Source organism: Amblyomma maculatum, chromosome 1, assembly GCF_055883805.1.
Source record: "Amblyomma maculatum isolate TAMU_Amacu chromosome 1, ASM5588380v1, whole genome shotgun sequence".
NCBI lineage: Eukaryota > Metazoa > Arthropoda > Arachnida > Ixodida > Ixodidae > Amblyomma > Amblyomma maculatum.
The window spans coordinates 341,234,635-341,522,992 of NC_139344.1; the positions used below are offsets into that span (position 1 = coordinate 341,234,635).

The 288,358-nt window shown below is 45.7% G+C and overlaps 6 protein-coding genes and 2 non-coding genes across 9 annotated transcripts; 1 reads left to right on the forward strand and 7 right to left on the reverse strand.

Annotated features, from left to right (window-relative positions):
- Positions 1 to 3,258: 3,258 nt before the first annotated feature.
- Positions 3,259 to 3,400, reverse strand: LOC146207594 (U4 spliceosomal RNA). The gene has a single exon (XR_014704573.1). It is a non-coding gene; the product is annotated as a U4 spliceosomal RNA (small nuclear RNA).
- A 4,538-nt stretch (positions 3,401 to 7,938) lies between these two features.
- Positions 7,939 to 28,505, reverse strand: LOC146207595 (cytochrome P450 2J6-like). The gene is made up of 9 exons (XM_084588935.1): positions 28,315 to 28,505; positions 23,782 to 24,032; positions 22,218 to 22,345; positions 20,296 to 20,399; positions 18,114 to 18,415; positions 15,542 to 15,654; positions 14,199 to 14,469; positions 10,438 to 10,625; positions 7,939 to 8,257 (listed from the first exon to the last, which is right to left on the reverse strand). The coding sequence occupies exons 1-9, from the start codon at positions 28,471 to 28,473 to the stop codon at positions 7,998 to 8,000; spliced, it is 1,776 nt and encodes a 591-aa protein (XP_084445061.1). The 5' UTR covers positions 28,474 to 28,505; the 3' UTR covers positions 7,939 to 7,997.
- An 8,726-nt stretch (positions 28,506 to 37,231) lies between these two features.
- LOC146207596 (U4 spliceosomal RNA) lies at positions 37,232 to 37,373 on the reverse strand. Its single transcript, XR_014704574.1, has one exon. It is a non-coding gene; the product is annotated as a U4 spliceosomal RNA (small nuclear RNA).
- A 4,638-nt stretch (positions 37,374 to 42,011) lies between these two features.
- On the reverse strand, positions 42,012 to 62,656 carry LOC146207597 (cytochrome P450 2J6-like). The gene is made up of 8 exons (XM_084587124.1): positions 62,439 to 62,656; positions 60,126 to 60,253; positions 53,608 to 53,714; positions 52,182 to 52,483; positions 49,959 to 50,071; positions 48,460 to 48,730; positions 46,394 to 46,581; positions 42,012 to 42,275 (listed from the first exon to the last, which is right to left on the reverse strand). Exons 1-8 carry the CDS (start codon positions 62,654 to 62,656, stop codon positions 42,046 to 42,048), a joined length of 1,557 nt encoding a protein of 518 aa, XP_084443250.1. The 3' UTR covers positions 42,012 to 42,045.
- A 25,399-nt stretch (positions 62,657 to 88,055) lies between these two features.
- Positions 88,056 to 129,813, reverse strand: Ipo9 (Importin 9). Its single transcript, XM_084588958.1, has 25 exons — positions 129,653 to 129,813; positions 129,199 to 129,347; positions 127,577 to 127,778; positions 126,432 to 126,520; positions 126,246 to 126,332; positions 126,028 to 126,147; positions 123,407 to 123,507; positions 123,214 to 123,272; positions 120,817 to 120,968; positions 120,014 to 120,112; positions 119,760 to 119,866; positions 117,962 to 118,092; positions 112,778 to 112,856; positions 109,736 to 109,816; positions 108,752 to 108,899; positions 108,521 to 108,599; positions 107,835 to 107,983; positions 107,415 to 107,543; positions 105,997 to 106,098; positions 103,756 to 103,929; positions 100,032 to 100,198; positions 97,688 to 97,821; positions 97,067 to 97,182; positions 95,841 to 95,928; positions 88,056 to 90,354 (listed from the first exon to the last, which is right to left on the reverse strand). The coding sequence occupies exons 1-25, from the start codon at positions 129,783 to 129,785 to the stop codon at positions 90,161 to 90,163; spliced, it is 3,069 nt and encodes a 1,022-aa protein (XP_084445084.1). The 5' UTR covers positions 129,786 to 129,813; the 3' UTR covers positions 88,056 to 90,160.
- A 153-nt stretch (positions 129,814 to 129,966) lies between these two features.
- On the forward strand, positions 129,967 to 138,294 carry LOC146207599 (dolichyl-diphosphooligosaccharide--protein glycosyltransferase subunit 1). Its single transcript, XM_084588971.1, has 10 exons — positions 129,967 to 130,318; positions 130,650 to 130,708; positions 131,183 to 131,492; positions 132,447 to 132,653; positions 133,350 to 133,542; positions 133,635 to 133,734; positions 134,545 to 134,683; positions 135,058 to 135,177; positions 135,336 to 135,581; positions 137,430 to 138,294. The coding sequence occupies exons 1-10, from the start codon at positions 130,076 to 130,078 to the stop codon at positions 137,610 to 137,612; spliced, it is 1,800 nt and encodes a 599-aa protein (XP_084445097.1). The 5' UTR covers positions 129,967 to 130,075; the 3' UTR covers positions 137,613 to 138,294.
- Positions 138,295 to 143,109: 4,815 nt separating this feature from the next.
- Positions 143,110 to 185,708, reverse strand: LOC146207600 (uncharacterized). Of its 2 annotated transcripts, XM_084588950.1 has the most exons (8): positions 185,246 to 185,708; positions 175,103 to 175,284; positions 172,559 to 172,779; positions 171,217 to 171,476; positions 165,868 to 166,164; positions 154,243 to 157,305; positions 152,641 to 154,146; positions 143,110 to 145,848 (listed from the first exon to the last, which is right to left on the reverse strand). In XM_084588950.1, the coding sequence occupies exons 1-8, from the start codon at positions 185,321 to 185,323 to the stop codon at positions 144,151 to 144,153; spliced, it is 7,305 nt and encodes a 2,434-aa protein (XP_084445076.1). In that variant the 5' UTR covers positions 185,324 to 185,708; the 3' UTR covers positions 143,110 to 144,150. The 2 variants fall into 2 exon arrangements, with proteins under 2 accessions (XP_084445076.1, XP_084445069.1); XM_084588943.1 differs by having other exon boundaries at positions 152,641 to 157,305.
- A 1,868-nt stretch (positions 185,709 to 187,576) lies between these two features.
- LOC146207601 (histone lysine demethylase PHF8-like) lies at positions 187,577 to 233,365 on the reverse strand. The gene is made up of 19 exons (XM_084588983.1): positions 233,226 to 233,365; positions 232,529 to 232,614; positions 231,164 to 231,222; positions 231,026 to 231,084; positions 228,980 to 229,140; positions 227,668 to 227,809; positions 224,150 to 224,348; positions 222,772 to 223,022; positions 221,790 to 221,896; positions 219,436 to 219,524; positions 219,023 to 219,109; positions 215,760 to 216,010; positions 200,665 to 200,993; positions 199,229 to 199,427; positions 196,178 to 196,491; positions 194,046 to 194,135; positions 193,527 to 193,639; positions 191,221 to 191,362; positions 187,577 to 189,491 (listed from the first exon to the last, which is right to left on the reverse strand). Exons 1-19 carry the CDS (start codon positions 233,321 to 233,323, stop codon positions 189,412 to 189,414), a joined length of 2,856 nt encoding a protein of 951 aa, XP_084445109.1. The 5' UTR covers positions 233,324 to 233,365; the 3' UTR covers positions 187,577 to 189,411.
- Between the last annotated feature and the right edge of the window lie 54,993 nt (positions 233,366 to 288,358).

Here is a 288,358-nt window from a genome sequence, read left to right on the forward strand (position 1 = left end):
AAATCACTGCATTCAAAGGACAAATGGCACAAGTTCAAGCATGTTACGATACTTATTGCACATGCTGCATGCGTGCTTCGTGTGCCTGCAGGCAATGAGAAATAAAAATGAATGCTCGCTCGTTTGGCTCTAGGGTTTAGTTTTCATAATTTCAGTAGAGAGAGAGAAAAAAGAATTTAATTTCAGTAAATGTGCGGTTCGGCCGGACGGTGACGAGTGATGTTGCATGTACAAACAATTACGATGCATTTTTTGCCGCCGTTTCTTCTGTATAGACCTGCTGTTTTTGTTTTTTGCATCCTGTGTTATATGTGAGGTTACATTACTGTGTCCCCCCCCCCCCCCCCTTGTGTTACCTCTCTGCGGGTGTTTAAAGGAGTTGTAAACGTATGTAAATAAATAAATGAAAGAGTGACCCTGGTCTGGAACGCACACTGGGGAAAGTGGAAGTAAAAGTAGATTTAGAGTGCGAATGAAGGATGATGATGATGCCACAGTACCGAGGTTTGTTTGAGCTGAGCCGTGTAATAGAAAATCAGACACATACATGATTTTCCTAAACGTATATAAATATCGGCAGTCTCCTCGCCACTAGGATAAACGGCTCCATGCTGCTCTCAGGTATCACTGATTAGCTTTTGTTTCAAACTTCTCGTGCGTTTTTCAAAACATTTCCGACATTCCGTTTTTGTTTTTGCCCCTGTGGAGCTGCCACCAGCAGCAAATGAAGCATGATCAATGTGACTGAAACATGAATAGTGAAATGAGACAGCTGGGTGGGCTCAGTACATGTTTAGCTAAATGTCCCATCAAATACGAGAAGTGAGTCTTCCCGTTTTTGTTTTTACACCTGTGGAGCTGCCACCAGCAGACAATGAAGAATGAACTATGCGACTGAAACATGAATAGTGAAATGAGACAGCTGGGTAAGCTCAGTACAAGTGTAGCTAAATGTCCCATCAAATATGAGAAGACAGTTTTTTTAGAAGTGTTCATCGACCTCGAATGTATATCCTATTTAGGCGCTTCTATGTTGGTGCTTTTGTGCTGCTGGCATACCATGTTCATTTTTGTTGCGAAAGCAACATTACACCAGGTTTCAAATCGTTGTGTATGCCGTGGCCGCGGCCACGCATGACCTTGAACAACCTCGAAGAAGACGAAGAAGAAGACGACGAGGAGAAGAAGGGCAAGAAGAACTCTCGGTCACCCATATTTATCTGAATACTCCAGTCCTTGAACATATATATTTACAATCTACAATGCACCCTGGCCAATCCCCCGCCGTGGGTATGTGCCATTTTGTCTGAGGTCATCATCATCATCATCATCATCATCAGCTAATGCTTTTGCTCCACATTCGGTTCAGCAGCATTGAACCCTTCTCATTTCTTTTATGCCGTGTTTCATTTCTTGCTGACAGTACATATTCCATGAATAACAGCGGGCGGCGCACTAACAAAAGGTCGTCAACGTCAAGGTTTGGCTAACAGTGCGACGAGTGATTTGTTTTCAGTTGGCGTAGGCGGACAGGAAGAATGCAGACGCTCCTAAAGATTTTTTTTTTTTCGCCCTGCTTCTGGCTTCCCCGTGCTATTGTCCCGCTGCCCTGTCGTGTTTCACTTCAAAGACGGTGTCACCCGCAGCAAGCTTCAAACGACCGGATATGACATTTCCTGTTTCCGTCTTTCATATAGAAATTACACCAGTGATTCGTCTATCGTGGTTAACAACATCAGCGACAGAATCATCGGGTGCGCCGTATTTAGGCGACCGTTCCTTTCACTAGGTGAAAGCGGGCAGAAAAAGTGCAGACGCTTCTAAATACGTGCTTTCTTTTCACCCAGCAGCTGGTTAGTCCTTCCTATATTCCTTGCACCCTAAACGCTACGTGCTCACGTGATAGCTGCTTGCTGCTCGTCCCATGCATGCCTACGTTTCTGCTACTTTCGCTTCTTAATTGTTTTCATGTATTGAAGGCATTGCTATTTTCCATTGATGTGGAAGTAAACCCGGGTCCATCTAGTTACGGTGCAAACAAAGATAATGATGAAGTACCGACTGCCATAAGAGCTATCGTGAGTACCATGGAAGCGTGCCATGCTAATGTGATGTCATCACTTGACGAAGTAAAAGTCGGTCAGAAATGTCTGGAAAATCAAGTGGCGCCTGGTACTTCGTAGTTTCCGACAGTTCGGTATATCTGGAGTCTGAAAACAAGTTTAAAAGTTTAGGTCCGTAAACCACACTAAAAGGAGGCGGCTGCTGCCTCATAGGAGAACCAGTTCCAAGCAGGCATGATCCTCGTCGATATTCTTAAAATAAAAGGTAGCGGAAAAGGACGAGGACGGAGGAAGTGACACAAACACGAATGCTATATGCAGCCAGGACATTGACCGAAGTGCGGTTCTACTGGGCACAGCTGTTGCTGTGCACAGCAGAACAGCTGCAAACGTGGCTTGTGCCAAGTCTTGTTGGGAGAGACGCGTGCAGTACAGTTGGGGTTCCCGGCCGACTCCGTTACAGGAATTTCGGAACAAACTATGGCATGCTGTCTCAAGCACGACTCTCGGGGCACCGCATAACAGCACAATCTCCTGCAGAACAAAACTAGCCATCCGCTGAGTGGGTGTCGGGAACGTTAATTACCGCTCGACCTATTTGGTCGGGTTGACAACGACGGCAAGGACACATCTGCGGCCACTGCTACGACTGCGTTTTGAGCACTATGCTTTCATGATTCCCGCCATTTCGGGATGGATTTACGAGAACCGGATGGGTGCGCACCCTTGATGGCACCTCGCTCGGTCTCTGCAATCTTGGGGGCGGGGGCTGTAAATGGTACCTGGGATGCAGTAAGATTTGTCGTGATATGTCGTTTGCGCAGTGAATCTGTGCTCTTTTTTGGTATGTGCACAGGTTTTTTTTTTTTTTTTTTTTTTTTTTAATGGATGTGAATATCAATGACAATATTTTTCGCAACAATGCCTTGATGCGAGTTCAAAAGTAGCGATATGCGCTGTATTGTTGCATTTGATGTGAAATATGTGTTCGATTGCCTTGTCCGAACCATGCTTGCTTACGTGGACAGGTAAAGGCTGTGACATGCTATTTGCTAATAATAAACTGACTTACCTAACCGGGCCGGCTTCTTTTCGCAACCATCTTCAACCAAGTTTTGGTTTTGCGTTCACAATGAAACAGGTAGTACCATGGTAAACCCCACGAGTTTACTCTTTCTTTGTATTTGATTACGAGGCCCCGGAGGGCCGACCAAAAATTGCCACGGCCGACGGTATTTCACGTCGTCCAGGCGGGGCATTGGGAAAAGTTTTCAACTAGCAATAGTCGCTCCTCAGTCAAGACTTCATTGGATACGACCCTGCCTCTGCGCAAAGCTGAATTCTACATGGACAGCTCCAGGAGGCCCTGCTCGTCATCCCTCTAACATAAACGAGTTCAATGCGCGATATTAGTAGTCGAAACTCATAGTATACTAAATTAAAAGGTGATGTATTCAAGCGAAACGGTTTCTGCATCTCGCTTGCAAAGAATGCTTATTTTAAACAGCGTAACAAGACAGGTTATTTGGAGTTATTAGGCATAAGTATTACACAAGCAGCGTCTGTGCATCGGCCACGTGACGCCCTAGCAGTGTTTTGAGCAGCGGCAGCGCGCGCTAGCGCGCGACTTATCGATGCATCCACTTTCCTCCTTTCCGAAATCCGGCAAGCATGCACGCATCCAGCTAATTTTCTGTTTATTTTATTGCTTCTGACACGTTTCTATGGCAGTGAAGATCAAAACAAGCCCATGTGCTCTGGGTTGTAAGCGCACTTTTAATATCCCCGCGTGATCGACATTATGGCGCAGCCCTCGATTATAGCACATCCTTCTCTGTTAATAATAATAATAATAATAATAATAATAATAATAATAATAATAATAATTGGTTCACAGGAAGGGAAAGGCGCAGTATCTGTCACACTTGCTATACGGACACTTGAACCGCGCCGTAAGGGAAGGGATGAGGGTAGGAGTGAATGTGGTAAAGGGCCGATAAATGAGCAAGTTGCTAAAGGCTCATTGCGAAAAAACTCAAGCGCCTGACGCTTTTAGCAGTAATAAGATAAAAGCTTTTAAAAAAATAAACAGCAGTTACCAGCTATAGGTCAGGAAGCACGACGTATGTATTAATCCTCTGTACAGTGAATGAAATAAGGTTTTGATAGTTGGCTTTACCAAACAAGCCAAAGCCACCAAAGTTCTCGAGTTTGTAACTTGTTCTGATTGTTAGCTCGTAATTTATGTAGTTGACAAGTATACCTAAAACAGCGTTCAGCTTTCTGCCACAGGGGAACTATGTGCGGTAATCATTGCTGACTCGAAGTGCATCAGAATGTAGCAATTCAATTTTACTGCGTCAGGTTTCAGCCCGTCGCGTAGTCCCGGGAAGGGCCACGTTTGACCTTGAGCCGTAGCCAAGCAGAATAAGACTTTAACCAAGCCGTATGTGGCGGGGTAACGTGAATGCCAGGATCCTGGCAGGCTGATTCTGACATGCTTAAATAGCTTTACGGACCACCGTAGTGTGTTGATTGGGGTTAACAAAGGCAAAGAAGGCTAGTCGTTTATTTGTGTGTCATGTCTTTACTCATAGATAAACATCTTAAGCTACAACATGAGGGACAAAACATGCTGAACCATAAGCACAGCCATGGAAGTATTGCTAACGCAATTAAACCAGGTTTAACCAGAGCTAAACCACAGCCATTTTTTTTTCTTCCACAGTTGTTTCCCCTGCCTCCCTTTCTTCTTTCACTCTTACCTTTCCGCCATGTGCGATTGAGGTCCCCATTAAGAACTGAGACAGTTACTGTGCCTTCCAATTCCTCAAATCATTTTCGTTTTTTGTTTTTAATGAGTAATAAAAGGGCCTTCGAAGGCCAGCTTTAGTAGAAGTTCGAGTGAATGCGAGCTAATGAATACGTTGATTAGATACGCGGAGTAGTCGGCTGTTGTGATATGATAATGCTCTCGTGCAATGGCAGGCGAAGCAAATCTGTTCGTGCTGCCGAGGGATCTAAATGTATCATTTGTTCACAGGAAAGGAAAGGTGCAGTATTTGTCGCACTTTCTCTGTGGGCACCTGAACCGCGCCTTAAGGGAATGGAGGAAGGTGCGAGTGAAAGTGGAAAGAGAGAAAGGGGAGCCGTAGTGGAGGGCTACGGAGTAACCCTGGGAACCTTAAACGTGCGCTGACATCGCACAGCACACGGACGCCACTTCGTTTCGCCTCCATCGAAACGCAGCCGCTGAGGTCGGGTTCGAACCCGGGAACTCCGGACAGTAGGATAGGATAGGAAATACGTTAATTTCTTTAGGAAGGTCTTGTGCTCGTAGCAGAAGAGGTCTTCTGTCTTCTCACAGGGTCGGTGCCCCTATTCCGCTGAGCTTCGCTGCTCGCTGGGCGTGCTGGATCAGACTTACTTGGCAATCCAGATCGCCGCTGGAGAGCCGGCTCTCCCACTGTTCCGCGCTCGGGCCTTTACGAAAGCTATCGTTATTTCTACACGGTAGTCGGGCGTCTTACCACATGCACCACCCCGGCGTGCGAATCGCATTTGAAGCAACCGGCCCTCTGCTCGGACTGCATTGCAAGCGAGCGGCGCCATCCTTTCTACACTTCCTCAAAACACCTGAAGATGAAGAGCGCCAGGAGTTGCCTACAAATGAGTCCATTCACCCATCTATACATCCAACTGTTCACTCGTTCCTATACCCGCCGCCCGTCTATCCATCTACTGATCCGCCTGCCTCCCGCTCGTCAGCACGCTCATCCATACATTAATAAATCCGCTCATACTTACAGGCATCCATCAATGAAAACAATAATTCAATTATATCCATGCATCCATATATCAATCTATACATACATAATTTATGCATCCATTCAAAAACAAATCTACCCGCCAAGGTACACGCCTATCAAATCTATTCCATGCATCTACGCATCTCTTCACATATGCATTGTATTGCAATCCAATAAAATTTAATCCACCCATACAAGTTCCAACTACCCATTCAATCGAATCCCTCCATTCAGTCATATACAACCATTACCCACCCATTCAATTTAATTCATCCATTACCAACCATCCACCCATATAAAATCCAACCATCTGCCCATACAATACAATCCATCCACCGACTCAACCAATCCAGCCACCCCCCCCCCCCCCCCCGCACACATCCAACACCTACCCATCAAATACCCATCATCGAATTCGGAATGGAACAAGCTACCTGAGGAAGTAGGGCACATATCAAATGATTCATTTTCTTCCATGCTGTGTGAATTTTATATACAATTCCGCGTTCTTTCTATCTCGATGTTATTTTTTTTCATACCACCTGCACGCAGTGGGTTTTGTATACTTTCTATTTTTACCCCCCCCCCCCCCCCCCGTAGTAACAGACAATAGCGCTGTAGGTATCATGATAAATAAATAAATGAATAATCCATACATGCAGCCATCAAATTCATTCATCTACCCACCATTCCAATTCATCCACCCACCAATCATTCAATGCGCCCACTCGCCACCCAGTCACTTACCTATCCATTCATCAATCCATTCACAGAGACACCGTTATAAACAAAAAACCACAGCAGCACCCACAAATGACGCGAGCGACGAATTGTGCAGAATCAGAACCGCGCGCTTGTATGAAACCTCTAACGACAAAATTAATTGAGCGGTGAATAGCGCTCATCAGGAATTTAATGACTTTAAATTGGCATTGAATGCCGAAAAGTCTTTGCGTTTAAATACGCCTGATCACTATGACCCCAATTTCTTCACGTGAGGCAAAATGTTTGGCGTCCACTTCCGAGCTCACACGCTCCCGCAGTTGAGAACTTCTGAAATGCTTACAAGAGCAGCGACTAGCCGTCCTGAGCAAACGTGGCAGACCTTGTCAGCGTTATCTGCCTGCACATGCCTGTTATCACGAGTTTTGCATTGCGCCCTAAGAACAGACTGGAGTCAGAGCGTGCGACAGTTTTATCACTCCGTAACCCTAAAAAAGCTGGTAGGAATTATTTTTGCTAAGCCGACTTTATGCGGACGCACGGGAAGCCGCAGTTTTAGCTCCTCATGCGGCGCCATCCGAAAGCATCCGCATCAAAGGGCGGAGGTGCAGTCGTATATCCTCCGCGATCAGCGCCGATGCTACGGCGCGATTGATCGGAGAGGCCACTAGAGGGCCCGGGTTTGTGGCGCCATCTGGTAGCCGCCGCCTCAAAACCTGGCTTAACGAACGAGAGTACCCGCTGCGGCGGCTCAGTCATAGCTCAGTGGTTAAGACGCTCGGTTACACAACTCAGTCCGAAGACAACCGGTTCGTATCCGTGCCGACTGATTTTTTTTTTTTTTTTAATGTGTGAAACACTGTAACAACTAGGCCATGGTCAGTTCCATCGGGGAGACTCGCTAGGTGGAGCCGATATATATCGCACTAAGTTTAAATTACCCGAAGTAAGGCCACGTGGTTGTGTACGAATTTGCTTTCGCGCTAATAGAGTGACCGTATCTGTTGGGTCACCATGAGTGATGTTATTGGGGTAGAGGGGTGCCAGTGCGCATGCGCGGAACGCTAACACCGCTTCGGCCTTTTTGATGGAAAACAAGCAAAATAGCGTGGTCCCCAAGCGATGGATTGGGTCGGGCAAGACGATGTCGTTCGGCGAAGTGGCGGACGCTCGCCTTACCGTGTACGTATACTCATCGTTTCCTCTCCACGATGTCTCAAGATCAAGAATATAGCGCAGAGGAAACACCAAGACGAACAGGAACGACGAGGACATGCGCTATATTCGCAACTAAGGTTTACTAAGGCTTTTATGTATAAAACGCATTTTATACATAAAACGTCTCGCGTTCGCTACAAGTGAGTGAGTGACGAACAAATATTTTTATTTGACCAACCCTTATTCATTGTTGGTATGCAGGTACCGATTCAGTGTTCACCCTATCGGTTTTCAGCTGATAAGAAAAATCCTGACGACCGAAAATTTCCCTCGGCCTGAAGACCAACTTCTGCTGCTCGGGCCTTAACGAGATGCCGAGCTTTTCGCCGAAGGCGAGTTCCTGTACACCGGTTGGTGGCTCTACCGTGAAATGCCGCAGGATGGTGGTGAAGAAGATGAACGTTTCAACATTGGCGATTCCTTCTCCAGGGCACGACCGCTTGCCTGTAATGGATGGTCATTACACAGGAGGTGTGTGACACAGTCACAACGCTGTTTATATACCGCCGACAGCTGTATCGGATAATTTGTCAGTGATCTATGGGCTGAATTTAGTGCCAAACCGCCGCGCGTTCACATGCTGGCCTACATACCCTTATTCATCGGCCTCGGTAAAGCGGCCCATGCAGGTCAGAGAGGGGAGCGGTTGAAGATGTTGCATATGTGGACTAAAGGGCTTAGTGGTATACTTCGTGGTAGCTCCTGCAATGTCACGTGGTCTGGTGACATCACACAGCGCGCTGACCAATTAATGCTCGGCCATGTCGCCTGTTCACATACCCAGGGTCATACCCGTGATTTTTCACCCACAACGCCGATGTCACCGCCAGATTTTTGTGGCTAATGAGCTAAACAATAAGAGCGTTTTTAACGCGATATCGTTGAAGATCCCGCTGTGAGCGAAAAATTCCGAGCATGGCACTGGCAGGCAGTAGCTGGAAGCTGGCATGGCTGCACTAACTCGACGTAGGTTGCCCGACAATACGAAAAACGGAATGACAAGCTGCTATAGTGTAAATGTAGAAGACAGCGCTCCTCAAGCACCACGCACTGCGCCTTGGAGCGTTTTTGCCGCGTCAAGCGGGCGTTTTACGCCCGGTGGCGCGCACTCGACGCCCGGCGTCGGAAAAAACGCGCGCCGCCTCCAGTCTGGCCCTACCAAGCAGATATTTGACGCGCGGGCGGCGCGGCGTCCTCCCGCACCGCAAGCTACTGTGGACGCGAGCTAATAGGAGCGCGGAAAAGTAGCATTTCCAGTTTGAGCGACCGCTGTCAACATGGCCGCCCTGGTCGAAGAGGCGTGCGGCAGAAATGTGATTATGTAAAAATAAACGCTTAATCAAGCACGGTATGTCACTTTTTTTTGTGTGTGTGTGTGTGAGTATACGACCTACTCTCGGATCTTAATTTATTTGTTTTCTCCCTGAAGCGAAATGCGTAAAAAAAAAAAAAAAAAAAAAAAAAGAAGAAGAACCGTGCCGCTGGTATCCGAGCGAGCATTCTGAGGTATCGTTCATTCGAGCGAGCCAAATCCTTGTGCAACCTGTGTACGCTTTCTACTTTTAGCGCAGTTGCGTTGGAAATTGGAATGAGCCCTTTCGCGATTTTAACACAAGGGACAACGTTGCCTCTCTCACGTACCTCGCTCTGCGGTAGTTTCCGCTCACTGATGTATTTACTTTCGCACCGAGGGATACGCGGCGCCGTTTCGTCGTTCCATGTATCTCGAACTGGGCGTCGCGTCGACGCGGCAATTTTCGACGCGCGAAAATCGTGGAAAAAAACGCCACATGTATTCCGGCCCTAATTGTCACAGCCAACGAGGCGGCGGTGCTGCCAGGTTCGCGCACTCTTAGAGACACTTCAATAGTTTTGATGAGTTCTCTCGCTACATAATTGGTAACATTCATTGCGCTACTGTTCCTGCTGAGCAAGACGGTAAAATGGTAATTTTCGGTTGCGCAGTCTTTCTGTGAAGCTGCTTTAAGCAAAAAAAAAAAAAAGAAATGCGCTCAATCGAGTAAATTCCTAGACCGCTGTGACGCACCTGCTCCTGGCGACGCTGTAGTCTCAAAGCAGAACAATGAAGATGACGCATGTGCTATGTGGTAACTCCAATGAAACAATTGACCATATTATACTCGAATGTAATGGTATCCATCCGGAAGTTGATGCAGGCGCAATCACTGTTCCTGATGCTCTGGGGTTTAGAGATACCAGTGGCCGGGTAAATAAACCGGCGGTGGAAGCTAGCAAAAAACGACTGGAAGATTGGTGGCTTAAAAGCAGAGAAGTGACATAATGTTAGTAATGTAGAAACAAAAATTAAATACACAGAATGATGGTATAGTTAACCAATCTAAAACAATAATTAAGATATAGGTATAAAAATGAGCCTGATAGCTACTGCTACCACCCCGTTTCAAAGGGGACGCTCCTATATTCCATCCATCCACCCAGGCCTATGTACTCTATCAAGGCGACACAGCATTGTGCGCGTGGAAGCCCCCTCCCGCTACAAAGCCTATAAAATGCCTTCAATCTCCCGAGTAATCTAGGATCAGGGGGAACTAAAGATAGTCAGCTTTTCGTCTTAAGCAGTTTGGTGTGCGAATAATAATCACCGTGTGAGAAGGGGATTAGTCTTTCCGGCTTGCTAGCTCGTGTCCCGTCGTCGCTGAGGAAGCGTTCTGGCCTGAAGACTTCTGGGTCTCCCCAGAAGGAGGCGTCATGAAACACGGACCAAAGCGAGGTGACCACGACGCTGCCTCGAGGGATGACGTAGCGGCCAATCTTCACCTCTTCGCTGGCGCTGCTCCAAAGAAACGAGAATCGCTTATGTTGCATACTTCCACTTCTTCAAAATCGACACAAAGCCGCTTACCATAACTTACCAAAGCGTGTCAGCGAAAGTTTCTTCCGACAGTGAAGAGACCTGCTCGGAAGGCAGGCTCTGAGAACTAGCTATTCTAAGCAGAATAGTGCTTTAATTTATCTGTTTTATGATTACGATTATTTGAATTAAATGACGTAATTTCATTTTGACTACAACATGATAGCTTATTCAGCCGGCTCTATATACAGTCAGATAGAACTTAAGATAGCAGCTGCGAATGCCCTCCGAATTACGCCCTGCAGCCAACGGCGTCTACCGGTTGTCAGGACATCGCAGTTAATCTTATTTCATGGAAGCACTTGCCAGTCACCTGCTATTTCTGTCTAGCAGGCTAAATGTGACGTCATTAGAACCGGTCGTCGGCACCATTAGTTGAAGAGCCTGCTTCAACGGGCATTCGTCGCTGCTTTCTCTAGACGTATCAGACTATATATAGGCGGGGTAAACGACCTCGTTATCAAGCATTTAATCTCCGAGAACCTGAGTATAAAGCTAGAGGAAGACACCACCGATGTGAAAGCCGATGAATACATCCGACATCACCGGGATACGTCTGGTTAAAGCGCTATTTGTGGGTTCACTTCTACAAATTTGTCTAAGAAAATTGAACGCGATGTTCACCTGACACATTGCCCAATGTGAAAAGCCCATACGAAACTGTAGAGCTGGAGTGTATGCATCACATCCCTTTTGGATACGTGGGCGTAGCGTCTATGGACAAAAATCGAAATATCGGCTGTTAAAAGAATTTTCCACGAACTGTCTAATAATCATCATCATCATCATCGCCATCATCATCGTCATCGTCATCGTCATCATCATCGTCATCATCATCATCGGCCTGGCTATACCCACTGCAGGGCGAAGGCCTCTCTCATATTCCTCCAATTAACCTAGTCCTGTGCTAGCTGCATCCATTTGATCAATCACTGCGAACTTCTTAACCTCATCCGCCCACCTAACTTTCTGCAGCCCCCTGCTACGCTTTCCTTTCCTTGGAATCCAGTTTGTTACCCTGAGCTACCATCGGTTATCCTCTCTTTGCACTACATGTCCTGCCCATGCCGATTTCTTGTTCTTGATTTCCAGTAGAATGTCAGTACCTATATTTCTCTGGCCCACTCTGCACGCTTCCTATCTCTTAACGTTACCCTACCATTTTTCGTTCCATAGCCCTCTAAATTGTCATCAACTTAAGTAGAACTCTTCGTTAGCCTCCGCGTTTCAGCCCCATATATAGGTGAGTAAAGGTGTATGCAACAGTTGTATACTTTCCTCTTGACCGAACCGTCTATATCGCCCTATTCTAACCTTATCTGTACTGAACCACGCCTGTGGGCTGTGATGGAGACTGCCATTTGTTTTATGCGCAGTGGGTGGCGCCACTACGACAAAGCGGGCGGTAGACACTTGGGCGTGTTTATGCAGCAACAGAGAGAGAGAGAGAGAGAGAGACGTAGACAGAAAGGACACACACAGCGCTGCGTGCGTGTCTGTTCCATCGTCTCCGTCGCACTACTTATTCAGTATATTTGGTCAGCCACTATAGGACGGCCGCCATATATGGCGCCTGATTTCCGGCTCAAAAGGGAAGTGCCCCAGACACCAAGAAAGAAAACAAAAATACCACCTTGCCCAGTGTATGGGACGGGCCCTTGCTATTCTCGCGTGTTCAATAAACCGGTTATTTCAATGTGTTAAAGAGAACTCAGACGATCCGCAGCATCATTGCCGCGAGGGCGGACCATATCACAAGAGAAAATTACCACAAGGCTCTGAAGTGAGCTGCTGATAATCTCTACGAAACAAAGCGAAGACAAGACACTGGCCCTTCCGGAGAAACCGCGACGAAATGCGAGCAGCAACACATTTCTGAGTTGCTGGCTCGATGAGCTGAACATTGCAGGTGCAGACGATAAGTGACTCATAATGGCGCTTACGAGTGTGCGTTTCAGTGCCGTGTTAAGACCAAATTGTTTGGCTTCGCGAGTACCGTTTGTGAAAGAATCTGGCTCGAAAAAAAGGAAAAGGAACTGTCTATAGAAACAGAAGCCAGAAGATGGTCTGAATATGAGTAAATTGCATGTGAGCGTAAAGAATTAAGTATTCAGTGCCACAAATACGCCTCTACAGATGGCCTTAGCACCGCCCGCAAAGCTTGGTCGTTGACGCACACTAGATGGAACAGTTTGTAGGATAATTGTTGCGCCTCGAACGACGCTAGGCGGGGGGTGATATAGCGGTAAACATTCGATTGTTCAGGTTTTCTTTATTTCAGCCTATTTCAGAAAATCACACTCCCCTGACCTTTATTTAAGTGCAGTTTTGTATCGCCGTATCTTATCTCGTCTCTGTTTTCTACATCATTTCTATTATCATCCCCGCACGAGACATGCAAAGGCACCGCAACCCGCCAGCCGGCTGAAACTACGTTCACGGTAGCAGTATAGTAAAAACAGTCTTCGGTATAAGCGGAAAGGGTGACCGTGCATTGCAGCCCTCGTTTATTACCATGAAAGGACGAGGAGAAGAAGAGTTGCAATGACATCACTCATAACGTCACTGGAATATATACACCATGGCAGCGCACCGTGCTAGGCAGAATCCAGTGACATCGAGCGTGACGCTTTACCTGTAACTCCTCTGACTGCTGCGACAACTAGGCGAATGTATAGCTCTTGTCTTTAAATCAGCCCTCGGTCTAAAACATGTACACATCGCCTGCTACTGTTAGAAATATAATGCTTCGTGACTTTATCAAGAGTTAGGTGGCTTGTGTCGCATGAAGAGATAGTACATAAATCAATTCGTATAATTCCGAAATGTACACATAGTTGTCAACTTATTTACCAAATCGTATAGAGAAATGCATATAGTACCTAAATAGCTCTCACTCCCGTGCTGCATAGCGGTAACCGTCTTGAGGGATTGTTTAATTTTGGTGTTGTTTTCACTGACTCAACGCACAAATATTTCCATTACTGTTTGACGTGCAGTTTGAAATTTCGCTGGATACCGTGCTAGGCACAATAGTGAAAGAGATCTCGTAGCGTCACCCATAACCTCAAGACTGGAATACTTTTCATTTGTTTCAAGGTAGGAGCAATAGACCACAGGTCCGTATTCTAGTCCCACAAGGATGGCCGCACAGCTTAGAAACTTTCATGATTTAAATAGCTCTGAATAGATGAATACGTTTGCAATGAGGAAAATCGTTCGAACATGGCTTAACTGACAAGCATCACTGCCCAAATACAACGCCCTTGTCCGCTCTGCGCACTAAATGCATATCATAAGACATCGTCCTTTTTTCTTTTCACTGCATATCAAAAGGCCTCACTCACTGATTTGCCGTGACCACGTCCTATAATTCAACTGCAACCACTTCCGCACACGTCATCACATTTGTTCGCCTGACCCTCTGTGACGTCCTACTGACAATACGACTGTGAGGAACACTGGTGCACCTTCGCACTCCAACAACCTTACCATCGCATGAAGCCCAGGGGATTCAAGGGAGTGTAGCGCGCACTCTCCCATATGAAGGCCTGCGTGTAGGGCATCAGGCCACGGTCCCTCCAGGACATGCACGAACCGCTGCTTGCACCTTTCCTCTCCATCACGGCGTCGATCTCGGCTTGGATCCGGCTCTGTATCTCTGGCTTGGCGGCGCAAGTCAGCAGCAGCCACTCCAGGGCGGTGCGCACACCTTCGCTCCCAGCGCCCAGGAAGGACGACGCGTTGCTTCTGAGCACGCTACCTGCGATGGAGAACTTCATACCTCCTGCGGCAGCTTGATCCGAGTGGGGATCGGAAAGGGAGCTCTTGTGGGCTGTGTAAAACAACTATACTACTGTCACTTCACCCGGGCATGGACGAAACGGCGCGGAGTGCACGCCGAAGGCCTCCAGTCCTGCCCGGTAGATGGTGGTAAGCCCGGAAGAGTTCTTTTCTTTAATTGCGAGGTCCACAGAGCAAAATCTGGACATTCACGAGTGCACAGGCGCGTTTACACAGTGTAATATGAAATTAATCTTTCAAGGTGTACACAAGAAATGAAGAGAAGCGCGTGCATGTGAAGGAGCGCACGCAAGCTGGAACAGACACGTATGCAGGAACCTAACCGCTGCCTTGCTATATAGTGTACGGTGCGCATAACTGAATACGTAAAATTGATTTGTTTCAAATGAGCCCGCGTATAGGGACAGGACACAAACTATGGACGTGAAAGAGGCATGCTTATGCGAGGAAAATGTCGAAAGCCTCGAAAAATAATTGGAAGCGTGCCATATATAGCACACAACTTGCCTGGGCTTAAGTGGCGATCGTAATGGAAAGCGGAGAGCAGTGATGAGTCAAGATCAGTTCGGCAGTGGTAAATATTCAAGGAGCGAAGGGTACTTTAATTTTAAGAGCCACAGATGGTTGATCCGACAGACATATCTGCCTCATTCAAGGCCACTCTAACGAGGCAGGGAAGACATAAACGAAGGCATCGTTTCGCCATTGACTTCTACGCTAAGAGCACTCCCAAAATGGGGTTCAGACCTTTCATTCCCATCATAACACAACAATCTAACATGTACGGACATGATTCTTTCTTGCACTGTTGCTCTCGGTTTTACGTAGTAAGAAGCAAAAATGTTTATCAGGGGTTTAAATTGTCATACTTCTCGGAAAATATTCATAAACATTCAACCTCACATCGCAAGAACGAGTCAATGGTTCGTGTAGATATGGCTCCGAAAGAGGGCGCATTTCTTTTTTCTCTATAATCAACAGCAAAGAATACCGCTTTAAATGTTGGATGCTGCACACAGCGCTCTGCTTACGCGTGAACGTCGACTTTTCCTGGTCTCTTCTCTTCATCTCCTTGAGGAAGGTGTCGATGAAGTCCCGTACCACGCCTTCCTTGTAGGTTTTCATATGGAAATCGATCATGGCGCTGTTAGGAAGACGAAAAAAAAAAAAGATGTCATAAACATATCCTCTTGGACATGGAGGTGAAGTTCTATCTTAATAATACGAGCTGTCTACTCTTTAGCAATGGAGGACGGCCGAAATTTCTACCCCCCGTGGTTCTTTAACGTGCACTGGCATCGCACAGCGCACGGGCGTTGTTGTTGTTGTTGTTGTGGCTGTAGGATGAAGGAAAAGAAAATGCACGGGCCTGCTACTGGCTCTGTAGCTGAGCCACCTTCGCTGCCTCGTGCGGACAGAAGAGAAAATATAGAAGAAAGGAAAAAGAAGAGGGAGAGAAAGAGGTTCGCCGCAATAACAGCTGTCGTCCACCACCGAAGCAGTGGCGGGTGCAATGACGGCCTACAACAGATAAAATTCGGTGGCTGGCTATCCCCCGCCGCAAGCGGCATTTACCTACCGCCCCAGCCCCGTAGGGCCACGAAGAGCCACCCTTCACCACCTCACTTGCTTTGCGCCTATATCGAAAAGCGGCCGCCGCGTCCTTGACATCGTCAATCGGGCATTCAAGCCACTTAGCCGCCTTGGCGTAGCGCTTTAGAAGTACTCTTACTGGCATTGATTTAAAACAAGTGTTGCTGTTATCTAGTGTAGTTGATGCTCAATGTACGATATGAAGCGGTCACAAAATGCCTCTAAATTACAGCCTTGAACGCACCCTCCTCGGTTTCGGTGCGTAGGCTTCATACTTGCGAGTCACGAAAGGCGTGCGACTGGCTATTTCGACCAGCGGGTGCACACCTATATCGATGTTAACACTTGCAAGAGCACCCCGCACTGGTCCCCTCGAAAGAGACTTGTCGATCTTGGCTGTTTACCGGCAACAAGAAGCCGGATCTGGAACAAACATTCGTTCACTTCAGCAGCGCCGCTATTTGTTCAGCGGTCGCAGTAGCAAAGCTAGAAAATGTTGTAGAATATGCAACTGGCCTGCGATTACTGCTTTTGGACAGCAACAGACGCACATCTGCGACTGTGTGTGCCTTAAATGTAGCGGCCTCTGCTTGAAACCCAAACGACAGCGCTTCCATTTCGCTTCACCGTATTATTTGCAACGAAAGTGCTTTTCTTGCTATTTACACAGTGTCATGAAGTGATCAGTGTTGTAGCACGAGGAGAGAAAGAGAAGGAAGAAGTGCGGGGAAAAAGACGAAGTAAAGGAGCGTAGGAGCGTGTTCGCCTATGTTTCGAGTGTATCTGGCTCGAGGTTTAGTTCTTATTAACCACTCCGGGGTCTCTAAGCCTCAGGAGCGAACCTCCACGTTGCTGCTACGTGTCCACACCACACCAAGAGGAGAGAAGGGTGGGTGTTCCTGGCCCTACGGGGCGGGAACGGTAAGTCAACGCCGCTTGCCGCGGGGCCGGGCTAGCCAGTCACCAAATTATCTGTTGTAGGACGTCACTGCACCCGCCACCGCTTCGGTGATGGACGACGGCTGCTGTTGCGGCGCGCGTATTTCTCTCCCTCTTCATTTTCTTTCTTCTCTATTTCTCTTCTGTCCGCGCGAGGCAGCGGAGGTGGCTCAGCTACAGAGGCATAGCAGGCCCGTGCATTTTCTTTTCCTTCTTCCTGCAGCCACAACAGGAACAACACACCAACATCAGCGTCTGCGCAGTCGACATCACGACACCGGATCCGGCGACGCGGACCGAAAGGCGGATGACGGAGATCCGACAATAGTCTCTTCTCAGACCATCAATGCCTCTTTCGATAACTTACTTTGTCGATCAGGTACGCCGCGGTGAACATCGAGAAATCAAGCCTCTTATGAAGCTATATATAGTGTACTGCGCGATGTAAATGTACGCTAAGGAACCCCAGGTGGTCGAAACTATCCGTATACCTTCCACTACGGTGTCCCCCATAGCTGGAGTTTGATTGGGACGTTAAGCCTCGTAAGCCATAAACCTTCAAAAATCAGAAGGTCGCGAACTGTGTTGTTCTTAAAAACACGAATAGTTAATGGCGTTTCGTCCTAGACGTTTGACTTGCAATAACTGCCATTTGAGAAGTCGTGGTGACTCTAACACCTAGCCCATTGCGTGTACCTGTGCAGTGATCATCCATATATAAGGCGAACTTGAAAGTGACAGAACGCTAACTCGAGAGAAGAAAAAGTATCCTTGACGTTTTTTATTTGCTTTTTGAGACAGTGTGAAAGGGTTTTAATTTTATGCATTCTTAATGCGGGAACAATACCGCCGGGATTACTGGATTTTGCTCCTATGAAAAAGTTGCACTGAAAGCCTGAAATAGGCCTCCTTCATCCTAATATAACCATAAGGCAATAATGCTTAAGCTAAGCATAAAATTAACTAAACGAGTCCTAAATAATGCAGTGTCATGCCGTACATCCGTGTTTATATATAGTCAAACTAAACCGCCACGTGATTTTTTTTTTTTTTTGACATCCTGCCACTCACTCAGAGAAACAATCCCTGCGGGCAAGAGCGTCCCTCAGCTTCCCATGTGGTCCCAGGCGGAAAAAGACCCGCAGTTTGCGAAGCCAGGGCACGAAGTTGAGAGCGGATACTTGAGCGACCAGCGTTGCCACGAGGTCGACCAACTCGTCCAGTACAGCGCGTTCGGGGTCGTCGTAGGCAAGCCGCCGACCAAACACCACAGCCGTGATTACGTTGGACGTGCTGGGCGTCAGCACTGACGCGGGATATACGGGTTCACCATTGAGTGACGCCAGCTGGCGCAGGAGATGTGACAGCTCTTCCTGCGGTGGTGTGGATATCGGCATGGATGAAAGCTGCCCAACAAACGGTATGGAGATAGGCGGTCCTGCATGATCAAGCTCACGCACAGGTACACATGCACGTGCACACGCACATACACATATATAGCAGAGAAGAGACATATGGCGGAGCTCTAAAAAAGACAAAGCTAGAACAGCCTGCTCTAGTATGTCTAATAGGCTTAAATCTAGTGTAAAATAAATGTTAGTGTGAACTAAGAAAACATGGAGGAAGGAAAGAATTAAAGGCCGTTACGTTATTTTTTTTTTTTTTTTTTTTTATCGCTTGGGTCCAACCACTCGCGTCATTCAGAGGTAGGAATGGGGAGGAAGCCTCGCCAAAACAGAATTCCACATAAAGGCAACACGTGGTCTTTTCCCCTCTGTGTTCAAATTTTCTTCGATAACTTCCAGTCGAGTCCTACAATTTATGAACTTCCTTTTGTAAATCGCGGTCACGGGTTCGACCCCGGCGTCGAGTGTTTCAATGAGGCCAAACGCAAGAACGTCCGAGTGTTGCGTGATTTGGCACACGTTGAAGAAACCCGAGGGATCTAATCTCACTCGGGACACTCCGCTGTGGCTTCATAGCCTAGGTGCCACTTCGGGACGTTAGACCCTAGTGTTCACAGTTGAATTTCTTTCCAGTTTTTACAGTTGAATTTCTTTCCAGTTTTTACAGTTGAATTTCTTTCCAGTTTTTACAGTTGAATTTCTTTCCAGTTTTTACAGTTGAATTTCTTTCCAGTTTTTACAGTTGAATTTCTTTCCAGTTTTTACAGTTGAATTTCTTTCCAGTTTTTACAGTTGAATTTCTTTCCAGTTTTTACAGTTGAATTTCTTTCCAGTTTTTACAGTTGAATTTCTTTCCAGTTTTTACAGTTGAATTTCTTTCCAGTTTTTACAGTTGAATTTCTTTCCAGTTTTTACAGTTGAATTTCTTTCCAGTTCTTACAGTTGAATTTCTTTCCAGTATGTGCGCAGCTGTGAATTCACTGCAGCTGTAATCAGAAATATGCTTAATCAAAACTTGTTGACGGACTAGTTGGTGCAATACGTAACACATTATAGTTGCGAGAAATGTGAGCGTGTGTGTGAGAGAGTGAGTGAGAGAGTGAGAGAGTGTGTGAGAGAGAGAGCGAGAGAGTGAGAGAGAGAGCGAGAGAGTGAGAGAGAGAGCGAGAGAGTGAGAGAGTGAGTGAGAGAGAGAGCGTGTGTGTGAGAGAGAGAGCGAGAGAGCGAGAGAGCGAGCGAGCGAGCGAGCGAGCGAGCGAGCGTGTGTGTGTGTGTGTGTGTGTGTGTGTGTGTGTGTGTGTGTGTGTGTGTGTGTGTGTGTGTGTGTGTGTGTGTGTGTGTGTGTGTGTGTGTGTGTGTGTGTGTGTGTGTGTGTGTGTGTGTGTGTGTGTGTGTGTGTGTGTGTGTGTGTGTGTGTGTGTGTGTGTGTGTGTGTGTGTGTGTGTGTGTGTGTGTGTGTGTGTGTGTGTGTGTGTGTGTGTGTGTGTGTGTGTGTGTGTGTGTGTGTGTGTGTGTGTGTGTGTGTGTGTGTGTGTGTGTGTGTGTGTGTGTGTGTGTGTGTGTGTGTGTGTGTGTGTGTGTGTGTGTGTGTGTGTGTGTGTGTGTGTGTGTGTGTGTGTGTGTGTGTGTGTGTGTGTGTGTGTGTGTGTGTGTGTGTGTGTGTGTGTGTGTGTGTGTGTGTGTGTGTGTGTGTGTGTGTGTGTGTGTGTGTGTGTGTGTGTGTGTGTTCGCGGAACCGCTATGTTAAGTAATCGTAAACTCTTCATAAAGCAGCCATGGACTGCGATTTCGTCGACAGTATCATAAAAGCGCCGGAAATGAACATAAATGATTATGTTGTCTCCTACGTGAATGGACGTCTCCAAATACGTGCTGCTGACGAGTTCCTTGAATGTCTTCATCGAAAACCGGCGTTGCTCCCTCCAAGGTGGTCCGTTCTGCACTATCATGCCTGGAGAAACATGGAGCAAGCGCTGCTTATACCCTTTATTATTGTCGCGATGTATTGATACAACGTTATTTGAAACAAAACGATAAAGAACACGGCTTCACTTTTTTTGTACACATGCAAGCGCATACTTTTCGATAAGTGCGTATAGGTCACTCTTTGTTGTCTGCTTGGAGACGAATGAGGCTTAGTCAAAACTTCTGCGTCATTTCTGCCTGCAGTCAGCCGATGTGCGCAGTTCTTCACCTTCGAAGGGCTGGGCGTCAGATGTGATTTTATCGGCTTAAATGGTGAAAAACTCTATTCTAATTATATTGTCTACAGTAATAGTGATATGCACATGCAGTCCGAGGAAAAGGGTAATAACATTTTTTTTTCTTTTAGTGAAGTGCTCGCATTTCGAATATTTTTCGCACAATGTGCCCCTTCGTGCGCGATAGGGCGTGGGACTCGTTCAGCCAAAAAGCCGTCGTGTATCCCAGAATCGAAAACCATAACGCAGAAGCATTTCAGAAAAAAATACGGATTTTAATAAAATACATTTCTCGCATTAATGTTCTGTACCCAGACCCCATACTCGACAGGTGGACACGCAACACATAGGCCACGAAAAGTTGTTGCAACCACGTGTAGTAGAGGGGCACCTGTATCCCATCTCAGAAGCTTTTTGGAGCACCCCTAAAGGAAGGAGCTACCTGGCACAATCAGGATTATGTGCACTATAATAGCTAATTGTGCTCCAACGCACCTCTCGCCCCTTCGTGGTATAATAGGTAATCGCGCTCCCACTGTCGCCCCCGCCAATCCGAGGGAAAGATGCGCGTAGGAGCAGAGTTGTCTATTATAGTGCGGATGATCCTGATTGGGCCAAGTCGCAGCTGCCTTCCGCAGTGCTGCAAACAGCTTCTGACACGGTGTGTTTGGGATGTGCGCTGACGTAATAGGTATTAATTGTGTATATAATGTATATTATTTAAATAAAAAATTAAAAAATTGCAGAATGGAAAAGCACAATCCCGTTACCCCACAAGTTATTTCATATGCAAGTGAAAACTCTCGCGATTTCAGCAGCGGCGACGCGAAAGCGTTTTGAGCTGTCACGGTGGCCCCAGCGGCTAGAGCGACGCAGTTCCTTCAAGTTGGAAATTTTTCGCTCTGTCGCTGCCGCTCGTCGCTGAGTTCGCTCAATCGCTTTCATGTGAACCGCCTTTAAGGCGAACTTTAGGCGTATTTCCAATTTATTCCTATAGCATTTCTTGTATCGTTAATAAATTCCTTGACCTATATACAACTGCGTAGTTCAGTTACTGACGAGAAACATCTAGTTCAGGTTGGCACGCACAACAGGAATCATACCAACCAGCCCCGAGGAATAAAATTTGTACGGTTTGGTACAAACGTTATATGTACTTAATACTTGTGTACTTTATACATATGAGGGATTATCTCTTAATTGCAATCTGTTTTAGGACGTTTATGATTGCCCTGCATCAAAGCACGTCATCACAGGCACCCTGTGAAATCAGAAAACTAATTTGAAAATACTAGTTTCATGTATTCCCACTTAAGCTAAGCCTACCCCCCCCCCCCCCCCCCCCCCTCAGTGTACTGCGGCATCTGCGAGCCCCATTTTGTAAACACGGCGTTGGCCTCAGGAGGTTCTTCAAGACTCAGCCGCCTTCCCTCCTCCGACCGCACCTAAGTCCATACCTGCTGCAGCAGTCACTGCACTATACTATACAAGCAGTCAACTGTTGCTCGTTCTCAGGGAGCTCTCTTATGTACCTCAACACGCATACGTGCTGATGCACATGTGCTTACTTTTCGCGCCCTCGTCGACGTTGAGAGGGAACTCTTCGGGTCGGCCGAGCAGGGCATCTTGTGAGAGGGCCTCCTTCACAGAAGAGAAGTCGCACAGGAACACCACGTACCGGCGGCCGAGCTGAAGCCTGCGTCCATACATTGCCATATGGTCATTGTTTTTTTTTACTTATGATGATGATGATGGCAGTGATAGTTCCAGAGAAAAAGTAGCAACGTAGTATTTCCGGTGCAGTTCACATCAGCCTTGTCTCCTGCGTTGAGCCTCACAAGGGATAACCTCATTACCTAAGCGCGTCATTCAGTTCTGCCGTTGCTTTCACAGAACATAGATTTCTCATATTATCTAACTTACGTGTAACCATTGCCGAGCATATTCTTACAGAATCTAGGTCTTATCTTTCAACCCACCCAAATGTGCGGGAAGCAGTGATTCCATCTCTGAAAACAAACCTTTTAATGTTCAAATAATGAAGCATGGAACCAAACTCTTTTTATCACTAGTGCTCCATGTATACATAGCAGAAATGTAAAAAACAACGAGAAACTAATTATTTAGACATAGTTACTGCGTAATTGCAATCAAACATGTTAATGGTTAGTGTTTGGTGCAAAAAGCATTACGCTTATCTATTCATGAGTTCATAAAAGTGATAAAGCTGCGCTCAAAACTAATTAACCTAACGAGGGTCAGAAAGCGCAACAGCTGTGACCTATCAGTTCAGCAATACAGCCATAGAATTTTGGGCTGTTCTGTCGTTATTAGGCTTTGGCAAGCTGTTATCTTCCAATAACCCGCCTGCACATCCGGTGACTGGCACTTTGTATTTGCTTTGACAAATATGTTGTCAACGGGAGTTCTGCAATGATGTACAGATTTGACATACCTCGATCAGCATGCATAAATGAAAACTGCGCTTGTACGTGGCACTCCAGATATTACAGAATAGAAAATAAACGATGAGGTTATTCGCTCCCACACATGGCAAAGCAAACACAATGATAGTTTGTCCAAGGTAGGAAACCGCGTCTAGTTCCGGTTTCAACTATTAAGGCGAAAACCTGTAATGGCTCATCGTTGTCAGCAAATGTGTCACGCTTTAGCGACGGCTCTGATCCTTAAAAAATAAATTAATAATCCTTGCCTCCCAGGGGGAACCGAACTTCCATCCCTTGCATCCCCAGCCCAGCGCTTTACCACTGCAACACGCCTTTTATTTCTTTGACAAATATATAATCAGATTTTACACATAAAGAACATTACTCCACAAACACACAACGAAATCACGTGGTTTTACCACTGCGCCACGCCCCGGAACATGAAACGCTCTTTATAATTCCCCTTGTCTACAGTGAGAATGATAGCGAGATTCCGCGAGGGACAGGTACTGCGTCTTTCCTAAGGGAAACTGATTTTTATGAAGGAATGACTCCGAGTCCCTGTTCACGCATACGGCTGAATTGTCTAAACCGCCGCCAACTGGAAGTACTCCTTTTTCGCAGATGGCGATTCGAATTGCGCTCAAAGACGAAGGTTTTTCACAACAAGCGGTTCAGAACGCACCCGAACATGTCACCGTACTTCTGCCTCAGGCGTTCTATGCCCCGGTGTCCGTCCTTGGGCATAAAGGGTAGGTATCCGAGCAACGGCAACCCACGGGGCCCTGGAGGAAGGTCCCTTCGCCTGCTCCATAGCACCAAGTCCCACAGGCAGCCGACAAGGGTCGACAGAAGCCCAACCACCAGACTCGTGTAAATGCACTTCCAAAGCACCTCCAGCATGCTGGCCGCTTGCTCGCCTTGGCCTAGCTCGGCCTGAAAACAAGAACATTCGTTTAGACTGTTCCAGCAACAGGGATCCTTCGGCATAAATTGCTTCCCTAAAAAATGTGCTACATGTCTACGCAAGTCATTCTGTTGTGACAACTGACGGCTCCTCCTTAAACCTTACTCGGCAAGGAGTTAGGAAAGAGCGGGACAACAAATCACTAAAAGGAAATAAAGGAAATGCAAAAAAAAAATTGATGGTGCAATGATGTCAAATAGAAGAATGTTGAATTTACTGCTTGATGAGAACTACTTGTTCGTAACTCAAGTGCACTACACCTCTGCGTTTGCATCGAAATCTTGTGGCACTCTGTTCACATTTCTAAACCGCAAGAGATTGAGGGTGCCCAGAAAACATATGGGGCGCTTCAACGTCGAAGTTTTGCAGTTGAATATTTTCAAAGCAGCATAAGACAGGTCACAAGGCTGACGTATATGACGAAACAGTTCCCTTGCAGAGACAACTGGCACCAAGATTCAACGGAGATATTCTGTACAGAGGATAATTTTCAAGTGACTTTTTTTCAGTGATTTTTCAGGTAGCAACATTCAGTGGTCAGAAAGACATCCCCGAGACATCGGCAAAGCGCTAAGAGGAAAGCTTGTACCGAGTGGCAGTGAGTACTCTAGTGAGGCATTCTCTCAACGACTGCTCCATCCCATGACAATGGAAATTTGGATCTGTACAAATATTCCACGTTGGCTATATTGAAGTACATGCATGGAGGAAGGAAACAACTTAGGAGAGGCCCTTGCCATTCCCAATGCATTGGAGAAAGTGTGGCGGAAGTGACGTCAAAATTTAGGGTTAGCCAAGTCGGGCCATTAGCATTAGTGTTTTTTCGACAGACTGATCAGGAGATGCCTTGCGTAGTGCTGACTTCAACGTTTGCGCAAAACGTTCTTCCAGACCATTTGGGCTTGGCTGGTAAGGGGCGCTCACGACATGCCTGGCTCCAATGTCCCGCATGAATGCCTTGAACTCATCGGAAACCAGTTGTGGCCCATGCATTGTCAGACACTACCGTCTCCGGTATTCCGAATCTGCAGAAAAAGTTCACGTAAGCAATCAACAGTACGTTCGGACATTGTGCTCCGCATGACAAACACTTCCGGCCATTTTGAGTGGACATCTACAATCACTATAAATATTGTTCCTCGGAAAGGCCCCGCGAAGTCTAGATGAATACGCCTCCACGGAGCGGTCGACCATGCTCAAGGATGCAGAGGTGCCTTACATGGATAATTCCGTTGTTCCTGGCACGCTTGGCAACTTCGTACCTTTGTTTCCAAGTCAGCATCAATTGACGGCCGCCATACGTAACTGCGAGCCAATTCCTTGTTCCGCACGATACCGGGATGACCTAGGCCCTGTTCTTCGAGCACTGACTCTAGTAGGGAAGATGGGATCACAAATCTCATTCTATACATGAGGCACCCTTGATGCACACTGAGCTGCAGCTGTCTGTCAAAAAAATTGCTTTAGACACGCATCTGTAAGTGCAGTGGCCAGCCTATAAGTGTATACTGGAGCACTTTGCTCCACCGGATTACGTGATGCAGCTCGCGCGATCTCTTTGGCAGATACAAGCATCGACTCCAGGCTCAACGCATAGAACGATTCCTCGCCTTCGGACGTGCCGTCTTCCTGGCTGTGAAGAGGGAACCTTGAAAAAAAATTCTGCTTCTGCGTTGTCACTGGACTTTTTGTACACGAGCGAGTATTTGTAAGCAGACAAAGTGACAGCCCATCGCTGTAAACGTGCTGCCGGAATAGGTGGAATGTCTGCCGTTTGCTCCAGTATCGTTTGTAACGGCTTGTCGTAATCAACGTGAAACATCTTCCATAGATGTAGAAATGAAATTTTTTGTTGGCAAAAATAATGGCAAGCGCTTCCTTTTCTAGCTGACTGTACTTTTTGTCGGAGTCAGTTAATGTGCGCGACGCAAAAGCGACCGGGCGGGAGCTTCCATTTCTGCAACATGGGGAAGTACTGCCCCCACGCCGTACTGGGAAGCGTCACATGCCAATTGCAAAGGTTTATCTGGGTCGTAATGCGCCAGCACAGAGGATGACGTCAACACGTTCTTGATTCCCTCGAATGCCACTTGACACGATTCATCCTAACGCCATGGCTGGCCGCAACGCAGCAGTTTGTAAAGAGGGCTAGCAAGAGTGGACAATCGTGGAACAAACTTTCCGCAGTAATTCACGGTGCCCAGAAACGACTGCAGCTGCTGCTTGCAAGTGGGCGCAGAAGCTTTTACTAGCGCTTCTATCTTCTCGGGCGTTGTGCTGACCCCTGCTGCGCTGATAACATGACCCAGATACCGCAGTTATTTTTGAAAGAACGAACACTTTTCTTTCTTTACTCGAACCCCGCGCTTCGTCAACCGCTTTAGGACCGCTTCAAGATTGGGAAAATGCTCATCCGGCATCCTGCCTGTGATGAGAACATATCCAAATAGCAGCTGACACCTTTCATGTCTTTCAACATTGTGTCCATAATTCTTTGAAAAAATGGAAGGCGCCGAAGAAACCCCGAACGGCAGCCTGTTTACGACAAAAAGTCCTTTCTAGGTATTTAGAGTTGAGTATTTTCTTCAGGACTTTGGCATTACTACCTGCTGATACGCTCGGTTGAGGTCAATCTTAGAAAACTCCTGGCCCCCTGCGAGCGCTGCAAACAACTCGTAGACTCTCAGGAGTGGGTACCGGTCAGTTTCAAGACAAGGATTTAGGGTAGACTTGTACCGGTACCGGTCAGTTTCAAGACAAGAATTTAGGGTAGCATAGCCTTATGCTACCGTCCTTCTTTACTACTGGTACCACCTGTGTGGCATAGTCACTCGTCGCGACTTGTGAAATTACTCCTATGCCTTCGAACTTCTAAAGCTCCGCCTCGACTGCAGGTTGCAATGCAAAGGGCACACTTTTTGCCTTCAGAAATTTCGGCACGCTATCTTCCTTTAGTGCCAATTCCGCTCTTTCTCCTGCAATTGTCCCCAGTTCGTCCTTAAACAAACTCTGGTACCTGTCTAGAAGCGTACACAATCTGCCGTCGTTTGACTTGAACATGCAGAAACATCTGACCTGAAAATGGCGCTGAGCTCAAAGATACGGCTCCAGTCGAGTCGGATGACTTGCAACCATTGTCGACCAAGCAGAGGGAGTCCCTTTTCTCTCGTGATGTAAAGAGGCAGCTGGACCCTCCGTACTGTACGGCAAGGTGAGCAACTCCGACAGGCTGAACGATGGCTCCCTGGAACGCCTTTAGCTTGAGCGTCGTTGACACGACCTTAATCGAGGGAAACATCTGATGAAACTGATGCAAAGACATGACGGACATAGTAGCCCCAGTATCCAGCTCCATTTTTTCGATGGAGGTGAAAAGCTAGGCGCCCGCGTACTGTGCGATGTCAGTGCACGTTAAAGAACCCCAGGTGGTCGAAATTTCCGGAGTCCTCCGCAACGACGTCTCTCATAGCCTGAGACGCTTTGGGACGTTAAACCCCACCAAACCAACCAAACCATTTCCAAAGGTACACCTTGCACGTGCATCAAACCTTTTATCGGGTCCAGGCCAGGCGAAACAATTTCCTTCATGTTAACAGACGCTTGACCGGGAATTAACACCTTCACTGAGCTCCGCCGCTCTCGCTTTGGCTTTCGCTGCTTACTAGCAATTGGCACACTCTTTGAATGTGTCCTTTCTTATCATATTTGAAACAGGTGTCTGCGATGTGCGGGCACGAACGGCTTGCATGCTTCGCAGACCCGCAGCGATAACAATTCCGCTGCGTCATACCACTTTCCCCACCCGTTTTGACCTTGTGAACGTCCGGTACGCTCATATCAGAGGCGTGCGCTTCTGCCACGCTCCTTTTCGCCGCTTCCATGGCTAGCGCTCGTTCCACAGCTTTCTGGAAAGTTAGCTTGTTATCCTCCGTGAATAACATACGCTGTATGTCTTCTCTGCTCAAACCGCAGACGAAACGGTCCCGCAAAGACTGATCTAGAGCCGCCTCAAATTCGCATGTCTGCGCCAACTTGCGCAACTGAGCTACATATTCTGAAATGGACTCAGTCTCGAGCTGCGCTCTTCTGTAAAACTTTGCGCGTTCGCTAATTACCGACGGCTTTGGTGACAAGTGGTCACCTAGAAGCTTCTTTAACACGTCGAATCTTTTAGCTGACGGCAATTCCGGTGCGGTCCACGACTTGAGATCTGTACGTCTTTGGGCCTACGAGACTCAAAAAAGCATGCACCTTGTCGTCCTCGGGGATACGGTTGACCAAAAGAAACGACGTCAACCGTTCCTCGTACGACGGCCAGTTGCTCGTAGACTCGTTGAAAGGCTCGATATGTCCCAGTCGACCGAAGACTTGCGTCACTGAACCCTCCGCTGCCGGATCATTCGTTGCCATGTTGGCTTGCCGAAAAACTGGTCAGGATCCCATCCTCGTCGCCAATGTCGTGTTTTGTCAGGGAACAGCAGACGAAGGCCCGGTGGGTTGGTAACCGAACGTAGTTTAGTCCATCACAGCTTGCTGTGGAATGCCGCCTGGTGCCCGAACGGCGTGGCTTATCTGATAACCAACTCTCGCGATAATCGCGCCACCGCTATCGCTATAGCCGCGATCACACAACAAGTGGTCTAAGAAGTCTTTATTTGCTCTCCAGTTAAGCACGTTATTGGGGTTATTGGCACCTTATTGAACAGTTTTAGCGTTTGTTTGTTTTTTCACTCAGTGTCATCGGAAGTAATAATGCTTCATTTTCTGCTATCCATTTTATTGAGCCTTCAAATCGATATCAAACGTGCTGCTGCACAAAAGAGCCTATCATTTATTTCAGAATTTATTTCACTGCTATGCGCCACAGAAGTTATATCCTGAACACAGTAGGTGCCTGAAGTAAAGAGTGAATGCGCCTGTGGTGCACTTTCCAAGGTCAACAGCTGCGCGAGCAGCAACCTTCTCTTTTTAACGCGCAGTACTGACGTATACAGAAAAACAGACCACATCTGTCGGTGCAAATGGAAGCAGGAGCAAGGTTTTCCTTTTTTACAGTCCCGAACGACCGCATGCCGTATTCGCTCCAGCCGTCGCAACTTACTATAGGCCTGTATACATGGACTCCACAGAGTCGGGTCGAGTAATACCCCAGTCACACGGTCATTTTCAAAGGCGATTGAGTTGATAGCCTTCGAGATTTTCAATCGCGATCGAACTCGAAGGAGTTGTGCCGCTGCTACACGGCAAAACTCGAAGGCTATTGAAATAGTTCTGGTGTTTGGCGCCAAACTTTTATGGCGCCACTATCGTTGCTTTCGGTTTTGCTTAAAGAACTAAAATAGATTTATAAATGCAAAATAAAATATAACTGTTATCTTTTTTTAGTAACTGCAGGTGTTTAGTTGTTATTCAATAACTTTTTTTTTTTAACGCGTTGGCGTTCATACCATACCTTGTTCATACGACTGTGCTTTTCATTGTGTTTGTTTTTCTCGGCGGCGCTTGCTACAATAGTCGAGATTACATAAATAATACGCCTAAAAAAAGAGCGATGCTATTTTAAAATTATTACGGGTATTAATATTTTACCGCGTAAATTAAAGATATAAAATAATAACGTTTGTTAACGTTTTTGTACCGTAAAAGGCGCTGTGCAAGTGTGTGCATGACGCTCCTCGGGTCAACGCTAGCAACCTTGCGCGATGTTCGAAGGCCTTCGAGATCTCGATAGAGTTCTAAGCTGTTCCGTTGACTCGATAGACTATCGACTCAATGGCCATTGAAAACGCCCGTGCGGCAGCTTTCGAAGGCCTTCAAGTCGATAGGAAGTCGGTTCGAGGACCTTCGAAATGCCCGTGTGACAGCGGTATAAGCCTGTCGAGTAAAAAAACAGTTGTCGGGTTCATGTATACGCAGTCGGGTCGAGTAAAATAGCCGCGGAGCGGGTCGCGTTAACTCGCTTGCAGGGGGTAGGTTAACTCGCTTGACCCGCTTGTCTAAAAGCATGCAGATGCTGTCGAGTCAGGGAGTAGAGTTATGGCGAACTCTGGGATTAAAAAGCAACCGGAGCGGCGAGGAGCGTCAGCGAAGTTGAATGCTTTTTAGTCCTCATCAACGATAAAAAATAATAATCGAAGCTCTCGATAGTAAAAGGCAACGGAATCAAATACGATTAAGAAACTTGCACAATAACTTCAAATCTCGACGCTACGCGCCGCTGCGATACTTACTCGCTAGAAAGCGAGTTCATGTAGACACCAGTCGGGTCGAGTAATGGTGACCTCGCTTACCCGACTCGGTGCTGTCGAATCCATGTATACAGGGCTTATCACCCTTTGTGGCTTTACCACTCGTGAGGCTTTGACTCAGTGTGTACATTTCCACCACGCGACAATGAAGCTTCTGTGGCGACGGTGGAAAATGTTATTAAAGTGGACCTTAGATGTAATATCCTAGTGTAGTAATTGGATTGCCCTTGGATGTGCGCCTACGCATATTTGGCTGCTGGACCCCGGTAATGAAGCACGAACAGTTGCAAGCAATAGTAGTCTTGAACGCCCATCCGAAACTAGTTATATAGAACAAACTGTCCACTGGTACCGTCAGGGCGCCGCTGTAGCCGAGCAGTGACGCTTAACGATACCAAGCTATACCATTTCGACCCTGAAGATTTGACTAGTGGGGGCGGGAAACGGGTAGCGGAATTACTATGGAGAGGCGCGTGCAGGCAGCAGCGGCCGACGTAGATTTCCACCAGCTGCACCGAAATGTCAGTGTAGAAGAAAACAGCGTCAAAAATTTTAAAGGTTCACTATCCATAAACCAAGTTCCACGAGTGGCTGCTGCCGCTTCGGTCTTGGCTCACTTCCACACCTGGTAAGCTTCTCGGAAACCGGGGCTAGTCGGGGTCTGCGTTGTTCGATTGCTCGGCAGCCTGTCTGGCAAGGCTGCGGTATTCGTGTTAGCTAGATGACGTATAAATATGAAGTACTTATTTAGCTAGGTTGTAGGAGCAGCGCAAATAGATCTTTATGAAGACGACGATGTACAATGCACAGCGCAAGAATGTGTTGCAGTTTTACACGAGGCGTGTATTTCCCCTGGCACACAAGACACCGAGTCTTTAAGGTTTGTCGTAGACCTTTTCGGGATAGGAGATTCTAGGACAGTACTGGATATGCTTGAATGCTTCTGAACTGTACTTACTGACGATTCGAAGTTGTCAGTTGTCGGAACCGCTTTTTTTAAGCCACACTGGTGGACATCAAAAAGTTGCAGCAGGGTTCGAGGACAAACTTTAATATTCATGAGACAAAGATTTAGCCAGATCCGAAAGGTTTTTCAGCTGATGACTACTAGGGGAGCTTGGCGGGTTTCACGACTTTAGGAATGGCATAATAATTGATTTTTTCCAACTCGTCGGTATTGGATAACAGCCTTGTTGTGAAAATGGTGCGTTAAAGCACGGCACGCAAGGAAATACCAATAAAGAACGACTGTTCTAGCTTAGTATCTGAATATTTATGTATAAGCATACAGGCATGCTTTCAATTGCAATGCTCTTTTTTTTTTTTTTTTACATTTTTTAGTTGCGAACACGTCAATTTCCTAAGATGAATTGAGGCTTTTTATGGCTGAGCGAGGAGGGGAGCCACAAAAAACAAACATAGCGGCTGGACCCGTAGACGCATTTAGGCACGATGAATTTTCGCTGTTCATTTTAGGTCAGGTAAAAATCGAAAAGGTGAAAATCGCTCTGCACAAGGCCGCAGGCTGGATGAGCGATGTAAGGAAATATAGACAGATAAGGTTCAACCCCCTGAAACAAGCGGCGGCGGCGCACTCCGCCTGGCCTGTGACCAGAAACGTATTGGGCGAAACCTTAATTGCCACATAACAATGGAACAAGCGTTGGCCGACAGAAGTGGCTCAGAAACTCTCGGATCAACCAAGGACTGTGATATACCCATCCCGGTTCCCAATCAGCAACCGCTGCCACATTCTAAAGGAACCACAATAAATGACCACAACAGCATGTAATGCGAATTTAAGACCCCCCCCCCCCCCCCCCCCCATCGCTTGTTTAAAAAAAAATAAATGAAGTAATTTATTTTGCTTGAAGAAAATTTGTTTAGAGGTGGGATGTGAACGCACGACCCTTAGGTTGCAAGCCAAGCCCGATATATCGCATAGGTCATGCGATGTACGCATGTACAGCTTCGGAATAAGCGAGGTTTACATGCAATTTGCGTATACTAAATGAATCCCGATACAGAACGAGCAAAAATAAGCAGTAAAATCAAAGTAATAAACCAAAAGTAACCTAACAAATAAAGATGAATAAAGCAAATAATAAATGCAACAAAATAAACTCGCGATCATCAGTCACGCTTCTGTCTTTACAGTACACGAGCCGTCTTAAGTGCCCACGAAATTTTTTCCTCTCACTAGCCACAGTTTTAGCCACCAATGAGACAACTTTCGTTTGGTTAATTCTACCCTTTCAAACTGTGTTTTCTTTCCCTATCCTTAAACTCAAATGATTTGAATGAATCAGCGCCGTTGCTTTGGACTGCAGTGCGAATGTGACGATGTTCACAGAACAGTACGAAGCAAATTTAGCCACTTCCTCCTCCTCTCCACACGCCCCTCTTGGTACTTGACTCGGTATGTCTTAGTCCAGGATGCTCCAGTCCTGGTATTGAGCAATAAACTACTTCTATCTTGAAAGTTCTTGCTTGAACATTGTGAAAGTCACCAGGGCTGATTTATTTTGCATCCCAGGTTTCGAAAGGCCCCTACCTGTTTGTTAAACTTTGTCTTAACTGATAATTCTCATGTGCCCCCCCCCCTTTTTTTCTTTTTCATTGCCTACTGTTGAATAAATATTTGCTTGACAGTTGTATAGTTCGCTTCATTCATTTTATGTCGATACTGCTCATTCCCAAGTGACAAATTTCTTATAACGCAACCACTTTTCCTCCTATTTTTCTCAATCGCTCTTCCAAACTATATCTTGCTGCTAGCTTCCTTACCCTCAAATTAACCAGGCGTCATAGTATTCGAGTTGTAATGAAGGGCTCCGGAATAATTTCGACCGAAGGCAATCATTAAAGTTCACTGACATCACACGAAATGGGCGCCTTTGGAGTTTAGCCTCCATCGAAACACGGCCACTGCGGCTGGGATGGAATCAAGTATACCCTTGAAACCAGGCTGGCGCATATTATCGTGTATTATGTAGCCGACCGCAACTAAAAGGCTTTTCACGAATGTTGTTGGCAAACTTTTACACCAATAGCAGGCCCTGCGAGCAAGTTCCGCGAAACATCCTAATGTCCACCTTCGGCTGTCCGTCGGACGTCCGTGCGACGCGATCTGGATCCGTATATTATCGTGTATTATGTAGCCGACCGCAACTAAAAGGATAGGGCAGCGACAGGCAGAAAGGCTGGCTGGTACTGGATTGCGTTTGGGTATGAAAAGCAGATGAAGACTGGAATGAATGAAATTAATGGAGAAATAAAGAAGAGTGCGCCATTCTCACAGGAAATAAAGAGCGCAGCACAAGGCCCGGAGAAAAAGAAAAGGGTGACGTTGCGTGAACAACATATGAAGACGCAAGAAACGCACTGACTCTTCATGGATGCGTACCAACTCACCGCTTTTAAGGAGCAGCAGCAGCTGGTGCGCCACACGCACAGCGCAGAGATGCTGACTTTCAGAGAGCTGCTGGCTCACATGTGCTTGTATTCCACTAAGCAACGGCTCACGGGAAAGAACTAAAACGAAACGGAAACCTGCTGACGGCACCACGGCCGATAAACCAACCACGTGCATGACTTTCCGTCGTGTCACATGCGCGCATTTTTAACCCATGTTGCTCAGAGACAGCGGGGTAGTTTTTATGCGAAAATGTTTTGATTTAATGGCTTCGTTAGATATATGGCACGGAATGAAAAGTATTCCAATGCTTTTTATTAGAACAATGTAACTGAACCTTGAAACGTTTCCAACGGAAATGAAATAGAATGCAGCTGTCCCCTATCGCATTTAAGTGATGTTTCCAGCAGATAGCCAATTGGAAACATCAGTAGGTCGGTCGCCTGGAAAGTTATCCGTGTTAAATATCAGGCTAGAACCTTCACTTAGTCCCGGAGACGGTTTACAAAGAACAAACAAGTATACATATAACATAGAAGTGCATATTATACAAAAGAAACAAAAATTTATAAACGTCGTACATTGTAAAGCGACAAGCAATAAGATACATGCATAAATATGAAGCATACAAATGTGGACGTATATACGTTCACTCAGGATCGACACCCAGTGCGATTAGTCTTTGTCGATTAGGTGGCTAGCTAGCCCCCGCCGCAAGCGGCGTTGACCTAGTCGCAGCCCCGTAGGGCCAGGAAGAGCCACCCTTCGGAAACGGAGGGCTCCTTTTCTGTGTCCCGTTTCCGGTGCTGTTGTTGTTGCGACTGTAGGAAGAAGGAAAAGAAAATGCACGGGCCTGCTACTGGCTCTGTAGCTGAGCCATCTCCGTTGCCTCGTACGGATAGAAAAGAAAATAGAGAAGAACGAAAAATAAGAGGGGGAGGTAGACGCGCGTCGCAACTGCCGTCGTCCGCCACCGGTGGCAGGCTAGCTCCCGCCGCAAGTGGCGTTGACCTACCGGTCCCAGTCCCGTAGGGCCAGGAACAGCCACCTTTCACCACCTAAATAAAAGTTTGCATTCATTCAATCGAGGCGTCCGTGCGGCGCCATTCATATGGCGCTTCCTCGAACGCCGCACCACAGAGCTATATAGAAATAGACGCAGTACAGCAGGCACCAGCGGCGTTTCAAATTCGTTGACAGCAAAGAAAACAATATTGCCGACAATTACGTTACTTCATAATGCGAAATTCGAGCCCAGCTCATCAGCTGTTTCACCTTTTCGATAGAATGACGCAAAGATTTCGAGCAGGACACGTATGTACAATTACAGACAACTTTTTTAAAATTTTCACACGTATTCCTTCAAGAAACACTCCACTAACTGTTCTTGGCTGTCATAAAAGAAGCTTTAGAAATGAAGAGAGCAATAAAGTTATCGGGAGGTTGTGGGAGGCAGCGCGTGGGCCCATAGGAACGTTGTGCGACGAACAGATAGCAGCCTGATGCCGCTAGCGAGTGAAGAGAATGTGACTGCGTTTCGGCTTGGGATGCACGCACCATGATCCGCTGATAGCGAGCGGACGTTTCAGCAACCGGAGAGCACCCTCGCCGCGACGCTGGAAGAGGGGGGGGGGAGGGGGGCAGCAATCTGATGACACGCGCGGTCGCCGCCATGGAGGCAGGTTGATGGGGGTGGGGTAAGGAGCACGCCGGCAACCGGAGAGCACCCTTGCCGCCACGCAGGAAGAGGGGGGGGGGGGGGGGGGGAGTGCACGCAGCGACAACACGCGCGGTCGCCGCCACAGAGAGAGAGAGAGAGGAAGAAGGAGCGCGCTCTCCCCAGCTGCGGAGCTGGTTACAGGGACCATACATTGCAGTAATTGAATTACAGAAATAAAATTATTGTAATTTAATTACTTTCTCCAGTAATTTGTAATGCAATAAATTACTTTTTCGGTTTGGTAATTCAGTAATGTAATGAATTACTTTTTGGCAGTAATTTCGCAGCAAAAGTATTTAATTCCTTTCGAAATTACTTTTACTGAAATGCACCACTACTCCTTCAACAGACAACAAAGTAGAGTGCTGCGAAAGCAGGAATGACGTGCCAAGCCGAAGCCAGCGTAACGGATCGGCAAAACGAGACAAAATTGAGCAAAACAGTGCGCCTGAGACCTCCTGTGTAGCAGCTCACAGTGCAGCTATCCCATGGCAACCTTTCTCCAAGCAGCAGGAAACAAGGCGTCATGGGAATGCCGAAGGGACAGATGGTACAAGAAGGTCTGAGTTGAAAACTAGTTAAAAGCGCGGCGTGTTGTGTCGGCTAGGGCACAGTGGTGCCTGGTTACACTCGTCACCATGGGGCGAGGGGGGGTTGGGGCGGGGTAGATAGGCCGAAGGGTACATGTCGTGAGCAGTCGTGGCGTGAGCATTACTGAGCGCAAGGTGCCGAGGACGATTCTTGGGACTATGGAACCAGTAAATAGCCTAGCTTCTTCGGGACCTTCAAATGGCGGAGACAGCTGTGGGTCAACAAGACTATGGTTCGCCGCTCATTTCACGACCGTTCAACCATGCTTCTGCTTTGTTATATTTTTTCTGCGGTTTTCTTTTTTCAACCTCAAGTGAGGGAAGGAATAGTTCTCTGGGACGGAATTTGGCGGGAAGACGAAAGAATGTGCATGCTTCGTGTCTGGAGAATAAGTTGTTGTTTTGTTTACTAGCTTTACTTAGTTTTTGCATGGATGAAAACTAGAAAGTAATTTAAAAGTAATTGAATTACTCAGTCGAAGTAATTGCAATGTAATTTCATTACATTTTCGGACCAGTAATGAGTAATGTAATTTATTTACTTTTCTGCGATTTTCAGCAAAGTAATTAGTAATGTAATTTAATTCCTGTTAAAAAGTAATTTTGACATGTATGACAGAGACCCAACGCCAACGCGAAACGCGGGAACGGGCGCCAGAGCTGCGCTCTAAAATTACGAGGGACTTTAGCGACTAAATTAGTGAAAGGCGAAAGCCCGATGGCCGCATTCCGCTACGCAACTGGCTCTAATTAGTAATTAACGTATTAGTCATTAGATTAGTGACCAGCTAGTCATGAAGTAGGCAATTATTTAACCTTTGCCTCCAATTGATTACCTTTTGGCCTATTTTTTCGGACACATTACGTCACCCTCCATCTATTGACACCACTAACATCTACCACTTCTCAATAGTAATCACAACTGCTGCGGGGTTTTATTTTTTGCCAGTAATTACCTAATTGTTTTTTCGGACACAACATCTAACCTCTACTCAATTACAATTGCTGCGGACACGAGTTTGCTGACGCGACCTGAGCGAAGTTTTAGTTTCGCATTAAAAAGAAAGAAATGTATGCCGTGGTGGAAGACCACGCCATCGCACTTTGAATCTAAAGAATCACAAATGCGCCAAAAGTTTTAGCGCTGAAATCAGCCAGTATATGTAATCAGTCTTTCTTTGCATTGGGTAACAAGGCCCCGTAGAGCCAACCAAAAATTGCCTCAGCCGACGGTATTTCACGTCGTCCAGGCGGGGTATTGGTAAAAGTTTTCAACTAGCAATAGTCGCTCCTCAGTCAAGACTTCATAGGATACGACCCTGCCTCTGCGCAATGATGACATTTACTACTACAGTTTGAGGAGGTCCTGCTTGTCATCCCTCTAACAGAGAAGGGTTCAACGTGCAATATCAGTAGTCGTACCTCATGCTATTTATTATAAAAAGAAAATATCTTCAAGCAAAACGGTTTTTGTGTCCTCCATGCAAGGAATGCTTATTTGAAACAGCGCAGCAAGACAGGGTGTTTGGAGTTATTAAGCCTAAGTATTACCCAATTACAAGTAGCGTCTGTGCATCGGTCACGTGGCGCCCAACCAATTCCGAGCATCGGTCATGCGCACCAACGCGCGAATTACCGATGCCTCCACTTTCTCTCTTTTCGAAATACGCCAAACATCCATGTATCCAGCTATTATTTATTTTATTGCTGCCGCCACGTTTCGATGGCGGCGAAGCGCTAAAGAAACCCATGCGGAGGAGTCGACAGAAAATGCTCTGTTAATGCATGCTGTCGTCCGTGTGCCGTGCGATGTCAGCGCACGTTAAAGATCCCCAGGTGGTCGAAATTACTCCGTAGCCCTCCACTACGACCCCCTTTCTCTCTATCCACCTTCACTCCCACCTTCATCCCTTCCCTTACGGCGCGGTTCAGGTGTCCACAGAGCAAGTGTGACAGATACTGCGCCTTTCCCTTCCCATGAACCAACCAACCAACCAACCCATGCGGAGGAGGAGGAGAAAGCTTTATTGAGGAGAAATTCGTGTGCTCTTTCGTGCTTTCCGATGTCAGTGCGTGTTTTAAAATAACCTCGTGGTCGGTATTATTAGAGAGTTTTAGTTTAGCCTTAGCGTAAATAGCGGTGCTAACGGAAATAAAGTTAGCGTGCCGCAAACGACTCCCTGTCGGACCGAGTTTTAGTATAGCGTTTAGCAAACGCCACACAATCTATTTTGTATGGAAGTATCAACAGCTGAGGATATATTCGAAGTGCTTGCCAGCGCTACCTGGTAGCAAAGTGTTGACTGAAATGAAACAAGGCGGAGCCGCAGGTTGAGCCACAGCGAGCCGAGACAAGCTCATCTTGAACTCGCGAGTACAGTGCCTAGAATTCTAGGCACGCGAGCAAAGCGAAACTTTTGGAAGCAGACGAACAATTGCGTGCGCTTTCTGCGCGATGTTTGGCCTCTTCTGAACTGTCTACCATTCTCTCGGTGCCTTTCAACTATGCCGTCAAGCATCTTGAATGATTCGCAATATTTATCGATGTTGACATTGGCAGAGATTGACGAACTGCATCTAGGAGTGCGCGCTCGCGAGCTCGCTCGGGCTGACTTGTTTGAAGCGGACAATTTGGAACTCTACCTACAACGCAAAAGTGAGCCGACCATATACCGCTACCATTCGAAGAAAGGTTTATTGGATATATCTTCTGTGGACCCTGCGCTGTTTAGGTTGCAGTTCCGTTTCGAAAAAGAGGATTTTGAGCACCTTCACAACTGCCTTGCTCTGCCAGGCACTTTCACTAGCGCCCAAGGCGTTAAGGTCCCTGGCCGACATGCACTTTGTATTGCACTACGGCGGCTTGCGTATCCCAACCGCTGGGGCGATTTGGAACCGATCTTCGGTTTGCATTCGTCAGTGATGTCCAGCGCCACAACTCAAACTATCAGCTACATTGTTGGTCGTTTTGGACACCTTTTGAGAGATGTCAACAAGTCGCGGCGGTCTTTGATAGCACGAGCTGTCAACGCTTTCTCCGTAGCTTGTTGTACGTTGCTCGCAATTTCTGGCCATAGCGACGAGACCCTAAATGGATTCAGGTTCCGTACTTCTCGCAGCATTGCGACGTCGTCATGAGCAGTGAACCGTATACGCATATTTACGTTGCACCGTGCTCCGACTCTGGCACTGGACATTTTGATTACGGCGCTTGTCGTCTGCTTTCGTCTGCTCTGCAGATTGATGGACGTATGCTACAAGAACCTCGCCTGCATGCCCCCTTGAAGTGAGACTTTGAACGTAGAAAAGATGCAATGCAAACTTCACAACGAGCTCAATACTCTCGCATAAAATGTAATTATATAATAGCCAAAATTAGTAATAAAATATAGTAACCGCCGAAACGAGGCTTTAAACCAATTCGCTGCGTTCAGAGTGGGTGCATCGTCGCAGGCGACCCCATTAGGCTTAGGAGCATTAGATTCCAGACCGAATCTCCACAAAAAGCTTCTTTACACCCTGCACATCATCGTCGAACCAAGATTAGTCAAATCGAATGATGACAGTACCAGTAGTTGTCCGTAAACGTGCCAACCGGAACTGCAACGACTATTTGTTCGTTTGAAGCGGACGGCTGCCCGATCCATGAACGCCACCATGTTTTCGCGCTAAATGCGCAAAAGACGATCGCTAAATTCTCAAAATTGCGTGAACGCGCTAGCGCTATTTCTATGCTAGCGTTCAGCGCATGCGCATTTCCGTTCCGCTATTCCGCTAATCCCGCAATCACCGTAAACCCCTCTAAACTAAAACTCTCTATTAACGCGAAAGCGTTACTTCGGTATGCTCACAGATTTCTGTCCGCAGACTTTGTCCGCAGGCTTTGCCCGCAGTCCTTGTCCGCAGACCTTGTCCGCATAATCGTGTCCGCAGCAGTTGCGGGTAATTGAGAAGTGGTAGAGGCTAATGAGTGGTGTCAATCGATAGAGGCTGACGCAATGTTGCTGCAGAAAAAATAATTAGTCCAATAAGAATTAGGTAATTAATTACAATAACTGGTTCACAGGAAAGGAGAGGCGCAGTATCTGCCGCCCTTGTTTTGTGGAGACCTGATTTATTATTTATTTATTTATTTACAGGAAGGGAAAGGCGCGGTAACTGTCTGACTTGTTTTTTTTTTGTGGACACCGCAACCGCGCCGTAAGGGAAGGGAGGAAGGTGGGAGTGAAAGTGGAGAGAAAGAGGAGCCGTAGTGAAGGGCTACAGAGTAATTTTGACCACCTGGGGATCATTAACGTACGCTGACATCGCACAGCACACGGACGCCTCATCGTTTCGCCTCCATCGAAACGCAGCCCCCGAAGTCGGGTTCGAACCCGGGTACTCCGGCACAGTAGTCGGGCGCCTTACCACTGCACCACCCCGGCGGGGCTTGTGGAGACTGACTGATTTATTTATTTATAGGAAGGGAAAGGCGCGGTAACTGTCTCACTTGTTTTCTGTTGACACCGCAACCGCGCCGTAAGGGAAGGGAGGAAGGTGAAAGTAGAAAAAGAGAAAGAGGAGCCGTAGTGGAGGGCTACGGAGTAATTTCGACCACCTGGGGATCTTAACCGCGCCGTAAAGGAAGGGAGGAAGGTGAGAGCGAAAGCGGAGTGAAACGGGGGCCGTAGTGGATATGACGTTACTCAACCGGAAATAGAGCCGAAAAAAGGGCATCGGAAGGGATTGGCGCGCAATTTGATAGTACCAAATAGTAAAAGGGGGCAAACTAAGGTGCCTCGTGCTGTTGTTGTGGCTGTAGGAAGAAGGAAAATAAAATGCATGGGCTGAGCCACCTCCGTTGCCTGATTGATTGATTTATAGAAAGGGAAATGCGCGGTAACTATCTCACTTGTTTTCTGTGGACACCTCAACCACGCCGTAAGGGAAGGGAGGAAGATGGGAGTGAAAGTGGAAAGAGAGAAAGAGGAGCCGTAGTGGAGGGCTACGGAGTAATTTCGACCACCTGGGGATCTTTAACGTGCGCTGACATCGCACAGCACACGGACGCCACTTCGTTTCGCCTCCATCGAAACGCAGCCGCCATGGTCGAGTTCGAGCCCGGGAACTCCGGGTTCGAACCCGACCACGGCGGCTGCGTTTCGATGGCTTTTTTTTAACTGATTTATTTATGGGAAGAAAAAGGCGCGGTAACTGTCTCACTTGTTTTTCTGTGGACACCGCAACCGCGCCGTAAGGGAAGGGAGGAAGATGGGAGTGAAAGTGGAAAGAGAGAAAGAGGAGCCGTAGTGGAGGGCTGCGGAGTAATTTCGACCACCTGGGGATCTTTAACGTGCGCTGACATCGCACAGCACACGACGCCTCTTCGTTTCGCCTCCATCGAAACGCAGCCGCCGAGGTCGGGTTCGAACCCGGGTACTCCGGCACAGTAGTTGGGCGTCTTACCACTGCACCACCCCGGCGGGGCACGTTTCGATGGCTCGTGCAGACAGAAGAGAAAATAGAGAAGAAAGAAAAGGAAGAGGGAAAGAAAGAGGCGCGCCGCAACAACAGCCGTCGTCCAACACCGAAGCGGTGGCGGGCGCAACGACGGCCTACAACAGACAAAAATTCGGTGGCAGGCCAGCCCCCGCCGCAAGCCGCGGTGACCCACCTGCCCCAGCCCCGCATGCCCATAGTATGTGGTGTAACTGAATGATGTTATTCGGCCAGTGGGGCTGGCCGAATAACTGAATGATGGAATTCGGCCAGATGGGGCCAGTGCGCACGTACGGAACGGTATCGCTTCGGTCGTTGTTCAAAAACTAACGAAATAGCTTGGTCCGCAAAATACGGATCGGGTCGAACCAGATATGTAGTGGCGTTCGACTAACTAGGGGACACCTTGTCGCACATCTGTTAGCAGGTTTTGCTCCACGACGTCTCGCGTTCGCTGCAAATAAATGTCGCACAAAACTTTATTTGGCCAGCCCCTAACATTTCTGGTATGCAGCAGCGCATTCAACGTTAAGTCTGTGGGTTTTCAGTTGATGAAAAAAAATCCTCACTGCCGAAAATTTTTCTCGGCCTGAAGACCAGCTTCTGGTGCTTGGGTCTCAACGAAATGCCGAGCGTTTCGTCGAAGACCAGCTCCTGTACACCTGCTGGTGGCTCAACCGTGAAGTGACGCAAGATGGTGGTGAAGAAGGTGAACGTTAGCTCGGTGGCGATTCCTTCTCCGGGACATGACCGCTTACCTGCAAGAGACGGCCGTTGCACAAAAGGTGTGTTATGCAGTCACAATGCTGTTTATATGCCGCGAAAGCTTTATCGAAGACTTTGTCAGAGATCAAGGATGCTGTATTTGGCGCCGGACGTTGCTATAAAAATCTCCCGCGTTCACATGTTGACCTACTTAGTTATCATCGGCCTCAGTAATAGGGCCCATACAGGCCAGACGGTAGCTCTCGAAAATGTTTCACCTGTAGAGTATATATAGGGAGGCTTCGTGCGGTACTTAAAACGAAATGAAATGCTCAGTAACTGGGTCACTCCTCAAAGGACACCTAAATTGAGCTGCGAGAAAAGGCATGAAAGAAATAGTGAAAGATGTGTGCCATAGTGTGGAACTTTACATTGATTTCCACCACCTGCGGATTTTCGACGAGCACAGCATAGCACGGATCGTGCATGTGGCAACGATCGCATGTCGTTCAAGCCTGATTGCTTGTCGTGCGAGATGGGGAGGCAGGTGGTGAAGGGTGGCATTTCCTGGCCCTACGGGCCGCAGGACGGTCGGGGGCTAGCCAACTACCGAATTTATATCTGTTGTAGGTCGTCATTGCACCCGCCAACGCTTAGGTGGTGAACGACGGCTACTGCGGCGCCTCTCTCTATCGATCTTTTTCTTTCTTCTCTACTTTTTTCTCTTCTGTCCGCACAAGGCAGCGGAGGTTCGATGGAGGCGAAACGAAGAGGCGTCCGTGTGCTGTGCGATGTGGTCGAAATTACTCCGTAGCCCTCCACTACGGCTCCTCTTTCTCTCTTTCCACTTTCACTCCCACCTTCCTCCCTTCCCTTACGGCGCGGTGGAGGTGTCCACAGAAAACAAGTGAGACAGTTACCGCGCCTTTCCCTTTCTATAAATCATTCAGGTGGCTCAGCTACAGAGCAAGTAGCAGGCATGCGCGTTTTCTTTTCCTTCTTCCTACAGCCACAACAATAACAACAGCATAATAACAATAACATAATAACAATAACAAGCGCACTTGTGCCGTGTACCATCGACTTCGAAGCGCTGTGTGTCTGTTTACAAATTTGCGCTGGCTTGGAAGTAGACTGCGTGCAAGTTTCCCACATAACTTAAAGGGCCTCTAAACGTCCAGTTTTGTTCGGCGCAATGTAAAGCTTCTTGTCTAGAGTGGTCGATTCCGTAGCGGTTTTACCAGAAATGCTCTAGAAAAAAATTTACCGAGAATTTTTCGATCTGTACATGCGCACGCATTTTATGTATAGACAGATGCTGGAAACCATGAGCAGCGACCGTGATGACGACTCCGCAACAGCAAAAGTGATGTACAAAAAACCTATAATTTCACTCGCCAGACAGTAATTAGACATTTTTTAGTGCACAATAGCGCCAAGTTTAGTTTCTATACGCAAGAGTTTTACGACACCGAAATGTACGCATCATCGGCAGAAGTTTTAGTAAGCCGTGGTCACCGATTTAGCCAAAAAACTTCCACACACTGTAGCGCCATCTAGTGACAAACTGTCAAAGCACACCATGGGCGATGCAAATTAGGAGGCTACTTTTTCGCGAGGCTACCGCCCAATAGAGAGGGTGAAAAATATACAACGCGAGCACTTTTCAAATAATAGAGAGTACTGTACACTTATTATAACTAGTGACATTTCCCCAGAATGCAGTCCCATGGGTTTCTACAGTGATAATTACAACGTTTCGCCGCAATAGGCGCATCAGTCGTTTTCATGCGACTTTCAATGCCGCATTAAAATTACAAACCCTCGTTCCTCGGATATTGTAGCGCTCTATCTGTACCATACGAGGCAAGGTCTTTTCATTTCCACCATAATCCATTTACATATCTTTAGTCAATGTTCTGTCCATTTAATGAAATGAAGTAGACACTTTTTTTCTAACGGACGAGCGATAAAAGCGATCACTACCAATAAAATGTGGCTCACAACGTTTGACAAAAACCTATTCCTATGCTCGTTCACGTGCCAACGCCCTAAATAAATTTCATATAGACTTTGGCGTAAGTACATAATAAAACTTTGACCTTTAGCGAAAGTGGCTTAGCCCCTATATATACTCTATTTCTAAGTAATTAAATATTAATGCAGGAATGCATTATATGGCTACATTTTCACCAAGATAGCATGATTATAGCTTAGTTCGTGCGAATCCGTATGGGCGGGCCAATTCGAGTATTGAGATAAAGGGGAAGAGAGATGAACAAGAGGCATATGCGATAACAATAACGATGTTCATGCTGGCCCAACCAAATATACATTTTTTTTTTTTTTTACTTTGCGGTGACCGCACGTTTTTCTCTCTTTAGAGAGAGGTAGCGTATCTGGACGACATTAAAGATCACCTGTATTATACCCCAGTTCCAAGCTCACATCAATATCAATAACAATAATCCCGTCCCTTGCATGCCCAGAAATTTTGAATATTGTGGGCATATCTTAATTGCGTGTTGGGAGTACAGGAGAAAATTCTAAAGCTAAATTTTGGTACGCATCAGAAGCTTAGACCATTAATGTTTACCGGCCATAAAAACATGGTACAATATTCCATAGCTGCTACACAGTGATCTTCAAAAACTTTAAGGATACATTTCTGTGGCATTTTGAAGCGCTCGTTGCGAGAGCAGGAATAGAAAAAGCGGAAACTCCGTCTTTAAGAGTATGGGTAACTTTAATGGCTCCCGTCTGCCGGCTCCCATCGCGAACCTTCTTTTACATACAGGTTCGTCCACTCTTAATGCGAACACACAAACAGATCCCCGCTCTTTCCAACGTGCATTTCGCCCGGAGTGTGTGCACATCTAAGCACATTGTTGTCAGCTCATATAAAGGTGGTGCTTCGCATGGCTGCCACTTGGCTCCAGTGGGCAGCTGAATTGTACGTACTAGCATTTTAAATAGAGCGTCCTTCTGCATCTTTGTTAGCACTAAGACTGAATGACCCTGTACATGCATGCATGTTGTTTGCCAATTGCTAAATTATTAAATGCTTACCCAGGCGGCACTGGTCCTATGTTGGCCAGGACAACGCCAACGTAGTACAACTAATAGGCTAATGATTTGTTCTGCCTGGTTAATCGCAAATATTCTTACAGCATACAGTCAGGCTACCAGAAGACGTGAAAGACCACCGACATAAATACACAGCCCCGATTCAACTAAATTATACGAACGTGCCTGCGTGGGAATAGCGTCTCTGAATCAGGATCAAAGGGTCCCGGTGGGTTAATAAATAATAATTGGCTCACAGGAAGGGGAAGGCGCAGTATCTGTCACACTTGTTTCTGTGGACACCTGAACAGCGTAAGGGAAGGGAAGAAGGTGGGAGTTAAAGTGGAGAGAGAAAAAGAGGAGCCGCAGTGGAGGGCTACAGAGCAATTTCGACCACCTGGGGATCTTCAGCGCGCACTGCATCGCACAGAATACGGACGCCTCTTCGTTTCGCCTCCATCGAAACGCAGCCGCCGCGGTCGGGATCGAACCCGGGCACTCCGGCACAGTAGTCGGGCGTCTCAATTCCTGTCTCTCCCTACCTTAACTTGTCAGATGAAGGTGAGGGTGCATTGGGTGCAGCCCTCCTGTAAGGGTGCAGACTTCTCTCCCTACCTTATCTCGAAGGAGAAAATCGAGTTGGCAGATCCTGACCACTCGGGCATGCTATGTGGTCTCGTACTAGAAGGTAGCCTCCGTCATTACGCATTGCGCCTCCACAAGCGAACAAAGCGACGGCGCTGCACTCGCGTACACTTCAATGCATTTTCGTAATCTTGATGAATTCGTCTGCGAACAGAATTGATAACACCCGTTGCGCCAGTGTTCCTAGTGCATAAGACACCGAAATATTTATTTTCGGTCGCACAGCCATACTGCGAAAGTACTTTGAGCGAAAAAAATAAATACGCTCCTCTTAAACATTCCTAGGCTGTGATGCCCTACTGGCGGCGCTGCAGTCGCAAACTCCTGAAAGCAGGTCTCTATTCTAGTTTATTGTAGTAATGCATTTCAAGCTTTAGAGTAATCTAGGCGTAAAGGGAACTATATCTATAGCAGTTAGCTTTTTTTTAACTGCCATATTTGATGTGCGACGAAATGTTACCGCATGAGAAGGGTATTAATCTTTCCGGCTTGCTGGCCCGTGTCCCGTCGTCGCTGAGGAAGCGTTCTGGCCGGAAGACTTCCGGGTCTCTCCAGAAGGAGGCGTCGTGAAACACGGACCACATAGAGGTGACCACGACGCTGTCTCGTGGGATGACGTAGCCGCCTATCTTCACCTCTTCACTGGCGCTGCACTCAAGAAACAAGCATCGCAAGTGTTGCATTGTACACGTCTACATTTTTTAACTTTATAAAAAAGTTACAGGAGAGTGTAAATGGTGAAAGCCACTTTACAGCACTGTTTACACAAACACTTCATTGCCATCACTATCATCACTATCAATATTGCTGCTATTATCATTATCATCTACATGCACCGTCGTTTTATCGCTACTACCCATCATTATCATTATCACTAACTGCAACGTCATTTTCATCGTTACTACTATCGTCACGCTAGACAGAGAAAATTACTACCGGTGTTTCACAAGCCCGACTTGAAGTAGAAAAGGAGTTGTTTAAAAGCGTGTACTAAATACCATGCTAAAAAAAAAAGGCCGACGTGTAGTCGGATAACCATTTGCACCGAACACAGCCAATGCTAGCTTGTTCGGATGTCTTTACAGTGGGATAGAACCCAAGAGGGTAGTGGCATTCCAGTGACATTCCACAAGCGTGTGCACCCTCTTATCTACCCTTGTAATCTGTACAGTAACGCGCCTATGGGCTGTTTTCAGGTAATTATTTTTGTGCACTGCAGGAGCTGCCACTAAGGCAAATGTCTTGTTGCAAGACAAAGGGGTACTTAGGTTTGTTGGTGTAGGATCCTAAGAAATAAGTTGCTCGACAGAGAACGAGAGAGAGAGAGAGAAACGAAGACAAAAAATTCCGAGAGCACTCTGGAATCTACACTGCAGAAATGCGAAAACCTCAACGTTGCTGCTGCACACAGTGCTTCATGTTTGCTCTCATTGTCATTAACAATTAAATGCACCGTCATTATCATCGCTACTCTCGTCATTGTCATTATCACTGACTGCAGCATAATTGTCAATGCTACTAGCTCCCCTTAGACAAAAAAAAAGTTATGATATGCTTTTCCCGATGCCGGGCGTGGCGCAGTCGGTTAAAGTACGGCTGGGGATCCGAGGAATTGAGGTTCGATTCCCGATGGAGACAGGATTTTCATATTTCTGATGACGTCATCAGGATGATTTATAAGTGACTCATCAGCGCACAGATCCGACGCACTGATACCTCGCACGACTACCACGCACGGGATTTCTTTCCATGAGCTTAGAAATCTAAGGCTTTCGCCTTAAAACGACACACAAAGCGCTGCGCGTGTGTCCTTTCCGCCTTCGTTTCTGTCGCTCTACTTATTCCTTATAAGTTATTGCTGAGCCGCTAGGACTGCCGCCATCTTCTGCCTCTGAACCACGAACTGCTGCTTCGTGGCTTGTGTCGCATGTCGTTTTCCCAACCAGAAAGCTCCTGATAGTGTGTGTGTGTGTGTGTGTGTGTGTGTGTGTGTGTGTGTGTGTGTGTGTGTGTGTGTGTGTGTGTGTGTGTGTGTGTGTGTGTGTGTGTGTGTGTGTGTGTGTGTGTGTGTGTGTGTGTGTGTGTGTGTGTGTGTGTGTGTGTGTGTGTGTGTGTGTGTGTGTGTGTGTGTGTGTGTGTGTGTGTGTGTGTGTGTGTGTGTGTGTGTGTGTGTGTGTGTGTGTGTGTGTGTGTGTGTGTGTGTGTGTGTGTGTGTGTGTGTGTGTGTGTGTGTGTGTGTGTGTGTGTGTGTGTGTGTGTGTGTGTGTGTGTGTGTGTGTGTGTGTGTGTGTGTGTGTGTGTGTGTGTGTGTGTGTGTGTGTGTGTGTGTGTGTGTGTGTGTGTGTGTGTGTGTGTGTGTGTGTGTGTGTGTGTGTGTGTGTGTGTGTGTGTGTGTGTGTGTGTGTGTTAAGACCCCGTCGTCAAGAAAAGGTGGCGTTCGTCTTGCGGTGTGCATACTTCGTGCCATCCTGCTGACGACAGAACGGTAAAGAACACATGTGCACCCAAACACTCCAACAAACTTACCTTCGCAAGAGGCCCAGCGGATTGACGGGTGTGTAGCGCGTACTCTCCCATATGAAGGCCTGCGTGTAGGGCATTAGGCCACGGTCTCTCCAGGACACGAATGAACTGCTTCGTGCACCGTTCATTTCCAGCGCGGTGTCGATCTCGGCTTGGATGCGGCTCTGCATCTCCGGCTTGACGGCGCAAGTCAGTAGCAGCCACTCGAGAGCAGTGCGCACAGTCTCGCTCCCGGCGCCCAGGAAGGACGATGCGTTGCATTTGAGCACGCTGCCTGCGATGAATAATGATTTCTACGGTAAAGTGATCGAATTGGAGATCGGAACGGGAGCTCTTGCTATCACTTAGGCCGAGTATTGCCGGGCTGGAGCGGCAGCGGAGGTTTGCACGCCGTAGTCGCTCCAGTCTGACCCGGGAAACGAAGCTCGAATGTATTCTTTCATTAAGTGCGAGGTCCACAGAGCAAAACATGAGCATCTGTGAAAGCCCAGGCATTTACACACATTCATGTGATATTAGGCTTTCAGCGTGTGCACAACAAATGAACAGAAGCGTGTGCATACGAAGGCGCGCATTCCGAAATGCGTGATTCTAAGCGGCGGGGATAGAGCTGTTTTCACAGTTAGCCTAATCCCTGCATCGCTATATTATTACACAATGTATGATGCGCATAATTAAACACACAGAGACACTTTCTTTCAAATAAACACGCGCACAGTGACCCGACACAAAATGTGGATGTGAAAGGGCGATGCTTCCTCCTTTGAAAAATGTCGAGAGCCTCCGAAAAACACTTGCAAACGTACCACATAGCACATAAATTTGTTCAGCTTAAGTGGGAACCGGAAAGCGAAATCAACACTTCCGAGTCAGGATTAGATTACTTTAAATTTAGGAGCTACACATAGTTGGTCCGACAAGCATATCTGCCTCACTAAAGACAGCATTAACGACATCCATTGAACTGACACATCTTCGTCTTTTTTACCGGGACATCACACATGCACAGCGGGCTGTCATCAAACATGATGTGCAAAAACATCGAACATGAAACAAATTTTGTTAAGCACATATGATTTAATTGTTTGGGAAAGTAAACAAAGAAGGGGAGGAAACAGAAATAAGCGAGGGCATCGTTTCGCCAATGACTTTCGCGCTAAGAGCAGGTCCAAGTTCGACATCCTTATCCGCCTTTTCATGCCCATCATAACACACCAATCTAACAGGTACGAATGATTTCTTCTTGCATTGTTGCGTTCGGTGTCAAGCAATAATGCTCAAAAAGGTTTGCAGGTCGTACTTGTCAGCCAGCATTAATAAACATTCAACTTCACACCGCACGAACGAGTCGACCACTCTTATCGACATAGTCTTTGCATCACTTTTAAGGTTTCTCGCTATATCGTTAAATAGGACGCCTTTGTTGTTTTGTTTTTTTCTCCATAGTCACGCACCAGCACATCGCTGTAAACTCTGCATGCTGTATACCCCGCTCTGCTTACGCGTGAAAGTCGACTTTCTCTGGTCCTCCTTCTTCATCTCTCTGAGGAAGATGTCGACGAAGTCTCGTACCACGCCTTCCTTGTAGGTTTTCATATGGAAATCGATCATGGTGCTGTTAGGAACAGGAAAAAAAAAACACATCATAAAGGTATCCTCCCCTGCACCGTAGTGAAATTCTAGTTTAATTATATAGGCTGTCTAGTTCATAGTAGTGGAGGGCTGCTGAAATTTCGACCGCGTGGGGTTCCTTAACGTGAACTGGCATCGCACAGTACACGGGCGCCTTGTCTTTCGCTTCCATCAAAAATAGGCCGCCGCTGCCGAGACTCGACCCCGCGTCCTTGCATTCAGTAGTCATGGCAGGAGCGGGAAGGCCTGATTCGGCACGGTTCTCCGTCACCACCGCCACCAGTATACCGCGGTGGCGACGCGCGTTGAACCACTGACGTGCGACCTGTCAGGTGGGCTCCTCGCATCCCTAATCCTATCTCGCCATGTGTGGCGCGCGCTATGACCGTTTGGTTAGCCGTGCGGCCTGCAATGCCCTTAGCTCCGCCGCGAACGCATAAGTGGATTTTGCATCGCGCGCGCTGTGTCGCGACCCCACTTAATTGTGCTGTGGCTGGGTTATGGAGTTATATCGTGGTATGGGGGGTTAGTGCAGTGTTTGTAACGCGACGTTCTGTGTAATAAACACTCGTGCTTATAATTTGACAGCTTGCTTCCTTCGGAGCGGAAGCGCGCATGTCCGCAGTGCATGCAGCTGGCTGCGCCCTCGGCTTGCTCTGGCCTGAGCCCAAGATATGTGGTTGTGTGCGGCACGTATCTAACAACACACATTTCAAAAGCAATCCTACAGGTTTTATTACAAAATGGGGCACCACCTCCAGAAATAATTTATCCCCTACAATAACGTAACGCCGTTAGTACTTCGCAGATTAGCATTTTTTTTTTGTCTATCACTGCTTTCAAACGCCAAGGCGTAGAGTCGAGGAAGCTGCCATCAACGTCTGGTCTATTACCACAGTCTTAAGTACCTTGTGTCCACCGCTTAAAAATCTCTTCGGTTCTGGTGGTCCCCCCCCCCCCCCCCTTTTTTTTTGTCCTTCGGACGATGCGCGAGGTCTACATATATATTTTCGCTTAACATAATCACAGCACATCAGCTTGTCCACTTGATAAGCTGAACGCTCCTCTGACAACGAAAAAGGTCGCCTTTCCCTAACGATACCTTTTTCGACAACCTACTTACTTTGTCTATACCTGGCCTGCATTGGTGAAGAAACCACCTCTGAATCTATATCATGCACCATGCGATGTCAGTGCACGTTAAAGAATACTAGGTGGTCGAAATTTCCGGAGCTTTCCACCACAGCGCTTCCCAAAGCCTGAGCCACTTTGGGACGTTAAACTCCATAAACCATAAACCTTCAAAATTTGGAAAGCCGCCGACCGCGTTGCTTTGAAAAACACGAAAAATTGATGGCGTTTAATTCTAGAGTTATGAACCCGATAACTGTTATTTGAGAAGTCGTGGTTACCCTGCACCCCCGGCCCATTGCGAAGAAACATGTGCAGTGGTCCATGTACACGTAGAACAACATGTCGCTTGAAAGTGACAAAAAGTTAACAGCAATGGTGCAGAAAAGAAAACCTATTCTTGCCGTTTTTATCTTGTTTGAGACAGTGCGATAGGGCTTTAGTTTCATGACAATTTAACGCAGAAGCATTCTGTCTGTATTATTGGATTCCGTTCGTATGGCAAAGTTGCACTAACGACTTTAATCAGGCCTCCTTCGTCCTAATAAATGCCTAAATCTATAATACGTAGCTAAACATGACAGTACAGCTCAAAGAAGAGCTAAACGAAGCCACACTCAGCTAAACGAGTACTAAATAATATGTTTCTGCATGTACAGTCGTGAGCAAAAGTGGTATACAACACTCAGCCGGTGGCAGAGCCCTAAAAAACTGCCTTCCAACTGCATCTAGCGACAGCTATCTTTGATCGAGACAATTGTGGCGAAGCTCGATCTTATCTTAATGCATGTGTCACTGTGGCTGTCCCTCTCGCTGTTGCTAATGATATTTTGATGCAGTTTTCCCGAGCTCCATCACCGGCTGAGTGTTGTATACCACTTTTGCTCACGACTGTACATCCGTCGAGGTAAACCACTGCTTAATATCTTTCTTTCTTTCTTCCTTGGCATCCTGCCACTCACTCAGAGAAGCAATCCCTGCTGACGAGGGCGTCCCTCAACTTCCCGTGTGGTCCCAGGCGGAAGAAGACCCGCAGCTTGCGCAGCCAGGGCACGAAGTTGAGAGCAGACACCTGAGCGACCAGCGTTGCTACAAGGTCGACAAGCTCGTCCAGTCTAGCGCGTTCGGGATCATCGTAGGCAAGCCGCCGGCCATACAACACCGCCGTCATGATGTTGGACGTGCTGGGCGTCAGCACCAATGCGGGATATACGGGTTCGCACTTGAGTGACCTCAGCTCGTGCAAGAGGTACGACAGTTCCTTCTGCATAGGTGTACCGACATGGATACCCACCAAAGTATGGAGACAGGCTTGGCCTGCATGATCAACCTCTTTCCAAAAACCGCACAGTCTTCCAGATATGCTTTCCGTTCCCACAACGAACTCAGATAACGTGCGACACAACCTTAACTGGCACACGGTGCGCAAAAAAGGATCGCTGACCTCATGAAAAAACACAAACACAAAAAAAAAAAACATGCTAACTAGCTCACGTAGAAACAGGTGCCCTGTAGCACTTGCATCACATACCATAGCTTGCTTATCATGAACAATTTGCAAACTGTTGCTCTGGCGAATACAGACAAGTATGGCACTTTCCATCTTTCGGCCTTTTCGCGGATTTCTTGTGCTTGCCTTTTCCAATATGGGTTACTATCGCGACGACAATCAAAAGGTACCCCTAAATACTTCCCCGAGGTCCTTACCCAAGCAAAGTTTGCGAAATATTCAGGAGTAGAAGGCCATCCTCCATATCATAGACCAAGGCACTTTGTCCAGTTCACTTTACTGCTGGTGGTTTCGCTGAACTGACTGACACAACGCACAGCTTCGACTATACTTTCACGATTTCTTGTGAATACGGCCAAGTCCTCTGCGTATGCGAGCAACTTCACCTCCGTCACCTGTAGCTTAACACCTTTAACATAATAGGCAGCGCTTCTATATACGTGCAAAATAACAGAGGGCTGAGGGGGCAGCCCTGACGCACAGAACGTTGCAAACTGATGGGGGCCCCCAAATTTCTGTTTACTATTAACTTGGTAGTGCAGTTCTGGTACGCCAAGGCCATCAGCGTCGTAATAGTTGTATGTGTCAGCAGCGCGTGTCAGAAAAAAAAAAAAGGGGGGGGGGGGGGGGACACTTAAGCGCCCCTTTAGCGCCACACTCCACTCTACGGCGTACCTAATAGCCCTATGTGCCACTTCGGGGTACTAAGCCCCGGAGTTTGCAATTTAATTTCTTTTTTTTTTTTTGCTTCCCAGTTTGTACGATTTCACGCTATCCTAATCAAAACGTTTTCATAAAGCAGGCTTGGGTTGCGGTTCCATCCAATGCAGCATATAGGAGCGCTAGAGAGGAAGGTAAATGATCCTATTTTATCCTACGTGAATACATGTCTCCAAGTTTTCCGTGCTGCTGACGAGTTCCTTGAGTGCCTTCATCGAAAAGCGGCGTTGCTCCCTCCACGGTGGTCCGTTCTGTACTATCATGCCTGTAGGCAGGGAAAAAAAAAAAAAAAAAACGGCAAACATTGTTCACGCACTTTATCGGCATCGTGGTGTCTTGATGCAAATTTATTTGAAACAAACTTTATGAAACACTGCATCTTTTTTTCTTCTACATACACAAGCACGTAGTCTTCGATAACTGTGTGTACATGACTCTTTGCTGTCGGCTTAGACAAGGGTTAGTCCTAGTAAAAAAAAAAAAAAATCAGTATTTCGTCATTACTGCCTGCAAATAACTAAATAAAATAAAAAATTTGGCCGATGTGCACCAATTCTTTTCGATCGAAGGGCTCGGCCTCAGGTACACTTTTATGAGCTTAAAAAGTACAAAGACACGCTTCTAATTATATTATTTAACATAATAATGATCGACTATATAGTTTCAGGAAACGGCTGATAATATATATATATATATATATATATATATATATATATATATATATATATATATATATATATATATATATATTGTTACGCCCTTAACGTCGCGACGGAGACGTTCTAGTCGGTTCAGTACGCTAGGTACACACGGCTAGCGGGAACGACACAAGTGCCACAAGACAGAGGTCGAACGGGCGCGCACACTTCTTCTTCCTCTTCCTTCTCTCTTCCTCCTTGCTCTGTTTGAGAACAAGTCCGTAACACTTCCCCCGCCGCAGGCGAAGCCCTCCGGGCGAGTCAATCGTCAGCACGAGGATGACAGGGTTTCAGACGCGCGACGTGGGCAAGCTCAGTTCGTGAAGAACGTCGGCCACTTTTGGTAAGGCGCGCAATCCGATAGGTGAGGTCACTAATTGCCTCGAGGATAACATAGGGACCGATATAGTGCGCGAGCAGTTTCTGACTTAAGCCACGCTTCCTTAATGGACGCCAAAGCCAGACCATATCTCCAGGTAGGTAGGTGACGTGGCGATGGTGGTCGTCGCAGCGGGATTTCGAGCGCTTTTGTGAGGCGAGAGTTCTCAAGCGGGCTATCCGGCGGGCTTCTTCAGCCCGGCACAGGATCTCAGCAATCTCATGTTCGTCGTCTGTGGAGAACGGGAGGATGGTGTCGAGGATGTGTCGAGGAGACCGGGCATAGAGGAGAAAGAATGGACTGTAACTTGTTGTTTCCTGTTGGGCGGTGTTGTATGCGTATGTTATAAATGGTAGCACAGTGTCCCAGTCCTTGTGGTCGGCGGCGACGTACATTGAAAGCATGTTGGTGAGTGTCCGGTTGGTTCGCTCGGTCAATCCATTTGTTTGCGGATGATACGGGGTAGAATGTCGGAACTGCGTTTGGCACAAACGAAGGAGTTCTTCGACAACATCAGCGGTGAACTGACGCCCTCGGTCGCTGATCAACACTCGGGGAGGCCCATGGCGCAGTATAACAAAGTACAACAGGAAGAGGGAGACTTGGTGTGCAGTAGCCGATGGAAGGGTTGCCGTCTCACAGTAACGAGTGTGGTAATCAGTGCAGATGACGATCCAGCGGTTGCAAGAATGAGACTTGGGAAAGGGTCCCAAGAGGTCTACCCCGACTTTCTCAAAAGGGGATCTTGGAGGCGTCACCGGATGAAGAAGACCAGGAAGAGTGCCGGCGGGGCGTTTGTGACTCGCACACTGAGCACAGCTAGCCACATACTTCTCAGTGGTTTCACGCATCCGGGGCCAGTAGAAACGTTCTTGGATGCGATAGAGCGTCCGCGCAGATCCCAGGTGTCCCGAAGTGGGGTCGTCGTGCATAACGCGCAAAACAGAGGAGCGTAGGCTGACGGGCACCACCAGAAGGTAGCGGAGACCAGTGGGAGAATAGTCCTTTTTGTACAAAAGACCACTCCGTATACAATAGGAACTAGAAGCTGTAGGGTCCTTTGCAGCGGTAAAGAATGGTTGGAGATTCTCATCTTTCCTCTGCTCAGTGCGGAACGTACGGGTATCGGGGAATGGAGGTACAACCGCAGCGATGTAATGATCAAAATTGTCGGCGTCACATTCCGTTGTGGGAAGCGGTAAACGTGAGAGACAGTCCGCGTCAGCGTGCCGGCGTCCACTCTTGTACGAAACTGTATAATCAAACTCTTGTAAACGGATTGCCCACCGTGCAAGACGGCCAGATGGGTCACGGAGGTTTATCAGCCAGCACAGGGAATGATGATCAGTGACCACTGTGAAGGGCCGCCCGTATAGATAACAGCGAAACCGCTGAACGGCGAAAACTACCGCGAGGCATTCTTGTTCAGTGATTGTGTAATTGCGTTCAGGTTTGCTTAAGGAACGACTGGCGTAAGCAATAACATGTTCCTTGTCGCCGTAACGCTGAATCAGCACAGCACCAATGCCAACACCACTGGCGTCCGTGTGCAGTTCCGTTGGAGCAGAAGGGTTGAAATGCCGGAGAATCGGATGTGACGTTAGTAAAAACTTGAGCTGGCAAAAAGAAGAGTCACACTCTGATGTCCACTCGAAAGGAGCGTCTTTGTGGAGAAGGCACGTAAGCGGGTTAGCAATGTCAGCAAAACGGGGAATGAACCGGCGGAAATATGAGCACAGTCCTAGGAAACTTCGGAGTTCCTTCACGTTCTGAGGTGTTGGAAACGATGCAACGGCCGCGGTCTTTTGAGGGTCAGGTCTGACGCCTTCACGATCGACGAGGTGTCCTAGTACCAAAATCTGACGCTCACCGAAGCGACACTTCTTCGAATTAAGTACTAGACCGGCGTTTTTGAAGCAGTCAAGCACGAGAGCGAGGCGTTCGTTGTGCTCTTCGAATGTCCGGCCAAAAATGACGACATCATCGAGGTAGCACATACATATTTGCCATTTTAGTCCCCGTAGGATAGCGTCCATAAATCTCTCGAAAGTTGCAGGAGCATTGCAGAGCCCGAAAGGCATTACATTAAATTCAAACAGGCCATCGGGTGTGATAAATGCCGTTTTTTCCTTGTCGTCAGGGTGCATAGGGATCTGCCAATATCCCGATCGCAGATCGACGGATGAAAAATATGATGCCGAGAACAGACAATCTAGGGCGTCATCGATCCGCGGAAGGGGATACACATCCTTCTTTGTTGCAGCATTCAGACAGCGATAGTCGACGCAAAAGCGCCATGTACCATCTTTCTTCTTCACCAGAATTACAGGGGCGGCCCAGGGACTGCATGACTCTTGAATAACACCCTTTTCCAGCATATTCCGAACCTGCTCACTGATGACCTGGCGTTCTGTTGGTGACACTCTGTACGGCTTCTGTCGAATTGGGTGTGAGTAGCCTGTGTCAATGCGATGCCGGGTACTTGTCACGGGAATGCACCGGGAGCCGCTAGGCTTGGAAAAATCAAATATGGAAGAATACTTGACCAGTAAGGCCTCCAAAGCGTCACACTGGTCCCTGGTTAGAGAGCGGCTGATCATCCGATGTAGTTGCGAGTCAGGGGCTGGAGCGGCAGCACTTTCGCCAGGTGCATCAGTAACCAAAGCCACCGACGGGGCGTCGTCTTGGCTACAGGTCGCAATCTTCATATTCACAGGCAAAACTACTGGTTGCGAAGAACAATTAATGGCCCACAGCCGTGAGCAGCCCTTGACCACCGACAGTAGGCAGTGAGGAACCAGAATATATTTCTTTGCACAGTTAGAATGAAGTGGTGCCACTGTAGCGTCGAAGGTGTCGGAAGCACGGCTGGGGCACAAAACTGGGACGCACACCATAGACAAGGCTGGCACATTGGTATCCTCTGTTACACAGAACACATCCTCACGGACGTGTGGCTTCTCTAAGAGTCCAGAAGGAAGGGAACCATCAACGCAGAGTTCCCCAGAGCGGCAGTCGACCGTAGCGCCACACATTCTCAAAAAGTCAATACCTAGAATTATGTCATGCGTGCATCGCGAAAGCACTGCAAACTCCGCTGCGAATACCGTTCCACCTAGGGACACCGAAGCACTACACATTCCCAGGGGACACAACACCTCACCACCCGCGCCATGAAAATTCACATTTCTGTTTACTGCAAGGCCCAAAAAAACAAACATGAAGAAAAACGTTTCGTTTTTCTTCATGTTTGTTTTTTTGGGCCTTGCAGTAAACGGCTTAGGCTTAGTTGTGAGTCATCACATTTCTGTCCCAAACAAACATAACTTTGCGTCCTAACCGCTTCTTAAACGATAAACTCATTATTGAAATGGTTGCCCCGGTATCCACTAAAGCCATTGTCGCCACACCATCCACAAGCACATAGACCGTATTCTTTAACATAAAAACAGATGGAGGAATTTCTTCAGGCAGCGCACAGTCTCCGGCGGCCTGACCTCCAGCGGCCGCGCTGACTAGTTTTCCGGCAAAGGCGATGCCGACCGCCGTCGCGGCCGTGGTGACGGAAAGCGGCGCGCAGAAGAGGCAGGTGGTGGTGAGACACTTCGTTCGGAAGCAGGAGAGTGGTTGCGCGGTCCATTGGTCTGGGGATATTCATACGAAGATGGGGGCCATTGCCAATTAGAGTCGTAGAAACGGTTACGTGGCGGAGCATTTTGGACGGGCCGATCGTAACGGGTGAGTGGGCGGCTGCGGCAGTATCGAGCTATGTGCCCCTCAATACCGCAGCGTCGGCACACGGGGGCTGTGCGACGAAAAACTTGTTCCCTGGAGGGCTCCGAGGAGACAGGGTGCATTGGGTAGCGAAACTCATCTTCAGGTCTTCGGGTTGGACGACGGAAATAGCGAGTAGGTGGTGGTTGAGGATGATACTCATAGTGCTGATCATAGTGCGACAAGAAGTTAGTCGGGCGCGAGTCGTAGCGAGGCGCGTGACCAGGGCTATCGAACCTTGGCGTTGGGCTGTTGGAGCAAGCGTCCGCGTGTGCCGTATTGATAGAATTCACAACGGGCATCGAAGGGAGCAAGGAGGGAGGCCCTCGAGAGCCGACAACGTCAGAGGGCAAAGATGATGGAGACCGTACAGGGGGCTCAAACCGCTGCAGTTCCTCGCGAACTATTTGCCGGATCGTTGACGACAAGTCCATGAAGTTATCTTCAATGCTCGCCACAGATGGAACGTTGGCGAGCCGCCCAAATTTTGGCGTTATGCGACGAGTCTTCAATGTCTCGAATGTGCGAACATGCCGAATTACATCACAGACGGCGTTCAGGTCACCTTTGGCAATTAGAAAATTATAAACATCATCTGCGATGCCCTTCAGAAGATGTCCTACTTTATCTTCCTCGGTCATATTAGCGCTTGCAGTTTTGCATAGCTTCAGAACCTCTTCTATGTAAGTTGTGCATGTTTCCCCAGGTAGCTGAGCTCTGTGCGTAAGCGTGTGTTCCGCTCGCTTCCTTCGTGCAAGACAGTCGCCGAAGCACTGCCGCAATTCAGTAACGAAACGGTCCCAGGTGGTAAGAGAGTCTTCGTGGTTTTCGAACCAAACAAGAGCGGTATGAGTTAGGAAGAAAACCACGTTTGCGAGCTTAGCGGCGGCGTCCCATCGATTGTAGCGGCTCACCCGTTGGTAGTGGGTCAACAACTCGTCAACGTCCTCGCCTGCCGCTCCCGCGAAAGTCCGGGGCTCCCGATAGTGATGCGAAGAACTGTTCGCTGCGCCCGCAGGCCGGTCTTCAGCCTGGATCACCGCGTCACCACGAGCTGCTTGCGGGTCATCGGCCGATTGCATGGCGCTGGTTTGCGGTTCGAGGCCCGCAAGGCGACGACTCCGGCGAGGCTCCAGTTGTGTCGGTGCTGTCTGTAGAGCCAGGGATCGTTACCCGGCTTCTCCACCACAATGTTACGCCCTTAACGTCGCGACGGAGACGTTCTAGTCGGTTCAGTACGCTAGGTACACACGGCTAGCGGGAACGACACAAGTGCCACAAGACAGAGGTCGAACGGGCGCGCACACTTCTTCTTCCTCTTCCTTCTCTCTTCCTCCTTGCTCTGTTTGAGAACAAGTCCGTAACAATATATATATATATATATATATATATATATATATATATATATATATATATATATATATATATATATATATATATATATATATATATATATATATTATCTTTTTTTTTTTTCGCCAGTGAGGTGCGAGGAGCACAATTACCTATTTAGTACACATAATCCTGGTTGGGCCAGGTCGGCCCTGCCTTTCGCAGTGCTGGAAACAGCTTCTGGGGCGGAATATAGTGAAAGCGTTGTCGGGCGTATGACTTGGTCATGTGTCTTAGTAGAATTGAAAAATTGAGAACAAAGACGTGATGAAAGACGTGATCGTGTGATGAAAAACCGGCGTTAAAAGTGCTTTTTTCTATATACTGTTACCCCCACTAGGAGCCCGTGACGTAGACTTGGAGAGGTTGCTCGTTCACAGGGCGCTCTCTTATCTTCCTCAACACACATAAGTGTTGATGCACATCTGCTTACTTTCCGCGCCCTCATTGACGTTGAGAGGGAACTCTTCGGGCCGGTTCAGCAGAGCATCCAGCGAGAGGGCCTCCTTCACAGAGGCGAAGTCGCACAGGAACACCACGTACCGTAGGCCCAGATGGAGCCTGCGTCCATGTACGGCTCTTTGATCATGGTTGTTTTCATGGGTAATGGTAATGATTGCAGTGATGACTAGAGGAGAAAACGGCAGCACGACATTTCGGGTACAGCGCACATCGGCGTTTTTGCGTTCGCCTGTATTGAACCTCTTACCTTACTTACTTACCTGAACACTCCAGCTCTGCCACTGCCTTCACAGAACATAAATTCCTGATATTATTGAACTACCGCGTAACTATTATCGAGAATATTCAAATAAGATGTGGGTCCTACCATCAGTCCACAAGAATATGTAGGATCCACCACTCGCGCGCCCAGTGATAGTACATGGTGACCCCAACCTTGTAATTTTCAAGCAATTAAGCGCAAAACGAAACTCATAAACTCCAAGTATTTGGTAGGCAGTGGTCCCTACCCTTTCCGGAAATGAAAATGAAACCTGAATATCAACTAACTGCTTAGAGATAATTACCTCATAACTGCAATTACGACAAGTTATTTTCGAGTCTATAGAAGTGATAAAAGTGCCCACAAATCTGAACGCTCAGAAACTTAATCAGTGTCAGAAACTAATAGTTTCGTGACCTCTCAGTGAAGCAGTGCGTCCATGTAATGTTTAGGTTGTTTCACCGTTATTAGGTTTTATCTTCCAGCAAACCTCCAGTTCCGGTGCCTGACACTTTAACCTTGCTTCGATAAATATGTTGGTATATATTAAATAAAGTGAATATTTGATATACTTCAGTGAGCATTCATAACTGAAAGCTGCTTTTGTGCGTGATATGCCGGGCATTGCAGAATAGAAACAAATGACCTGAATTTTCGCTCCCGCTCGTGACGAAGAAAGCTCGCAGATAGCTTATCCCCATAAATGGTCACGTAGCCACTAGGCACAGTGCCAAGTGCGTCCGCGTCAATAATAAGCGCTTGCGTCAGCTTATAACCCAATCGTATCAGAACCACGCGCACGCATTTAGCGTTAAAGGGATTAACATCAAGAGGACATAATTTTCGCTATCATATGGGGCAAATGAGAAAGGAATAACTGTACTCCACTCTGCCTTCACAACGGCACCTTAAGTAGCCGCTCCGCACCGGAGCTGCAAATTCCACTTTCTTATAGTAGGGCCAATTTCACATAAACGAAAGCAGCAGTAGTAATATAGGTTTACACGGCTGCGACAGTGTGACAGTGAGATCAGTTTTTCTCGCGTCGACATCATATAAACGGATCATTTCGCTATGGATCTGCTGCATACCTCGCGTAAAGACCGTACCACCAGCCGATTTTAGACACGGCACTTCTAGTCGGTTGCAGGTCAAGAGGGCAGCCGTAAATAGTCTTCAGAGGAGGATCACCAGCCAATGACATCCAAAGAGAGGAACTTCACTGCAACTGAAGCACGAAAAGTTTCTCCCCTCTCATGCCAGTAGATGGCAAGGGGAAATGTGCTGGCGACCGGTGTTCAATGACCAGAAGGAAAGGAAAAAACTGCCCAGATATTGAGATATGGACAAAGGCTGGAGTTTCTCCCTTTTTTTTTTTTTTTTTTTTTAGGGGAACCAGCGTCGAGAACTGACGCCACTGGTTTACCGGTGCCACTTATCGCGGCCGTCTACCGCGCGGCGTCAGCACAGTACGCGCTTATTGGTCCCTGCGTGCGGAGTCCGCCGAAATGTGACAGGAACGTGGCGCCATCTGTCGCCCACGGGTTGATCTGCGCATGCGTACTGACGCTCGCGCGGTAGCGGTAGACGGTGGCGGTAATCGCTAGCGCAAGTACGAAATGCCGTTCAGCGAGTACTATGTCGGCGCCCAGCGACCAATTATTGAAAATGTGTATATAGCGCCAGATATTTCCTCTACAAACGGCATGGCGTATGCACTAGGCGTCAACATCCGCACCACATAAAGCCCGTTGAGCTTTAATGCTGCATAAAAAAAACCCCTTTAGTTCCGCATCGGGTGCGTCAGGCCGCGTTAGTCGGCATCGGAATCGGGAAACTCTTATATCCTCCTTGCAAGTTCCAGCTGCGCCTGCCACGGGACGCGAAAGCCGGCCGTTACTAGTTAGCGCCCTCTAACAGTTTTTCACTATAAAACTGCTAGCACCTCACAATCCTAAGTCTTTCAAACCTTCGGCACAAGCGTATATAAACCAATGAACAAACAAACGGTTCAGTACTCACCCGAACACGTTGCCGTATTTCTGCCTCAGGCGTTCAATGCCCCTATGTCCGTCCTTGGGCATGAAGGGTAGGTATCCGAGCAATGGCAAACCACAGGGCCCTGGAGGAAGGTCCCTCCGCTTGTTCCATAGCACGAAGCTCCACAGATAGTGCACCAGAGCCGACAGAAGCCCAGCCAATATACTCGTGACGAGGCACTTCCAAAACACCCCCCACATGATGCCCGCTTGCTCCCCTTGGCCTAGCTCGGCAAGTCCCGTGTTGGCACTGTCGAAAGCAAGAGCATTCGTTTAGACTATTCCAGACATAGGACTCTCCCGGCTGGAACCACTTCGCCAAAAAGTGCGCTGCATGCCTACACCATAAATTCTCTCGTGACAACTGCATGGGGTCGCTCTCTTCTGCAATCATCAGGTCCTCCTCTGAGAGTTGCTCACTCAAGACCGTGCTGAAGTTAGGCAAGGAGCGGGAGAAAAAATTGCGAAGAGAAAATAAAGTAAACGTGACAGAAAATCAAAGTGTGATGGCGCAATGGTGTAAAATAGAGCAATGCTGAATTTACTGCTTAATGAGAAATACCTGTTCCTAACTAACTGCGCTGCACATCAGCGCTTTGCATTGAGCTCTTGTGGCACTACATTCTCATTTCAGAACCACATGAGATCGCGGGTGTCCAAGACAAATATGGGGGGGTTAAAAGTCGAAGTTATGCAGTGGATATTTTTTAAACACCAGAGGGTGGGACACAATGCTGAAGCTGCCGTATATATGACGAAACAACTCTCTTACAGAGACAATGCGCATAAAGATTCTATGAAGGTATCCTGCACATAGGGGCGGTCCCAAGTAGTGTTTGCGTAGCTCGTGGCTCAGGAACACTCAGAGTCACTGGAAAATTTTCCATTGGTCTAGATTCAGTGGCACGGTAGCAACATCTAGTGGCCAGAAAGACATCTCAATCACTCTGAAAAGCTGCTCACAGCACTATTTATCCCCACCTTGTGATGGTAATAAATACGTCTCCAAGGTGACGACTTTAATGTGACGACCCAAGCTCATGACACTAGGAGGTTGGATTCATGCAACCATTCCTCGTTGACTATATCGAAGTGCGTTGTTCGTACGAGAGTGAGTCCTCGAATCGAGTCATCGTGTTCTTCGGCAGCAGCTAGGTTTTGTCCACTGCTAGACGAATGACTCTCCATTTGATCTGTATGTAAGCCTTTACTGAGGTTAATTGTCCCCTGCCGAACAGTTCTAGAGATTACTACGTAGTGTCACGTGAAAGCAGTAATACTGCCTCAGTTTCTACGTCACATTTTATTGAGTTTTCAAAATGATATCAAACGGGTTTTTACACAGAGTCTGTCGTGTAATTCAGAGCCTTTTTCACCGCTGTGCGTCAGGGGAGTTGTGCCTGAACCGAGTAGACGCGTCATGCACAAACAACGAACGCGCATGAGGTGCACTTTCCAAGGTCGACAGCTGCGTGAGTAGAAAGTTTGTCTGGCTAACACGCGCTATACTGACACGCAGAAAAGCAGGCCACATCTGTCGCTGTAAATGGATCAAGAGCAAGTTTTTGCCGTTTCACAATTCCCAACCAGAGCTCTATAGTCAGTTGCCGCAACATACTATCACCGATCGCGTGCATTAGCAGTGCATGATAAGGAAGCTTCGATGGTGGAAAAATTTATTAGGGAAAGTGAGCCTTAGTTGTTATATCCTTGTCTAGCGATGGGATTGCTCTTCGATGCGCACCTTCGCATATTTATTTGGCTGCTGGACTCCGGCAGTGAAGGACGAACAGTTGCCAAAGGGATAGTCTTGAAGTCGCAACCGAAACTATCTACAGAGCAAACACCCCACTGTTGCCGTCAGGGCGCCGCTGCTGCCAAGCTGCGGCGCCTAATGATACCCAATTATACCCTTTCCGCCCTGATGATGGGAGAAATGGGGACAAGGAGAGCGCAGCGGAAGATCGGCGGAGCGCTATCGTGTGAAGGCAACAAAGACCGACGTAGATTTATACCAGGCGCGCCGAAATGTCAGCGAAAAATAAAATAACTGTGCTAAAAACAGGGCCAGAAAATGAGGACGTGCACGAGCGCCCATGCATGTCAATTTGTTTTTCGTTTCCTGCTCGAGTTTTGTTTTTGTTCGTTTTTCACAACGTTCACTCACCAGCTCGCCCGCCAGCACAGGGCAGTGCACATAAGTTTGCTCTCACGCCACCAGCGCCACCTCTCTCTCCTGGCGGTCATTTCTGAACTTGTGCCCGGGCATGTTGCCGGCAGAGTGCATTGTCAGCCACGTCTCGACTGGTGTGCGTGCTGCTCGCGCAGATACGCACTCTCTCTTTTACTGTGCGCACGTGCCTTCCTGCTCACGTGTGCACAAAAATTATGGGGGACACAAACTCGCGGCAGTGCAGATGACCACCCGACATTAAAGGCCCTCTTTAAACAAGCCATATGAACGGTCCTTCGTTGTCTAGATGTAGCGTGCCTAAATATATATGCACCCAAGAGCACTGGAAGGTTGATTATTATTTAACTTTCACACCTCAAACAAGCAACCCGAGTTGGCAGCTCCTCCCAACGTTTTGATATCGTGCGGGGCACGTTATGTCTTACAAATCATCGAATAATCAGTGCTCGACTATGTCTTCTTAGCATCGCGAGATTTAACCTATTGCTTTAAAAGATGTGTTGCTGCTCGTTGCGAGTCTTGGCTCGAATTTCGCGGCATGAAAACAGTGGAGAAACCTATTTCTGTGTCCTGCGATGTCAGACGTCTGTTTTTGGTTGTTAATAAAAAGCGCACTGCTGCAGCATGCTTGCTGAGCGTCCTTCCATGTCAGTTTTGCAGGTGCATTAGCTAGTGCTTATTGCAAACTGTTGATTTAGAGGGCATATCCATGAATTCTGAAAAAAAAAAAATGTTCAGGATGAAATTTTTTGAGCACGAACTTACAAGCAAAGAGAAAGATGACACAGGACACGAGCCCACAAATTACCATAACAGCCTCTAACTGGCGTGGCCTTCTATCTCTTTGAAGAAGTGTCACAATGATTTCTGTGCCGAAATTTCACACGGAATCGTAACAGAATATTTAGTGGGGTAGGCATTAGTTTATTGCAGTCGCGGCCGCATAAAAACAAGTATATATAGTAAAAAGACTTGCTTGCATGCACATGAATGAACACCTGCATTTGAGCGATGGTTCTGCAAATAAATTGTTTTAAACATGCGCTGTGGTCGTTACTAAAATAAATTAAGCTACCACTTATCTCAATGTTACTGATTAGCAATACTAGACCATTATTTTCTGTTAAGCGTAAGCGAGCAGCTGGTAGGCGCATTCCATGGCGTGTTTTCATTTTCTTTTCAACTTCGTATATATCGCCTTTCGGGCATTTATTTTATGCCCATATAGAGATTGTATTCGGTAGTATTAAGATGAAAGTATATCGAAATACAAACTATTTGGTCCACTAAATAGCGTTCACCGAATTGCTCGGCCATAAAAAAAAAAAGTATGTATTTTGAGAAAGAATGTAGCTATGCCAAAGAAAAGTATTTACCTTGAGTGGCACGTGTTAAATGGATTTGTCATTTATTTACGCCAAACATTTCGTCGTTACGTTGACGGCGTTTTTATCAACAATATGCTCCATGAACTGGGCATAATCCACATCAATTGTTTTCTTAAATTTCCTCCGCGACACAAAAATTTCTTTGTCCACTGTTTCTTTGAACCCAACTCAGATCGCAGATTTTCCGAATCATCCAAAGCTCGTGAGCGTACAACCACGAAAACAAAAAAAAAAAAAAAGCCCAGACTCGGCTAACAGATTAGCGCCAGGCCAGCACCTACTCCTCTTTCAAGAGATAACAGAGGCAGAGATAAAGTGATCAGTGATTAGGCTAGTAGTAAAGTGTATGTACACAAGCGGGGAACCGCAGACGGGCGCCATCAACGCTACCGCGCCGTACCATTAATGGGACCGTGAAATGCTGTTTACGGTAATAATCTAATGCCAGAAATCCATAGAGGTGGTCCTTATGAGTATTAGAGTCAAATTTGAAAGTTTTGCGTGAAGTACATAATGTACAAATAACTTTTAAAAAGTTCTTCTGGTGAGCGCACGAGACTGATTGGGACAACACACCTCCCGTGCACACCGCGCGCAAACATCCCTGTGACATCACATGGGCTTGCTAGGCGCGTCCGCTCATTGGATACTCCCAAGTCACGAGGGGCGGGAAGGGGCTGACGGGACGCCATCGCGAGTTGTTTACATTTTTTTTTCTTGTGCGCCGGCGTGGGCTGAATTGAGGGGGGAGAAGAGAATCATTTTTGATCGCCCATATCACAAAGGCAGTTTAAAAATTTTTGCGTTGCGGTGACGATTCATGGGATACCTATGACGTGCGCGTTTAACTTTCGTAAATATCTTTTCATGGGTCACAGCGCCAGGTAGTGACGTTTTCAAAATGGATATTACTAATTACTGGCTGCATATCTCTAATCATAACTAGACCCATATCTGCAACAGCTAATTTTCTATCTATGGTAAGATACATTTAAAAAGCAGCAGTTACTACTGGTATTGGCATGCGACGTGTGTTTTACTCCGCTGAACAATAAAGAGTTTTTGATATTTGACTATACCAGTCAAGCCAGTCGAACTTACTAGGCTTGCAATTTGGTCTGATGGTCAGCCTTTTCTTTAAGTAACCAGAAAAGCTTTAGCAACGGGCTTCTTTGTGTCGCAAAGGAATTTTGTGCGGCATTTACTGCTGACTCTAATTGAATCTGACAATATCTAAAATTATTTTCCAGTTTTCTGCTATCCGCCAATACTGAAAGAAGGCTTCAGAAGACGTCTTCATACCTCAGAATGCCTATTTTTAAGAAATCAGCGATTGGCTTACTTGAAACACATGGCATATGAGTGATATGTTTTGTATTCAGTAGCTGAGGCCTAGGTTGTGTATTGGGTGTAGTCGCTTTAAGTATGATGGCCTGGCCAAACGTTCACTATACGAGTACACCCATAATCTAAGGAGGAGCGTATTACAGAGCGATGAACCTTTCAGATCTTCATAGCTTTCGCGAGAGTACTTTAAGGATATTTAGGCCTCGCGAAGATTTCTTCTATAGGCTGTTTATTGGTCGCAGGAACGTGTTTTTTTTTTTTTTTATTAAGTCCAGAATATATTTTTTTTTTCTTTCTCGTTTTATTCGTAGTACGCCTTCAGGTAGTGGCCGGAGGCGACCTGAAGTCTTCTAGTGAGTGAGAACAGCGTTTTGAGCCGATAATTAAAATCCATTTTTGTCTGCCCAAACAGCGAGTTTGAATAATGTCATTTATTCGTATCTTCACCGAAAAGTAACTGAAAAAGGTTTCTATACAGATCACCGCCTTTTTCCTCCAATTTCGCACAATCGTTCAAAAAATTCTATCTTGTTGCTTGCTTCCCTGCCGTGACATGAGCGAGGACTCATAGTGAAGGGCGTGTGATGAAGGGTTGCGGAATAATTTCGACCAGCCGGGGATAATGAACATTCACTGACATCGCAAGAAGCGGCCGCCTTTTGAGTTGCGCGTCATTCGAAACGCCTCTACTGCGACCGGTGTCGACCCCAGGAATCCAGACTGGCGTATGCAAAGCCAAATAGCCGACCGTAACCAAGAAAATAAGGGTGAAGACAGGCAGAAAAGACTGGCTGGCACAGGATACAGTTTGGGTATGAATTGCAGATGAAGATTGTAATGAATGGAGAAACAAAAACAAGAGTGCACCATTATCACGGGCAGCAATGTGCGCAGCACAAGACACGGAGGAAAAGAAAAAAAAAAAAAAACTCCAACTTAAGTTGATTTCGTGCAAACAATATGATGATGATACGCGCAGCACAAAACTTCTCATGGACGAGGACAACTCACCGTTTTTAAATGCAGCGAATCGTGCGTCGCTAGCGCAGTGCGGAGATGTTGACTTTCAGAGAGCTGCTGGCTCACAAGTGCTTCAATTCCATTAAACAACGGCTCACAGGAAAGATAACAAACGAAACGGAAACCTGTTGACGACCCCACGGCCGATAAACCCATTTTAACAACGCGCATGGCTTTCCATCGTGTCACCTGCGCGCATTTTTACCTATGCGGGGCGCCTTCCATATGAAAATGTTTTGATTTTGATGGCTTCGTTAGATATGGCACAAGCTGCAAGGTATGCCGGAGATATTCCATTAAACGAAAGTAACTTGATATTGAAACGTTTCCAAAAGAAATGAAATGATATGCAAGTGAACCCGGTCGCAAATACCTAAGGGTTGGTTCGAACGGATAGTCAGTTGGAAGCAGCAGTTATATAAGTTCATTACGTGGAAAGTTATCGACGTTAAATATCAGACTGAAGGATTCAATGAATCCCGGAAACGCTTCACTAAGCACAGAAAACAGAATATAAAAGAGGAATGCATTTCATAGAAAAAAAAAAAGAAAAATTCATAAAGAGCGCAAATTCTTAAGGTCCGTTCACACTTGCGACTCGCGGAGGTCGCGCGACCGTTTTGGGCAGTCGTTTTTCGACCGATGCGACCATTTGCGACTGTCGCTTTTCGACCAAAACGGTCGCACGACCGCTGCTAGTCGCAAGTGTGAACGGGCCTTTAGGCGAGAAGTAAACAAGATACACGGGAGGGGAAGGGGGGGGGGGGGGTATAAGTACGAAGCATAAAAAGGTGGACATTAAATTAGATCAGTCTTTGTTTTTGCACCACTATACAAAGTGCGTCTTACTGACCGCATCCTGTTGTTCTGGCTGAATCCATCGTATTCAGCCAACATTCGAGATCGATGCACGCCACCTTGGACCACATTCTTTTCGGCTGCCCTGCCGATCCTCCCCCGCAGGGACAGCCCGCCATCGGATCATGGGAGGAATGGGAAGCCCTCCTTACGTCGCAGGACCTGGACATACAACTTCGCTGTGTGGACCGGGGTGCCAGTGCCATGGCCCTACGTGACCTGGACACATGCGCGTAATGTGAGGGCCGTGCGGTGGCCCTGGGCCCTCGAAGGGTCCAAACTCGCTGGTTTAATAAAGTTTTTTCCTCCTCCTCCTCGAGATCGATAGAAATTTTGAACACAACTGCTGGCGACCACTACAGGGAGCAAATGATGTCCACTTTTCTTATACGCGCTAAAAAAAAAAAAAAAAAAAAAAAAAAAAAAAAGTCTCGTGGTCGAGACGCTCACTCTTTTCTAAGTTTAGTACTGTCCAGCACGCCTGCACCAGCCGAGGTCAGACAAGAGGCCCATACATTTTAATTTTCTCACTTCTTTCACTCCTAAAACACATGTGACAAACATATGACTGAAGTATAATGTAGCTGTGTAACGGGATCGCGTGAAGTCGTACTATCCTGCGACTTAACAGTGCCCGCCCGCGTGAACTGCCAGCAACCACTTGCTAGACCCATGTCCGTGATTTTTAGCTCACAAAGCTGGCAACGCCCATGCAAGATATCACATCGCGTAAAAAAAGCTGCGAAAGGTTAGGTCCATAAACCAAAGTGAAGAGAGGCGGCTGCTGCTTCACCTCTACCGGACGCGAACCTCGTTCGTATATGCTGCCAGAGGTCGACCGAAGCGCTCTTCACCACGGGCACAGCTGCTGGCGTGCAAAGCAGAGCAGTTTCAAAGGTCTGCGAAATTAGAGATGAGTTTATTGACTGGGAAGGGAGAGAAGTCGGCCGGAAAGATGAATATGTACTACATGCGCTAGAGGAAGAGAAGAGGTGAAGAAAGGTCGTGATGGGTGACGATGTGGTAAAAAGAGATATGAAAACATATACTGCCACATGTCCGCCGCATGAAGACAGGTTAAGAATAAAAAAATGATTCATAGTTATAGAGTGATTAGTTGAGGTTATAACGACTAATAATGACTTGTAATTATCAATATGCCTAACGACGAGTGTAAAGACTACAACTGATTAGAAATTACTAAAATGCTTGGTAATGAGTAAAATAACTACGAATAACTTGTAATGATTTGCAATGACTGATATGTGTAACGACTACAATTGATTTTAAATGACTAAAATGCATAGTAATGAGTAGTAATGACGAAAATACTACTAATGACTTGTAATGGCCAGTATCACGTACTAACGATGACTTGTATAACGTCTGCGATTGATTAGAAATGACTAAAAGTGTTTAATGACTAAAATGACTACCAATGACTTGTAATGATGAATCACATGATGAATGATGAATGACTTGAATGATGGTAGCACAAATCAGCGTGAATGACAGAAATTGCAGCCCCTGTATCAAAGCTTCAACCGGTAAACCTTCAGCGATAACACCAATAACGTTATACGGGCGATCAGGAGGACTTTTAGTAAGTTCGCAGAGTGCAGTTTGACCTCCGGAAACTGCAACACTTAGTTTTCCGGATGGCGGACAGGGAGACCGGTTGCGGGGCGGAGAGGGGAAACTGAGCGGCGGTATGGGGGATGTGGACCGGCGTCGGGATACATGGTTCCTACGAGGCTCAGAGGAAGATACTGGAGGTGGGGAGGATCGTCGAGGTGGGCTTGGAATAGACCGGCGTTGATATGAGGTTGAAGGCATGTCGCATTCGAAGGTGTCGTAACCACGGCGTTCGTTCTGAAGGCGGCGACGACAGAAGCGGGATATATGTCCTCTAATACCACAGTAATAGCAGACTGGTCGGGGGATAGATAGATGGATTTATTGAAAGGAAAAGGCAGAGAGGTTGGCCCGAATAATTCAAATCTGGCCTGCTACTCTGCACTGGGGAAAGGGAAGGAGAGAAGAAAGAAGGTCATGATGGGTGACGATGTGGGAGAAGGCATATGAAATATATATATATATATATATATATATATATATATATATATATATATATATATATATATATATATATATATATATATATATATATATATATATATATATATATATATATACATACAGACACAGCAACTTGCTTTACAAACGTGAATCAAGTCCGCTGGCGCTCAAATAACGGCAAAGAGCGCGCACTGCCTGGACGCCCTTGCCCTTGTCCTGCCAAGCGCCAAGCAGCAGTTCCTGCGACAGAGGCCTCTTGTCAACGCTTCAAGGAAGCAGCTAGCACATTTCTTTCGTTCGCATACTCTGGGCACACCAATAATACATGGTCCACAGTCTCTGGGACGCCACAAGCTAAACATTCCGGTGAGTCCATCTGTCCAATTAAATGTAAGTACTTGCGCGTGAAAGCCACGTTTAAACGAAGTCGATGTATCAAGCATGTCTGATGACGCGGAATATCACGCGGAACATTAAATTTAAATGTTCGATCGAGCCTTCTTAGACGGATGTGTCGGGCGTCTGGTTGAGCCCAGTAAGCTGCTGTAGCAATATTCATATAACTCTTTAGAAGACACGTCGTATCCGCTCTTGAAAAAGGCACAGCTGTTTGGAAGCCATTGATGAGTGCGATTTTCGCTTCAACATCGGCCTGCTCATTCCCATGGAGGCCGCAGTGGGCAGGAATCCATTGAAACATTATCATGTGGCCTTGCAGCTGGGCAGATGTGATGAGCTCCATAATGTTTAGAGCCAGGGACTGATAGGCAGTGTGGCGTAAGAAGTTTTCCAAAATTTGTAATGCAGTGTTCGAGTCCGTGAATATACACCATTTTTGAGGTGGTTCCCCACATATATAGCGAATGGATTCCCGAATGGCTACAAGTTCGGCAGCGGTTGATGTAGAGGTATGTCCCAAAAGGAAATGCAGAGTCGTTTTCTGAGCTGGTATGACCACAGCTGCAGCGGATGCCTGTGCTGACACAGATCCATCGGTGTATACGTGAATATAACTGGAATATTCTGACCAGATGTGTGCCAGAGTAAGTTGTTTGAGTCCACTAATTGGTACCATTGATTTCTTTAGTATGCCGGGAACACGAAGGTGCACCAAAGGTTTATCCATCGTCCATGGTGGTTGGGTGGGACGATATGGGAGGGCATATCCTGTCGGTACTTGCGACTGATGGCAGCGGAGTGCACTTGTAAAACTGCAGTCCGGCCTCTCATCCAGAATCTTGCTGAGTGGGTGAAAACGGTGTGTTGTAAGTGCTCGTAAATATACACGAAGTGGTTCGTGTGACAAGTATATGGACATTGGGCGAGCGTGTGCCTCTTCAATTGTGCCTTTGTTAGAGGTGCACCTGGGCAGTCCAAGGCATATTTTCAGTGCCTGCGCTTGCATGCTCTCTAAAGTCCGCAAGCAGGAAATGCTCATACTAGAGAGTGCTGGGAGACTGTACCGGATGTAGCCAACAAACAGAGCCTCGTAAAGCCGTATTAAGGAGCGCTCAGTTGGACCCCATTTGATGCCAGCTATGTAACGAAGTACATGGCAAAAATTAATTAGCCTCTTCTTCACCATAGCAATATGTTTGGACCAAGATAGTCGGTGGTCAATAATTACTCCCAAGAATCTGTGCCTGGAGACGTATGGTATTACGACTCCATGAAGGGTAATCGGGTAGCGGCTGACACATTTTCCCGTAAACGCGATCACTGCACACTTTTCTGCCGCTAAAAATAAACCTTGACGCCGTAAGTACATCGATGTTGATGACACAGCTCGTTGCAGTCTCGCACGTAGTTGTGGGCGCGTCGAACCAGAGGCCCAGATGCAGATGTCGTCAGCATATGCACTTATGTGGATGTTAGTTGGCAGTTCACTCACCAGGCCAATTAGCGCAACGTTAAATAAAGTTCGGCTGAGAACTCCTCCCTGTGGAACTCCACGACCGACCTGAAAGTGGGTAGTATCTCCTTCAGGTGTAGTCATGTAAACAGAGCGGCCGCTGAGATAGCTTACGATCCATAAGTACAGCCGGCCACCAACTCCCACGTCGTCAAGTCCATCAAGAATAGCTTCATGGAGAACGTTGTCGTAAGCTCCCTTTATATCTAAAAATGCGGCAGCTACTAGTCGACGGTGACGCTTTTCGTGTTCTACTGTCGCCACAAGGTCGATGACGCTGTCAATGGAAGAGCGTCCGCGGCGAAATCCAGTCAACATATTCGGATAAAGATCATTACTTTCTAGATACCACTCAAGTCTTGCCAGCACCATGCGCTCCATAACTTTTCCAACACAGCTTGCTAGGGCAACTGGCCGGTATGAGGTAAGTTCGAGAGGAGGCTTTCCAGGCTTCAAAAGAGCAACCAGGCGGCTAATTTTCCAGTGTTCAGGAACAGTACTGGAAGCCCATATATCATTGAAATAATTAAGTATTGCAGTTCTACCATCCATGCCTAGGTTCGATAAGGTTGAATAAGTAATCCCGTCAGGAAGCAAGAATGCCGACAGGAAGCAAGAGCGGCGTCTAATTCAGTTATTGTAAAGGGCACGTCGTATTGATCATTGGGCGAAGGTGGTGCAAAAACCACTGAAATTGGTAACTGTGCCTGGTTTGTGCCCACAACCATTTTACAAAAATCTTCAGCTACGTCAACTTTATTGCGGCGTTGGTAAAGGGCCAGGGCACGAAAAGGGTGCCTTTCTCGCGGAGGTGTGCGCAAGCTTCTCGCAACATGCCAGATACGCGACAGGGGCTTACGGGGATCCAGTGATGAGCAGAACTGTCTCCAACGTTGTCGTCCTAACCTCTTCAGGTGACGCAAAACTTGTCGTTTAGCTTGGCGAGAAAGTGCGAGATCTTGCGCGGATTTCGTTCTTCTGTACTTCCTTTCAGCCCGCCGACGGATCGCGCGAAGCCGCTCGAATTCCACGTCGATGCTGGACACTGACACCGGCACACTAACATAGCGAGTGTTCTCACTGAGAGAGGAAGTAATGAGTCCCTCTATTTGAGATGGAGACTGGAGGTCCACGCTGGAAGTCTCCACCGCTGCCCTAAAGGCGGGCCAGTCTGTGTATTGCACACGAGGTGAAGTGGCAGGTGCAAACCACTTGATGCATATATACGTTGGTATGTGATCACTCCCATGTGTTTCCACATCACTACACCAAGAAACGGAGGGATGGAGGCTTCTGGAAACAAACGCCACATCCAAGCAGCTGCTGTAGGTTGTTCCGCGTAGAAACGTCGGTGAGCCGTCGTTTATATTGACGAGATCTTGCGTATGCATAAAGTCTGCCAGGTCTCTTCCTCTATTGCTCATTATTGCACTACCCCACTGAGGGTGGTGAGCATTAAAGTCCCCCACAATAATACGAGGAGCTGCACAACACTGGATTGTTGAAAATAGATATGATTTGTCCAAGCCATCTCTCGGTGGAATATAAGCGCCAATTACGGAACATACTCGTCCTTTCAGGGTTAACGTCAAACAAATGTAGTGGTTCGTGTTGTGGGGCTGCAGAGCATGGCGGACGTGCGCAATGTCTTGGCGTACACATACCAGCACTTTGCTTGTTTCGTTTGCTTCTCTAGACCATAGCAGAACATATCCAGAAAGGCGGAAAGCAGCCGGCATGTTGGGCTCACAGATCACAATCACAGGAAAGCGGTACTTCTGTACCCGCTGTCGGAAGTCACTCAGCCGACCACGCAGGCCTCGGGCATTCCATTGCATCACTACACTGCGGCGCAAGTGCATCGTCACAGAGGTGGGGTTAGTTTGTTGCGCCATTGTGAATTATTGCAATGCCGCCAAGAGCGGCTCAAATGCGTCCAAAAACTGAACAGCGAACTTTGCTGTTTGCGTGTTGATGCTGGAGAGCAGCACCCGCATTGAACGAACCAGCTGTTTCAGCATTTCTTTTACCTGCTGGCTGTCGGGGTTGTCGGAATTTTCAGTACGTGTGGCAAACAAACTGGGATTAGGCCTGGCGTTGGCCTTTGATGGTAGAGCTGGCCACTCAGCATCAGATGCGGTAGGTAATACAACAGCCTCTGTCTGATCCTTGGCCTGTGACACTGTCTGCGACATTACAGCAAGAGTACTCTTAACGGGATTAGCCTCAATCTGTTGTGGCACCTGAGCTGACGTTAACTCTGAAGTTGACTTATCCAGGCTAGGCTTGCCTTCCGATTCCTTGTGTCGGCGTCGGAAACGGTGCTTGCGACGACGAATAGACGCGGCCGCTTCTTGATGAGTCGAGTTATCTCTCACCATCTTTTTTAGTATACGTTTTTCATCCCGAATTTTAGGACAGTCCTTAGCCGTCGCTTCATGGGCACCCGAGCAGTTCGCACACTTGACAGTCTCCGTCCGGCATGCGTCATGAGGATGCGTACCGCCGCATCGACGGCAGGATACCTCGTTTCGACAAACGGCGCTCACATGTCCGATCTTGTGGCATTTGTGGCACTGAACAGGTCTTGGAACATACATCCGAACTGGGTGTCTCACATAGCCCACTTTAACGTGGGATGGGAGGGATTCAGTTTCAAAGACTAATTTAACGCACTTTGAGCGTCCGAATCGATGAACATCCACAATGCGCGCCGTAGATTTGATCAGCGTGCAGAGATCGCTTTCACTTATCTCGGGGTCAACGTCGGTGATTACACCTACAGTAGTCTTTTTCCCGTGTGCAAGAAAGGAACGGACCGGCCTGTTGCCAAGCAACTGCAACGCTGCAACCGCCGCCGAAGCGAGAGGAGTCGACATCGAGCACGCGACGAGTACGGCTCGAGCTGCCGACGCGGTGGGTGGTGGTGGTGGTGACTATGGTTTATTTTTGGGGAGGGGGTACTGGTCACGTCTTATGTTAGCCATCTTTGTGGCATCACTCTTGGTGACCAGGGGGAAGGGGAAGTTGGGATTAGGGGAAGGTTGGGGAGGGGAAGGTTGCTGGCGCCGCCTATGTCGCCGCCAATTCCGCACGAAGCACTATGGGCCCATGCAGGCCTACAGAACAGAGCTGAGGCCAGACTCCTCCAGAAAAATCAGGAGGAGCCGGTGAGCAGAAAGTTGGTTCCGAGCTGGGAAGAGCAATTGCCCTTCCGTATCAGCAGGGAGACCAAGATTCCGATAGCCATTCAGAAGTTTCTGGCGATGGCCAGCGGAGGCTGGACACACGAGGAGCAAGTGTCCCAGTGTGCCAGTATTGCCGCAAGAGGGACAGGCTGGGCTGGGAGCTCGGCCACAGGCATACATGCGGGACGGAGTCCACGTGCAGCCTATTCGAAGTCGTAGGAGGAGGGATTTGTCCTTCCGTGAAAGTTTGTCAGAAAGCCGTTGGAGATGCTCACCAGCGGCAATACGACGGTCAGGATGGAAAGACCTTATCGACCTTCTCAAGAGGGGTCTTGAAAAGTCAAAAGGTGTGACAGCCTCAGTGACTGGGGCGCCGTTGTCGTGCGCCGCTTTGGCCAAGGCATCCGCCTCTTCATTGCCCTGGACTCCAGTATGTCCTGGAACCCAATGTAGGGCCAGTTGATACCCCGAGTCCTGAAGGGCTAGGAGACGGGCTCGGAGAATGTTCACCGAGAGGTTGGTGCCGTGGTAGATAGTCAGAAGCTGCAGAGCAGATCTGGAGTCGCACAGAACATTCACAGGTCCAGGAGGGACACTGGAAGCGATGAACTGTGCGGCTAGGTGTAGACCGGCCAGCTCAGCAGCTGTTGAACTGGCAGGGAATGACAGGCGGCAGGACCTAGACTGGTCTAGCTGCGGTGCTGTCATGGCAGCAGCTGCTTGGAAGGTAGCGGGTCGAACCGAGCCATCCGTGAAGAGGAGTGTAGATTCTCTACACTCCTCAAGGAGGGCTGCAGTTGTCTGCTGGAAGGCAGCTACAGGGGTGTGACGCTTGGTGTGACCATCCGTATCCAAAAAGACAGGAATTGGGGGTCGATTGGGTGGAGGGGGTAGGACTGAGAAACCTGGGACAGGACCGATGATTTCTCTGTACACTGTATACAGCTTACCCATACGAGAATGGGATTTGCTGTGCAGCCGTGCTAGGAGTGAGGCACCATCTGGAGCATGGCTGAGACGATCAATGTGAGTCAGTCCCCTCTGGGCGAGGAGAAGATCCAGAGGGTAGATACCAGCTTCCGCAAGGGTAGCGGGAATCTGTGATGATTGAGGGACTCCGAGGAATCTTCTAATCCAACGCCTTCGAATCGTGTCGAGACGAATGACTCGAGTCGACCGAAGGGAGACGAAGGGAAGGGCATATAGGATGACCGATGTCGCCGCGGTAGCGCGATGCCGGCGGCGCTTCGCAGAGGAGAGGTAGGTTTCCTTTCTCTCACTCCCACTCCCGCGCAAGCGTTCCCGTGCTGGCCTCTCTCATCCTCCTTTCCACCTCTCCTCTGGGCGCGCATGCACAGCTCCGTAGAGGCATTGGCGCTGGCGCGATCACTGGTCTGGCTGGCGGCCGTTCGCAGATCGGTCGGTGCCCTGTGTTTATAAGTTTTCGCCGTTTTTCGGGGTGCTTCTCGAGGACATCAACGTTCCAGCGCACGTTCAGCTTTGGGCTGACGTTTATCTTTGTCAGTGTATGATGTGGCTTTGCGTTGCAGAATGCCGTTGCCTGCACGCCAACAAAGGAATTTGAATCGCGCGGTGTGATATAACGCAGCGTCGAGTTTTAAAGTTGTCGGCACGATTTCTTGAAAGTATTGATGAAAATTTTTAGCGTTAATCTGTTTTCGAATATCGTGCGCACTGTGTTTAAGTGGCAGAACCTGTGGTGAGGCGCAAGGCGGAATGTTGGTTCAGCTGCGTTTCGATGGAGGCGAAACGAAGTGGCGTCCGTGTGCTGTGCGATGTCAGCGCACGTTAAAGATCCCCAGGTGGTCTAAATTACTCCGTAGCCCTCCACTACGACCCCCCCCCCCCCCCCTTTCTCTCTATCCACTTTCACTCCCACCTTCATCCCTTCCCTTACGGCGCGGTTCAGGTGTCCACAGAGCAAGTGTGACAGATACTGCGCCTTTCCCTTCCTATGAACCAACCAACCAACCAACCAACCAACCTCGGCGTTCAGTAATGGCGGCGCCTCTCCTAACTGACGCGCGCAATCGCGGTTGCCGGTATGTGTGTGGACCGATTTTTTGAAGTCATGGTGGTGTCGCGTTCTTGAAATCGTTTATTTTTCAAGCTGTAACGCAATTTTTTATTTCTTTCAGGTGCCTTGCATTCGAGAGACTACATCATCGGGCCGAAATCCGCAATCTTGGAATCGAGGGCTACCTGGATGCAGTCAATGTTTGGATTATGTGCCAGTATGCGTTGCCGCTGTCATTGTGGATTAAAATGTGTATACATGCACCTGCTGCGTAACTCATCCCTAGAAAATGGAACATAGCTGCCCTCTCCTTTCAGGTGTCCGGAGAGGTAAAACACCCGCAGCTACTCGATGAGACCAATATTCCATAGGGCCTACAAAACCAATAGAAAGCCTACTGGTTTTGTAGGTCTATCAGATTATTGACAGCTATGGGTGTACTAGCATTACAGACCTATCAGTTTATCAGATGCCATAGGACCGATAAAACCATAGCCTATACGACCAGTAAACAATTGACCTATAAAACCAATACTCCAGTAGACCTGTAAAACCAATCGGCTAGGATACCCATAAGACCAATACTCTGGCAGACCTACAAAACCAATATCAATAATCTGATAGGCTATTAGTTTTCTATCGGATTTTTTTGCTAGGGACGTACAAGTGAAAGAGGAAGATCATGGCATATACAAATTAAAGAACATCCACGGAAGGCTCACAATATGTATAACGTCGACTTGTAGCAAGTACAATTGATTAGAAATGGCTAAAATGCTTAGTAATGAGTAGTAATGACTAAATGACTACTAATAGCAAAAACTTACTACTAGGCTTTCGCCGTTCACATGTTGAGATATCTTAAGATACCCTGTATTTTTTTTTATTCGTGACAAACAACAAGCGAATACTATAGTCGAGGCTGTGTTTTCAAGCCATATTGCGCACTTAGTTGCGATAGTTTATTGCAGGAAGAATTGTCAATGCATGCCGGTCGGTACATTACATAGCTCTTATAGTAATTCCGACAAAACACCGCGTATTCGCATAAGTCGCTGACTGCCTCAGTTAACCACATCCCGTCTATCTCGCAATGGCCCACGCAAGCAGACAAGCCGCACTCAACGGTTTCATGCTCGCGAGCTCACGCGCAGTTCTCTAACAGGCGCCCGTCACGCCGTTTTCTGGTTTGCTTGGTTGCTCTTTGTGGTTCAGCGTGCCAAAGCGACTCAGTCTATGGGGAAGGCCATAGTGGTGGGCTCCGAAACTTACAACCACCTGGGGTTCTTTAGCGTGCACTGACATCGCACAGCATATGTTGTACTGGCGCCTTTCTTTTCGCCTCCATCGAAAAGTGGCCGCCGCGGGCTGAATTCGACCCCGCATCCTCAGGTACAATGGTCGAGCGCCCTAACCACTGCACCACCGCGCGGGTTGCTAATAAAACATTACAATAAAACTGTATACTCATGGTACGACAAGAGAAGCCGCGTTGTGAAGCGTGATAATGCAGCGCACGAATGATAAGCAAAGCAATGTAACATACTCGTCCAGCTGTATGAATCCAGCACTGCCGCCCTTTTTACGGATACAGAGGAATCGAAACTGAGCAGCAGCCATTCCGCGCCTCCAGCCGCAGTCGTCCTTCTAAGACAGTTGTGCGTCGGGCACAAAGCGGCGCTCGTGGCACGCGTAAAACTACAGCGCAGGTTCCCTATAACAGGCAATCAAGATTTTGTTTCCGTCATTCTCCTTAAGTTATAGCTGTTTGGTTTGTTCTATGGGGCTTGACATTCCAAAGCGACCCAGGGTATGAGAGGCCATAGTAGAGGGTTCCGAAAATTTCGAATACTGAGGTTTTTTGACGTGCACTGACCTAGCACAGCACACAGGCGCCTTGCTTTTCTGCTTCATCGAAACGCAGCCGGCATTCGATCCCGCATCCTTGGGCACAGCAGTCGAGCGCCCTGACCACTGCACCACCACGGCGGATATGTATGTGTGTGTATGTATGTATGTATGTATGTATGTATGTATGTATGTATGTATGTATGTATGTATGTATGTATGTATGTGTGTGTGTGTGTGTGTATGTATGTATGTACACCCGTGAGCAAATGTCGAGAGAACACACGAACCGCAAAGATTTTTTTTTTCTTCTGTATAAAAATATGTGCCAGACCAAATCGCTTGGAAAGGATGGCTAGTATATTAACGAGGGTACCTTATGCATACCTCAGAAATAACTGCTTCACTGTCAGAAAAATCTGGCGGGCAGTTTTCTAATGCGCGTGGTCTCTCCACTTTTGATCACGACTGTATGTAGTACGTACTTTCAGTATTGATGCTTGCAATGTAGTAGTAGTAGTAGTAGTAGTAGTAGTAGTAGTAGTAGTAGTAGTAGTAAGTGGTTGATCGCAAGTGAAAAGGAAGTAACACGGGCTTGTCGAATGGTGATTCATAAAAGCACGGCTACCACTGTCGTTCCTTTGTAGTAATGCCAAATAAACCACCTTCAAAAATTCAAATTCTGGTAGGTGGCTTGCAGGTTCCGGAGGCGGAGACTATTAGGATCCCGAGCTTACATCTGCAGGCGAATGGCACAAATGCTGTTACCATCAAAAAGCTGGAAGGATATATGCCATGCAAACTTTGGGTCTCTTTAGGAGAAAATTTGATTAAATTGGTTCAGGCCTTTATTACGAGTAGAGTGAGCTATGCAACGCCTTACTTGAACTTAAAGGTGGCAGAAAAGGGGAAAATTGATGCGCTTATGAGAAAGTGTATCAAGATGGCTTTGGGGCTGCCTATGACGCTGTCCACAGAGATTGTTGGCTATGGGAATGCATAATGTTTTGGAGGAAGGTGGTAAATGTCTCGCAGCTAGAAAGGCTCAGCACCACAAGGGAGGGGGGGGGGGGGGGGGTAATTTCAGAAAGAGCGAGGCTGAATTTGGTTAGGGGAAGGGGCACGCAGGCCACCATAGGATGGAAGACATGCACCCGGAATACAATAAAGGGAGGAGGCAGAAAAGGGCTGAGGCTCTGGAACGCATATATTCAAAGAAGCCGAGGGAGCAGGTCGCATTTGTAGATGCGGCAGGCGGAAAAGGGGGAAGCACCTTAGCGGTAGTGGTTGACGGGGAAGGGGGCTTGATCTCGGCACTATGGGTCAAGAACGATGATATTGATGCGACAGGGGAGGTTTCAATAGCTCTTGCTTGCGTCGCCACAAAGGCCACACGCCACACATGTGTTCAGCGACAGAAAACTGCTATTTAAAATTTTGGTAATGGGAGGATATCTTCCATGACACTTAAAATTCTAAGGCAAAAAGAAATGGATAGGACAATTAATCTGATTTGGACCCAGACGCACGAATCTGTTAGTGGAAACGAGACTGCTCACAACCTGGCTCGAGATGAGCAAGCTGAGGAAGGCTACAACAGAGAAGGGCGTCTACTGTCGTATTATGATGTGACGCAATATTATAGAAGACAGCGTTTGAAACTACCCCCTCCAGGCAAGACTCTAGATGGGAAACAGATGACGGCATGGAGGCGTCTACAAGCAGATGTTTATCCAAATCCGGTCTTAAACATATGTATATTCCCAGATTTTGAAGATGAGAGCTGCAGAGTTTGCGGGCGTAGAGGTACCCCGAACCACATAATATGAGGGTGTTTGCATTCCTCAAGCAGGGCAAACAACATTGATAGTAGAGAAGGCCTGGGAGGACTTGCTGGAAAGCCCAACCGCGGAACACCAGCGGCTAGCGGTTCGACTGGCTGAAGGTCGCCGAGATCCAAGGGATTTAGGGCAGCACCTGAAACGGATTCCCACCTGCCCTAATGCACCTCTACTCTAGAGGGGAGGGCCTGGGTTAGTGAAGAGTCCTTTTCTGTCGGATAATAAAGTTGACTCACTCACTGCGTGCATTTTTATACTGAGCTTCAGATTTTTACCATCTTCGACCAACTGTGGTCACTGCGACAAGAACAGTGCTGGGGTTGGGTACTTACTACAGGAGGACTTCCATGTAGTGACAGTTTTCCCGTCATTTTTATCCCAGCTGCGACGCAATCTGTGCCTTATCAGATGGAAGAGAGGATGCACCAGGTCAGTCCTCCTGTGAGGGTACAGACCTCAACCAGCAACCATCATCATCCTGCGGCAACCCCAGGCAAGACCTCCCGCACCACAGGAATGGGGGGTTTGTTTCGGGGAGCGGACTTTTCCCAGCCACGGAGCTCATGCAATCTGGCTTAATTATTCCCGCCGGGGCGGAGTCGCAGTGCATGTGAACCACGTCCGTGCCATCCCGGCGGGTCAAAGCTTGACGCAAGCAAATCTTCTAATATCTGACTTCGATTCCTCCATTTTCTTTGAAAATTATCATGGGGTGGCCCCGCAATCCTTTCATCGTACCACGTTCCGATTGATGTTGTAGGCCCACGCGGCAGAATGTGGAGAAGAAAAAAATAAAGTGGAGTGGCGCGTGCCCGGGGCGTCAGCGGGCACGTGCAGTTCGGTCCTAGAAAGCCTGCTACGTCACACACCTACATCTGGCGCTCCGCTGCAACCCCGCGAAAATCGACAGTGCCATTCTACTTATCGTTGCATATGGCATATATCTGCAAGCCAAGCTAGAGGCTATCTCGCGAGAGGGATTCGAACCTACATTGTAACTCCATATATGTGCCTTTCTGGCATCCGTATCAAGATTGACACAGCTGTTAGTCGTACAGCGCACCGGCTTGATTACTCGTTGCGTATACATACATACATACATACACACATACATGCATATATATATACATACATACATACATACATGCATACATACACACATACATACATACATACATGCTGCGTACTTTGCAACCGTACTTTGTGGACCAAGCAAAACTGAAAGACCTGCTTGAGAATGTGGCCTTACTAACTGCTGAAATCGTGAGAGGTCAGACGGTTCACGAGGCTCTTGACCACATCTAGAGGATGCCACGCTGCACGGACTGTCTGGAATTCCGTGCCGAGCTGATCGACAGGAAAATTTTGTCTTCACAGTAGATTACCGTATGGACCTCACGAGAATGAGCTTAGGGGTGGCTGTTAAAGTATGCGACGCAGCGAGAGCTCTGGTGCGGAAAACCCGCCATGCGTGTCGCGTCCGATTCAACATGAGCTGCATTAAAATGTGGTCTTCATCAAGACTGAGCAGGACAGCATCGTGTATTCACGCGTATGCGTGGAGGGGTGTAAATCCTGTTAAATTGCATTCTATATGTATGTCAATTGCGTCAAGCATGAAGGTACCTCGAGTATTGTCACAACTTCCTCGAGTGCTGTTCATAAGCATATATTTTACGTCTGCAGCCTCGTTTTTTTCTGCTGCTCTTTTTACTGGGTGATGTAACATAAGGGAAAAAAACAGTGATTGGGCGGAGTCTCTGAGCACCACATCTGATTAGCAGTGCTGGCTAGTATGAAAGGTTCCCGCCGATGCGCTTTTGGCGATGAGAAGCGGGTTAATGGGAGATAAGAGCTGGTTTTAAACTTTCAGTATAATAACCTTAAGGTTCCATGCATGTTACACAACTGCACACACAATAGTACTGACAACTGACCAGAAGGTATCATGAGACTGTTAGAAATTAGAATATATTGCTCCATAATGTAACAATGGGACCTATTTTAATTTGGTATTGAAAAAAATCACACTGATGATATATCTCTATCGTGAAACCTTGCTACTATCGGTGTAGACGACGCATTACTGCCTCTCGGTAAGGTACACATTTAAGTGCCTAGCATTATTATTTAGATTTGCTTCTCATATTTCAATTGACGCGCTTTCGAATAAGTGTGCCCTTCGGTATGAAAAACGACCTCCATCACCGACAAAGTGTGTTCAGCTTTTAGCGTAGTGAGCACCACAGTGTTCTGAACGTTTGACGTGGTAACCATGGTCCATACTAAAACGTTGTTCTGCCCTTTACAGCTTTGGGTTCGCCTGTGTGTGTCCGCAGCCCGATCCGCGTAACTGTCTAGCAAATTTTCGCTGACGGTTCGTCTTTCGCAGTTTCCTCACTTCTACAATCTCTTCGAGGAGCGGTTTGATTGCACCGCAGTCGCCTTTGGGTGTGGAGTTTCTTATGCGGATGTCGAATTGTACCTCCTATTATCACACGCACTGCAGCCTATTGTCATCGTCCTTTTAAATCACCTCTTCACACCAAGCGAATTTAGCTATCTCAATCTCAGTTCTGATACCTGCTCCTGGAACTGCGGCAACGAACCGCACAAGATCGCTTTGGTCTTGGTCAGACATAGAAGTAATTGAATTAGAGCAATGAAATTACTGTACTACTTTTGGTAATTTGTGATGTAATGAATTACTTTTCCATTCTGCCAATTAATTTTTGACAGCAATTTTGCAGCCAAAGTAATTAATTCATTTCGAAATTACTTCCGGCTAGCGTAATGCATCGGCAAAAGGACAGAATTGAACCTCTGTGTCTGAGATGTACTGGCCATCGGGGACTGGTGGGACGGACAAGAGCGATACATAGGTGACGGCTTCGCGGTACAAGCGGAGACAATTGACAGTATGCTGTGCAATGTCAGTGCACGTTAAAGAACCTCAGGTGGTCGAAGTTACGGAGCCCTCCACTACGGCGTCTCTCGTAGCCTGAGTAGCTCTGGGACGTTAAACCCCACAAACCAAACCAAACCAGTACATAGGCGGTGCACGCCTGGATCCGGCGGCTCCTCCATAAAATGTAGGCCGAGCTGAACAACACTTGTGGCACAATCAATGAGGGCAGAATGCTCAGAAAGTCAAGGCAGAGGATTAGGTCATGAGAGCAGTGTTCAAGGACAATGAAGAGAACAGAAGTATGACGGCCGGCGATTGACACAGGAGCTGTACACATTCCAACGACAACAGAAGTGCCACCAACAGCGACACGGACAACAGCTGAGGGGGCAGGAGTGAGCACTTTCCTTAGGCGATGGCGGAGACGGGCATTCATAACGGAGACGTTTGCTTTCGCGTTGATCAGGGCTGTAACAGTGATCCCGTTCACGTCGACGCTAAGCATGTTTCGTCGGGCCTAGAAAATTGGAGGGTTTTCGGGTCGGGTCGTCAGAGCAGCATCACCTCCAGACGCTGCAGCCATCAGTTTTCCACACGACATTGAGCATACGGGTCAGGAGATGACGGGCGGCGAGATCGGGCAACGGAAAACGACGGCGGTAGGGTGGCGACGATCGGTTGGTGGGCACAGAGTCAGAGCGTCGGAGCTTGAGTATTGCATTTCAGAGGGCGATGAAGAGCGGCAGGAGTAGACATAATCCGGGTAGCGGCGGTAGGTCGATGGTGGACGAGTGCTGGGATACACTGCTTCTAGCTCCCGGCGCACAAAACGTGTCAGGCTGTCAATTTGGAAGAGGGCAAAGTGGGGTTGAGTCCACGCAGGACGACGTCGCAACTGTTTGATTTCTGAATGCCTGAAATTTGAGCAATCGAAGCCACTATTTTCTTTATATATGGACCCCATGAGAAGTTTCATAACTGGTAATATTAGGGAGCTCTGGCGAGCAGCAGACAATGGCAGACAAGGAAAAGTCGCCATTTTGGTGACGTGCTTACATAGCCCAATAGCAGGGTGTGTTTCGCGCAATTTTGTTTTACTAGAACTGCCATCGCGCAGATTCGTGACTTTTAAACATTGCAATGTAGGAATTAAGCAATATTTTCCCACAGAAATCTGCCGGGTGCTGCTGAAACATCCCAGGTTCGCAAAAATGAAAAGACAGAAAATCCGATTTTTTGACAGACTTTCGGCTGCAAAGAATAGTATGTTTCCCTCAAGGTGCCATATGACAGACTTCCCAGAACCTGCTTCAGACACATGCTTAATAGTGACTCCTTTGAAGCTGGCATAGCTTGCTTTGCACATGAACATGTTGAAGCTTGAAGAAAACCTGATCGTGGAAACAATTACCACTTGCAAACACAGCACACAAAATTGAGTGTAACAGTACAGTTGTGTGTGTACTCTCTGTGTCGTCTGCAAGTGCTGTGGTTCCATGACTGAGAGGAACCAACCAGCCCAGTAACATACTCTCTTCAGGAAAACAGCAATAAAGGCAACGCTTACCATTGTAAGCCTTGAGGCATTCCGATTGGGGACTGCAGAAAGGTTTTCCCTTCTCCATGAAGTGGCTGTAAAGCTTTTGTTAATTTTCTATGACATAGATATGCATGCGAGCATGGTCTTTCCGTTTGCTTATTTTAAAGGCAAATGCAGAAATGAGATAGATGTGGCTGCAGATATGCAACTCTGTTTAAGAGTGACTAAAAGATAATTTTGACATCATAGATTCAAATGTTAAGTCTAGCACTTTGAAACACCACTAGTTGAGTTCAAACCAACGAGCAGCACATTTTTGCTTCTTATCTTGCATATTACCTTTATGATCCTATTTCTGTGGTGATAAATTCCTGGGAACTGGTCAGTAGTGAGGGAGGATAGACTGCACTGAAGAATAACCTTTTTCTCCTTCAGATGCTTTACTTCACAGCCTTCTGCTAGTGGCTCATGTTTTTGCTTCAGCGACACTGGGGTAACCTCAATTTCTATATGTTGGCAACACACCCTATACTGCTTTCCAACGCTCTTAGAAACATTTCCACTGACTGGCACCTTTGCGGGCTTCACTGCCACAATGCTTTAAGTATGCTTTTGTGTTGTGCAGGCTTAACACACTTGTTATTAACGAAGAGGCTTGATGTTGAAGTACTAGTACCTGCTTGTTTTCACAGCAAAATAAATAGAACAACTCATGCAGTTCTTAGTTATCAAATAAGATTCCTAACGGCTCGAGGTAGTCTGCAGTGACCGCTTCACTCACTGCTCTCACTTTTCTCATCACCAGCAACTCAAGCAACTGGGAGAAGGTCCTATGTCAAGTGGAGAAAACATTTTTTTCACTATTAACTCCCTTCGCTTGCAAACAAACATTTATTGCACTCTGTGCTTTTCTAGTTTAAAAACTTTATACGCATTAGGCTCAGCACGAGATGCATTATAACTCTACCTACCACTGGTGTACAATCATTGGTTTAGATATGGCGGCCCCTAAAGCTTGTTCATGCAACTCATAGCATGCCACCACCTTGCTGTGCTTCTCACGGCCACTTTATAGAATTACATTGAATCACATCTTTTTATCTGGCATAAATGGCTCATTATGCGACAAAAACCTGTGTTTCAGTAAATTTGAATGCAGAACATCAAGGCAGACTGTTTGGAGCAGTTTTGGATCTATGTTGCATTTTGGAGCAGCATCGAGCAGGGAGGAAAGTAGTTTGGAGCAGAATGGAGTAACTGGAGTAGCACTTCTACCCTTGCAGTTGTTACAGACACAATGAATATTGATTCCCACAACGGTATAATTTCAAGCACCGTTGCACTTGTTTTGGTGCCTGGCTTCAGAATTGGCTGTGCAATCGTCCACATTTCCAAACTGAAATGGCACACACAAAGCAAGGAAAGAGTCCCACACCAGCTAGAAGTTAGCATAATCTTATTCAGTCAACCAGATACTATAGAGAAACAAGCCAAAGTTCTCAGCCTCAACAACGGTGCCAAACATCGAGAGATAAAATGCAGACAGGAGCCTGTGGAACATGTACAGAGTGGTTTTGGCACATGAGAACTCATCAGTGGACTCTTGCAGCACAAACCGGCGTGCTGAGTTTGTGCAAAACCGCAATTCTTTTATATATGTACACAAAACTATGTTTCCTTCTCAAATGGCAATAAACAGATCGAGCGGCCCACAGCCATAATGTCGTCCTTACAGTACAGACAATCCCTATATGAAGGCTTTTTACACCATGCGGTAACTATTCAGCACAGTAAGAATATCATAGAGCACCAGTATAAAATGCGTCTGTCTATTTACATTCCACTAGGCTGTCAAAGCAAACAGCAAAATTTCAACTTCACATGAAATCATTGGGCTCTTCGTTGATGATGATTTGTTGGAGTCATGACAGCTGTCCATACGCAGGATCAAAGTAGGTGTGTTCACGCACATTCGGCAAAGACATAACTAAAACAAACATGCCAAGAGAAATGCACCCTGCCCAACAACAAAGCTTTCCAAGTACAGTTGAAGAGATGCCGTGCTTGGACACCAGCTGTGGTGTCCAAGTACTTTCTCAAACGAAACAAGTATTACATAGTTAAGCTTTCTCACTCCAATGTGTACAAACTAAATCTTCCACGTTCAGAGCTACTAAGCTTGGTCTTTTCTTTTTTTCGACACTTTTAAAGGTCAGCAATTAATAATGGTTACAATCATGTCACCATGTAGCAGAAAAAGATAAAGACAGCTATCACTGTTTGGTGCGATCTGCGAAGCAGTGTTAAAAAAAAAAACTTGAACAACAGTGCACAAGACGAAATTGCTTGGCAAGCCCCAGGCACAATGCTATACAATCGATACTCCACTCAACCTCGCAGGAAATTCAGGCCTAGTAAGCGAGTCACTTTTTTTACAACGTGGCCATTTAAGGGTCCTTAGAGATTTTAGCAAACGTACATTGCTTCAGATTGCAGAGAAGACAAACAATCAGGACAACACAAGATAACAAACACGGCAATTACTTTCAGAAGCATTCCTCCACTGTGCGTCGTGTCAATTTTTAAAATCGACACCAAAATGCAATTATTTCGGTTATTTGTCTCGTTAGCGCAACTAACATTCTTATTACAGTATAATACACACGGAAAACAGTAGATACAAGCTTTTCGACGCCATAAGCATCACATTTTTAAATAAGGATCATAATCACATCAGCAAGGACGTCGTCTAAGGCCTGACAATAAACACAAAAAAGGGCCTACGCATAGGAAGAAGTGGACGCATGGACCCAAAATTGAATATCAAGGGCATAGTACTGCACCGCAATTGTTCGTTCACATTAAATGCAATAAGCATACCTTACATCAAGGATCTTCTACATAGTCGAAGTTAATATCAAGCGGGAAAAAATATTGATACGCTCTGAGTCATTCAATCATGTTTAGCTGTCTTAATACCTATCCTGGCTCTGACACAAGCGAAACCAGCCAGAGCCAATATTTCCGCAGTGCTTCGTCTGCGAAGAACCTCTTGACGGCTCCCACATCGTGTAACAAACTGACCCAGGAGACATATAGCTGGCAGGATACAGTAGAGACTGAGTGCATAGCTAATGTAATGCAACAGTTAATGCCTTACACTAATTTGCCATTCTAATATTTACCTAGTTTTGACAGCAAATGCCAGGTAGCAATAATAATACGAGAATTTAGCGACTCTCACCATACTTAAAAGCTGTGCACATGGGCAGCTAAAATGTGCTGCGTATACCGCATATGCCATTTAACAGGCACAGTTAGCTACAGTTAACTTGCTTTGGAGAACCCATCAAGCAAAAAGTAGCACAGACTATCACTTCCCGTGCACTAACTGGCTTGCTTGTGCGAGTCGGAGGAGAAGGAAATTAAAGAGCATGACATTCCCATTATTTTCCAGCCACGCTTGAGATGTGAAAGAAACAGGTGGGAGTGAAGGAACTGAAGCAGCTGCAAAAGCAGGAGGAGTCTAGGGCGGTAACAGGGGTCACGCCAGTACGCCTGCATTCTGGAGAACCTGGACCTCCTGAGGAGTGTGGTGCTCGGAGAACCTGGAGTAAAAGGGTTGCTGGGAAAGGCCACGGAGGAACTGTACGAGGCATGACTGCAAATCCATGCGTGAAATTGGGTCGGCTGCAGCATCGGGATCGTCGCTGTCATCCTGGCCATCCAGGTCATACCCTGCAAACAACACGTCCGGACTCCACACATCTTCTGGTACATTGGCTGCCTTGGACTTAGGCAGAAAAAGCACTGAGAAAAAGTATTAAGGCAATATAGCTTTTAATGGCTCATGCTCGCTGATTGTTTCCGTCTGTTCGTAATGCTTTTATTACGTGGGAGGCGGTAGCTGGCAGCTGACATGGCAGAGCACTAACTGGACGTAAGGCTTCCTGATATTGTGTTTGGCAGGAGCTGCCAACTCGGGCCTATCCTTTTATATGGGAGGGTGATATCAGAATCGACCTGCCAAGGCCCTTGCGTTCACGCTATCCCTAGACCACAGACACGCTCATACGCCTCAATTAAAGCAGGGCTTCATATGTTGACTGGTAGCTTACGCTATCGCATCATCACGAAGGTGTGAGTGAAAGCAGAGAAGCTTACGCTATCACGTCACCGCGAAGGTGGAAGTGAAAGCAGAGAGATAGAGGTGCCGTAGTGGAGGGCTTCAGACCACCACGTGATAGCTTTCGCCTCATCACAAATTAGTGATCCAAAATTCCCCCTACAAATTTTTGAAGCTACTTGAAGTTTATTTTCGGACCGTTCTGTTGCTGCGACTAGCTTTCAACTTCCACACAGATGAGATCAATAGTGAAGCCCCGCACCAAATTTTCCTTATACCTTCTGCCACTGCAGGAAGAAATGGCACGAGTAACCCTTGCTCTAGCGCAAAAATGAATAAAATTGTACCAAATATACTAGAATATTAACCCAACACCGTTAAAGGCCTTGTTATTCAAAATCTGGAGTCGGTGTTGTAAGCAAAAAATCACAAGCAAGCGCAGGCTCGTAAAGCAAGGCGAAATTCAAATATTCGCATACCGCTGGCGCTGAACATATAGGATATTTTTCAAATGGTTTGCATATGGTTTAAAAAGGCCCACCACAGTATTTTTCTTCCATAACGGCTCCAAAAATAGGGCCCATTGTGCTGCTGCATACCATCCTGCAGCGATCAGTAAGCAGGATTGACAGCGCACCACCGCTAAGCAGTCCATTTGTGCAGCGGTGTCCATAGTGCTCACATATGGCCACAAAGGCTGGACAACCAAAGGGCTTTGGGCCAGTTCAGCATCTGACTTGATTCCCAATCTTTGATACCATGTATCAATAACGATTATTCCTCTTAGAGGACTCCCCCTCCTAGTATGTAGCTGTCAGCAGTCTCTGGTCCTGAAGCATGGCTCCAGTTTATTGTCCTTTGCCATGAATGGGAAAAGGCACTTCTTCAGCAAGTATAACGTGAAGCTCCTAACAAGTGAACTCAAGTTGCGGCCCGTTAGTGGAGATTAGCTATGCACCTCTTACAAGCTATAGAGCTTATTCACTTGACGTCATTGCAGCTTAACTGGCAACCATGGCGCAAACAACGCAACATCGAAAAGGGGGAAAGAGAGAGAGAGAGGGCCTACGGCGAATCATGACACGGCGTCGGTGAAATTCGCACGAGTCGCAAGCATTTTTTTGTTTGCTTTCAGTTTCGAACCACCCAACGTTATGGCGTCTCCACAATACAGGGTTGACAGAACTGCCGCCTGCTAAACCTGATAGTGAATAGGGTCTATAGCTTAGCTCTGCAATTTACAACGCCCAAATGCAGCTGCCACCGATTGGTTTGTACAAATATTGGCGAAAGTAACAAATATTTCATGTTCAATCTGGCAGTGAAACTACACTATCTGTATTTGATATGGTTTGAAAAAAAAAAAAAAAAAAAAACATTAGCTGGTGGTTTAACTTTGGTCCACCCTGGAGGGAAGCAATAGCTTGATGTGCATGGCTACGTTCATTGCCAAGCTTGGGTTAAATACACTGTGAGACATGGTTTCACTTTTCACCTCTCCTCAAGACCTGAAGTCCGAAACGCAAAATCTAATTCAAGCCATCAGCATGGCCTGTTTTCACCTTCAAGTGACCTTGACAGATACTGCACCTTTCCTTTCTTACAAACTAATTTACAGTTGAAGCTAAATGTTCACTAGGCTAGGTAGAGCCAGTCTTTGCGTGGCACTAAATTTGACCTTCAGGTGATCTTGACCTAGTAAAGTTTGGTTGTCCACAATTCCTTGGACACCTTTCCCTAAAACCTAAAGTACCAAAGTACTCTGCTGCATTTCGATGGAGGCCAAACAAATAGGCATCCGTGTGCTGTGCAATGCCAGTGCATGTTTAAGATTCCCAGGTGGTCGAAATTACTCCAGAGCCCTCTACTATGGCACCCCGTTCTCTCCTTCTGTTTTCACTCCCACCTTTCTTCCTTCGCTGATGGCGCAGTTCAAAGTTTTTCAAGGTCAAATTTGCTTCCATGTTGATGGCTTGAAAACCTGGCGTAGTGAAGCTTTTGCTACAAAAGTAGTGTTCGCACATCCTTATATGTGCCGGGCTAGAAATCAGCCCACGCAAGTGCAGCACATAGAGTGCAGAGCATGCACTACGGCACATAACGGCGTGGTTTAATTTCCACATCTTGCAGTTTCTGACAGCATTTAAATAAGCCCTGCCATGGGGCTTGCAGTCTAGTGGAACCAATATTTATATGCAAGGGACAGGTGGGTTTGTGTTTCAGGCAGCGTTCCACAAAGTCACCATGTCTTCAGCCATTGCGAGGAAGCGTAGAAAGAATGGTCCCACTAGCATTTGCTGTTCGGCCTGTTTCGCAACCCGTCTCGCTGCATTTTGCCAGTGTCTCGCCTTGTTGATTGTCCACCGATTTCATACACCCAGTAAGGAGGTAGCTAATTAAAATGCTTCACCACAGCATTCAGTAAAATAAACTGCCTTTTGTAAATTTAAATTGGTTTATAGGAAAGGAAAGGTGCAGTAACTGTCACACTTTGCAGTGGGCACCTGAAGGCCAACATAAGAAAAGGGGGGAAGGTGGGATTGAAAGAAGAGAAGATATGCCCCAGTAAAGGGATTTGGAATATTTTGACCATGTGGGGACCTTTAACCTGCAACAACACCACATAGCAGAAGAGCACCTTAGTGTTTTGCATTTATCGCAGCCTCCACAGTAGAGTTTTAGCCCGGGTACTGCGGTTCATCTGTGGAAGTGAGGAATCGATTTCAAGAATTAAATCTAGAAGACAGAGAGCCTGAAGAGATGTGGACTGATGTTCGTGATATAATACAAGAAGTTGCTACTAAGGTAGTTCCAAAGCAAAAGAAATGCAAGAAAGCAAACTGGTTATCTGAAGAGGCTTTGCAAATAGCTGAGGAAAGGAGGATGGCAAAAGTTATGGGGGAAAGAGAAAGATACAAGGTTCTCAATGCAGATTATCAGAAAATAGCAAGGAGAGATAAGAATGCCTTCCTGAACATACAGTGCCAAGCAGTTGAGGACAACAGCCAATTGAGGAACACAAGAGCTCTGTATAAGACTATCAAAGATATCAAAGGAAGCTTCTGTGCTAAGCCGGGCGTGATAAAGGACAAACGAGGCAAGGACCTCACTGAAGCCTCAGAGATAAAGAAGAGGTGGCAGGAATACACAAAAGAACTGTACAAGAAGGACCCGGATGTGCAAACCCAACATAAGACGGTTGTGATTACTGATCTCGAGCCGGGCATCCTGAAGAGTGAAGTTGAATGGGCCTTAGCCAGCCTTGCTAAGAACAAAGCTAGCGGAATTGATGGCATTCCAGCTGAGTTGCTTCAAACCCTCAATCATGACACTGTTAACGTTCTGTATACATTACGTCAGCAAATTTGGACAACAATGCAGTGGCCATGGGATTGGAGGAGGTCGATTTACATCCCCATTCCAAAGAAAGGCAAAGATTGTTCCAACTACCGCACGATCGCACTTATTTCGCATGCTAGCAAGGTGATGTTGAAAATCCTCCAAGGTAGGCTGCAGCAGTATGTGGATCGGGAGCTTCCGGACGTGCAAGCTGGGTTTCGCAAGGGCAGAGGAACTAGAGACCAAATTGCCAACCTTCACTGGATCATGGAAAAAGCAAGAGTTCCAGAAACCCATCTACTTCTGCTTTATTGATTATGCAAAAGCGTTTGACTGCGTAGATCACAGCAGATTGTGGCAAGCTCTCCAAGAGATGGGAGTTCCAATTCACCTCATCTGTCTCCTCAGGAACCTGTATGAAGGGCAAGAGGCCACAGTCAGAACTGTGCATGGTCTTACTGATTGGTTTCCGATCGAGAAAGGAGTGAGGCAAGGCTGCATACTGTCGCCCTGCCTATTTAACCTATATGCAGAGTGCATCATGAGGAAGGCCGGTCTGGACGAGTCTTCAGCTGGAGTGAAGATTGCTGGAAAACGTATCAACAACCTTAGATATGCGGATGATGCCACTTTAATGGCAGAAAGTGAAGTGGAACTCAAGACTTCTGATGCGCGTACAAGAAGAGAGTGAGAAATTTGGGCTTAAACTGAACATTAAAAAGACAAAGATCATGGCATCTTACCCTATCAAGTCCTGGAGCATCAAGGGACAAGTGGAAGCTGTGACAGATTTTCTCTTCTTGAGCTCCAAGATTACCCCGGAAGGAGATTGCAGCCATGAAATTAGGAGACGCCTGCTTCTGGGAAAGAGAGCCATGGCTAGCCTTGACCGCCTAGTAAAGAGCAGAGAAATTACACTGCCAACCAAGGTCCGTATAACTCGTGCTATGGTCTTTCCAGTTGTGATGTATGGACGCGAGAGTTGGACTGTGAAGAAGGCTGACCGCCGAAGAATTGACGCGTTTGAATTGTGGTGCTGGCAGAGACTCTTGAGAGTTCCTTGGACTGCCAGAAGATCAAATCAGTCGATATTGTCGGCCATAAACCCTGACTGCTCATTGGAGGGTCAAATTCTAAAGTTAAAGCTCAGCTACTTTGGTCATCTGATGAGAAGAGAGGGGTCGCTGGAGAAAGATTTGATGTTGGGAAAAGTTGAGGGTCACCGGAGAAGGGGTAGGCAGCGAACGCGATGGTTAGATGGCATCCTCGAGGCGCTGCAGATGAAGTTATGTGATGTTAGGAAGATAGTGAGAGACCGGAAAGCGCGGCTGATATGGTCCATAGGGTCACGAAGTGTCGGACACGACTGAACGACTGAACTGAACTGAACTGCGGTTTAATTTCCAAGCGTCTCCATTCCATTTCAGAGCTTTTCACTTGAGAATTCAGTTACAGTGTGATACCAGTTTTTTTAAATTTACAACTTTTATATTATTTGTAGCCAATTTTTACTATTCATATTTGCTTTGCATCTAAACAATTGTTACCCGCACATCCCTGAGAAATTTTTTTTTCTGACCATGCTAAGTAGATTTCATATGCAATTTATCTTGGCCGTTTTGAAGCATACTCAATCTGATTCGCATTCAATTTTTAATATTCGAATTCTCTTCGTGCCCAAGATTTTGCTATTAGCGCAGCTCTACTTTTAACCAAGCAAGAAAAGAAAGGGAAAAAGAGAGAGACGGATGAAACATACCAGGATAGTCTGAAGCTGGTGCGAAATGGCTCATAATGTGCTGAGCTGAGTCTCCATCCATGTCGCCTTCGTCTTCCCAATCTTCATCCTAGAATGGAGAAGTTGCAGAAACTCGAATCAAAGTTTAAATACCTGCTTAACAGCATGTATGCACTCAAAGCATGGAAGGGCAAATCGACGGCAAGAGAATTTCACAACACAGGCCACCAGCACTATATTAATAAATAACTCGTGTTCTTCATGCCTCCACAGACTTTACTGAAACTTTCATGGTATCATGACGCAGCTCCTGTCTGTCGAGGATGGGGTGAAGAATGTTGCCAGGCCTGTTTTGTGCTACTAGGTCATGTCAGTGAAATGGCATGCCTGAAAACAATGTATTTTTACTGCAGAAATTTTTTACATATAGCTTCTTGTTGTCTTGATTTGAACTGTCAAACAGGTACTTTTTGCAACGAACTCGGGCAGTTACTTTCATCAAACTGAGTTGCACAAGGTTGCTAAGGTCAGGATCTGAGAATCAGCTATTCGGGGGAATCAAACGCACGCAGAATTTAGTGATAATTTGGTGCCTTATTCTACTTAATTTACTCTAACTACATAAATTACTGTAAGCAACAGACAGTAATAAATATAGTACAGTTACTCAGAGACTACTCAGTGCAATTTGTGGCCATCAAAAAATAGGTTGGTAACTAGGATTAAATCTGCCTAGAGAACAGGGGAACGGCCCTGCCCCAATCAACAGCAAAGGTTTTGTGATAGTTTGCTGCAAATTTCCCCAACTTTTATCATGACAGTGCCGCCGATCAGTTCTGTCGCATTTGGCACATAGGTGGCACCACTGCAGAAGAGATTTACACCAAATTTAACAGCACTACAACCAATATCCAACATTAGGCTACCACGTCCTTAACACTACTGCCCTTCAGCAATGCAACAGCTAGCTTTCAACAGTAAGAAAAACTATGTACAGTGTGCTTCACACTAACACGGAGAAAAAAAAAAGAAGCATGATGAGAAGGCTTGAAAGATGGTGCTGAAGGACGTAAAACTCTAAGGCTCGACACGACACCTAAAAACGTGGTGCGTAATAGGACAATTCTATGGCACCCATGGACCAAAGCATGTCGATAAGGTACCAACACATTTTATATGGAGCAGCTTAGCACAATTTTATACATTTCCCTAAACCCTCAAAGTAAGGAAAGAATCTGAAAACATGCCTCGGTGTCATCTTCTTCTTTGTGCATCATGGCGTGGTCCAGGCAGTTGCTAAGCTCATGAATCATAAGTTTGTATATTTTGACCACGACAGGGATTTCTGTCCACTGATCAGGATCTGCAACAAACAGCACTGAGCATTAAAAAAAAATAAAACGAAGAAGCAAAAGTCAACTTTCCAACGAAAGTGCACCTAATAATAGCGCATCTTATCAGAGCATACATTCTTTTGTGCTGTCAGAAAGCTATCTAAAATCCTGTTCTATGCTGCATAAGCAATGGGTTTCATACCCAGTAAAACAATCAGGAGTCTCAGCAGTAGGCATCTGTACATGATGTGCAACCAGCAACATCTGATAAGCACCAACGGCAGTTGTGAGCGCCAATCATTTTAGGTTTTTACCAGAATTAGTGCACTTGTACTTAAAGCACAACCCAGATTATGAGCTTTCAGGAGATTGTGTGAAACCACTGCATAATTGGCAACTTCGCACAATGGACGCAAACACCCTGCTACTCTGCCTGTGGTGCAACAAACGAATCCAAAAAGCAGCTGAGCAATCAATAAAGAAAAGCACAGTTTGGTGACAGTTCCCAAAGAATCCACATTGCATGGGACTCACTGGCGGCAGTCTTTGACCTTGTTCGAATGCCTTCGTTCATGTTGAACACCCGGTCCCCCTTCACACTGATGTCGACCAGCCGAGAGTCATTGGTTTGAATGCTGTGCTCCAGAAGCTTGCACAGCGCCAGGATGCTGCAGTGGAATTCAGAAGACAGGTTTAGGAGAATTACAAGAGACTGCAGGAAAAATTCAATGCGTCACTTCGTGTCAGTGTCATCAGCAAGCAACCACACAGCCTAGTTAATGGCACTAGTTGCTGGATGACTGCCAGGACTTAAAAAAACCAGAACAAAAGGCAACTGACTACGTAATTATGCACTTGCATGGTAAAGTGAGGCTTCAAAGAACCAGAATGAACGAGAAAAGCTACACAGCAGAAACGTTGTAATTGGAGGAAAACAAGTCCTGCTGTTGGAAAATCCCTTTAGTACCAACTCGTCTACTAAGGACAGCTAGCATATGACTGGGCGAGGGCAAAGTAATCAATAATTCGAAATGGGAATGGCGTGGGGCATATGGTAACATTGCAGGGATCACAACCCGCCTAAAATCTCCTTGGCTAATCAATAAAATCAATATTAAGTTTTTTTTTGTCACCACCAAAACCACAAAAACTCTGTTGGAACTAAATAAAGAAATAAAAAGTGGTCCCAACAAACCTTACAGGTATAATGGGCTAGGTATAAATATAGCTGGAACAGTAAAGCATGCTCCGTATATGTACAGTTCTGGCCATAATTATGCAGGGCACACCTCTGTAATAGAATTTTTATCATGCATTACTAAGCGGACATTAGGAAGTTCTTATACATACACATGCTGCTGGTGTTCTTACGCATAGGTCCAAGTAAGCATCATGTCTTCTCTACGAAACACGCGAGAAAGTTTCGAACATGGATAGCATGATCCGTAATATTTTGGGCACACCTGTACACCCCCTTCCACAGTGCAAACAGCAGCAGCAAGCTAGTAATCCTCTCATGACAGTGAACAGTCTAACAAAGGGTGCCTGATTGCAACCGCTTCTAATTCTGAGTGTCCTTCTCTGTTCTTTTTTACTTGCTTTCCTCTTGAAACATAAGTGCTACAGGAATGGTTTATGTTGAAGCAAAACTAACAGCTGCTTTTTCCCAGAAGAGTACACACATATTCACAAAGCACCAGTGCCACTAAACCACAAAAAGTTTTGCATTTTTTTTTCACTTAGACCTAAATAATCATTTAGGCCTAACACCTCCGCATTGGATCAGCATTTGCTTCCAGTGCCAATGCTGAGCCCTAACAAATCTAGGCTGCAGGCTAAAATTTATGTTCAGTTACATTATGTTATGTGGCGTTTAACATTTTGAAGCGGCCTGTAGGGTACAAGGCATGCCCCTGCTGAGGCCATTATATTAATTATAGGTAAGCACTTGTGGCTGCTTCAATGTGCTAACGAACAGCGAACAAGAATTTTTGCACTCTGCCTCCTTTGAAATATGGCTACTGCTGCGATATCAAAACTTGGGATGAAGAGTACTGCTAGCATGCTTTATATATTGAATTATCGATATAATAAACTCCTTTAAGATCCGTATACGTAAAAAAAAAAAAGAAAAAAAAAAACACTTTCTGGCAATGACAATTTGGAAGATGTTATGCAACAATATATAGAAGCCCGGGCTTGAAACGCTTTGAGTTTTCATCACTTTTGGGTTCAATTCTTGACGTGATGGCCACAAGGCACCTGTGCGCTGTACAATATCAGTACACGTCAAAGAACACCAAGAGGTAAAAATTTCACGAGCCTTCCACTACAATATCCCTTATTTCCTAAGTCGTTTTGGGACGCTAAACCCCACAAAAACACCAAACTGTCAGCCTCACAATTACCAAACTTATGTCTGGCACTTGCCAGTCTGGTATGGGATACGAGACATTTGGAAGGAATGGAGCAATCACCACTGCAACAGCTGGCACGTGCCCTTCGTGCACACTTTTGAAGAACAGGAGTGATTGGCCGCTTTGATGGTTCCAGGCGCAAAATTACCAAGACAAAAAAAAAATGGTATACTGAGAGTGCGGTAAAATATGGTCTATTATATGAAGCTAAATATACATGGCGTTCTACAGATACAAGGCCGCAAAAAGCAAATACTTCGTTGCGTTGAGGTTTAACTGTTTTAACTGTATCTTAATCACACTCTTAAATCCGGCCTTCCTAGCATCTTGTTCCAAATAATCAATTGGTACGGAGTGCAACACTATACCCCGAACCACGAATGCAATATGGAATTCATGCATAGCACACCTGCCTTAAGGTTGCACTGCTACTCTTTGTTCAAATTCTGCTCTCCGCTCACCTCACTTTGTTCTCATAAGCTCCAAAGAAGAGTGTTTGCCTGGAGCACCACTCAGTCAGCACAAAAGCCAGTGCAGACTGGCCCGTGGGACCTGGGACACCGGACAGGAAGTCCAGCACAGCAGCCATCTGAGTGTGCACCAGATGTGCAAACACCATCACCAAGCTCTGCACATGGTGAACAAAGTGAAGAACCCATAAGTGATTTTGGTCATCATCATCATGAGCCAAAATAGGTATATCTACTTCAGGGTGAACGCCTCTCCCATATTCCTCCATTCAACCCGGTCCTGTGCTAGCTGCATCCACTTGGCTTCCGCAAACTTCTCAACCTCATCCACCCACCTGACCATCTGCTGCCCCCTCCTACAGCTTCCTTCCGTTGGTATCCAATCTATTAACCTTCTTGACCATCAGTTATCCTCTCTTCGCACTACATGCCCAGCCCATGCTCATTTTTTTTACGATTTCCACTAGAGTATAATTAACTCGAGTTATTTCTCCGATTCATCCTGGACGCTTCCTATCCCTTAACGTTACACCTACCATTCCCCTTTCCACAGCTCCTTGCATCGCCTTCAACTTGAGTAGAACCCTTTCGTTACCTTCCAAGTTCCAGCCCGTTAGCTGAGTAGTACAGGTAAGATGCGACTGTTATATACTTTCCTCTTAAGCAATACCGATAAGCTGCCAGTCATAATCTGCGAGTACAGTCAAACCCGGTTATAACGAACTGCGTAATTCAACGCAATTTGTTCGCTATATAAAGTATTTCGCTATAACCAAACCCGTTTATAACGAACTTCAGTACCAAATTCGTTATATACGATGTCCAGACAGCGCAGCGAAAACGCACTAACTAAAGAAAAACCGTGCCGCTCACCATGAATCTACAAAAGAAATTTATTGCAGATAAATGCTCACTTATTTGCAGTAGGCAGTGATCTTCGCCTGAATACTGCATTTAACTCCATCAGCGAGAATCGCACTTTCCACACGCGACATCATTTCCACAAACTCCAGTCCGCTTCCCTGTATTCCGGAGCAGTATCGGTGCAGCAGATCGATAGCAGCGAGGGCTTCGTGCAACGTCGGGCGAGGGCGATCGTCCTCCGGCGGCGGCTCCTCGGTCTCCTCGTTCGCACCAGATGCCAGCATGTCGGCAACAATTTCCGAGTCCAACGGGCTCGCTGTCACGGCTACGTTGTCGTCAACAGTGAGAAAATCCTCCAGGGCAACTTCTTCGGGCACAGCGTCCGGAACATCAGCGAGTTCTTTCCACAGCGTGGCAACATTGCTGTCATCTTGCACAGTGCGCGCTTCACTAGCAGCTTCTGCATCCTCTCGACATAGTCCAGCATGGTGGAAGCAGTTGCGGATTGTGGATTGCGTCACGTCTTGCCAGGCACGGTTAATCATTTCTATTGCGGCCAGCAAATTAATCTTGAGCTCGTCGTTAACCCGCAATTACACCAACAGCCGCTCAACGACACGTTTCCTGTAGCCCAGCTTGAAAGCGCGGATGATCCCCTGATCGAGGGGCTGCAAAACCGCTGTTGCGTTCAGTGGCAGGAAACAAAGCTCGATGTTCTTGAGCGTGACGCCGCAGTGGTGCGCAGAACAGTTATCGAGGAGGAGGCAAATCTTTCGCCCGCTCGTTGCAAGTTCCTCGTCCCAGCCATGCAGCCACGCTTCGAACAACGTTCTGGTCATCCAGGCCTTAGAATTTGAGTTGTATGTGACTGGGAGTGAAGTGCATCCTCGCAGGCACATAGGAGACTTGAACTTGCCTATGACAAGCGGCCGCAGCTTTGATGAACCGTCCATGTTTGTCGTGAGAAGAACGGTGACTCGGGCCTTATTCAATTTGCCGCCATGGCACTTCTCATTCTTTAGCGCCAAGGTTCTGCTCGGCAGCAGTTGCCAAAACAAGGCAGTCTCGTCGGTGTTAAAAATATTGCACGGTTCGTATCTCTCCGTGACAGCACGCCACACGTCTTGCACCCACTTTTCAGCACTCTCAGCGTCCACTGCTTGGCTTTCACCTGCAACCACCTTCCCGGTGATGGAGTAGCGGTCTTTAAATCGTTGGAGCCAACCACTGCCCGCTGTAAACCCCTCGACGTCCAGGACGAAGGCAAAATCTTTTGCCTTCTGTTGTAGCATGGGGCCAGAGACCGGCAGATTTCGCGCGCGAACGTCCAAGAACCATTGGTACAACGCTTTCTCTACTTGGTCGTAAGCCGGCTTGCGGTGGCGAAAGCCGTCACCATTTGGTCGTTCCTGTGCATTGCCTCTGATGGCCGACTGGTTTTTCAAAATGGTGCTTAACGTGCTCCGCGGAATCTTGAAATGCGCGGCAACGTCAGACTTTTTTTCGCCGCGGCCAACGCGGCGAATTATCTCCAGCTTGTCGGAAAGCGGTAGGGCATGCCGCTGCTTCATCGTCATCTTGCAGGATGTAGCGCCGGAATGCAAGCCAGCAGCAACGTAGGCACGTCCGGAATCGTGAGGATAGCAGCAGCACGACTTGCAAACGCGAACAAAGAAAGCTCCGAGGATGCGGGAAAGTTCGCCACTGACGCGTTCGTTGTTCGGAGGCTGCCTTCCCTTCGCCCAAACTTGAAACCAGTTCTGGCCGGTGTTGCTTCTTTCTCGAAGCGCAATAGGTCCGGAGCTGCTCGAACGTCTTTGATCACATGGTAGGCAGCTGCCGAATAGGAGCGCTGCAAAGACAGGCTGGCCGATGGCGCGGATTTTAAAGGCTACTCACGCTACTCCGGGCGACGGCCGCGCATGCGTACAGGAGGGTCCCTCGTGGAAACTGCTGTAGAGAGCCCCTCCTGCGTTTTACGGAAGCGTGGCATCGGCGCAGAAGCACCCTAGCGGGCGCGTGATGACGTATGCGCTGTGCGAGACCTTGGGGAACGGAGCCGTCGCCAATCCCCCTCCCATCTGACAACGGCATGCGCTAGAAGTATTGAGGCCCGGCAGCGTGGGCTGCCCGGAGAGAACTCGGAGCCGGCACAAAGGCCCGCCCGTTGGCGGGCGTTTGGCGACCGATCGCGCGCGCTGAGTTCGCTATATCCGATGTGTAGTTCGCTATAAAAAATACATTTTATATGCATAATGCTAGCGAAATTCGAGTGTTCGATATAAAACATAATTCGCCCTATCCGAGTTCGTTATATTCGGGTTTGACTGTACTTGCCAAATGATTGCCAAGTGATTCTGCAACATATCTACAATGCAAAAACGCCACTAATAGGCAGGAAGGCTCGGGACAAATTAGGCCACATGCACAATAGCAAGCTAAAGAAAGAAAAGAAGAAAAGAATTCCATTAAGCCAGTTTTGCTCAGATAATAACAGTTTCACTGACAACAAAAAAAAAGCTAGTGTTGGGCACACAGCTCCACAGATCGATTTTGAGCGACATCACTGCAAGTCATGACTGTGAGCAACTGGTCCGGTACCACTCTGCCCTTACCTGCCCAACAATGCTTCCCGCTGGTGTTTCGTCCAAAAATAAAATGCATATAAAAACAAGACATGCTGCAAATTTTAGCACAGATGGCTACACTTACGACCATCTGTGCTTCTACTGATGGTGGTTTACCCATCGTTGGCACTATCAGGGGCAAAAACAGCCAGCTTGCGTTAACACAAACAGCATCCCCCCCCCCCCCCTTCCCCCTGCCCTCTTATGGATGACACTGGAACCACCTGAATGACAGTGAGGGTCTCGCTCTGCTGCAGTTTGCTGAGTACAGCTCGAAGTAGCAGTTCAGTGCCTTCTCCCAGGGACGCCCCCGCTTTCGAAGTGAGCACCGAGACAAGACGACCCACAAAGATAGCTGCCGACTCTGGAGTCTTGGGGTCCAACAGATGCTGGGCAACCTGCAAGCAAAGAGTCCTCTTTGATGACAGGTTTCTTGCTGTTGCATTTACTCCATGATCACATCACAAAGGTCACAGCATGCTCATTAGAAATAGCATTGATGGTGGGTACTTCTGTTTAGCCATCCCTCTCAGTTTTGAATCTCCATGGCAACATTGCTAACACAATTTGCAACACACTCTCCCTATTGTCAGGTACAACTCATGAACGAAGCGGAAAATATTCTCCATTGAAGGCATTCCAACTACAATGGTGCCGACCTGTTATAAAACTGCGCGTAGACTGCCTCACTGATACCTGCGTGCAGCTGGTCATGAGCATCTGGTCATGTACACCAGCTAGTGGACACGGCAGATGGAAGAGCATCATGACATTAGGTCACCGCCAATTGCAGGACCCATTTCAGGGGTGGAAGCAGGCTCTAGTTTTGGAGCAGGCACGGAAGCAGCAAAAGTCTTATTTTGGAGCAGCTTTGCAGTAGCGAAAGTCCGATTTCGGGGCCTGTTTGGAGTAATTTATGTGCTTTTTCGGAGCACTTTGGAATAGGATGACAACATTAAATGCTACTATTTACAGCTACAATAAGCTCTAGTTAATTTGGCCTCCAATGTAGTACAAAATATGTTTAAATTAAGTCAAATTCGAAGTACTGAATGGGCTTGAAAAAAAATCGGTGACAAGAGTTTTCACTACAGTAATTTCATCTGATAAACACCTGCATGACAGCTGTCATTTGAGATGAAACCTCAGTGAAAACAAGCTTTTCTCGGCTTCATCAAGTGCTTCGATTTTCCCACACTGCCGGGAAGATTGAAGGATTGCTCCAAAATCATAAAAGTCACTACCCCTTTTGCAGTATGGCTCGGCAGTACTGATGCCTGAGCACAAAACAGTCCCATCACATTTTGAAGAGGACGGTAGTGCACCGCAGCGAAGGACCAGCTGGAAGTAGAATGTGGATGCACGCGAGGGACATATGTGTGTGCATTAGAACAGTGTGCCGCCATCCCAAAACAAAAATAAAAGAACAGTTAGACCCCAAGCAGTGTCAGAGGCGCACAGCCAATCGCAGCCGCAGGATGCCATAAAGTAAGATCGAATTCAAAGCTATTAGACTGACAATTTTTTCGGGAACTACAAACTTCCAATCGTCACCATACCTGCAACAGTGCCCACAATGTGCGCGGGCACAACTGATAAATACAATTTAGGTTCAGGGAGGCCTTTCGGCAATCACTGGCGGCACATGCCGTACCTCCACGTGATCCCCGTCCAAAATAACCATAGCGAGCCAGCCCATGTCCGAATTAATGAGCATCCGACGCCATAGACTTGCATCGGCATCGGTCGGGACCGCATTCAGAGTTCAAACTGTCCGAAGTTCCGAACTGACTGTGGTTGAAATATAGACTTTCTTTGGTTCAAAAAATGCATAAAAATTGATTCTGTACCCTATTGGCCCGAATCATTTAGGAGTGCAATGGTTCTAAAGATTTTTGGTCGTGTTCATGAAAGAAAAATAGACAAATGAGAGCTACTACAAAGAGTAGCGGAATCAAATAAGGCTCGTGCCCCGAGCCTTTCGTGAAACCCAGGCAATAACACACCACTACTGAACCAAAATGCGTTTATGGGGATGCAGCAGCGTTCTTTTGTAGCGAGCATTCAGTGTTGCTCAACCAATGATAATACTTGGCTAAATTTGCTGTTGTATATTTGCGATGGTCAATTATATTATAGAATAAATGATAGCTGCCGCTTAGGCACAGCTTAGCGCAACGGATCACACTGGCACAGAATGGTGCCACAATTATGAAAGGTTCAGCGACTGTTTGGATGCTGATTTCGAATACATATGCTACTTAGCTAGTACTCGTGCACTTGAATAATATGTCACGCAAGGTTTCTCATCTAAGCTCACACTGTAGAACATTTTGAAGTTGCCCTTTTGGAAAGAAAGGGAAAACAACTTTTTTTTCCCGTTCCTTTACACTACTTAGAAACACTAGTTGAAAACGAGGCAAAGATTTAGCCCTAGGGGAAAGAAACGACGAAGTTCCTTTTACCTTTACCACATAGTACAACCCAGTCTGGCCTTGTTCATCTCGCCAGGCTGCCACCTGGTCATATGCAACTGACACATACGCTCGAATGCATTCTCCACCATTCTGAAAAAGAAACGCGAAATGAGTGCTGTGACTTTCATTGTCCCTGTTGAACGATGGCAATGATTTCATTTCGAGTGTAGCAAGAGCAGTGTAATCAAAGAGAAAAACCACAGTTAATGCATTTTCATCCATCTCCCCAAACATTTCATCCCAGATATGCCAACCAGCAGGTCAGGGGAAAGCTCATGCACACTAGTGAACCAGTGGGTAGCCAGAGGAAACAGATGAACCTCACTATTATACACCATTATACAGCCAGTATAATCTCCATAAATGAAAACTGATTAAACAGAACTGCTTCAAAATTGGTTGGTCTTGTATTAAAGCAGTGTAAAAAGAACCACTGATAGGAATCAAACTTTTCCTACCATTGCGTAAACAGAATCAAAACTGAAACAACAACCATCGAAATTGTCTAACGTGTCCCTGATTTCCCTTTCTAAAAAAAAGAAAACAAAAAGAATAATGTGTCCATGTCTCTCAATGTGTTGTGCAGTTCTGCCAAATTTCCAGTCGTTCAGCACTAGCTAAGAGATAGTATAATAAGATAAGATAGTATAAGAGATAGTATAGTCAGAGCCGCGATTTCGCTATATCAAGGTAAAGCAGCGCGGCATGTTCATTACGTGGAGTTTTCAAAAACACCCATTTCAATGGGAGGCATCGTTGGAAAATGGAAAAACTTAGTAATATCGATAAACTCGCTACATGGAGGTTCTTTACATAGAGGTTTAACTGCATTACCTTGTTCAAAATTATCTGGTATAAACAACAATTGCTACAGTAACTGAAAGTATATTATCACAGCGAAACAAGTCTAATATCCTAGTCTGACTTATTGCTCACAAGGAAAAGAGAGTTTACTGAACTCTGTGGCTATCTCCTTGTGAAGGTGGATACCTCCTTACAGGAGAAGTGACATCAGTGGTTAATTAATGATGAGGCAAAGAACTGGCAAAATTCAACAAGACGGCAACAAATCTAGCAAGACCATCCCTTCCATGCTCCCTTGTGGTGCCTAAAGGCAAAGAAAAGTCAGCTGTGAAATGCGCCCAAAACGAAGTGTTCTCCCCCGACATGTAGCATGGTCAGCCCTTGTGCGTCGATTTCGCCGAACTGCAAGTAAAACTTTTGCGGGTCCGAGTGATTGTACTGAAGCGGTACTACTGTTCTATACAGGTTAATGAAACCCCATTAGTAAGAGTGTAACTTGATAAACATAAGCTCTGTCCTGTGGCTAGTGGTTAGACACTTCGATCAGCAGCAAAGGTGCATGCCAAAAACTGTCAGTGTGAGAACGGGCAGGCGACCTGTACCTGCAAGGTCGCGTTGTCATCTGTGTTCATGACACACTGCACAACAACAGGGAATGCTTGTGTCATCAGTGGCTCTGCGAGCGGCGGCGTACTGCTCCTGACGATTGTCTGGAGCACATCCAAGGAAACCTAAATGAGCAAGAAAAACGGATCAAGAGCCATTGTTTACGAATGAATGAAACCTTAATTCATTTTTCAAGAATAACTTTAGAAAAGCAGCTGCAGGTTTGTCTTACTACTAGGGGTGGACTGATGCACAATAGGAACTGTAACAGCCTGGCTGCCTCTGTCAGACACTTTGCAAAACAACTTCGGTGCACAACATCAAACAACTAGGTGTCATATCCCTAATGACAGGCTTCCTCATGTGAGCATCACGGTGCATGGGTGTACGCATGGCAAACCACCTGCTCAACTTACTGCTTGAAGACCAAATGGTATCCTGTCCAGTGGTGCTTGTAGGATGGAGACTATTGTGGGCAGCAGCCGCTGCTGCAGGGCACTACAGCAGAGAGAATTCTGGCAGAGTTCCTTGAAGATGTCCTGGCATATTGACACCAGGATAGGGTCTGGGGCAAGAACACTGGTGTCACAAAACAGAAAATCCACCTTGGCAACATTCTTATCACAGTAAATTATATACGCTCAACCCCCACGGACTCAAATTTAAAGACTGAAAATTAGATCAATTATGTGGAGCTTGAAATAAAGGCAGGCTTTGTAATACAGTTGATGGCAATGGGACTGAAATTTCATTCAAATATTTGCAAGTGTGAATAAAGGAGGTGAAAATCAACAAAAAAATGTAAGATGCAGCTGAACTCACTTTTAACGAGATCTTACGCCTGCTGCAACAACCAGAACAGCAGAAAAAAAAGAGATCCTACAATGAACTTTTGTCACAGCCACCCCGCTATTTGAAACTAAAGCCAAAGCAAACACCACGACAGAAGACAATAAATGACTAAGTGCAATAAACATTGATGTGATGATCCGCATCATTAATTAATATTTTTCGCATCATTCCAAAGCAAGAGCACACAACAAAAATCTGATAACCCAGTATACAAGTTCAGCAAAGGCACCAACCACCTTCTCAAACGTACCACTGTTGTACTTCAGGAACACGGCAATGGCAAGTGGTGACACCCTGTTCTCGACAGTCTGAGTGAACTGTGAGTCAACCTGTGTGAAAAGACAAAATCTCAGCCACTGCCACAGGCAACCAGGTTCCTTGATGTGCGACACAGAGTTCAAAAGAAAGAAAAGGAGACTGAATGAGCAATTGAGAGCAAAATAAAGCGAGAGAGAGAGAGAAAGAGAGAGATGGAGCTTACTGCAATGACAATGGAGAGAGCTTCCATGGCCAAGGCCAGTACATCAGAGGAGAACTGCGTCGAAAGCGATATGAGCCCTTCTGTGAAAGGAGCCAGGAAAGGCGCCAGCTGACTGGCCTGGTTCTGGTTGTTGAGGTGTTGACAGAACCTAGATAGATGGCACAAAAGTAAGTTTCCAGAGCCCTCTTGCATCACCATATATACAGTTGCGTAGGATGCACCTATCCTCAGAGAGCAGGATTAAGTGGTATTTTTCTCAGGTGAGCACTACTAAATCAGCAAAAAGGTCACACATAATCGTGGGAAAGAAACATGCCCTATGCCAAGATCACAAGCGCAAGAAAACAGCGATGCTCTCCGAAGTGAACACTGTGCACTTGTTTCAAAGGTGCTTTACTACCGGTACTGGCTTTCTCGGCACGGCACCTAAAACATGTTTCGCCTCTCATCTAGTCTAAACCGTCAAAGGATGTTGGCAATAGGGCAACATTCACTTCAAAACTGGTTTCCAGCTATACTGCAACTACAAATGCCAATGCAGACAAAGCACATAACTAGGAAAAGTTAGCACTTCTGCACTCATTTTTTTTTTCACAGTCTTTGTGGCACTCTGTGCAGCAGATGAGTAGAGTACCTATCACAGCACACGCACTTTTAGATCTGGGCTTTGCTCCATCACATACTCTTGTCAGCAACATCTAACCATGTGACCATCGTAGGCTGAGCATGTGGACAGGCACCGGCATCCAGAGAGGTGTGATCGGGTGGAAGTGTGAGAGTGTATGAAGACCACTTAGCATTGTGTGCTTCTTCTAGCAATTTGTTTTCTTGGATCCAGAAACTTCAATATATTTCGAAAATACTCAAGGTTCACGAAATATTGCTGTTTGCTTCAAAGACCAAATTGAATGCCACATTATTTGCTTCCATTCTGGAAGCATTCAAATATTCGCACAACGTTAAAAGCACCGTGAAACAACTCACCCCCACATGGCCCGAACTGCGGACACCCTCAGCGTGGCTGACTGTGTCTGCTGCAAACACTCAACGGTTGACTGGAGAAACCTAAAGAAAGCAAAAACTACATTCATCAGCAAAAGTTACGTTTAATTTGGTTTACTACAGTCAGTTTCTTAAGGAGCCTGAAGGCATTACATTAGGAGGGAGGTGGGAGGGAAGGATAGTATAGGACTACAACGGCAAACAATGGTAAGAGCATGCATAAAAATTAGAGGTGTACAAATAATCAAAATTTCAAACACGTCTGTATTCGAAAAGTGATATTAAAAAATTACTGAATACACCAAGAAATGATGGATTCACTGTAGTTTCAAAGTGCACAGTTAACCATCAGAATTCACAAAAGCAGAAACTTAGTTATAGTGTTCCCGTATGAGCGAAGCACAGAAATTTTCAATGCACTCACTGCGAAATTATACAAAGTTCATGCCTTCCGTTTAGCACTATTTTGCACTGAAAAATGCCATCACACAAACTGGATCAATAACAGGAGTCCTGTGTGGTGGTATGGAAGCACATGGACTAGAGGCCCATGTCGTCTACTGTGTGACCCCACCTCATATTTGCCTTCATTGCCTTAGAACATGTGCGTGAGTGCAAGGATCACGCGCACTCTTGTGCGCCAGCGGGGTCATGCGTTCTGGTTGTGGAGTGATTTGCGAGCTGCGCGAACTGCTCTCCGATGGCACTTAGCAAAATTTCGAGCTGGCGCCTTAGATGTGGAAGATGAAGATGGCGCCACACACATCTATCATTGTTGGTGTGGGCAAGCACCTGCACACCGTGGCCCCGCCAGTAGGTTAAAAGCTATTCTGTATGCTGCACTCATCACCCTTTGGAGCTTTGTGGCTAGCCAGGCAACTGCATTGCTTGCAGTTGCAATGAATACCACACTGAGTAACCGCATCTGGCAGCCTCCCTACAGCAAGGACACGGCCGTGGTTTGCGAGCGATAGTGCCACATCCTTGTTGCATTCACAGAGTGGGCACGAACTCCATAAATAAGGTACTAGTTAAAATGTTGATTACAGTCGCTCTCGGATATACCGAAACAGGATAACCGAAACAGGATAGAGGATCGTTGCTTATATCAAACTCTCAGAAAATTCCCTTAAGAATTCCATACACAAGTACAGCAGTGTCGTTCGCTTTAATTGAGCTCCCGTTGACAAAAGATTCAGTAGTATATCGAAATGCACGCCGGGTCTCTGTGATGGCCGCTTCTCTAACAGTGCTCCCATGGTAACTTTTCGCGCGTGACCTTGAGCAGCGCTGACACTGTAAACCAGAGTGATGAGGTGCACGTCGAGTCGGTCAGGAAGTGGCCATTGATCTGGCATTCTTGCTTTCAACACGACAATGCTGTGATGCGAGGAAGCAGATTCCACGCAGAGAGGCCAGCCTGGCTGACCAAAAGGCTCTTGCATGGCCTGCTTCGCTGCTGAAGGCAAGGCAAAATTCAGTTGCACCCTACCTTTATTGTGTTTATAGTATACCAGTAGGAGAATTATACCGCTTGTGATAGGTGGTGAGATTTCCGAAAGCCCTTACCACTGCAACTTTGATGCAGGCCTCAAAGAAAACAGCACTAGGGCCACGAGGCATGCGAGATGCAAGCAGCGCGACCTCCACGCTTGAAAGGTGATCTGTTCTCACAACTAGTACTGGACGCGCTCGCGCGCGCGCTTCCGCAGTGGCATGTGAAGGTGTGCCCAGCACACCCCTTTTCGACGCCTGTTGCGAGAAGGCGCTAAGCACACAAGACCACGTGTGTACATCTCGCAGGTGACCGCATCCACGATGTGCTACTACTAATTACGCCGCCGGACAGCAGCTGCTGCAGTAAGCATGCCGCTAGCTCGTGTGCACCATACTCCTCCTTCTGGGTTGCAGAGATGCTCATCTGTTGGAACACTTCTTTTATGCATCAAATTACCGATATATCAAAGTATTTTCACAATCCTCTTCGAGTTAAGCATTAATTAAAGGACATATCAATAGCCATAAAATAACTTAAACATACTTAAAAAAGTCAGAAATGCGCACTCGCATGAGCAGCAGCTGAAGCTTAAGCTTTGAGCATCACTTTCAGTACCGCGTACGCTGGCGACAGTCCTTTTTGTCTGCACAAAAACCGATTACCAATTGCATGACCTGCAGGACATCCCCAGCCTTGATGATCGTAAGAACCATAGAGTGTTAATCCCGGTGAATCTGCTGTTTAATCTCAAGAGCCATCGTGCCGTTGTCGTGGTCGGCGCCATCTTCCACATACGCACAATTAGCGATGACGATACCCATTCTCTGCGCAGCGACAGGCAACGATTGCGATGATGATAGCACTCGTCCGTTCTTGCCACATATGTCAATTTTCATGCCATCCTCTTCTAGTATTTTATTCTTTATCAAAACCTCACGCAAATTTTCGTTGTAAATATCTATCGGGCGGCAATAAAGCTATCATTGCATCTGATATACCGCCGCTAATAGATCGTTATAGTATATGGTTTATTTTTACATAGGGGCAATGAGAAAACTGATAAATCCCAAGGTGGAAAAAAATAAAACCTGATATAGATGACAGGATACAGCGCAGGAGAGGCAGGACACAGTAAAAAAGACATATGGATGACTGCTCGTTTGCATCACTCACTCTGCTCCGTCTCTCCCGCGCTGTATATCTGCTACCTCACACCAACTAGCTGAAAAGGCCAGCTTAGCCAACAGAGTTTAGAACTTCTTGTTGGGCTAGTTGGTGCATGGCTTGTTGTTAATGAAGAGTTGCGTACACAAAAAAGACAGACACAGGAAGAGAACAAAGAAGATGCAAAGAGCGCAAACTATCAGTTTGCGCTCTTTTCATCTCTTTTGTTCTCTTCCTGTGCCTGTCTTTCTTGTGTGTGCAACTCGTCATAAACAATTAGACAGCAGAGATGGATAAAAATCCCAGAGCGAAGGAAAAGAGAGGAAAAGAAAATTGGGAAGCTTGACAGGAAAGTTGCAAACCTTTGTGTCACTTCTGGTGTCAGGAAGGCAACAAATCTGCTCGCCACCCAAAGACAGCGACCAATTAGGAATGGCAAGTCTGCAGAAAAAAAGAAAAAAAAATTTGCAAGGTACTATTTCAACACTACGTTATTTATATTGGGGCAACCAGCTTTACGAGTACTATAAGTAAGGCTAGCTGGAAACAGCAAAACAGGGACAACGGTATATACAGTCAATTTCACTATACCATAAAAACCCGCATATCATATAAGGTTTTTTTCCCCCTGATTTTATCATGTCAGAATTCTGCTTCGTGTCATATGCAGATCCCCACACTGACCCCAAGTCCTTCACGCCCATGGCATGACCGTGGTGCAGGTCGATCGCACCTCACATTAAGTGGGAATGGCGAAAACAGCACTCGGCAATTTGCACAGATCTCTCCAGCCACGCTGGCCATGACCTGTAGCCTAAATGCGGATGCTTCACTACCATTCCGGGGGTCGCGCGTTCGAGAAATGCGGGATAACAAATGCGCTTAGATGCACCGAACAAGAGCTTTTACAGGAAGATGTCTCTAGCAAGGGGGGCTATATGCACACGATACACGTACCGGATGAGATCACAAAAACATTTAATCCGAAAACGCTTCCGAGACGCACACGGCATACACCAACGTGCGGCACTAGATGCGAAAGGCAGCTAATGCGCTGCCATCTCAAGTCTGCTCGGGAAACGACCTAGTAGAATCTCGATGATACGATTACGGCTGGTACGAATTTCGGGATGATACGAATTTTAAGAATGCTTTGAACGGACTACATTGTATAGAATACGTTAAGATACGGGGTGATACGAAGAGTTTCTGAACCTGCCGCGGTTGATACGAACGTGCAAACCAGTCGTGCATGCGAGCGGGCCGGCGCGGCTGGCCTCAAGAGGGTAACATAACCGACGCGGCCGCCGCCAACTCCCCCCCCCCCCCCCCCCTCCCCCGCCGCGAATGATAGGAACGAACGTTGTACAAACGCACAAAGCCACCGAGCAGCTCAGCGCAAGAGCTCACAGGGGGAGAGGGTACCCACCGCGGCCGCTGCCTCTCCTCTCCAACGCCTCTCACCCCACTAGCCACCCTACTCCCCCCTCCCTTTCGTAGCAAACCGACGAGCACTAGACAAGGACGGCCAAGACGAAGCACGTGCCCAGTCGTGTACGTCATTCATTCGCTGGCAGCTCATTGGTCTATCGAAAAGTTGTCTCGCCGGCTGTTCCCAGGAGGACTGTGACGCTGGCTGCCGCTACAGTAGTTCTCCGGTTCTCCGTTCGCCGCTTCTTTCTGTCGTTCGCTGTGACGTGAACTGCCCAAACGTTAGAAAGACGCAAGCGTTCGCTGCTGCCGAAATGTCGCGGAAGCGTAAAGCCCTTTCTTTGAAGGAAAAGCTTTAAGTGCTGAAGAGGGTCGACGAAAAGAAGAGTGTCGACTTAGCAAAAGAGCTAGGGTTGGCACCGTCAACACTCTGCACCATTGTTGGGTAGCGAGATGTCATCTTGAAGAATGTGCAGCACTTCGGTGCGAACGTGAAGCAGGCTAAAACAGCGACCCATGTCAAGCTGGAAGAGGTTCTGCTGACTTGGTTCCGCGAAGTGACAGCGGCCGGCGTCAACGTGGACAGCAAGGTGCTATGTGAAAAAGCCGACACTGTCGCGCTTTCGCTTGGAATTGAAAATTTCCAAACGTCTGGGGGATGGCTGCACCGGTTTAAGGAGTGGCACGGACTTGTCTGCCGGGTCGTCTCAGGTGAAGGCAAGAAAGTGGATCAGTCAGCTGTAGATGAGTGGCTGAACACGCTGCCGGCGCTGATTTCGGAGTACGCGCCACGTGACATATTTAATGCCGACGAGGCGGGCCTCTTTTTCAACCTTCAACTAGAAAGAAGTTTGTGCGTAAAAGGCCAGGCATGCCAGGGCGGCCAGAAAAGCAAGGAGAGAGTAACAGTACTCTTTTGCTGCAACTCGGATGGATCAGAGAAACTCCAGTTTACCGTCATCGGTAAGTCGAAGAAACCGAGGTGTTTCCGATCGGCGGAGCGTTTGCCTGTCTTTTACAAAGGCAACCGAAAGACGTGGATGACTGGAGATTTTTTCCGCGAGTTCTTGACAAGCCTTGATCGGAAAATGGCGTCAAGAAACCGGAAAAGTTTGCTTTTCGTGGATCAGTGCTCTGCCCACCCAAAGGAAATGACATTCAATAACGTGAAAGTCAGGTTCCTGCCGGCGAACACTACCAGCCATCTTCAGCCACTGGACGCTGGGGTAATTAGAAATGTGAAACATTATTTCAAAGGACTTCTAGTGAGGCGTCTGCTGGCAAAAATTGACCGTAAAGAAGCAAACTTGCGGATCAGTCTCTTAGATGCTTTGCACTTTCTAGCCATGTCGTGGGATAGTGTAACTTCAGACACAATCTCGAACTGTTTTAGAAAGTGCGGATTTGCAATCGGACTTGCTGCGGCTTCGGCAGGAGATTGTCAAGAGCCAGACGAAGACCTCACGATTGATGGCTGGGACAATCTGGAAACTGAAGCTTCGGTTCGGGACTTCGTTACCGCGGACGGCAATGTCGCGACCTGTGGGCTGAGGTCTATTGAAGACTTGGTCAATGAAGCGAATGATTGTGAAAGTGAGCCTGACAGCGATGGTGACGCTGATGACGAGTGTGATCAGCCACCGTCAAAGGCAGATACTCTTCACGCTTTGGACGTTCTGCGCCGCACCGTAAGTGCCAGCAGCGTGAGCGACGAAACCGCGGCACGGTTTTATGCCTTTCAGGTGGAGCTTGTCCGCGACATCAACAGCAAAAAAGTGCAGACAAGCATTACGGACTTTTTCAGCCGCAAGTAGTTCACCATAATAAACTTTGGTTCATTTTCAATTCATTCCCATGTGGATGTTGACTTGTTTTGAATCATACGAATTCGGGATGATACGAATATTTTGCCTACTCCCTTGCAATTCGTATCATCGAGATTCTACTTTACCAGTTTACGACAACCAGAGGACTATGTGGCTTCCGCGACTGCCGGGGTAAACGTGAGCTGCTCTTCTCCACACAGTGTATGAAATTCTCTGAACAAGTGTGCCAGCGCATGATGAGGAATGAACCAGCACTGGCGCATGAACATGCATGGCACTGTTCAACTCCTGGCGCAGGATGGCAATGTACACAAAAACACGCAGTGCGTGCACTTCGTGGAGCAGCCACGAAATGTAGTGCAAATAAATACCTTTTTTGATTTTTCTTCGTTTGCATTTTAAGTGAATGAACTTTTCTGTCTCATTTTCACTACCTTGAAAATACCCTCAGATTATATGTGGGTTTTTATAGTGTGTGTGTGTGTGTGTGTGTGTGTGTGTGTGTGTGTGTGTGTGTGTGTGTGTGTGTGTGTGTGTGTGTGTGTGTGTGTGTGCGCGTGTGCGCGCGCGCGCGTTTGTGTGTGTGTGTGAACATTCCAACAAAAATTGAGCAGGATGAAAGCAGTTGCCATGAATGTACCACCAGAATGCAGCAGTTCCATTTTCCAGTCCCCGAACCCACAACAGCCACAGTGACTCACAGAGACCATCAACAAATTTCTTTCAAACAAGGCCTACCACTATTCCATGCATGCTTTTGCTGTGTGCTGGTGACTGGCCACACGAAGGGAGCACCAACTCAAGTGCAATAAGTGCAAGAGCATGCACATCAAGTTAGCGAATGCTGTATAAAAATGCTGCAATTTTCAGCCACGAATTCTGGGGACCCGGAGTATGCATTTTTTCTTCCAGATGTCCACTTGGTATTTGAAATGAAAACACACAGCATAAATCAAACCAAGCAGCAGATTCTATTCACTAATTATATGAAACTGCGATTTCCATATCCAGGCTTTCCACAACAGAAAAACTCAACTCTGTACACCATTACAGAAATATTCACATTATTATTACATCACGACTGTATAACAACACGTCAGTACAACGCTAGCGTAGTGCATTTTCAAATGAGTACAGTATGTCGAGTAAACGGAATATCTGCGCCACATCTCGAGCATCTCCCGAAGAGTATGTCGGCTGCTTCTGAGTAAACAAACGAATGTCTGCGCCACATGTCGAACATCTCCCGAAGAGTATGTCGGCTGCTTCTGCTGAGTCTACCAGCCGGTTTCTGTACGCTTTTCCAATGCACTTGTTTCGGCAATGTACGACGCAAGTAATGTTAACTGCGAATTTACGCTCACTTAGGCTTTATGCAGTCTAAAGAGAGACGTTGCTGTGTCATTGGCGGCTCGAAAGCAATAATATCAAGTAAAAGTTGAACTGAAAACAAAACCGTAAACTGAGGCCAGATATGCCGGAACTACACGGTGCACGCAGTGACGAAAGCTCCAACCCCTTAGCCTTGCCTGCATAGACAGGAAAAGTTTTCCGGGAGTATAAGGGTGTTGCCTAGCCTTTCTGCACGTGGGCGCGCTTCATGCCTCTGTAGGCCTGGATAGCTGGCTGTAGGCCTTGTGTAGTCCAAGCCCCCAAAAGAAAAAGCTGCAGAGACTGCTGCGGTGGTCATGGAAAGGAATTGATCACAATCAGCTACCTGCGCATTGTTCAACTGCGTTTTCTCAGTATGGCACAGACATACCCTCCCCAAGTGGTTCAAATTAACTTTTGCCTTATGAAACTTTTGTATGGTTCGGCCAAATGACTAGTAGAGCAGCGCTAGCTAATAGACAGTGGACATATCGAATTTGTTACATCAAGGCAAACCACTGTAACAGCTTCATTACATGGCTCGCAAATACACACGTTTAAAAAAGGGCAATGCTGGGAAATCGAGAAACTTTGTAGCATCAAGGAATTCACTATGTGCAGGTTTCTTACATCCAGGTTAAACACAGGTTGAACTGTATAACAGCTGGTATTGTATGAAAGACCACTGAATAAGGGTTACGAGGGAGCTTTAGTTTGAAGGCCGAGCCAACGTTTCGACAAGGGGACTTGCCCCTGGCTCTTAACTTTCGTTCAGTGCTCTTTCATACTGCATAGCAAACTTCTTGCTCTCATACTCTAGTAACATAATAACAAGCCTTCACCAAAAAGAGCTGCAACAAGAGAAGGAAGCTGCCAGCTGCAATGGCACATCACGAGGCCCTCACAGCCATTCCTCACCTGTTGTGCTCATGTCTGCAAGGGCTACTGTCTCAAGGAAGCCCCTTATGTCGAAGATACCTTGGTTACCAGACACAAAGGACTCTCGACAGCCACCCAAGGCCAGCATGCATGACTCATGGATTTTCCACCTGGATGGGGGAAAAAAAAAAACACAAGTACGGGATTTTGGGTATGTTTCGAAAGTCTCCACATACTACATGATAAACTACTCCGGCAAACCACAACTTGTCAGCTTCAATCCTGACACTAGCCTAAACAGTTCATTGTAAACATAATTCAAGCTGGCCTACAACAGTCGATGAACAATGACAAAGAGGCTAGTTTCACTCAAAACAAAGCTTTAATTACCATAAAAACTCGCATATAATATGGACCCGCATATAACATGAGGCGTAATTTCGGGATAGCAAAAAATGGAAAAGTAAGTTTTCATCCGTATATAATGGGAGTGAGGAAAGATCAGCAGAAGTATTTGTTTCCATTACATTCACCCCGGCCACATGGTTCTCCGGTTCTTCTAAAACCCGTAGGCCGCTTCCAGCTCAGACGCAAAATGGCAGAGCACGAGCTTCTGGCCTTCATGCACCGCGCAAAGGCTCGCTGACTGTGTGCCCGGGAAGAGTTGTCAGATTTGGGGTTTCGGCGATTGTTGTCATCTGGTAAAGTATCGCCTACTGAGAGTCCCTTGCTAGAGATATCTTTCTTTAAAACTGTTCTTCAGTACCTCTAAACATTTTCGGTACCTTGTATTTCTCGAATGCACGGCCGACGCACTCCTTAGGAGTAGGTCAAGCGTTAGCGAAGCGGCTGTACGGTGTGGCCAGCATGGCTAGCGAGGCCCGTGAGAGACCCACGCAATGTGCCAAGTGATGCTTTCTCCATCTCTACAATGTGCGAAGTGCGATGACCTCCTTCCGGCTGTGTGTGCGTAGCGAGCACTGTGGTCATGCCATGGGCATGAGGAAACCCAAACCATCGAAAACAGTCTATTGATGCCACCACTAGATAGCGCCTCCTCTTGCTGGAAGCCTGATATTGATAGCGCTGATTACTAACGAGGCTAAAACTGCAAATTTAGGCTGAAATTTGTTCGGATCTAAATATAATACGAAGTGGAAATCTGACACGATAAAATCGGGAAAAAAGGACCTCATATTACATGCAGGTTCTTACGGTGGATAAAAAATGAAAAGCAGACATCATCACCAACGGTAAGGTGCTCGTTTTGTTTTCGTATTTCCAAGGTTATACCACATAACAATTACTGAATGCCTGTGATCACAAAGCCAATAAAGAAAAAAAAATATTCCATTTTAAACACGAAAATTTATTGGCCAATATATCTCTTTTGTTGGCAAACAGATGTCATGCTTTTGCTTAGAAAAAAAAAAAAAAAGCTTCCAACATTTACTTAATATAGCATACACTCGGCTTACATCAAAAACCATGCAGAGTAGCACTCCTGAAAAACGCTGTGATACAAAAATGAAAGAAGCTAACAGTCAGAGAGGCCAAAGAAAGCATGGGGTTATTTTTTTTTTTCTATTCTTGTTGTTGACTTAGATTAGTGCCGTAATTATTATGTGGTTGGAACACAATTAAATATGAACTCGAAGAAAAAGAAAAAAAACAACCTTCTGCTAGTGGGATCTGAACCCACGACCTCCGAACAAATTTCAATGTAGCATTGTAGCAAGACAGCACTGTTTCGCAACTGTAAAATCCATGCAACAGAGGAGTTCTTTTCTTCCTAGTCTGCACGTCGCAGGCTTTAAAAGGATTCTTTGAAACGCACCAGTATGGGTCGCCATTGGCACGTGCAATGCTGCTCTCTTGCAAGTGCTTGGTCACTGCATCACTCAAGCCCCGAGCACTCTCCTCTTCATACTCTTGAAACAAGGCCTGCATTGACAACATCAGCCAGCTATTGATGTGTGTGCACGCTTTCTAAGCCTGTGGTCACAATTTTTAAAATTTGCTTTTTTCCGCTGCATAACAATTAGAAAGGCTGGTTAAAGAGCAAGGCAAAAGTATGAGCTGTTATCTCACCATCAGCAGGTCTTGAGCTGATATCCTAACAGAATACGAGAAGGTGTCATCATCCTCATCTTCAACAAATCTGTCTGGACTGCTAGTCCAAGTTCGAACCTGCACGAAAGACAGCACAGTCACCAAGAGGACACGGTGTTAGATGGCAACCAACAAATATAATGCTAACCAGATGGTTAATACAGCTGACTATCACCAATAGGAAAATGAAGGCAAGTTAAAATCTATTCACACAGTACAGGGTTTGAATTTAAAAAGACCTTTTCGATGCATTTCATGTTGATGGGCTGACAACATCAGTTCAAACAGACGAAGAGCTGAAATTAACAATTTCACCACATCCATATGTCGTCAATATATTGGTACGAAGCTTCAAAATCCAACAGAGATCTTTGCCAGAGTCGAGATAGTTTTCAAAATAGGTCACTGGCCATATTTTCAGCCTTAAAAGACTTCAATGTAGGCAAACTAAGTTGTTTTCTATGCATTACAGCATCCAATTCACCAGTAGTTAAAAAGTAAACAACAACAAAAAACAAAAACGCCAAAGCATACAAAGTAAGCAGACAGCAGGCAGTGGCTAATTAGATAGTTAGCAGACAGACCAAATAAACGATGCCACTGCTCTTTGCAACATATACTATATATTGCTTTCATGAAATCAAGCCACATGTGCAGTGTCTTAAAGTTCCCATGTTCATCAAGAGATTAAAAACCTTTTCAAATGGCCAAAAGGTATAGATGGCAATAAATGTTTTTAATGATGCACAGTTAAACACATCAATCTGATTTCAGCTATATACCTGCTCTTCTGTGATCTGCATGTAGAACACGATGTAGTAGATCAGGTCAGAAAGCCCCTTCTTGACGAGGCCTCGATACCTCGGCGTTTCCACAAGGGCATTGACAAAATCAAATATCATGAAAACGACGTTTTCAAAACCAAGCACCTCCCCTGGAATGAGACAAGGAAGGCAATATAAACAAGGAACGCCAGGCTCTAGTCAGAAAGAAACCCTACAATTTGCAATAGTGCTTTACGATTCAGTCAGCAGAAAAAGTTTATAGAACACGGTTGTACAATCAAAATTTGCTTCAGCACCATTGGACAAACCGACTGCCTGAAATGCCAACAGATATCAAAAGTTTGCAAGCGTCATCCACTGGGACATATACCTAACGATTGGTTAGTGTTGCACTTCTACAATAAATTTGTTCCTGTGCACATGAACCCACAGAATTATATGCTGCCAGCAGTACACATGAAATACCATACAGTGAAAGCCCATTTATTTAAACTTCAAGGAACTGGGGAAATTGTTTGAACTGTAGAATGACGTTGCTGCAGAGCCAGATGTAAAACACTTTGGCTGTGTTCCTGACTGGGTAGTCATTTGCGATCCAAAGTAGTCGCAAAGCTAGAAATTCAAGCAGCATGCGAATGGCCCGTGATTGTTGCTTTTTGACCATCGCGAATGGCCTGTGATTGTTGCTTTTTGATCAACGTGACCATATGCAACTGTCTCTTTTCAACCAACATGGTCACACAACGGCTGCAAGTCGCAACTATGGATGGGCCATGGGCAACTATGGGCAACTATGAATTCAGACATGGGCGGGCCCGCTTTGGATAATTCGGACAAGGATCACACATCGAGGTGCACTCTGTACAGCCAGCAATCTCCGGCGGCATCCACAAACCTTAAAACTTCACATTCCGCGGCTGTGATTAGGCACACGCATCGGGCAGTCAACATAGTTTTGGACGCTGTTCGGCACACGAGTGCTTTTCCAATTTTCTTTTTTCTTTTATGGTGTCGCACTATTCTAATAACTACACATATCCCATATGGACGGGCATCCACATGCTACTTCCACTATGCTGAAACTGCACGCTGGTCACGTGCAGTTTCACTGCAGCTCGGGCTTCACCGCATGGATTATGCGGCAGCCTTCTCAAAATGTGACAGGGGTGTTCCTTCAGTCACATTCAATAATTCAAACATTTGCTCTGACTCCTTGAAAACATAATTAACGAGTTCACTGTATCCGAAGACTTCAGAAAATTCGGAAGTGTTGGATTATTAAAAAACTATCAGTGTACTCAATAATTTTCAACCATTTGGTAAACTCCGAATATCAATTTTTCGAATCGAATACAAACTGAATAACAAGCATATTGAATGCGCATTTGAATGTTTTAGCAATTTGTTAAAAATGCAGATACAATCAGACCACATAAACGAATGCCGATATATTATGAATCACTGGCTATACCAAACTCTTTCTAAATATTTTTAAGAAGTGTGCGATTTTCACTTTATACGTCAAAAGCGGTTGGCAATAAAATGAATATATCGAACTACACAGCGACACGTGGTGGATGGCAGATGGTAGACTTTGCTGCAATATGCAAGCATCAGCGTTAAGTTTTACAAGTTTTCTTATTGTGCACTCTTAACAGTGCCACACAAGGTGGAGAGGCATGCAGGGTTGGAGGGTAGTTTTAAGTTGCCAGTAACCATCCTGCACTGATTGTTGGCTTTCGTAAACATGGTGCAAGCGGTGACACTTTTCGCTTTGGCAAACCCTTTTACACCCTAAGCAGTTGTGACGTGGAGAAGTCCCCCTAATTGGCCCTTTACCCACTGCCACAGTGCGCCGCCACAGTTCCACAAAGGACTCAATATAATTGGCACTTTTTTTTTTTGTGTGTGTGTGTGTGTGTGTCCTCCAGAATTGGAAGTGGAACTAAATGCACATAAAAGGTGTCCCCGTTTATTTAGTAAGCATCGCCTCTGTTGCTGTCCATTTGCTGACCAAAAGTGCCCTGCTTTCATGCATGTTTTTGGCGGCATTCTATATTCAAAATTTTCGCTACATTAAACTTAACTTTTTACGCGCTAGCTACAATGACGTTTGACTGCACAGAACTGTCGGTTTGCTACTGTGTATAACGACATTCCCTACTTAACATACACTTACACACACTCAGTACACGTAAAAAAAAAAAAAAAAAAAGAAAAGAAAGAAAAAAAGGGGGGGGGGGGGGGGGGGGGGGACAGCTGCACGGTTCAGGTGTACACCCAGAAGTGTGACAGATACTGTGCCTTTTCTTTCCCACAAGCCAATTTACATTTTACAAAAGAAGTAGAAAAGCAGAGCTCTAACAGAAGTAGACCAATTGCCAGAATACGAACCATCAGAGTCCACAGGATCATTCGCCTCTTCAGAATCGTTGACAGCTGTTCTCACATATCTACAGCACTATGTTAGGGAAAAAAAAAAAGAAGGCTGCAAGCACCCGCTCCAGATTAGGTATCAGTGATCAAAACAATCAGATTGCAAAACTGAAGTTCTCTAAATGGTGGCACAAACAGCCAGAAAGGATACATATCAGCACTCTCAGTGAGTGAGTTCCAGACGGGTGTTAAGATGTGAGGAAGCCACGTGGACATCTGCTTGGGTTCATATTTCACTAAAATCGTCAATGCCTGCAATACAATAACGGAGTGCAAACATCAGAAAAGCACACAAAATGCTGCAAAATTTAAAGCAAGGTGATAGCCGGCTTTGTAGTGGATAATACCACCACAAGTGCACAAAGCTAATTTTCAACTGGGCAGTTTTTATTTTCATTACCGAACTAGTGCTTGCAAGCTAAGTATGTTTTCACTGATGCCCTGCTTGGTGTGCATTAGGCCTGAAGTGCAATGCACCAAAGTGGCTTCAACAGTTGTCAAGTTATTAGTATGACAAGTCAAGAGAGGAACAAGACAATTCGTTAGGACGTGGTCTGGTACCACTCCATGGAAATGCACCATTGATACAAGCAATGACAAAACTACTGCATCTTGTAGAATGTTATTTGATACAGGATAACCGTGGCAATTCATTTTCTCAGAGCAAGAAACAAGCATGGCTGAATCGACATTGCTGCTAGCACTATGGAAGATTTTAAACAATAAGGGGTAACTCTGTTAGAAGCCAGAAAACGTCACCCACTTATGAGGATAATCGAACAATGAAATTTTCGCAGCCATTTCAAAAGTGTTAACAGGGAGCGGAAGAATGGTTTTTAATTCCACCACTTTTTCAGAGATAGAGCCTCCAATATATTGTAAAGGTGACCTTAAATTGCAAATCTACACACAATGCTTGTTTATGCAGCACCCAAAGCTGGTCAGGAGTACTGTGACAAAATACGCCACCGTACCATGTATAAGTACAAGCTAGAAGCGTGCAACTGCAATTTGTCTAAAAAGCTGACATTAAGCTTACCCACAATTACGTTTTTTAATAACATGTTCTTGCCTTTCAAATCAACGCCGCCAGACAAATTGTTTTCAGCTAGATAATGAACGCGAGTGATCAGTATTCCATCACTTGTCATCCCACCGCACCCTCACTGCACATTCCCCACTCTACCATATGGTGTGTATGGGAGAGAACAGTACAGTACAGTCCATAGTTAAAGGGAACATGAGACCGCGTGGGTGCCGTGCTTTATAAAGCACTCCCGAGAGAGCCGGCGACAAACGATCGCACAAGGCGAATGCGCAGTAAGCACGGTCGGCTGTGCCACCCATTCTGGCCAATTGCCAGCAGCAGGACTTCGCAAAGTGTTTAGGTCATGCAATCAGACGTTCCCTTTAATGGAGGGATGTGGGGATCAGGTCGCAGAAATCGCAAAAACGGTTGATTTTAGAAAAGTACAACACGAATTCTCTGTTGGACTGGAACATTTCACCCAAGAACAAATTCTAAGTGCTCCAAATAAATATATGGACATATGCAATGTATGCTAGTTTAGAACTTTAAAGCCTGTTTTCTCAAAAAGTTTGTTCTAAGCATATCACCTTGCTCGTGGAAACCATAGCACCGCAATGGATACGCGGATTTGAATACCATTTGTTTCGCAGTAATTGCTGACATATGCTTTGTATTAAGACAGTCTCACATTTACCGTCTAGGCTTACATTTTTTTCTATAACGAGAAATTAGGCCATGATTCATTCTAAATATGAAGAGAAGGTGCATACTGCATCCTTTAAAGAAAGAGTAGGAAAATTCAAAAAGAAATTAAGAATGTCTTGACTTAGGCCACACTTCCTATTAAATATTAAGACAATCTAAAGGGCCATACCCAATGTTGTAGTTGTGCTGGTCTTTCCATGAGCAAGCAATGTGTGAACAATGTGTTAACTATGATAAAACAAAAACTATTGAAGATATCACAGTGTAACTTTATATCTGACTAATGCTATTTCAAGTCAGTGTACTAATATGCACCGCTCTGAGTCTTAAAATAACGAGTTGCCTCCCTTCATCCCACCTTAACAATGGACAGTACCGTACATGATGTACAGAGGTATAGCAGCATGTGGTTGCTTTAATGCGACAGCACTGGGTGCCATGAATATGAAAACATTCGAGTGGCACACGAGCAACCTGGGTGTATTTCTCTTTCACACACACATATTTTACCATGGACAATTAGTGCATTCTTTATGCTCCCCCCCAAATTATGACACAACCACATTCATCAGATCTGTCTGAAGCTCCTCTTTCAGATTTGTGTTCACATTAATACAAATGCCTACATGCTTAATCACCATTCCCTTAAATCCCCCCCCCATAAGAACAGAGGTCTGCCACTATGTATGCATGTTCCTGTCACATTCTTGGCTTCACTATATTACTGAAATACAAATACCTTTCAACAGCTGTTGCTGCATCTGGCCTTAGAGAGTGGTAACTGTCCTGTTAGTTTTTTAAATAAGGATTCTCAAAATATGAATGTTAATGGTATATTCATTTGCAAGGAATAATACCACAATAAGAATGAAGTGAGGAATATTCTTTTTCTTCTTCCTTGCTGAAAATTTAGGTGCATTTACATGCATGACGCGGATACTTCTTCCTTGTCATATCAGAAGGAGCATACCAAGTTCAAATCAAGTTAATTGGTTCTGAAACAAACAAACTTTCGGCTTGTGGTGATAAAAACCCACCTTCAAGATTTCTTTCTTAATCCCACTGTCCGATGTAGGTCCATCAGGTATCTTCAGTGCTTCGACAAGAGCCTCGGTGAATTGTGGCAAAATTGGATACAGAAGTGCCTTGGTTGTGCTCTGGTGGAGGATAAGAACAAATTGTTACGTGATCCACAACACATAATAACAGATACAAACTAGCGTAATTAAAAGAAGGATAAAATACCACCCTATACCTTGTCCATGTGGCCCATGGCGGCAATGATCTGTGCACATGTTGAAAAGATTTCCACAGCCCTTCCACGAGTTCGTATGCCGTATTTCTGCTCACAGGTTGCAAGTCAGTTGTAAAGAAACAAAAAGAACAACCCATAAGCATCTTTTTTTTTCCCCCCAATGCATTCGTCAGTCCACTACTATACCTCAGGCTGTGTAAAGATTTTGTACATCTCTGGAAGCACAACTGGAGCCACTTGGAACATTTGATTATCTGTGATGTCTCGAGAGAACTCTGAAAAAGCAGCAACATAGGCCGCTAAGTGATCATGCCACACTGAAAACCATGCACATTGCAAATCCCTTGATTGCCTTAAATACCAAGCAAAATTAAGATAAAAATTTTGTTTTTAAAAGAATGCAGAAAATGGGTGATGTGATGTCTGCTGATCCACTGTACTAACAAACTGGGACAAACTAGTCACAGAGAAGGGTGAAAGGAGAAGGAAGAGAGACAGAAATTGAAGTAAAGTGATGATTGCAACTAGAGCACAAGATATCTATGGGTAGTTCATTTACCATATGCTGCAGGATATTTAATTACAAGCAATGAAATATCTCGAAACTTCTAAAGGCTTTTCAGAAAAGTTCCTAAAGCAATGGAGAAAAATGCGAGCTATAAAGTCATTTAGGCATTAAGTGCAAGAGAAGGACAAGTAAACATCATTTTTCCATTAGTACAGCAGCCTAGTTCGTCTGACTAAAATGAAAAACGTGCACTGTCAGCAAGCCCAACAGTGGAGAAACAACCCAAATGAGCACACAGCAGCCAACCGCCCACTATCAAGGCAAAAGCCTTACTTGGCTCAGTAGTGTCCAAAGGAAGCGGCGACGGATACATGAATTCGCATCAAAACTGTAATGCGAGCGTCCTTTCGTCATACCGTTTCACTTCCCATTTAACATCCATCTGCTAGTCAAGCTGGAGGCTAGTTTGAGACAGAGATTCAAACCGTCAATGCATGTACCTCCAATTGGAAGTTTTAAGTGTCCACCAAGAAGTGACAAACGATGATTATTTCCTTTCCTCAAAACCAACAGATTTTCATTTCGGAGAACGCACACTTTGCTAAACTGCCAAGCAAAACCATACCAAGCCATGCCAAAACAGTGCTCTCGCACACCTCAATCAGATTAAGCAGAGTTAAGCCCAGGCTACTTTTTTTCACCTCTTTCAACAAATTCGTGACAACTCACATCAGTCGGCTCAGAAAATAATTATCGCACCAAAAGCACCAAAAGCACCAGAAGCACCAGCACAGGCCAAGCGCTGAGAATGGTAATGGCCCACCTGTCAGAACTCGCATGGCTCCGTGGACGGTGTTGGAGTCGCCACTTGTCAGTGCTTGCATGAGGATTTCAAACAGCTGTGGCCATGCTTCTGGCCAGTCCCAGTGGGCAATGGCAGAGATCGCATAGGCTACACTGGAGCGCAACTTGCTCAGCGACTCCTTAAGGCCCAAGGGAAGGATATTCCGGATGGTTGCCTTCGCCTGCCCCAGAAAAGAAAGCCGAGCTAAGAAAGTGGCCGCACACAAAATGGGGTTGCATGAGAAGTGCAGCATTTTCCAAAGGTTTCAAGGTCCTTTTGTGCACATCCGTCGGAGTTAGTGACAAACAAAATGTAGTTCCTTTTCATTTTTACCACTGCTCTGAACTCTGAGGAAGGGTTATCATGCGTCTTTACATGTGACCAATGCAGCCTTCTACTGCCTTGACCACTTGACTGCCTTGTCTTGGCCAACCTTCTACTGCCTTGAACACCAGGATCATAGAGAACACCCCATTGTAATTGCCAATTATTAATGATAGACAAGCCTTTGCTCGCCAAGGCAACACAGTGAGCTATGAGATGTGCTGCAGTGGAGGACTCCCATGTTAGATTCAACTTTCTGGGCCGTTTTTCCTTTTTATTCTCTTGAAATGTGGCCACAATGGAGTCTGCTTAGCTGTTGAATACTGTAGTCACTGTAAGCCACCACATTGGGCCCGCAATGCTTACTAGAAATGGCTTTGGGACACCGCACAGCTCACCAATACTATTCTTTCAAGAGAGAAACCACAAGTACTGTACAGCCCAACTAAATCATGTTTTCAACTGAAAAATTAGCTTGATTAATCACTTCCCCTTCGAAAATGAAACATCACATGACAACCAAGACAGGCACAACCTTCTACTAATGGCCTGGAAGAATACAATGAAAAGTGCTATGCTTGAGGTGATATTAGAACGATCATACAGCAATGCACCTACGATGCTCAATGTCAGCAAGAGCTCTTCTGGATGTCTATGACACATACTTCGACGTGAAAAAGGCTCAATTCAAGCTATGTGTAGTGGCTAGCATCTGTCACAAATTTGTCTTCAGCACTTCCTTTCGTTCATGCTTTTACAAAATGGTGTATCTCAGAAATGCTTTGAGCATAACTGTTGAAGCTTAAAACAAATAATGAAAAGTATTTTCATGGGACATTGCCAGTGTATGCTACAACCAGGAGAAAGCGTGAACACGAGGACGAGCGCTGCGTCTTTGTGTTTTCGTTTCTATAAAATGGATTACCAACTTGCCCAAGCTTCTGTTTTAGCCAATTTCATTTCTAGCACGTCGGGCTCTTTTTGGCTATGTCCGTCCATCCATGTGCTCTTGTAACGTATGTCGCTTACATTGTCCCAAAAAGGTATTACATTCATCTGTTTACTTCCCCTTGAACCGTTTCAGTTTTAAGATATATTGAATGCAGTTTTGCAAAACTGCAAGTTAATAGAACCTACATTTTACCAAAGCAACTAGCAAATGCAACATTATATCAGTAGCGCCTGATGGTGGTGCTCGTGCCAAAACGAACCAGCCAGAACGTGAAATGTGCGCAGTGGACATGGGCTGAAACTCCATGTTGAAGTAATCAAGTCACCTCGTCTGTCGCTTCGGGCTGTCGGAACTTCTCCGAGTTGCGAGACCAATGCGTGTCAACATACTGCTTTAGGAGGACAGATGACAGCTGGCGAATTGCAAATGGGCACTGTGAGTCGACCGTCAACTCTGCTAAGTGAACACAGAAGTCTGAAAAAGAAAGACGGATGGTATGAGTCAACTTGGTCGACAGCCGACCTTTGACAGGCCCGCTAGCTAACCGAAAATACGCGCTTTACGGTCACATCAACAAAACACCGATACAGAACACACAATCGTAATCGGAACATACCTCGACATTATGCTCTTCAGACAGACGACAAGAGACATGACCCAAGCTATCGAGTCATACCGGCGTTTCATTCAGGCATGCCGCTTACAGAGCAACTCCACATGGTCAGAGTCGCACTACTAAATGACTGACCATAAACCCATACAAGGATCACTTCACTCACCATCCGTTACTTCCAGGATCTTCAGCTGCTCTTCGGCGTTCATCCTGATTTCTTGTATAGGCGAAAGAATGGCATTTAAAGCTTCGCATAGCGCTTCTTTCAAGGTGCGACTAACGTCACCGCCGGTCGCCATTTTCGCCACTGCTCAAATCTGGCGGGAACGCGCCTGCTCTTTAAATCAGGGTAGCTAAAATGTAAAGTAGAGAAAATATTTCTCTCAGAGAATTTTTAAAGCAATCAAAACATTGTTTGGTAGCTAGGGAGAAACAATGGGCTAACAGTACCCTACGCGACCATCGTCCAATTGCGTTTCGCCACAGTGTTTACGCGTCCGAGGCGATCGCGGTGACATGGCGCTCCGTGTTTACTAGGTGGCTTTGGAGTTGCCGGTAATCGTTGTTGATCGGCTCTTTCTCGTCAAAAATGTGGCGTCCGGCGTTCACCGCATTCACGATATGTGCATTACTTGCCTTCGTGTCGTGCAATGATGTTATTTCATCGTCGCTGCAGAACACAAATGTTGACAGAAATGTGGACCTGCAGTCGCAACTTGTTAAAATCAGCACCAAAATTACGGCCGAAAATAAGGGCTCCGCACCCATCAAGCATTATTATGTTGCACTAACTGCCGAAGAAAAACACCATTTGGCATTCATCGGAGCAGGCGTGAGTAAAGTTCGAACCTACTTCCAGCGTTTTTGCTTACTTTCATATTGCCGGTTCTGGAGGTGTCCACGTCAGTGTGCGATGCTTTCGGTACAGTGCAGTACACCGCCCAAGCGTGTAGACGCGACGTTTAGTGCATTCTTCGCATTTATTTTGCTCTTTAAAGGAGATTTGCATTGTTTGACCTGAAAACTGCCTGTGACGATGATGAAGTTAGCGTGAGCTACTGGTAGTGGTTTGGTTTCTATGTGAAACAGTTTCGGTGGTGTAGCTACACGCCGAAACTCAAACTTTGTACCCTCATTTTTTTTTTTTTTCATGCCTTTTGTAGATTGCTACCGACAAAGACAGTGATCTTAAAGTCTCGGAAGCCACCGTACCAGGCCAAAAGTAAGTATTCGCGTCATTTTCACCAGTTCGTTTTCTGCTAATTCAGCTGCTTTTATTACTACCTGGTGTCGGTGCAACTTGTTCCGAGCATGAGAGAAAAATTATTCTAGTGTCGCCCTGTAATCGAAAGCTACCTTGAGTTTTGCGGTTTTTTGTTCCTTAAAACAGTCAACAAGCAGAACAGTTTTGAGTGCATGTTATGCAGCGGTACTCCACTATGTTGCTGTCTTCCCTCACTATTTATGCCAATCAGATTGAAGCAATATACTCTAATTGAGGTCACAAAAATTCGCACTGAAGTTTTTTTCCATACATCAATAAGTGCACAGGGGGTTCGAAAACAATTTGAAAGCACCTCTCATAAGAGCTGGTGTATACCCATCTAAGGAACAGTTGCATGCACTTGTCTGATGGAGTTTCTCATAAAAGAACATGCTTCATGACTGACACTGTCTCATGCTATTTTTGCTTAAGGGGATTCCACCATTACCGTATTGAGCTGCCTGCGCCCCTCGCTCCTGGCAAGACTGTAAAGCTGGTAGTGGAGACAACTTACAGTCACCTGATCACCCCTCATCCCACGCACATCACCCAGGCTGAACGCCAACTGGCACTCTATCAGGGAAATCACTACCTCCTCAGCCCCTATGTCACTGAAACCCAAGTGACTCGTGTGAGCCTGCCCACCCCCAAGCTTGAGTCATTCTCCAAGCTCAAGCCAGTGACCCACTCCGACAACCTGATTACCTATGGACCCTATGAACAAATTAAGCCTTACACTGAGGTAAGGGTTCGTGGAATTCCATCCTTTACTTGTTCTGCATCTTGTGTTTGTTTTAAAGTTGGACAGGAACTGAACCAGCTTTAACAAATGTATGCTTTATCGGTTTAGGATTAACATAATGGAGATGCAGTTCTATTGTGTATAATTGCTATAAAAAAGAAATGTTTTTTCTTGTTTTTTTTTTAGTTGTATTTGCTTTTATTGCTTTTTCTTTGTTGTTCCAAAGTTTCACAGGAGAAATCTACAAGGGAGTTACTTTAAAAATGATGTTTCATGAACCGCGGTTGCTTTTTATATTGCAGAAACTGTTGGATAATCGGAGTCTTTCATTCCAGTTTTCTGACTGGATGCTCACCTTATGGAGCATAGGACTGCTTTATCTCTTTGAAGCTGTTTGTTTTGTTGCACTCCTATGTAATACTGTTGTAGTCGAGGCATTTTTGTGTTTCAATTTTGTGATGTATAATTCTCTATGAAATTATCTTCAAAATGTAGAAATATACTGAAATGCAAGTATCCAAAACTGAGAATTTATGTTCTGCAAAAAAAGAAAAAAAAAACAAATAAAAATCCTATGAATTGCTTGGCCTATGCATGTAAAAGTAGTGTTTAACCAGCTTTCTGCCATATCTTAACTCTGCAAATTTTTTGCAGGAATCGTATAAAAAAAAACATTCTTGCGATAAGACTGAAATTTTGAGAATAGCTATATCACTTCTAAACCCTCAAAATTTGTTAAATGCATCAAGAAATGAAAACAGTTTTACTGAAAGCTGCCTTCAGTAATTTTGTCAACTGTCAGTTAATTGTTTGGTGCATTTTCACTGTTCTTGTAAAACATGATACTTCCTACAGTGTCAGTATTTACAAGAGAGCGAAAATTTACAACTCCATATCATCACCTTGTTTTTGCAGTATTCTATGCTCACCGACTATTTCTCCTTGGTTTTTCAGGACAAGCTGACCGTGCACTATGAGAACAACAACCCGTTCCTCACTGTCACAAACCTAGACAGGGCCATAGAAGTATCCCACTGGGGCGTAATCTCTGTCGAGGAGGTCATTGACCTGCGTCACACTGGGGCTATCCTCAAGGGCTCTTTCTCCCGCTACGAGTACCAGCGAGATCAGAACGGTGTCTCCTCTGTCAAGTCTTTCAAGGTAGGTGAATTCTCTCTGCAAGCAGTATCTGTCACATGATTGCTAGTTTTCAGTACAAACTGATGCTATTGGTCAATTTCCCGGGTAAGAAGTAACAACATTCTAATATAGTTGATCCCGGATATATTGAACTTGAAGGGGGTTGCAAAGTAGTTGACTTAATAATTTTATGTACCAGTGCGGACAAAAGTAAACGAAGCACACTATTAAATTTCTCGTGCGCTGCATAATTTAAACTGGCGGCCGTGGTATGTGTGAACCGGTAGTAGACGCCAGTGCCCTTTCATTCGGACAAATATTTAAACTGAAAAGCGTGCTCTGTTTACTTATGTCTCCACCTGTACAACACTTTGCTGTGGTTAAGGTAATGTGCAATCTAGAAGTATGATGCACTGGCACTAGGTGCATGCATTTTGCAGCGACATGCCTCCTGCCCATGTATTGGCAGTGTGCTGCTCGCCAGGCTGTTGCTAGGTGTAGTCTGCTTTGCATAGAAGCCGCCATGAACTGTGCTTTGCTACTAGTCACCACCAAGTTACAGGCTACAATGCCAAATTACATTACTGTTTACATACCTGTCTGGCAGCAGTTGCCTGGGCTTTTGCTGTTGCCCGGGGTAGCACATCATTAAAACCAAGACTTGGAAAAAATTTTCAGGAAACATGAGTGGTAATTTATGTTATAAATTCTGTGCAGACCATTTTGCCAGCGTCTGCCATGGACGTCTACTACCGGGATGAAATTGGGAATATTTCGACGAGTCACATGAGGGTTTTGCACGACTCTGTAGAGCTAGATGTGCGCCCCAGGTTCCCGCTGTTTGGTGGCTGGAAGACTCATTACATTCTCGGCTACTACGTCCCAACCTATGAGTACCTTTACAACTCAGGTGCGTAGATTCGGCTGCAAGTTTTTGCAGAAGTACTGTGTAGTGGCTTTTCGGGCCACTCTGTGACCGACACTAGTTTTTATTTCTTGCAGGTGATCAGTACGTGCTGCAGATGCGGTTTGTCGACCACATCTTTGATGACAGTGTCATTGACAAGGCGACCGTCAAGATCATTCTCCCTGAAGGCTCTTCGTAAGCACATCACAAGCTCTTCACCTTTGCAGAATGTCATTCTATGCACTAAGCGCTACTTTATTTGCAGTTAATGGAACAAGCGTGCATTTCTGAGCAGGAGAGGAATGTAAAAGTTGTAGTGAAAGCCAGTTCTGTCCATTCTAAGAATGAACAGGTGTCATAGATTGGAACCAACAGCCCTTGGAACAATTATAGAGTGTGATGCTTTAAAATAATACTTAAGGGGCAAAACATGTTCTCTAAATATGCAAAGTTCAAATAAATTGGCTGTGAGAGTTAATTTTAAATTGGGCAAGTCCGAACTAGCGGGAGTCCATTGTGTAACATGCTTAAGCTTCACTTAGTGCCGGTGCAGCTACCGAGGGCAAAGAATTTAATGTTTGTGCCTCTTGTGGTGGTAAAATTACCTAGTCCTTTTGTTGGTGTTGTTGCGACTGTAGGAGGAATGAAAAGAAAATGCACGGGCCTGCTACTGGCTCTGTAGCTGAGCCACCTCCGCTGCCTCATACAGACAGAAAAGAAAGAAAAAGAAGAGGGAGAGAAAGACTTGCAACAGCCGTCGTCCACCACCGAAGTGATGGCGGGTGCAATGACGGCCTACAACAGATAAAAATTCAGTGGCAGGCTAGCCCCCGCTGTAAGCGCCGTTGACCAACCTGTCCCAGCCCCATAGGGCCAGGAATAGCCACCCTTCACCACCTATCGGTAGCGGGTTATCCTAGTCCTTTTTGTTCCTGGGAAGCACATACTACAGCCCTCTTGCTCAAGACCCGCACGTTAAGCCCTCTGCTTTTCTTTTCTAACCAGGGACATCGAGCTTCATGTGCCTTTTCCTGTGAAGCGTCACCCCAACCAACGTCACTACACCTATTTGGACACCATGGGACGTCCGGTCATTGTCCTGGAGAAAGCCAACCTAGTAGAACAGCATATCCAAGACTTCCAGGTATGCAAAGCCACGTCATTGATTTGAGCTTTCAGCATTTGCGCAGCCTTTGTGAGAAGTTTAGAGCCCAGAGGGTTTGCTTTTAAGCTGTATATTATGACTTCTTTAACAATCATGAAAGTCCTTGTCATTGGAGAGGGTAGAACGAAAAATCTTCTTGCCTTCTGCAAGTTTTGAAACCTGGAAATGCATTACCAGCCACATAGTATGGCTCAGAAGTAGACCCCCTTGGCTCTAAACTTTATAGTACAAAGGCTGTACATTGTACACGCAAGCACTTGAGCACACAAGCATCGGCAAAAGCAGGCTTTAGCTCCTGTTGTGCGTGTTAACTAATCGTTTTGCCGTCTGTTTTTTTCCTTTTTCACTTGCAGATTCATTACAAGTTCAAGAAGTTGTACATGCTTCAGGAACCCTTCCTGGTTGTCATCGTCCTCTACTTGCTGTTCCTCCTTGTTGTGATCTACGTCAGGTTGGATTTCACCATCAACAAGGTTTGTATTTGGAGCCATGTTAGACTTTTGAGACTGACAAACATTGCAGTGAAAAGGAAACAGCGTATATCAGAAGTTCAGGTTACAAAGAGGAAAAGGAGGAGGGGGGGGGGGGGGTTTCTTTGACTCTCGAATTGCTCCTGCTTATTTTGATGCAGGACCCAGTCCACGAGAGCAAACTGCAAGTAGGTGGTCTGTTGGAGAAGGCAGCCACCATTCAGGACCGTCGAGCTAACCTGTACACCCAGCATGACGATGCATTGACAAAGTACAAGTCGGGCAGGGATGCCACTGGTTTCCAGGCAACTTTGAAGAAGATCAACGCCGAGCACAAGACCCTGACCCAGTCGCTGGCCGATTGTGCTGCCAGGCTCAAGCACGAAAGTGCCGAAGCTGCAGAGCCGGTATGTTAGTAATGTGGCGCTACCTACTGTCTCACAATGTATGATCGGAGCTGAAGTGGGTATTTCGAATGTCATTCCAATGCATTTTAAAAATCAGCCCATACTTGGCATATCTGCCTGTGACGCCTTTTATTTGTTGGATGAGCTGTTAGTTGTAATTCTGGTCTATAGCTCTAATTATTTGTACCTCCTGTCTGTTTGTCCTCCCTCATTTTTCTCAAAATACAATTATGGCTGTCAAGTTTACTAGAAGGATCTCTCAGCTTCTAGAGCTGATCGAGCATTGATTTTTGTTACAACATCCTGCTAAATGAGCAAGCTCAGTTATGAAGGGAGGATAAGGGGCTAAAATCACCACCAAAATTTTCACCACAAAAAAGATGATTTTAAAATTTTGTTGTTTCGGATTGTGCTCATATTAAAGAAACTTCTCACCAAATTTGGTTGTCATCCGCACAACAGAAAAATTTTTGTGAGATGCACTCACCACCGAAAGCGCCTATGAATGCTGATAAATCGACGCATCCGGATAGAGGGCAATAAGCTGAATGCGAAGTGTGTCCCAAAGCTTGAATGTTTTCTTTTTGTGTGTGTGTGTGTGTGTGTGTGTGTGTGTGTGTGTGTGTGTGTGTGTGTGCGTGCGTGCGTGCTCTGGTCTGAAAGAACATGCTATCGAGAGTACAGCAGACAGCTAAAAATGAAAACAGAAAGAAAAGGCAAATTTTGCGCCTTGGAAACAGCGCATTGGCTGGTGCCTTCCAATGCTGTTTTCGCATCATTGAAAACCTAGCTAACCAAAGTTCTCGACATGCTAGTGTAGAATATGGAGCCTAGACGAAGAGACACGGCCCAGCAAGTAACCAAGGAAAGTCTTTCACGAATGCAGACAAGGAGCTGTAAAGCTGAGAAAAAAGGAAGCAACTTGTAGCAATCGCCACAGAGCAGAGTCGTGTTGAAATGGGTGGCCGAACATATGCAACAGGCTATTTTGATTTATTAATTTAGGCCGTAAATTTGGATAGCATGTTCTGAAATCTCAACTCGTTTTTCTGTTTTGCACTTTTTGCAAGAACACAACCGTTAGGAAGCCATTGTTCTCGAACTCTTTTGCCAAAGGCTGCTTTCTAGGGTTGCTGGACTAAAATTATGTTGGGAACAAGATAAGAAAAAAAAAATTATCAAATATCAAAACAACAACAACGGAGAAGTAAAGTTCATTTTTAAAGTGCCCAGATTTTTACGAAAATGTCATAATGAACCCAAAATTGGTCTTATCATGTACCATGAACTACCTAAAAGTTCTGTAAGCACAAATAATTAGTACAGATTCATGAGTTTTGAAATGATAGTTTTCCTAAGCTGACACTTAGTTACTCATTGCGACAGGTACAATTTTTTCTTTTCTATTTGTGCTAAGATGATGAAACTTAGAATATGCTCTAATAAGAGGAACATGCGCCAGCCCTGAAAATTTAGTCGAAATTTGTGCAACAGTTCAGTTTGACCCTTTAGCCCTGCATCCCCCCTTTAGCATATTCTCGATTACGCTTGCAAAGTTCTTATGCACTCTATTTTATATTGCTCACTAACCAGTCCCACCAATGCTGCTATTGGTTTAATTTTCAAATTAAACATTGCATTCCTTGCACTCTGTATATAAAGTATTTAGTGATGGTGTCTAAATGATCAGTCGTATCGATTGGCAACTGTAGGTTTCACAGTTGCCAACCGATACGACTCTAATCATTTAGTAGTTGCATTTTTTCATAACCAATGCAGAAATTAGTGTAATGCAGAAGGCCTAATGAAACTTGTAGGACTGAGGATTTGTTATTGCCCACCTAACAGGTAAACGAGCTGCAGCGGCTAGACAAGCTCCTTCGAGAGCAGTTCCAGCAGCATGGGGCCCAGCTGGAGAAGTTCATGGCCGGCCGCATGAGCAAGCAGCAGTACCTGGACGTTGAGGCCACCATTCAGAAGAAAAAGGAAGAACTGGCTGAAAAGATGCACACAATCACCGCCTCTCTCTAGTCAGCTTTGCACACTCAGCTTGCAGTGCCTGCCTCCCGTGCTCGCCTAGTGTGTCAGCCAGAACCGCCCCTCCCCCCAGCTGTAGCAGTCTTATGTATGTGCAATGAGGAAAAAACTTTGTTCTAAAAGTGTTTTTATCAGAGGAAGTGTTTATGCTTGCACATCTGCAGCAAGCAGCTGTGGTCCCCAGGATGGAATTGAAGGAATTGGCTTGGGATAAGTTTTCCCACAAGAGTTGCTCTCCACAGTTAGAGTGACCTAAGAACAGTCCTTGGAGGCATTTTTTCTATGCTATGCTGTACGAATTGTATCAAGTTTGCTTGAATAACATACGGTCGTGGTTCAGATTAGTTGTGCTCCAATGAAAAGTTGATTCTAGCCAGTGTACTTTGCAGCAGGCTTTGGCAGCAAGGAGCTGTGAGGAGGCAGTTTACTTAATTTTACTTCATCAGCAGCTGTGTACAATGAACAAGAGGCAAGGGAGATGTCAAGGACGCGTCTGGCTGATTCACGAGGGGAGAGAAGTGCACAGCATACTTTTTGTGTGCTTGAAGGAGGCAGTTAACTGCATGGCATGCTACAAAAATTGTGTGTGTGTTTGTGTGTGCCTCTGTGCCACGAGTGTTTGTTGCCGGTGCTTGGGTAACCTTGGATGGCATCTCTCATTTTTTTTTTTTTTTTTTGCGTTCCAAGCCATTGTCATTCCAAAGTTGAATAAAAGGCGTTCTTTTTTTCTTCTAGTGTTTGCCTAAAGAAGCCAGTTGGTTCCAGTGCATCAAATCTGCAGGTTTCCAAATTTTTCTCTAGCATGGCTGTGCTTTTTGACAGAGGTCGATGGACATGGAGTCGCGAGGTGATCCCTAGCAATCTCATTAAGAGTGAGTGATGGCATGTACAGGGCCATCCACTTCTAGCTATAACAAGGTCACTCCTTTCAAAGCAACATTGTGTCCGATGCAGGCGCATATCGAAGCAAATCTATACAAGCACAGACGGACACTGAGGTGGTACTTCGCATGGCCAGCCACTTCGCTTTATTGCATTGACATGTCGGACACAATGGCCCTCTAAAAGCAGTGACAGTGTTATACCTAGAAGTGGACGAGGCTGTACACAAAGCTGCCATAACGTTGACCAATGGAATCCTAAAGTAAGAACTTAGCAATTGGATTTGTACTTTGTTTTTGAGTATTATCAGCAATGGGAGTTGTGAGGTTGACACAGAAGGGCAATGGTTATTCATTTTGTTACAGCCCCACAACTTTGTTGTCAATAGGTGGCCTGCACTGAAGCCCGGGAGGACACAAGTTTGCAAGCACAGATTTTTGTGTACCGTAAATGCGTTGGGAAAAGAGCCCGGAACCTGAATTGTACAGTAAAATCTTCATTCGACCAGTTATTTTGGGAGCTCAAACAATTCAACTACGTTCATTTGGACTTTGGTAAGCTTCCACCGTTAGTTCAAACAGGATCAGGTACGACCCAAAACTTTCAAGTTAAAACGCTTTACCGCGCAGTCCTCGGAGCATACGATGAAGTAACCTAAAACAGAGGGAGGGCGGTTCGGAGTGGCACCACTTCTATGGCCTTGCACTACAAAAAAAGGTCACTGAGACCCGATTTTGGAGCAATTCTCAACACTCCTGACAGCATACACAAAAACAAAGCACTTGAACCAAGAATAATCGTTGCTCAACTTTCATCTTATGTATGAACCATATTCCAGGTGTTTGATAAATATACTGCAACGAAAATGGTTTACGGCAATTTTCTAGGGCCTTTCTACAATTCATTGTCCCTAGACCTTTGAAGGCTGAATTAATGAGATTTTGCAGAATCTGCCACAGACAGGCCATAAGATGTGAAAGTAGTTTCTTCCTAATTAGGTTATGCACTCCGGCAAGAGTTTCAACAGCACATTTAGATGTATTTACCCGATGCGTTTTTCAGAACACTGATCTCTGCCCCTGGTGGAGACATGGTGGAGATTGTTTTAGAAGTAGAAATCCACATTGCCTGTGCAGCATCGGAGGCAAGTTGAGGCTCATGATCACCGATCCAACTTTTCAACCACTCCTCCATGCATTGCAGTGGAGCATGTCTTCGCCTGGGAAGACACCGACCTAGCCGTCGCCATTATTTGACGTGCCTTTTGCCATGGCTGATGGAGAATCTAAATATTTTAATGGTGACAATCTTGACTGCTCCTGAAAGAGCACACTTGGAGTAACAAGCAGAGAACTGTCTGCTCATTAAGAATTCAACCTCAGATTTGGTGGCTGGCTCCCATGTAGCAGCGCTTTTTCCTTAGGCACCAGATCATAAGTATAATTGCAGCTTATAAATACAGTCTATATCGGTGCATGTTAAAAATAAGCAAGGGTTTACCTCTGCTTAAGACGATTAGACTTGCAAAAGCAGTGCTTGGCAGTTTAGTATACAAAGATTGGCAGAGTTTGGCAAAATGTTAAATGTCTTTAGTTTGGTTAGTTTTGGCAAAAGGAAAGGTGCATTATCCGAGTCTCTTCTTGTTGGACACCCACAATTAAGAGCTTGTGACCGGCGGAACATAGTGTTACAACGTTACATGCGAGCTGTAATATGCTTATATTGGTTAAATTGCTCATTTATTCATGCTAGAATTTGATACACAGCATAAAACAGTCTACGATTTTAATACTAATTTGGAAGGTGTCCTTGACCAATTCAATCAGAACTAAATCTAAATCCAAGTCGTCTGCAGAATTCTCGACTTAAAGGAAGCCCTCTTTTGGGTCACCAATAATGCAGACGGCACCGATTTCGGAATAATTCTGATCTAATCAGGCAAGTATATATTATCAACCAAACTGGCATTAGAAATGTTAGATGGTTGTATGCTACCTTTGGGCCGAATGTCAGTGCTAATATAGGAGCAATTTAATAGAGTCAAAAAAGCATAATGCAGTTCGTGTATAACGTTGCAACAATAGGTATGTTGCCGCTTCAAAAAGTCAAAATTTTGATACGGAATCATGTTTATCTTTTTGTTGCAACGCAGTAGTCTCATTTTCTGCACATGCCATGCAAGAGCCAAGTAAGGCTTTCGCCTTATAATACCAGGTGGTCGGTATTGTCCAGAGTGAAACACCATACGCAACACTCGGAGCCCATAGTTTCGGATCCCACCAGCAGCAGATGCTCTCTTTCTTCATTGCTGAAGTTTCTTCCCTCAAAATGACCGAGCCACTTTCTCCTCCAACTCACAACTAAAAAAGATCATGCATTCCTTGATTGCAATGTTCTACCCACTGTGGTGTGACGACCACATTTATGTCAGTGTCATTTTTTATAACAAGACCGATAATGGCCAAGGAGGAACCAACAAAGGGTCGGCTGCGGTTTGCAATCCACATCGATTGCCCACTCCTCAGTATCGCAAGTGCCTGCCTTTTTGCTGCAGCATGGGTGATGGTCATGACTTCACGCTATAGAATGATTAGCGGACGCTTCAGTATCTTTTATAAAAAAGTTTATGCAATAGCACTGCTGTATGGACGTTATATGCTGTTGCTAAGTGATAGTTCTAACTAGTAGTAATAATTAGTCAGGCTAAGTAACTATGCAATGTAGAGCTCAGTAGTAGTGTTACGCTTCGTGGACCAGAAGCAGCGTGTGCAGTTCTGCAACCAAAAAGAAGATTTGATTCTCTGCTCAAACACTTCGTTCTCCACTGTTTTCCTTGCTTTCTTGGAAGGCACTTGACAACAGCGGTTAAATGATGTCACCATCGATTACATGATCACCATGTTGACTGTCAACCAGTCAGAAAACAGTCTCTACGACAACAGGGTTTTCCTTGAACATGCGCTATGATGCTAAAATAGAAGAAAAATTTTCAGAGACTGCAACTGCAGATAAGTAGGCATGGGAAAGCCGCAAAGTGCAAAGGTGAGAAAAAGGTTAAAAAGTGCAAACTTCATTACATTTATAACTTGATATAACTTAAAAGGCTTCAGAAATGAGGTTTGAGGTTGGCTGAAAAATGCTTGCATAATGTTGGGTTATGGGTCACCGAGCGTTCATGCTGTTGAACGTACTAGAGACCCCCTCCCTTACTAAATGGAGCAGTTTAGAAAATTTTAGGAATTCGCCCAAATTCTCGAACATCATGCAGTGCAAGACTATTACTGGTCTGCCACCGCACTCATCAAAAGAGCCCTGTGAGCCTGTTGACTAATTGCTTTCATCTCTGTTGGGACTCGGCGCAGTTTTGGTAAAGACTACAAGCTCATCTCGGTAAGCATCTAGAAGGGTCTCTGGCCAAGCTCCGGATCAAGTACACCTCATAAGTGAAAATATGCAGCAGGCGCCCAGGTAAGCAAAATGCCAGGGAGTGTGTGAGCACACCATTGCGGCAACATGCCATATCTTTGGGCACAGCGTGGACCCAGCTTTCTTCTCTTTTTTTTACAACACTAACAATCTCTGCCATTGCACAGGCTAGATCAAAATCTTGCGGGAGAATGATGGGTGGCCTGATATCTACCACTGTTCTCTCCTCTCCTCATCCTCTTCGACAGTTTCTGAGGCCCTTCAATGCATCCATCAATCTGGTGCCACGTGACAGCAGCTGTCAGCACTGCACTGCAAAACTGATAGAATCAAAGCTTGCAAACTGAAAAGCTGTCAGTAATATTTAGGGATTTAATGATTATTGCTCGTTTTATGGGATTTAACCTACCAAAGTGACTGGGGCTGTGAGAGAGACTACGGCGGAGGGCTTTGGAAAAATAATTTCGACCATTCTAACGTGTACTGACATTGCACAGTGCACAGACGCTTTCAGTACAATGTTATTATTAGTACAATTCCATCAGTTTATCACCCTTCATATCAATAGACCACTTGCAAAAATCGTTAAGTAGGCTTTCCCACGCTGCTTCTTTCCCCAAACATGGCGTCACTGGCCGCCAGAAAAATGGCGATATAGACCTGAAATCGCATGTTGCTTCTACACAGATGCATGTAGTGGTAATAGAGCAATTATGCAAATATGTTCTGATGCATAAATGATATGAATTATGGCCATAATATAATGTTTCAATACATTGCTGTTCCGCCATTAGAGGGGAATGCAGCATAGAGGTGAAGCTGACTTAACATTTATGAAAAGGGTCTATAGCGGCATCACCGTTCAGGAAGAGTGCCAACAACTCCAAGAGCCCGTGATCGACTTGCACTTCTAGCTGTTTTGACAATGCTTTCAGTTCCTGTTGAAATAGCTTTGTAAGTAAAATTAATAACCCAACTGTGGCTGGTGAATCCTACATGGCACCAAGGCCAGTTACCACAATTCTAGAGCGGTGCCCATCCAGCCTTCTCCTCTCAGTATTCTCTTTCAGAGTCCTTTTAAAGCATGGTCAAATTATTAACAATGATGAAAATGGCCCGACACAAGAAAGCTAAATTTCTATTATCAACCCGAAGGTAAACAAATATGCATTTCAGTATAGCATTACAGATTAAAAATTTTTATTGTGTTGTGGAAAGTATCTTACAGTTTTGTTTTAAAAAAAAAAATTGTATATGCAAGAAAAATGCAAGAGGGATATTTACAGGTGCACAAAAAAAAAAGAATTTATATGTACATGAGTTAAAATACACATGCGATTCATTCCGCTTAATTTCACTGAAACATCGATTCAGCTTTCTCAATGCACAGGGTAGAACACGTTGTCTTTTCAGATTGCTGAATGCTACCTGCATGCAGACACGACTAGAACATGCCTGTTCGCACAAAACCTCTCAAGACCTTTCTCCACGCTAAACAGCCATATACTGCCTCTTTCCTCAGCCTTTGCAAAATGCTTAAAAGAGCATTTACAAAAGTGCCCTCAACTCTAAAAGAAAAAAGCAGCCAACAGCCAAATGGTACCTTGCAGTTGTTCTACTGAAGCCAAGAACTGCTGAAAAAAAGAAAAAGAAACGATCTAAAACTTGCGTGGAGAAAGGCCAAATAAGTTACCAGGACAGCGTCTCATAAATTAGTCTTAGAGAATCTTTGTAAAATACATCTTGGGCGGTGAAACATGACAGCACTCTTTCCTGCCAGGCAACCACTATGTACAATTCACTCGCAGCAGCAAAAAAAAAAAATATCCCGCTGTTTCTTCCAAGTGAGAAAAAGAAGACTGCATGTATATATGTGGCGTAAAAACAATATGTAACCAAACAACAAATAAACATCTGAAAACAACCCAGGAAAACAAGATACATGCTGAGAAAACACGGGTCAACTGCATGTTCGCACAGCACAAGGTGGCAACCAGCAAGAAAAAAAAAAACTACAAATAAAATGACATGATGAGTGCACTTCTAGCACTGTAAGCACAGGTTAGCCCCACCATGGCACGATTTTTTGGTGTCACATGTTCCCCAAAGTCGGCGCCCATTGCACTCACGATTCCAGTTATCACAGGCTGGCGCTTAAAAGCTTTTCTTTTCACGACCGCCAGGTCACACTCACTTTTCACACCAGAGATTGAACAGCCACCAATCACCTAGTTCTGACGACCTTCTTGGTCGCCGATCGTGTCTTGCCACTAGACGAGGAACTTCGTGTCAGGCGTTTCTTAGGTGAGGAGTCCTCACAGCACGGGCAGCTGCGCTTGACCGGAGTCTCTCGCGAACGTGTCCGACACTGGCTGGTGCACGGCTTTTCGTCTCCTTCCTCTGCACGTGGCTCCATAAGCTTCTCATTGGCCAGGGCAGGACCACCTCCCCCGTCCGACTCGTCGCTCATGTCAGCCACGTCATCGTCTTCATTACCTATCTGCTGTGGTGGTGGGGAACTGTCTGCGAAATTAAGCAGGCCTTCCTGGCCCTGCATGCTCATCACGTTGCGGGGCGCAACAAAAAAGTCGAGGCTGTCCGTCCCATACTCTCCAAGCGACTCAACGGCTTTGATGTCCTCCAGGAGAGCCGCCTGGTCGGCCGCATTCCACGGCTCTTGAGAGCCATGGCCATCGTCATCCTTAATGTCAGACACGCCCATGTGTTGCACTGTGGGCTGAATATCATCAATGTCATCCTGGCCATCTCCGCTGTGGTTCACTCCAGCTTCCTTTCCAAGCAGGCTCTCCAGGCCAGCTTCAGCTTCCATTGCATCATTGACCTCATCATCAAGCTTACAGTCATCTATGGTGCCACCGCCTCTGTTTGCCGTCCAGGCGGACATCTTGGCTACTTCCAAGGACTCCAGAATGTCAGCGGGATCAAGATTCTTGGAAAGCTCCGGTGAAGCATGGCCTTTGGCCTGCCTGGAAACAAAGCTTTTGGGAGCCGGCTGCCTCACACCACTTCCTGTGACCATGTCTGATAAGGAAAGTTCACAGCGATCCTCCTCTTTTGTGGGGAAAAAGCCGAGCGGAGCCTGATGAATGACGTTGAATGATGCGTTGTCGCAGATGATAGAAGAAATGCCCGGCTCCGATGGCTCATCTTTAATGCCATACAAAGGGCTTCCCTCTGAATCAGATGGGAGGCCAGGACTTTCAAAGGACAGTCTCCTGTCCTCATCAACAGACTGGGCACAGAATACCTTGTCTGGACTTGAGCTCTCATCATCCTCAGCAACGTTGAATAGTGTGCGTTTAGAAGGCTGAGGCGAGTGCTTTGGCGTTTTGTAAAGCTGAGGTGTAGGTGTACTTCTTGATGGCTGCTTTGCCACAACTCGCTGCTGCGGAGAAGGAGTATCCCTTGAGCCTTGGGACGGCACGAGTGCCGACTTGAACACCATCTTGTGCACATTCTTCTGATGCCGGCGCAGGTTGTATGCCGAGAAAAATCCACGGCTGCACCGCTCACAGGTGAACTTTGAGGGCGACTGTAAGCCGTTCTCCTGGCAGTTTGCAGCAGAGGAAGATATCTTGGCTTTGATAGCCAACTTCTTGGAAAGGCTGGAACCACCTTCAAAGATGCTCTCACTGACGGAGGAAGGAGTCATGGTATCCCTAGCATCCCCGTCTGAATTCAGCTGTTCAAGCAACAGTGAAGACTGACTAGACCATTGGTATGGATCACAATCTGGCTCAGAGGCAACAGAATCTGAGACATACAGTATGCTATTCAGCTCTTCCTCATGCTGTAAACGACGCTGCAAGGCTTTTTCTTCAAACAGGTCTTCCACACTACAATCTGAAGAGTCGTCGCTAGAGTAGTCCAGCTCATATTCTTGGCATTCCTTGATTGTAGCCTGCAAAGAGAAAAATATAAAAGATAATGAAAGTTGAAAAATGGAATTACCTAGAAGGCACTTTAATTTGCTGCATTTATAGACAGTTATCACCACCATTAGGCAGACTATACCTAGAGTCACTGGAGAATTTCTGAGTACCGCATTCGTTTTCCCCGCGCCGCCGGCTCGCTTACTGGCTGATGCCCGTCACGTGACTTTGCGTCGCCACATTCCTTCCAAGCGCGTGCGCGGAATATGTATCTTGCGCGGGAGTTCCTCTTTTTGCGATTGTTTCTTGCCGTGTACACATGAGAAATTCTGCTCTGCCTCTGGCGCGGCACCAGGCCCGAGTCTGGAAATGCATTTTCTCTGTGCCTGAACGGAAAGAGTGATCTGCATCAGTGCTAGGTGCCGCTTCACAGAAATGACCAGAAATGACATATTCATCCAATTAACCCAGTCCTGTGCTAGCTGCGTCCACTTGACACCTGTCAACTTCATAACCTCATCCGCCCACCTCACTTTCCGCCACCCTCTTCCCTCAAAGGCCTCTCACATATTCATCCAATACCCACTCCTGTGCTAGCTGCATCCACTTGACACCTGTGAACTTCTTAACCTCATCTGCCCACCTGACTTTCCCCCGCCCCGTTCCCTCCTTTGGTATCCAATTCGTTACCCTTTTCAACCATCGGTTATAACCAGTAGGAGCTGACAAAGTATGCTAGCTATAGCAGAAACCCTTCATAGTGTGTGATCAAAGCTAAGGGAAGAAAGCATATGTCCCTAACCTTAAGGCAGATGTTTTCAGCCTAGAAGTTCTGGAGATTCAATATTCTCCTCGCCCGCACGACGCGGTGACCACCTCTCTCTCTTTTTCACTGGGAGCTTTATCTTTCTCTTCCCGACATCCTACCCCCCCCCCGAGGTGCTGCGGAAGGAGCAGGGGTGAGAGGGACTGCCGTAGCGCGCCGGGCCAACACCCTCTAGACTAACTTAAGGCCTTGTGGCTCTTGCTTCCCCCCTGAGCTACGTCACACAAAAGAGCACTACACAGAAGTTGCATGTAGCACGTTTCGAAGCTACAAGCAGCACCCATGCAGCGAAGCCAGGAAGGTACACAGTGGTTAACCTTATCAATTCGAAGAAGTCGAATGAGGGCAATGGTGACGACAATGTGATCAGTTCCAGGAACACGTGGCATTCGGAGCAAGAAAAGTGGTGGCATGCCACAACATCCTTCCGAATGCACTTTTTTTCTAGACATCAATCGTGCGTGCATTATGCCTCGTAGCCTCGTGCTACGCTTGCTGCACTGTCCACCGAAATGATGTGCTAGTGCCTTCAATTGAGTAGGATGTGGAGTGAGCTTCTGCCAGGAGATGCCTAATAAATGCTGCGTGTCCAATTGCCGGAGCAATTACGAATCTGGGTTCAAAAATCTTGTTTTCAAGTTTTCGAGGGACGAAGAACAACAGAATGCCTGGATCAAGGCGATACCACGAGCCAACCTCGTTGTGTCACTGCACTCTAGCGTAAGTTATTCGAAAATTCTTCAAATTATAGATACTGTTTAAAAATACGATAAACTTGAGAGCTGCATTATAAAAAGTATTTAAAACAGGAAGCCGGTTAGAATTGTAGGCAACGAATGCAGCCTGCTATTTAAACAAAATTTAACTTCTTTCTAGGTTTGTGAACTTCACTTTACCGAGGCCGACATCGTGCAAGGGGCCTCCTACGTTGACAAGGTTACAGGACATATCACCACTGCACCGCTTTCACATCTATGCCTTTGCCCAGGCACAATCCCATCAAGTTTTCCACAATGCCCGTCTTATCTTTCAAAGACAAGCGCCTCAAGGGATGACCCAGACTCGAAGCGCATGCGTCTCGAGGCTGCTGCTTTGAAGAAAGCGCTTGATGAGTCCGCTGAAGTATTCCGGAAAAAGCAAGAAGTGGATAAGATTCTAGACCTAAAAGGATTGATAGAATATGTAACAAGCAGGAAGTCTACCTACTGGCATATTGTTACCGGGAAACGCGGGACCAAAGTGCGCTCACTGACAAAGACGACGATCGAGGAACGCGGGCACGACGAAGCGTTGAAAAAGAGAACGACGCTGAGGGAGTAGATTCTGCACGGCTACCGAAGTCTTAGCGTCGAGTTCAGCCCATCGCAGTGCTGTCACATTAAGTACATCCCCGTAACATCTTGGTGGAGGTCGCGGGTTCGACACAATCTGACACTGGATCTACGCAGCGGCCGTCACCTCGGAACCGGTGTTCCACGTTGTGGCTACAGGGGACGCCTAAGTTAGCAACCTCTTGACGAACGACGGCTTGAATGAGAGATATCGTCGCTAGGTTACTGTCCGGGGAGGGTGGGTTGGGTGCAGCAGGAGCGAGCGCTTCCAGTTCCCGACGCATGATGCGGGTCACATTGTCAGTGTTGGAAGGCTGCCTTAGGGTCGGCAGATCCTCGCACGTGGAGCTAGGGGCAGTGTTGGGGAGCCGATTGAAGCGATGTGCAATGCGTTTGTGTTTGGCCTGCTCGAAATGTCGACAAACTTGCAGAACGGAGTCAACCGTAGAGCAGTCTCGACAGAGTAGAAGATTGAAGGCATCGTCGGCTATGCCTTTGAGGATGTGCCCCACCTTATCAGGTTCTGTCATGTCTTTGTCGACTTTTCTGCAGAGGGCCAGAACGTCTTGTATATACGTAATATAAGGCTCGGTAGATGTCTGGGCACGTGTGGCGAGGTCCCTCTTGGCGGCGAGTTGACGGCCAACCGGTTTTCCGAACAGGTCACGGAGTTTTTGTTTGCAAACATCCCAAGAGGGTATATCTGCTTCGTGTGTTTCGAACCACACGCGTGCCGTGCCAGTAAGGTAGAAAATGACATTGGCCAGCATCAGCGTGGCGTCCCACCTGTTGTGCTGGCTAACACGCTCATAAAGCGAAAGCCAGTCCTCGACGTCGACCTCATCTGTACCGCAGAATGTGCCAGGGTCACGGGGGTGGGCTACGACGACAGTCATCGCGACTGGGATATTAGTCTGCCATTTGTCACCTTTGCATATAACTCTTCGCGTCATGACACTGCTGGGTACTCTCCATTCTATCTTCTCTTTGAACGAGACCCCTTACTGCCCTTCGACACTTTGCTTCCCGCCGCTGGCCCCGTCACAACCTATGCCCGCGATACCATCGCCCGAGCCGACGCTGCTCGCCAGATTGCTCGTCACAATCTCACCGTCTCTCAAGAAGCTCAAAAACGCCGCTACGACGCTCACCACCGCGATGTGCACTATCCTCCCGGATCTCTGGTGCTGCTCTGGCTTCCGTGCCGTCGTGTGGGATTGTGTCAGAAACTTTTGCCCCACTACACGGGTCCTTACCGTGTACTACGCCCAGTGACCGACGTGACCTATGAGATTGCACCGCTCCACCCGAAGTCACAGACTGCTACACCTACTTCCGAAATTGTACATGTCGCCCGCCTCAAGCCATATTACTCCTCCTCCACACCGCACGCCTAATACGCACCGGGATGGTGCCTTTTGCCGAGGGGGGTAGTGTTACCGGGAAACGCTGGACCAAAGTGCGCTCACTGACAAAGACGACGATCGAGGAACGCGGGCACGACGAAGCGTTGAAAAAGAGAACGACGCTGAGGGAGTAGATTCTGCACGGCTACCGAAGTCTTAGCGTCGAGTTCAGCCCATCGCAGTGCTGTCACATTAAGTACATCCCCATAACAATATTATTGAAGGAAATTTAGTCACGGACCTCAGGATTGAACTGCTTGCCGGTGAAGATTCCTCTGAATTCGACACCTGTGAGAATGGCAACAAGTGTAAGCTTGTGTTGAAGCACCTGTTGTAGTGCAGCACGGAAATTTTGCTCAAAAACTACTGCTGCAAGATGAATGACAAGAATTTGGACACTAAGGCAAAAAGTAAGAAAGCTGAAACTCTGCGGAACAAGGCAGCTGTCCCCTTGTAAATAGTGTGAGCTTTTAAAGGTCAGTTTCTAAACCCATTTGCTATGTTGTAAACAACATGTATCTCTAAAGCAACTTTATTCATTTCAAATATAATCTTGTTTGGAATAAATACACAATAAAATTTCATATATGAAGTGGGAAAGCTAATCGTGTGTGGTTTACTTGTCATTACTGCTGCACTCCATAAAACGGCATTGAAAAATACGGAAGAAAAAGATTTAAAACAATCGTAAATTTATTTAAAATAGTGCATAAAGAAAACATTTACTGAAGAAGACGAGAAAGCGCAGCGTGATAGAGTTGTTGACATCAGTGCCAATGCAATCTATACACAGCTGGCTTGTGGCTATTGGCTCTAAAGTAATGACGTGTAAAGTGCCTGCTCTTTGTTCTAGCATTTTAACGAAAGAAAGAGTGTGAATTGTTCAATGGAAGCTTGTTGCTGCTAGGTGATACTAAAGATGATACCAGTCGCGATTTCTTCAACCCCACCAAAAGTGGTGGTGACTGTGGGCCTCTTTTCCGTCACGTCACGGGAGTAGCACTCAGGCCTTCTCAAATTTTCTAGAGGGTGTAGGCCGGGCGGCCCCTCCTTCCCCCTCCCCTCTCTTCTTCGCTCAGATAGGTAGGACTGTTTGAGGTTACCGAGAAGCTTTTACGACTGCAAGGTGAAAGACCCGAGCGCAGGCCGAATTGGCGGACTGATGCCAACAGTACTTTCCAGTGAAAGTGACTGTAGAAGCGAAAACTGCACGCGATGAACGGCGCATAGGTTAGCGAACCCCAATGAGGTCTCTATGGGCACCGATGCAACATCCGAAGCCAACGCGGTCGCAGCGACAATGGGAAAACAGCGGCTCTGTAGCACCCATAGCCAGGGAAATCGCTGAAAGATCGTGAAATGCTGCGCATGCAAGACCACACGCACAGCTACTCTGTGGGCATCGCTACAACACCCTCAGTCAGCGCGACCGCAGAAAGAAGGGGCAGTGCTGAGCGTGAGATTACGCACACGACAACGCCAGCGACATCGGCTGCCTATGCAGTGCGAGTTGCCAAGGGAGGAACGCCAGACGCACGAGTTCGTATGGGAGCGAATATAAGGTAAGGCAGTCCTTTTTGCGATGTTACAGTGCGGAAAGTAGGCAAAGTCGTCGAATGTCAACCGCAAGGGCAAGAGAGGTCTCGTATGAAGTTATCCGGCACTTTTCAATACGCAAGACGGCGACATTCCTTTACGCGAAGCCTACGCTGATGGAATGAGCCCGCCGACTCGCCTTATTTACAACTCCGCGCTCCGGGTGCTGTACAGGCCACGCCGTTTGCGTTTGCGGCGAGTGGCGAATGCGATGTTTAGACGGCGCGCCCCTTGACTGCCCCAGCATACAAAGGTTTCTGGAGCAGCTCGCATTCGAGCTCGAACAAGTAACTCACAAACGGGAGGGTGAGATCTTCTTACGGGTGACCAGTGCACTCTGACCCCTCCCGCTGCCGTCTGGGATTTCCAGGACTCGAGCATGCCAGTTCAACCCCGGCTGAAGAAGATGAGCTAAGATGAGTGAGCCCTGCCTGCTACCCTGGTTGACAATCCCTGGGGCGTCGACACTGCCTGAAGCGAGCGGCGCACCACGACTCCAGCCTTCGAACTTCGCGCCTTTGCCCTGGCTGCAGCCCCAGAGGCAGAGCCTACCAACCCGAGCTCCGACTCCTGCCAGCATGGACCTGCTGAGTAACCAGCCATGCGGCTCCGAAGGAGAAAATGGCGTCTAGGTGGAGGGTGTGGGAATTCAACATTCCCCTTGCCCGCACGACGAAGCGAACACCCTCTCCCTCTCTTACGCAAAGAGCTCTCATCTTTCTTTTCTTGGCCTCCTTCCCCCGGAGCTGCTGTGGAGATGGCGAGGGTGAGAGGTACTGCGTAGCGCAACAGGCGGCCTCTCCTCCCCCCTCCACAAATATCTCTGCAGCGAGGAGCCGACGCCGCGATGCCAGAGTGCGCGGATGGTGCTACGAGATTGAGGAAGAACGCTGGGAGCTCCCAATAAACAGCTTTGCTCGCTGGCTGTGCCTCGGTATGTCGTTTTTCATGGCCACGGCCATGTGTCCTTAGCTAGTGGCGAGGCATTTGGCTCTGAGAGCAGAGCAAGAGCCCAGTTAGAAACCCCCACAAAGTGTAAATTTGTTTGCTCACAGTATCTACGCACTAAAAGGAGAAGCACAGGTCATTATTGTCTGCACAAAGCACAGTTCAGTCTGCGGAAAAACCGCAATACTCCAATATTAGAATGTAAAACTCATCAATGCACTCATGGGGTAAAGAAAAATACCAGAGGAAAACAACGCATTCAATGCTACGCGTTTTCGCTCTAAATTAAGCCTGTAACAGCATCAAAAATTTCCTGACTTGTTGGAACCTCATCACCTGAGCCACCACAGCTACTAAAAACAGGGCCACGATAGAAATTGTGAGCACTTCCACTCATGTGTGAACTAACCTTCATGTAGGCACCACTATGCCATCCCGCCATGAGAAACTACTATGTCCGTCACTACATTTCCTAAAATTTAAGCTTCAAGCCTTTCCATTACCTCCCAAGTTTCTGCCCCATAGTTGAGCATGGCGAGGTACACCTGTTACACACTCTCCTTTTGAGGAATATTTCTAGAGTCACATTTCCTTCCTATTTACAAAACCTCACTGTCACTGCTCTTTTCTTTGGCATACACTGAATAACAGATGACAACACTCCCCAGAACTTTAAATCATGAGACGTATAATCAAACATGTTTTTCTGCTTACCTGAGCATCAACTCTGTTCTTTTCATCTTCTGAAATCATGAGGCTGCAACGGACTGCATCCAAAATGGTTGAGAGGGATTTTGATGTAGACTGTGACAAAGGCTGTGGCTTTGGAGCAACAGCAGCTGACCTTGCCTTCATTGCCAGAGCAGCTTTCCTACGGCGATAAGCTTTTGCCGATTCTTCGTCCTCCCTTTGTTTCTCATTGCGTCCAGTGGGAATCAGCTCAGCGCTGTGCACAGGAACATATGTGGCACCACTGGGACTCGGGTCCACCAGGTCCTCTGGGAAAGGCAGGTGGATACCAGTGCGTTGGTTCGCCACACTCGGTGCCGCTGCCATTGTAGCTTTGGTTGCAGGGACAGCTGTTGGTGGGCTCTTGGTCACGGTGACAGCAACCACTGGCTTCTGCAAGTCTTCTTCGGCCTGCTCAACAACAGATGTCGCTTGGCTCTGTTGAATGCACACAGGTGCAGTCGCTGCATTCTGAGCAGAGACCACCACCGTCTGAACTGTGGGCGTTGCCTGTGGAGTCTGAGAAGCAGAGATGATGCTCTGTGGTTGGGAAAATGATGCTGTGGCTTCCGCCGGCTTGCACAAACTTGAAATAGGCTTCTGAAGCAGCCTCGCCAGAGGCACAGTCAGTTGCCGCGTCACCATTTTGGGTGAGACAGGTACGGTCATTTGTCCGGCCACTGAGTTGGGAGCCATCACTGCCATGGGCACACCCATTTGCATGGTTGGCACGGCAAGGTGCGTCACGCCGGACAGGTTGGCAACGGGAACTGTCTTGCAGACAGACTGTGCCACCATACGAGTGGCACCGGTGACCGACACGGTGGCCTGCGGGCTGGTGTACACGATGGGCACCTGCTGCTGTGAGGACACAGGGGCCAGAAACTTGGCCTTTGTGACCTTCACAGGAGGCATGTTGCAGGCCTTCCGGTACTCCATGGCGCCCGGCTTGCTGCGTATCGGCATCCAAGTTTTCTTGACCACTGCCGTCGCACTTGATGCTCCTCCCACGGTAGGTGTTACTGCCATCGTCGATGTCGCTGCTGCGGATACCATCACTGTGCCATCCACAACAGATGCTGCACTTGTGTCTGGGGTCATTGTGCTGCCATTTGGTGGCAACTGATGCAGGTGGACTTGCTGCATCTGCTGAGTCTGTTGCTGTGCTTGTTGATTCTGCTGCTGTTGCTGCTGCTGTTGTAGCTGCTGCTGCCGTATTTGCTGCTGCAGCTGCTGTACTTGTTGCTGAATTTGGATGGATGGCTGAATCTGCACCTGCTGTTGCACCTGCTGCTGTACCTGCACCTGCTGTTGCATATGAACCTGCTGCGCCAGGTTTGACGGGTCAGTGACTATCTTTGCCTGCGCAGGCTGGTTCTTAAGGATGATGACTGGCATACCACCAGCCGTTAGCGTGGACCCCTGCTGGAGAAGGCTGTTGACGGGAATCATAATCTTGCCTGCAATGACACGGCCCCCAACCAGTCCGCCCTGCAAGGGAACGGTCAGCGCTGTTATGTTTGCCAGCCCTGGCTGCCCTGCAAGCTGGTCAGCCGAGAGTACCGTTGTGTTACCAGCAGCATTCACCTGTGTTATGGTCCCCGGTATGGTGTTAAGCCGCACGAACTGCTGCAACTGATGCATACCCTGCACATTTTGGCCACCCACTACGGTTGGCACGATCTTGGCTGAAACCATGCTGGGCGATGCACTGCTCACCACAGCTCCTGCCACGGTTGTGGACGTGGAGCCACTCGTGGAGGCAGCTAGCAGGCTAGGCAGAGCATTAATGGCTATTTTCTGGTTCCCAAGACTCAGTACTTTCTCTTGGCCAGACAGCATTGCAGCGTTAAGGATCTTCATTGGCAGCATGCAAACTCCCGATGAGTCGGTCTTCAAGCCCGCCTGGCCCATCTGCTGCTGCACACGAGAATAGACTGGCAGCCTGAGCACTGTTGCCTGTCCCTGCTTGAGTTGGCTGAACACTTGGCTGGCGTCTGCCGTGACACTGGTGTTAACAGGAGCACCTGATGAGGCACTGCTGTGCACATGGCCTGCTTGCACCGGACAGCTGGCAGTGGGCTGTGACACAGATGATGCTGCGGTACTTGTGACAAGTGTCACACGTGGGGCCGCTGCTGGAGCAGATACTGGAGCAGATACTGGAGCAGATACTGGAGCAGATACTGGAGCAGACATTGGAGCTGCCACTGGAGCTGCCATCGAAGCTGCCGCTGCCTGCGACTGTGACATTACTGCCTCTGCGACAGCCTCAGACAGCGACCTTGCTGGATTTGGCACTGTCTGGGCAGCCAGTGAGGCTTCATGTTGCAAGGACACCATATGGCTGGGCAAATGAGGCCGTGTAGGAGACATGACACATGACGCAGGTGGGACCTGAACTTGGATTGTGGTGTCCACGGTGCGCTTGGGAAGGTCAATGGAATCGGTTAACATTGCTGCAGCTGAAGGAGTTGCAGAGCTCTGAGTAACAGATGCAGCAACCTGAGCAGGAATGGCTGAGGAAGTCTGCACACTGCTCGTTTTAATCATGTAAGGAACACTGGAGGCAGCCATTGTAACTCTTGTCGACTTTGCATAGTCCTTTAACGGGCGAACCATGGATGGCACTGGGTTGGAAACAACCATGGGTGAGCTCCTGGCCATAGATGCTGAATCTATTGCAGCAGGAGCCCTCGTCACCACTGAAGCCGCTGCTCTGCAGGCCGTCACTGCTGCTACCTTAGACACTGCTGCAGGCTGCGGCGGTCTTGTGATGATTGCATGCGGTGGCGGTGCCTTGGAAACCGGCACAGATGGCACTTTAGGAGGGGTGGTGACTGGAACTTTAGACATAGCCACTGGTGTTCCTTTCCCTGGAATCAACACTGGAACTATTTTTGGCGTTGTCACAGGCATTGCTTTTGGGACTGTCACAGTCACAGGTTTGGAAATGGTTGCAGCTGCTGCTTTCGAGACTGCAGCTGTAGTTAATGCCTTCGGGACAGGCACAGACTTCAATGGTGTGACTGGCGTCGGCGGCAAGTTTTTCACAGACCGCATCGACACTTTGACGGGCACAGCCTTCTTGCTCTGGAAGGTTGGCCTTTTGATCTGATACCGCAGAAATTGCTTGAGAGGCGTGTTCTGTAGCCTGGCCTCAAATGCACTGGCCACCCTTTGAAATGCCGGCCCCTGTGGTAGGTTAAGCTTCGACAAGGGCTGCTTGGGCACTGTAGCTCCATCTGTCCATAGACAGGCCCTCTTCGATTCCTCTTCTAAAGTGATGTTGGGCAGAGAGAGCACAGGTACGATTCTGAGGCCACTCTTCTTGTTCACCATGTGGTTTGGCGTGGTTCCCGAGAGCGTGTCAAAGCGTTCCAGTACAACACGTAATGTCTGCAGGCATCCACCGCCGCTCGGAGCACCAGTAGTCGAAGCAAATCCATCTTTCTTTCGGTGAGAGCCCTTTTTTAGGGCTTTCTTCTTCACTTTTGGCATGCCGACTTGCAATGAATCATGCGCCTTGTCTTCCTGCAAGGGTGGCCCCAGTGTAGTGGGGTCAAGTTCCATTGAGTCTAAGCCAATAGTCTCAAGGCCGGTTGCATCAAGTTCTGAGGAGTCTAGTCCCGCTGCCTCCAACCCAGCAGAGTCCAGACCTGTTGAACAAAGCTCCATCGGGCCAAGCTCGGCTGAATCGAGTTCCGTTGCACCGAGCCTCGTCAGACCAAGCTCTGCTGAACCAAGGCCTGTCATATCAAGCCCCGTGGAATCTACAAGGCCCGTTAACTCAAATTCTGCAGCGGAATTCTCAACAAGATGGACTTCCTTCTTGTGCTTTTTTGAGTTTTTTTTCTTCTTTTTTCGCGAGGATTTGCACTTGGCATTTGCTCTCCGCTTGTCCCTGCGCTTAACAGGCTTGCGTGCGCTGTCCAGGAGCTTCTGGACGCGTGCTTGGGCACGTTGCCGTGCCTCTTCACCTCCGTCTTCTTCCTCTGAAGGGGAATCTGTCTCACTGTCCGCTGTGCCACAGTGCTCGGCAGGCATCCTGCTCCACTGCGCTGATTGCTGGCTTTCAAAGCGTTCTAGGTACAGGCGCCAGTTTGAGCATAGGTGGACACTTTTTGGACGTGCGCACTCAAGAACTGTCACAAAGTCCTTCAGAAGCACGTAGGGGACTCCTTCCAGCTGCTGGCTAAGTATAGGATGCCAGAAGTCCATCTCGTATTCAGGCCTGCCGTCTGCCTGGGCTGGAGTAGTCTTCTGCAGCACGGGCTGTAGAGTGCACTGGCCGCCACAACGGCACATTCTGTTCTCCGTGGCGCCTTTGCCACTGCCCCTGTGGCCCTCTTCTTTTGGAGACTGGCTGAGGGCTAACTTGGCTTGCACCTGCTCTGTGAGTGATTCCAGCTGGGCCAGTCGCTCCTCCGTGGGGTCCATGGCAAAGGCACTGAGGACACACTCACGCGACAGTTCGGGTGAACTGGGAAACAGGGTCGCCAGCTTCAGCAAGACACTGGCAATGTGCACCTTCATCTCCCGAATGCTGGACAGGCTTTCCCGATGGAATGCACTCTGAAGGGTGTTGAGGTCCGTAGTCAGACCACGCACAATCAGATCCAGGTAGACGGGAAACAAGCGCCTTCCATACTGCACACACAAGAGTAGAAAAAAATTAAAGTAATCACTTCAGCACCCTTTGTCCTATGCAAAAAACACTGCGGAAACTTTACCACAATATGTACCATATATACATGAGTATTAAACCAGTCTTTTCTTTTTTTGTCAATAAATATTGGCTTCATTTTGAGGGGAGGGTTCATTACATGGGAGAAAAGTTGAGATTTTTTCCAGTCGAAATTTCATATATGTCTGTCATTCAGACATGGGCCGTATTGAAGATACATGTATCTTCGATACTATCTTTCAATATATTGTGTACTAGTATTACGTATTGTGCACTGAAAATGAAAGTATCGGAGTATCGGCATCGAAAATAAGTACTTAGTGTATCGCATATTTTAAGGATTCTTGATGCTCAAAAAACATTGCAAATATTGAAGCCGTGGTGAGTCGTCAGACTTTGGGTTGACTAGACAGCATGTACAAGCCGGGCGGCAACTCAGCTTTTACTACCTCCAGAATTTCCTCCAGTCGGAGTTTCCTCCAAATGCGTAGTCTCCGCAGCATCACCGATCTATCCAGATTCCCTTTTCCTAAAACTGAAGGACACGTTTACTTGTGACCACCAAATGTGGTACTAGACACACAGGGACAAAAATGACACCAAAAAATGCAAGGTGGACACAAAGTATAGGAACCACGCGAACTACAGTACCCCGAACCGCTTTCTCAATTTTTTTTCCATCCATCCCCTATCCGCCTCTGAGGCGTCTGATCCTTGTCAACCAGCGTGTTCAGTGTGCTGTCAAACGTGGCAACTTATGCACAATCCTTCTCCAAACCCCTCAGCTCCATGTGTCAGTTATGCTTGGCGGCAATAAACGAGCTTCTAACGTCTAGTCGGCCATGATGCAGTCGTCTCACCCCCGTTCTTGTAGTTTACAATGTTTGACCCAGAACAAACCCATCCTTTGCAGCTGTGCAGAGAAGGGCTTCGACTTCCACAAGACCTTTTTCTGTAAAAACTATTACGTATAAAATTTTATTAAATACATGACATGAAAGCTATGTAAATGCACTTTTCCAGCACATAAGCTTGAGTAACAAATAATGTGTTGTCAAGAAACTTTTTTGCGAGAAACATTTGGGCAAAATTTGAATAAACTGGTTAAAATACTTTGTAGCCTAAAGCAAAAAATTACTAAGATTTTTTTTAAATAGGCAAACGGATTGGCATCCATATTAGGCATATTCTCTGTAAAAAATAAACAGCACTTTATCTATCTTTTATCTACAACCTAGTTCTCAAGTGACACTTGAGAAACTTGAGTTTAATTACTACCAGAATCTTCGAGTCGACGCGTACACGTTTCCCTCTTATCCGCATATAAAAGGTGGCTTTATCAAATACAATACACCGGCATGCTCATATGCTATGTAGATAGGCTTTCCTAATTAGCCCTTATCGCGTGGCTCTTTCGGAACTACAACGGCATTCAGACATTTTATTTTTGCCACCTTCCTTCTAGCTTTTAGCAAAAAGCATACAGCTTAAACAATTCTTTATTGCATTATGGAAAAATGAGATACTTAAGACGGAAATTAAAAAAATGCCCCTCTAAATGTGAAACTCACAGCCTACCCAACCTCCCACGTTAGAATACGCTAGTATTATATGGGATCCGCATAAAAAGAACCAAATTGATCAGATCGAAAGAATTCAGAGGAGATCAGCAAGCTTTATCCTGTCCAAATACAAAACAACTGATTCAGTCACAGCCATGCTAACTACTTTGAAATTACAGAAATTATCACAGTGGCGAATGACGGCCAGGTTAAAGTTCCTCCATTCCATTTATACGAATTACTTCAATTTTAAGACCGAACGTTCTATTCAAAAAAGGTCATCACGCTCAGTCAGACACAGCCACCCCTACCAAATCGTGCCCTTAGCTGCAAGAACTGACATATTTAAATATTCTTTTTTCCCTCACACGATAGAAAAATAGAACTCACTACCACGTGAGATCACTCAGATAGGTACTACTTCTCAATTTGAAAAGGCTACATTGAATTACCTTGCAGAAAATGTTCATTTTTAGTCCCCGATTGTTCACACTTTTTCACATTGTTATCTTGTATAACAATTGTTGTTCATAGCGCATTACATTTGTTCTGCGACACCAGTTTTTTTCCTTGCAATGCAAATTTTTTAATTCAAAATGTCCTTTATGCCTTATGTTGCGATTTGTTATGTGTTGTGTACAGCGAGTGTATCCCCCCTCCTCCCCCCCTTTTCTGTGCTCGTGCTTGAGATACGAGTGCACAGTGTAATCATGGAAAAAAAAAAATATATATATATATATATATATATCCACCCTGTAACGGCCCCTGGGCCAGCAGTATCAATAAATAAATAAATAAAACTGCTCAGTTCCCCAAGCATACGCAAGTTGCACTTTTTAGAACAAAGAAAACAAGGGGCCACCGGGTAACATAAAGTATGAAATGAAAACTAACAGAAAATGCTCATAGCTTCTTTAGCTCAAAGAAGAAGGAAAAAAGGATAAGATGGTCTTTGTATCTCGCTATAAAGTAAAACCAGTGGCTATCCCATATCAGCATAACGTAGCACATAATCTCAAATGCATGGTGAAAAAGTGTCATGTGCCTGTGGTTCCTTCAGTCCCCAAAAAACTTTATTCCCTGTCTCACTTGGTACCGCGTGACAATGACAACAATATACTGCACTATTAGCATTAGAACTGGTTTGTGAAGTGTGAAAAAGGGCTAGTGCGTACAATTCCATTGAAATGTGAAAAAGCTACAATTACGAGCGTGTACGGAAACATTATTTGTCCATATAAAGTAAGGGTAAAAAAGAGAGAGAGAGAAAAAAGAAAAGTGTGATGCTAGGCTTTAGCATCCTGTACAGGAGCTCTCACATGCTTGCAGGAGAGCTGGTTGATGCTTATCACACCAGGAAGCGTGGGAGTGATCGTTTAGTATGTCATCTGTGACAATTTATAACAAGGAAGTTGCTTCTCTGGATATGCAAGACGAGATGAGTTACTTGTGCATTTATGCTATGAATATTTGCCCGTCTATGTGCCATTGATATGATCATGCTCTCCCTTTCTGCTATGCATTCCCTGTTCCGAATAAATCAGTTGCAGGTTAGCACCCCGTCTTGTCCTTCTGTTTGTTGCATTTTCTTTTTTGCGCTCAAATAATTACTAACAGGGCCAGGTGCCTAGACAATAGACCTTCAATAAATCCGCGCTGTAGGATTGGAAATGTGCTATAGGGATGCAGTAAAGGTTCCAAAAAAAGCGGTAAAATTTCTGAACTTCGCTAATCATAATACTATCTTTATTATATTGTGATTTCAGAGATATAAATTTCACTAATCGTAATGCTACTTTTGTTATATTCGCCGTTTCAGTGATGCATCGAAGTATTGAGTATCTGCATCGAAAATCAATTTCGGTTTTGTATCTATACAATTTTTTAAAGTGACGAGTATCGGCATCGAAGATACTTTTTGAGGTATCTTGCCCAGCCCATCTTCTTCTCATTCATCCATAAATCATTAAATGCAGACAATCAGCCACAATTATGACATCGGTTTTTGACATCGTTCACCTCAAACGGTGCTGCTATCACAAATCTTAACAATTTTGTGGCAGTCCCACCCAAATCCCAGCGTGGTAGTGAATATACTAAGGGTGCATACCTTCCTGGCACCTTATCAAGCGAGTTCACCATGTAAATGATAATTTTAATTTGTTGTTTTAGAAAAGCCGTCCCGCATGGAATGGCCTTGCCATCCTGTCCAGCAGGAATTTCAAATGTAGTGAGAATTGCTGGCGTCTTAGAAACACCTTTAGAGGCTTCAAAAGTAAGTTTCAAAAGCCCCGTCCACAATCCTTGATAACATACTCCAAATGTATAACTTCGAAAGCACACCAAGGACACTTGCATTTACACAATGCTCACAAGTACTGACAATATCCAATCTCTTTATGTAAAAGGACGAAAGTGGGCATTCATGAGCCTCACAATTCAACCAAATTTTCAGTTCTGTGCTAGCTTGAATTCCTGTGTATTGTGGGGTACCGAGCGCATGCCGACCACTGCGGGCCATGCTCTTGGGAACCAAGGAACAACCCATACTGACAACAAACAGGCATCTACTGCTGCAATAACAACAACGCCAGATAATAATAAAACGCGCTAATGAATCTAGGTTGTCCGACTTAGCAACAGTGCTATAGGCGAATGTTCGCCCACGCTAGGGCAGGGTATAAGCTCCGAGGCCGGACGGGCGACCAGGCGGGAGCAAGGCTTCGCCTCGCCGGCGATTGCGGAGTGCCGCGAGGATACGTCCGCTCACGTCGACTTCCCGATGCCGAACAACTGGCTTTCCCCGCATACACAGGGCCGAGGCCTTCCCTAGCGCTCATGCTGCCTCGATGCTGGTGCCAGCTCTCGATAGTTAACGTTAACTATCCACGCTGGCCCCATCTTGTGACAGCTGAAGTAACTACAACGGGGGAAAGCTGACTTTAAAGGGAAAGATGGGAGATCGTTTCCCACATCCCCACAACCTTAAATTGACCCATGCGCCTGCCTGTAAGTACATGCTATGTCTTCATGAACTTGCACTTGAGGCAGGACCTTCCAGCAGAGGTAGCACCGACGATGTCCTCGTAGATTTCTGTGGTGTACCGATGGTAGCGTGAAGGTCTCTGCAGAATGACTGGCATGTCGCATAGGCTTCAGTGTCTGCAGGTTGGTACGCAGTGGGGCGCGGTCGAAAACTGCGGCCAGGAGTCTGTAGAGGTGGCGCCGCTGTCTGGAAGGCAGATGCAGACAAAGCCAGAGAGGGTACCGAGCCGAGCCAGGTGCTGGTATGGTGCAACGCCAGGGATTGCGAGGAGTGGGCCACATGTCCACAGGGCCCGCGAGGCCGGCTGAAAACTGCAGGCCAGAGTTGCAGCAGCCAGATGTGACTGCCAACTGGTCTCGCCATCACTGCCGCAGGTGGATGTGCCGAACAGGACACAGGGAACTACGTCGCAGCAGGTGGCAGCGAGACGATGTGCAGAGACAGTAAGCCGAAGTGTCTCCAGTGAACCTGCATAACTGCCGGAACGTTCTCCGCATGCCTGCAACTAAGTCACTGGAGGCAGCACCGGCGTCCGCACAGGCCTCGTGGCTCTGTGCAAAACTCGCTAGCAAAACGTGTCATGCGGCTGTACAAATGCAAAGTTCAAGTGAACAAAGCCCTTTCTCGAGTTTAACGAGACTGCTCAGTTCATGCGAGGCTACGAAAACAAGCAAACAGTAATGTGCTCCCACTCTGAAACACCATGGACTTGGTGGTTGTCACTTCTGACGTGGTGCAGGCAGCTGCTAAAGCTTTAGGCCTAACAACCACCATGACGAAGATCTCCTTCAAAAAAATAAATAAATAACGACCCGAAAAAGAGTTACGTTCATCCAGCGAGACATCAACTCGATGGGATGGTCCTACTCTGCTCATTGCACAAAGCAGATATACGGTCGTGCTCGCAGTCCGAGACGGTGTCGGAACGCCCGGTGCCAAGCTGCACTACCAGCAAGCTCCTTGTGGCTCCGTGGCCTCAGGCCACTCGGCCCCCAAAGCCCACGACTCCTCGAGTCGCAAAAGAGACAGAAGACAAAATATGTACAGGAAAACTCAGAGTACCCAAGCAGCTTCCATATTCACTCGCTTCAAGCCGGCAACTCCGCAGGCGCTAGGCCTCACACTGCCTTGATGTGGACCACGTTGCCCTCAAAGTTTTCAAAAAAAAAAAAAAATGCTGAGCATGTCGAAAAGTTCAAACATGCTACAGCGGAAGTCACCTCGCACTCAAGAAAGCATGCCGCAGGGCATAGTGATCGAAATTCACTCTATGCCTAGCACTTGTCACGTCTGGACAAAGAATATCCCTTGAACCGAACAGAGTCGTCCAATGCTCCAAGAGCGGCCCCATATTAGGCTGCCAGATGTGGGGTTATAATAGGGAGATAAATGTGTCTTCCCCGCTTAAGTGCAGCTGACAGTCCAAACCACAGACCCCACCCAGTGATCACGTGCACTTCGGTAGCGCGTGCCGACCACTGCTAAAGCCACCTAGACTGGACAAGGCCTGCGCGCTCCTCCTCTCCACAGGGGTCTACGTCACACTAGTTGCCCGACCGCGAACGATAGTAGGAGTTCTGTGCAGCGCAGGGGAACGCAACGCATGCAGGTGCATCGCACCTGGAAGGCAGCACAGGTGGATCTTTCCGCTCTATCTGCCTATGGTTATGTTAGGCAGCGAACGTGCTGGCGTTTCTTTTCCGACGTCTAGGTTTTCGAGCTTCAGGAAGTCAAATTGCTTTACCTTGGCTTTATTGTGCGCGTTGATACCACAATGAACGTGGTGCTGAAGACAAGCACGCGCTTTTTGCAACCGCCATGACATGGGACCTGGATTACGACGGGAGCCCATAAGCCATTAGCGTTTGGTTTTCCCAGCAGTGCAGCTCACAGAAAAGCTTGAAGCTCCTGCAAGGATTTTACTACAAACGTATACATTCCAAGCTAAGTAAATAAAATTTAACCCATTTCGATAGATTTAGCTTAGGTACGCACCATAAAACCCAACACACAACAAAAACCTTTTGTAAATTTAAAAGTTGTTGGATAGTGGTTAGGAGAGGATGATACTATACTTAAATGTCGTCATGCTGGTATTCGCACTCAATTTTCATGAGCAAGACTTCATCACCAAGCTATCATATCCTAATAAACAACTGGTAAGAACCATGTCGCTCAAGCGCGGTCTCAGTGCCTTCGAAGTTCCCTACTTGGTCATCGTACATTTCTTCTACACCTTCTTTTACAAGACCCCAGCAAGAAAGAGGGCGCAACGGGAAAATGACACCATCAAGGAAATCTTTAATGATTCCTACAGAGGCAAGCGGAGAAGAAAAACGCAAAAATTCACCAAGCTAGTAAATGTTTGCGACACCAAGTTATCGACAGTCACTGGAAACGAAAAGTAAACTCTTCGGGAAGGCAGCTGTCAGCAATTTGAGAAAATTAAAGAATTGAAATATTTTAATTAAAAGCACAGAGCAATATAATGTTCATTATGGCTTCATGCTACTGTTTTGTAGGGCTTCATGAGTTTTGTTTATTTCGATATTTAACAAGGCATCCGCTTTCGAAGTGTACAAAAAAATAATGTACGCCTCCTTAAAAAGCCGCAAAATGCATTTGCACGTTGATCTCATATATTCTTGTGCTATATGCTGTCTGGGAAATAATGCTTGGGTTAATGTGATCTGCAGTAAACTCAAGTTCAGTAATTATAGCAGTGCAATGGTTATTCCCAAGTTTTCAAATGAAACTATAAAAACAATCGCGAGGACTACGAAAGAAAGCACGAATGATAAATTAATGCGGAAAATACATAGAAAAACTATACAAGTGGTTAAAAAAAACATTCTTTAGAAGCATTGCTGTAGCCATTGTACCTCAGATAGTACAATAATGCGCTGAAAACTGCCGCGGAACCCTCCCAGCCGCGAGCGGAGGCCAGCGGCGGACGGGCAACTAGCGTGACGTCACGGAGCAAGCGGAGAGGCCTTGAGTAGTCTAGGTGGCTTTGCCACTGCACGCTGTGCTTTTGGAAACAAAGGAACAACACACGTGCTGACAACAGACATTTATTGCTGCAATAACAATGCCAGCTAGCAATAAAACACGCTAATGAATCTAAGTCATCTGACTCTCCAGCAGAGCCATGGGTGAATGTTTGCCCACACTAGAGCATGGGATAAGCTCCGAGGCCTGCCAGCGACTGCGGAGTGCCACGAGGATACATCCACTCGTGTCGAGTTCCCGATGACGAACAACTGGCTTTCCCCGTTGGCTTTCCCCGCGTGCGCAGAGCCAAAGCCTTCCTTGGCACTCATGCTACCGCGACTCTGTCGCCATCTCTTGATAGTTAACGTTAACTATCCACGCTAGCACCATTTTGTGATATCTGGGATAACTGCCACAGGGGAAAGATGGGAGATCGTTCCCCACAGTATTTATTGCTCTATCATCCCATTTAGTTTTCATTTCTTTTAGCCAGCATGGAGCTTCATGCGATAGTGCACACTTTCCATTTACTATGCTGTGAATGTCTACACTGCAGAGCATTAAGAAATGCTCTGCAGTGCCATCCAGGAGACTTTTTGATGTTGTGTATTTCGCTACTTTCTTGCTTTCAACAAATGTGTTTTGCTGTTTTGCTTTGTATTATCACTTGTTCATTTGAGCCATGTTTCCCTACAATGTTCTCCCATAAGATGCTGCATGTACTTGTACAAATAAATAAATAAACTGGCCAAACATAGAGAACTGTTCCCCATGCCTCCCAGCATGCTAGAATTAGTGAAGAGAAAGGAAGTGCACAAGATTCAAACATGTTTCATTGTTCCTCTAACCGCCATAAGACTGGATGGCAAAAACTTAACTTTTATAGACTCTGGCCAACTGCCCCAAAAAAAGTTGCGACTCACATATTCCCAGAGAACGTCGCAAAAAAGGTAGAACTGTGCGCTGTTGGCCGCGTGTGGCAGTAACAGGCGCAAGGCAGCCCCCGCCACCTGCGACAGTTCGTGGCCCTGCATCCACTGCAGCCGGCACCATAGGCCCATGAGCTCCCGGGTGCAGCAGAATGGCGAGGACGACAGCAGGTCTCTCACCAAAAACACGTGCACCAACGCTTCAGCCACATCGACACGCTCAGTGTCACTGGCACACCGCGTAAGGCCCCGCACCAGCTGGACTCCTTCATGACATGTGAACTTGGAGGTCTGCACAAAGGCAATGCACAGTCCAAACACAGATATAGCACACCATTGATAGAATGAAGTGAAAACCAAATTGGCCTGTTTTATTTATTTGGGAGTTCTACCAGTAAACGAAACACAAGATTCAAAACTTGATGCTCGACCAGTTATAATGAAGCAATTTCTGTATTCACTGGTTCAAAGGCGTAAAAAAGCAAAAAAAAAAAAAAAAAAAAAAAAGAAAAGAAAGTTCCAAAAAACTCAATAATTCAATCATTTGAGGTATGAATCACCGACGCAGTTTCCTATACCACCTCATATCATTCCATCAAGAGTCTGCGACAGGAACTAGTTTCAATGGCTCACATGCATGCGAGTGGCATGCGATCAAACAGATTCTTCATGCTTTGCACTCAATGACTCCGTTGACTCAGTCAGCTCTGCCGTGCAAATTGTCCATCAAGAGTCTGCGACAGGAACTAGTTTCAATGGCTCACATGCATGCGAGTGGCATGCGATCAAACATAGATTCTTCATGCTTTGCACTCAATGACTCCGTTGACTCAGTCAGCTCTGCCGTGCAAATTGTAGTACAGAGACACAAAGTTTCGCTTAAGATGAAAATCAGAATTTCTAGGGCGGATGCTGCAGCAGACTTCAATATTGCTGCTCCCAGCCCGCTGTCGACAACCTTGAAAGCAAAGGTTAAAGACATCCACTCAAAAGTGCTCTGTGAAGGACAATAAAACATGCTAGGCCTTGTCGCGACGTCAACTGCCGCTTTTGAACATTACTTTTGAGGACTTCGAGGCCACTGCAAGCAACCTGGCTTCTGAACTGACTGACCGAAAAAAACTTTGTCGGCTCACTTCTCTAGGTCAGTGGTTCTCACACGAGGGTTTCAGCAGACCCCTAGGAATCTGTGAAGCCATTTCAGAGTCCACAAAACCCACGACTGAACAAAATAAAAATAAAAAAAAAGAAGAGAACTGAATGGTTGCTGGGAGGGGGGCAAGTTTAAACCCAGACTCTCTTCCAGTTCTAGAATCTGCTCCTGAAACCACCTTTCCCTTTTCCCCACACCTTTCGCGCCTATCACATACTCAGATTTGTGACAGACCTTGGTGGCTGTGCTATGCAGCCTCACCTGGCTGACCTAAGTCACAAAGCTACTTGTTTGTCCAAGACATGTAGCCAAATAGCTATCGCTGTAGTTTATGTAGATTTAATATTCCGGATGTTGCGGATTGCTCTTTCATGACCGCCGCTGCCAGTGCAGGCAGTGCCTGCCTGCACTGGCACTAGCACGCACTGCCTGCCAGTGCGCACTGTCGCTGCCAGTGCGTCACCAGCTGAGAAGCTGGTGACGCACTGCTGAGAAACTGCTCAAGCATCATTTTAACGTCTGTACCATCACAATTATGCTGCCCATAGGCTAAAGTAATCACATTGAGGAGATTGTGCACTCTTCTCACTGCCATGGCAAGCACTACCGGCTACACTACTATCAGGACATCCCAGACTGTAAGTGCTTCGTCGTTGAGGTCTCTTTAAGACAGTGGCAATGCGCGAGTCTAAGTATTGTGCGCTTCCTGCCGTGGGAACTCTAAACAGCACAGAAGTTGCCGACATGGCCAGGAATTTGAAGGGCTATTTACAGAAGTTATCTGTGGCCTGACATTTAGAAAGCGATGCATTTTAAGGCGAAAGCCTTTAATGCCTCATCGTTAACAGAAGTGTCACGCTTTCAAGAGCGCGAGTTAAAAATAAATTAATAAACCTTGTCTCCACCAGGAATCGAAGCTCCATCCCTTGGATCCTCAGCCCAGTGCTTTACCAACTGCGCCAAGCCCCGAATCATGAAATGTTCTTCATAATTCCCCTAGTCTACTGTGAGGATTGTTGATAGCGGGATTCTGCGAGTGACATACTGCGCCTTTCCTTTCCTGTAAACTAATTATAGAATGCCGGTGAACTCTGATGCGTTCAATGAAATGCTGGTTGTGTTCGACAATTAGCGCGCGATGTACCGTCCCGAGATGTCATGACGTCACCAGGTGATTCATGCATATACGAAGCTGACCCCACCGGGCGTCCGATCCAGGCGTCCGTGCGGCGCCTTTCATTTGCCGCTTCCTCGAACGCAGCACCACACATCAAACAGAGTAGACCCAGATGTCTAGGAGACCTTAGTACAGGAGACATAAGCAACATTTGAAATTTATTTACAGGATAGAAAAGGCGCAGTATCTGTCACAATTCTCCGCGAACACATATGTACCATGCTGTAAAGGAAGGGAGGAAGGTGAGAGTGAAAGAAGAGAGGAAGATAGAGGTGCCGCAGTGGAGGGCTACGACCACCGCGCTATAATGGCTTTCGCCTCATCGCGCTTTAGTGGTCCAAAGTGCCCTCCAGAATTTTTATAGACTGTTGAAATACTGCCCCCTCCCCTGCTCTCACAAATGCTGTCCATCAAACAAAAGCTGCATCATTTTTTTAAATAAATATGAGCATACGGCCACATTTCATATTTCTGTGTAGACTTAGTAATTTTACTTCAGTGGAACAGAAAATTGGGCAAGTTGGTAAAGGTTTTGCACAATGAATAGCGCCAAATTACCAAGACAAAGAGAGAGACACACAAAAAATTTTGAGCAATCCAATATGCATTTTTGCTGTCCAAAACACAAAACAGATGAAGAGGTATCACATATTTTGCACCTTTGCTTAGGCTTATTGGCAGACTTGTTGCAAAAATTTGTGCGCATACTTTTAAGGCTAATAGTGGTATAACAAACAAAATACCGCTCAAAATTCATGGCAGGCTGCCAGTCACGTGGGGTGTGACGTCATAGCGCGCAGCCGCGGCTCCGACCACGCCACGCCGACCGCTTGAATTGGGAGCCCAGCTCTCACCCTAGTGTCACGTGGGTAAGATGTGGCTACTGGCCGCGCTACGCTGAAGGCTTATAACCTAGAGTAGTATTACTTTCGCAATAAAAAAAAAACTAATTTTTATTTTTTCGTTGTTTCTTGCAATGTCCCTATTCAGGGACAGGGCGCCGCAGTACGGAAAAAGTAATGCATGCTGCTAGCAGGAAGTGTGATAGTGCCCTTAGCAAGATAACGGACAAAGAAGATGGTTAACGGATTATTACTTGATTTCTTAATGAAATCAATCTTTTCAGAGTACATTTACTGTGAAAAAGGGTAAAAGCAACTGCTCTGAGCAGGCATGTACAAAAGATGTGGCCCTTTTGGCAGCGAATCTGACACTTCGCTGTGCATCCCTCACAGTGGCAGCGCTGCGAGTTCCGTGTGTTGACAAGCTCCGGCCAGTGGTTGTAGCCATCGTACCTAATGGTAGCTGTCAGTAGCAAATGTAGTCTAGTCTTTATCGCAGCAGGCTCTGGGTACTCACACTTGACCGACAGCGCTATTTTTTAGGTGTTCTGCTGAATGCGATTAGGCCATTCTCAACGCCAGTTTGCAAGACTGTATGTTCAACCTACTTTTCTGTGCAAGCTTCTCAGCACCTGCATCTCACAGGTACTCTATCCAGCTGTTGCACAGTGCAAAAGATAGAAAGTGAGAAATTACCCTCACCAGCCCCTTTCTGGTTCTTGACCTAAGAGGGTACAGCGACATAAGAAAGTCGAGTTTGGCATGTTTTGAAAAATCCAAACTGTGATTTTATTGCCTTTTTGCATAGCACAACGCATAAAGTAAGAAAGTGATGCCAAACACTCAGAAAAAGAGTGTGCTGGCAGAGGTGGCTCTGAGGCACCTGTCCTGAGGGACGCTAACATTCGGAAGTACATGCAAGGCTGAATACGCTTGTAAAACAGATGATAGCCATTATTTCCCAGTCATGGGCCCTTCCTCTGATAAATAAATGCCAATATTGTGGTCATTGCAGATCTTTAACAATACAAAATGACAAAAACCAAGAAGAAATTACTGTTAGCTCCGTAGAACATAGCCATGTCCATTGTTGCCACGCTCTTCATGTAGAATGTCTTATACTTTGTGTAAGATGGTGCTATAGCTGTCCAATAAAGTGGGCAAGTGTGTTTTGAAACACTCAAAACGGCGCTTTTTATCGCCTTTTTCCACAGCAAGCCACACAAAGTTCATGTCCCTATAAAGGGACACCTATACTGGGCATCCTGTGCATCTAATGTATACAGGTTTTGTCGCATGAAAGAAAGAAAGAAAGAAAGAAAGAAAGAAAGAAAGAAAGAAAGAAAGAAAGAAAGAAAGAGGGACTAATCTGTTTCTGCTGCAAGAATAAAGAAAATGAGTTTTTCTTTGATTCAAAAACTGATATGACATCGACTTCTCTACAGCTTCAAATGGCTTGTCCATGGCTTCAATGGCACTACCCACCCAAATGTGTTAATTAGCAAGTTAATAAGTGATTAATTACCTATGCATTATTCCACTCAGTATGAAAAGCAACTTCAAGATGCGTGGCCGGAACTCTTCCCGGAAGCGTGGTGATTCCGACAAGCGACGCGCTTGAAAATGAAAGGCAAAGAAATTTGCCGTTTCAGCACTCAGCCTTCTCCCCTCACCAGTCTAGTCTTGACAGTGACATAGCATCGCCCGCACTTGCGTGCCGAATGCTGGATGCATGTCGCACTTTATTTTGCTTGGTTTATTTTGTTAGCACCTGATTTCCCCCAAATTACACCGTCAGCACCAGCATGAGAACCCACCTTTGCAAAGCTAAATGCCCTGGCTTCTGTGATAAATAATTCCATAGTCAGATTCCATAGCACAGACAACACGGGGGATGTACCTGGCCGCTATGACGGCAGAAACCTTTTTTTTTTTTTAACTTTCAAGCGCACCGCTTGTCAGCCTCACCATGTTTCCGAAAAACGCTGCGGCCACATGCTCCCTGGTTGCAAGTCACATTGAGCACGATAGCACATTTCAGTCATTTTTGACAGTTTGCTCCAACAAACATTATTTTTATGCCATTCTGCCTATCTTTAAGAACTGTCGAAAGTGTTTGCTGAAACGGCATACAGGTGCAGATGTGCTCGTGCTGAAACTGCCACTCTCACCTCAGTGCACAGGTCTTGGATTCTGCGTTGCCGGTAGAGGACACAAAAGAGATGCTCAAGAAAGGCCTGCCCACTACCGAGGCCGTCCTGTACCACCTCCATGCCTGTCTCCTGCTGCTCCTCCCTCCGCTGCACCCGCTCCCGCTGCACCAGGAGCGACAACTGGAACCGGCAGATCTTCTCCACGAGTTCGTCCTGCTGCCAAAACCGCAGGCACTCCACGTGGGAAAGCATCTCTTTGAGGGTGCGTGTCTTCAAGCCTGTCGATCAAGGAGGAAAGAAACAAGACCCAGCTGCGTGCATACGCTGCTCTCTTCCAAGCCAACAAACTAAACTGCGGCCGAAAGGCCCAAAGAATATGTCCTACAAACAGCAAAAACTGCCTCAGAAGAATGCTTTCAGAAAAAGAAATGCACTACAGTTATGCTGCTAATAAACAATGTCAGAGACACAAAGAAAAAAATGCTGTACGCACTTCCGAGCAGTCATTTGTTATTGAAAGGGATTCTTGCTCATGCAAAGATGCAGTGAACAGTGTTTCTTTTGAGCTTAGGGGGGCTGAATTGAGTGCACCTGCCAATCGAAAAATTGGGAGGTTTTATTCGCATCAACAACGGGGAAGGGGGGCTAACTAAAAGCAGGGTATAAACAGTCCTTTTGCAACAGGGACTTTGCAGTCTATGCCGGCACCCTAGCAGCTGGTTTGGGAACCTCGCGGGAATGCAGGTTCTGCCACTGCAAAGCCTTCTACAACGCTTTACCATTCGCATCAACAACGGGGAAGGGGGGCTAACTAAAAGCAGGGTATAAACAGTCCTTTTGCAACAGGGACTTTGCAGTCTATGCCGGCACCCTAGCAGCTGGTTTGGGAACCTCGCGGGAATGCAGGTTCTGCCACTGCAAAGCCTTCTACAACGCTTTACCAGCAAGCAAACCACAACCACGTTGGTTTGACTTGGCTTTCAGTGACTGTTTATTTGAGGTTGCCAGGGTTGTTAGTGCTATCACTGATGGCAATGCCGGTGATTACGAAACGACTACGGGTTCCATGGGGACCTTTTCACAAACTTTTCCCTTTCGTCTCTCTAGGATGTACTCTCTTCCTGGAAAAATAAAGTGAAATTGAATTGAACTATTTTCGCACAACTTTTCAACAAATATAGGGCAGTGCTCGCAAAATCTGAAAGCGCAGTCAGAATTGGGAGTCTGTAAATCAGGAAGGCTGGCAGGTATGGACGAATGATAACAATGACGAAAATTCTGATGGATTAGTATTACATTGAAAGAGCTCATAAATAAACACATCACATGGCACCAAAGCCAGCTGCTACGATGCACTCACCATCAGGAAGTGGCCGTGAAGCAGGAACATCTAGCAGTTTGGGCATGAGGTAATAATCTTTTGGCTGCCCGGCAGACTCCAGAAGGAACTCGCAAACGGTGTCAAAAGGGCCCATTCTTGATGCAAAGGCCTTTCTGCAATTGCGGATGGCCACACGCAGTTTATCCTGGTTCGGTTGTGGTGCGTTGAAAAATGGCCCATTGATGAAGCGCATCGTCTCGCTGCAGCAAATGCCAATGCCCAACGCTTGAGTTACATTCTGCATGTTGGCAGCACAATCTAACAAAAAAAAAAATGCAATGAGGCCATCATAATGCTCATGTAAACGTGAGGCCACTGTGATGGTCACACCAAGGGGAAGTTATGCTCCCTGCAGAACAAAAATCCCTTCACCGCAGCGGCCTGACCCTCCCAGGACTAAAATTTGGTTAAGCACTAGAAATTTCTGTCACCAGAATAAGGTACGCTTCAAGCCTATGTTGTAGTTACAACAATGAGATCAAGCACATTTATGCTGCAGCCGCTACGAGAGAGTGAATTCCAGTCGTGTCAAGCTGCTGCTCACCATGGGCATAGAAGTGAATGCCTTCAATAAGACTCTTCCGTCTTTAATGTAGACAAGGCCCGTAGAGTGAAGCGATTTTCGCTAGAGAGGGAAGCTGCATGCCGTACCAAAGGAAGCAAGGGTGGAATCCCTTCCCGCCCGGCTTGTCAGGACACTGTAAACTTGTTCCCTTGGAGGGAAGTTCAGCTTAACAAAATTACCCCAGCTATCCGGTTCGGCATGACCCCACAGGCACTAATGGAAACAGTGCTGAAAAGGGCATAAATGGAAATAACTTTTAAGGAAGTGCACTTTCAGTTAGTAGTATAATACCCCTGTCAAGTGTGCGAGTTAAATGCACCAACAGGTAGTCTCTAACCATTAGTGCCCACCCTAACAAAGATAAACCGCGCAAGTGGAGCATCACAGAAGGGAATGCATTCCAAATCACAACTGACTGGCCAAGTATGTAGCCTCGCTAGCGGCAACTTTGTATTAGTAAAATGTTATGCACCAAAACAGCAGTCACAAATTTATTTTTTGGTAACACTAGTTTTAAAAGGACTGCTCTGTTATGCCAGCAAGTGAAACACAGCCAAGCACAGTTTGTTTGAGGGCTAATCGCTTTATGTTATCAAGGCGGAATATTCTCTTTAGAGTAACCAATATAGTGCCTGTCTTGTCCCTTTTATGTGTAGTGACAAAAAACATTCTACCTTGGGTATCATAACCAAGAAATGGGGTCATATATATCCTCTAAGCCAATGCCATTTTGTTGTGACAGTGCTGAGGACTAGACTTGACTGGTCTTGGCTTTGCTTCCATTTCTAGAATTTGCTTGCCGGGAAAAGATATCGGGGTTCGCTTTACTTATGCTGCTGCAGCAAACAATCAACTTTGAGAAGTTTTTTTTTCTTTTCCCATCTCCTTGTGAAAAATTCCGCTTAAAGTAAATCGCTACTCTAAATACAAGTGGTACTCTGCTTCACCGCTAAGCACCCTGTGGTTAAACCCACTCAAGGAACAGAGTGCACTTCCCATGGTTGCACCTAAACTACACACTTTGACAAGGGTATAAATTACTTTGGGCCAGTATACGTTGTTCCATGTTTCATTACAGTGCAAGAGAGACAAAGTAGTAGCAAGATCCATCATAAGGTATTCGTTTTAGACTTCTCTGCAACAAATTTCTTTTGTCACATAAGAGAACACGTGCCAAAACTAGAGGTGTACAAATATTCATAATATTGAATACAAATCTTATTAATTCAATATTCATTTCATATTGGATTCGAGAAATGGATCTTCGGAAGTTCCTGAAAATTCGGCAGTGACCAAATTTTGTAGACTTTCATTAATCTGGCTTTCTTCTCTGTCATTAATAACATGGAACGCTCACATTCAGATGCTGCAGGCTTGCACTCACTAGCACCCATTAAAAACAGTACGCCAGTACTGAAAAGCATTTAATGCTTGTCTACTTATGACGAAAAGGGAAACAGCATACTTTTTGTTTTTTTGTAGAGACGAACATCACCTTGTCAAGATGAGGAATAAGATCAGCGCGCTGTCTTGGATGGCATCGCTATCGCTGTGTGTACTTGAACTGCCACTACGCAGAATGTTTCCGCCGTGACTCTAGAGTCCCAGTACCTCTAAAAAACAGCCACCTAACATTTTATTTCTTCTTGCGATGTCCTGTAAATTACTAATTAACGAAGCTTCACTATTCAGCACAATTTTTTTTTTCTTTTTTGCACTGCCATTTTTGTGTCAATTCACAACTTATGGCACATACAACGCTACTGCCCAAAAGCCCAATGAATCTAGCAAGGGCCCCAATGGAGCACTTAGAAGCATTTTTTTCCTATTTAGTGCATTAGTTTGGAACAGAATGGAGACCCCTGAAAGAGACATTTCCCAAGGCATGTGTGACAATGCATTCGCACGTCACACTTCACACACGTCGGTACCACAAGCAACAACTGACAACCACTCACACTGAAAGACGGCGAGCAGCATGCTGGACAGGTAGGTATTCGGGGCAGGACCCCAGCCTTTCCCAGCATTTCGTCAGTGCGCCCGCACGATCGCTGGGGTTTGCTTTGGTGTCCTCCAGGGCCTTTATGAAATTCTGGAACAGCAATGTGAGCCTCCTGTCCTCCTGTCGCTTCCATGGCCTCTGAAAAGCACAGCAGAGGAAGCAGCAAGCAGTTAGTAGCCACTTCAGTTGGTGCCTGAAGGAAGCACAAAAGTTAAAAAAAAAAAAAAAGGCAAAACTTTGAAAACCTGCACAAAGATATTTCACAGACACTCCACCACTTAGGGGACAGGAAATTGGTCTATACTGGTGTAATGACAAAGAAGCAATGTGTACTCAAAAAGTGCTTTTCTAATCTAGGAAAACTCAGGAAATTAGAAATGAAAAGGTATCGCACACTGTTTTCACAAGGTAACTGTAGTGACATTGGTGCCATTCTTTTCAGTTGCGGATATTAAAAACAAGCCCTTCTGATTGATCAATGGAGTCTTCTTATGACCAATAAATACACTTTCTGCTAGCTTCACATCAAACACATTAACAGAGCTACACAAATAGCAACAAATTTTTAGTAAGAGCAAAAATTGCACATTAGTGTCCTTGAGGTCTCTTTTAATGAATTCTCTACGTCCCAGCAATAACTAGAAACACGTAGCTGAGCCGTAAGCCAAGGCAGAAGCTCAAAAAGAAGTGGCAAACCCAACTTCCACTACTGAAGAAGGACAGAATGGAGTAACAATGAAGATGCACCTCCAGTGAGCGATAACCTATAATGACGCTGCTTTCCTTTAGTAATTTTTTCTTCTAGTGACAACAGCTTCACAAGAGGCAATATCGCTGAAAAATAAAAAAAAAAAAATAAAAAAGAAAAGAATGCATTTGATTTTATGAGTTTAGAACATATTTGTATGACCAGCACACAGCATCAAATAGTGATCTGTCGGGCCTAGACTACCATGTCCTCATGTTATGGCAAATGCAGTTAGGCATCAGATATTCAATAATCATTACTCATGGCATTTTGTCCAGGAATGAATAACGCAAAAAGCCAATTACCAGCAAACAAGCAATATAATTAAGAAGCAGATGACTGTGGTCAGAAATATTCAGGGTCTCTTGTGATCAACTCTTTTCAAGATCCCAGACTAATTCAAACAGAGTACCCTAACACTAGGGTCATCAAGAGACCATTCAGTTTAGTTTAGATTATAGGATTAAACGTCCTAAACCAATTCGGGCTGTGAGACGCCGCAGAAGAGGGCTACAGCAATTTCGACAACCAGTGATTCTTTAATGTGCACTGACATCGCACAGGCACACGAGCACTCTGCTTTTCGCCTGCGACAAAAGCAGCTGCCGCGGCCAGAATTCGATCCCACATCCTTGGGCACAAAAGTCGAGTGCCCTAAACGCTTCACCACCACAGCGGGGGCAAGAGAACTGAATAGAACTGAAATGCAGCACAGAAAATAAACTTGCAGTTTTGTATTTTCACAAGCAAGATGCCTTGTGCCAATGTAGTTGTTAGTGCTCTCAACCATTCAGTTGCTTCTCAATGGTGATCAGCATCCTTTTCCTTATGCTAAGAGTTTAAATTGAGCAGCAAAAAAGTTACCTTTCTTTAAATCCACTTTTGTCAGAAATAAATGCATCCTTTTCTTCCAGAAAAAGCTTCAACAAAACTGGAAAGAACAAATATTTTCTCGCACTATCGTCAATGGCCCTTCAATATTGTTGGCTATCTTGTTCCATTTCAGAGCATTTGATATTTGCAGTGTGGATGTTAAAACAAACGGTCATTCTCCTTCTGAATGCAAAGAGGAGTGCAGGCATCAGCAAGGATCAAACTGGTATAGGCTCCGTGCACTGCAGTTTGGGGAGCGCGCGTGGGGCCATCTGGTTAACAGAAGGGGCGAAAGGTAGATGCCACTCTCTCTTTCAGTTTTCAGTCAGCGAGGCGAGCGGCAAGGTGTTTCTTTTTTACCCCTCGAATTCGGGGGTAAAAATCGGGCACTATTTTTCAACTTGAATATAGGGGAGAAATCTGGTTTTTCGGCGAGAAATTCCGGTTTTATCGGGTTAAATTTATAAATTATTATTTATTTGCTTTGCCTTAATCGGTAGGTAACAATCATGGTTATGTTTTGGGCTGCTTTCTAGAAAGTGTTTTATAATTCGGCGTTTGTTTTTCGCATGTACTGCATTCAGTATGTGGCTGCATCTACAACATAATTCCACGTCTTTCCCACAGTCAGGAGAGCCTTGCAGATTACCCTGGCCACTGTGTAGCTGTTCGAAGCATTAACTCTGTCGACGTTGGCCAAACAAACTTGCCTATTTTTGCTTTTCAGCTATATTGGCACAAGATAGTGTTATTGGTAGGCACTCCGATGATGTCAGGGGATTCATCGACGATAGCACTCAATTTAATGGCTAGCATATCCTGACAGATTTTTGCCACATCCCTGTCTAAAGCTTCTTTCAGGTATCTAAACCGAAGTCGTCGTCCTGTTCGCATAGTTTTAGCGGCCCTGCAGTATTTACATACGAAATACCCCAGAGGTCCGTCTGCTTGGTGCAAGCGATTCCACTGTACGCCAGGGCACGAATGAGGTCGTGAATCACGCTATCAGCTTCATTTTCTTTCGTACGCTGCCTACAGGCAACAGAAGAGAGTCGGCTTATATGTTTCCGCCTTTCAAATTCCTGGACGGCCATCTTCAACTTAAGACGGGATGATGCAAGATGCGCGTAAATTCAGTCGTAGGACTTCTTCGCTGGATCTGCGACTATTTCGGTGTTGCGGTACTTGCACATCAGCACACGGCTGCCTTCAAAGTCTTTCTCTGCAATCTCTAAATCCTCGTGTCTTCGTTTTCGTCCCATCTAGAACGCTTGTTAGCACCGCTACGAATGCACAATGTGTAAATATCGCCCCTGTGTGTGCGCAAGCTGCTCGCAGCTTTGTTCGGGACTCCAACATTAGATGGCGGCACGGGTCCTGCAGTCAACAATTATCTGTCTGTCGGCCGCCTAGGCCGCTTCTCGCCTGCGCGCCAACTAGAGGCACTGCAGTTTTGTGGGCACAGTTGTTCCAGAAATCGGGAAAAATCGAGTTTTACCCGGTCTTTTACGAACATGTTAGGGGTTCAAAAACCGGGCAAAATTGGGTTTTACGAAAACGAACAACCCTAATTATTTTGCATCCTCGAGAGCTAAGCCATTTTCTGCACCAATAAAAAGAAACAAAGAGACACTTCTGTATATTTATTTCTTACATTTAATCACACAAAATCACCTTTTTGAAAGCGCAGTACTTTAAGTAGGAAAATAGAACCAAAATGTTTCAAGAGGACATGTGCCATTCATTGGATGGTGGTAATAGCTTATTCAAAAAACAAGCAAAAAGAGAAGAAAAAAATACTGTCTGCCGTGGCAATTGCTGTCCAATATCTGAAGCACCCGAACTGTGGCCAGCGATTAAAAAAAAGGGGATAGGGAGAGGGCAGCGAGGAGAAATACACCGCAGCAATAGAATGAAGGGACAGGGGGAGCTTTGTACATTATTTAAAAAATATGAATGCCTTTGGACATTCATTTAATTGGTGCTTTCAGGAAATAGCTAAAATAAATATATCCTCTAACTTTGGTACATACTGAGCAAGAAGCGCTTCGTCTTTTTCTAAGGTTAGAACTATGCTTCTTTGAGGACAATATACAAAGCAAAGCAGTGTCAATCCCCAGGACATAGAGCATTATCTGCATGTAGAAAGAATGCGCTTTACGCAACTGTAATGGTCTATTCATATGGTGGATGTATAGTACATAGGTGATTTAATTCTTTGTCTGGGCCAATCAGGCAAAAGCTCATCAAACTGTAAGGACACTTAATCTCAATCAGCTGAAATGTACTGCCTGATTTTACAATGCCCTCTGCAGCTGCTTGCATTTAAGAGGCAGGCGCCTTTTTACAGAGCGTGTCGCAGGGCAGAAGCGTGAAGAATGCGCCAAAACCTGACATGCTGGAGAAGAGAGGTGCTAGACAATCCCTTTCAGCCTCTATTTTACTAATAAAAGGGTGGAAGTCAACCATTGTACTCTATGGACACCTCTCCCCGAGTAATCTTGCATTCGATTGGAAACATTCTTGAGTTTACGCAGGAGGAGGAACTTTCCTCTTTTCGCTTCTTCAAATAATGCAAGCGTGCCCCCGAGGAACGAGACCTTTTGGTTGGGAGAAAAAGCTTGTGAAGAAGCTGACATGGATTTCCGCAAGTAGCCAATTTCAGCCGCTGTACAACACACTTTCAATGTAATTTTGTTTGTAAATTTACCTGTAAGCTGTAAATTTTGTTTACCTCAAGGCGAATATCGTAAGTCAACACTTTTATTTATCGGAAAGCTCCGCTGAGGCGATTGCTTGTTCTTGACCGCCATACACGATTGCTCGTATAAAGCCGTCGTCCACTTTTTAACATCTCTCTCTCTTTTTTAAATATACACCCAGGCTTTCAATCCATTGAAATCCGCATAAAAGCAGGCACGGTGCCATTCTCGCAATGACGTCACTGCACATCTGCTTTGCGGACGGGTTGACAGAAACGCACTAGGTATCCAGTTAATGAAGGAGTGCTGTGAAGCGCTGGCAATGCGATCCCTGCTGGCCCCACCATACCCGCACGGAGCCTATATGCAGTGCTCATTTCATAGACAATAAGAAAACGATACAAATAAGCTAGGTGGAGACTATGTCATGCAAAGGTCATGCAAGTAGGCAAGGCCAGCGTTGCAGGCATCAGCTGTACCAATGCAATTACGGCAGACCATCAAGTTTATTTCAGCCACTGGTTTTTCCTGTACTGGCCAAATTTTTGATGTTATCCTTGAAAAGTCAGTATTTATCAAGGCACAGAAAATTTCCCTGACAATTCTATCATTGATAGGTGGATGGATGCTCCTGGCCTTGCCCTTTTTATCAGACAGCAGCTTGCATCGCCTGGCATATATTTCCTCTTTTTACCCCCCTCCCCCCCAGATGTCCAATTTGCTGTTTTTCAGGTTTTCCAGGTTGCAAGACACCCACGGCTGCACAGGTGTGATAACAAACTGCATACATGTTTTGCTCGAAACCACCCCACCAAGAGCACCTCCTATGCGCACGTTTACGCATGCAAGATGTTTACATACAGCTGCCAGCAAAGCTCTTGTGGGCTGATTTTTCGCATACAACAGCAGTTTTTGGAAGTTCTCTAAAGCCTTAAAAAATTTTGCCAAGCCTCGTACAGGCATGGACTATAGGCAATCAAGATAAGACCAAGTTGTACAGCTTCCAAGATGCAATGCTAGAGCCACATATCCAGCAGGTTGCACATTTTAACATGTTTTATGATGAGGGCCACTATGGGACCCCGCCAATAGTGGTCATACAACTAAAGCCTACTGCTATATAATAGTAGAAATCGAAAAGCCAAGGGAGATAGAACACAAAGAACAAACGAGAATGCAAGCCACAAGAAAAAATGACGTAGAGAATGAGGAGTGAGAAAAAGAGAGGGAGACAATTCAGGGATATCACAGCTCCTGCCAAATATTTTAGCTTAACATCTTGCTATTTCTGTCACCAGAAAGTGATATGCATACCATATGTGCACACCTACGTTCACGTTGGTCTCATGGCCATTGACGGCACATTCTAAAGGGGACCTGCTTTACGGCTCACATAAATCACACTGACATTGGGTGACATGTGCATATATGCAGTTTCCAGTTATGACACACTAAACTAGCAGACAAACATGCAAACAATGAACAAGACTAAAAGCTCTGCAGAAAGTTTCTCATAAAACTGTCACAATAAAAGGAATGAAAACACTAGAAACACAAGCTGACACAAAATAGAAACTAAAGAAAAAAAAATGGAAGAGAAAGTTCAAAGTGGTTTGTAACTGCTTCCCTAGAAGCACTTCAACTGACTGTACAGTTTACATTAAAAAGCAACCAATCAATGCACCCAATTTGATGCATCAATGGTGACTACAAATGGCCTTTGATCAGGTACCACCAACACTATGAAAGCTAAATATGAAATGGCTCATACGGTAAATTACTCCTGGGACCAATTAAAAACTAAGTTTACTTCACAGGCTAAGAAAACCTCCTGCCTATGGCAAAAAGACTGTAAACACTAATGTACGCCGATGCTTCGTTTTCGCTGCACAAATAGCCCAAATGAAACACCACAGCGACTAGAAGTGAAATATGAAATAAGAAAGACTTTGATGTCAAGAAAGAAAACAAAATTCTGCTTCACAGTCATGAGCATAACAAAAGAGTCAGAACAGGCAAGAGTGCATGCACATGAAAAACAGGAATGCTAGCACTAAGCACGCATCCTAGGCACACATAGTTATTCCAACACTTGTTCTCATGAAAAAACAAGGAAGGCATGGCACAGCTACAGCCTACAACCCAGAACAAAGCATTTGGCACAAGTGCTCAACATCAAAGGGCCTATGCATTGATGAAATGAGCTTTGCATTTCATCTCATATAAAAAAATTGTCAGCTCATCCAATGCTTACCAAGCTTCCTTGCAATTGACAACTTTTAAAACTGCAAGTAAACTGACTTACAGACACATGTTTTCCAAGCTGCACTCTCCTACCCTAATCTGCATGCGCTCTCCAGGAAATGACGGCAAGTACACTGCCCTTTCGACAAGGGCCTTCGATGCATGTCTAGAGTCCAGGTTTATGCAGATTACAGAAAATCCTTCCCTTGCATGTCTAGAGTCCAGGTTTATGCAGATTACAGAAAATCCTTCCCTCTGCTTTCCAAGAAAGAGTGCGACAGTGGTTGAATGATACTTCTCCCCTCGCACTAAGTTCTTTTATGGGCAGCAGCACTCTGTAAGCGAGGGTTTTTGGGTGGAAAACATGTGCCTGTAAGTCAGGTTACCTGCAATTTGGAAAGTTGTCCATTGGCATAAATAATTAAGCACACACCACATGCACTGCAATGCTAAATGCAGTGAAAAAAAAAAAAACATTACTGACAGGTATTGGAAGAAAATTTGTATCTGCAGCCTGTTTTCAACAATCATGAAAATGATCTGAGGAACTGAGGAACTGAAAGCTCAACTTGGTAAGCTTTGTGGCAATTCAAACATTGCAGGCTTCAAGATGAACCACTGAACATGCACTGTTTACTCAGAAAAAATTAGCAAAAGGTATCTTCCAACTTTAATGATGACTGACAGGATTCCACATTCAGAATATTGGAAACAGTGATTCCTGGCAAATCTTATCTGGTGAAGGACATATCTCCACAACCACCATAAGTATAAGTAATGACTGTGTATAAAATGAAATCCATGTATAAATTACAAAAAAAAAAAAAAAATCAGCAACACAACATTGCGCTTGGCATACAATGAGCAAGCTGCATGCACTATCGCGAGCAAACGCTTAACAGAACCCCGACGACTGCAACAAACTGCACTTAGGCAGCTTTGGCTGGGCGCAATGGCACTCCGAAACCAGTGACCATGCTATAGCTAGAAGTGGATGACCGTGTACAGAGCCAGCACATTTGCAGGACTTGCACTGGTTCACACAATCCAATCAGTTGTAATGCATTGCAGTCTCACACTAACAGTGTGGCGAGCAAAACACACACTGATGTAATGAGAGTGAAGTCAATATCACATGATTAGTGTGGTATATAAGGGAAGCAATCTCATTTGGAACCAACCCAATATTAATTATGCACTCCCTAGCTGTTCCACAATAAACAAACAACCACAGCAGTGGATCTTGGCTCCAACACTCTTCTTTGACATGTGCTGGGCTAAACTGAATGGCATGCTTAAAAGAAGGACTGTTTCTTGGAGAGCTCGCAATTAGAGTTAACTGTGAGCTTTAGTCAGAATTTAACCCATGATGCAGAACAAACAAAGCCGTAGAGAGAAACAGAAGCATCAAAGCCATAGAGAGAAACAGAAGCATCAACAGGGAGAAAGATGCAAGCCATCAATGCTACGCACAATGATTTGCAAGTTGTCTAAAGCAGTGAAGGACCAAGTGCATCAGCTGAATCTAACTGGACCAGTTTCAACACACTAAATCGAGACTTTCATGCACTCTCTAGTGGGCTGCGTGCCAGCTCTGCTCTGTAACAAGTAATCACCAGTGACTAAATAATCCGATGACCAGATTATGACAACAGGCACCAAGGTAAATATATTCCACCTCATTTAAACAAATGTCAATCAATGAAGAGCCTTTCACCTCATCACAAAATGATCAGCAAAAACCTTTCACATGGCACGCATCACTAGCAAGCAATGTAGAGGAACACCAAAATGAAGCAAAAAAAAAAAAAAAACGCAGGTCCTCTTCTAAAAGAAAAAAAAAAAAAAAAACCGGCGACAGCAGATATACCAATTTGAAACAGCGCAGAACAAGCCTAGGAGCCCCTCAACTGGTGTTAGATGGAAGCCTGCAGTAAATCATTCGAGAATGACTGCAATAGCAGCAGCTGCACAAACCTTGACAGTAAACGATTCATTATTAAAATGAAGCGGTTCACTTGGTCCATTAGCTCCATATCAGACGAGATGGCAACACAAGACACCGAAAACCTAGTAAATACCCACACCGATATTGCGTTTCATACTCCCACGCCTGGCGCTATGCGCGCACCCTTCACCAAGCAAGGCAAAACATTTGTACGGGTATGTCCCGCTTGCAGCGAAAGAGTATGTCTACAAAGTGTAACGAAAGAAAATTGCAAACAGCGCGCGATCGATAACTACGATCGTGCCAAAGAAAAGGTTTCGTGCGTCCTTCGGCGCAGGCATTCGCGGCGCAAACGTATCGTAACTGACCTATGATGGCAATATAAATGTGTCCGTGCCCGTATCTTATTCTCAACCTTTTCACAAGCGATGTTTCCTCACCGCGCGCCACGACGGACATCAAAAGGTGAAAAATTCTGATTCGTGTTCCACTGAGGAGTAAAGCGAAAACGAACAACGCCGACATTTCGATGGACACAGTCCATTTTCCCATGGCAACTATGCTTGGGTCGTGCAAAGTAATGGAGGTTACATGGCGAAACGAAACGCAGGAAGGCTGTAATTCAACACCGTCCATTAATTTCTGCATGATGGCGATCGAGGGACGACGAAATATGCCGCGCGAGTGTGCGACAGTCTTCGCGCAAATAACAGCGAAAGGAACGAGAAACACAGTGCAAATTTTCAAGAAGCTGAGCTACAAAACCTGGTGGCACAGCCAGTAATGTATGGTACGAGGTCATAAAACAGGCTGCGCCCATCGCAGCGTCGACTCGGCGAACGAACTCACCATGAGGTAAACAGAGAGAGAAGCGCAGAATAAAGTGAAATAATGACGAGACTAGCAGATTCCTGTGTGATATAAAAGTGTAATGCGCCCACTAATGCCTCAAAAATAAAAAATAAAAAGAAATGGTGCTGAGTAGTAACAACCCGCTTATCAAAGAACGCGGGACTTGAGTCCTGGCGCCACGCTAGTGCGGGCTTCACCAACATAGCTACCTGGAAAACGATTGTACCACAACATAGAGACCATTTTTATTCAATCGCGCTTCAGGCAGGGTAGTGCCACTCATATACTTTAGATACAGCAGCTTTATAAGAGGGTACAATAAAGCCTAACTAGCTGCAAACACAAAAAGACCACGTTCAAACTTTACTGTCAAGGAACATGTCGGCAGCTCCTCAAAGAGAAATCGTCACGCCCAGCTATCGTCGCCTTATAACAAATTTGAGCAGAATCTGCAAATAATAACCTGAGCAGCATTCGCATCGACAGTGCTGTAACACAGTTACACCGACCGCGAACGGAGGAAATGAGGGTTGGCGATATGACGCAGGCAATGCGACCGGCCTGTCGGCCGCGGCTAAACCCACAACAGCGTCCGCTATGATTAAGCCTACTGTTTCAATAATAAATAAATAACTATGTAAACTAGACGTGACGATCAAAACTTGTAGTTTGCTCGGTTATCACCAAACTTCGTAATCAGCGACGACCACGTGAAATGGGTGGTAAACATACCTCTGGCAGGAGCTCCTTTGCATCCATCGATACTGGCTCGCATCTTTCTCTCGTCGGAGCGGCCGACTCGGCCGCCATATTGGAGACCAGGCTTGTCACGAAGCGTCTATCATCTCATTGGCCAGCCGGTGAGATGAAGGGTTCTCATTGGGCCCAGATTGTACGATGGCGCATTCTCATTGGATCAAAAAAGTATCATATCCGGAATGCATACTATTCAGCGGAGAAAACGGCGAGGTGACCTACGAGACACTCTGAAAATACTTCTAAATTATCTCACGAGTCTTCTCCGCGCACAGCAGAAAACGTTGCCTTTACACTCCGCGCATCTTTAGGCTTCCGCTGCGACGAGAGAGCACCGCTGGACTGCCACTTGCTGTCACGGAAGAATTTAAAACATATTGTTCTAAACGCGGTCCCATCCCACGTTCTCCACAGCTCAGAAGTTCTGCACGGCCCCCTAACGGTCAAAGATACGATGATGTCTGCGCTTCAGCTGCGGTAGGAGAGAAAAAAAGAGGGGAATCCCTATCAACCTCCTTTCTTGAGTGAAAGCTAGCGGCTGCACCCTTCAGAAGCTTAAAAGGCTTGGAATTGCCTTCATTTTGTCCGATAGCCATGGTGATCTCTAAAATCGCGGTTAAATTATCGTCCAGCTAATGGCGGGTCCGTGGCCTCGTTCGCTACGCATATTATTGAGCAGTTTGAGAACGTTTTCAGAGCGTTTTACAAACGGTGCATTTTTTTCCTTTCCATTCTCTGAAGCTGCGCTTGTTCTAGGAGAATGCGCTTTGGCAGGCAGGTTAAGACACTTGTCTTGCGTGTCAACAACGTGAGCGCCAGCCGCGCGCGCGAACTTTCAAACGGGCAGTTTCCTGGGGGAAGCGGGAGAGGAGCGCAGCGCGAGCGCTCCCGAGCATCCCAGTCGAGGACCGGCTGTGCAGCATCCCTCGGAGGGATCCAATCCTCCCATTTGCGCGACCACAACACGGAGGCGCGGCGCAAAGGGGGGTTTCCGGAGGGGAGCGGGGCGGCCGCCGCTACGACCGTGGAGCGCGCGCTCACGCGTCCAGCCACCGCTGGGAGGCGATAAGCGCGCGCTCTTGTTGGCCCCTCGGCGACGGCGATTCCGCGCACCGTTCCGCGCGCGCTCGCGTCAAAGCGCGGTGGCCTCCGTCCGCGGGGTCGGTGCGCCCACGAGTCTCGTCGTGGCCCGTGCAACAGATCGCCGCCACGCGCGAAGCAAGCTTGGCTCCGCCGCCGCAGCTACCGTCGGCGCGCGTCCCACGTGTTTGGGTGCTCCACCGCCGCCGGTCGCGTGCCAGCTGACGACTCGCGTGCCGCAGCCGGCCCCCATTTCTCCTCCTCCTCCAGTTCGCTTGTCGCTCCTTTTCGCGCGCTCGCGCGGTGCTCTTCGCTCCTCCGCGCAGTTTTGTCCAAGCCGCTTCCCTCCCGACACCTTCCTCGTGCCACCGCTTCCTTGTTTCAGCCGCCCTACGAAGCGCCTTCGAGTTTCGTTCGCTCCTGCCGCTTTCGCCTCGGCTTTCCTGGTTGGTACAAACACTGGTACACGGCAGAGAAACAGGAAGGAGGAGGGGGTTATTCGCTTCGCAAATCCTCTTAAACCCTCTTTGCAGCTGATGAAAAGCAGCACTGCCTCCTGAAATGTTCTACTCTTTACCGAAGGTGGCAGCGAAGAAAACGCGAGGAGGGATGGCTGTTGCCAAGTCTGTGGAAAAAGCAAGCAGGAAAACAGAGTGGGACACAGACCGGCAACGTGCAGTCAAAAGACCTACCTTCACCCTCATCATGCTTACCTGAAGTTCTACCTCGTCCCATCTTCCAACCTCAAATGACAAACCAATATTTCAGGTCCCGTACAGCAATGCATACCAGTAATGTTTGAGCCCACGTAGGCAGTGCCCGAATCCTTAATTGATTTTGAAGGGCTCTGGCAGTGTCTGTAAATTACATCATGTCGGACGACTTTTAACTTCTGGGCCCAATGCTAATGGGTGCCAAAGAAAGCAGTTTCTTAAGCTTTAGCCAATTTGCATAAATGCAATAGTGCCAGGAATTCCCCACGATGTCAATAACTACCAGCATTGCAGGCACCACATCCGCAGATGCTGTTCTATTGCAGTTTTTTCTCATGCCGAGACCTCATTGCCCACTAGAAGCGCACTAAAAGTTTTTCTCTATGAATTGTCATTGGACCTGACATATATCACAACTAAGGTGAGATCTTGCAACCACATGTACCTTACCATAAAATTGACCTAGGACACTGGGAACCGAGGTAGCCCACAGTCAAGATCACAAACAGAAGATTATAAATTTGTTTATTCTTAAAATGCATACTGTATGTACAGCAATTATGTACAGTTCCCACATTAAAACTTTTAAAGCACTGCACGACTTGAATGCACATTTATTCTGAACCTCCGTAAAGCTAAATCAGCAATATACCACCAACGTGTTCTGCTATCACAACTATACAAATAATGAACTGCAAACTGTTAAAAGTTTGTTTGATCCAATAAACTGGTGCAAAGTTGGCCTGGGAAATGTGCAGCTAGCCTGACATATTAAATCAATCAACTCTACACTTTCTTCCTGACTCAAGCACACGCAATGGATGCCAACTACGTAAACAGATCCAGGACACCTTTCATTGTCTTTGACCAGTAATAGACATTTAAATCAAGAACAACTATCCACAGTAATAATAGAGCAAAGTTTTGTAAATCTCCAGCACCAACCTGACCTGCAAAATACTCTGTTCGCCATTCGCTGATGAGCAATCAAATGATATCTTATCTTTCACAAATGTCGGCCTGAAAAGTAGACATTTTTCACATTATACTGACGCACTCTACACTTTCATGAAAACCTCAAAAACACAAATCACAAGTGTCGGCCTGAAAAGTAGACATGCTCACGTTATATTGACGCACTTCAGCTTTCATGAAAAACACAAATCATGGGTGTCGGCCTGAAAATAGACTTGTTCACATTATACTGATGCATGCTCTGCTTTCACGAAAACCACAGACACAAAAAGACGCTGACAAAGCCATACAGTACCTCCTACCAGAAACCTGTTATTCAGCACATTGAAAACTCTGGGTTCTTATCCTCGCTGCATAACATCAGAAAGCTGATGGCCACTGAAATTTCATCAACTCAACAAAGGCAATCTAGAGGCCTGAACCTAAATAAATATGAGAGATCTAGGCAGACAATTTATCATTACAATGTTGTTTTGTTTTTGTTTTTTTGCTTCTTTAAAATTGTCTGAAACACCTAGAACAAAAGAGGACTTTGAGCCTTTTGGCTCTAATTACAAATTCACAAAACAACCCTGTACAGCACAGCACTAGACATCACCGGCCGCAGAAATGCATCACACACAATCAGACTCAGTTTAGCATTTCAGCAGGATCATTTTCGGAAAGATTCTTCCTCTGGGCTTCACCATTTCTGACATAAAAAGACAGGCCAGAAGCGAGGGCCTTCCTTGGTTGCTCCACCGAGAACTGCAGTCTGTTGCTTGCTGATAAAACGTAGAGGTCCCCTCAAGACAGGCACATGTTGCCAAGGTTTGCTTACAAAATGACACACATCCAAGAACAAGCACCATTTCCACCACAGCATGCAAACCACAGTGCAAAATGCCACCCCACTAATAACAGACACTTTGAATTGGCCACATGTGTCACCTTAAAGAAGCCTATTGTGATGCACATGCTAAAGTCTAGACAAGTAGAGAATATACAGCAAGTATACAGTGTGCGTTTATATATAGATATTTATTTATATATATATGTATGCATGTGTTTATGTTTGTGCAATATATATCTATGAAGTTTTATGTGTTCCACATATGCAGTATAATACACTGCAATATAATTTATGCAGCATGTGCTTTACAGCATGAAGGCCTGAGGCAAATTCAGCAAAGTCAAATGCATGAGGAAGAAAAAAAAAAGAGCAGTGGTGATGACCCATGTTGAAGAATGGCGCGCAAGATGGTGAGGAACAGCCGAAGGGTAATATGTACATGTGAGGGCAACTAGTCGCTAGTGGCTGCCAAAAACAATGCTAAAACAAAAAAATGCTCCCATCCACACATACACATACACACACGCACAGTGATGTCGCTCTCAATAGATCATCTTGTGGATCTTGAGAATCTTGCCCAGGCGCTGTTTTGCTGTGGCAAACCCTTTCTTCGGCTTTTTCACTGGTGATGCGGAATATTGAGAAGGGAGGGAGGGAATAGGTTGGCAGGGGAAAAAAAAAAACACTCATGAGAACCCACAGTTATTAACAGGGAGCCAATCAATCTTTGCCGATGATCACGGACATCAACTCGAGTGGCAAAACTCATAGCCAGTTGGTGCTCGTTTGAAGATACTGTAGGCCTAAAGAACCCGAGCAAGAGGGGCACAAAAACAACCTTGATTTTGGTATGTAATAAGAACAAAAAATAATACATTACAGCAAAAACAGAAGCAACTGGAGAATGCGCGCACATTTAGGTCCAACCAATCTCGCACACAGACAGTAGCAGGGTCAACTTCAGGGCACAGTCTCCAGCCAAACATGAGTACAATATTGGCGTATTCTAGTAGATCATCCCCTATGATGACAATAGCGAAGACAAAACTAAAGGATTTGGCAGAAGAAAACTGGCAAAAAAAGGCGAGCCGAAGCTAATGATTTCACTATGCTATGCTATAGCTTTGCAGCTCTCCAAGCAATCTGGCTACAGAGCTTGGAGTTAGTGAATGAACTGAACTCAAGCAAGTTGGTCTTGTCACCTTTTTCTCGAAGGAAGTTCAGATGTCTCGAATTTTCCCTTGCAACAACTAGTTGCCATTTCTCACACATTTCTTTCCCATCATCTTTCCTACTGGTTTAAGAAAAGTAGGCTGACACTGTGCTTGTCAGTGGCACCACCATCAGCAGTGCCAATACCAGTAAACATAGTTGCTAGTACCTGAAAAAGATATTACCCGTTCATTATCTTTTTTTTTTCTTTTGGCAGCATTTTCTAAACCATTTTAGTGCCCACAACAGGTTTAGTTGGTTGGTTTGGTTTGTGGGGTTTAACGCCCCAAAGCAAATCAGGCTACGAGAGACGCCGTAGTGGAAAGCTCCGGAAATTTCAACCACCTGGGGTTCTTTAACGTGCACAACTGAGGTTTAAACAAAAGTTATGCATCCTGCTGATGCCACACTCATTATTGCGACTGCATGTCACCTAGGCAACGTGCCCATAGAGTTATTGCACTACTAATTTCATGTGTCCCAGACATTGGGGTTGGTACGAAAAATAAACTACGAAATCGTTCTGCTGTGTTTCTCAGCAGCATAGCCAGAGTGTTCATTTATCTGGACACGAGCTTTCAACCGACACACACACACACAAAAAAAAATTATTGTTGATAACTTGCCTCTTTTATAAGACACAAACTGAAAAGGGCCATTGTGTCAAAGAAGAGAAGCAGGTAAAGAAAGCAGACTTGAACAGCCCAAAGCATGCAACTGTCTCTTTCTGTCATAACAAAGGCACAAGGCTTGCAAAGAGACAATGAAGGAGCTGTGGTAGTCACTCACTTATTCACTTTTTAAGAGTGATGACCTCATTTATTGTACAACTGAATTCTGCCCCTTTTTCGCTCTTACGCTGCCGCAGACGACATTCACCGTCATCAGCAGCAGCCCACCCATGTCCACAAAGACCTTTCTGCTAATCTCCAATCAAGTCTTGTACAAGCTATCAGCCGCAACCATCCTATGTCCCTATTTTTTTAATCTCATCTGCCCGCCTGACTCTTGAACGCCTTCGGCTGCATTTATTTGCCTTCTTTTGGAAAATGAGGGCCGATCTGTTCTCCCATGCAGTCTGAGGTAGACATTTCCGCTTGGCAGCCACTCCCAGAAGACGGGGCTAGAAGTAAACTTACGCCTGAAGGCATCGGGAGGCAATGAGGGCTTTTTACTGGCCATCGCAGATGTGGACGGGCCGGGCTCGTACTCCTCAACCTCCTTCTCCTTTGCTTTGGACGGCGCTGGCACCTTCTTACGATGGTAGGAGCGCTTGGGGGGCTGCGAGGCATGTTGCACAATCAAGCGTGGTGTAAGAAGGCTCCAAACAACAACAGGTAAGCTAGTCTCAACGTATAGGACAACTCCCTTTAATAAAGCTGGCTGCTGAGATAAATTTTCTGGTGAGGCGCACAGCTGCTTGGTCTTCTAATGATACACAGCAAAAATAAGTGTAATAAAATAAAGGTCCTGCAAACGCAAGCCTCATAATTTGCCACCCCTAACACTGGTTAGCGTATACTCTTGCCATGCCAAAGAAGCATGGTAGACTGGAGGTGACACACAAGGTTTCTGAAAAATTAAGCCGTTTCTTAACAGATATTAAAATGCAAATACGGATAACTTTCATTAAAACTTACTCAAATGGAACAACCAATTTATTCAAACTGACATTTTGGCTCTCTTGACATGAAGCATGTTGAATAGAACAATGTTTCAGTTAAAAGTACAGTAGATTCCAGTTAGGATGAACTCAGCTAAGAGGACCTCACGGATAACCAAGATCAACAATGTTCCATCATTTAATTGTTTTCCCATAGCAATCAATGTAGAAGAAGTCTGCATGAGACGAGCTGTCTCATGTATATTTCGGTTAAGGTCAACTTTCAAAGCGACTGCGAACTGAGCCGACCCTGAACAATGGCACTCACGGTGTGTTACACAGATACCCTGCTGTCACCCCTTCAATTTGTGCTCAAAACAGGATGGGAACAAAAAATCAGAAGAAAAAATTGGTAAAAGTTATGTCAGTAAAACCGGACATAGTGCAAAGGCACGAGAATGCAAGTTTCGGCTGTACATGTGGCGCCATCTGGGAGCCTCTGCATGAAATGGCGTATACTTCCATGGTTTTAACAAGTGAAAGCACCCACCACGGTTGGGTGAGTGGCTAAGATACTGGGCTATGGGTTCGAACACGATTGGGTTGAATCCACTATGATGTCCTTTCCTTTAGTTTTGGTGTGAAAGAACTACAAGAGGTCACATGGTCAGTCATTGTTCAGTCATAGGCTCCATTACTTGTTTGTTGGCTGGCACACTTGAAATATGCGTCAGGGCGACTCGGCATGTTGGAGCCGCTATGTCGGACTGAATTTGAGTAGCCTAAGCGAAGCCGTGTGATTGTGACCTCACAAAACAGCTCAGCCAATCAAGAGTGGCCACACAAACAAGATCGGACAAGATTCTTGTTCTGTGGCAGTGAGCGTATTTGTGCTTTCGCACTAAAACACACACAAATAGCAGCCGTTGTGGGATATAGTGAGGAAAATCAGACAGTGAAAGAAAGAAAATTTGTGGCTGCTATTCATTCTTAAAAAATGAAGGACACCCAAAAGAATTAATTTGAACCATTTTCTTTTTCAACACTGGGCCCTATGGGAAACCTACCAATGGCATAAATCTGTTCACCTAATCCAAGAATTCGTCCTAACTGAGTTCGTTTTTACAGAAGTCTAGTGTATATTGAGCTCCTACTTCACAGGTCATTCAATACACTGAACCACATGCTACACCTCTGTAAGTAGCACTTTTACCAAATGGTATAACGAGTGCTGTTAAGCTGTGAAGAAGTGAATAAGGGTAATTTCAACACCACACTACTGTAATGTGGTGGAGTGAACCGATGTAACTAAAGCCTAGTAGCGGCCCTAACCTAGTGTGCTCGCTGACAAAGGCGCTGAGGAAACATACTGTGCCCAATTTAATGACCAATTTTTCTATTTATAGTGTACTGATAGCAGGATTAGACGAACATCTTACGATAAGCGGTGGCGAGTTCTGAAAAAGCTTCCGCTACAGCTTTGATGTGAAGCGGATTAAGCCCAGCAACTCTTACAAAGCGGTGCACCGCCAGCACTCTGGCTGGTAGCACATCACTAAAAGAAGAGCGCCACTAGCACAGTGGTAATGTATTCTTGGTTCTCAGTTGCACATAAGTTAATCTATGCCATTTTTTTTTTGTACATCAAACTATGGTTATTTAAAATCATTTCACAACCCCCTCTTAATTTCGATACACATATCTGGTCCCATTGTACACTGGTTCAAGGCTGGATAAATGTGACGCGAGTCTGGATAAACTACCGCAGATTGATAAAATGGTGGCAATGCATGTTGACAATCAGCGGAAGCACGCCAATGACACCACTAAGTTTCAACTCACAGGCTTGTTGGCGAGCTTAGATGCTGTGTCTTCAATGGTGCGTTTGACAGACTTCTTCTGCGTGCCCTCTCTGGTAGGACGTGGCGGTTTTGGGCAATTTGGAGCAAGTTTGGCTGTCAGAAAAAGTAAACAAAGATAAGTGCATCTGCATCGCATTTCCTAATTTCACAGCAAGTTTCTCCCGAAACCCACAAATCAGCTGTTCAAACAGGCAGCTCTGGCTGCACTATGGAGAAGAAGGCAAGGCTTTTAATACAGCTTAAGCAAGCAAAACTGCACATGAAGAATTTATTGAGGAGGTGAGAGAAGGTCATCCCCAAGTGAGAAGTTTTACATCATAAAGTTATGCTGAACCCCATATTTTTCAATAAAAAAAAAATATATGCTTGAGGAAAAAACTGGATCCAGACAATGCAAACTAATCTAGTATTCTGCCTTGGCTTCCTAATTTCATCTAGCAAAGAGGGCATTAGCCTGCTTCATACTCAACTTCCTACTTAAACAGCACACAACACTAACCTTTAGGGTTCCAAGCTTCATCTCGCTTCGACCGCCCTCGAGGTTTGAACACCCGAAGTTCATCATCTGATGCTTCCAGTCCCGGGTACACTGGAATACATGAAAGACAGATGCAGCTTGTTAAACAAGCAAGCAACTGGCACAATAAAGGAATGTGCCAACTGTAACATACAATGATCCAGCTGAACAGAACAAAGGTAAAGTATGAAGCATACAGTGCCATTGCTAGATAGTACATTCTGCCTAATTCTTTACAGCCGTCACATACTAACATTGGACACTGCTTAGCACTGGCCAAATAAGGCTCACCGCAAGTGGTGGAGGTGCGGCGCACAGCTTCGGAAACATTCCTGGAGTAATAAAGCAATACTATCGCAACAGACATACTGGCCTTTTTCCAGTGGGACTAGCGACCTTGACTACTCTGCTCAGCATAAGAGAGTCAGCACCCACAAGTGACGAGACAACACAGTGAAGACCAACGACGTCATCTTCAACAACTCCATCATCACCAACCCATGCCTCCACAACCATGCAAATATTGGAATGTCGTCAGCACTCAGGGTTACCTTCACTCTGATATTTTGCTGCACTGTTATGTACGCAGAACATGAGACTTGTTTTTCATTCCTATATCCATCACAAAATTGTACTTGTCCCACTATGCATAAGCCTACTGTAAACATTACAAATTGCCAACAGTAAAACAAATTACTACACTCCTCCTGTGGAAAACAATCAAGTACAGAAAAAAAAAGACATTTCCTTGTCAAAATAAGGGAAAGCATGAATTCAGTTTCCCACTAAATTCCTGTGTCAAGCAAGCAATCATTGGACTAGATATGCTATCTAGGTGTTGAATACATTTAGAACTTGATGTAAGCAACCTCTGTGCAACCTCTGTGTAGCGAATTCCTCGATATTATGAAGTTTCTAGATTCAGACAATACCCCACTGGAGCGTGTGTATTTGAGGTCTCTATGTAACAAAGCAGTTGCAGACGCTACCCTTGGCATAGCGAATTTCTTATGCCCTAGTGTTAGCTAGTGCTGAGTTACTTGAAACAGGGAAGCACTAAGCAAGTTTCCCGACGATAAAATGATAACTGACATGGCAGGAACGTTTACGCCCACAAAGAGCATCTGCTCAAGTGTCAGTCTACTCCTGCGAAGCCAGTGGTCACCCTGTGCATGGGTCTGGAGCAAAAAGAAACCAGCGAACACTCTTTTTAAATACCAAGCTATGTAATGAAATACTACAACGCAGTAACTTGACAATCAAGAAATATTTTTGTCATGGCAAAAGCTCTGAAAGATGTACTAACGCCTATATTCTGTCATCTCTGTTTTAAGTGGTGATTTCTATGACAAGATGACCTTTCGTAGGCTAAGGGTACCAACACACTAGCGTGAGAATGCATGCGGCGCGCTGCCAGCGGAAGTCACGTAACAGCGCTGACCTCGACTTGTGTTGACTGCATAAGCAGAGGCTCGATTCTTTTTTCGGCCAGGACTGCATTCCAGCTTCTCGTTGCCCCTCGTCATCTACCGCGACTATCGCATTTGCTCCGCAGCACACCGCTCAAGCATTCTAAACAAGCGTACTGGCCTGTGTACATTTTTCCCGACGTGAATGTTAAGCGGACGCTTATGTCCAGTATGAAAACAATTCACCTGCGAGACCAAATGCTTTGCTGGTGATCGCTCATCGGTTAATATTCACTTAAAAGGGTAATAACTGAACAGCCTCTAGAAACTGCTCCATAATGTTCTTTCACTGAGGCTGAGTTTTCAACGGGGAGACACAAAAGGAGAAGGCTTGCTTTGCTGTGGCTGGCACGAAACGCTTGACTGTAGTCTCGCCGCCGCCATTGCTGGAAGTTAACTTTCGTAGAAGCCATGAGGTGGCAATACTGACACGTCGCTGAGCCAGCGTCTCTCATTGGCTCTTCCTGATGGGCGGCACATGGCAAGCTGCCGAAAACAGGCTCCTCGACCCAATCGGTCCGCGGCACATCTAGCTGCCGTTGCGGCAGGATTCACGACAAGCTGCTTGGTGCCGACGGCATGCCGCGCGTTTTCCCGCCAATGTGTCCATACTTTAAGGCAGAGAGTGTGATGGAGCCTGCTTACCATAGTCGTCGTCTGCGTGGCACTCCTTAAGAAGGCTCTCCTCGAGGTCTTCCTCCTCACCGGGGCGGAACCGTGAGGAGGCCGGCCCAAAAGCCATGGGCCGCTTGAGCGACGAAGAAGGAGTCGAGCCCATCCTGCGCGGTCCGCTCAGTCCCAGGGCCAGGCCCGTGCTCAGCGGACCCCCCTCGAGCAGCTCCTGAGCAGTGGGGCCCATGGGGCCACCTCCATCACACGGCCCAAATGTAAACGCACTCTTAGACATAGACAGCATGCCTTGGATGGCATCACGCGTGGACGGAGACGCTCGTCCTCCCCTGAAGTGGTCAAAGAGAGCACAACACGGAGCAATGAACAAGAGCAGTGGAAACACTTATATGAGTACCACTGTGCACTTGAAATCCATCTACGAAAAGCACCACACCGCCGTTTCTATGTTTATAGTCCGTGGGTTGTAGCCATCATCATCAGCATATCTAGTGCCAGCTCCTAGCGCCACCACAAAGCTGTGGTTTAATATGCAATAGCCAGCAAGCCTCGCCGCCTGTGGCTTGCCTTTTTACTTTGTGTTGTGTGTCGTTTGCGGGTCAGTCATTCGTGCCATTTGCGCGTGCGAGAAGGCGTTTTTTTTTGTTGCGGATTATATTATTGCGAAGTTTGTGTGAGATCTGACTATGTTTGCAGCTAGCAAAGGTGCCAAGAAGATAAAGAGAGCAGCTTTTGCTGCAAGAAATCGACACAGGGAAAAAGCAAATCGGCCTCTTCAAATCAACCGTTGCTATCATTCTGAAAGACCGAGACAAGATTTTTTAAAACTTCAGGGAACACTGAAGATGAGGTCATATCGAAGGAGGAATAACTTCATAACTCGGATATATATATTTTTTTTTGTGCGTGGACAAAGTCTGTACTTTCATCACTCGGTGCAACCACGCATTCGATGAGGTACCCCGCCGAGGTGGCGCAGTGGTTACGGCGCTCGACTACTGTTCCCAAGGATGCGGGATCGAATCCCGGCCTCGGCGGCCGCTTTTTGATGGAGGCGAAAAGCAAGGCGCCCGTGTGCTGTGCGATGTCAGTGCACGTTAAAGAACCCCAGGTGGTCAAAATTTCCGGAGTCATTCACTACGGTGTCTCATAGCCTGAGTCGCTTTGGGACGCTAAACCCAACAAAACCAAAACCAAAACCAAGCATTCGATGAGGTGTTGCACAAAGTGGGAGGTGTATGTGCTGTAGTGGTGTAATGTAGTGTGTGGTCTTGTGTGCTGCACGTGGCAGAAGAAAATAACTGATTTCTTTACATAAATCAGCTTTAAAGTTAGTGCAACATTTTAATTAGTGATTTTGCTTGTCTACACACATGCCTACTGCCAAGGTACGCCATTTTTATACCTAGGTTTAACCACTGGCTTATATAACCACAGATTTTTCATTACAACAATATTTCAAAATAACAAACAATTTCTTACAATTCCACGCAATTCGCTATATCGGGATTTGACTGTATTGAAATGGATTTGTGCACAAACGACAATTCCATTTTTGACATGAGGAGCTGCATGCATGGGCACCAGCATGCGACACTCAATAACCGTAGCTCAGCCGAACCTGTTGCGAAACCTAGTCATCTCCATGTGCAGGTCGACTATCCCAGTTTTGCAAGGCTGGCAGATTGGCCAATGTTGGTTAGCCATTTGAAGGTTAGCAGTGCAAAACGAGAGACGCGCACAAGAGATAAGCACTTGCATCCAGCCCTTGTCGTGTCATTCTGCACTGTTAACTTCTAAGTTCCTTACTTACTGGATGGCCATTACTGCAAAAGGTCAACATTAATCTACACATGCAGCTACAGGAATCATGGCGAGAAAGGGCATCAGCACGAGAAGCGTAACAGTCTCCCCTGGGCAAAGCTTATCTTGGACCTCCCCAAAAATAAGCGGCCGCCGTGTGGACGTTCGCTCCCCCAATTTCAGATGACCGGTTTCGCGAAAGTTCAAAGTAGTTTCTTCAACGTGCTCTCTATTTCAGATAATATAACCTTGTGTGTAAATAAAATTCGTAGTTTTGATGCCTATTGTGCCATTCAACCTATTTTGAGTGTCAAACATATTGAAAATATTCACTTTGAAATAATTAGAAAAAAAAAATTACTATTCACTTAGAATCGAAAGCTACTGCATGTATAAGACTATTTAAAGGTGTAAGAATATTGAAATTTTCAAATACGAATACAGAAAAAAAAAAAGCTTTCAAAAATATCAGACATCTGACCAGTGAAAAGAAAAAAAACCATAGCAAATACTACTGTTCATTTGTTTATTTCAGAATTAACACAGTATTTCAAAATATAAATCTAGAACTGCGCAGATGTGCATACCCTACAGCAAAATCAAGTATAAATTTGGTACAGGATTCTGCACAACTTTTTTTTTTGTACACGAAGGACCTGCATGAAACTAGGTGGAGCTGTCTTATCGCTGCTGAATACAAATACTCTCGTTAATTCAGTCTTAAAGGGACCAGAAAAAATGTAGGAATTAACCAAAAGCTCGCATTATCGAATGGGCCTAAGAAACTGCCACCAACTATTTGCATCACAGTGCATTACATTTATCTGATGAACACCTGCACGATGCTTGTCATGAAACCAAAGTGAGGACAGCATTTTTTTTCCTAACTTCGCCAAGTGCTTCCCTTAACGCACACTGTTGGGAAGGCTCTATTCACAAAATTCCCCGTCACGTTTCGAAGATGCTTCACTGCACGGTCCACGTGGACAAGCATTGCTATGAAGCGCAAAGTGCGGTGAAACTGCGGCAAATTCAAAAATTTTCTATTCGGAAAAATTTACAATAGTATCAGTTTTTCAAATAAAACAAATAAAACAAAAACATATTCAATTTGTATTCTAAACTTTGAATATCCGACACATCCCCACTACTCAGTACCTAAACAGCCTGTTAAGTGAGTATAGAGAAAACTGAAGGATATGAGAAAAACAGATGATAGAAAAGTCACCCGACAAGAAGCAATTATCTCTAGACTGAGCTCACCCAAGCTCTTCTTCGAGACTAACTCTCGTGCTGTCGGTGTCCAAGGCAATGCTAGATGCCAGCAAGAGGTCGTCGATGGTTCCATTCTTAGGGACATCAGCTGCATCTTCACTACTAGCCGGTTTGGTGGTGACCACGGGTGTGCCACCAGCCTTGGTGGAAGCTGGACTTCCTTTGTCTGGCTTGGACTTGCCATTGACTGCGGTAGAGGGTGGTGCAAATTGAGAACGAGGGCAAAACAAACCATTCATGCACTGCAGTTGCAAACTGGGAGTAACGTCCCGAAGCAGTCACTTCTGGTAATAGTTGATCACTACCAGCCAGTGCTCCGCAGCCGCCAGCAAGAATAATGCCATTATCATGATAAGCCAAGAGAACTGCACGTTTGACAAACGCGAAGTGTGCTTCAGCTCCATTTTAGTGTGCTGGCACAACAGCTTCCATTCAGCCATTTAGCAGCTGTGTGAGGTTTGAAGCCTCCTTTTCGTGAGCCCGCCTCGGACAGGTGGCAGTTAGCAGGTGACATGTCCGGGAACCGATAGGTCAGCAATTTTAGTGATGTCACAAGACCACGTGTTGTGGCCGAATCAGCAGAAGCTGGCAACTCGGGCAGCACTTTTGCGATTGAAATTAAGACCACCAGGACCCTTCGATCGTGAGTCGGACACGCTACTTCTAGGCCATGTAGGCACGTCCATACAGCTTGGTTAAAATGGGCCTATATCTGTATTAGGTGGTATACTAAATAATGCAGGAGATCATGACTGCACGTTAATAAGTATGAGCAACCTTAATCCTAAACTGAAGTGAAAACAAAAGCGCTAGCAAAACAAAAGCGCTAGCATATCTAATTCACATCTGGCCTAACCATGCTGAATTCTTCTTAATTTTTGTAGCTGAATGCAGACTTGGCAAACGCAGCTGACGACACAGGGAACTATGCATTCAACTGAACTCTCAGAAATATAATGGCATAGGCTACCTTCGTGTGGACAGAGGACATATATTTAAGTGTCGTAATCAAAAACCTGGGTATCTCGTTCTTATATTTTGCAAAACTTGCATAGTCCCTCATAACTCTTTGCAAGACAGTTTTATGGCCATCAGCTATCTCAGTCACATCCCCACCCTTCCATTAAAAAATCCTATCATATTTCCTTGAATGCAATGATGTCAACACACTGTGCAGTCACATGATCAGTTATCCCCTATTACATTGCTCAATTGTTGTCAAGGGGCCATTTGATCAATGAGCCATATAAGGTGCATTTTTTTGTCACATTCTCTGTGCCATATTCTCCTTATATAAATGGCTCACCCTAAATGCTCACTGAATTGTTTTTTTTTTTTACTTTTATATAAGACTTTTGGTGAGAACTCTCTAGCTTCTCACAAAAATGACCCACACAAGTCCAACAGCCCACAGTCAAACTCACATGACAGCCGCAGTTTGAGGGAACCTTGCTTGCTGTCCTGGGAATCCACGACAGATGAGGTAGAGCCGGCTGCAGCAGCTGCTGCCGCAGCAGCCGCAAAGTTGCCCATGGAGGCATTATTGCTGAACGTGGAAATGGGCGGCAATGCTGGTGTGGCGGGAACAGCTACGGCTCGTTGGTATGAGCGGCGCGGCTGTGGAGGCGGATTCTCATCCACCACCAAGCCGTCATCATCCGAGTCGTTGAAGTCATAAACTGACTCCTTGTGAAGCGGTGCCACAGGTGGAGGAGGTGGGGGCGCTGCTGGGGCTGGCTTCTCCTGTTTCACACTGAAAAAGGGAAGAGCTTGGAACACAGCTACAGTGACACAAAAAAAATAAAAAGTAACAAAATCCGTACACAATAGACTCACTCCACACCTAACGGTGACAGAACCCACAATTTGTGAACACAATGTGGGCAAGATGCAGCCTGCTGCAAGCACAATATTTTTCAAACCTGTTGCATCCAATGCAATCGAAAATGCTGGTTTCACACTAAGAGCAGTATCAAATTCTGCGCAAAAATTAAAAAAGACTTATAGAAAAGTCTAAAAAATGAAATGCAGATGACGCCTGCATCCACTCCATCTTACAATTTCAAGTAACCTGCTGTGCTTTTTTTTTTTTTTTTTTTTTTTTTTGTCTGATCCAATGTTAAGGGGAATCCCTCAAGCTGGGGTACATTTGTAATAATGGAGTAGTTACTCATTAACATCGCATCTCCCCCATACCCCCCCAAGTGCAGCTATACGGCTCTCAGAAACTTTGCAGCTAAAGAAAAATTATTCGTTGTCCAGGCGCTGCACTCGGGACCACCGCATGTCCAGGGCCCTACTCTACAAGATAACCAGGTCGGCTAGCACATCAAGCTGCAGGGCGAGAGTGAACTGGTCAATAACTAGCAATGGGAATCTTGCTGGCGCAATTTTACGAGTTCGGCGCGTTCGTTCCAATGAAGTGCGATGACAGCTTCTGAATTCAACGCTCCTGAAACGCTGCGTTGTTGCGACGAATTCACTCGGCGCGGCCATAAAGTGCGTGTGACGAGAGCTCGCTAAAGCACCTCGATAACGTACAGAACGCGGTGCCGAAAAGCTGTGCTACTGTTGCGCCGACGATGAACGCGTATAATTAGGCCGTTTTGCACCGCCGTAAACTCGTGAACGACACCAGCGGTCCGCGCGGCAGTTAGGCTACGGCTGGTTTCATTTGTCTGCAGAATGGCCATCACTTTAGGCAAACGTGCAAAGCATCGCGTCGCTTTGTTTCTACGTAAACGGACGACAGCGAGCGAAACGTTTTTCGCGTTAACGGAGACGTCGCGGAACGACATTCCGCAGGTGTTCGTTGCAAGACCTTGCCGGGGCCCCAACGCACACAATCTCTGCACTGCAGCGTTCACTTACCGCATCTCATCGTACCGCAGTATCTCGTACCGCAATGCTTCGTAACGCAATGCTTTGTAACGCCACCCGCGAATGTCGAAAGGCACTACTCTTGCCATCAAGTCAGTGGACTGTCCACGATGACTCAGGGTCGCGCAAAGAAAGCGATTTCGGCGTTCTTGGAAGACAGCGACTCCACTGGCGAAGGAGGGTTCGAAGGAAGGAAACGCGCAGTGACTGCATCACGCGAAACCGAACGCCCGAACAGTAATGTGAGAAGGGACAGAAGAAACGTGTCATGCAGGGGAAGCTACGAGCACGAGTTTTCAATAGTGCGCAAGCACTAGTGGAATTTTCTCAGCATGCGTTCGCGAGCTCTGGAAGACACGGCTGCATGCTCGCAGCCTCCACCAGTTTCGAGACGAGTATCGCGATGGTTCGGTGAGTGCGCATTAAACTCGGTATCATCGGCGGCTGCGCATCGGTGAAGGCGAAACGCAAAAAAGCACCGTGTGCTGCGCAGTTTCAGAGCACGGAGAAAGTTCCCACGAAGTCAAATTAATCCGGAGCCTTCCACTAAGCTCCACTCCCATCTCTGTGTCTCTCTCTTTACATTCGCACCTTCCTTCTCGCCCGCGGTCCACTCGCGGGTCCATCAGCGTTCGACATGTCACATGCGTCGGCGCCCCTTTGACTGTTCACGAAGCTACTAGTGAAATTAGTTACTTGGAACTTGATAGAAAAGAGAATGGCGACATATTTGAGCATGATTCTTAACATTCTTTAATGATTCGTTAGTCGCGGTGCCTCGGCTAGCTCGTCGCACAGCGCGAGCCGGGCGACGTCTGTGATGCGGACGCTCGTGCCATGCCAAGGGCGGCTTTTAGATAAAATCTTCTCGTCAGGCCATCCTTCGTCGGGTGCCGTGGTCGGGAGCCTGCTGGCGCTGGTGTGTTGCACACGTCAGCCCTATCAACATCAGCTGCTAGACGATACAAGGACTTAGCACTCTGTGCCGGCGTCGCGCTTTCGTCACCGCGACTGGGTCACATATTAAGCCACACTAATGATGTTCAGTTGTAACACATCAAGATGATGCGGCGGCGCAGATGCCGGAAACGCCGCGAGGCACTGCAGGCTGTACTGTCAGGTACTGCAAGCCACACATCCATATGAGGTGCTTTGGGCCCGTTTGGGGGAAAGTTCAAAGTTCAAAGGAGCACTGAGGCAACCCAGCATGTCTTAATATATCCTGTGCTCATAAGGAACTGCAGCTGATCAGAAGCACTGTGTCCTCTCTTGTGCGAAAAGCTGCATCTTGAACTGTCCTGATAAGCTGTGTGCTTTATGTGCTGGGGAAACCTTACAAGAAACCTGGAGCCCACGTGCGACAAACCGCTACAAAAGGCACGGACACTCACAGTTCCGGGAAAGCAGCTTACTCTTCTACATTAAATGGTAAGAATGTTTTTGTTTTTGTTTTTTTTTTGTACCAACTGCTTTGCAAGTGCCGAGACAAATTAAGGCTGCAAACAATTAAAATCGGCACAGTTTGCAAAGGCAATGGCAGGAAGGGACTAGCAATGGATGATCTTGCAGTGATCTGACAAAGCCCACTCCTTCTGAACTATTATAATAAATGGATCTTTCAGAAAAGCAACTATAGTCTAGCCCACTTATAACAGCCACAGCCAGAACGAATGCTCATAACGATGCAGGGTGGTGCTACTACCAAAATATGCATCCCCAAATGAAAGTTCGAAGTCTGATTTATAGGGTTTTGTGTCCCAAAGTGACTCAGGCTATGGAGATGCCGTAGTGGAGGGCTCCAAAATTTGGGTCACCTGGGGTTCTTTGGTGTGCGCTGACAATGCACAGAACACGAGCACCTTGCTTTACACCTCCGATGAAAAGTGGCCGATGAAAAGTGGCCACCGCTGCCCGGATTCGATCCAGCATCTCTGGACACAGTAGTCGAGCGCCCTAACCATTGCACCACCGCGGCCGCGGGGCAAAATTCAAAGTGGTATTACAAGTGGAACCACTTGCAGCAATGTTGTTCCTGTTGAAAACTCCTTTTATGTGAGTGGCAGGTGGCCCCTCAAGTGGTTCCACTCAGTAAAACCTTGGTTTGTAAACTGGTCTACTTGAAGACCACTTTTGTTTAAGTGATCTCAGTTTGTACCTTAGTGGTTCCACTTGAGAACCACTTTTTAGTCTAGTTGTACCAGTTGATCTCTCAAATGGTTATGCTTGATAACCAGTTCAGAGCAAATGGACAGGCTTGAAAATCACTTGGGTATAAGCGGGCTTAGTTTAAAGCCTACTTGCAATAATATATGAATATTTGCATTTTCAGCAACAAGGTAGCACTAACATGGTTCTTATAATAAAAGCTGTTTGCAGTTTAACCTACTAAATTATATTCACCATTTGCATAATCACCAAAGACAAAAATGTATGAAGTAGCTTCACTCAATGTGCAAAGCGTCAGTGGTACTTTAAGTCTGTTCCGAAAACATGTTCGGAAATGCTCCAATTGCAAATTCTAATGGAAATCAGGTCTCCCAAGCAGTTCCACTTGGTAACCACTTTAGCACAAGTGGTCTCATTTGGTTTGCAAAGTGGTTTGAATCACTGTGGACAGAAATATGTGAAATCAATAGGCAAGCATCACTGGCACCTTTATGAGAGTCTCCTAAAAAGGATATTTATAAATGGGAGCAAAAGTTGTTTAGTGGATGCATGCTAATTTTGTTGATGATATTAGTGTCTGACTTGTTTCTTGTGTGTGATATATGCTTCCATGCTCAAAGAGAAAGCATTCGAAAGAGGTGCATCTGCAGCAACTTGACCCTGTTACATCTGGTGAAGGAACTGAGTAGGTTTCGAAGTGTTGTGTCTTTTCGATTTGGTTGGAGGTCTCTTACAACTATGTTCTAGTCTGCTATATTTGCTTTCCCTTAAATTAAATCATAAATGGTATAAGTGGTTCTCATTACATCAAACTATTTGGTATTGGTTTATATAGAAATGGGCATCACTTCAAAGTGGTCCATAAAACTAATCCCGCTGGCAAGTGTAACCACTTGACCACTTATAAGTGTAGTTTCACTTGCAAGTGCAACCAGTTCTATAAACCACTTTGAAACCAGCCTCTTTCTTGTGTGCGTCTTTCTGGCAGATTAATTCTTCCTTCATGCAAGTGCCCCGACCAGCCCAACAACATGTCCTACTAAACCACTTTGAAGTGGTCCCACTTTAAATTTTCAACAGGTAATGGCCCTGCATCCAGGATACAAAAAACAACCAAGATCATGCACCCATGTTAGGGCAAACGAGGAGGTGTTAAACTCAACCCCATAATTGCAAAACGTGTGCTTCCCACTGCCAAGATGCCCGAAAAGCATTTCCCAGCTTCCATGACACCCCCACACCCCTCACTGTTAAAATACTATGGTATCCCAAAAAGAAAGCAATAAAAAAAAAAAAAAGGGAAGGGGGGCAAAAGTTAGTCACAGGGTGTACTTCTGAGATGTACGAAAGCATTCACACGTGTATTCCTAGCCCCAACCATTGAAGAGGAGGTAGCAAATATGTTTAGAACTCTCAATACTAACAGCACTGATGATGATGATATGCTACAAAACAAACCAGTAAAACAAGTAAACAAAACTTTCCTGTTTTTATGTACTTTTAACATTCCCTATGTTGCCAAGCTCCTTGACCAAAAGATGACAGGCGGTTTGGCTCTGCAAACCGTCCAAATGTTCTGCTTCTTCTTCGTCGTCTTCATCTTTTTATTTCAGACAATTCAATACAGATTGGCTCAGGAGGCAATAAAACGCTCGGAAAAAGCCTGACTAGGCTATGCCACCCTGATGGCGTTGGAAGTACATGTTTACTGATATATTCTTTTGGGTCTGTATATGATGTGTAGCCATAAGTAAATACAGTAAGAGGCACATTTTGTTTTTGTTTTTTTCGGTACACATCTGATCTTTCCTGTAAAGATGAGAAAAACTCAATTGAGGTGTTATCCCCTTATACAAAGCAGCTTCTTTGATACTTCCATGTTTAAGAACTTTCTGTCCTAATTTTTTTGCTGGTCCAACAAATTATTTTGGGGGTGGGCCTGGCTGACTTTCAATATGAGTCAACTCATTTTTCAAATTGTGAAAAGTTAACTTTGGGGATTGGCCACCCAAATTTCAGATGTGGGCCGCCCTATTCCACAGTCAGACCAAACTATATCTCACCTTTGGTTTGGTTTGATTCATGGGGTTTCGCCCCAAAGCGACTCAGGATATGAGACACCGTAGTAGAGTTAGGAATCAGCTAGTTTTGACCACCTGGGGCTCTTTAACATGCACGGACATTGCACAACATACGAGTGCCTCGCTTTTCGCCTCCAGCGGCAAGCAGCCGCTACGGCCGGCATTCGATCCTGCATCTTTGGGCACAGCAGTCGAGCGCCCCAACTACTGCACCACCACCACCGCCGAGCCATATTATCGAAGAACAAGCGGTTAGTATATCTTTATTAGTTTTGAAATGATAATTTTCCTAAGCTGACACACTTAATTACTTATTACGACAGCTATAACTTTTATTCTATTTGTGCTGAGGCAATGAAACTTAGAATATACTTGTAATAAGGCGAAGGCAAGCCATCCCTGAAACTTTTATCGAAATTGGTGCAACAGTTCAAAAGTTGACCCTTTAGCCCTTCATCCCCCCTTAAAGGTCTACAGACACCAAATTTTGTTGGCATCTTTCTGTTTGTTGATGGTGCATAAGGCATTCCTGTATATGGATTACCACGCAGGTTTTGCCTATGACCGCTAAGTAATATTTAACTGAATTTTCTTGCCAGTTTCGGTTTTGATTTTTGCAGCCGAGAGATGGTCACACGCGGCATGGAAAAACAGCGATATAATCGCCGACTCTTCACTTGTTTTAATTCCTGTCCTTGAGGCAGGCTCCCTTTAGCGTTCTTGTGAATTAAAACGACACAGGAACGATTTATATCACTATTTTATTCATTCCTCACGTGAACTAGGCTTGACTTTGACGTTGCAGCCATCACTCAACTGCTGAAACCGAAACTGGTGAGAAAAGAAATGCAATTATCAGTTATTCAGCGGCCGTAGGCGAATATCATGAGGCGATTCATGTACTATGCCTTACACATCATTGCAGAAGATAAAACGCGAATTAAAAAATGAAGCGTCTATACTCCTTTAAGAGGGCAATGCGATACTGGTGTGTTTGGATCGACTGCGCATAAATGGAAGTTGAGGGACTCTCAACGACATGCAAGCAATGCACAGCACGAGTGTGGCAGCAATTCATGTCGTGTGACCGGCTGTGGCGATCGCTACGCGGTTCCATAATAGCTTCTCGCAATAAATACAGTCGACAAATTTTTCGGATTCGCAAGGGTTCGTGAAAATGTCCAAAAAAACAAATTTTATTAAAAAATAATTTACTTTACATAAATTTCTAATTGGTGCTATGGTGGAGAAAAGAGTGAACAGCTAAGTGCACAATATGATGCGTTCGATGGCTGCAGTGCCGTCGGCACGTCGCGGGCAAATATGTGGACGAAGTCCGGATACGCAACCGAACCTGCTAGTGCGAGTCCACTGAACCACCGCAGTTTGAGAATGCTTCGGTTCGGTTCGGTTTGTGGGGTTTAACGTCCCAAAGCGACTCAGACTATGAGAGACGCCGTAGTGGAGGACTGCGGAAATTTCGACCACCTGGGGATCTTTAACGTGCGCTGACATCGCACAGCACACGGACGCCTCTTCGTTTCGCCTCCATTGAAACGCAGCCGCCGAGGTCGGGTTCGAACCCGGGTATTCCGGACAGTAGTCGGGCGTCTTACCACTGCACCACCCCGGCGGGGCAAGAATGCTTCACCTCAGAGTCTAAATAATCCATGCGGTGAAGCATCTTCAAAACGAAGCGGGGCCATCTGTGAGGAGGCGCCACTACTACTGTGTCGCACTGCGAAAGGATCCCCGTTTCTGATATTCACTCCTTTGTAGCTTGAATTTCACTTTATGCAATCACATTTTCGACTTTCGACACCCTCAGAGCATAAATTCATTTAATAAGTTCCACTATACCGCATGTTGCACAAGTATACCCCGTACATAGACTGCTTCTCTCAACTAAACCACTTAATCTTTAAGAGCTCTAATTTTGCACACAAATTGCGTTTCCTCAGCAGTATTGTTTTATACCGTATTAATTTTGCAGTACTTGCCTCTCATTCTACCATAAAAAGCCGGTTATTAGCATTGTCTGCGACGACAGTGAAGCAGAACAAGCCGCTGTCCCAACAGTGGCGCCACCTCATTGTGTTCAGAGCTTGTAAAGGTGCACTGCGATACAATAAAACCTTTTAAAATTTAGTGCAGTTTTGGCCGAACTAAATTTTGAGATTATTGATAAAGTGATTGGTAAAGCTCTCAAAACCTTCTGCGAAACAGTTCCGCCCGCCCAACTTCCTTAGACGAATCTCTATGTTTGTGCTGCTGCAAACAAAACAAGATGGCCTTACCAATGGCATCGCTGGGACAGCAACTTGCTTTGCTCCGCCTTTGCGACAGATGATGCGAACATCTGCCTTCTGATCGAATGAGTCGAGCACCCCGCACAAATCTGATATACCATATTTACTCGAATCTAAGCACCCCCTTCTTTTCCCGGTCGCAATGCCCAAAATGAGAGGTGGAAAGGGCGCTTAGATTCAAAAATATACCCTCTCTCTCTGTTCTGGTGTCGATATTTTGACGAGACGAGAACGTGAGAAATAACTATTCGGCAAACATCTTCCGCAAATGAGATTGCAGTTCGTTGCAACTTCAGTTTGGGGCAGCCCCCTTCAAACTCATTCCGACTTCCGTTACGAATGCCAAACAGCCAATACCAAACAAAGCAAAGCGGGCCTGTGATGCCTGCGAAACCTACAGAGATTCACTGAATGCCTTTGATTCCAGGTCCACGTGACAACACCTTAATAGAGCAATCAAGGTAGCTTTCGGCTGGCTTTTGGCGTTCTGTGCCACCAGCTGCCGCGTAGCGTCAGAACGCAGCAACAGAAGAAGCTGGAAATCATGCCGCATGCACCGCACCACCTTGCGTCTCCAATACTGTGTGAGCAAGCACACTGGTAGCCTTGTCTACGATTTCTTCATCGCAAACTTCTTTCCGAATTTTTTTTCTTTTACGAAGTTAGAGTGGGGGGGGGGGGGGGGGGGGGGGTAGTGCTTATAATCACGAAAATGTGGTAGAATACTTCCCACCAAATGCCATATCTGTGCGAAATTTGAGCTCCAAGGATTCAATGATTTGCTAGATTTTAGTGTTTCGCAAATGAGAGTCGGCAAAACCCACAAGCACAAAAAAAGGTCACGCGATAGCTCTCGTCTGACTAGACAGTTTTGTAGGGCTAAAAGCACGGAGATTCAAAACCAACTTTAGTTTCTCTACAGCACCATAGTAACTCACAGCACAAGAAACACAGGAGGAGTGTGGAAACAGAGCGTGTGTGCAAAGAAGAGAGGGGGGTGGAGCATTTACAGCCGTTGTTGATGCTGGCACCGGTGAAATTCGAGCTCAGGGCTGCACTGCAAAGTGTCTGGGCTGTCTGACAAGCGAGAGGCACGGTGTTGGGAGAAGTCAAATCCCTTCTGGCAGCATGCATACCGCTGCTGATGCGTCGCCTCTTCCCCACATTCTCTGCTGGTCGTGGCGCGCAGACTTATCAAGTGCGCATTTTTAGAGGCCATTTAGCCTTAATCCCAATTCCGCGACCTGTTCCCAGAACTGAAGCAGCTGTTCCCACAAGATCCCCCTCTCCCCAGTTTAAGGGGTCCCCCTACCACTTCCATTGGTCCACAAAGGGTCCCACGCATCCATGGCTGAAAACCACAGAGCTAGACGCATTCCATGAGATGCATACAATTGCGCAACACGCGGTACTTATTATATAGAGGCTTGGCTATTGGAAGCGATGCCGTGGCAAATGAGGTCTGAAAAAATTAGCTGTGGTTTAGCTGGTGATTAAACCTGGAGTTACGCGAAAGCAATCTGCATGGCTACGCTTAGGTTCGCCTTCTAAGTAAAGACATGGCCTTTGCGCACAGTAGCTTACTCTATGGTTTCAGCTTTATTTATGCCATAGAAATATCGCTTCACATACGAGCACCTTTGCCTCTCGTCGTTGACCATTCTCATTTGGGTGTAGACTTCTAGAGGTATGACATCATCTCAAACTCCGAACACACCGCCGTCACAACGTTAGAACAAACCTTCTGTCCTAGCAACTCGTTGTTGTTCGCCTCTACCAACTGCCGAGTTATCTGTCTTCTTCTTTTCCTTCTTAATTTTGGTCTTCTCTTTTTTCTTCTTTTTCTTGATGCGAAGCAGCAACAGCATCATACTCTAAAGGGGCAAGAAGCAAATGAAGAGAGCACGTGGCCGATGGCAATGAAATGGTTTTAACGATGGCGGTCGACCTAGCACAAGTGCTCTTCCCCATGTCACTGCCTGCTTCTTCGTCTTCCTCATCCGTAACAATATGCTACGTTACAAAAGCAAAACTACCATTCCAATAGAGGCAGTAATACAGAAAACCGTCAATGAACACGTGAAAAGCGCTAAACAATGCCATTTTTATATTATTAACATGATAGCGTCAAAGGCCCCGTTACCGAGGAAATCTGGCATTTGTGTTGTTGATGCTGTGAGCGAAAAATTAAAGCATAGCTCTGGCAAGCAGTACCTGGCAGTTGACATGGAGGGGCAGTGATTGGTAGCAGGGTAATGCGAAGGCACGCAGCCACACACATGGCCGATTTGGCAAGAGCTGCCAACTTGGGCTTCTCCTTTTACTTGGGAAAGAGAGAAATCGAACCTTCCAGAATCCTTGCATTCGGAGTCGGACGTGCCACCCCTCGGCCATGCCAGGCATGTTCGTAAGGCTTGGTTAAACTTGGTCAAATGAAGCCTTATATTTAGGTCGTGTGGTCTTGAATATAACGTGGTAGCTTATAACTGTACGCTAAAGAGTATGCGCGATATAACAGATTCCGAAATTAAAGGGTAGGGACAGCGAATTTTTTTCGTTGCTCTTTAGCGTTGCAAATAATGCGTGGTGATCATCTAAACATAGAGCAGGGTGTTAGAAATACGAAATTGCGTGGCATAATTTATGATCGTGTTATTAGTACACAGCAGTTCCGGTTTCAATATGTAGTTGCCAGGTTTTTACTCGACGTCAAAGCACCACATAGACAAAAAAACTCGTGACATCAATGAGTAGCCGTGTCGTCTGCTGTTTGCAGTGTTGCTCCACCATGCTCTCACGGCAGAGTCGCACTGCGGAAACAATTGGCCACCTGCGTCCACAAAATATGATGTTTGCATCGTGCTGGCGATCCTGCCGCACATGCCAACACGAACTGCTTGGAAACATGTTGTTTTCACCTGCCGACAGCTATCGCCTGCGTGCTTTCCGACAGATGGGCAACACCACAGCACATCTTGTAAACTTGTTGCTGGTAGTAGCGCCAATGTCGGGAGCTGCTCGCTTCACTACAATTTTGACCAAATTCCTACACAATACAAGGGGCTGGGAAAATAAATAGCGGAAAAGGCTTTGACTATAAAGCTGGGTGCATATATATTCGAGAGTTTGTAATTTGCATCGCACTGATCGAGGCACCGCTTTCATGCACCATTTTTAGCGCTGCTTTCATGTGTCCGAATCTGATGATTATGAAGAGAAAATTCACAATATTTAGCGAATGAAAATGGCCATTGCTTTGACAACAGATAGCTAAAACCGACAAATGCTAACATTGCAGGACACGCATACAATCACCACGAAGCGCCAGTGTGACCCGGAGCACTGAGCAATGCTGCCAGTAGCCCGCAACAGTCATCGGCACAGAGCAAATTATAGCTGAATGAAGACTGTCGCCGAACACACGTCTTATCGAGCTTGTTTTATCGCGAGGTGGGCTTGCTAGTAAAGCGGTGACAAAAGAACATTTAATTATTGCAGCGTTGACCCATACCGAAGTACCGTCCAGAAAAACCAACAAGGCCTAGCAACGAGTAAGGCAGACAGAGAGCAGTGCAGTTCTTTGCCTAGCGCATCCGGGGGAGACGCCGTCTCTGAGCGCTCCGCCCTTGTGCAGGCATGCTACTGTTCTGCGAGCAACTAGCAAGGCGTCCTGATAACATTTCTTTTCTGGGGAGCGTACACTGCTGCACCACCTGACCACTCTGGTCTTGGCTGCGGCGACCAACAACAAGACGTCCACCACCCATCGCTGCACCGTCGGCGGCAGCCTTCGTAAGTTTTAGTGAATGAAAATGGTTCTCAAGTGAAGTTTTGGCTACAGCGGCTACAGTGAGCCATTATGTCGTCCTTGCGTTGGAACTGTTAGAACGTTGTCATGCTATGGAAGAGCCGAAAGACGTCTACCAGCAACAGCATGGCTGCTTGGACTGATGGCAACATATCTCAAAAGCGCTGTCAAAAGTCAAAGCATCTTCCTTCTCTTACACTAGAAAACTTTGCAATGACGTCATAAATAGCTGATTATGCTTTCTTCAGTGAATCTACTTCACAGTCAGTGCGCTAGCGATGGGTCCAGAGTATGACAGCGAGCATTTGCGCAGAGTTTAAAATATAATTAAAATATTTTATGCGCCTCCCTTGAAATTAATACTTGAATGATAATCTTCACACGCAAAGAAGCGCATGCCAAGCTTTGCACAATGTTGTAATTTGCTGTCTCTGCCTTTTTAAGAGATCAGTGATTAAGACCTGTACGCAAACAAGGATTTGCAAGGGAGGCTGTGGACAAGTATTGTTAACACTGTTGTGTCATACACTCCCAATTTTATACATGGTAGAACTGAACGATAAAAACTGCAATACAACACAGGTCAGCCTAGAAAAACTGACCGCAAAAGTTTATTTTTTAATGTAGTATTGCTATCATTGAATGATATAGCTTATTTAAACGAGCTGGTACATTTTAGGTTAAAGACTACAAAAGGTAAATGGTTTGGTGGCATGGAATTGTCAATTTTTCAGAAGTGCATCCTATAGAGACATCAGAATGTGATAGATATACAAAAAAAAATTATATTTTTCATTAGCAAGGTGAAAGCGATAGAGGACACAGTAGCATAACGATTTGATGCTGATGAAATAGCCTTTTGAAAAGTAATAAAGTATCTCGTTTACGCAACGCATGGCTTTTTGCGTGATAGCTATACATCAGGTTAATTGTAAAGGTGATGCCATCATCCTTGTAACCCAGAATTGAGAAATGTGCCAGAAAACATATGCACACGTTTTGTTTTAAAACTGTACTGCAACCCTTCTTGCACAGTGCTCGGGGTGATATTGCTCCCCAAAAACTAAACCAACTAAAGACGTTTAACGCGTTGCCAAATTCTGTGGCAGTCACTGAATGCCAAAAATTTACAAAATGAAAAGGCATTGTTAAAGGTGCTACCACATCTACTCTAAAGCTTAAGGGTCTTCCTAATTGTTTTTTCTCCAGCCGTGGAAGTGGAGCAATGTTTTCTTTTTTTAATAGTTGTCATCCGTACTAAGAAGCACTAATGCAAGTGAGAGTGGAAAAGGGAATGATAAATCTTTAGCTTAATGGCGATGGAAGACAGGGGCAAAAAAAGATACGACACAGTTCAGTCTAGAGCCAGATCATTTCCCCACAGACTGCCGGTGCATGCGATAGGCCATGTGGCACTGATGACATCTCACGAGGGAAGGACTCCAGTTTTCGTACATGTCACCAGAGCTATCAATCAGATAAAAGCAAACCATGAACTGTAAACATTGTGGTTCCTCTATTTGCCTCCTTGTTGTGCACACTTTAAAGCGAGTGTTGAGCACCACTTAATGTTCGATATATTCGATGGCTGAACATATGCGAGAACCTTTTGCACATGCCTGATGATGCTTTTAGGGACACTTCAGGCTTTCGAAGGGCTTAGTACGCACTACAAGACAAACGCAGGCAAAAGTTAGCGAGAGAGAAATGTTCTCAGCGTGCTTGAGTTCTTTGCACTCTGAGAGAGATTGAGAAAGAAAACATTTATTGCTTGACCCTGGTCCAGACTGTTTTGAACCGATGAGTTGGAGCTTCCGTGAGTCGCTGAAAGGAGGACCACGTGCATTGCTCAGTGCAATTGCGCTGACAGCTAGCTTCGGACTGCAATACGTACAGAAGGCGATAAAGAGGGTGCTATTTAGGAAGGTGCCTGTGCGCCACCAAGTGTCACCACACACTTGCTGAGTGAAGAACGGATAAAAAATGTGCTGTCATTGAGCTCTTTAACATCACAAATGCTTTCATGTGCACGCCGTTCCATTTTACAGCGGTCTCTCAACCAGATTTGCGCCTTCTTGGTTAGGTGGCCGAGTCCAAACGAAGTTTTCACCAGGAAACAATGCTGCTTTTCACCGAGTCATGGCAGCTTTGTTTGCTAATTCAACCTTACAATGCGGTGTGTACTGTACCTTTGCGTGGTACATTTGCGTGGTTGTAAATGAATTCCCATTTTCTTGCGGTAAACGTCACCTTGGTCAGACCGGGCAGTGCATACTGCACCCAATGCACTCCAACCAAGGAGCTTTACGAATGATTGTAACACTGAGGGTGAAAAACCAGCACGACAGTGCATCAGACGAAAAAGAGGAGAAAGGCACAACACAAGACACATTAGAGCGCAGCATTGCGTCCATTTCTTCTTGCTCCCGATTCTTTGGCCGAGTGGGGTTGCACTGGTTTCCCACCATTGTGCTAAACAGCTTGCCTAAGAAAATTCATACTCACAGTAACACCGAGATTCCACTGCATTTTTCTTTTATTCTTGTGATTAAAACCTGCTCAAAGATGTCACACCGTGAACCTTCAAGCAAGGCCAAATTGCAAGAAGTGGGGGCCCCTGAAATGCTACTTGTGGTAAAATTCCAATGCAAGAAATCCGTAGAGGTGGTCTTTGCGAGTATTCGAGCCAAATTTTAAAACTTTGTGCGGAGCCGATAATCTGCAAATAGTATTTAAAAAGCGCTCCCGGCAACTGCTCACAACCGATTGGGGCGACGCATCTCCGTGCGCAAACCTCTCCACTGATAAGTGGGGCTGCTGGGCGCGCCCACACATTGGACGCTGCCAAGTTACGCGGGCAGAATGAGGTGGGGTGGGGTGCCATAACGACTTTTCTTCTCTTTTCCTTGCACGCCGGCGTGGGTCGAGTTGTGGGGGGAGAGGAGGTGTAACATTTTCTATCGCCCATGTGTTCGGTGCTAATAAAGCTGGCTTAAAAATCTTTGCGCTGCCAGAGTGTATTGATGGGATATCTATTCCTCGTGCACGTTTTACAATTTTAGCAAATAGCTTTTCGTGGGCCCTTTAATTCAGAATTGTTTAGTTTTGAACAGCCAGCTTGTTTGAGCAGAGACTTTTCTTCTCTTTTCATCGGAAATATTTGAAGCGTACCCGGTTAATTGAAGTTCTACCCAATTCAAACAAACGTTCATTCTGCGTCGGGTTTGAATTACCTGGTTTCAACTGTACATAAGTAACACTGTTCCCGCACTCACCTTTGCGTCTTCTTGGAGCTGGCCCTGGCCTTAGCACTGCCTGCACCTTTGCCCTTGCCTTTGACAGGCAGCTTGACCTTGAGGTTGATGCCCTGCTTGGAATCTGCTCCACCACGGAGTGGCGTCACATTCTCCTCCACACCAGCAGCAGCCACAGCTGCCACCGCTACTGCTGCCCTGGCAGCTTTAGTGGTGCCCTGTTTGCCCTTCTTGGTCTCCCTCTCTGGCTTTGCCTTGCCATTAAGCTTTTTCTGCACAGCAATGAATTGAGAAGACAATGTCCAGAACTGCTACTGGTCTGTACTAGAAAAAACTAATCGGAACAGCACATTTCGTAGTCCCAATTGACTTGCCTAAGAAACACAGACGGAAAAAAGGATGACACACAAGGGACACCCGCCAGACTGCAACTAAGAAAATGATTCCAGCAAGCCATTACCAACTAGACCAACTTGAAGTTTTAACCACCACTGCTTTCCTTTCAGGTTTTTTTTTTCTTTTCTTTTTTTTTCAACTCCATGCAGCTGCATTCATCTTGTATTTCTACATATACCAGTTGCTGTGTGTTCTTGCGTAAGGACAGCACTTTTTTTTTCTTTTTCCTGGTTTTAACGGGATGTGACCCTTACATGGGACTGGCATTTTTCTATTAAAATTCTCTGACTACAGGTTTGGTTTATGGTTTCAAAGCGACATGAGAGATGCCGTAGTGGAGGGCTCCAGAAATTTCGACCACCTAGGGTTCTTTAGTGTTCATTGACATCACACAGCACACGGGCGCCCTGCTTGTCGTCTCCATCGAAAAACGGCCGCCGCGGCCGGGATTCCATCCCACATCTTTGGGCACAGTAGTCGAGCACCCTAACCACTCCACCACCACGGCGGGGCTCTCCGACTACAGTGCAGCCCCGATTATGTGTCCAAATTTTATACAGCGCCACGCATTCTCATGATGAATTAGTGCAGCCGTGGTGAGTCCTTTGAATACATAATGCATTGAAAGCAAAACTGGGTTCAGAAATTCACACATAACAGCCCAAACCTTAAAATTAACTGGGCTGTTGCAGGCCGCCACTTCAAATTGTTCTAATTATTAAAGATTTCTAATTAAAAGAGTTCGAGTTATTGAGGGTTCACTGCATAAATCTGCCTCGCTTGTGCAAGTGGAATCAGACCTTTTTTTCTAGTCACTTTCATATTTAAAAAGCTTATCAAATGATGATAATTGCAAGTCCCAGAACGAAATGCAGAAGGAGCAAATGCCTCCCGGCAACAAAGCTTCGGATTAGAATCGGAGACAAACCAAATCCAGATGCAGCCAGACAGCCTCTGATCACATAGCACACGTAACGACGACAGCACTGAAGTACTAATGAACTCTCACAGGAGCCAGAGCATGACACTTTTATGTGAGGCTTGTACATAATTACTTACGGTGCCAGCATCAATCCTTACACGCAGAGAGAAAACTTCTAAAAAGGCACCTGAGGAGTTTTACAATTTGACAGCCTAGCCTTAAATGATTTGAATGTATGAAAGCTGCAGACAAATCATGCCAAGTCATTTTACACTAGCGTTTAAAATGATAAGGTTTTGCAAGATTGAATGACACACAGAAGGGTGCAGGTGAGAGCAGTTCGAATCTGAAATGTCACAAATAATGTCGTCACTCAGTAACTCTGCATTGCCCCAATGCTATAAGGAGAAGCTTCAAGACTGCAGCAACCTTAGCAGACGTTTATGTCACCTCTTGAAACACTAGCGCAAAACCACTTTGGTAAGCTTCACTAACAAGTTTCATACATTGTGATGTTTGTACCTTGCCGAGTTCTAAACCAGGTGATGGCTGTGACTAGGTGATGACAGTCTGTAAGCAGAAGGCACTACCCTAGAATGCAAAGCTTGAGTGTTCCCGAGAGGAATACTGTCAAATCCTCATTCTTCTTATCATCATCACCAGCCTGACTATCGCATATCCCTCGAATTAACCAGGTCCCATGCCATCCATGCACCCATTTGACCCCTTGAAACTTCCCACTCCTATCCGCCCACCTAACTTTCTGCTGTTCCCTGCCCCACAGTTACAGTTAAACCTGGATGTAACGAACCTCCATGTGGTGAATTCCTTGATATTGCGAAGTTTCTAAATTTCTCAACAGTGACAACCAGTCAGCAAATATATGTCCATAGGTGAGCTACCTAATTTTAACAGTTGAGATAGTGAGCCTACTTTAGCGAAGAAGGACATATACCGTAGCCTACTTTTAATCCAGTATACACTTTCAGTCAGTCTTTGAGGGATAAACAACAGGCTGAATGGTGGTTATTCAGCATGATGTTCCATTCAATGATTCAATTCAATGATAGTCATGAAGGTCATTTGACAGCTGCCAAACAAAACTGGCAGCACTACTTACTATCTGTTGACAATGCCTTACTTACAGGTAATTAAAACCTATGCATCAGAGATAGGTGAAAATGCACTAAATCAAGAGACACAACTACTTATGATGCGGTTGGTACCTTAAGACTGCAGGAGCATTAGTTTAGAACTGTGTGGCAGTTAACTAGCATTTTTGAAGTAAGTTCTCAATGATAAATGTGCGGGATAGGTTCATTACATCAGTGAGTTTATAACGAGAGTAAATATGACATTTAAAAAACGAAGTGAGAACCATAGCAAGCAAGAGAGAGGAAGTAAGTGGCAGTCAAAATCTGATCCGCATTTAAACGTGGAACGTAAGATAAAAAACCAGAAGCAGAGAGTGTCAAAAAGTACATATTGCTCACATTTTAAGAAGAGATACATTTTACATAACACATCTTAATATTTAACATTTCAAAGCATCACAGAGCCGTGCAGACCAACTGCCATAAAAGAGTAACATCAGGGGTAAGCAGCATGTTCAAATGAGCAGATTCTCACTGCTGAGGATATCCTGAAGTACGGTTCACTGTATATTCACACCTCACGATTTTATACACAAAAAATAAGAATTTCGGTACTTTAAAATGTGTTGCACTGTGTAAGCTTTCTTTTTCTTTTTTTTACTGCCATTTCTGCTTTTCAGATACAGCGGTACAGCAAGCACAAAATGCAACGAAGTGACAAAACCCCAGTCGAACTCCCTTTTAAAAAAATTCTCAGGCAGCCCGAGGCCAGTAGGGCTTCAGAGCTCGGCAGTAATAAGGGCTCAGACCAAAAATAATTTCAAAACTTTCCAAAAAAGATTAGAAAGCAAGAAAATCAGAACTTCTCTCACCTCCGCGGCTCTGACTTCCTTGGCGAGATCCTTAAGCAGTTTTGGTACATTAATTCCGCTAGGAATGGCATCCAGTTTGCAATTGGGCTGTAAAGCAAAGACAGAAGACCCAGATTGATAAACAATCCACCCTTTCCGTTTAGCGAAAACATAGTGAAAACATCCCTAAGAGCACTGCTTTCCATAAAAAGGTGTTGTTCTGGATCTTTTACTGCGCTTGCCAACATGAAACTGCAATATGGAAACACTCAACAAATACACTAATGGTTCTAGCTAGCAGAGAACACTTCGTATGAGCTTGCTGACGAAGTTTCTTGAAATTCGCAAAGCAGAAAAAAAGACATTCCTCCAACTGTTCCCAAGCTCAAGTTGAGTTTTCTTTAGTTTCCCAAACACAAAAAAAGTCGACTCACCTCCTGCGTCCAGTTTTTCAGTGCTGTCAACAGGGCCTTGGCTCCGACAACTAGGAAGCCAGGAGGCTTAAACTCAGATGCTGTCGCACCTGCAACATTTCCCAGCAGGACTTAACATTATAAAAGAAAATCTCGGCTCTTAACAGGCCGTAAATGAAATAAATAAGGTTACTGCATCATCCCAGTAACACTGTACACACTCAAGTCTGAAAAACTATACTGCAATTTCCCAATTGTAGATCAACATGATCTATTTTCTTTTTTAGATTTGGAAATCAAAATTTCTAAAAACCCGAACTTACAGTCAAAACAAAAGCATAGCGCCACCAGGAAAGAAAAATGCAATATCAGGGACGCTATGGCATGGTTAGAATTTCCTTTGCTCTGCAGCTGTCTCCATATTCATCAGTGATCTCGCACGCTTGTTTAAAGGATTCCTCTATGCTTTCTAACTTAACCATAACAGTGCAAATGGCATTCATGGGAGTGTCTGTATGGAGTGGTTAAAACTTTATGCCTGCTGTGCGGCTGTCCCTGTATGCAGTGCGGATTCCATAACAGGCTTGTTTGAAGACTTTTTCCTTTCTTTTTTTTTTTTCACTTTTGTTGCATATATGGAAACTTAAGGGAGTGTTGGTAGTACTAAGTGGAAAAGCTACTGTCTCAATTGCGATGGTAGTGGCACTAGTCTAGTCAGAATGGCAGTACTTCCATGCAGTATCGATAGCCGAGGAAAAAGTCGACACCACTCGCACATTTCTTGGCTTACTGTATTTACTCGAACATAACGCGACTGTGAATGTAACGTGAGGGGCAACTTTCCATATTGCCCAATGGGAAAAAATAAAACCACGAATGCAACACGAGATAAACGCTTCAAAAAGTATCTTTAATAGAAATTATGGACATTGAATCTAAAAAAATGTTCATTCGTCATCGGGGGCCGAGTTCTCGGAAACCGAGTCTTCCTTTTCACTCTTGTTCTCCTAGACGACTCACAAGCCTTTGTGGTCAGGCTCACATTTAAAATCCACTCCCGCTGCATCCACCACCCCCGTAAGGTAGATTAGTAAGGTCTAACCGTCGTGCTGCCGCAGAATTTCCGATTTCTTTTGCTATCACAATAGCTTTTTTGAGGCGAGCGTCATAGTGCACGGTGCATTTCCATCGTGCGAAATGCGATAACAACAGAAGTAACCGCGGTAATCCCCTGCAAAAGATGCGAAAAGCGCGTGATCAAGGGAACAACGCGATTCTGAGCCCACAAGCAAAATGCGCAACATTTTGACTTTGGATGGATTGGGATTTGGCTGGTTTGGCTTCCTTGGTACCCATGTTGCCAACATAACATCGTAAAACCACGGAAACTGAAACCGAGTGGTGGCAGATTCAATATGGCTGCACCCGGCACTGCTTTAGGCGCTTTAGGCCAACCGAATCGCAGTTTTCGATTATAACACGAGGGTAGACTTTGAGAGCCAAAAATCATGAAAAAAAACTCACGTTACATTACAGTAAATACAGCAGTTAGAGCAGCGACCAGTAGTTTGACTCGCTGTCATTTTTCATCAATCGCAATAAGCGTGCCGCGTATCTTAATAAGCACTCGCTTGTACACGACGGCTGGGTGCAGTTGGATATTTTCGCCATTGGAGCTGTTCCTAATGTCATTGTGGCATGGTCAATTACAAAGTGAGGGATTTTGCTGGACAATGACTTGCTGTAGTAGAGGACTACAACGGCACCAGAGATGGCAACACCAGTGAGGACAATGCTGAAGTGCGTATGGAGAGAGTTCAGTGATTAATAAATTTTCATCGTAGAACCTCCTCTAATTTTTCCTTTCTATGTGATATGAAAGGACTGAATGACAGTCGACTAGACATACAATCATGTAAATATGGTACAAGTCTAGATAGCAGGGCTCCAAGAATGTGTTGTTTTTCTTATAACGATCTTACTTCTCTTAGCTTGACTAAGTACAAAAAAAGCTTCAAAAGTAGAGAGACAGCAGCTACAGTAGTTCTGTTGATAATGGGCCACGCACAAGTAGAGGTTCAATCCCCAACACTTGGCACGTCTTCTTACTTGAAGTAATTCCTTTCCGTGCAAAATTTAAAAAAAAAAAGGTAATATTTCCCCATACTTCTCTCGGTTTCAAAGGTCGTTGGCACCTTTCGCATATATCCGACCACCCCCTCATTTTTACTATCTCTTTTATCGCTCAAAGCCATTTGATAGTGCAATTCTGCGAAGCACTCTGATATAGGAAATTTATATGGACCTGAGTAACACCAGAGTCCCAGAACTAGAGAACTTACAGAGTGCAACTTGCATGTTTGCACAATACTCACTTTTTAGCTGCTCAATCACATATGATGCTGCAAACCAGTGGGTTGTCTCGAACGATGGAAACTTGTATTTATTTGGGGCATCAATCCTCTTCTCTAGCTCGTACACCCTAGTACAAAAAAAGAGAACAAGATTTCAGGGCCTGCGGAGCTTACGAAAGCTCATACAGCAAACTAAGAAACTTGAAAAAATTCCCACACATGCGTATAACATGTTGCCATTTCTCTTTGTGTTTAGAAGAAGACTGGAAACCTCCCCACACTAAGCTTCAATTCTATTTCTTACTAAAATGTGAATATTTGGCTACCAGTGGCTTTGATAACGTTCATGGTAAAAGACAATGACTATGGTGTTTGGCAACAAAAGATTCATTGATTGCTGAAAAATTTTAGTTGAAAATGGAATTTTTTTTTTCTTGCACACTTCAATTCAACCACCGTGTTTTCTTAAAACGACTCAGAAGAAATTGAAAACGGCCTCTAGTGATTAATTGCTCCACATCTGATTGCTTAGAGGCTACTTTCAATAAAAACAAAGCTTTCGCAAGCCGGAAACAGTTTTTCAATTGAATGCTAGGAAAAAAATTCCGTTAACTGAAAATTTCTCAGCACTGAATACTTGTGATACCGAATAAAAAGTTAAGGCCACAAAAAGACAAACAGTACAATGTTAGTAAGAAATATAACTGGATGTTGTCCTCTGAGATTTCTAATAACCATTGGCCTGTATCAACAGATTACTGCATTCTAACAACAAAGATGATGCTTTCATTGAACACCGAATTTTTGCAAGTTAGAAAAGCTGGAAAATAAAAACAAGAGCTGCTATCATCACCGACTGATTGTGCAAGCAAGCTGCAGTGCGTCAACAGTTTTCTGGGCCACGAGCCCCACAGCGAAGGCAGCACAATCATAGACAGGAGGCAGTCATAGCACAGTCATAGGACGGAGGCAGATTAGGAAATCATGAAAAATGGCCACGCACTGTAGTTGGAGGCCAATGTTGAAGCTGTGCAGGAAGTTGCCGCCGAAGACCATTGAGTCGACTGAGGTGTAGACAGAGTGAATCCAGCCAGTTGGGATGAAGAGTGTCTGACCAGCAGTGAGGGTGAGCCGATAGCAGGCATCCGCCTGGTCACCAAAGAACGTCTCGCTCTGATTTGCGGAGGCCATCCAGTGCTCGTACAGGCTGAGGTTGGCCGGAGTGGGCCGAATGAGGTAGAAGACCTTCTCTCCCTTCAGGAAGGGGGGGGGTGGGGAAAGATAGGTGGGTAGCGCAGAGCAAGTTTTTTTACTCGAAAGAGAGAAAACCAAAGTTACAACCACACTGCACGAAACAGGATGACAGCAGGCACGGCGGAGGTGGTAGAATCAAAATCATCCGTCAACGGATCCAATGTGCTTAGAGGAACAATAGCCATCCTGTATGGTTAATTTGGTTTAGTGGTCAGACAAGCTGTGGCCCTGCCTTCATTCTTAAATGTCAGGAGAAATTTTTCTCCACCTATGAATGCTTAAGAATGCTGTACAGTTTTCCTCTGTAGTTAGAGAGACATGCTCAGCTGAATGTGTGTATATCAATATCGTTAATTGCAAATTGTGGTGTTTCACAATCCAAAGCAAAACACGGAGCTACAAGGAATGCCAGAATGAAAGGCTGTCGAAAAAGTTCATTCGCTAGGGTCCCTTAGCATACATCAACGTCGACATCACACAGCACATTTTGCACTCAATCTCCATTCCAATAGCAACATTTTACTCCACCCGAAATGATGCCCTAAACTGAGTGAATAAGCATGAGTCTACTTTGAGCTTTGAAGGGACTGAGAACAACTGCGATCCATTTTTGTTTTTAGTACAAATCAGTTTTCTGGCTTGTTGTTGTGGCTGCGATGATGTTTGTTCTCAAGACGATAATAAAATAGATCATATTGCCAAGCCGCTCCCTTGACTGAAAACTCATGATTTCAATAATGAGATCTCATCTATCTCAGTCAAAGTGCAGCATGGCAGCACAGCCTGGCTCCGAAAATTTGCAACAAAAAAGCGGGTGCCATGTCACTGCAGTTGGCTTGTGACGACAGCTGGTAACAACACTCGTATTTAATTTCCAGGCCTTTTCCAGCTTATATGCACATGTAAAACCTCCACACTGAGCAAACGTCTCCGTGTTAATAGAATGTCGTAATCTATGATAACAGGCCCACTTCAAATTTGCCTTAGCATTTCTCTGACTATTCTGGATATTTAAATTTCATCAGAGCTGCTCCTTTGAAAGTTACAAATGCCCATCTCTCAACATGCTTAAAACGTTGACCGAATTCAAGCTTCAAAGGTTTTGCGACCCAAGTCCGCCAACTCACCCGTAAAACGTGATACCACACGGAGGAGCCACCAAAGTCAATGTGAAAGTCGGTGAAGCTGTTCTCGGTGCTCATGAGGCAGTACTTCATGACAGCGGGACGCTGGTGCACGCCGATATTGGGCACGTGCGACGGCCAGCAGTTCTCCACCCAGCTTATGCGTTGCACCAGAGATGGCGGCTTCACGAAGTCCGACAGCCTGCAAAGGAAGACACATGCTGCAGCCTCCAGATATCCCAAATCGGCCACATGCCACAAGACGCGCTCTGGTGGCGGCCTTTGGGATCACTCATACCCATGTATACACGGTCGAGCTCTACATCATCTCTTTTTTTTTTTTTTGCTTGGTTAGCTGCAGTGCCTCGATGTATTTGACCGGCTTATGATTTTACGCACGCCGAGCGCTTATTCCTTGAACTGTTATTGAGACACAAGGTCCGAAAGAGTACCAAATCTCAGCTTGTGCAGTAAAGGACATCTGCAAGGCAATAGCAAGAGAATAAAGAGAACAAAAAAATGTGTTAATGAAGTGCTTTAACAGGCAAAATACCACTAAAATGAATCTAATCCCTCCTGTTATTTATTCAGGTGGAGGAAAATTTCTAAATCTGATGACTTCTATAACAAACATTATTAGATTGTGCAGAAAACAATTTCATCTTCCTTCATAGTTAACTACACAGTTAATTCCTTGCATGGTCGCGTTTTAACTCCACGCCGATCTCAGAGTTTCAGTAACTTCTTTCCATTCATTTCTGTAATAAGTCATCATGAAAGCAATTCAGTTTAATTTAGGCCTTTGCAATCACTGATGCATGCAAAATAAGCTACCTGTTATAAAATACCTGTCCTCTAGTCACATTACGCTGTCGCACACAACAGGTGTGAAATCTTGTGACATTGCCATTAATAGCTGCGACTACAAAACTAGAAGCAGTTTTATCGATTCACTGTTCAAAGATAAACCATAAATACCAATAATTCACAACTGTCCTAGCATTACTCGTAGTCCCCTAAAACACTTCCTGGGTTGATGAAGCCCCTCTTCATCAGTGAAGCGCTCTCCTTTTCTTCATTGGACAACAAGGCTTAGTGAAGCTGTGCGTGCTTATTCAAGTTCCACATATGAACTGAATCGTAACATTTCTGAGACCAGCACAGGCACCAACAAGTCATGTGAAACAGACCCAAACTACATCTGACCCAAACTACATAGTATTAAAATTCATAAAGGTATTAATCCCTTCTGTCGCTTTTCTGGCGAGAAATAAAACTTTGGCCATGTGATCTGGGTGTGCAAAGTCTATAAGCCTCCCTCAAAACTTTTGCCAAATCTCTCTGAAGAAGCTTGGGATAAGCTAAGGTCCAGCGATGACTCGGACATTCAGTTCAATGTCGTCGAACGTGCCGGTATCGTCAAAGGTCTCCACGGGCTGCGGCATGCCAGCTAACTTGCCTCTATCCTCCACCCTTAATATTAATAAAGATTTATCAGCTCAGCTCAAGACAAACCATGTTTTATAAAACACTTTCAAGGTGCCATCTATCAATCTGATTCAAAACAAATATTTTTTTTTCGGCGCAAACAATATACAAAAGGGTTATGGCCAATCCAAGTTCTGTAGCACTTTTTTGCAAAAAAAGGACACCGTTTTGCTGTAGTCTTGTATTAAGTAAAGCCCTGCACAAAATATAGAGCAGTATTAAAATTCTGACGCAAACCCAAGCAGCATAAATGGATTATTGAAGTCATTCAGAAAAATTTCTTAATAACAGCACTGAGCTCTGTCATTCGAACCTACAAAAAACACCCACAATGAAGAGCTATTCAAAGAAAACTTCAGAGGCGTACAAAGCTTATAATTGTACGCAATCTAGGCATTTCGCGCTTTAAGCCAGAAAAGACCTTTTTGTTTGTTTGTTTTTTTGAGTCCTCTTCACCCGTGATGAAGCGCACGATTTAGATAAGGTCCTATAGTGAAGCCACTCTGTTGAGAAACCATGTTCCCACCACACTCGTCTGACTGTGAGTGCTGATGCTTACAAAAAGCTAATGTCATGTGGAACTGCACTATACACAAGGACAAAGACAAACGCGCAGTGCGGTTTCAATAAAAAAATGCTGAACAAACTAGCTTAATCATCTACGTTAGTAGACAGTGAATGTCAAAAGCACAGTATATTGGCATTTTGAGACGATCACTAAAAGCAGAAGGTCTGCACATAAAACAATGCGTTAGCTACACAGAAACCTAAACTATAACTCAATTTCCACATTTTACTTCCATATAATTTAATAATGCACAGACCAGTGTGAGCCCAACTAGTTCAGTAATGTACTATCGGTGACAAAAGTCTCTGGCCTGCATGTCGGGCGATTTTGGACAAGAAGTTCGATGTAAGCGAATTATCACCTTCTTTCTCTAGCATACATGAAATATCTGAAGTCCAACTCTCACATTGACAAGTATGGTCTGAGATTACTGGCCGATACGAAAGTTATGCGCTTTGGTTGCAGTTTGCTTGGTTCACAGAGTTTTGTCCCCGATATTACAGTCATCTACTGCTCTTAAATTTAATTAAACATCCCCTCAAGTCTGATCTTTTAAAACTGTGGCAGTAATAATACCGATACAGCAAAATCTCATCAATTCGAATGTCCAAATAATTCGAACTCTTGGTGCTCCCAACCTACGTAATCATACACCCATTAATTCCTGGCTTCAACATGGGGCCTCATCGGATACAATCAGCATTGGGTACGATCATCAAAATATTGTGATACATTGTTGCCAGCACACCCCTTAATTACACACAATGACTGGCGTGGCATTAGTCCAAGAGTCATGCCAGCGAAAAAGTCTGGCTGTAAAGATTCAGTTTCACTTTTTTAAGAATACAGTTTTTGCATCTACCAATGCCACATGCATAATTAAAAAAAAAAAAAACATGCAACAAAAAAATTTGCTCTTCGTGGTTTACAAATACACTTACAAATCAACACTTGGTATCCTTCGAGTCTTTCATGTCTTCAGAGCCATAAATGCCACACTTCATGCTAAGTCTACCTGAATAACATTGCTACATGGTATAATCTCCGCAGTGCCCGTTTCACAGGACCACTAGATCACTTTTCAGTGCGAGACAGGTGCATTTGGGAATTTACAGTTACATAAACTATAACACTTACCATGTTTACCTAGTGCCCTAAAACAAATCCATAGCCATAGTTAACTGCATGGCGTGCCCCTATGCCATCACATTGACTTCACCCCAGCTTCCCTGTTATCCGCAGCCATCTCTAATGGGATTCCATGGACCCAACACACAACTCAAATGCTTGTGGCTCACATATCACCGACCCGTGCTGCTGGCCATTACAATAATTATAGGAACATCCTGTGGAACTTTCCACAAGGCCCGTTGCTGCGGATGCCTGTGCTGCCACGCACATCTAGCAGCACTATTTAAACAAAGGCAACAAAAATGTGACAGCACTGCAAGCATCAAGCACAGACCTGGTGTCGGAGAACTCAAGACTGATGACATTGAAGACTTTGGAGCGGTCATAACTGTTGAAGTAATCTACCCACTCCGACATGGTCATCTTGAGATCCTCCTGCTTTCGGACGTCAATCACGTCCAACATAAAATCTGGGCCTGAAATGGTACAAACAGATGTCAAGATGCCATGAATGTCAACAGTCTGAAAAGCATGCTGATGAATTATGTGAATCAAAGATGCACAGGATGTGAGCTGAAGCCTTCAATTGCCACTGACACACTACAACACTACAGAGGTCACGCATCACAGATGAATCCCACAGCCTGCATCAGAAGAGCTTGGCAGAATCCAACTTATGTTGCAAGTTTAAATGAAGGCTATGACAAGCTGTGTTTTCACAAAATACTGTGGACTTTGACTTAACTAGCTCAACCTAAACGTCTATAAATATATAAAAAGAACTTTCTCGTTATATTAAAATTCCCGATGGCAACGAAGAGCAGGTCTAATATGTGCCCTTTGTGACAACCCGCGGTCCCACAGCTGCCAAAAGCCCTCGCCACCTCTCTGCAGGCTTGATCCGTACTTGTGCTCCACAGCAGGATGGCCCCATTCATACACTTCCTCAGTTCTAACACAGAAGCATAGATTTACGTCACGAAACAACATGAAAGCCCGCATAAATGTGAAGTCTCCTGGGGGTTTCAGATGTCAAAATTTGTCTCTCTCAGTTTATGCAGTCCCGAACGGCATTCAACTCAGTACGGGACACACAGCTGCTGCATGCATAAAACTGGTGTCTGTCTAACATTGGAAAAAAAATATAAAATAAGGCCCTTTTTCGGGTGACTTGTTTGGATGACACAACCACATATGCTTCACACACTTTAGGTCACAAACCGTAATAAATGAATACCCTGGTACCAATACAAATGAGTACTAAGATATGAATAAATACTTTAACTGCTGAATCCAAGAGCGTAGGTGCAATTCTGACCGGGCAGTTATGTTTTGTATGCGTTTCATAGAGGCATACACAAGGTGCCCGTGTTATGCATGATGTCGAGGCACGTTAAAGGACCCCAGGGAATTGAAATTACCAGAGTCCTCCCCTACAGCATCCCTCCTAGCAGATGTCACTTTGGGACATTAAACCTTGTATAAAATATACAACATCGTGCCATATGAACGATACATTCTTATTTTCTTGGCAATCCCTGGGCCATCTTACTCTATTTAGATACATGCGTGCACAATTACTCTGGGTTGTAAAAAAAAAAAACAGGAAGGCCGAGTACAAAAACAATGAGAGGGTAATCCCTAACCAATAAAATCCATGACATCGCTGACAGTGAGGTCCTCTGGTGGCATCACAAGTCCAAGGCCATCTTTCTTGAGAACAAGCACAGGGTTTGTGAATCCACTGTGCAGCAGATACTGCAGGTTGAACTGCTCCCCACTCAGCCGGGTCACTATGCTATCCGCACTGCAAATGTTGCAAACAAAATCCACCTCAAGTTATTATAACCACTCATCCATCAGCACTAGTTGAATTACAATGCAGCAACCAAGGCAAGCAGGGTTAATTCACTGACCACACACGACAGCACTCTTCTACACACTCAGTAACCAGCTTGCTTAACTCGTGCTTTTATTGTTTCCTTTTGCAGCAAAGCACTCCACACAGGTAAAATATAGAAGGGCTACTAATCCACACCATAGAGAGGCATGACAGTGTAAAGGCTGTTTTGATCAGCTCAAAGTCGAATGAATGTTAAGAGTGGCCTCTTCGAAATTGGGTGGTGACAAGTGCCACCTACTTCAGCAGTATCTTAGCGCACTAGCACTAAATCCCCCATTCCCCAATTTTGCCAATTTTTGTCTACCTAACCAATGGAACGGTGCAATGAGATGATCACAGGATAACAAGAGGGACAGAAAGAGCGCCTACTACCAACCGAGTTTATTTCACAAGACACCACCTTTTTATACGCCAATGTACTTACATCAGATAAAAACCGTTGCAAAAAAATATAATAAAATTGAATGTTGCGACAAAAAACTTACATCAGATAAAAACCGTTGCAAAAAAATATAATAAAATTGAATGTTGCGACAAAAAAAAACAAAACAGAAACATTGTATGTAAAAGCTAATGCATGTCGCAGCCAAAACAATGTGCCAAAAAAAATAATAACAAAGCGGCTCACTGTCAGGAACCACACATTATCACCAAAGGTAGAATGTGGTAATCAAAAAACTTATAAAATGACATTCTCAGTATCTAAATCTGACCGTCTAAATACCCAGTTCCTGGTCGCTAAGCTTTACCGACGATGTACTTATGCACGTGGGCCCAGGTTTCTATATATGATACGCCTCAATTATTTCCCTTTCTACTCGCTCTCTGCCTCAGCCGATAAACAATGCCTCTTCCAGCACGGATTTGCAGTCTGCAGTGATCTGGGAGGTTCCTCCTTTCGTTGTTTTTTTTATTGACTGTTTGTGCTCGTTAGCTCTCTCTCATTGTCTACCTGTCTGTTCGTACGAAGACCAGGCAAATACTGCAGCGCTTGGGCAGCGCTTTTGAGATCGGAAATGAAGCCACTGCTACCCTTAGATACTGGGTCAGACACGCAACTTCAAGACCATGTAAGCACACTGGTTCATTTTGGTTAAAGCGGGGCTTCACATGTGTCGGGTGTCGAGTGGTTTTTTACATGGTTTGGTGGCCAACAACTGTATGCTAACGAGTCTGTGGAAATCAAAACCACAACTAAAGTGAAAACCTTAAGAGCACACTTAATTTGCGTTCGGCCTAATCACGCTAAATTGGCCACTAGACATTTTTGTCAAGCTTTTTATTTGTTTTAAATTTCTTCCAACATTAAAAGTTTTGCCTTCAAACTCAACATTATTTCAAATTAAAATTCCAATGACATTTAGGCTAAACTGATCTTGAATCCTAAACTTCAATCTTTAGGTCACTTTCCTACTTGTCATTTAGGGGCCACATTTAGGGGCCACAATGACAGTGGTTATCAAGCGCTCATTACATTTTCTATGGCATTATTATTGAGAGGCACTTAGTTAACATCAACCTGAGGAAGTGTCGATGCTTTATGCTTATTCATACTACACCTGCGCAGTGAAGCCCTGAGTGCATGCATGGCATATATTCGACACAGCACCTCTTTCTCAGGATATCTCAAGGTAGCAGTAAATGTATGCAGCATAGTTTTAGCTTATTAACTAACAATTAAAGGCCGCAATGTTTTCACTCTTAGAACAGAAATGGCAAATATCATAAAGCACACTTTTAACAGGACAAAAGTTAGATTCAACAGGGAGACAACAAGGTTTAAGCTTACCTTTCAAAATGCCTCGACTTGAGCTCCTTGATGAAAACATAAGTTCCCGTCTGCACAGGCTGCAAATATTATGCAAGTAAATTAGTAGGGTAACATAGTATAGCGCACGATCTGTAAGAATGAATAAGGTTGACTAACCTTCTCACTTGCGTCTGGGTCTGAGTAGTCATGCCGGTGCCAGTTAGTCCTCTGCTTCCCTGAAATATTATGGTGCAACGACAAAGTCAACAGATATCTTTACAGATCATGCAGTAACCCACCCACTTTTACTTTCCCTTACTGCGATTTGTTTTCCTCAAGAAATTCTACTTTGCTTAAGCTTAAGCTTCACACTAAGATTGCATTCTGAGGTCAGCTTCATCAGTTCAGTTTAGTTCACTCGTTCAGTCGTGTCCGACTCTTCGTGACCTTATGGAACATATCACGCCACGCTTTCCGGTCTCTCACTTCTTCCTAACATCACATAACTTCATCTGCAGCGCCTCGAGGATGCCATCTAACCATCGCGTTCGCTGCTTACCCCTTCTCCGGTGACCCTCAACCTTTCCCAACATCAAATCTTTCTCCAGCGACTCCTCTCTTCTCATTAGATGATCAAAGTAGCTGAGCTTCAACTTTAGAATTTGACCCGCCAATGAGCAGTCAGGGTTTATGGTCGACAATATCGACTGATTTGATCTTCTGGCTGTCCAAGGAACTCTCAAGCTTCATACACCGGTGCAATTAAAATTTAAGCTTTGCATAGATCATACAGCAGTTAAGTACCATTGCTGACAGGACGGATGCTCGAAAAAAAAAATGGCCTCAGCAAACCACACACAGCCGTGTCCTCTGCCAGGAACAAATGGGAATAGAAGCACAAGGGCTCTGCAGATAGAGGAATCCTTGTGAACAGTCTGATGTGGTCACATTGGTTTAACTTACACTAGGTGTTTTTCGTTTAAATTGAAGCAAAATGTGGACATCAGTAGGGCACACATGGCGGCAGTGGTTACAAAATTTCCCCGAGCTTGCTGTTTTGCAAGACAAGTTGAACGTGACACAGTAAATCAAAAAATATTTTTTAGAAATGGCATTAAATACTTTACCATTTAAGATTGTAAGAACTAAACCATGCACTAGGGAATAAAATCTACATGGAAAAATATACACAGTGGTAATTAACATGATCAATCGTTTGCTAAAATAACATCTATAAAAATCAGCATCCTAAAGTAACAATTACAAGGAAAAAATATATATAGAAACATTTAGAAATATATGCCAAAAGCATTGATAGCACTTTTTCAATCATACAGCATATAGTGAGGAAACTGGCATGACATCACGTTTAAATAAAGCGTCGAGTACACTTCTGAACACCGCGCCGAGATCTGTCAACCTGGTTTCGCTAGCACGGCCTCAAATGCTGGTTGCAAAGCGTGAGGAAACATTTCAAGAAAGCGGCCTGCAGTAAACACTCGCTAATCATCGAAATGTCGAGGAAGAACAACGAGCACTTACAGACTGATGGCCCGAAGGAAAGCTGGCACTGAGGACAGTGGTATTTGATGATGTCGCAGGCGTCATGCTCCTTGACATCCACGCAACTGAAAGCATGAAACAGTACAGCAACGTTGATGTCGTGTTCTGCTACTGCCTGCGACAAGCGTCGGACAGCGGGCGGCCTACTTTGACAGCTTCCTAAAAGAGCGCGCTAGCGAGAGCGTGGTCGATACGTCAAGTGCACCTCGGCAGTGGTTTCGTCGTGTTTCTTCACACTCGTCTTCGAAAGCTGCGCGCTGTTGTTAAAGCCGTTAACGCGGCTTTTCTAGCTAAATAAAAGCCTTCGCAAACACCTGCAACAACGATCAACGAAGCATGCAGTTCAGTGGTTGTTGCATAAAAAAATGCAGTTGCACTTAGGAGACGGAACCAGCTGATGGACAGGCAGCGTGTGAAGCGCGACACGGTAAACACGAACGGCAGTCGTTGCGATCCCAGTTACAGCAGCTTGAAAGACCTGCTACGTTCTGGCAACAAAGATGTGATGACTGTACCATTCAGCAGACAAGCTGTTAGCATTGGAGCAACTTGTGCTATTGAGCAGATAGGAAACCAACGCTTCGCGACACGGTGCTGGCATTGAGGCTTTAGCGGATAAATACGCTTGCAACGAGCGAAAAAACAAGCAAACTGCTGTCGGTTCGGAAGGCCTTACTTTCCGTGAAACCAGTCTTTGCAAACATCACACTGAATCATAAATAGATTCGGGTCGTACGGTTGACCACAAACACAGTACACATCTACCGACGCCATCTTAGGTCCTACGGCAACCCAAAACAACACACATGGTTGAGAACTCCCATTGACTGTTGCTTTTGTAGTTCAAGCATGCTCGAACACAGCAGCTACAACAACAACAAAAAAATTAGATATAGAAGTCTTTATTTGCTCCCTTTTATTGCAGCTGTGAATGGCACCCATGCTACGTTTATCAGCTGGATATCGCCGCTGTTGTCGCTGCGCCGTTAGAATGCATTCAGCGCAAACCACCAGAGTTCGCCACGTTGACAGAGAGACCGAGTGGCGCTAAATAGAAACATACAGTTTGTGCGAGTGAATTAACGAATGAAAGAATCGCTTAGTTTGTAATTTTCTCCAGTCTCTGCACTCGTTAGCTGCGAGAGACCGATCTGGAGGTAGAAGGTCTAACCTTTCATTCCTGTGTGCAGCCGTGATTTCCATGTACGTGATGAGCGGATCCTTCGACCCGGGTAAGGGTCATTCCACGGCCGCCCAGGTGTAGAAATCTCGGGCGAGACTGTTAGCAGCCTCATTGCCTGGAATCCCCTCGTGAGCCGGGACCCATATGATGGAGATTTCTCTATACAATACCGATTGTCCAAGTATCCTAACTGCTCCTTTCGAAATAATCACCTTAATAAAGTTTCTTACTGCTATCTTGCTGTCGCAAAGTACGAATTTGGCTTGGTGCTCCTGCAGGCTAACGCCAGAGCAGCCTCTTCCACTATGACCGAGTTTCTAGAGTTGAAGGATTCGGTGACCACTGTTTCGTAGTCTCCATCGATTACTGCCATTGCAGCCGCGCATTCTACGCCGCAGGCCGCATCGCAGTATGCAATTTGAGTCAAGTCTACCCCTTGTAGCCTTTTTCTTATAACTTTGACTCTATGTACCCTGCGCTCCTTATTGTGTGTCCGATCTTTCCATCTTATTTATACGGGGAGGGAGAGAAACCTCCAAAGTTGTGCACTAAATGCGGGATAATAGCCAATCAGGATCACCTCATTTGGGAATATGCCCCAATTCGCCCGGGCATATTGATGGAATCAGAGAGAAACAAACCTGGGATGCCCTCCTCCGGAGCCGGGCTCCGGAGCAGCAATTGGCTCGAGTAATCCGTCTGGCACAGGACGCTTTGCGAAAGACGTCCCACTGCGGGGCCCCCTCTCCCTTGGAGGCCCCCTAGGGTCTCACTGAGGGAGCGGAGGGGCCCCTACGCCGGTGGCAATAAAGTTGTCTTGAACGAACTTGAATTAACGAATGACAAACTTTAATCGTTCGCGTTTGCACCAGGTGTGCATGTCACGTGAATAGTCCATGGCATTTCACGGTTTATCTTTGAGGAAACTTGTTGTATGGTTACTGCGGGTATGTTGGTTGGTTTGTGGGGTTTAACGTCCCAAAGCGACTCAGGCTATGAGAGACGCCGTGGTGGAGGACTCCGGAAATTTCGACCACCTTGGGTTCTTTAACGTGCGCTGACATCGCACAGCACACGGACGCCACTCAGTTTCGCCTCCATCGAAACGCAGCCGCCGAGGCCGGGATTCGATCCCGCTTCATTGGGCACAGTGGTCGAGCGCCGTAACCACTGCGCCACCCCGGCGGGGCACTGCGGGTATGTGTAGTAACTTGTGTCCACTGGATCTGGTACATATGATATGTGTAGTAACTTGTGTCCACCGGATCTGGTACATATAATATGGACGTGTCCAGAAATAAAATATATAAATGAACAGTCATAAACGGAAGAATTTTGGGCGACTCTACTGTCGAGCTCACAACCCTGAAACTCAGCTAGGTGTAATCCGAGTGGCCGAACACGCTGCCCGGGTCCAAGGACTCCAGGCCGTCGTGTAGGCGGATAGGTTGAAGCCTATCGTGTATCTGTTGAAGATTAAAGTTTTACCACCACTACCACCACCACCGAGAAGTGAGGCAAATACTGCGCTTTTCTTTTCCAGAAAGAGACGACAACGCTGTTTTTACTGATGACGAGGAGGGAGGGCATATGCCAAGCTGTGAAGTGTGTACGCGAATTCAGTCACGTCACCGGTAGCGGAGTTAACTGGTCGAAATGCCTCGGATTTTGGCATGGAAGGTCTACGCCTGAACGGTTTGCCAGAGTGTCTTGGACGACGACACCAGATGGGTACTTGGGAGCACCGCTTATGGCTCACCGTGATAGTGAAGAGTATTGGAGAGTGCAGGCTAAAGAAACAAAGAACAAAGCTGAAAAGTGGAGAGGGACAAATCTATCTATTTTTGCCAGGGCCACAGTTCGAAACTTGTTCTTTATCAGCAAGCTCTGGTACTTTACGAAGGTGGTTACGTTACGAAGGTGTTGCACTGTTCACGGTTGTGTGCTCCGCGGACAGAGGAGAGGAGGTGACGCTTCGCGGATTAAGCGCGCTTCTCCTCGTTGGAATCAGCATGCTATGACATTTGAATTGACGTTACCTCTATGCCAAGGGCAGGAGCTGCCAACACAGATCGCTCCTTTCATACGGGAGGGTGATATCAGAATCAGCCTGCCAAAACCGTTTGCATTCTCGTTACCCCTACGACACGCAGGCACGTCCATACGGCTAGGTTGAAGCGTGACTTTATATGTGGCCTGGTAGCTTACGCTCTGGCGTCATACCCTTAAAGGATGAGCTTAGATGTCCCCAATAATGTAGCACCTTACACTGATAGGGGAATAATGTAGCAGGCAAAAGAAGCTTCCGCCGTTGCTTTCGCAATTCAGCTATAGGGTTAACCAGAGCTAAACCACAACTAATTTTTTGTCATTCCTACTTATGTTTGCCTTTTTTTTGCTCTTTAATCTCACAAATTAAAGCTCAGTAAACCCCAGTACCACCCTCAACCATCTCTGTCACTGAACCTGATTTCCTCAAATTTCTGATATCTCATTTCTGCAGTACGGAAGAAACTGTAATCACCTCCTGGTCATGGCTAATTTCTCTTGTGGATATGCACCATTTTTCTTAGGGCAACAGCAACAACAATACTCCCAACTCAATTCCGCCCATCTTTCGCTCAACAGAAGTACTACCACCCAGTACAGACCAAGAAACGCCATATAGCCAGAATGTGAAAGGCGGGTGAATGGTGGTATTTAGAACAGCGCATCCAGCTCACCAAGTGCCCCTAGCTATCCCACTGGATTGGGGCTTATTCCGGGCACCCCCAAAGTGCCCAGCATGCACCTCAGAACGGTGCGAACCATCCTCACTCACTCACGGTAGACGAGCTTCCAAGCATCTGCCAAATTCTACGACCATGCGTAAGTTCCGAAGACATGGACAAGTGTACGAGAAGCATTAAAAGCAGAGACCCAATGAAAAGCGTTGTCCTCGCATAATGATAGTTAAGCGCCCCGTAATTTTTACACTGGTGACTATACCAAAAGCGACTATACCGCTTCTATTCTCTAGCCTCAACGCCATCCTCCTCTTTATGTCAGCTCCAGGGAAAACCCCTGCCATATACAACGCTGAAGGCCGGTTATGCAACCACCCGTGAAATGTATGGAGAGAAAATGACGCCCATAGCCTTGCGACCAGGAAGAAATCTCGGCTCAACGCATAACAGAGATGTTAAGTAACAGCGAAGCTTACTGTGAGGTTCGCGAGTGCACTTTGGCTTGGCTGTTGGTGATGTGAACACAATAAATTGCAAGCGAAATGACTTAAAGAAATGTTGGTTAGCGAAAACAGCCCGCGCTTCGTCGCTTTAATTTTAGCAGCGTTTCCGCATTTTCGTGCCGGGCATATTGCGACGCCCATCTCGCATTAGCGAGTAACCAGCATGCACAGACCACGGCCGCCTGAACACCGCGCAACCGACCGAGGCGGCCATACACGGACTGTTTGGTGACCTGCCATTGAATAAGCTATAAGTTATAAACTCGCCCGAGCACTCGTTGCGACCGAAGCCTTCCTCCTCGACACGGGATGGGGCGCTTGGAGATTTACGCGCGCAAGCGCAAGCGAGATGCCCAAAAGAATCGTTCAGGAAGTGGCTTTGCGGTTTTTGGCGAATGCCCAAGAAGAAAAGCTTGCCAAAAACAAAGGAACCATTAGCGACACCACATTTGTTAGAGGCTGCATTCCGGGTAAAACTGATGTCCTCTGATAAGAAATACCACACGATTCGCTCTCATGGCGGGCCAGGCGGAGCTTGTTCAAAGTCGGGAAAGTGATGTGAGGTATCTCGTAATCCTGTGTACAAAACGTTCCTTTTGGTGCGTATCGGCAATTCCAACAGCTTCCCATTTTAGCTTACGCGCAATGAAGGAGAGGTGTTTTTAGACCATATTAGCGACAGAGCCGTATTTGCAGGTTTTGCACAGTGAACAGTCGTATTTCAATAAGAGGGCAAAAAATCAAGACGGAATTTAAAATTGAGTGCCCCCGGAGATGCTCTCAGTGCTTGTCGCTATTCAAGTCTGTACGTTGCCAACGGCGTTGTTTGTTGTTGTTTTTTTTTTTTTCACGGGTCGAAATTAAATGCGCGAAAAATAATGTATCATCGATTTCTAAATTTTTAAGGATGAATTTATTCGTATCGATTAACGCGTTGCCCTTAGAAGAAGTACATGTACTCCAAGCACTTCAAGCTTTTTTGTTGTTGTTCCTTAAGCGACAGTAGTTTCTGGCTATGTTAAAGATTAACGCCATTTTATTTTCGTTCCAAACTATCTTCGTTATGAGGCATTAATATTCACTTGCATGAGCTTTTTTTTTTATAAAATATCGCGAAGTGAATTAGCTAATTAAGTGGGCTGCTCACCCTAGCAGAGCTTGTTGACGAAGCAATATATATTGTGAGCACATATCGTGAGCTTCGGATGGGGATGAAGTTCACGATAAGTGCTCACAATGTACAGCCTCGTCCACTTCTAGCTATAACACGGTCACTGCTTTCAAAGCGTCATTGCGTCCGACTCGGCCAAGCAATATAGCTTAGTGGCAGGCCATGTGAAGCAACACGCCCGGGTCCTTCTGTGCTCGCATCGCTTTGCATCGATATATGCCTACGTCGGGCGCAATGTTGCTTTGAAAGCAGTGACCGTGTTATAGCTAGAAGTGGACGACCCTGTACATTGGCACTATTTTGCAGCAATTCAGTTGCGCCACTGCTGCAGGTATATAAGTCTCCTTTGGTGACGAAGCTGTATACGATCAGTATGACCGATGCTTCGATATTGTGAGTGATTTGCGTAGACGAACTCAATTTAGTCGAACTGTCTGGGGAAATACTACACACTCAAATCTAATCAGGCTGCATATAATACAGAAAAGAGCAATAAGAAGTATTGCTAACGTCCCTCGCGACATCACGACTATAACTTTTTTTAATTCCTTCAAAATAACTCCAATACTTGACCAACACAGTGCCAGTCTAGTAAAACGTTATAAAAGAAACAATTCGAAAATTCCCTGAGGCGTTAGCTCACCTAAAACTTAGAGAACACACTCACGTCGCACGAGATCCCAAATAATAGTCCATTGCACAGATACGGACTAATTAAGGACGTCAATTGCTCGATATGTGTTGCCAGCATTACTGAACTCCTTGCGTTAATTTTATCAACCTATGTCTTAGTTTTATTGCGTGGACGTTTCTGTGCACTTCCTTTCTTTTTTTCTGAACGCAGTGTCTCGCTCATTATCTCCTCAGATTAAATTATTTTGTTAAACTGGTGCCAATGAATAAGCTATCTACCAGTAGTTGAATCCTTGTACAGGGGCGCAGGCGCGCAATCAAGCTCCAATGTGAGGTTTCTTTTTTTTTTTTCTTTTTTTTTTTTAACTGATGCAAATAAAGATTTGAATTTCTTAAAATGTTCATCAGTTTTCTTCCGCGCTTCTGCAGGGTTGAGATTTTTGACACCAGTTTTTGCCCACCCTAATAACGATACTGGGCTAAAGCCTCACCCTCCTCTCCAATTTTCTCCGCGGCGCGGGTTGGAGATCAGCGCACTGACATCGCACAGAGCACGGACACGTAAAAGGCGTGGTGTCCGTCGGGACGTTAGGCGGGCCCTTTCCTCTTTCACCCTTTCCTCACACTAATTCTGGACAAATTGTTTAACGGCAAGTTGGTTATGAAAGCAATTTTTTTCTTATATATTCAAATGCATCATAATAATCACTATAACATCTGCCAATCCTCCCCCGTTACGCTTGTTTTCTTCTATTTAAATTTATTTCCTGTCAAAATGCACTCTATTGTTTTTATTACAGTCTCGAATACTAAGTGCGAACGCAAGGCAAACTTTAAAAAAAAAAATTGAAATTGGTTTATAGAAAGGAAAGGAGCAGAATCTGTCGCACTTCTCTCGAAGAGTTGTGAAATTGCCGGAAATTTTGAAGGCTCGAAAGAAAAACAAGGAAGAAAAACAAGTTGTTGTTTTTTTTTTTGAGAACAGTGAAAAACTTCAAACGATATCAATTATTTATATAAAGTGAGATGTACAGCTGCAATGAAATAATGAAATAGTAAAAAGTCTTTTTTTTTTTTTTCCTAGCTTTTTGCTGCTCGTGCATATGCTACGGCACTGTTGCTTGGGAACGACATAAAGGATTGATTGATTGATTGATTGATTGATTGATTGATTGATTGATTGGTTGATTGATTGATTGATTGATTGAAAGTCCTTTATTGAATAGGAAGGCTCATGGCCATGGATGAACATTTAATGGTACATGTGTTGCACCCTCCACCACCGCATGTAAGCTGAACCGGTCAATGTCCGGCTGTGTGCACACCAACAACAGGGACAGGCTCAATGGGCGCAGAGTACAGAAGAGTTTACGTTCATTCGTTCCAACTTAGCTTAAAGTCTCTACAGTCCGATACTGACCGCCACACACCTTCCTTCCGTGACTGAAAGCTCTTGCTATCTATAATTAAATACGCTAACCATCATACGAAATTATAAATTCAAAAGTTTTTTAATGCCCTTCGCTTGTTTAGTGCAGCCAAATCTCATAAACTAATCTTTTTTGCTGTTTAGTGGAGTAATACACACGCCGAATACCACGGTCCATATAGTTACTAACTTTTTTCTTTTTTTTTTTAAGTTATATTCCACTGTATATTGATTAGCAGCGTCGGAAAGAGTAGCAGCGATTCGGAGTAGTTCAAGTGACCTAAGTGCTGGATTTGTTTCCGTGCCTCCTTTTCCCTAGCGCGTTTTTTTTTTTTTTTTTCAGGCTCATATATTTTGTTTTTAATTTGTGATTTGTTTTTGTTTTTTAGTGAAATTTAATGTGCAGTGCAATCTATATATATATATATATATATATATATATATATATATATATATATATATATATATATATATATATATATATATATATATATATATATATATATCTTTTTTTTTTTTTTTGCAATCAATCATGTTGAAATAAGGTCTGCCTACGTTCTTGTCTTTTCTTCTTTCTAGCTTTTTTTACTCGTTTCATGTTTACATACAAACGTGCTTTTTATATTCCAGTGAGTTCTCTTCTACTATTTGAGGTATATCTCATTTTTCCTATTATCAAACACGTCACAAAAAGTACACATTTCTGTATATTCCATCAGTGTTCTTATTTATGCTTACTCTTAGCTGTACCTTTTTATTTTTATTTTTGTAGATTTTAATGTGAAGTTTAAAGTTGACCACATTTCCCTCTAAATCAACCACGCGGAAATAGGTACTCGACATATATTTGCATTATTGAGTTCTATCCTACTCCTTTGGTGCCAAAGGCTTCCTTCTTATATATAAGAACTCTCTAGTTCAAAGTTTATTACTTTCTTCTCTAGCAAGCCTTGTGAAAAAAAGAAAAAAAAAATGCTGGCCCCTTTTTTGCATGTGTTCTCGTTCCCAGTTTGTTCTATTCAATACACATGAACTGTAAGTTGTGTCCATTTTCCTATAAAGTTTAATAGGCAGCTTAAAGTTCTTCCCACTTTTCACTGAATCGGTGACTTATCGAGGAGAATGGGCGATGTTTTTGTTTCCACTTCTTCCCAGAAATTCAGGTAAAGTTTCAGTTCTTTTTCTTCCAATTCAGGTTATATGCGTTCAAATTTTATAAGTGAAGCAATATTTATCTTGAAGGAATTTGCAAACCTCGAAATAGAAAGCTTCCTTTGGATACTTGCCTAACATATAGTTAATTATTACAAAAATGGTGCCCGCCGAGGATATATGACGATAATCATTGGAAAGCAGCGAAAGAAATGTTCAGCGAAATGGGCGCGTTTGTATAACTGACGCTGCAGACGTTTGCCTGTAATACCATTATGTTTTGCGGTTAGTGACAATAAATCCTTTGTGTGGGGAAAAATAAATTTGTTGTTGAAAAATACTAAAATTTAATCTAAGGTATGCTTTTTTTTTTTGTAAGAAAATTTTTGTTTCCCATATATAAATGGCACTATGCTTTACGAAACTCATCAGGGGTGCAGTAGATTTAAGAACATGCCCTCAATAGGTTGTTACGCGCACCCACATTCTCATATGTAAAACTAACCAGTGAAATACAATTAGCCCAGTTCTATTTACATCTAGCCTGTCGCACGGAAAGCCCATCAAGAAGACGGAAAAGCAAAAAGGCAGCATTCTGGCACACTGAAGATCAGTAGATTAAAGATTTATAACAAAGCTTCTCTACTAAACCTAAATTATGCAACCAAATCATATAAAGTAGAACAAAAAATGTTTAGGCTCTACTAAGGGCATATCATACTCTCTCTTTTTTTCCCCTTGTATTTGTGTCTCGGAAAATAAAAACAAGAAAAAGTGTTTCCCAAAATCTCACTTTTCCGCACCCTCCCATCCCTACTTCTCCGTGGACGCCTGAACAACGCCATAAGGGAATGAAGCAAGATGGGAGTGAAAGCGGAAAGAGAGAAAGAGGTGCAGTTGTGGGGAGCTGCGGAGTAATTTCGACCACTTGAGGATCTTTAACGTGCACTGACATCGCTCAGAACAAGGACGCATCTCCGTTTCGCCTCCATCGAAATGCAACCGCTGGCGGTCGGGTTCGAACCGTGGTACTCTGGCTCAGTAGCCGAGCGTCATCACTTAGTTATTCTAAGTATAATTCCTATTCGACTTAGAGTCTGCGGCACAGAGGCTATGAACAATGATGAAATACTTTCCGTTACCATTGTTCACTCCTTGATTCTGGTACAAGATGCTGACCTATTTTTCTTGTAGTTGAGAAGTTTCGATTACATGTATTTCACTGAATTACCTTGGTCTCTTAGAATCCAGGTTAGAACAAGAGAAAGAAGATGGCTACAATGTAGGAAAGAGCACTGCGAACAAGGGTATAGGAGGTGGAGTCTCAGAACGTTTCGACAAGTGGGCTAGTCTTCGTCTGGGTCAAGCTAACTTAAAGTCGTTCCGCTGCAGGGGCGAAGAAGGTTGCGGTATACCATTGGCTTTCGTCGGCAGTCACAGAACCAAATTTCATCACAACCGGCAGTAAAGCTATCATCCAAAAATTTAATGCAGGCAGAATCGCGCCCACGATGGCGGAAATTCTGGACCAGCGACAAATTGCGAGGAAAATTATGTTGATCTGGACACCGGCGCTTGTCGCCGTCCCCGGCAACGAGGCGGCTCAGCCCGAGGTTTATACCACCCGGCTATAATGATAACCCCATAGGGCAAGAGAGCGGTGAACGCATGGCAAAATATGGGGAAATCATTCACCACTACAGATTGGAACGTAGGCTGGCATCTTCACCAAACCCGTCGTTAGATATTACGGAGGCTATTGTGTGGAGACGGCTCCAAATATGCATGCACCCTACCCGATCCTGGCAAACCACATTTCCCCGGATGTAAGATCAGACGAGTGTACACACTGCGGGATGAGGGAGTCCCTTGGCCATATAGTCTGAGAATGCCCAAATTCTCTTGAGAGGGCATTAAATATCGATTATAAAGAATCATGGCAGACCGTGCTGCGTAGTTCGGACCCTGAGCTCCAGCTCCGCCTCGTCAGACTGACTGAAGAGGCCACCGGGGCAGGACACAAAATAAGATCTCCCGCCGGCCACTAAAGCGGTGCCTCCTGCCTTTTCCCGCGTAGTGCCAGGGGGCGGGGAAGAGATCCTTGTGCCTTTTATGTTGGACAATAAAATTAATATTCTTTCCACCACCACCTCCTCCTCCTCCTCCTCCTCCTCCTCCTCCTCCTCCTCCTCTGAATTTAAGACCTGGTGAAATATGTTATCGAAGAAGCAAAGGGTGAAACGGATGCCGTCAAGATGATTCCGGAGCTGCAGATATTGAAAGTGCCACCGCCGCAGAAAGATTTGGAGCACCTCTCCGCTCAGAGCTACTGCGCTGATCTGAAATCAAAGACAGATATTTGCGTAGTGTTATCACGCACTTGGCAATTATTAGCGATGTCCTAAAACAAAATAGTCTCACGAACCTGCAGGTGTCGACGTTAAGCTTGAGAAAACATGTACAAGCAAGTATAATTAAGACGTCGGCCTTTTGTTTGTTTGTGTCTGCGACGTTAGACGCAGCTCCTTACTGTAACGGGACGTTTCCGTTTCTAGATGTTCGCGATAACAATCAAGAGAATCAACATTGTGCGGTATACGCATGTAGCAGACTGGGGGGCATCCATCATCGCTACTCCGGCGTACAATCCGAGAGCATGTAATGAGGTAAAGGCAGCGCGCCCGCCGATGTGAAAAAGGAAGTAAACAGACTGCGAAAGAAAAAAAAAGAAATTATTGAAGAAAAAAAAATAGAAATGCCATCAATCCGGCGCTCCCGCTGCTCCGCTAGCTCCGCGGTGGCGCCGGCCGACCTTGGAGAAAGAGGCTGAGAAAGGCCCGAAGGCGCTCGCGCTTTCTCGTGACGTCACCCGGACAAAATGCGCGGAGGAGAGGCTGGAGAAGAGGGGGAGAAACCGCGTTCGCTCTCGGCGGAGGCTGTCCCCCCGGCGGCGCCCGCTGCATGCTCAAGCGGCGGCCGCGTTGCACGCGCCTTTTGAAAACGTCCCTTTTCCGGCTGATCGACGACATTCACGAAGCAAGTGCCTTGATCGACAGTAGGGGCAGTGAGTGCGTGTGTACGCGAGCGCGGTCAGCTCGCATACGAAGCGCAGTCTCGCGCGGTAGCAGACGATCACGAATACGGCGGCGGCAACGTAGCCGACGAGGACTTATAAAACAGCAGACGACGGCGAGACACACAAGTGCCTTCCCTACGCCTTCATGTCGACGCAGCCGACAAAGCGTTTCACGTCCAGAATGCCTCTCCTGTCGCCTAGACTCTTCAGGAAGGCAGATAATAAGGTAGCGTCGTGTTCTTCTTTCCTTCCTTCCCTTCTTAGTCGCGAACGTCAACTTAGAGCGTCTTCCGGTGCCAACGGCGGTCCGTAATCGCAAAGCCATTGTTTTAGTGAGTCACTCTAATTTCGCGAGCTCGAGGTGGTTCACGTAGTCATTGTCTTCCCGGATTATCCTTGTTCTTGCACATTTACCTGTCGCGCGGCGCGGAAGGCCTTGCAGATGACTAAGGTCGAAGTCTCGAGACGACCGTACCTCCGTGTTCAGCGTGCGCGATATAGTGACGTCATTGGATAATTTCGAGCGGAAGGCTTTTAATGCATATATTTAGAGTGCACATTTGCACAGAGCATGTCCACGAGGCCTGCATTTCGAGTTATAGGCAGTCAAGCTTCATTGTTTTGAGTAGTGGCGCACTTGGCATCTTGCCTTTAAGTTTCACGTGTACACTGTTTACTTTCACTTCTTGTTTGTATTCACTAATTCCTATTACGAAAAAAGAAACTGGCTTTAAAACCTTAAAAAAAAAACACACACACAGATTATGTATGCATACGAGAAAGCAGGGTTGAGAAACACAAGTTCATTGTCAGCGTCTGTGAACACAACTGATAAAGCTAGCTACGTTTGTACCGTAGACTCTATACTTCGTAACTTTAGGGATGTAGAACAATTCGGAACCGTCTGCGTAAGAAATAACTATTTGATGCATAGAGGCACGGTGCGAGCTTGAGATCTAAAAAAAAAGAGATGAGTTTGTTCCCTTTAAACAAGTCTTCACGAATTAATGGTAATGCAGCTTTCCTGTGTTTCTGGTATTATCTTCCTGGTGTGTGTCGGCAACATTTTTTTTTTCTTTTTATATCATGTATACAAAACAAATGATAGCAATTGTTTCCCGGAGTTTGGCAAATGACGAGACCAACTCATGTGCTTGTACAGTTGGAAAAAGATTCAGATGCGAGAACAAGCAAGGTCATCGTATCTGCCCGTCACTATATATAGTCTTTCATCGACTACGGCTCTTGGCACTCCACTCAGCTAATTGCTTTCTAAGCGGACGGGCTAAAGGGCAACTGCTCTAACAAGAAAAATATTGTCCTTATTACGAGGCCGGCCGTATTGTCTGATTCTCAGTGGAATAAAGCTAGCTCCTCTGAGCAAGCCGTGTTTTTCCGTCTTTGTGCCGCGCAAGCGAATAATTGGCGGTGTACTCGTTTCTAATCCATCTCGTCATTTCCTTAACCGAACGTTTTTCTTTTATTTGATATACTAGAGAGTAGCAAACAGCAGTGTGTTGCGATCGGTACATTCATCACCTCGGTGAGATGACAGGAACCGTCAACATCACCATCACTGCCAATACTATAATACCGTCGTGGACGGTTGTATTGCAACCACTTCTTGACGACACCGTACTACCAAACTACATCCCATACCTCCCTTTCTTTGTTGGTGTCTATACCATGCCTCCAAATTTCGTAACTTAAACGACGATCGCGTACATAGCAGTTAACGGAGAACTGAATATGCTGCTCAGAGAACTTACCACTCTGTTGTTGAGCAGGATGCTTTTGAATTGATTCTTTAGCGCTTGGAAGAAATGTGGATGAATAAAAAAAAAGCTTAACTCATGCACGCCATTCTCATTTTGAAGACCCACATTCCCTCGAAGTCATCTCTTGTCCCTTATTTTTTATTTCAGTTTTTAGACTGGCGCAGAAAGATGAAGCCGGGGGGGGGGGGGGGGGGGGGGGGGGGGGAGACTCCTCGCCGTCACTGAGTATTGCTGTCCCTGAGTGTTGACAGCAGACAATAAGAGGCACAGTCAGGAGTTAAACTAACAATAACACTCTGTATATACAAGCTCGGCGTGATAGAAGGATCAAAATCCACACTGGCCCCCAGATCTAGGACCAACAAGGTCGAACGCAAGAAACGCTATATAGCCCTTGCTCTCTTTGTAGTGGCGTATGCGGGGGCAAACGCGACGCATTCGAAACGGGTGCGGGGCCCGGAAACAGCATCGCATTTTGTAGCAGATCGGGACACGCACATGTTTTCTATTCTTTCCTAAAATATTACTGCAGTCTGCTTTCAGCTAATGCGTGCACGATTCCCGGCAAAGCTAAACTATAGAAGAAAGAGTTGGCTTAGTTGCATGCACCCCATTAATCGAGGATTAGCCGCTACTTCGATTGTATAGTGTGTGTGCTCAGGACGAACGCTGATAAAGTTCGTGTGAACGTCGCGTTCAAAGAACGAGGCAGGATGTGGTTTGTTGTAGGCGAGCTTTCCTGAAACCCATACAAAAGAGCGTACGAAGCCAGCAACCACCAAGGAATAGCAAAGCGGAATGTTCCTTTTCTATTATTAACTTTTGTTGGTGATAGCTGCAAGATGATCGATTGAGAAGTAGAAGAAACAAAGTAAACAACCATATGCCGCCGGTGGGATCGTAGCTCATGGCTTCCGAATTTCGCGCACGTGCTTTAGCAACACGGCGACGACTTTGCAGTACTGTCTTTTCGCTGTTATTTATGTCGCGTGTGGCGTATACTAAAATGTTCATCAGAGCCATCCCCATCCAGACGAGTGGCTTACGTCCTCTAAGGGAATGTTCCTTTTCTTTTTTTTTTTTTTTTGATGGCGACCAGTGATAAATCGTAGTGTAATTGTTTGTAGTGTAATTATTTAGTGTAATTAAAAATAGTGGATCAGACTACGGGGGTCATAGATTCGGGCCCCACAGGCTGCATGCGGGTGTTCTTTCTTCTACTTTCTAATCATCTTCTAGCCATAAAATAATTGCGATAATAATTTCCTATGATCATCAGTACAAATATTTAAAAAGAAAAAGGAATGTCTCTTTACGTTCTCCTTGGTCTCGGTTGGCTGCTAGCTTCTTTCAAACGTATCGTCTTTGTCAAAAATATACAGCCCAAGGGTTTCGTTTTTAATCCCTGTAACGGGGCTCCTGGAAGCGTCACCTACGAGATTTCGAACGCTGGAGCCGCGCAACGAGAAGCAAAACCATTGAGCTGTATATTTTTTATAAACACTATACATCATAGAGGGCTATGGAACGAAAAATGGTAGGGGTAAAATTAAGAGATAGGAAGCATGCAGGGTGGGTTAGATAAATAACTCAAGTTATTGACATTATAGTGGAAATCAAGAAGAAGAAATGTGCATGGGCAGGACATGTAGCGCGAAGAGAGGATAACCGATGGAGCAAACTGGATTCCCAGGGAAGGAAAGCGTAGCAGGGGATGGCAGAAAGTCAGGTGGTGGGATGATGTTAAGAAGTTCGTAGGGGTCAGTTGGAGTCAGCTAGCACAGGACTGGGGAATATGGGAGAGGCCTTCGCCCGGTGTATAGTCAGGCTGATGATGAGATACATCATAACAAGACCCTCACTTGTCCTCTTCTGCGTGGTCTAAGAAGAGCGTACTATTCGTTGTCTGGCACATGCAGTTTACGTGCCCGCCTTTCATCCGGTGTCCAATGTAGATTGCACAAAATTGCTTCTTCGGGGCTTCAGGCCGTACACACGTATGTTGCGCTGTGGCATATTTAGGAGTTCGGCATACGCTCTCTCCGCGGAGAAGACGGGGAAGATAAGCGACACGCAAGAATGCAAACGTAAATAAAAGAGCTGCATAGCACAGCCTCGCATGATTGGTGCTATTTGTGGACAAGAGCGGCTACGAATACTGCATGCTATAAATAAATCGTGAATCACAGTGAGGTTGCCGCGTCCGGCGCGTGTTTCGGATAATATACTGGGTGCGGCTTTAAACGCCGCCTCTCTATTCCCTGAAACCCTCTGCGTAACGTCGTCGGCCGCTAATTAAAGATATGAAGTCGTGGTAGACAGGCTTCAAGCATATATATCACTGCACGGAAACGTAATTACATTTATCATGGTAACTGTATACATCGTAAAATAAGCATAGCCGTCTAAATTTTGGCATGCACTATAGTCGATCATTGCGCCGAAAAAAAGAAAATATTGCGCATTTTTCTCTAACCGCATAATCCAGTCAAATTTTTTTTATGTTATCACCTCTTACAGCCTTTCAGTCAATCAGCATCGATCAGCATCATATTGTGATTGCGCAGTTTTTCATTGTGGTGTATTATGAATTGCTTTATTGTATTAACGTTGTATTATTCCCCTTTCTATCGTATACCCCCTTTGTTCGCCCCCTCCCCTTATGTAATACCTCAACAGAGGTCCTAAATGTTAATGTAAGTTATGATTATGTTGGTGGTGCTGGTGGTGATGATGATCATGATCATGATGAATCTGAATGTGTTTAGGCTTTACTTGTGCTCTGCAACCGGCTGTTCCGGTATGAATCTATGAATCCAGTACGCCTCCACTGCGCTAGAAACGCTATTAACTGCGTATTTGCTCAATTCTATGTCCAGTTCGCTCCTATAGGCAGTGCGAAACTTCATGAAGCTTCTTGAACGCTTGATGACACCGCATAAAACGAAGAGAACACTGAAGTTCAGATATACTGACGACTCCGCTTGGTTTTGAGCCACCTAAGAAAATCAAGCCTATCTGCGCATTGATCCGGTTTCATCGTCCGAAACACCATAAGTTCAGCCGCTTATGAAAGTACAGAACAAGAAACGCGCAGTTTTTCCATCTCGTTCTCGTTTCGCCAATGAAAAAACATCTCTTCGTAGGATGCCAGCAAAAGCTGGCGGCAGCCGGTCGACTCTTATTTTCCTTGTAGTCATCTATTTCCTCCTCCTCACATATTGTTTTGCCATCTCCACTTCTCTATCATCGACGCCAGCACAGGCGGTAAAGAAAAAAAGGAGGGATTCATTAAATCGTAAACAGGCAAACAAATACAAAAATGAACCAACGTCACACGACGCGCCATAATGCCACTCCCCTGGAGCAACCAAACTTGTCTTTTGTTTCTTTTTCGAGTACGTTCGGTCGACTAATAGGGGAACGGCAACAGAGAAAACACGACCGCCGAACAAGACAGACAGGCAGGCAGGTATAAACTTCCTCGAGGCGCACGTGTTGACTTGGGTGCACAAAGCGTGCTGTGTGTGTAAGCGGTATTGCACATACAATGGCCGGCTCTATATACCTCTCTTTCTTCGCTCCAACTCTCATCCTCTTGCCTTGTTCGGTCGGACGGAGATAACGAGGGAGAGAGAGATATATATAAAAGGATGGGAGAATGGGGCTGTCCGGAGGAAAAGCGTGGCCAGGAGCGCAGGCGCGCGTTTTATGATATCATCTTCTTGAGCTTCAGTCGTGAACATCGCCGTGACCCCCCCCCCCTCCCCCCCTCTCACCACCCAATTGTTTTGTTTAGTTCTTTCTTTTTCTTCGTTTTTGTTTTGTTTTTGATGTTACATTCGTCACTTATTAGTTGCGTATCGGGCGTCATCACTGTCCCAAAAGCTGGGGAAACCGAACCTCTTCCCTACCGAGGAACGGGGAAGAGTTCGATGTTCGCCGTGGGTGCGAGGGAAAGATGATGTGGCACGGTGGCGGAGACGCGCGGCTTCTGGGTGGCGCTTAGGAAAATTTAATTACCGAAGGTAACGATCCGTTGCATGCGCGTGCTGTGGCTGGACGAGCCGTGAAAGTCTCGCCACACGGCAACGCGCAGTACAACGCTTGAACATACCTTACGTTGGTTTCACCGCTAAATCCAGGTATGATGCTTACAAAATTAACCCCTGAGTACAGAATTTCCTCCTCCAGCTCAGCGCAGACACTACGTGGCACGTAAAACGGAGACTTGATTATGATGCGAGCAATTCACAAAGTTGGCTACAGGCAGTTAGCCGCCCATCAATACAGATTATCTTATAAGAAATTTCAGTATTTTGCCTGGGCACGGGGATATCTATTAATTGGATGCTCGTGTAGGAAAAGACAAAATGAAAGAGCGCGCGCGCGCGCCTGTACACACACACACACACACACACACACACGCACACACACACACACACACACACACACACACACACACACACACACACACACACACACACACACACACACACACACACACACACACACACACACACACACACACACACACACACACACACACACACACACACACACACACACACACACACCAGCCCAGCTGTAGGTGGCAAACGCAGACTGCTCAATAAACGCAGAGAAACATATCAGGGCGTTATAGTGCCTAAATTCTCGCTCATTTGAGCAGCAGTTGTCCTTCAAAGCGATCGAAGAAGTTCAATGAGGATACGAGAAAACAGAATGTCTATGGAGAGTAATTACAAATAATCATTCAAAATGCTTTGTCAAGCACCCTTCAGCTTTAAATTAATATTAAAGAAAAAAGAAAAAGATGTGCCCCGCTAGACGGGTGTTTCATATCCTGTTCGCAATGTATTGACATGTCAACACTCAGGCTAGAAGCCACGGAATACTATTACGGTTGCAAACAATCAAAGCAAAGGAAACAAAACGACAACAAGTCAGCTGCGTTCCCTTGCGAATGGAAGCAAATTTGTCATGATTTCGGTGTCTTGAGAATCACTTTTTCTTTTTCAGAAAAAAAAAAGCTATATAAAAGCGAGGAACCCGCATATGTTCTGTGCCTTTGTTCCATGAAAGTCCCTATTCTCTCGCCGGCATGTCAGAAGGTTTTCCTTGCTATTCACGTCTTGCGTGCACTCTGACGAAAAGTATATGGACCGACAATGGACGTTTTAGTAGGAACGTTAAACCATGTAATTTTTTTTTAAAGATTTAACAACGTTGGTCTAGTGATTAGGGGAATCCCTCAAGGAGGAGTATATCTGGAGTAATTACTCATTGGCATCCTCCCAGAGCATAACTACGCAGCCGAAAGGGATAGTTGTACACCATATGCAGGAACTGTACTTAAAAAAAAAAAAAAAAAGCCCCGTTTTTCTTTCTTTGTAGCATCGCATCAAATGTTTACGACCAGCTATGAGAGTCACCTTTTTACTTATTATTGCCCTTCCTCTTTAACTATTTTTATGCATCCTCTTTTCCTGACTTGATCGTCTCCACATCCAGCCCCCAACGAACTAAGCAGATCCATAACTACAGCGCAGACGACAGGACAGAGATGAAGGAAGGACACCACACAGCGCTGACTCACTCACCACATGCCAATGAGTTGTGAGTCAGCGCTGTGTGGTGTCTTTCCTTCATCTCTGTCCTGTCGTCTGCGCTGTAGTTATGGATCATCAAAAACACCAACTCGCCCAACAAATGCTTTCGTCGAACTAAGCAGGCTGTCTAAAATGTCAGCGCTGATCCAATTTATAGCTGTCTTATTCTCGCCTTCGCTCTGCTCCATGCATGCGTACGCCGCGCCCAATCCCTTAAAGGGCCACTGTCCAGGGAAGGCCCTTTTAAGCAAGGGAGCCCAGTGTTTCGATCAGGTACCGGAGATAGTCTGTGCAAAATGCTACAGTGACACGCGCGCCGCAAAGCATCGAAAATACAATTCAAAGCTCTCTCATGCTCTCCTTTGGGAAGCCAGCTTCCCCGTTTCCTGCGCTACCAAAGTAATGACGTACGTACCGCGAACGACGTCCATTGGTCCGTCTCGCTGACTGACGGGAGAAAAATGGCTGTCTACAGCTCGCTGCGCGCTTTTCCCTCGCCACGGCCAGACTGAATCCAGCGGCGCGCGCTCCCTCGGCCGTTTTTTTCTTTCTTTCTTTTTTTTTTCGCGCTCGCGGAGTGCCACGTCCCACCTCCCGCCAAACGCGGAGGAGGAAGGGGAATTTGTCTTGCGGAGGCTAGACGACCTCGGGCAGGAGAGTGAAAAACCTTTGCGAGGGAACGGAAGGAGAGAAGCATGACAGAATCGGGTGATTGCGGCATTGCGGTGGCTGTAATTGCGTTATTAGTTACTCTTTTCAAAAACATTTTGCGGCCTTACGTTCTAGGGGCGAAGTCTCACAGTTACCAGGGAAGAAAATATTTTCGACCGGAGGGTGGACAGTGGGTCTTTAATGCAAGCTCGGCCAAAGTATGAAAATTATGGCTAGCGTATAAATGCACCTAACCGTCACCATTCCGCTTCACGTGAACGTCATACTCTGAAAAGGCCATGCAGAAGGAAGCACTCTCTGTACACCCATGCACATCTCAACTGACCTGACGTAATAACAGCTGTGCTTCGGTTAAGGCGATTATGTGCTTAAGGCCATTACCGTTGTTACCGAGCGCGATTCCGGACGTATACCCATGCATCTGCGTCATTCGCTTCGGCTTCGTGACGTCGGAGAGAGCGCAGTTTGCGCCGAAAAGCTGTGCACGTGCGGGTGGTGATGTAGGGCAATACGCCGTCGAGACAATGCAGTGAATAACGCGCGGTCAGAACGCGCGCAGAGCATCGCGTTGCAGCAGGAAAGCTGCTCGTGAAAAAGTTGCCATGATATATATATGTGCGGCCTCGAGGAACGTTGCCAGCATGGCGAATTTGCGTTACCGTGCAAAACTGAGAAGAAAAAAAATTGCATATTCTGCGCTAAACTTATGATTCAGAAAGGTAAGTGCAGAGAACTCCTCCACGGTTATTCCTTCTCATTAATGTGTTTGGCGAACGTAGCTTTTATGTTTTTTCTATTTACGACGCATGCGATGGAGTGGTTCCGGTGTGCAGAGCACGGCGGATGGCTTCTCGCTGCAGGCGACGTCACAGTTCACGTGACCGGTCACGTGACGGTAGGTCCACGTTCACCAACTATCACGTGACTATGACATGGCGATCACGAGTCACTAACAGTTTCTCTGTAAAAGAGAGGGGCACTTAGCTGCGCGAAAATTATAGCCGACCACTTGGGAACGACTCAAAAGGAAGATTATAGAGGGTATTCACTGGCGCGCTGTGCGCGGTGCATTGTGGATAACTGAGGCGCAGTCAGCCATTTTTGTGTCCACCGAACGAACAGGGCGAACGTAGGTTACGTATCAAGTACTGCCGTGCGGTTCTACGAGTGGTGGCATCCGCAGCTATGGTTTATTGAGCTATCGTAAACAGTAGTAGTTGTGCACAGTGCAAACAACGGAAGCTGAAGAGCTGCGCGAACGACCTCGGCATTTTAAGGTTCCGAAAGTACAGATGAACGTCTCCGCCCGAACGAAATAACTCACCGAGATGCGACGTCACGTATGGCTGGCACGGCTCAACCGCGAAAGTAGTATCACGAAAAATGCGATATAAATGTTGAAAATCAGCTGGGCTGGAACCTTACGGATGTTCCCTGGCAGCGAGCTGTTGCAACAATCCGGGCACGGCTGCTCTTCGCAAGTCATATTCCGCCACAGACGATGCAAACATCCAACTTCTTCTGATCGAATGAGGCAAGTACACCGAACAAGTTCCGTGCAAAAAATACTGACTACAAAATGCTATGTCTGTGCTAAATTCGACCTAGAAGGACTCGGCAGTTTAGCTGGAATAAGCATTGTAGGGCAGCGCGAGTTCGTCACTTAAACCTCTTTAACCAGCCGCTTGTAACGTAGTTGTGTTCTTCGCGTTTCAGTTGGTTTCTTGTGACGAAGCTCGTTCGTATAGCGCAAGGAACTCATGAATGTCAAACATATTTATGCGCAAAAGTGTCGGTGCCGAAGTTTCTTTTTTTCTTTTTTTTTTTTTTTTTTTTTGTACAGGTCCCTGTCTGCATCGCGCAGACTACAGATAATTCGAATTGTCACTCATGATGCCGAGTGAGTTTTGATTACAGTGGTGCTGGGATAAGGTAGAGCGGCGCAGTAAACGGATGCGCACCAGCTAACCTAAGCCGCCAACCATACTGGTCAGAACCGGACGCAAAGATGGCGTCGGCTGCATACTGACGTCAGCTGTGTCGTCACGTGAATACCCCTATAGTCTTGATCAGGACGTCTCGAAAGTCTTGTACACATTTAACGGTAGCGTTTCAATGGAGACGATATGCCACGCCCATGTGCTGTATGGGCGAATAGCTCCTCGATACAACCATGTCGTCAGCGGGTGTTTATTAGACGCCCCTGAAGAGAGCACACACCTGAAGATATTTTCCTTATCTGCATGACATGTTTTCTAAATTCATTGGGCCCCTGTAGAATATGGTTATACTTTTGAAATCGGTATAAACATCAAGGGCAGCCCATCACTCAACGTAGAATACCGCATACCGTTCACGGCGACGATTCTGTACAAGATACCTGTTTTGTAAACTGCAAGCTGAAAATCAATATATCATGGTTACAAATCCTGCACTCGTACTCCGAGCCCATGTGCTATATTAGTACTTTAAGGATAGGATTGCACACTGGGCAACTCCCCATTAAAGAGTGAGTCGAATATTCCGATCATATGCTTCCCACGTACGTATCGCCGGGGTTGATACCGAAACATGTCAGTGACGAGTGACTGTCGAGGCCAGCGAGAAGACAGCGAAGGGTTTTCGAAGGAAACTGTTCAATAAGCGAACTCGTGCCTTCGAAAGGAACTGAACTCGGCGGAAGTGACACCAGGGGCATTCGGCGGTGGGCGAATATGAGGATGCCGGCCGCGTTCAGTTTAAAAACAGCGGCTAACAGTCGAGATGACAAGCACCAGGCATCTGCGGCCATCTCGAATACTCTCAAAACAGCTCCGCGCGGCTTCAATAAGTGCAGAGATTCTGGCTCGTTCTGGCGTGGCAGAGGGACATGGACGCTCGCCTCCAGCGATGAAGAAGGAACATAACCTCGAAGACATTTTTTCCGCCAATATGCTGGATGTAGAGTGAAGCCGGTGGCCACACACTCATGCACGCACTCTCCTCCACATTCTTGCTGACCGTGCTGGCAGCCATTTTGGTAACATCTCTTGAAAGCCAGCTAACCAGTATATAGGATATCAATTCAGATAACGTGATTTTGCGCTGCGTCATGACGACTGCTACAGACCAGAGGCAGCATTTCTGTAACGTTTTTGCGGTCGATCGGCTCAGAACTACGTTCTTTATTTGCTTTGCTTTTTTGTTGTCGTTATCTTTAGATGCATATTCAAATACACGTTAAAGCAATGAGCCGTCGATACTATGTATCCCTGCGTGCAAGCATTCTTGACATTGTACCATAATGGCGCTGCTGGGAGTCATCACAACCTCCCTCGTCTCCACGCTGACTGAAACCATAACTTTACAACGAATAATAAACTAGAGCTCCTTAGTGGAAACCACCCGCGTAGCCCTGAGTCAAAAGCAACAAGATCAAGAATCAGATAGAAGAGAGTCGTTCCTGCGTCGCCACTATTTCATGACGTCTACAATATTACTCCATTCGCGTATCGCTCTTGCGCTGTTCGGCGCGTTCGTACACTCCTGATTGTTCTTCGGAATGGTCAGCGAGGAGCGATTTAGAGAGCTATACGCATGATATCCGCCATCGGCAAGACCACAGTTTCATCCAGAGCATCCTTATTACACTCTTTTGTCTTTTCGGAGCAACTTCCCTGTCACGCGCGCATGCCGGAGCACGACGTCGCGGCAAGCAAAGTACAAAAACTGAGCGCACACTGGCACGGTCTGTTGCTCACCCCCCCCCCCCCCCCCCCCCCCCGTTCGTTGTGCACGCGGCGCGCTGCAATGCGATCATTTCACATACGCTGCACTCGCACACTAAACAATTTCACTATCCCCCCCCCCCCCCTCTCGCACACACTTTCTCAGCGGGACCATTGGATAAACAGGCGATGATATAGGTAAACCTTTGCCTTCTCAACCCTCCTCGACTACTGCGTCGTGGCAACAATTACGCGATCTCTCAAGTCTCTCGCTATCCCTCTCTTCCTCCATTGCGCGCCGCCAAGGTTGCCCCCGGACAAAACGACGGCGAAGCATGAAAATGCGCCTTCACGGCGCAAGGTCACGTTGGCAGCCGCGCAGCCTGCATGTACTGGTGGCATATACACGTCGGCAGCGGTCCGCTTCTTGTTCTTCAAGGGTCCCTGCGTTTGCGTGCGCTGCCGAATACTTTCTTCCCTTGTGTCACGCTACGCCATCGCTCGCGTGTCGGAGGTACCGGCGCTTTCTTTGGCCGACAAACCCGCATCGCACGCGTATAGCCCAACACTGCCCACACCGCGCTGGTGGCCGCTGAACCGTCCATGCCTTTTCATTTTGCTTATTACTTCGTTAATTCGAGACGACGTACTGATAACCTTAGAGTGTGCGCCATGTGACCTCTAAGAGAGACAAGCTTAGGTATGGTTTAGGTCAAACATCTTCGGACCAAAGGATTTCTTTCGCAGCCATGGGGTTTAGGCGCCTTTCCCTATTTCTATGGGGTAAGCCTTTGTTCTCCTTTAATATGTTTTGCCTTTTAGGCGTTAAAGGACCCCGTTATTCAGGAAATCCGGTGTAAGCACGGGCTCAATTCTCGAGCATTGGCAGGTGTGGAATGACCTGACACTGATTGCTCGGACGATTGTGTGACGTCACGAGGCCACGTGACATGGCAGATTTGGCAGGAGCTTCCAACTGGAGTCGCTCGCTTGAGATGGGAGGGTGATATGAGAACCGAACCTTCCGGGACCTTTGGATCCTGAGTCAGTTACGCTGTGTGTGACGTAACCAGACCACGTGACATGACAGAGTTGGCAGGAGCTGCCAACTGGAGTAGCTCACTTGAGATGGGAAGGTTATATGGGAACCGAACCTTCCGGTGCCTTTGAATCCTGAATCAGACAGGCAACTCCTAAGCCACGCAGGTACCACGTTCGTGCGCCTGTGTCGGGTGGTCTTCAACGTAATGTGTTAGTTTACGAATGTATGGCCTGGTTTGGTTTGGTTTGGTTTGATGGTTTAACGTCCCAAAGCAACGTACGTTTGAACTTGACGAATGTTGAGTCGGGTCCTCTTGTGGAGGGAAACTGCAAAGACACAGAACAGACTAAACGACTAGCGACGGGTTTCCATCCCAAAGCTCGATCTTTCTCTCCAGTGACCAACTCGATCAGCATTATGTCGAGTTCACGTATGCTATGCACATGATGAACGTCGTAGTGGAAGGCTTCGGATAATTTCGAACACCTGCTGACAGCTACATGCTTTAATGTGTGTGAGATAATAGGGGCACAAATATGTGGATTAATGATTAGGGGAGTAGCAAAATGCGTGTACTTGAAGGAGAATATGCCAGGGGAGCCGCAAAAGAGAGCCATTCGCGTCTCATATTTTGGGCGTTCCCTAAGTGCTTCATCATGCGATTGAAAAGGAAGCCACGTGGCCCGCATACTGGTCACCATAGTAGTTGTGGTGGTTGTAATATATGGTATGTGAGGTTTTGCCTTTCCGTCTTTGGCTCGTTCTCCACGTCTAAAGCGACTCAGGCTACGGAGGGACGTCGTAGTGGAGGTCTCCAGGCCCCGTATTCCGAGTTTGCGTCGTTATCGAAGTGTCGCTATCTTAGGTGAACTCGAGTCATCTGATTGGTGAAAACGCCGGAACCGGGTGTTGCCACTACGGAACCGGAAGAGGTGGCAACGTCATGATCCGGCGTTTCCACCAATCAGATATGACTCGAGGTCGGAGAGACAGCGACGATTTCGATAACGACGCCAACTCGGAGTACGCGGCCCCAGGTTAATTTCGACCTGCCAAGGATGAAGTTCAGAAGTGCAAGATGCCGGGCTAGTTGGTACTGCATAATGAAATAAAACAGTGCAAGTAACGGGACGAAACACGAAGCGCCTGTGTCTTTGTCCCCCTTCCTTCGTGTTTCGTCCCGTTCCTTGCGCTGTTTTATTTCATTTCTGCCAAGGATATTTAGTGTGCACGGCATCGCACGTGACACAGGCGCCTTTGGTATCATTACCATAGTGTCGAAATGCGGACGGCACGGTCAAGTTCAAACCCGGGTACTCCGGCTCAGTAATAGCCGAGCGCCCTTACCCCCAACCACCACGTCCCTGATTCACCGGCGCAGGTGCACTTTAACGCGGTAGCTTTGAAGACCTCTTTCTGCAGAAAAGCTGGCGTTGTCGGCATTGTTGACGTTGTGAGCTAAAACTCACGGGCATGACTTTGTCGAGTGAAAGTTGGTAGGTGACATGGGAAAGCGCCGATTCATCAATAGGCAACGCGACCACATGAAACCACAGGGTTGGCAGGAGCTGCCAACTCAGGTTTGCTCATTTGAGGTGATAGGGTGGATATAGGAACAGATCTTGCATTGCTCTTGGGAGCCGTGTCAGGCACGCTACTCCCAGGCGGCCATTGCTGGTATACAGTCGTATATATATGGCCCGGTTAAAACGGGGTTTTATCCAAATCGAGGCCCGCCCGATGTGCCGAGTGCTCAGTTACCTAAGACATTTGCGAGTGGGCCTCAAGCAAACTACTGTATACTGTACCATAGTATATATATATATATTTTTTTTTTATTTTTACCTACCCTTTTCTTTCTCCCTATCGCTCACCTCTTTGATTTACTCTACTCCTTCTTCGCTATCCCTTTATTTCCGCCGCCCCAGTTCAGGTGCTTTAGATATTAGAGAGCAGATACCGGGGCTGGCAGACATATTTTCCTTCCTTTTGTATATACAATAAATAACCCCTACAACAACAACATCTCGACCGGGTGGCATGTCGGGTGGTCGCAAATTACTTCTGTCTGGACGAGGAGGTGGTAGCCTATAGGATATTTGGGGCGCAAATGGTTCATGGGGTTTAGCTTTAACGTCGTAAAGCTACTCAGGCTATGAGAGACACCGTAGTGGAGGGCTTGGGAAATTTCGGCCACCTGGGATTCTTTAACGTGCACTGACATCGCACATCACACGGGAGCCTTGATTTTTGCCTCCATCGAAAAGCGGCCGCCTTGGACGGGATACGATACCTCATCCTTGGGCGCAGTAGTCGAGAGCCCTATTCACTGCACCACCATGGCGGGGCGCGCAAATAAGGGATTGATAATTAAGCGTTCAGAGACCACTTGCAACTCGAACAGAGTAGGGAAGCAAGGGGAGCCGCAGAGTCATTAACGTTATCGCGCCACTGCCGCCCTCTATTTTTTTTTTTTTTTTTTTTTTTTTTTTTTACGTAGGGTCAAGAGTGGGCGTAGAGTTCGAACTGAAAGACTGATTTTTGCCTTGTTATACTTCATTGCTGAGCTACCAAGAAAAAGCACGTTGTGTAAAGTAATGTTAAGGTCAAAATGCTGATCAAACAGTCACCCTTAACTATAACCCCGTACTTCACTTTGACTGAAGCTGTGACATAATCTTTGTTTTTTCTTCTCTCTGCGCACAAGAAATGAACTGAGTCCGCCTACACGGTGAATGATTATAATACGCATTTTCCTGAAAATCTTGTTCACCTCCTCGCTTGAATCTGTGCTTATGTGCACTGAAAAGAATATATGTACAAGGCTAAATAAACGAAGCAAATTAACTTATCTCAATATCTGCTACTTTTCTTTTTCTTTTGTACTGAAACTGAGCATCCAACAAATCTGGGTGAATGTTTACTTCACAAAGAACAAAATATATATATATTTTTCAGGCATGCGCACAGAAGAGGAGAAGGAAATGCAAAAAGAGGTTCTCCGGAAGAGAAGTTGAAGAAGAGGAAGCTCACCATCTGTTGGTTAGCACATCAGGCTAAGGTGCAGAACAATTCTGTAAATAAACCTTAACAATATATATATTTTTACAAAGGATGTCCCAGTTGTGTGCTGGCTCACAACTGGGACATCCTCTAAAATAATTCCTGTAACTGCACCAGCTAAAATGGCGACATATTATTGTTAGTAACTTCTGCAACTATTATTGCATGAAGAATTTTACGCACACAGGGCTTGCTGGAAAGGCAGTGCTCTTGTTTACGCGCAGAGAATCAGAGAGTTTCGCAAACCTTGATTTATCATTCAAACACGTCACAGGCTACCCGTGAAGAATACAGACAGAGTATCGCTCTCACTGGGTGCTTTATTAAGCAGTCGGTGCACGACGAGTCGCACGTCATTCGTGGCACCCGCCTCGTGTATTTTCCTGATAAAACCCTTGTATATATATGCGTCATTGCTCATGCTACTGCGATCTGTGAAAGCATTCAGATGCCGCTGCAGAAATATGCATTTCAGAAAATGCAAATCTTACTTCGTCCGTGTTTTTTGCTTTTTTTTTTGGTACAGCAGAGGTTTTAATAATTTTCGAAAAAGAAACCATCGCTGTTCGTACAAAAAGTGACAAGCAATTTTTCGGCGTGCAAGGTACGCATTCAAGGACACGCAAATGCCATCAAGGTGGCTTCAGACAAGAAGCCCCGGTCTCCGTGCAGAGTCAGACCAATTTGTAACGGGAACGGCGAAGCCCGTTATTTCCCAGCTGCATTGTCGGTATGTACAGCACAAGTCGAAATTCCTCGGGCCAAAGTTTTGAGGAGTTGTGGATCAGCCACCATTGTCCTGGCATGCTGTGACCGCGGCTGACGCTGGTAAGGACTGTAAATGCAAATTAAGGAAGGGTTCTTTGCCCTGTGGTGACGTATATTTTGGCTAATGGATGATGAAGACGACAAATATGACGTAAGCTTGTCGCAATGTTTCGCAATATTACTTGTTGTCTTGAACGTTAACGATCTAACTATACAGCGTTCCTTATCGCCACAACAGAGTCAGTACGTCTAATGCGGGTTGCTGTGTTATCGAACCAGCGCAGACGCGCGTCAAGAGTTCCTCCTCGTTAGTGGCCGTCAAACGCGCATACGTGTACGGGGGAATTGGTCGCGAGCATTCGGCCAATCGGTACTTTGGAAGCAAGAGTGACTGAGAAACCTTTTTCTTCTTTTTTCCTTTGCGTATAATAACCAAATGACATTTTTAAGTTTAGTCCCTAAATAGAAACGTAATTATTTCGTGTGTGAAAACTGATATCTGTTCCCATTCTGCATGTATATACGTGCACATCCTCAGGTTTTCACGCGCAGTTCCCGCTCGCGTGCACTCTTGATAGTGGAGGTCCTCCACTTCACCTCATCGAGTATCAGCAAGTCGGTATGGTACTTGCCATTGTGATTCTCGGAGGCATGCAGTGCACACGGACACCTAAACGGCTTTATCGCATGCGCTATTGTATTATACATCGTATTGAAAGCCGGCTGCCGATAAGAGCAAGGAATAGCAGCCTTTCTGGGAAGCGAGTGCACTGTTGTTTCCATGGGGCACAGCTATCGCGCAAGCATTTCAAGGTTAAAAAAAGAAATAGGTAGACGTTTTAGCGTAGTTAAGCGCGGAATATCGTGCAGTACCGACGCTTGCACGTGGTTTAGCATTGCTTTGGGTTGCCGAGTCACAACCTTATGATCTTCTTCTGCATAACACTGATCACCATCGTCTTTGCCGTTTCTGTTCTTGTCGTCGAGCCCTGCGATCCTCTGCGTCAGACAATCCGAACGACCCGGTTCAACAACCATGCTAGCCCGAGAAATCAGGCTCTACTTATTTACATACGTGTAGGCTTTATACGCTATGTCGTTCGTTTGGAAAAAAAAAAAAAAAAAAAACTATCAATTGGGCAAAAAACCCCGAAGCGCTAGTCTCGCGCGCGTGAAACACCTACGTTGTTCTCTTCATATATGCTCCACCCGTATACCATGGTGTCGAGATACAACCGCGCATTCAAAACGAATACCACCCATTCTGGTTTTTGGTGCAACTTTGTAAGGGGAGATAAAAACAGCGACATGCTAACCGCAGCGTTGAAGACTGCCAACTTAGCACGTAGAGAAGCCGGCTACTGAGATGATCATCATATAAATTGACTGCTCACCTATGACCATTCAGCCGGTCTGTATTGTATTGCGAGAAAAAGCTAGGGGGACACCTAAGTTCTGCCTTATTGGATATAACGCGATATCGCAGCCCACCTCCGAAAATTTAAAGCCCAGATCAAACCAAACCGTATACGTAGCGTGCCTTACTCGAGCTCCAAGAGCACTGGAAGTTTGATTCTTATTCCACCTCTTCACCTCAAATGAGCGACCTAAGTTGGCAGCTCCTCACAACTTTCTGATATCATTTTGTCTCGTTAAGCCGCACAAAAACATCGAAAACCGGCCATGCCAGCTGTCAATATAGCTACCTGCGACATGCTCAAGATTTTCCGCTCGCAAAACCGACGCTGGATTTTGTGCGTAACGTGTCCCTCTGACGCTATCGCGTTAATTGAAGAAATTACGGGGGATAAGCCCCGCCTTTAAGGGTATGACGCGATAGCGTATAGGCTGCATCGCCCAACAATTTTCTCGGAGGTTTCTAAACCGTGGCACAAAAACATTTTTCATGATTACATTACACACAAGAGGGAAATGAAAAAGAAAAGAGAGTTACCGTTCCGAACTCTCTTGCATGCATACTCATCACTTACGTGTTCTCTGACGTCATCGAAAAACGCGTTCACAACCACGCAGCGATGGTGGAAACGCCGAAGGCTCGCTAATGTTTCAATCTCTGATGAGGCCACAGTGACGTCTGTACGAAAGTCAGTGATGCGTAATCACTCTTCTCCGCTGTCAATTCCGCGCGTCATGATATCACCATTCACCAACGACATCTCTTCACGTTAATTCATTCTTTGTCTTATAGCGGCGTTCAGGAGCCTGCCTATATTAGGGTTAACCTACACCAGCTATACACCAGTGTAGCAAAACACAAAACCTCCCATAGTGTTTTGCTACACTAGTATAGCTGGTGTATATTTAAAAAAAAAAACAACGGCCCTATACTGCGAGGCAGTTATCTCACTTCGTAACGAACGTAAATAACTTACAACCGCGCTGTACTAATGATGCTGTTCTTTTCGCTTTCAGCTGTATGTTTGTTTGTCTGTTTGTTTTTCATACATCGCTGCCAAGGATGATCCACGAAAGAACACTCTGATTTCGACTGCAAAATGAGAAAAAAAAAATCATTTTGATTCCTATTCATTTATATTCACATTTTGACAACCATTGTTCCACGGGCGCTGCGCTGTCCGGCATCTGTTCCAGTTCTGACGCCACAGCCGCTGGCTGCCGTCCCGGCGCATTGTTTATACGCGCCTCTCTAAAGACAGCACCACGGGACACTCTACAAAAACCTAAGTGCGCGGGGTGGGAAGAATGCTCCAGTGCTCGGGTTATTCAAAACAGCGCAGACCGCTCGCCGAGAACGGGGGTCCTACGTCACGAACGCACGCAGGTGGTCCGCTCCCCACGTCGACGTCAGCACAAGTTGCGTGTCTGGCCAAGTAAGCATGCTTCGACGTCTGAGCTCATATCGTTATATTTTCGTTCGAAAGCAGCAAGGGCCTCACCTCTGCATGCCGGTGTGGCCCCAGTCACCTAAAATGGAGTCAGACCGGTGTGCCCATAATCTCTACACGCGCACTGGGTCGCTTTAGTTAAGTCATTTTCAATATACATTGACGCATCGACACAGCAGCAAAAAACAAAGTGGTCATTCATCTATGATTGAGATGCTTGTGACGGTGGATGAAAATTACATTAAATAATTTCTATATGTAAGTGTTCGAAATTATACGTGCAAAAATGTGCCCGTTTAGCTTATTCTGATTGTTTTCATTTTGTCATATGTAGCTACCCTTTGTTCGGCATAAACTACCGTTTAAGTCTTGAAATAAGAGAACGCTGACATCTTTGTAGGCGTCACACGAGAGGTCGTGGCATGCTGGCGCGGAGTTCAGCTGAAAGCGTCTGGGCACATCTGCAATGCTCATGACGACAAGAACAAGGCCCACGGTTTTATTAATGCGACAGCCTTACTAGGATATGTTGACACGAGAAATGTCCGCAAAATATCTCGCCGGATGTGACGTCATCAATTGATGACATCATGATCCGAAAAGAGGTGAAATAAACAGAGCCAGCGATTAAGCAACGCAGTCATGATCATAAGTCATGATCATGCAGTTGTCATCAATTATTTACATTAATTACCGACCATTAAGTAGTCATGCTACTACGAAAGTATCTCGTGACAAAGTCATGTGACAGTCAAGTTGAATGTAATTGTCCCGTTACTATGAAAGCATCTCGTGACAAGGTCACGTGACAGTCAAGTTGCACTAAAGTGTCAAGCGGCTATGAGAGTACCACGTGACGAGGTCACTTGACAGTCAAGTTGCATGAGAATATGACGTGTCTATAAGAACGCCACGCGACAAGAGCGACGCTGTACCGCCAATCCCACTCTTACAGCACTATGCGGCACGAGCCGTGGCCTTGCTAGCAAAAGCTATACAAGTGGCGCGGTACATATGCAGCAGCAACGCTCAAGGTTTCTCATTTGTCCAGTGCAGATTCTGTTGTGCTCTCGGAAGTTTTTGCCATTAACATGCGTAAACTACACTAGGCCTTCTTAATTAATTGAGTGAAACAAACGACACTCAGTTCACGCAAGCTGTTTTTTGCATTTACAAGTACAGGTTATACAACCATGCATCCTGAACGTGAAGTAATGACTGCCATAATTAAACTCGTATAGAACTAGAACCGAACCATAACGTGTAGTCACGGCTGAGTTAGCACCAAGCAGCAGTTTTGCGCCTATACACCCCATTCATCGCCTATAGAGGCGCCACTGAAAGCCGCCTAGCGGTCATTTCACTTTTTTTAATTAATCACTTTTTTAATTTGTCCTGCCTTTGTTTTGCAAGCTCTTTTATTGTGTGCTCATGGTGACGCGCCTCTATCTAATATATGGGACATTCTGTGCCATCCGCCGTTAGATCGTGCCAGCACCGCTCTCTTATATGCATATTGCTTCATCGGCCGAATTACAAGACATTAATGCGATGTCGCTAAGTGTCCCGTTTCGCAGAAAATTCGTCGTCGTCGTCGTTGCCGTTGGCCATGAACGACAAATCTCGATGGAATGTTCGGGAGCAGTTTGTAATGTTCAGACTGACGCTAATTTCTCAAGGAAGTTCCGTAACTCTAAAGGAAGATAACTGAACGGAAATTAAAGTGGAGTCAACGTTGAGTGGGGGTGGAAGTCTAACCCAGGACTTTCTTGTTGTGAGACAGACACACGCTCATATGTCGCGAGGGCTCGCTGGTTCAAGCAGAATAAAGGTAGACCTATACTGAATTCGCGATGAGAACGGGGTCCGACAACGAAGTCACGTTCTGACCTTAATATGCGATGCTTGAATAAGCGCCCCCATGTTTAAAGCATTTCCCACAGGCTTAGCCGTAGATTGGATCGTGGCGATGACACGTTTCGTAGCGCATACAGTCGAAAATGAGTGAAACGTCATAAAGCGAGCGCTTACAACCTTCGCTTCGTAAAGCTTATGCGCCTAGGTAAAGGGACAAAGTATTTAGAGATGCGGCACTTAACAAGCACCGCTTATAGGCCATTAAATGCATGTACGTATCCGCTCAGAGCACCGTCTTTAATTCATTAAATCTCGTACCTGATGCTCATCGTATCCGTCTTTACTTTGCACTCAGGACCTACGAATGGCTTTTAAAATTAAGCGCCGAAATATATGCAGCACTGCAGCAATGCAGCAATGAACGGTTACATGTTTACGCAGTAACCAACATATTTTGTTTCCTGTACCAAAACCTGAACGGGAGCGATCGTCAGAAAATTTAGGATGATGTGCTGATACTGTTTGAGGTGCATTCGTATCGAAATATAAGACAGTAATTGCAAACAGGTTGTTAACGTGAACTCGAACAGTACGTTCTCGGTCATATATCTTGCCGAGCTAGGACGAGTAAATACAACCTCCAGCGCGTTTTTATAGCTTTCGAACATCTACCCAAGGAGAAACTATTGCTGGAGATGTCCCGTAATTTGTGTCACAGTGCATTGGCAGCGGATGCTGTTTATGCAACGATGCAAACGCCGCGAAAAAACGAATTCATGACGCGAGGACTGCATAGAAACACACGGCTAGCAGACGACGCGGCCGGCTCTGCTCCCGGATTTACTTTCAACTCCGCCACCAGCGGCGTGGCCGTCGCTTTATTTCATGCCTAATTTCGGAGATTGAGTCAAACATATATGAAATTGATTATCTTGTTGTCTTGATTTACGGTCGCCCCTAAGTTTATAATAAAAGCAGGCATGCTGACTGTGGTAGCCGAACATTTGTTAACCGATTTCGGTTAATCTCCAGGTTAACGACGACAATTTTCACACTTTGCGTTCACCCCTGGTATATAAACTGGGTGCAAAAAAAAAAAAAAGTAATAATAAAAAATAAAAAGAAGGCATGCTGCTTATGTTTTTTTTTTTTTTTTTTTATAAAACCTTGAAAGTATAATTCGAATCTTGTATATGCGTCAAACACTGAGTCTCTCGGATTTTTCCAAACACCAACGTGAGCTGCATATATGGGCTGGTCAAGCGAGGAGAACAGTAAAACACGATCGAGACTACGGCTCCTTCCTTCCTTATTATTTTTTTTTTTTTTGTAGAGTGTGGAGGGGGAGGGGGGTATGTTTAAGGCAAGTCATAGTCGAGAAGGCAGTACACGCGAGAGCGAAGATGCCTGATTAATTTCGGGTATCGGTAGCGGCGGCCGTGAAGAAGGCGTCTAGACTAGGCGTACCCTGTACGTGCGTTGCATCAATGAAAGAAAATAAGAACAAGTCTTCGCTCGTAACATGCAACTATAGACACAGAAAAAAAAAAAAAAAGGAAGCTTCCCTGAATGCGCCTACACCTTATTCGGGAGAAACGAGAGATTGGTGTACTCGGTCAAGTTCTGACGCAGCCTCGCGAATGTCGCACGAATAGTGTAATGTGGACGTTCACACAGTGTGAAGAGCTGGCGAGAGGGGCACTCTTTGCATATGTTAATATGATCATAATGTTGCGTACGGGGTATGCGCCTTTTTACTTGTCAAAAGTACATACGAGCATCGAGGCGTGCTTTGTAGCGGGAGGCTTTGGATTAATTTGGACCAGGTTCCTCGGTTCGCGCCTAAAACATCGCTAAGTAGACGTGTTTGGATTCGATTCGCTGCCGAAATTTCGGGCTCCCTTTCACGACCTAATTATAGTCATTCGAATGTCGCTTTATAGTGCGCGTGTGGAAAGTCCCGATAAAGACATTTTAGAAAAATATTAGTGCCCAGAAAATGTCGTTGTCGTAGACCTAAAACAGAAGAAAACTTTCCTAAAACCTGTCGGATATTAGTTTGAAAAAAAAAAAAAAAAAGAAAGAAAAAGAGAATTTTTCCAGACAGAATCATGGCACGGGAATAAATGTCTAGTATTGATTTATATGAAAAAGGCTCTTTTTATTCTACGGCACAGAAGGGGGCAGACACGTACATTACCGAGCAGGGAATTTCGCCCCAGAGCACAGTACAACCTCTTGCATTATTCAGAAGTCGCCTTCTTTCCTGCGCTGCCTTTTCCCGAAATCCGTGTCGGCGAGACGCGTCCTGCAGGGTTAGATATTAGATCCACGCCTTCTTTATGCAATGTATGTGAAGCGAGCACTTCGCCCCCGCAATGGCCATCGTGCATATCCACTGCAGTCAGCCTAGGACGCAAGCACGAAAATTGCCTCTGGAGAGGAACTATTGCCCCCGACGCATAGACGCCGGCCTCCATTCACTGGGTTAAATGGGAGACACTTGCTCGAGCGCCGCTGACACCGCAGGGGAACATCTTCAGTGCGTTTTGTTCTTTCTTCTGAAGCAGCAATGACCCTCATTTTTTTTTTTTTTTTTTTTTTTAATTTCCGCACGTTTCTCTTTGCTCGCCCCTAGACAAACTTCGCACCATGTTCTTCGTTCAGAATGCCGTGCCTCGAATATTTCGTAACCCGTTTCACTTCTCTGGTACATCCACTTTTTATTCCCTGCCCTGCTCTTCCTAAGGCCTCCCCATTCCTTACTCGCCGCATCACTTCAGCAGGCAATGTAGCGTGATACGTAGCGTGGTCCCGGTGACGAGAATAGAGAGATTTAGCTGGCCGGAGACGTATGACGTTTGCCGGAGACGTACAGACATAGACGTATACGACGCCTACTGCGCATGCGTGCAAACTACCGATGCGTACAGGCGCTGGAGACGTACTCCGGAGACGTATGCCGCGTGACGTCCAGCTTAAAGTTAATTGATTTAAGTGTCATTTATCATCTGTTACACCAACTTGAGATGAAATGCATGTCACTTTGCGTGCGAGGTGGCATCCATAAAATCAACTGAGCAGTAAGTGATGCAATCGTCTGCAAATTATCGTAGGCAAAAATTCATACAAGTGAGGAAGTCGTTAATATATAATAGAATTATTAAAAGATCTGGAACGATATAATGGAAGCTGAAGAGCGAAAAAACGAGCACACTGACGAAAGGTCACACACGACAATCTCTTGTCGTGTGTGGCCTTTCTTCAGTGTACTCGTCTTTTTGCGCTTAGCATCCATTGTGAATAATTACCAAGATGCACAACTTTCTGCCCTCCTTCAAAGATCAAGAACACTGCCTTGGTTGACACCCGATCCTACGTTACAGAACGAAGAGGTGACCTTTTTAACTGTTGTAAAGCGCTGAAGAAAATAAAATAATTCACGAAGCCATGATAGTGGTAAAGATGCCATGCGAAGAGCAGATAAATTTTAGATCACACGGGAATATGCAACACGGTCGAGAGCTCTAGCAAAATTTAAAAAGATGCAGTTAGCTTGGAGGTTAGCGTCCATGTTGAAATTCAAGTCAGTCGTGAATTCTAGCGGTTGCATGTCAAAGGAATGTCTTTCCGAAAGTCGTGGAAAAGCGAAATAATTAAGCTCTGGTGACAGTAAATGTGCGAGGCGATAATGTGTTCGAGTAGCTTAAAGCAAACAAGTCAGAGAAATGACATTTTTTCGGTCGGGATTTCGGTTTCCGGTTTCAAAAACACAGATAGGGATTATTCTGAACCATACATTAATTTAGAACGCGGCATTTTCTCCTCCCAGTTAAAATTCCGTTCTATCGCATACTCTGTTCTTTCTTTTACTATTGCTCCCCTCAGTACTCCATCCTCCCCTTGTCCCTTTTCTTTCCGCCTGTCGCAGCTCGGGTGCTTAGGATATCAGCAGTTGCGGCGGCCGGCGACATTCTTTTGCTTCGTTTTAAATTATTTTTAATAAGCCACTACCACCATCATTTTCCTCACCCTTCCCCATCAAAGCAACGGGCTTGGCTAGCCTCGGACTGACAGATCAGTTGTCCTTGGCACATAATGGCACATACCCACGGCGGGGGATTGGTCAGGGTGCACTGCAGATACTGAAAATATGTGGACAAGGAGTGCAGTGTTTATGATAAATATGAAGTGTCGAATTAGAATTTGAACGCGAGGAGCTTCTAACTCGGATTGTTCATTTCTGGTGGGAAAGTGGAATTAGAATCAGCCTGCCATGACATTTGAATTCACGTTACCCCTACGCTATCGCGTCATATCGTTAAAGGCGAAGCTTAAGTGTCCCCAGTGCGTTTTTTCTTTTTCTTTTTTTTTTTTTTTTTTTTTCAGACAGAACTGCCCAAAACGAGCACGAGAACGATTGAGAATGAACAAAAAATTGTCAAGTGCAATTTATGTGCCCTTAATTGCCCATTAAGGAAATAACAAGAAGAATAAGATTGGGATGGAGCGCATTTTGCAAGCACTCGAAGATTATGACTAGCAGCTTATCGGTATCGCTCAAGAGGAAAGTATACAACAGTTGCATCTTACCTGTACTCACATATGGGGCTGAAACGTGGAGGCTAATCAAGAGAGTTCTACTTAAGTTGAGGACAACCCAGAGGGCTATGGAACGAAAAATGGTAGGGGTAACATTAAGAGATAGGAAGCGTGCAGAGTAGGTCAGAGGAATAACTCAAGTTACCGACATTCTAGTGGAAATTAAGAAGAAGAAATGGACATGGGCAGGACATGTAGTGCGAAGAGAGGATAACCGATGGTCGCTTAGGGTAACAGACTGGATTCCAAGGGAAGGAAAGCGTAGCAGGGGGCGGCAGAAAGTTAGGTGGGCGGATGAGGTTAAGAAGTTCGCGGGGGTCAAGAGCTAGCACAGAACCGGGTTAAGTGGAGAAATATGGGAGAGGCCTTCGCCCTGTAGTGGGTATAGTCAGGCTGATGATGAGGATGATGAAATTGCCCATATTGTAATAGTGAATTAGGCCGTATGTAATACAGTGAATGGTAAAGAGAGAACGAGCTGCATTTGGATAAGCTTATGATCACTAAAATCTTGGAGTAATAGGATTTTGCCAATCATTTCAGGCGCACTGCAGAAGGCCATAAATCTGGAATATCAGAACGAGTAATAGCGTTAAAACATAATTTAAACGTTATCAACCCGGTAAATTATTTCAGCTGGCCATTTTGGGATGGCATATGTAACACCGGCATGAAGTTTTGGAATGAAGAAAGAAATGAAGGGAGTGAGATAGCCGATGGCAGACGCCACCCAGTTCCTTTACCGATATTGAAGTATACAGTGCAGAGAAACAAACACGCAAAAAGCTACAAACAGAGAAGAACTTGTTTGTCCGTCTGCGCTGTAATCCAATTTCAGTAATGCACCAACTAGCCTGCACAAAACGTTCCCGCGTTTATCGATTTTGTTGCAAGAGCAGCCTAGATTATATTCCAAAAGAGGAATCAGTATTGCAGTCCATGACTATATTTCGAAAGAGGGATCATTATTGACGTAAAATAAAGATATTGCTTTTTTTATGGCTGTAAAGACACGGTCCCCTCTTCTAACGGAACGACGATGCCGATATATCTCATGATTAGATATTGATCATACAAAATGTTCGTATCAGTTAAATCTGGGTGGAGCCAAGTGATAGAGGCACAATATCGCTGTCAGTATTACATCTAAGAAAGGACACACTCCGTCACGCTTAGCAGGCTCCGGGTGTTAGTAAACGATAATGATAACTGAGAAGTTAGGACTATATAGCGCCTGTCTAGTTATCTAGTGGATGGGGGAGTTAGTCGCGCTGCCGTAGACATGCTTTTCTTGACAACACGCAGTTTATCAGCGACCAGTTTACTTTTCTCCTCCTGCTGTTTGGCGAACTTGGCTTGTTTTTACACTGTTTGCCTGATTGAGAAAGAAACATGCTGTCGAATAGAAGTTTCCGAACCTTTAAATTTTAGCCCGAATGCAAGGCTTCGATGTTTACCAAAAAAGAAAAAAAAATTATTTTCTTCGACGATATGTGGGGGCTCAACAGTGTGCAAGCAAAGGCACTTGAGTCTTTGTCGAGAAAAACAATATGTGCGTGTGTGGTCCCGAGGTCGCCATCTCATACGTGCGGGCTTCACCGTTCGATGCGTACGTTCCTACCAATGCGTGTGGCAGACGTCCAAACGTCTTTTTGTTCGTTGCGGAAAGGGGCGGAAACAAGTCAACGTTGCTTCCTTGTTCGCTGGCACGCAGAACTTTTTTTTTTTTTTCTTCCGGTGGAATCCTACTGCGACACGCAAACCCGGTCACTATCAGTTTTCCTGCGAGTAACAAATTATAACTTCTTTCCATTCAACTTCAGTTTTCTGATCGGGTTACACGTACTTCGTAAATACCGGTCGCGGTGGCTGAGTGAATGTAGCTTTCGGTTTCGCGGATCGAACCCGGGGTCACATGGCCTTATTTCGGAGGAAGCACGGTTCAAGGACGCCCGTATCCTACAGGGCTGAATTAACACGCCAGCAGGCTACATGCACGTTAGATGAACTACTAGTTCCTTAATTTGTGCCTTTATAATCTTACGTTTTCGTAATATAATGCCCAGCTTTAACCAAGCTCTACGATCGCACCTGTTTGGCCTCTAAGGTAGCATATTTTACTCGCCCGACCGCGGAACTTAATGACGCGAGTTCGGATCTAGGTTCCGGCGACCGCTTTTCGATAAAGGTGAAAAGCAAGGCGCCCGTGTAATATGCGATGCCAGTGCACATTAAAAAACTTCAACTGATCGAAATTTTCGAAGCCCCCCCCCCCCCCCCCATCTACGGAGTCCCTCACAGCCTGATTCGATTGGCACGTTGAATTTTATAAACCATAAACCGCAAACCGAGAGCTATGTAGTATTACATGGTCAAATAATGTGCAGGAACGAATCTACAGAAGCTAAAATGGACGCCGATAGTAGAAGGACGGATAAGATCCCCTAGAAATTATCATATAAACTAATGGTCATACAGCATCTCGATGGAGGCGAAAGGCAGGAATTTCCGGAGCCCTTCCCGTAGCCTGAGTCGTTTGGACTGTAAATCCTGTAAGTCACAAGCCTAGAGCTATGTGGTACAGTACATGTACGAATACAGTACGGGAACGAAGCTTTACAACCAAAGAAAAATTTATTTAAACTCAGTGTGCACAAACAGCGTAGTTGCTAAGAGAGACAAGCTTGTCTGCAGAAAACAAGATAGTTCGGTATACGAACGGAGCATACTCTCCAACAGGTAATAAAAAACTGGAAATGCTATCTGGAACGAAGCTATGCAGAAGCCAAAATGGACGCCGATAGTAGAAGGGCGTATAGGATGTCTTAGAAATTATCTAGATATATAAACTAATGATCATACATCAACTTGGAGCCGTCGTGGCACAAGTCGAAGTGCAAGTTTGTAGTAGCTGCTCTTGACTCAAATTCATAGGGAAAAAAAAAAAAAAAAAAAAGGTGACTGATCAGCTGTTTCGCACGTTTTTTATTATTATTTTATTTACAATATCCTTAAAGACACTCAGTGGTATATTACGGGAGGACGGGGGGAAACAATACTGCACGCTCACGGATAAGACAGGATGCAGAAACAAGAACAGCAGGCATATACAGAAGAAACAGCGGCAAAAAATGTACTGTAATCATTAGTACACGCAACGTCACTCGTCGTGCTGTCGTGTTTTCCTTATTAAGAAAAAAGGTGGGAAAAAAGGAACACAGAGGTCAGCTTGTTTAGTAAATGCGTCTTTACTCAGCGCCCCCAAATCATAGCTTATAACAAAGAGTATGCTGGTCTTCTGATGAGCCGCCTTCAGGACAATGTCAGCACATATGCAACAGCAATAACAGAGTACTTTGGCAAGCTCGTCATTCTGAAGAGCGTGTTTCCACTTTTAGTCCCCTCAGACTGCCGATACAAAGCAACAATAGCAACAACATTCACTCGCTTCAAGAAATGACGCAAGCTTCTGGGCACCCTTAAGGAAAGGGGCACCTACATGTGCCCGTGCAAGTGCACAATGCACTTTTTTTTTCTCTTCTTATTTTCCCTTTTGTGGGAAACTCGCAGACGAGATTCGTGCCTGTCTTCCTTGTGTAATGTCGAAGAAGGACGCCTGCTGTATACTTAACGACGATTGTGCCCGTTTCCTCATCTGTTTCGCGGAGAAATAAAAGGAAACAAAAACAATAGAGCAAAACTTTTTGCTCTCTGGCGATGACGCAACTGATGAGCGCGGGAGAAACGCGCTTATTCTTTAAAATAAAACATTTAGGCGCGGCTGCAGCGTGCGGCGATTGGAAATGCGAAATACTTGTACCATACCACCTTACTGGGCCACCTAAGGTTGGAAATGTGACGCAATCTAGCGGTCCTTTCGAAGCATACGCGTATATCGTGACGCTTTCGCTCTGTGATTTTTGCATCTACCGTTCCCCGAACTATCAGACTATAATGACTAATGCTTGCCCTCTCTCCTCTGCTTTCATCTTTTTTTTTTTCGCTTGCGCGCTAACCCACTGGCAAACAGCCTCGTAAAATTATCTACGTGACGTGGGCACTCATGTCGATGACGTAATACCGGTGCCAAGCACTCTCATCATCAACATCTGATGACTGCTGAGAGTGAGGAACGGGATCTTTAGCTGGGAAAACGCTATTTATATTTATTTAACATTGCCGCGAATCTGCTGAGATTGCGTCTGCGATTCGTCGCCGGCTACTTTTTGCCTCTTTCTTTCACGCACCACCTACGGTTCTCATGCGACTCTGTTTTTATTTAAGACGGTTTATCTCATACCTTTGCTTTCTTGTTTTTATCTGTCGGGGCACATCTCGTTCCGTATCAAAGAAAGTTAAATGCATTTTATTAATTAATTTGAAACTGGATTAGTTTATTCATTTTTACGTATCCATCTGCGATTATTACTTGTTCGTTCTTTCGCAGGGATGCGGGACGTTCAAACATGTGTGTCCGTTGCAAAATTTGACCTGCCTCTCGTTAATTTGATCTGACACTCACGTTCCCTTGGACCAACAAATTCCCCACATAGCCAATAAGAAATAAAGCAGCGCAACGGTTCGAGGCCTATAGACGATAAAGTGACGGGCATAGCGCTGGTTTCTTTACAGCGTTATCTCTACTGCGTTCATTCGCGAGTATCGCGTTATTCCTGTGACCTAGCACCTCATGCGTTCTACAGATGGCGCCACGTACCCGTGTGCCACGTGTTGTTTCATTTCGCGCTGGACAGCAATCATCGTCATCTTAATCAAATTCCAATCGTTTGTTCATTCAATCCTTATGTCGTGTAGTGGCTGATGGCTCATAATTGGCCAAACTGACCGCTTTCTCGACGACAGGCTTAGGGAGCGCCGCAACAATATTAAGAATGCTGCCCTCAACACGGAATTCACTGCCGAGATTGTTCTTGTTTTCCACTTTCCATTGTTCAAAAACAGCCGTGTTGTCACTAACCACGAAGAATCGAGACAGCGCTGTGTTGGCCCCTTTCTCTTCTCTAGGCCTCGTGCCGTTTCGCTGACTCACCTTGCATTTTATGCCCGATAGAGCGTGCTGCTATTGCGCAAAACGGCCGGCAGGGGATCGGCGACCAACCGTTATTTGCTGAATGGGAGTTGGTTGAATATGTAAGGCTCCATGATGTAGATACCAGCTTCCCTTTGTCACCTGCTGTGTAAAGCTGAATGTATCTGTGCAAAGTAAGCTGCGACACCCTGCGGCAGAAAACCATTTGGTTATACGCCCAAGTTTACTCTACCAGGTGTCTAAGCAAGGGAAAACCAAAAATTATTTAAGGGCAGCTTGCGTGAGTTTTAATGGCTAGCCTCTCCGGCTCTAATTGCGGTTTTTCGTTCTCGTACATGTCGTTTTGTTGGAATAATCAATAACCCGTAATTACTTAAGGTGTACCTCTAATTAGGTCGTACAGTCTTATTAGCATACACTGTAGCTATCGCGCTATCGTGCTACTTGCACCAAGTGCACCCGTAATCCCTGTTTTAAACAAGCCGCATAAACATGCCTGCGTGGCCTATACAGGAGAAGCTTGTCTGACTTGGCATCCAAGGATACTGGAAAGTTGATTACATTCGCTGGTTCTCACCTCAAATGAGAAACTCAAGTTGGCAGCTCTTCCCGGCTTTCTAACAGTATCATGTGGGGTCGTTAAGTCGCACATTACATCGGCCAATCAGTTCTCCGCCATGTCACCTACCAACTACCACCTTCCAGAGTAGTGCCGTAATTTTTCGATCACAATGCCCACGCCGGAAACGGTGCATGATCTGCACAACGGGGCTTTTGACGCGTTAAAATGTTAAAAAAAAAATTACATCGGCTAGGACGTTTTTTTCTGTCGTAGTAGTGTGGAAATATGTACCCACCGCAATATTGCACAAACAACTGGTTCCTAAATTAATTAATTGAAATGCTGAAATTAATTTCTAAACCGTTCTATTTGAGGCGTCTGTTACGATCTGCCGAATTGAAGAGCGAACCATCCATGTATACCGTTAACGACACTCTTAAATACATCGAGAAAGAATAACAGCGTCCGCAGCATGGCGCTGCGCATTGCCAGGCCGAACTTGAAGCGGCAAAGAGCGTCGCTGACTTCATTAACTCTATCTTTCATTTCGTCTCACAGCTGACGTCAGCCGAGCGCGGAAACATTGAGCGAGCGTGGTTATGGCGACCTGCTACACGCGACTCGTTCAGAAGGTGGTCAGTTGGTTCTCCCGGGCCAGCGTCCGACTAAAACACAGCACTGTCCGAGTAATGAGCGGACAGGGCGCAGAGGGGCCACTTGCACGCAGGTCTCAGTCAACACGGTGGCATTCACGTACTGCCCATTGTCACCACCGATATTATTTGACAGCGCACCCCCCGCAGCCTACGTTACGACTGCCGATGGGCGATACAATGCCAGCAAATGAAGGTGCGAGCACAGATCTGAGTCTAGTCACGTGGTGTCTTCTCACCCTTTACCCAAACCACACCCTTTATAGCCCAGCCGCTGTACTGGCGTTCAGTGCTCGGAAGAAGGTCATGCACTGACCTCGTTAGATTCTCGATGATGACCATTTAACGCACTTAGTGGTATCGTTGGGGTATTTGAAGAGCGCGTTTCAATTCTGGGTATGCAGTAGGAAACCTTAATCTAACAGTTTGGAAGCTAATCTCAGTATTTCAATTCGGTAACTTATAAATTAGCGCTTTTGAGATATCGTCCGCACACGTCAGCAACACAACTATATACGTTCTACTATATATATATATATATATATATATATATATATATATATATATATATATATATATATATATATATATATATATATATATATACTATAGACATATCCTATAGACATATCCTATAGCTACCGTCATGTTTCTATGTAAGAAAAATTGGTTCACGTTCACTGGAGCGCCCGATATATTATAGGTCTTGCGAAAGCACGCCATGGGCGAAGACCGGAGGAGGAAGGAGCGACGGTTGCAGAGAGAAGAGAAAATAAATTAAAGGATGGCGGAAATAGGGAAAACTACACGACTACTCTCAACCCCTGGAGCACATAAACGAACTGGTTCCGAGCTCTGCAGCCGACATCCACCCGTCGTGTTTCTCCCTCTCCTTGTTCTCCGCGAAGGAGCTCTACCGCATACGTTAGCCCACGTTGGCCCATAGGGTGCGAACGCAGGCTGTGTTCCCTTTCTTCCTTCTTGGACGCGCAGTCTTAAGCGACGTCATTCGGTTTCATAAGAGCTGGAACCGCGATATCTTAATGGCGGATCTTCCTTGTATAACGAGGACATTTATTTAATCTGAACAAAAATAAAAATTCGAGTACATTTTGGCGACTAACGTGATGAAAGGCGAAAGCTTGAGTGCTGAGAGTCTGCTACGCGACTTTTGCGCATGTAGCGATGAATGCTGCTACGAGTAAAGCGAGCGACTACTCTTTCACATTACGCGAGTGCATTTATGCTCCTTGTATCTTCGCAGTTGTACGTTTACTGTTGTGTGGTTGATGCGCGGTATTAATGACTAATTAATTAATTACACATCTGTTAACAGTAATTATAATTAATTAGTCATCAATTAGTAATTTGATCATTTATTGGTATATTGCCATATAAGGACGTGGTATTAATTAGTAATTATTTACTTAATTCAGCAATGACCACTAATTAGTAATTGTTAATTTGGGCTAATTAGAAATAATTTATTAGTCGTTAATTAGTAATTTATCATTTATTGGCATATGGCCGTATAAGGCACGCATTCGCGCATACTGTGGTGGTGCTCTGTGATTGGTCGAGACCTCCATGACGTCATCTCGTCTCGACCAATCAGAGCTGCCGTAAAAGCGTGACACTTTTGCTGACGACAACCATGAGGCAATAAAGGCTTTCGCCAAATGAGTAACAAATAAAGGACTGAGACGTAACCGAGAGAGGTATCGATAACGTGACGCTCTTGGCGTCTCGCCGCAACAGAGGCCACACGCACCCTGACGCAAGCGAGACGGCTTTTAAAGGGAACTTCTTTTGAGCGTGCACCTATCTCGTTACCGCGATACTTCTCGTTATTTAGTTACTTCCTCCTTTTTTGTTGTGCCATGAGGTCATGGCCATTCTGGTAAAAGCCACCCTCGCTACCGCTCGCATCTGTGATGACGCGAATAGCTGCTCACGTTATTGAGGATGCAAGCGACCAGGATCACACGCGCGCCGCAGATACCTGCGCACATGTCCACGTCTGCCCAGGTATCTTCTGGCGCGCGTGTGATCCTGTCGCTTGCATCCTCAATAAGGCATGCATTGGGACAGAACGCTCAGATAACGTTTCTGCGTGGCCTCACACAAAACAGTAACAACATGACACAGATGCATATAGCTTAGTTGAAGCGGCGCTGCTAGTTGGGGTCTGAACTAAATGATATCTTGCTTTACGTCACTCTCAAAGCACTTAAAATGTTTGCTTTATAGGTCAGGTTTGCTTATAGTAAGGGTAGACAAGTAAGTACTATACCAGATTGTAGTTCGCTACACTGCATCACGTTAGCGCCGATCTTGCGTCACAAGGGAGGTCACGTGATGCTTCTTGCTTTAGAACCAACGAATAAGAGCGCTGGCAAGAATTCATGAGCTTTTTGAGGTACGAATCACGTTATTCCGCTATTTATGCTTCTAGCCGGGTAGTTTATTCGTTTCAGATGCACGCAAACGAGCTCGGTATATGCTCGCATTTCAATCTAAAAGATCGAAATATGCGAGAATATTGGTTATCTATGCACTGAGAATGGCAAAAAAAAAAAAAAATGAGTTCGATTTGTCGTTTGTGCAGCAAGAAGCTGATGAAAAATTATTACGTTTACGAAATTGTCGCTAAACTGTCTCAAGCCGCCTCGCCATGGTGGCGCAGTGGTACGGCGCTCGACTGCTGTACCCAAGATGCGGGATCGAATCGCGGCCGCGGGAGCCGTTTTTCGATGGTGGCGAATAGCTATAGGTGCTCAAGTGCTGTGCGATATCAGTGCACGTTAAAGAACCCCAAGTGATCAAAATTTCCTGAGACATCCACTATGGCGTCTCTCATGGCTTGAGTCACTTTGAGACGTTAAACCCTATAAATCAAATCAAACCTACCGCTACCCTACGCGCCTACTCTAAAATAGTTGCGGCAGCAGTCGAATGGCGGTGGTGGTAGAAACATTTACTGCCAATATTGCAGAGGGTGGGGGCGTAGCCCTGTACATGGCATTTGAGAGCCCCTTCCATGTACGGATCGCTTACAAGTCTAAGGAAAGCCCTCGGAGGGTGAGTAGTTTCTCCCAGTAATCTATAGGGCCACCTCTGGTGAAGGAGGATGAGGGAATGAGAGGCAGGTGAGTAGCATGTGTAGAAAGTCACCAGGTTTGCCACAGAGCTTGCAGGAAATAAGAAAACTGGTCAGGAAAGAGGGCGTGGAGAAGGATGGGGTAAGGGGATGTGCGCGTTTGTAGCAATAGCTCGAACCGCCCATTGGCGCAGTCGAATGGCGCCTCATCCGCCGGCACAAAACCGGAACCGACCCGGGTCCGCATTTAATTTTTACTACATCGGTATTACGGCGCTCTGCATGCATGTTTCACGTGTTTAACGTATAAATTTCGTTTTCAGCGGAATTTAGGAAACTGACATTTATTCATAAAGGAGGCAACGCATGCTGAATGACAACGGCGGAATGCTGATCGCTGCACTCCGTCGGATAAAGCTTCGCGCTTTTCCAAGACATGTGTACTCGGTGACGCGCTTTATTTCCGGAAAATTCATGTCAGGTGGACCGTATATTGAAAGTAACACAAGGCTCCAAAGCGAAAACTAAACGGTCTGATACACATTGCAAAGCAGGAGAGCGGCACGCGTGATCTCCTTGCCGTTGTCGCGTGACCCAACGGGTCCAAAAAGAATGCCTGGTTGGTTCCGTCCGCGCTTCATCTTATATATTGTTGAAAGCTCTTTTTTCTTTTTGCGCGCAACGCCGCGGCCATAAAATACGCAAGTCTCGGTCACCTGTACACGCTGAACAGCACCTGGCGGAGCAGCGGCGTAATATTGCTCCGAGGACGCGGCAATCGTCCAAGAACTTACCGCCGCTGGCACATATCTGCCACTGTGTTGTGTACGTGTTGCGGCAAAAGTCTTAACCCTGACCCGACGAAGCGAGTATACTGGAACCAACATCAGAGACTATAGAGGAAAGGACAAAAAAGGAAAAGTTGGCGGCACGCTGGTCGCGACCCCCACCTGTCGAATCCTCATTCTCCAACAGTTCTGGATTGTTGCTGCGGTCAAGGGCATTGAATTTGAGAAACTAAAGGAAATGATTGAAAAGAAAAATAAAATATATATATATATGAAATCCTTCACCACAAGGTCTGTTGCGCGTGCGTGCGATATGTCACGTATCGTGCTATCGACCGTCCCGACCCTACTGACGACAAGCTGCAAGAGGAGAGTAAATAAATAGGCAACAGGAAAAGTTTATTTTTTCCCGAAAACCCTTACCCCGATGGCGGTCTGTCGGACGGCATGTTATGATTTCTCTGCCTTCATCTGGTGTTAGACGTTTGCTAAAGGTTTTCTGAGACGACTTCAGATTCGTTTTTCCTTTCCATGCACGCGTGCATTTTTATACAGGCACAGCATTTATAGTGAGGCAGCCTGACGAATAAAAAAAAAAAAATATTAGCACAAGTGACTGCACCGCCGGAGCACCGGAACCACACCCCCTGGATCAGCGTTTCCGAACACTCCACGAGCCATTTCCGTGTTTACGAAACAGGGGAGACTAGCAGGAAAGGGGGCTGAGCTAGTCGACCTTTCTCAAGTGATCCGCTTCCCAAGCGTCGGAATGCATATTTCCTTCTTGTTGGCCCGCAGAGCACGTGGCCTCTCTAGTTGGCTCAGTCATCACGAGCAGTGTTATCTGCATTCGTAAAAAGAAATTCCCAGGAATTTAATCTAATTTCCAAGGAATGAATCTAGGAATCTAATCTAAAATCCGGCACCGGACTTTCTGAAGAACGGAACCTTTATGCTGTAGCGTTAAAACCATTTTTTCATGCGAGTATTTCCTCTTTATTCATAACCATGCTTCCGCCGCGCAGCTGAAGCCATTTTTTGCTTCTTCTTCTTTATGAAAATAAACTAAAAATAAAATATTCACGTTTAACTTATCACGCCAATCGAGCATCTTTAGCCCGGGTATCGATGACCTCGCGGGATAATTTTGAAGCCTTCCGCTTTGCTTATGGATACCCTGTGCCATTTGGCATGTAATCAGAGAACTTGTTTAGTTTTCAATGTTTTTTTTTTTATTATTTTATTGCTCCTATAGACTTTATTTTGTTTTGTAATTCTGCACGTATTGTTGTAGACTGTATAAGTAACTTTTTATTAGGTTATATCCTAGTCCTCTGAGGACCATAGTTGCACAACTTTTATAACAGTATAATGTTCTGATGGAATCAAACGCTTTCCCGAAGTCGAGAAAAAGTCCTCTTGTGTGATATTCTCGTTCAAAGTTGTTTATATTTTACCTATAATATTATTGAATGATTTTTCAGCGCACCTATTTTTCTGAAAGCCATATTGTTGTTCAGTTATTCACTTTCCTTTACAAAAAATTAAAGGCGATTGTGGATAACATGCTCCATGATTTTTCAAAATACTGGAAGGGTCGATATTCGTTGATAATTATTTACATCGTTCTCCTTTTCTTCTTTCAAAATTACTGACACTTAGGCAATTTTAAACTCACCCAGTCGGAAAAAAACTGCAGAAAATTTTCTGTTGTTACGACAGAATTTCTGTGCGGTTTTTGACGTGAAACCTGTTGTGACAACAGAACGTTCTGTGGTAACATCAGAAATTTCTGTAGTTACAACATAAAAGTGCTACAGAACTACATAAAACAGAAATATACTACAGGAAAACTACAGAACTACAGAAAAGTACGACAGAACTACAGGAAAATTTGACGTTTACGACAAAATCACAGAATATTTTGTAGTATTTTTGACACGGATCTGTAGTTTTTTTCGACTGAGAGGGAACACACCAGTAGAAAAAAAAAATTAAATTATCGATGCGAGAAAGCCGACTACTGATATTATGTGCAGTGCTGGTTTTATGGGTTGGACATTGAGATCATATATTCCGGAGTTCGTATTCGGAATTTGCATCGTTATCGAGGGTGTCTATATCTCCCTGATCTCGAGTAATCTGATTGGTGGAAACGCTGGAACCAGAAGTGGCAGCCACTTCCGATTCCGGCGTTTCCACCAATCATATATGGCTTGAGGTCAAGGAGATAACGACACTTCTAAAAACGGCACGAACTCGGAATACAGACCCTGGTGATTTATTAATATATTTAGCTGTCGTATAATGGTACAAATTTCTTATGGGTTTGTATAGGAACCAGGAAAATCGATTATTATTATTGTCCATGCTTATAGAATTGGAATTTGTTAGCAAGCAAGCACCCTGTGTAGGGCCCCAGTTTAGTGACGTCCATTCTTTCAAAGTTAGGCATCAAGTTATTTACACTGATCCAGACTTTTATGGGATTGTTATAGATTTCAGCGAACTTGTTTTCATAATACATGTGACTCGCGCCCGCTTTGTGTCAGAATTAAGTTTACCCCTGAATTTCTTGAACTGGCTTAAATTATTTGGACCTCTGGCTTTGTTGAAGAGTGCGAAGAGCTTTTCACGTTTCTTTATTCTTCTGATGAATACTTTTACTAGCCTTTCTGATTTTTCGAAATTCATCTATAGGAAATACAAGCTCGTATAGCATTTTACTTCTCTGACAAGGATGTCATACTTTAGAATAAGATCAACCGAGACATATACTTGTTCCCAACTTCTGCCAGCAAGTTTCTGCCAGCAAATTATGAAACAGTGCTTTTTTACTGTACTGAAATTGCTGTACGTATTTTATAGTTTTCATGGTATTATATTAGATTTGCTTAACTTTGATGTGCTTCATTAATAAAAAGATGGGTAAGTGATCGCTTATATCATATAATAACACTCCAGCTCCAGCAATGCCTTCCACGCCGATTTCGGAGCCTACAGAGTTGATTACGAACACGCTGCGTTATCTGGCATGTAATTAGACAACTTAAGTTTCGTTTTCAACGTTGTTTTCTATTTTCTTTCGAGCCATCATTTTTTGAACGCGTTCCGGAGGCGCACTAGCGTATAATCGAAGAAAAATATATAGAGAAAGAAAGGCCAGCTCGAGCACATTACAAACCTCGTGACTTCGCTTATTCTGCGGTTGATTTTATCGATACTGCGAGCAGCAACTAGTTTGAATATGCTGCTGTTACCGTCAGAATTGAGTTACGAAAGAGATGACGACGGAAAGCAGGCTGAAACATCGGCGTCCCCGCACCGGTTAATACCACTTTCGTCGTTGGCATCGTTTTGCGTATCCTGTTATTATTTTGTACCAAGAATATTTCCTATTCAACGTGGAACTTCAGTTTCTCTATAGGTAGTGGCCGTTAGGAGCCCGACATTTTGTATATTTCGTGAAAAATTTTTCACGTTTTGTTTTCAGGTACTGATGTATATTTACAAATTTTGTTTAATTTTTCTTAAAACATGTTTTTGGCAATTAAATTTTGTGTTGCATCGCATATTTCGTTGTTCGAACTGATATGCTTAACAATACGTTTATTTAGCTTCCATTTCATGTGTTGCATAAAGTATTAAATTTAATACCTTTCGCACAAAAAAAAAAAAAAAAAAAAGACTTGTGAAACCTACAAAAACGGTCATTTTCCTCACGTTAGAGAAATACTTTATTAATCGCCTTCATGACACAAGCTTTTCATAGAAGAAACTCTTAAAGATCAATTACTCGAAAATTAAGAATGGTCTCATCATCGGCGTATTTGTGAACAGCGTTTTAATAAGACTGCCGCTCGGTGCATGGGTCTCTTGATGACCCATCACCCATCACAGAAGGTGTGATTAATCAATCACAGTCTGTCGAAAGTAAAGAGGAAAGGAAGGGAGAGAGAGGGGTGTTTCTTGACCGCGTAGTTTGGCTCTTATAGCAGTGATTTTCGCTTTCGCAGCACAAGAACGAGATTTCATCACCGTCTGGCAATGCGCAGTAACTGTCGAGCCACACACAGCATGTCCTAGGGGCAAACACTTGCTCTTACAGACAGAATTTTGACAGACTCTGCACTTGATCTTCGAAGCTATGCTTCAAAGTAATCCACCACCATATATGCTATGAGGTAGCTTCGTTGGGGAGCGTTGTATAGAGTTAAATGCCCACATGAGTGCCCAATAATCATAGTTTCTTACCATACTGTACAGTGATATTTTATGCCAGCAACATCGCTGGGCATTTCAGCTTTCTGCCCAAAGGTGGCGCAGCAATCTGTAGATATCAAAATTACAGACAAGTCGCGACGCTTCTCTTATTCTTTTCTGTTTACTTTTTTTTTTTTCGGAAAGCGCGAAGACTCGTTGAGTATTACCACTGACGCGGTTAAAGAGATAGCTAGGGAGAAGGCCGTCAACTGTCCAGTCGGTAGTGGAGGACAAAATGAGTACGAAATCAGCAGCCATGAAGAGGGTTTTCACACATTCTTCTTGTCCAGGGCAGCTATTGTATACGACTTCACTGGAGGCTCACAATGTAATTTCCCTGTGACGACCCTGGAGGAGATATTTTTTTTTTATTCGCCGCCACGCTGCCAGTCCTCACGTGCTGCAGAATGCGTGTGCGAGCAACATGACGCGTGGTTCAGAGCCGTGACTCATCACCATTATCATCCGAAAGTCGCCGAGGCCTCGCGCAAGCTTCCTTCTTAGGCAGGGAAACGACGCGGACAAAGACTCATTCCACGTCCACACGAGCGAAAGCCGAGACAAATATGGGCCGTCCACAAGTGCGGAGACGTTGAATCTGCTGCACAAACATGTCCACACGCAAAAATAGCAAAGCCCGGAAAGATTATTGTTTGCGTGTGCCACGGTATCAAGGAGCTCGTGATTAGCATTTGTACGTAGCCTTCAACGCAACAGGTATGCAGTCTCAGGTCAGGCATAGAAGAAGAAAAAAAAAGAAGACGGCCTTTGTTTGTGCAAAATTGTTCCAGTTAACGAATTTAACACGCAATCGGGGCCTCAAGACCAGAAGTTCATGACGCAAACATGTCGACATGTTTGCATACCGCGTGTCACGAGATCTGCCCACCTTTTATGCGCCCTCCTCTCGTTTCCTCCTGCTGCTCCGCAAAAGACAGGAATGAAGGTTTTTCCTATCTTCCTTTTTTCCCTGTCGTGTTCAGTGCCTCCATTTTAAGGCAGAAACATTGCCACCCCTATTCTTGGATTTCGCCGATGAGCCGTGAAGCCTCTTTCGAGGAACCGCGCGGTAAAAGAACTCGCCGCCAGAGGGTTTCAAACCCAGACCGAGACAGAGATAACAGAGAGTTTCGCTGGCCGCAGCATTATATATAGACGGCTGCACTACACCCTTAAAGGTGTAACGCTGCCTCAGGACAAACACCATGTGTGATGAGCAGCACTGTGTGACGGTGGAATATCTTTCGCTGTGTAAATGTCCTGCGTTTGGCGTCGAAACGCGGGTGCTATGTTCTATTGAGGCTGCAGCATGCGGTAGCCCTCACAGTGTTTGGCATACTGCTGCAGCTGTTTATGACTGTCAGAACGCAGTTATCACTCCCTTTTTTTGCTTATATTCCCCTTTTCCATTTTACACAACGCTGGGTAGCCAACTGGAACACCTTGCTAGTTAATCGCCTTGCTTTACCTTCACACGTAGGCCTTGTTAACACTGGGACATTCAAGCGCCCTTTTTACACCTCGAAAAATGCGAGAAGGTTAAGAGTGATGTGTCTCGGCTGCGCTTTGTATGTCGTCTCCATCATATTCACCTCGTCTGAGAAAGTTGCACCAAGGACCATATTCAGGACCCCTTCATCCTGACGAGAGCCTATAAATTACAGCACAAGTTATGGCAAGACTTGGCATAGCAAAGCTAATCGATTCACCAAAGCCAGACACTTCCCTCTTCGCTATGCTGTTGTTACTATATATGTAGCAGTGAAGACTGATGTGCTGTGGAAGGAAATGAAGAAAATATAGCTAAACGTGGCAAGACATGTCAAAGCAAAGTTAAACGAACCAGAACTACGCTAGACTGCTGCTAAAATTGCGTCTACACAAATATCCGTGCTTATAACCATGCAAAACCGACGCTTATGTATTTTCTAGGATGTAACAAGGCAACAAATCTTGGAAGCAGTCAGTAAATTATGTGATCACTGCTGTGAGAATGACGAGGCCGCAGCTCGAACAGGAAAAGGTAATAGTAAAGATATGAGAGAGGCCTTTCACCTGAGCGCAGTTAGTCCGATGATGATGACAAAATGATGAACTGTGGCAAAGGGTTTCTCGATGGACTGCACAGCAACTAGCGTTGCGTAAACGTGTATAGGGTCCCCATAACTGTTCTCGGCCGATCCCTTGAATGGGCAGGCCTATTCTCATGCGCATGCCGTTGTTTTGGATCTCGTCGGTGGCGCGTGTTTGTCTTTTCTGGTACATTCACAGAAAATTTTCTTATATATGAAATGGGTATAAAACTTATTTTCCACCATAATCATCAGCTTCAGAAAAAAAAAAAAAGAAGAAGTTCCTGTGATTTCTTCTGTTATATCACTTGCCATGTGTACTTCCATTTATACTGAACGTTTAAAAGCCCCCCCCCCCCCCCCCCCCCCAAAAAAAAAAAAAAAAAAAAAAACGTATTTGCGAAAGGGCGAGCAGTGGACACATTACTTATTCTGAGTCATCAGTATTGCAATGTATCCGCTCTCACACGTTTCGTCGGCTTTCGGAGGCAGTTTATAGATGTTCTGTAACTCGGCGCAGCGCAAGCAATTATGTAGAGGCAGAACGCGTTTGACGCACAGTGGATCAATTTTTATTCTGTTCGCTCTTCGTGACGTCAGAATCAGCTCCTTCCTTGGCGGTCGTAGCTTAATGTCAAACGCGACCTCGCCTACTTGACTCTATGGATTCTGCATTATGCATGAAAGTATAACAGACCATCTGAATTTGTCGGCGCGCAGCAACAGCTGATAGAAAGTAATTCTTTTGTTTTCGCATTCATTTTTTTGCTGCTCTGACATCGCCAACGAGTCGTTTCCGTTCCTGCCGAAATTGGGCGCAGAAGAGGCTACTTCCGTTGTTTATCCACCTCGCTCCTTCAAAGTCGTTGTCCCAAACTAGGCGTACGTCACTGCAGTCCACAGGCCAAGGTATTTTATTTTGTGTAATGAGTCAAATCATGGTGGGCTTCGAGGCACTCTCACGATAGGGGCGCAAACTTCTTTACTTCGTGCGCTTCAAAAAATGTATATAGAGGTTGTTTAAGTATGTCTTGAACCTATAGTGAATGAAAGAAGCCAACAGGTTTTCGCTATATACCAAAATTAGTGCTGTAATCATTTTGGAAAGAGAGATAATTAACTACAAGTAGAAGGGATAACAACGAGTAGCAGGTTGGACAGCCGTCGATGTAGCTCAGTTATTGGTAAGAGCACCGGACGCGATATTCAGAGGTCGCGGGTTCGGTTCCCACCATCGGCGCATTGTTTTTCTTTTTACTTTGTAGTTAACTTTCTTTCCGAAATGATTACAGCACTAATTCTGGTCTATAGCGAAAACCAAAATAAAAAATATATATCCTCTACGCTTTCCTTGGCCTCGCCGACAGTCGGTTTCTTTCAAAAATATTTCATAATGAGCCCATCACTTTCCTTTCAATTGAACCTATAGAGATACGCGAAAGCAATATTGATGATTGGTAGTGTTTATGTGTTTATTGGC

What these genes read in the sequence shown, in the direction of transcription:
- LOC146207595 (XM_084588935.1), bottom strand. Translation starts at nt 28,473, where the DNA reads ATGGCAACGAATGATCCGGCAGCGGAGGGTTCAGTGACGCAAGTCTTC. An exon ending in AAGTACGGTGACATGTTCGG is followed by an intron (nt 22,346 to 23,781) that starts GTGCGTTCTGAA and finishes GTATGGACGCAG; the next exon opens with GCTTCAGCTCGGCCGCCGGT. An exon ending in ACTAATCCCCTTCTCACACG is followed by an intron (nt 8,258 to 10,437) that starts GTGATTATTATT and finishes CATCCATTACAG; the next exon opens with GCAAGCGGTCGTGCCCTGGA.
- LOC146207597 (XM_084587124.1), bottom strand. Translation starts at nt 62,656, where the DNA reads ATGTGGGGGGTGTTTTGGAAGTGCCTCGTCACGAGTATATTGGCTGGG. An exon ending in CGTCAATGAGGGCGCGGAAA is followed by an intron (nt 53,715 to 60,125) that starts GTAAGCAGATGT and finishes CCCTGCCTACAG; the next exon opens with GCATGATAGTACAGAACGGA. An exon ending in ATTAATACCCTTCTCATGCG is followed by an intron (nt 42,276 to 46,393) that starts GTAACATTTCGT and finishes CGTCTCTTGCAG; the next exon opens with GTAAGCGGTCATGTCCCGGA.
- Ipo9 (XM_084588958.1), bottom strand. Translation starts at nt 129,785, where the DNA reads ATGGCGACCGGCGGTGACGTTAGTCGCACCTTGAAAGAAGCGCTATGC. An exon ending in CAGCTCAAGACCTGCTGATG is followed by an intron (nt 119,867 to 120,013) that starts GTGAGATAACAG and finishes TTGTCAATGCAG; the next exon opens with GCCTTGTTTCAAGAGTATGA. An exon ending in GCTTATGAGAACAAAGTGAG is followed by an intron (nt 97,822 to 100,031) that starts GTGAGCGGAGAG and finishes ATTCCACTGCAG; the next exon opens with CATCCTGGCGCTGTGCAAGC.
- LOC146207599 (XM_084588971.1), top strand. Translation starts at nt 130,076, where the DNA reads ATGTGGCGTCCGGCGTTCACCGCATTCACGATATGTGCATTACTTGCC. An exon ending in GCCACCGTACCAGGCCAAAA is followed by an intron (nt 130,709 to 131,182) that starts GTAAGTATTCGC and finishes TTTTTGCTTAAG; the next exon opens with GGGATTCCACCATTACCGTA. An exon ending in TGGATTTCACCATCAACAAG is followed by an intron (nt 135,178 to 135,335) that starts GTTTGTATTTGG and finishes ATTTTGATGCAG; the next exon opens with GACCCAGTCCACGAGAGCAA.
- LOC146207600 (XM_084588943.1), bottom strand. Translation starts at nt 185,323, where the DNA reads ATGGCGGCCGAGTCGGCCGCTCCGACGAGAGAAAGATGCGAGCCAGTA. An exon ending in TCCAAGACCTGTGCACTGAG is followed by an intron (nt 166,165 to 171,216) that starts GTGAGAGTGGCA and finishes GCCTTTGTGCAG; the next exon opens with ACCTCCAAGTTCACATGTCA. An exon ending in AGAACAGAGTTGATGCTCAG is followed by an intron (nt 145,849 to 152,640) that starts GTAAGCAGAAAA and finishes TTCTCTTTGCAG; the next exon opens with GCTACAATCAAGGAATGCCA.
- LOC146207601 (XM_084588983.1), bottom strand. Translation starts at nt 233,323, where the DNA reads ATGGCGTCGGTAGATGTGTACTGTGTTTGTGGTCAACCGTACGACCCG. An exon ending in ACCCAGACGCAAGTGAGAAG is followed by an intron (nt 231,085 to 231,163) that starts GTTAGTCAACCT and finishes TAATATTTGCAG; the next exon opens with CCTGTGCAGACGGGAACTTA. An exon ending in CTAAGCTCGCCAACAAGCCT is followed by an intron (nt 191,363 to 193,526) that starts GTGAGTTGAAAC and finishes CATGCCTCGCAG; the next exon opens with CCCCCCAAGCGCTCCTACCA.